General features: G+C 38.2%; 4 protein-coding genes across 9 annotated transcripts; 3 read left to right on the top strand and 1 right to left on the bottom strand.

Annotated features, from left to right (window-relative positions):
• Positions 1-3,642: 3,642 nt before the first annotated feature.
• Positions 3,643-28,489, top strand: UBQLN1 (ubiquilin 1). Of its 3 annotated transcripts, none has more exons than XM_058043698.1 (11): positions 3,643-3,889; positions 15,867-16,018; positions 18,783-18,898; positions 20,240-20,502; positions 21,206-21,364; positions 21,969-22,212; positions 22,692-22,834; positions 23,772-23,855; positions 26,283-26,398; positions 26,707-26,875; positions 27,642-28,489. In XM_058043698.1, the coding sequence occupies exons 1-11, from the start codon at positions 3,725-3,727 to the stop codon at positions 27,732-27,734; spliced, it is 1,704 nt and encodes a 567-aa protein (XP_057899681.1). In that variant the 5' UTR covers positions 3,643-3,724; the 3' UTR covers positions 27,735-28,489. The 3 variants fall into 3 exon arrangements, with proteins under 3 accessions (XP_057899681.1, XP_057899679.1, XP_057899680.1); XM_058043696.1 differs by having other exon boundaries at positions 3,644-3,889; positions 27,661-28,489; XM_058043697.1 differs by having other exon boundaries at positions 3,644-3,889; positions 27,664-28,489.
• Positions 28,490-36,785: 8,296 nt separating this feature from the next.
• Positions 36,786-43,581, bottom strand: IDNK (IDNK gluconokinase). 3 transcript variants are annotated; one of them, XM_058043700.1, is made up of 5 exons: positions 43,563-43,581; positions 42,806-42,836; positions 42,345-42,431; positions 39,766-39,809; positions 36,786-37,813 (listed from the first exon to the last, which is right to left on the bottom strand). In XM_058043700.1, exons 3-5 carry the CDS (start codon positions 42,372-42,374, stop codon positions 37,453-37,455), a joined length of 435 nt encoding a protein of 144 aa, XP_057899683.1. In that variant the 5' UTR covers positions 42,375-42,431; positions 42,806-42,836; positions 43,563-43,581; the 3' UTR covers positions 36,786-37,452. The 3 variants fall into 3 exon arrangements, with proteins under 3 accessions (XP_057899683.1, XP_057899684.1, XP_057899682.1); XM_058043701.1 differs by lacking the exon at positions 43,563-43,581 and adding an exon at positions 43,253-43,271; XM_058043699.1 differs by lacking the exon at positions 43,563-43,581 and adding an exon at positions 42,961-43,027.
• Positions 43,582-54,992: 11,411 nt separating this feature from the next.
• On the top strand, positions 54,993-185,279 carry FRMD3 (FERM domain containing 3). Of its 2 annotated transcripts, none has more exons than XM_058043702.1 (14): positions 54,993-55,091; positions 112,871-112,975; positions 124,948-124,990; positions 133,801-133,879; positions 148,479-148,576; positions 149,770-149,893; positions 160,090-160,177; positions 162,007-162,095; positions 164,304-164,367; positions 165,354-165,442; positions 168,720-168,794; positions 169,354-169,422; positions 172,565-172,686; positions 183,768-185,279. In XM_058043702.1, exons 1-14 carry the CDS (start codon positions 54,993-54,995, stop codon positions 184,361-184,363), a joined length of 1,740 nt encoding a protein of 579 aa, XP_057899685.1. In that variant the 3' UTR covers positions 184,364-185,279. The 2 variants fall into 2 exon arrangements, with proteins under 2 accessions (XP_057899685.1, XP_057899687.1); XM_058043704.1 differs by having other exon boundaries at positions 54,994-55,091; positions 165,357-165,442.
• A 42,041-nt stretch (positions 185,280-227,320) lies between these two features.
• On the top strand, positions 227,321-257,487 carry RASEF (RAS and EF-hand domain containing). Its single transcript, XM_058043705.1, has 17 exons — positions 227,321-227,688; positions 239,251-239,397; positions 240,182-240,272; positions 242,754-242,849; positions 243,837-243,914; positions 244,430-244,545; positions 245,265-245,333; positions 246,242-246,326; positions 247,646-247,737; positions 250,508-250,742; positions 251,753-251,890; positions 251,982-252,129; positions 253,035-253,116; positions 254,158-254,272; positions 255,115-255,234; positions 256,218-256,294; positions 257,379-257,487. The coding sequence occupies exons 1-17, from the start codon at positions 227,321-227,323 to the stop codon at positions 257,485-257,487; spliced, it is 2,166 nt and encodes a 721-aa protein (XP_057899688.1).
• The last annotated feature ends 30,871 nt before the right edge of the window (positions 257,488-288,358 follow it).

Here is a 288,358-nt window from a genome sequence, read left to right on the forward strand (position 1 = left end):
TTCTGAAATGACAGGAACTTTCCCAGTGAAACAAAAAGTTCCACATAACAGAGTCTAGGGAGACAAGGAGGCTTGTTGGAAAGACCAAAGCAAAGTGTACATATAGAGAGGGACTGGAGAAGAGATTCTGGGATGGATATGACTAAAGACAACTACAAAACTTTAAATATTATTTTTATGAATCAAACTAACAAAAATATCTCAGGTTAGGGCAAAATTTGGGAAAATACCTGCTAATGGATTGGGATAGTGAAAAGGATTATTCTTTTTCCTGGACTTCTGAATGTGTAATTCTTTGTAAGAACTCGAAAACAATCACCAAAAAAACAAATCCCACTGAAAATGAGACAAGATAATTTCATTTATTAGAATTATTGAAGACCTGACAAGGATGCTGCTTTCTGGTTGAGACCAAACAAGGGCATGTGCTTCAGATCCGCTGTACTAAAGGCAGAGAATCTGCACAGTGAGGCCCCCATAAAGCATAACTGGGTATAAAGCCCCCTAAGGTGTAACTGGGTAGACAGCAATTGGGTAGATAATTGCTGTCTGGCCAGTTATGCTATAGCATGAAGCTTTTTTAATTTAACCCCTTTAACTGAGTCTAAATCAAAAGCCCTAACCTTTGTTCTGGCAAATCAGAAATGGAAAAAAATATACAGAATAACTCTTTAATGACATATGAAAGTAGAAGTCTATATATTTTACATTAAAAATAAATCACAGGTGTCTGTATTATGTTTTGGTTTGAATATTCAGAAATACAAGGAATGTTATGCATCATTTACAGAACTTTGGAGATATTGTATATGAGTTTTACTGTCATTGGACCACCTGAGGCCTCATCTAAAGTCAAGATTATGTCTTTAATATCAGGTAAAACATTAAACAGAATTCAGCCAAACTGGTTCAAAACCTTTTGCTAAAATTCTTAATTTGATTCAACTGGATGTGAGCCACTATTTTCACTTGATTCAAAATACTGTTTGGTCACTGCATGTCCTTTTTAATTTTGTTTGTTAGTTTGTAGCCATTTTAGATGGCTTTGCATTGGTTATATCAACTAGGAAAAAAAATACTGAATTGATGCTGCCTAGTCAAAGTTGGGAATTTACCTGAACTTCTGCAGTAAACACCAGATCTCACAGGTGAGCAAAATGAAGTGGCATAAAAATTAAGCTGGTCTAATAAACACGCTGAATTTTGTTCTTTAATATCAGCAACTAATGAAAAAAGGTTGCACAGGTGTTTATTTTTCCCTTTTAGAAAGCAGAAATAAAAATACAGGTGAAAGAAAGTGGGAAAGAAAGGGAAAAGCAAGAGGAAAGAAAGAAGTATTTTTCAAAATCAGTCAGGCTAAGAAGATTAAGAACTCAAAATTCTTTGCGGTATCATTTTCATTTTTCATGCACTGTTTATAAGCTTTGCTCTCAACTATCTGACGAGAACCCATATGCATGTTGCTCTGGCTTAGGGTATTTTCCATCTGGACCCTTTCAGTTCTGGCAAATGAGATCCCATATTCCTGTTATCTGCACCAAAATTAACATGAAAATAAAAACATACTTTGTTAAAGTTCCCTCCTTGCTTAGTTAAGAACTTTCAATAACTTCCAAGTTATTTGCTATAAATTTTTAGTATTGCTGCCACTTACAACAAGTATACTTCAGTAAATAACACAAATTCCTCTAACTTGTAAACTTCTGCTAGCTATAACCAGGTAGAAGCTGAGCTATTGCGGTACAAAGTCTATTCATGTAATGATACAGTCAGCATGAGCTATACCTGTAAACTGTGAACAGCTCAGATGAGGAATATCTCCTTGCTCTTTGATCTAATTTCTGCTTAAAATCCCTTCTTGACGGCAGTGCAGGATTCTACTGCGTGATGTCCCTCACTCTGCCAGTCAACAGGACAATGTGGCACAGGCACCTGCCCAAGTGTTCTGCTGCAGCAGAAGCCTTGTAGCGTCACAACCAATGGGCAAGGGAACATGTGCCACTAAAGAAAGGCTTAGCACTTGAATATGCCTGGAATCATTCTCATCTGCAACAAACAGAAGCTCTAGATCAGGCAAAACCCGAATTCCCTTCAGCCAATCTCTGGTACTCCTATTTTAAGGTCTCTTAGCAGGTGTTCAATTCCTTTAGTAAAAATGTTAAGTGTTTTGGAGCCTGCCATGCTGTGTTACACTTTTTTTAGTACTAGCTGAACCAATCCACAAAGGGTGTTGAAAGGTTATCCCAAGAGCAGACGGAACCAGGAAATCATCTTGTGATTCAGAATACTGTGGGAAACATCTGTTCTCATCCAAGCAAAAAAGGACATTTGATTCTACAGTTCAGCCACATGCACGCTTTACACCAAAACAGGAAAAGACATCTTGAATTTCCTGAGAGGCAAGAATATTTTGGGAGAATGCCTAATTTGGCAATGCAGTTTTACGTTGTGTTTGAGGTTTTTTTGGTCCAAGTTTGACGAAGATGTGATTTCCTGCTATGGAATGCTACTGTAGGAATACCTTTAATGTAGTAAATGTCTAGTATTTATTACTCTTTAGCTGGGGCCAAGTAACTTAAAAGCAACAGGTACTGAATTATTTCATTGATGTAAATTCACAAACTATGCCAAGTTAGTCTTCTTGCATTTTCCAACACCAAACCCCTGCATGTCACTAGAGGCCTCTGTAACACATCTTATGGACTGGAGCTCCAGCAAACCACACTTGCATGGCCAGCACCTGCATTCCCAGACCCTAGCTGGGGAACTGGTGACTTTCTGCACAGACATCTGGAGATCATCGTCTCTCTGCCGAGGCAGGGTCACCTGGAGCAGGTGACACAGGAACGTGTCCAGACAGGTTTTGAATGCCTCAAGAGAGGGAGAATCCATGGCCTTCCTGGGCAGCCTACTCCAGCACTCTGCCACCCTAAATGTTCTTTCCCATGCTGAGGTGGAATTTCCTGAGTTTATGGCCATGGCTCATCCAGTCACTGGGCACCACTGAAGAATCTGGCACCATCCCCTTCGCACCCACTTTTGGGATATTTACATGTGTTGATGCATCCCCTGTCAGGCTTCTCCAGACTAAACAGGCTCAGTTCCTGCAGTCTCTCCTCATATAAGAGATGTTTCAAACCCCAAATTATCTTTGTGTTCCTCTGCTGGACCCTCTCCAGTAGCTCCTTGTCTCTCTTGTACTGAGGAGTCCAGAAGGGGACACGGCACTCCAGAGGTGTCCCACAGAGGGCGGTCCGTGGAGGCAGGCCACGGCCGACGGGCAGGGACGGGACAGCCCAGAGCCACACGGGCGGCGGGAGGGCTCCGCTCGGTCACGCGGACCGGGCCCGGGCCCAGGCCCCGCCGCCGCACTCGGCCCTCGGCGGCGCGCGCGGGGCCGGCCGCGCGCACGGGCGGTGCCCCTTTCTAGTACCTTCCCCGCTGCGCTGCGTCATCACGGCGCGCGGCGGCCGGGGCGAGCCGTTTCCGGTGTCGCGGGCGCGGCGCGGCGCGAGCGCTCGGCTGGAGCCGCCGGGAGCCGACAGCGAGCAGCCAGGCCCCCTGCCCTGCCCTGCCCTGCCCTGCCCTGCCCTGCCCTGCCCTGCCCTGCCCTGCCCTGACTCGACCCGGCCCGGCCCGGCCCGGCCCGGCCCTGCCCTGCCCTGACTCGACCCGGTCCGGTCCTGCCCTGCCCTGCCCTGCCCCGGCCCGCCCGCACACGGCAATGTCGGACAGAGCGGAGGGGCCCGCGGGGGGCCCCTCTGGCTCCCCCGGCTCCCCTACCCGCGACTCCGCCGGTGGCTCCGAGCCGCGGATCATCAAAGTTACGGTGAAGACTCCCAAGGAGAAGGAGGAGTTCGCCGTTTCCGAGACCAGCAGCATCCGGCAGGTGAGGGGCGGCCGAGCAGGCTGAGGGGGCTGGCGGGGCCGCGCTGGGGCCGGGGCCGAGCGCAGCGCCGCCCGGCAGGGGAGCGCCGGCTCGCGGCTCCCGCCTCCGGCAGCGCAGGGCGAGGGCCCTGCCCGGTGACAAAGCAGCTTTTGCTCGCCCGGGTCGCGCCGGGCGCTTTTGGGCGAGCACCGGCACCGATCCCGGCCCAGGAGGGGGTAGTGGAGAAATGTGCCACCTCGTACCCTCCTCACCGACTTCTCTGCTGCGCTGCCGAGGGCCGGCTCGGAAGGGGCATGTAGCTCATTCGTGAAGTCACATCAACAATCTTCCAGCTTCCCTGTCGTAGGCAGGGACACCTTCAGCTAGACCAGGTTGCTCAAATCCCCGTTTAACTTGGCTTGGAACACTTCGAGGGATGGGCCATCCACAGCTTCTCTGGGCAGCCAGTTCCAGTGCCTCACCACCCCCGCAGTAAAGAATTTTTTCGTAATTGCTAATCTAAACCCACTCTCTTTCACTATGAAGCTATTGCCCCTTGTCCTGTCAGCACACGTTCTTGCAAACAGTCTTGCCTCATCCTTCCTGCAAGTTCCCTTCAGGTACTGGAAGGCCACAGTTAGGTCACCCCAAAGCCTTTGCTTCTCTCATTTTCTAGCTGTGAGTTGTCCTAGTTGTGAGCTGACTGGTTTTGGTGGTAGTTGTCTCACTGGCTGGCTAACATGACCATAGAAAACATATGCAGTCACTTGTATCTCTCTGTTTCCACTGTTTATATTGATCTAACACTGTCTTTAGAAACAGTGAGTCAGCCTTCAACTTTGGGAAGTTGTAGCCTTGCAATGTGTGTGTAAAATCTGCAGTCTCCTGTATTTTGATGTGCTAGTTACGGATATGGTACTTAGCATGGCGTGGTTATGTCAGATAACCAAGTTATTAGGGATTTTGTGCCTCCCTGTGAAAGCCTGTGCCGCAGCTGCCTCTCTCTCGAACTAGTGACACCTGCTGATTCATCTGCACTGTTTCCTGCAAGTCTTCTAGTTTTGTAGAAGGTTTGCTATGCAAGTATTGACTAAAATTTCATTTATTTAAATTAGAAAGCAGCAAATCATAGCAAAGGTGCTATCAAAATGTAAAAATGCAGTGTCCTGCCTATAAAGCACATAGGCATCCCTCGATTCAGAACTTCTTTCATTTTCCATAGGATTTCCCAGTTTTCTCCTTGAAATGGCTCTAAATATGGCAATTTTGTGCTATTCCACATTTTTTGTGTGTTATAGGTATTGCAGACCTCATCAAAAAGACATTACATGTCTGAAAGCACCACTAACGTCTAGATACAGAACTTGACATCATTCCTTAAGTGTGAACTGAAGGACACTGTCAGGTTAATAGAAGAGATACAAAAGATGAAGTAGAGGCTCTGAAACTTCAAATGTAGTGCTAGCACTTCAACTAGACTGTCAGACTTTTGTTTCACCTAGCTGCTGTGAATAGAGAAAATGCTAGTATTTCTTTCAGGTTTTTTTGTCCCTAAGTCTAATCTACATTCAGCTTCGTTTTGTGGGTTTGTTTGTTTGCTTGTTTGTTTGTTTTTTTCCTTTTGTACATCAGTGTTTGGGCTAGAAGTGTCCCAGACCTGAGTTTCATTGTGGTTTTCTCCACCTGCCAATGCATTGAAGCCGCTTTCTCTTCTTCTCTAGTCTTTTGGCAGCTGCAGTGTTGTGTGCTGTGAGTTACTCTCTCTGCAAGCTCGATCTAGGCATTTCTCCTGAAAGTAAAATGTCTGTGTTTGCTTTTTAATGTTGTCCACTGCTTTCCCAGCAATCTCAGTCTGAAAGGGGTGCTTTTCATTTCTCTGTTCTCCATAGATTTGTGAGCAGCTTCAGTGCAGTTTTTTAAAAAGTCTTCGCAGTTTTGGGGCTTTTGTTTTGTTAGGATATTTCAAAAGAGAGATTCATAAACTGAATCTAACCTGAGGATTGTGTTTGTCCTATAAAGCAGTCAGCTGTTAGTTGGGTCCTTTGGAAATAATAAACAGATTTACTCTGACTGTGAATTTTGTAATGCATTTGACTTTTAACAGTTTGTTTCATATTTGAATACTGGTGGAGCTGCCACGTTTTCAGATAAACACTAGTCATAAACTGAAATGGTTGTACAGCCTGTCAAGAGCATGAATTTTTACTGAAAGCAGTTATGCAACTTTAGGGAATTAACAGAGGACACTGCTTCAGATGTCTTTGTTGTCTACAGGTATCTTAAACTGTGAGTGTTGTCTCTCTTGGAACTGTTGTTAAAATATTAGGTCTGCAGTTATAAATTGGTGCTTGTGAAGTAAGATTGCCCTGCTGGGTTGACCATTGGATTCAAGTCCCAGGCAGTGTAACAGCACTAAAAATGCGCTGTCCCTCTAGTGTGACTAATATTGGCTTTTTCTCTTTAACTGTAAAAGTGAGCTGTTGATAGTAATAAGCATCAACAGTAGATGCAATGTTTCTAGAACTGGCCTTGAAAATAGGTTAATCTCAAATACCAGGCAAGTTGCACATCTGTTCAAATGCATCTGTGATCAGCAAGTGTTTTGTACAGTTGAGATAGGTGGGCCAGTAACTTGTCGGCTTAAAAAAAAAAAACAAACCCAAAAAAAACCCAGCAAAAGAAACTCCCTCAGTATATTTCTATAGCTAACATTAGAACTTAAAGAATTGAATTATTTCTTTATGGTCATTTCAGAATACTGCTAGAACATGAACCCAGATTTTCTAGGAAAGTATTTTGAGTCATCAGGGCCAAATTTAAGGGTAAAAAAAATTTTAAGTTTTATGTTGCCCCATTAATGTAAACCATGTCTGCAACTTTTCTGTCAAGATTTTTTCCTGTATTGGAACACTTCAGTAGAATAGATTTGTTACTGTGACACTGTGTTGTGCAGCTAGAACAGTGAGTATGCAGGTTGGTATGGAAAACAAACTAAGTACAAAGCTACTCTGGGAGATCAGTTGATTTACATTGGTGTCTGTCTGTCTTTTCTTTGAAAATTATTTGATTGTGCTTAGCACAGGTTGGCTCAGTATTAGGAGAAGGACCAAATGTTTGCATTCTTGACTGGGTATGATACTGATCTTTCTCAGAGCCGAGGCTTAATGAATACATGATGGGTAAAATATGTTGACTAGCTGACCCTGACATTGCTGATACTCCGACTCAGTAAAACGCTTTGTCTCTTGTCTTGTGTTTTCTTCCTTCAGTTTATTTTCTGAGTTCATGGCAGTACAGTCTTTGCAATTTCTTGCTTAGCAGAGTTGTCTTAATGTGTTTGGTAAAGCCTGTATGCAAAGAAAAAGTGTACTCATTTTAGGAGCGACTCAAGTCTTAGTGGATGACTTGAATTGTTTGAGTATTGAGGTGTTGGCATCGGTTACATGGAAAACTTTTTTTACCTTCATCATTTAGAATAAGGGAGTTTTAGAAGAGTTAAAACTTGCTAATGCTTCTTGATGCTGTTTTAGTGCCCTGTGTTGAGATTTGCTGTATTTGTGGGTTTATTATAACTGGTCCAGAATTATTGTCTGTGCGTGTGTAGCACACTGAAAGATGCTGAGTTGTCCATTCTGTGAGCATTCCAACTCTGAGACAGAGTAACGTGTCTAGCTGTATGTTATTAACTTCTGGGCCAACAAGTGAATACAGTAATCTGTGCTAATAATTTCAGAAGCTTACAGTTCTTGCAGAGAATGATTGCCAGTCCTTTGATTATATGATAATTTCAGAGCAATGCCCGTCAGAAAGAGTTAGTGAAATTGAGTTTAGCTCCACAGAAAACAGATTAGATCCTTTTGCAGGATTTGGGGTTTTTTCACCCCTTTTTGTTTAGCTTCAGCCTTTAAATACAATATCACTTCAGTGTGGAATACAGTTTTCAGTAACAGTATATTTAACAGTTTCTAGTGTGTTTTCTAAAGTAGGCGAACACAAATGTGCTTTCTGCACTAGACTAAACTACATATAAAAATCCCCGAGTTGCTTAATTTTAAGTATCCATATATCCATTGTGTTGAGACTACTGATTTTTGTCAAGTGGAGAGCTTCTAAATTTTTGATTGAAATTACAGTACTGTTTTTGTTTGAAACTTTTAATCCATAAATCCAGGATTTCATTTTTATGCCTGGATCTCACGATCCCAAACTGGTAGTGTTCTGCTTCATACAGATCACACAGGTGTAAATGTTAAATTGTTAAAGATTTGGATAGTTTGGTAGTGGAGCATCTTTCCTGGTTTGCATATGCTTTTAGCATTTTCTGTAATGTTTTCCCTTTTAAGAAACTGTACTTTATAGGAACAATTCTTTTAACATGATCCAATTCTGTTTCACTGTTTTTCTGTAATCCAGGGATTACTGAATGCTATAAACCAAATAGGTTGAAACTCTATAATGGAATCCAGTCTGTTTTTTGTTTCCAGGATTGTGATTCAGGTTTCTGTTCTTTCTCAGGTGTCTCAAGGCACTTGAATACACTAAGCATTTAGTGTTAGGTTTTCCATCGTCTGGTGTTTCAGTGCATTGTAACACATCTCTGTGATTTTTTATAGTGTCTGTCTCGTGATATACTCTCATTACACTTATTTCTTAACCTGAGTTTTTTTCCCCCCTCATTTTGTGATATGAAAATTGTTTTAGAGCAATGGTAGGTGATTATTTTATAGAGTAACCTTCCGAAGTAAAAGTATGTTGACTTTTGTTGGCTTAGTTAGATGTAACTCAGAGGCATCAGTGGCCATAGTACTCAACAGGTGTTTTCTGATAAATGACTGGCAAACAGAGTAAAATAAGAAAACCTATTTAAGTAGTAGTTGAAGTGTCTTTTATGTAGATACCTCTCTGCATAACACTAAGACAGGTATATTTTAAATTATTTTTTAAAAAGTGTTATCTATGTCAGATGCATTTGTCCTGCGAGTTTGTTTTGCTAAAATCCTTCACCCTCAGTCAGGGGTGTCACGCAGTTTTAAAAAATTGCCATGTGTACAGTTCAAAATTGCCGACAGCATAGAAAACCTTAATGAATAATTAGCTGTGGTAAAAGTGTCATGTAAAGATTTTAAAAACCAATCAGTATTTCAATAAGTGACTATAAACCTTGTCTCTGTTAAAAGGGTCATTGTCTGGGAGTAAAGTTAGGGTAAAATCTTAAGAATTTGGAAGATATGGTTACATGGTGTTCTGGTTTTGACTGGAATAGAGTTCATCTTCTTAGTAGTTGGTATGGTGCTGTGTTTTGTATTAAGTGCAAGAATAATCTTGGTAACACACTGATTTTGGCTCTTCCTAAACTGTGTTTTTTTCTAAAAAACAGTTGTTTTTTAGGAACGTTACTTCCTAACTCAGTGACCCCACTGATACTTCCCAAACCACACTGCCTCTCTCTCTCTCTCTCTCTCTCTCTCTCTCTCTCTCTCTCTCTCTCTCTCTGCCACCTTTTCCTTTCCCTCTCTCCCCTGGGCCTGAGTGCTTTATTTGTTAAATAATGTTGAATGTTGTATAAATTAGTTGAGTTGTAGAATACAGTTGAGAGTTTTCAAGACAAAAATAACACTGAAAAGAGGATTTGAAGCATTTTCTATTTTTACGCAGCACAAAAACGTCAATGAGTTAAGTTGAATCTTAGTGTCCTGTAACTTACAAAACTTTTTTCTCTTTTCACTCTTCTTAAGTTGTCAGTCAACCCAAGACATGCTGGAGAGGGGAGTTGGAAGCACAAAAGGTCAAGATCACAGGTCAAGATAAGAACAATTTACTGGAAACAGCAGTGAGATAAGAAAACAAATATTAACAGCAACAATACTAATGACAAAGGGTGCAAGAAAGTCAGTGATTGACACGAAAGAACTCCCTTGATAACTGACAATACTGGACATCTCCCTCCACCATGTTTTCTTGGCCAGAAGGAACCCCTTTTCCCTGGAAGAGATTCCATTTCCCCAGCTGCTGTCAATGACAAGAGGTGGTATAAAATAACCTCCGGGTGCAAGCCATGCCCCCTCCTGGCTTCTGCAAAAGTTAATCTCTGGTGGTACCAGTTATTGGTTTCTCTGGGTCTGGATTGAAGGCACTTGAGATGGTAGATCATGTTCAGACTCAAGTGTTTATTTCTTATCAGTGAAACAGTCTCACTACTGTGAGTTGGGCAGCTTTTCATTAGCAGGCACAAAATGGCTAACAATCTCTTGTTACAAGGTCTTTTAAGACTAAACTATCCAATTAAGAACTGACACCTAGATTATTTTCCCTTTTAACCCAGTAACTGATCCCACAGAGCCCACAATGCAGATGTTTCTGCCCAATTACAAAATGCCACCCAAACCCACAAAGAAGAAGGAAGAAGAAGCATGAAGAAGAAACCCAGGATGATGCCCTGTGCCCTCCGTCTTGCTTCCATTCACAACATAGTAAAAAACCCAAACCCTGAATTTCTCACCAAGTGATACACCTACACTACTCTCTATAATCTATTTCACACTTCTGTGGATTCTAGTCTATCTTGAAGTGTAGGAAACTTCCTCCATGAATGAGGGTCAAAGTCAGCGCTCCTCTGGGGGTCAGGGCACCCCAGAGCAGACAGAGAAATATTCCCAGTACCCTGGGTTTCCACGTGAACCCTTTCTTGGCCTGAGCCAAGACAGTGCTTATTTTCAGTTTGTGTTGCTTTGCCAGTGATCAGGTACATAACAAACAGGGAGAGAGTAGATTGCCAAGTGCTTTTAGGGGAGAAGCGTTGCTTCTCCAGCAAAGGCTTGGCGAATTGGTAGTGGCTTGTTGAAGAATCCCTGAAGGGAATAGAAATGGCTAGAACTTTACACTACCATGTGCTGCTGCAGTTTGCCCTTTATGGGCTGCTAGCCTTTTAAGCTCATCAAGAATTTGACTTTGTGTTTTGAAATGTGGTTTTTCTGTGAGTTTTATTTGATTGCAGGCTTTTGAGGACATAATTTTATTATGAAACTAGCATGGGTCATTGGCAAAGCTACCATAAGATAGTAACCCCATTAAGACATGAAGGACAGTACTCTTACATAGAAGCCTTAGTTTGTGCATTCTTTCTATCTATACTTTATCTGTTGTGGGCCAAAAGTGCTTGTATTCCTGCTTGAAATGATGAATTCTTGTCTTCCTTCCTGTATAGTGTCCTAGAGTTGTGCAATGAAACCCTGATTTTACTGACTCACTTTAAGTCAGTCGTAAGATGTCCAGGTCATGATTCATCCCAAAAGGAAACCACAGCTATCAGCTGTGGCCGTGAGTGTGTTTTGTTCCTTACTTCTTGGGTCAAGACGACCTGTAACCATTAATTCTGTTGTATGAAGGAAAGCTGTAGCTCATAAAAGTTTACTTCTGAGACTTCTCAGTGTGGGTGTAAAACAGACTGGAGTTGAGTCAATATGCTTAACTGTGCATGTAACTAACTGTTGTTAGGAAAGACAGTTGAAAGTTTAAATATTATGGGTGTGTTTTGAAACAGCAGTGCCAAACAAAGTAATGCTGTTTCAAAATCTTTCTTTGTAGTAGAACTATTTGAGAGACTGCTGAGAATGAAAACTGCAGTTCAGCCTTCTACGTACAAGCATTTGCTTCCATGGCCTCTTCTGTTGTATTCAAAAAGGAGTTTCCTGTGCAGGGAGTCAGCAACCTTACTTTTTTATACAGTCATCTAGATAAAATTGTAGCTGAATATTTTCAAAGTAGTTGAAGTTTTTAGGGACCTGTTTTCTGTTAAAAAAAACAGATGTTAATTGATGTTAATTGCCTAAGACCTCTTCCAGGTTGTTACTGTAATTTAATTTTTAAGTATGACTTACTAAGCTGAGGTTTAGAGAATTTGGGAAAGTATGTTTTAATTGATTTGTTTTCTTCTTTTTATTACTTTATCACAACACTTCGTTTTGTGAGTGGATAATAAGATTATTACAGTCACTGGTTTTGGTATCATAAAATGAGTCAACAGAAGCTTTTGAAACATTATATGGTTGTAATATGTCAAGGGAGAGTTTGAATGTTAATACTTTCACTTTACCTGGAATAACACTTTACCATGTTCTTGCTAGGCCAGGTTGTCAGATGTTAATAGGTTAATGTTTAAATTATGGATCTGCTCTGCAAAGTGACAGTGCAAGACAATATCTGGTTTAGTCAGCTGTTCTACTTCATGTGCATTCAGATATTTGCTTTGTTTGGTGACAAAGTGTTTACTTTGTCAGGTACAGTATGCATTTTGTTCAACACTGGACATTAGCGTTTTATGGTGTCCATCTGTACCTTGAAAAAAACTTGAGAGGCAATCAAGTCGAGCAGGTGTACGGAAAGTCCTAGATTGCTTCAGAGAGTTGCATTTTTTTTCTGTGTGTCTTAACAGTGAACAAAAAGCAACTCTTGTTAATGGTGATTATTTTAAAGTTCTATGAAGATAAGGGTATTTGGCATGAAATTGAAAGTATACACAAGAAGTGCTGGTGTGCTGCTAAAAGCCACTGTGTGTTCTCAACATGAAAAACTATGCTGCTTTTGTATTTCAAAGCAAAAAAAAAATATTTATGTAAACAAGATAGCTTGAGGTAAAATAGCAATTTGGGCAAAGTACTTTAACAACACAAGCTTTGAATTTGTTCTAATTAATTCCAAATCTTCAAGTTGCCATGCTTTGAGGAGAATATTACCTTGAATCAGCTCACTCTGGTTGAGATGCTTTTTACTTTTCTCCCTAGGAAAACCAGGCCTCTGACTAGACATTAGTCCAGTGTTTTAGTCTGATTCCCACTGTGTTTCTCTCCACGTATTTTTGTAATAGTCATGTAAAAAATTGACATGATTTTACATTATTTTTACTGTATTCAGTTACTAGAGGAGTACAGTGAACTAGTTTCCATGAACACACTAGGTTTCAAGTATGTTGAAACATTATTTTCACAACTTTGAATTCTTTTCGATGCCCAGATATGACTGAATGACCTTTGTGGTACCACAAGGTGTAGTATTATTGCAATGAAGTAAAACTTGCATTTAGAACAATAAAGGAAATGAGCTGACATTGTTGGTTTAATTGTTACATGATAATTAAAAGGATGAGTCACTGCATTAGAAGAATTGGATAGAAATTCTCATCATTTCCAGCCAGTGACGCTGAACTCCTTCGGCTTTTGGTTTCCCCAGTGGATGAAGTATTTTAACTGTAATTTACAGATACTGTTACTTAGTTATGTTGTGCAAACTGAAGACCTAAACAACACCAAAATTATTTTTTTTAGAACTGCCTGAATTTCCATCATCATGATCTGTCATGGTTTAAACCCAGCCAGCAATTATCATGCAACTGCTTCCTCACTTTCTTCCTGCCTAGTGAAATGGGGAAGAGAATCAGAAAAAGAAAGAAAAGGGTAAAACTCAGGGATTTATATAAGAACAGTTAATATTTAAAATAACAGTAGTAAAAATAACAATAATCACAGTAATGAACAAGTGAGAGAGAGGAGTAAAACGCAAGAGAAACAAATGGTGCACAGTACAGTGCCTCAGCACCCACTCTCCAATGCCCATCCTGTTCCCTTCACTGGCAAATCCTTCAGCCACACTGTCGAAGTTGGTGAGAGCAGGGGTTGGGAGAATGAAGAACCATCCCCTCTAGAAGATCAGGTTCAAGACCCATGGGATCTGATTAGATACATCCATGGGCCCTGAGGGAACTGGGCAAGAAAGTAGCTAAGCCACTAGCCATCATATTTCAAAAGTTGTAGCAGTTCTTCGAGGTAGTTCCCACAGACTGGAAAAGGCGAAACAGAACATCCATATATTTTTGGGAAGGGAAATTGGGAAGACTCAGGGAGCTACAGGCTGGTCAGTCTTACCTCAGTGCCTGGTAGGATCGTGGAATGGAACCTCCTGGAAATTATGCTAAGGAACTGGAAGGTAAGGAGAAGATTGGTGACAGTCAACACAGTTTCACTAAGGACGAATGTGATCGTTGCCTGTGATGGTGTTGCAGTGGTGACAGATGAGGGAAAAGTGAGTGCTATCATCTACCTGCACATATGTAGAGTGTTTGACACTGTGCCACATTACTTGTCTCTAAACTGGAGACCCATGTTTTTGACAAATGGACTGCTGAGTGAATAATGAATTTAAAGGGTTGTGGTGAATGGCTCATTGTCCATGAGGAGACCAGTGATGAGTGGTGTCCTTAGGGATTGGTACAGAGGCAAGCACTGTTTAACATCTTTGTCAGTAACATAGACATTGGGATTGAGTGCACCCCAACAATGTGTGCCAATCAGTGTGGGATGAATTAGGTGATGGAGGAAAGGGAAGCCAATCCTTGCCAGGCTTGAGAGGTGGGCTCATGTGAACCTCGTAAAGTTCAACAAGGCCAATTGCAAGGTCCTATACTTGGTTTGAGGCAATCCCAAATACAAATATAGGCAGGCTGGATTGGGAACAGCCCCGAGGAGAAGGACCTGGAGGTGCTGGTGGATAAGAGGCTGGACATGACCCAGCAATGTGTTCTCAGAGCCCAGAAAGTTGATTGTATCCCAGGCTGCATCCAAAGAAGCATGGCCAGCAGGGAGAGCCAGGAGGATTCTGCCTCTCTGCTGTGTTCTGCTGAGACTCCACCTGGAGTGCTGCATCCAGCTCTGAGGACCCTGGCAGAGGAAGACATAGACCTGTTGGAGTGAGCTGGGAGGAGTCCACCAAGATGATCAGAGGGCTGGAGTCCATGTCCTGTCAACACAGGCTGAGACAGTTTTGTTCATCATGGAGAAGAGAAGCTCCAGGGAGATGTTAGAACTGCCTTTCAGTCGCCAAAAGGGACTTACATGAAAGATGGTGAGGGACTTTTTACGAGGGCATGGAGTGATGATATGAGGGTAATAACTTTACCCTCTTTAATATTAAGAAGAAATCCTTTACTGCGAAGACGACTGGTACAGGTTGCCCAGCGAGGTGTGGATGCCCCATTGCAGGACGTGTTCAAAGCCAGACTGGACTTTGAGTAACCTGGTCTAGGGAAAGGTGTCGTGCCCTTGGCAGAGGAGTTGAAACTAGATGATCTTTGTGTTCATTTTCAACAATGTTTTTAGGATTCTGTCTTCCATATGTGTAGAGGATTTTCTTCCTCTGCCTCAGGAAAAAAGATAAGGTGTATGAAGTTAATCTATTATTTAAGGTGTTTTTGACAGTTAACACTTAGTAAGCAGTCTCTTTTGTAAAAGGTCTTGTATGGCAATGATTTCTCAATGAATGAAAAATGTGTTTATTCACTGTGACCTGGGCTGTAACTTCATTTTATGTAGCCGTGTCATGCATTAAATGAGAAAGCAGAGCCACTTAAAGTATAACTTCAGTCTGTGTGGCAAGGAATGTTAGTTTTGACACGTGGAAGGGAGGCAGCAAAAATACATCTAAGGAGAGAGTATACTCAGTTCAAGCAAAAGTCTAGACAGATTTATCCTCTTTATGGCATTGCGTCTTCAGTTCTTCAGCAATGGATGGCTTCAGTGGTATGCACATTTGTATATTTGTACTTGGTAGTATATAATTATAGGCATACTTTACCATGTATATACATATGGGTGTGTTTAAGTACTGTATATACTAGTATTTATTTACATCATGGATGCATGCTTGATTGAAGTCACAGTAGTCTTCAAGAGAAATCAGATTTTCATTGTTGCGACTTGTGGAACTAATGATCTAGATATTAAATTCTTAAGATTTCCTTTTCTGAACAGCAAAGAAATATTTTCCATCTTCCTGTGGACAGAAAGAAGTTCAGGAAACAAAAGTATTTCTAGTTTGTGAAATACAGAATATGCAGTACAAGTGAGGTAATATAGCAAATGTAAAAACCAGCTTGTTCTGAAATTATTTTTAAAAATTGCAGTTCAGTATTTAATTATATAAATGTATAATATTAATTTTTTTTGTTTAGTTCAAGGAAGAAATCTCTAAACGTTTCAAGTCCCACACTGATCAGCTTGTGTTGATATTTGCTGGAAAAATTTTAAAAGATCAAGATACTTTGACTCAGCATGGAATTCATGATGGACTCACTGTTCACCTGGTTATCAAAACACAGAACAGGTAATCTTAATAACAAGTGGTCTTCTGTTTACCTCTAGAGAAGTTTAGGTGCTCTGTATTATTAATAGCTTTCTGTTGGGCAAAACTAGATTTGACTAAATCACCTTAATCAGCTCCTTAGTTTCAGCTGCTGCAGGACAACAGTGAGGTTATGAAATTACACTGTTTTTTAAAATTTATCTCATATTTTATTTTGATTTATGTTTTTAAATACATTTCTTTTACTTTTTCTTTAGGTTGTTTTTTTTTGGGTTTTTTTGGTTTTTGTTATATAGCTTTTTTTTTTTTTTTGTTCAAGCTGTGTGAAGTGCCCAAAAATCTTTCCAACAGGTAGAGCAATAGATCCCTCAAAAGCAGTTTGCTATTAGTCAATAACATGTTCATTCTTTATAGTTTGGACCTACTGTAGCTCTACATACTGAAATACACCCCTGCCTGCCTCTTGGGCCTTCTTGCACTTTGCCACTGAGCAGAGGAACCCTCAGGAATGCAAATGTCAAACATGTGGCTTTTGGGGAATTTTCAGTGTTCCTGCATCTGTCTTATCAGCATTGCACTCCATGTCTTCATTCATGCCTGCTTTTGTTTGAATCATTTTAGAAGGCTGTATTTCTGCTATCTGCAGAATGTTTTAATCATTGGGAAAATGAAGTATGAACTAAGAACTACAGATCCTTTGCATGTACATGTGCTGTGTTCAAATGATGCATTGAAGTTTTCACCTACTAGCTTTACTTGAATAAACTAAAAACATGGTAAAACCTGCTGGAGAGAATGTAAATCAGCATTGTCCTGAAATATCTCAGTTGTATTCTTGCTAAAATATCTATATTTTATGCTTGTCTTGAAAGACAAGATTTAGACCCTGCCGGTGTGGCCTGGAACATGCTGATTTTTGGCCCTGAGTATCAAGATTGATTTGTTCCCAGGTACTTTGGTACGCTCTGCCATTTACTTTTCTGTTGACTCTTGCTGTTACTGTTGCTGCTGTGTATCTGAAAAAGTCAAAGTTATTTTCCAAAACTGGATCTGAAAGTGATCTTTTCCCTTGTAAACTATGTTATTAGATTTGTAATTTCAACATGGGAATCTTCATATATCCCAGCCACATGCTTGTTAAAAAAAAGATTACTTTTTCTACTGTGCTACATTTTCTGGACTGCTACAGACTTTCAGTGCACTCTTGTTACCTATCTTCTACAGTGTCAGAGTAGCAGTGAGTGATTAGCAATAGGCAGTGAAGATAAATAGAATTTCTGAATAGAGTTCTAGGTCAACAGGTGTCATTTGTTCACGTGTGCTTGGAGGAAACATAATGGCAAAATGGGTGTAAAAGGCGATGTGCTCTTGACAGGAATATAGCTGAAAGACTGAAGGCTCAAAGGCTTGAAACTCACATGAACCTTAATCTTCAAAGAACATGCTCCAGTTTGTATGGGAGCACTATTGTACTTCAGCTTTCAGTGTCACCTACTTTTCTGTCACACTTTTGAGAACCTTTAATGTCTATTACATAAAGCAGCATAGTTGCTTCTCAAAATAGTTTCTCAGCTGAAAATACAAATAGGATTTGATGCTTCTTGTTTTTACTTTGCTTTTGGAGGAAAGATGTGTATATTTTCTAGATAAAAGAAAACTCAATATCTCTAGCATGAGAATCACAATCAGTATACAGTCTATAATCTTTCTCATTCAAGTTACAGCTGCTTGGCCAGTTATAGTCATCTTGTGTTCAAAGTTTGCAGTTGCTGATAATTAGGTTAAAGAGCTCTTAGAAACCTCAGGAGAATCTATGCTTTTAAAGCATCTTTCTGGGCTTTTTTTGTATGGTTGGGGTTTTTTTCTGATGTTTGCTTGAGTGGAGCAAGTGCAGAGTTATGTTATAGGAGAAAGGTCCTCCAAGGTGAACTGAAGTATGGAGTCTAGTGTACTGCCAAATTCTCAAATCTTTTTGTGATGTCTGAATTTGTAGCTTTCAAAAGTATTTTATTCTGTAGTACTGCAAATATAGGCATTTATTGATTGTTGAACCACAGTGGAGAATTGATTTGGATTTCAAAGCAGTCTCTTTTCTTTAGAACAGAGAGGTCAGGTTAACTTTATTCGAGCTCAATTCCTTGATCTCTTTTACTGCATGGCAGCATTTGTCTTTCTGCCTGCAGTAGAAGAGTGTAATGATTACACAGCCTGGGCAGGCTTTAGTGCCTGTGCTAAATTATGCTGGCTTTAGTGTCATGTGATTTTATTATCAGCCTTTTTTTGAAATCTGAAAGGTTTGAGAGTTTGAGATTTGTCTTATAATAAAATGTGACATTAACTGAATTTCACATTCAATAAAGCATCCTATTGGAGATGTGGCATGAAATAAATTCTGCATTAAATTTGTCAGGCTCTATTTCTTGAAGGTGTGGGCATGTTATCAGTAGTATGTGAGTATAGTGAAATAGGACATGGATCCTTAAAGCAAGGTAAGGACAGAGAAAACAATTAATTGGTAAGCGTCATGGGGTAGGATGAGAAGGTGGTAATAGCTACAGTGATACCTATCTGTTTTTTCATTATATAAAACTACTGTTCTGAAAAACTGATGACATAACGGGTGTCTGAGAAAGATTTATTACAGGAAACCATGTGGGGATAACTGGGTTATGACCAAGAATCTAAATGTAATTTAAGATTCTGAAGTAAAATACTTTAGCTACAAATGGCACTACTTAAAATAACTTGTTACACTCTATATAAAGTTTTGAAATTGCTTTTTTAGATCACAAGACCACCCAACTCAACAGGCAAACACCTCTGGGAGTACTGCTACCACATCAACATCAAGCAGTAGTACCTCAACGCCAGCATCAACAAATAGTAATCCCTTCGGCTTGGGTAAGAATATTTGTTAAGTGGAATGGTGGGTATCTTCTCTTGGATTCCACTAATTGTGCCCAAAGCTTTATCACAATGTAGACAAAACTTGAAAAACAAAACCCAAACAAACACATCAGCCAGAAAATTAATTACAGTTATATACTCAATTGGCTGTAGAAGGTTTCTGATCAGTCAGTTACCAAAGGAGAGTTGTTTCATTAGTTTTACAGAGAATCATGAAATAGTTTGGGTTGGAAGGGATACCTGTTCAGGTGATCTATTCTAAACTCTGTGCAATTAGTTGGGCCATCTTTAACCAGATTAAGTTCCTCAGAGCCCCATCCAACCTGACCTTGAATGTTTCCAGAGGTGGGGCATCCATCTCCTCCCTGGATAAACTGTTCCAGTGTTTCACCACAAACTTCGCTACAAGATTTGTACTGTTTCACCTTCAGTGGTAAGGTGCTACTGATGTTTTATTTTGGCACTATGGGTAATGAAACACCTTCCAACGTCTTTGTACTACTTAAAGTGCATCTGAATTCCTGTTATCTGAATACAGATGAATCATAGAAGTTTGGACCTGTGACATGAAGCCAAGATCTGCAATAAAAGCAACAAAATTGCTGCTAATCTTACAATTAACTATTTCTCAGGTTTCAAGTCTGATAGTATTAAGAGTCTTCACTTCTATGAATGAAGAGGCTGCAGTCTGTTGATTTAGAAATTATAATCTGTTTCCATAGTTGTAGTGGGGTTTTGTTTCATTCTTTTTTGTCTTTTTTTTTGCATTTGGGAGTGGAGAAGAAGTAGAATTGGAAAAGCCAGTTATAGTAAGCAGATGATTTCTTGGGTTTTAATTGTTCTTCGGTCTGTTTAGTACTTTCTGAAACTTTTTATCTGGATTCAGCAAAGCACAAAAATTCAAAACATAATTTCCTCTTGGTACATTATTACCAGGAGGAACACAGGTTTTACATTTAAGTGGAATTGGAAATATTACTCATATCACTCTTAGTTACAGTTTAACTAAGAGGAGACAGATAAATGATTACTACAAATGCAGTTGTTAAATGTTGTTGGAGGCACATGGACCTAAAGCCCCCAGTCTCAAACATTTCTTGTATCTTGGCCTTGGAAAATGAGAAGAAAAGCTGTTAGAATTATAACAAATTTTATTTAAAAATAAAGTTTACTTAAAAATAAAGTGAGTAACTCCTGAACAGCCTTGAAAAAGATGGGACTTTCCATTCATTTTTGTTACTTTGAAGTATGAGATATGTTCAAGTATTTTGTATTTAGAAAAAATCTGGATGTGATTGGAAGTATAGTCAGTCACATTTTTTCATCCTCTTGAAGGTGGCCTTGGAGGTTTAGCAGGCCTGAGTAGCCTGGGCTTAAATAGTTCAAACTTCTCGGAGCTGCAAAGTCAGATGCAACGACAACTTATGTCCAACCCGGAAATGATGGTTCAGATAATGGAGAATCCATTTGTTCAGAGCATGCTTTCAAATCCTGATCTGATGAGGCAGTTAATTATGGCTAACCCTCAAATGCAGCAACTGATACAGAGAAATCCAGAAATCAGTCACATGCTGAATAATCCAGATATAATGAGACAGGTATGTAAAAAGATATATTAGTTCATGACTTGTGATTCTGCTGTTATGAAAACGACAGAGCCAGAATTGGACATACTTAGTGGAGCGTGTGAACATTCTTTAAGTATTTAGTCTTACTCGAAATCCGTAAAAGGTTGCCATAGACAACCAGTGTCTACATATTTTGTTGTTAATGTCCAAAATAGACTGATATTTCAGAAAATCTGCAGCATAGTTTTTGAAAGTCACTGAATACATGTCTTCTGAGGCTAGAACTGGATGTGGCTGTCTGCCCTTGAAACCTGTTGTCTAGCCAGGAATTTTACCATAAGTTGTAATTCTCCAAAATTCTGCATATTTTCATTGTGTCACTGTGGGTACTTCTAAATGTTTTTTAAATTAGAAGATAGATAAGTTGTATCTTATGGCAAAATGTACCAAAACCCAAAGAGATTAATAGATGCTTTTGAAATTCTATGTGTTTATTTTAAATTTCATATTATAGGCTGCCTGCTGTAGTGATGTTAGAAACAGTAAGAATTATGGTAGAATGCTGGCTAAATACTGAATTGTGTTGATTCACATTGTGCCGACAGGTTGATTCAGCTCTATTCATAATTTTAAACTGGGTTAGACAGGGATGACTGAGATATTACCAAATGTTGACATTTTCACTTTAGAATGGATTTCTTATTAATACAGATTAAACGTTCCACTTCTCTAGACACTAGAACTTGCTAGAAACCCTGCAATGATGCAGGAAATGATGCGAAACCAGGACCGAGCTTTGAGCAATCTTGAAAGTATACCAGGGGGATACAATGCCTTGCGGCGTATGTACACAGACATCCAGGAGCCAATACTGAATGCAGCACAGGAACAGGTGAGAAAAGATTACAAATGACACAGAAAGGACATACTTAATATTTAATAAAAGAATTTAAGTAATTAAAATGTCCAGATGTTTATTTGACAAAACAATTTCTGAAACTTGAAGTTGTTATGTATCCTTTTACTCTTGAAAGATCTTTAAAAATCTTGTTCTTCTGAGCCTAAAGAAATACAGCTATCACTTTTTGTGATTGAGAAGCTATTTTAAAGTTAATAGATTTGCTTGTTACTTAATTTTTAATTCCTTTAATTTACTGCCTTAAGATTCGGAGGTCCGGTAAAATCCTTTTAAGGATGTGTTTAGTAATTTTAAACTGAAGGTGAGAAGAATAAGAGATTTTAAAGTCAGAAACCAGTATGCAAGACACAATTTTACTCTGATCAAAATACAATGCAGTAGCAACACTATTTTTGAAAAGAAATGTGATTTAATTTTTTGAGGGAGTCCTAGTATCTCTCAGTGTTGGTGTATTTTCACAATATTTACATTTAATTACTGTAGACTGGTGAGTATAACTGATTAGAAGCCATAAATGTTTATTTTCATGTATGATTTATAAATCTGTAGAATGATAAGTGTTTGCTTTCCTTTGTAGTTTGGAGGTAACCCATTTGCTTCTTTAGTAAGCAATGCATCAGCAGGAGGGGACAATCAGCCATCTCGTACTGAAAATCGAGATCCTCTGCCAAATCCGTGGGCACCTCAGTCCAGCTCACAGACTTCCACAACAAATACTGTCACTACTGGTGAGAGCAGTGGCAGCAATAATGCCGAAAGTAGCACTTCAGGCACAACGGGACAGAGCTCAACTGGACCAAATTTGGGACCTGGGCTTGGAGGTGTGTTTGTTACTGCAGCTGTTTATATTTGCACATATGTGCAAACTTACTGAAATTATTCTTTCATTAGACAGAGAGTTTTTGATTCAGTTTTTATTGCTATTTACTTTTGTAGAACATTTTACTGTTGTTAAAGTCCTCTGAAGAAAAACAAAAAAAATAGGAAAAATAATCTAAGTGATAATAATACTTAAAATAACAAAGGTAGCGATTCTGCAGATGAATTGTAGTATTTTTTCTGTTCTAAGGCAAATGGGAAAACAGGTAATAATGTGAACAGTTGATGGGAATGTGTGTTCGGTACAATGTCTGTCTTAACTTTTAGGGTAGATGTGTCTATGTAAATAGAACAGCACGGAGGTAAGTTTCAGGGTCTTAAACTCATGAAAACCAAGTAGTTATATTCTGGGTTTAGATAGTCTCCTTTCTCTGATGATAATCAGAATGCTTACTAACGTGCCCTTTACCTTTTCTTTAAGCTGGTATGTTCAATACACCAGGAATGCAGAGCTTATTACAGCAGATAACAGAAAACCCACAACTTATGCAGAATATGTTGTCTGCACCCTACATGAGAAGCATGATGCAATCGTTAAGCCAGAATCCCGATCTTGCAGTACAGGTAAATTGCATTTAGTATAGCAATATATTGTGTGTATTAAAATAAAAAAAGACAAAAACCAAAAGCTCAAAAATTGCCTGTGGCAAATGGGCTAATTTTTAGTGTTAATTCCTAAGTAATTACTGAAATTATTAGCTGCTTACTTTCAACGTTTTGTTGCCTTGAGTTTCTTCAATTTGTAGTTGGATATCATGCCTGATATGCTTCAGAAATCATCATGGGGTTGTGTAAACTTGTGATCCAGCATTAGAAACAGACAAAAAAAGTGCTTTCGTTATGAATTAAGGTAGAACTAATGGTAAATAAATACCCTCTCTAGTCTGGGGGAAGTGAAGGGAGGGGACTTGGTGCCCTATCTAGATATTACTCTTTAACTTCTTATTTTTGACTTGTGCCTCACTGTAAAAGTAGAGATGCTGTTTTATGTATGGTAGTGTAGAAGTGCTTTGAATTTTTATTTAAAGTGGTAATATTGAAGTTCAGATTATGAACTGACATTGAAAAAATATTACCTCTTCTGTGTTAAATATTCACTTGGAAATATCCTTGACTTCAGGTGATATTTACAGCAAAGCTATTACTTAGATTTTTGGTGGAGGCTGAACAGAAAAGTATTTTCTTGTAATACTTTGCAAGACTGCCTTATTTGTATCTGGAAATCCATTCACTTAAAAGAAAAAAGGTACCAATGAAGCAAAAGTGAAACAAAAAAAAACAAAAACAAAAATCCAAAAAAAAGCCCCCACAAAAAAACCCCACCAAAAAACAAACAAAAAATACATACACCCCCAGAAAGGTTTGGCCAAAGGAGTAGATAGATGATTATTATTCTGTGAGGTAATTTTCATAGACTATTACTGTATTATCCGTAGTTGCTTTAAAACCTCCAGTGGTTTTTACTGCTTGATCTTTGAAGTTAAATATTTTTGTCCTATAGATGATGTTGAATAATCCTTTATTTGTTGGAAATCCTCAACTTCAGGAACAAATGAGACAACAACTTCCAACTTTCCTTCAGCAAGTAAGATGAGATACTAGCTCTTAATAAAGGTCTTCAAGTCAATGAGCAATATATTTGGTAAACTGGTGCCTGTCTTTGATTTGGCTAATAGCTAGATTCTGTAATATATTCTCATTAGCTTTAGATACTAAGTTAGATTGTTCCCTAATAATATTCTTGCTAATGTCTCCATCTCTTTCAAAAGTTAAACCTGTTGTCTGTGACTAGCATAACCACTAAGATTTGTTCTCGCTTCTTTGTTTAGAAGGAATAAATGCTCTTACTGCACACCAGCCAGAAAACACCTGTTTGTGACAAAATTTGTTTCGGAAATTAAAAAGAATAGTACTTTTCACAATGCTAGTTAAAGTTTCAGTATGCTTTTCTCAGGCTTTTCAAACCTGCCTTAAATATTTGGAAAAGAGATCCTTGAGCATATCTTGAAAGACTTAAGTCATTAACTAATTTAAAAGAAGTGGGTTCTGCAGTCTTTCCTGGAAAGATTGCTGCACCATTATCTTCTGCTCATACCAACACTGTGTTTGCAGCCCAGGTATCTGCTTAGTATTAGTTGCCACAGTGTGTAGTAGTACTTGTTTCCTAAATAGAAGCAAGCAAGATTTTTGTAGGAATTAAAAAGCTAATCCACTGCATGAATTCTGTCATTAGGCAGTCGTTGCAAATCATTGTAAATATGTTTCCAAGATCTGGCTACATGCAGGAGGTTTCATGAGTAAAATAATGAGAACGTACATGAATTACAGTAGTATGTTCAGTGTTCAGAAGATAGTTTATATTGTTTGAACCACATAAATGGCTGTGGTGTTTTGTATTGCCACTGCTTTGTAATGACTCAGTAGTAGCTGAGGAGCCAGTACATTTATGTTTTGAAATCTGTGAATAATTGGTAATTAATGAATGCACAGTAGGAATCATATCTTGTTTCCTTAGTGTATCGCCTTCTGTTATTACCACCTTGGAATTTATCTGCACTAATAGTTCTCTGTTGTATTCACTGTCTGAAGTTAGATGATTAACAGATTTGCAGGTGAGGTGTGGAGAAATAGCTGGATATTCTCAGAATGTTGGTAATAGTTCAACTAGTGTTTTCTTGCTTATCTACCTGTGTTTATATTATGGGACTGGGAGACAGAAACCATGGAATCTGCATATTGGAAGACATCTTTTGCAATTAAGGGCAATTGCCCAGCAGAATTAGGGAAGAATGGCCGCTACCGGAATTAATAACATTAATAACATTAATAGAGATGAGATCCAGGTCACCCAAGTGCTCTAAGAATAGTTGGGCCAGCATTTATGTAAGACAGCTTCAAATATCAGACTGTAAGTCAAGATTTAAATATTTTCATAAAGTAGTTGCAGCAGCTGTATTTGGAGACCCCAAAATGTTTATCTCTTTAAATCTGAGTTATCTTTTCCATATACTATTCATTGTTTTGTTGACTTTTAGCTATCATGAAGATAAAAGTCCAAGAGATTAATGGAAAATATTAATTGCTCTTTTGAAGTCTCTTGAGGCACTCAGATCAGAGTTCTTCATGTCCTGTGCTGCAGTTCTGCTCTGCAGTAGGGGAAGTTTCACCTTAATCTGTGATTTCCACATTAATCAAATGTGGTTTTTCAGCAAAAGTAACCTGGTCTAGTTGCCAGGGGAAAGCTGCCCAGATTAGTAAGCCTATCTGCTCTTTGGTCTGATTATCAAAACCTGTTATTTGTAACTGAAACATTGCTTTTCATGTACCTGTTGCATCTCTATGCAAAGGTGAGCATAAGCCACTAGTTTTGTGTCTAAAATAATTAGGTTTTTGGATATTTCATTTCAGACATGAAAAGGATTTGCATTCTAAATTATTTGATGATGTAAAAGCGTATTTGTAATAGAAGTCACAGTCAACAGAGAACCCTTGAATATTATACATTTGCTTGTTGGTATATTTTCCAGTATGTTTGTTTACATTTCAGGCTGTAAGAGCAATACAGATAAGATATGTACAAATAGTCACAACCAAATTGCTGTGATCTGAAATCAGCTAGGAAAAAGGAACTTAGTATTTTTTCTTAGGTATTTTTGGTCAAATTTCATCATGTTCAGCATTGTTGCTTACTAGTAGTATGATACAGGAGACTAATTCTAAAACAATGTACTAACACAGTCTTGAAGCCTTTGAAAGATTGAAATCTGTAATGAAAAATACTTATCTTGTATAATTCTTGTTCAAGAGACTTTTTCTACATCTAGAGAGTTCATTCATCGCCTTCTATGGAAGTTTTCTCACAGAAGAAAAATAACTGAAGGATTTCCTGTAATATTCAACTACAACATCAAAAGCCAAGTTCTGAAATTATGTCAGATTCTATGAGACATCTAGCAATAAAAATTACCTTGAAACATCTACATATACTGAAGAGTTTCTCTCCTTCTCTTAGATGCAGAATCCTGACACCTTATCAGCTATGTCAAACCCCAGAGCAATGCAGGCTCTGCTACAGATTCAGCAGGGCTTGCAGACATTAGCAACAGAAGCACCGGGGCTTATACCAGGGTAAGAATTGATCTTACAAATTTGGACAGGAAGTCTTCCCTTGTTTTGGCTACTCTTTTTAGATTTAGAGATTTATACAGTCTTTATTAAAGATTCATCCTCTTGCCTTTTTTAGTTTAACCAAATTTTTTTAGAATCTGTCACATTTGTCTGCTGTGCAATTCTAAACAGTGATAACTCTGGGCTTTTTCTCAGTACATTACTCAAATTGTTATCCTCTCTTTCACAGAATTTATACCAATTAATGAGAAGTGTTAATTAGTGTTTATTATTCAAGTGGTATATTTCTTTTTCTGTAATTTATACAGGTTTAATCCTGGTTTGGGTGGAGGGGGAAGCAGTGGAACTTCTACAGCATCCACTGTACCTAGTTCTGTTTCCACTGAAAATACAAGTCCAGCTTCAGGAACTGCTGAACCTGGTCACCAACAGTTTGTCCACCAGATGTTGCAGGCACTTGCTGGTGCAAATGCTCAGGTAATGTACATCATTATATTTAAATATTTTTGCTTTTATTCTTAATTGTAAAACACTGGAAAGAAGACAGGTAGTTGAGGAGAGAGCCCACTGGATGCTTCTGGTCAACAAAGGTCAGTAGAAGAGGCTTAAAAGTGCTATTTCAGCTGTGCAAGTAAATACTGAAAAAATACATCCCTGTCCTGATGAAAAACATGCCTCTGAAGGTCATATCATTAAGACAATGCAGGATTTTGCCATGAGTTTGTGTAATCAGGATCTTCCTATAAAGCAAAGCTAAGAGTTTGCCTTAGACTCAAGCTTTCTAACAATCAGGATTTTGGTAATTTTAGTCAACTGACACTTGAGAGTGTTACAAAAGTGGTGATCTTTATGTTGAAGAAAAATAAAGCCTGTGATGTTCAAGATTGCTGACAACATAATCTTTGCTGTTCCACATTGCTAGGTTGAACTCTGTTTTGTTTTAGAAAACCAGCTATATGCATATCTTTAAGAAACGGTTCATGGACATACATGTACCAAATTTAATGTGACTCCTCCACTATTAGTCAGTTTTTCCTGGAGTTCAGGAATGGTATGTAAGTGTAGATAATTTGATGTTCCTGACTTGTTAAAAAAAATTTCTTTAGTTGCTAATTGAATTTATCTGAATATATTTTTTAGAATTTGAAAAAGGTGTAGTCAAAAATTAGAAAAGACAGAGTGGTGCCAAACCCACCTGTGTTTAAATTGTGTATTTTGCTAAATATGTATTATGCTTTTATAGCTTGAAATTTTGTTCTTAGCAGTTACAAAATCCAGAAGTTCGATTTCAGCAACAACTGGAACAGCTGAGCGCAATGGGCTTTCTGAACCGTGAAGCAAATTTACAAGCACTAATAGCAACAGGAGGAGACATCAATGCAGCTATTGAAAGGCTGCTTGGCTCTCAGCCTTCATAGCAGTGTTTCTTTTAACTTGAAAAATGTAATTTATTTTTGATAACAGCTCTTTAATCTTTCAGATTGCTTTATTTCATTCTGACTCTTGGGATTGTCTTGTTATAACTAAAACCAATCTGATGCATTTGAAGGTGGAGTGCAGTAGTTTTCTTCAGACATTGGGAATCAATGCATTTTCACTTTTGAGTGCATCAATTCTTTTGTTCAGCATTATTTGTGATTTTTTGGAAACAGTGTCAGCTTTCACAGTTGGATGAACAAGTTTTGTCTGACCTACAAATGGCCAATTTATTTACTACTTAAACAGTATCCTTCAATAATAATTTATGTAGATTGCACATTAAAAAGGAAACAAATTAATTGAAGCTGTGGGTACCAATACTGCTTATTGTGATTTTAGCATGTTTTATTCTCTTGACTAGCAAAATGCTGGAAGATTTATACCACTTGAGTAATCTACCATCTTTTACTTTAATTTGTCTAAGGTATAAACACAATATATACAACAGAGATGGCTCATTTCTAGAGATGTACACAGTATAATAGAGTGAAATTGTAAGCAATGAAAAAACAAACACAAAAACCCCCAAAGCAACAAGAAAAAAACCCACAAAAAAAAAAAAAAACCCCAAAAAAACCCCAAAAAACAAACAAGAAAAAAAAAAAACCAAAAAAAAAACCCCACAAAAAACTCCAAAAAAAACGACAAAAAAAACCATCATAGGACTTGAATTTGGTGTAGAACTGCCCAAGATCTTTGGTAACTATCTCAGAAAAATTGCTTAAGCAACTTCAGTTAAAATATGCTAGAATTACTGTTATGGTTGTCTCTTTACATTTAACTGTACAGAAACTTGCATTATAACATTATTTCAATAGTCACAGATTTAACTGTAAATTACTTTTGTCATTGTCCAAATTAAAGAGCCACAGCCTTGTGCTCTGGAATTGCTTCTATGGCTATTTGGCTTGTTCCACTGAGATTTTTACATGTATTCTGATTTGTAATTGGAGAAATTACTTTTATTCATGGTCATGTGATACTCTAATTACTTTTAACCACCAAGTAAAAAAATACTGTATAGCTTTTGAGTTTCTATTGGTAGTTACTTCTCTTGTGCACAGGTAATAAATGAATTAAAAAAATCTTTAAGCATCTTGTTTCAGTGTGTTTGCAGTTGTTCATTACCTAAAAATCAAGATGACAGTCCATCTTGGAGTGAACTCAAGTTCTGGCAGTACTTACCATTTCTGTGCTAAAACTGGTTAACAGCTCCTGCGGTGTGAGGTGGACAGAGGAGAATAAGAGATGGATGATGTTGAAGACTTTTAGCTTAGATGAAGTAGGGATTGCAGAACAAAAGTTGAAATGAATCCGGTTTTTATTGCTCTTTTGTGTCAGTTTAATGGATTTGTGCATCTTCAGGTTCTTTAGATGTTCTCAAACCTGATCTTCTGCAGAGTACAGTTCTTCATTTTCCCAATCCCGTTCTCACCTTCTATGACTTGGGCAGTGAGGCTGGAGCATTTGCTGGTGAAGACTGAGGCAAAAAAAAATCGAGTACCTCAGCTTATGTCCTACATAACCAGGTCTTCCAAATCCCTCCTGAAAGGAGCCATGTTCCCTAATCTTTTACTGCTAATGTACCTAAAGAAGATTTTTGTTACTCTTGATGTTCTTGACCAGATTTACTTCTGTCAATGCTTTAGCCTTCCTAACCATCTTCCTGCTTTTACGTTCTGGAACTTGGACAGTGTGGCTGGAGTATTTGCCACTGAAGAGAACAGGCTGGGCATCAGACAGTGGGTGCTGAGCCACTGCACTGTGTATCATTTGTTTCTCTTTTTTCCTCTCTCTCTGTTTCATTATACTAATAATAACAACAACAGCAATAATTTCATCTCCCTGGCTGTTTGGACAGTTTCTCTGTATTACTCCCAAGCTACCTTTCCCTCTTCCTATGCTCTGTAAGCTACCTGTTTGTGTTTTAAATTTGTCCAGGAGCTCCTTGTTCATCCACACAGGTCTCCTGACTCTTCTCTAATTTCCTCTTTGTTGGGACACATTAGTCTTGAGCCTTGAGGAAACAATCCTTGAATGTCATCCAGCCCTCTATGCTCAGGGCTCTGTCCCATGGTATTCTACCAGAGAGATCCTCCAAGAGGCCAAATTGCCCTCTTCTGAAGTCCAGCGTAGTTGTCTTGCTTTCCACTCTCCTTGTTGCCCCAAGGATCTCAGTCTCCACTGTTTCATGGTCACTGCAGCCTGCCTTTGGGCTCCACATTCCCCATCAGCTCCTTGTTGCTGAGATTACTCAGCCTAGCACCTTTCCTCTTTGGCTCCTTTATCAGTTGGAGAGGGCAGTTGTCATCAGTGAACCTCCTGGAATACATGTGATCTAGTGTCCTTAGCCTCCAACAGGCTGTCACAACCAGAAGTGTGTGTGAGGTTTCTTGTAAATTCTTGTCTGTCTCAACAAGGTCTACATGTCTATATAGTAGCCTTAATTCCAGAAATTAACCTACTATTTAGCTGTAAAAAGTTGGCTAACAAGCTCTCCAACTTCAACAAACTTTCAGACTAGCTCCCAAATCTCACAGTTAACTTCTTGTGTTGAAGTGGTAGAATATGATTGCTCGGGTAAAACAGGAGAGAAAAAGGTGGAAAAGAGAAAGAAAAATGTCAGTCGTTAGATCCTGCATTGGTCCTGCTGCTGTGGATAGTCTGGATCTGGGGTCAACAGGAAGAATGCAGGAGACCAATCCCCTTCCTTTTATGGTTTACCTGATATATGCCTCTCATGTAAAATAGATTTTTTGGTGCCATTCGTGCTGTATTGTTCGCATGTGTGTAGTCAATTATTTAGAGTCCTCCAGGAAGTGAGGGAATTAATGGGCTGTGGTGTCCTGGAACCCCTTTAAGTGAGTGTCTGGAACTTGACCCTTGACACAGGTGCACTAAGCATGAGTCTCGAGGCAGACTTACAAGTTTAACAACTTGGCAAGGAAGTTGGCTCAGAACGGGACTGACTGCCCCACCTCTGTAGGACCCTCTCAAGCCAATCAGCACTTCCCTGTTGCAGCGGTTGGAATCGCCCGTGGGGACCAGGGCTTGTGAATGTCAGGCTTTTCTTCTCTGCTTGTGGAGGGCTTCATTGGTCTTTCTGGTAAGGTGGTCTGTAGCAGGCCCCTACTATGAAGTTACCTGTGCTTGCCCTCCCTTTAATCCTCACCAAAAGCTCTAAATTAGCTCCTTGCCCATTCCAGGTGGAGCTCCATGCACTCCAGGTGGTCACTGACAGACAGGTTGACACCTCTTCGTCATCTCCCCTGCCTGTCCTTCCTGAAGAGACTGTGTCCTTCCATTCCAACACTCCAGTCACTGGAGTTGTCACCATGTTTCATGATGCCAGGAAGATCGTAGATGTGCAGGCATGCATATGTCTCTATTCCCTATGCTGGATGTGTTAGGATAGATGCATCTAAGTTGGGTCCCCCAGAAAATTATCTTCTCTCTGGAGTGGCTAGAATCCATTTGTGCTGCCCTCCAGGTGTTCTCCTGCTGACCTGCAATCCCTCTCCAGACTCTGGGTGTCTCTTGCTGGCTCTGGCACCTAACTGATAGAAATAACTGACTTAACTGACTAGTAACTCACCTAAATGACTCAGCTAACTGACTTGTGGGATGGCAAGTCATCCCACACCTCCCTCTTCCCAATCATAAATTGTTTAAAGCTGTATCAATGACTGCTAACCCTTTACCAAAGACCATTTTTTCCTTTTGAGAGAGGTGATGCTTCTGATCCTATCTGATACCAGCAAGAATGGTGCTATCTTAGCTATCCCACTGTCCAACAACCCTAAATTTGGGCAGTGACTTGAGCCTCAGAGCCTATGTTAATAGACTCCATCCATTTGTTTCTTTGAATCACTACTTGCACATGGAATAATGGAGAAAAAAATAACCTGTGCCCCTGACTCCCTCACCAATTGTCCCAAGGCTTTGAAGTCTCTTGATGGCCTTTAGACTGACTACATGTTGTGAGTTCATCACCACTCTCATGGAGGATCAGCAGTGGGTAGTAGTCTGAGCACTGTACCGGGCTGGGAAATTTCCTGGTGACTTCCTTTAACCTTGACCCCAGAGGTGCAGTAAACTTCCTTGAGGGGAATATTCTTACAAGCATATTGGACAGGAATCATCTACCACTACAACCATTATTTTCTTTCTCATGGAACTGATCTTGTTATGAGCTGTAGGCCTGTCCGGCCTCCCCCTAGAGAGGGACCTTCATCCTCATCATCTGTTGCATGACCTTCCTTACCTGTAACTATTGTACAGAGAGGAACCTAAAGGGAGGGTGAGATGGGCAAGGAGGCATCTTGGCCTGTTGTCCCAAGCAAGTTCTTGCCTCTGTTCATCGTTTCATTCTGATCTTCAGGCACAGGGAGGTTACAGGACCATTGGATAAGGACAGATGGAGAGCAAGTAGTTTCTGTAGAATAGCCTCTACTTTTTTACAGTTATTTTCACAGTGATTAATAGGATCTTCAAAGAAACTAATTCAACTTAAGTGTGCCTTACTGGGACCTTGAATTAAAAAAAAAGTTCAGACTCCCTCATCATTCAGTAGGCAGATCTATTTGAGAATACAGTCCATGGCATCCAAAAAGTCTGTCAGATGGAAGGGCAAGGGTGATGTGGGGAAGAGAACAGTTTTTACCAAGACACCAAATCAATGAATCTAACTAGCACAAATACTTTCTCGAGACATCATTCAGCTCACCCCTTTTAAGCATTTCAGTTGCCTGTTACAAACTAAGAGACAATACATTTTAAGTAAAATTTCATTGCAATTCAACAGGAGATGTAAGTTTGACCTAAATTCTCTACCGAGCCTTTAGCTAAGCTGACTTCTTGAAGTAGAATCAATATTTATCAGTAACCACTGTCAACTAAACTGGCTTTCTAATGGTAAAAACAGCTGCTTTTTAATAGAAGTTTTAGTTTTGTCTGAAAATACAGCAAGCAGAACACACTTTATAGACAGGAGAGACTTCTTATGTCATCTTTAATGATGAAAGAAAACCCACACTTAGTGGTTTAAGATTGTGTTACAGTGTTTCTCTGTTCACCCCTCCCCACTTCTCCCCCTTGCCCCTTTATCCATCTCTCTTGAAAATTCTCTCTTCAGCGTTGCCATCTACCTCTTCTTTCAGATGAGCACTTAGATAACTTATACTTGAAATCTGCAGCTTGCATTTTGGACCAGAAGGGCATGTGTGCCTGAAGGTTGTCTCTTCATTTTCTTGCTTTCTTCTTTTCCTCTGCTGTGGATCAAGTGACCTCAAGGATTGTCTGCAAAACTGCCTTGCCTGATCATCAAACTCCTGCTAGAAAATGTAACTGATGCCAAAACAAAGAAATCTAAAAGTTAGGATGATCTGAACTGACAGATATTATTTAAAAGACTCAGAATACGTACATTCAGTATTGGGAGTATGACTGCTAAATGGCTGGTTTTATAAAGGATTTGGTCTGCCTGATTTTCTTCTTGGTTCAGTGACTGGATATACTGGGTTGACCCTGGCTGGATGCTAGGCACCCACAAAAGCTACTGTATCCCTCCCCTCTGCAGCTGAACAAGGGCAAGAAAATATAAAAAATGGTTAATGGATTGAGATAAGAACTGGGAGACATTGCTCATCAAATACTATCATGGGAAAAACTGGCTGGAATGAGATATATTAGTTGAATTTATTAGTAACAAAGTCAGAGCAGGATAATGGGGAGTAAAGCCAGGCCTTAAAACACCTTCCCCTACTCCTCCCCTCCTTTCTAGCTCTACCTCCTATCCCCATCAGTGCAGGAAGACAGGGAATAGGGGTTATGGTCAGTTCATCACAAGTTTTTTCTGCCGAGGAAGATTTATTCCCCTTGGCAGAAAAAGAAAAAACTTGCTTAGGGAGAGTTATTTCCCTGCTCCAGCAGGGGTTCCTTCCCATGGGAGACAGTTCTCCAAGAACTTCTCCAACATCTCATGGGCAACAGTTCTCTACAAACTGCTGCCATGTGAGTCACTGTTCATGAGGCACAGTCCTTCATGGACAGGCTGCTCTAGTGTGGGTCTCCTGCAGCGTCACATCCTACAGGAAACCTGCTCCAGCATGGGCTCCTCTCTCCACAAGTGTGTAGGTCCCTGCTAGGACCCTGCTCCAGCGCAGGTTTCTCACAGGGTGACAGCCTCCTCTCAGACATACACCTACTCCAGCCTGGGTCTCCTCCACCAGCTGAGGGTGGATCTCTCCATCCCCATGGACGTCCATGGGCTGCAGCGCACAGCTGCCTCGCCATGGGCCACACCAGGGGCTGCAGGGGAGTCTCATCTCTGGTGCATGAAACACCTCCTCCCTCTCTTTCTGCACTGACCCTGGTGACTGCAGAGTTGTTCCTCTCACATGTTCTCATCCTGATCTTTTCCGGCTGCAGTTTCATCTGTGCAATCATGTTTTTTCCCCCCCCTTCTTAAATGTGTTATCACAGGAGTGTTGTCACCATTTCTGATTAGTCTAGCTTTGGCCAGCAATCCCCATCTGTCTGGGAGCCAGCTGGGATTGGTTCTACAGGTCATGGAGGAGGTTTCCAGTAGCTTCTCACAGAAGCCACTCCTGTAGCCACCCCCTTTCTCCAACAGCACAACCTGGCATAATAAAATAAATATTATTGATAAAAAACCCAAAACACCTATCAATTTATAGTTGCGGTGGCAGGCAGCTTTCCCTGTAAGAAAAATTGCACAGTTTGGGATAGATTGCATTTCATTTTTTCCTCATTTTAGCGCTGAAAAATGTTTGTGCTTTATGCTGTAGTAGGTACAGTATTTACACAGCATGTTACTAACTGTGCTTAGCATAAATTCATGAGGATGTATAGTGCATGTACCTTGCACAGATAATTTGTGCTTAGAGACAGACAGCAATTTCTAACTCCAGGTGTTTCCTCCTCAGTTTTTGCTGCATTTACTAAATACATTTCAAAACACACACACAGAGTGTGTATGTGCTAAATATTAATAGCCTGTCCAACTAACCTGAATATGACATCCCTAGAATAGTGATGGTAGTTTAAAACCTACAACAACAAAACCAAAAAAATATACCCTCACAACAAAAAAAAAATCAAATTAAACCAAAATCAGGGAAATTAAATGTAGAATTGTGTTTGGGTATGGATTGCTCTGCTACCTTTTCCTTCCAATGCACATGTGCACAGCTTGATTAAAATCTGAGAGTACTTTTAAGTTGTTGGTTTTGCAGCAATTCACATCTTAATCTATTAATTTGTAATGCACAGAATATAACTGAACAGAAATAATGCTTTGTTGTCTTTTCAGAATAGCAGGTAACAGACAACTGATTAGGTTGACAACAACCTTCTTTGCAGTATTTTTTAAGTAAAAGCAAAATGCGAACACAGTAAAAGGGTAAGGGAAGGAAATATTCCCAACATAGAAGCAAATACTAAGAAAAATACCGTGACCTAATTTGAAGAAGCATGAACTGCCTGTAAGTACAAACTTTTTTTAGAAGCCTTCCAAAATCCAAGCTGCTTACATAAAACTCTCTGAAAGAGAATTATTTTTTAACTGTTGAGTACAATTTTTTGTTAGTGGTGAAAGTGGTGAAGCCACTTTGAGAGTTTTCTATAAATGTGGACAAGTAGATCTGAAAATCAGTCTGGCCTTCTTAGAACTCACACTTAAAAATGTCCCTTTAAAAAAAAAATATTTGAAGGTCTGATCATGTCTGCGTGTGAGAGGATGCAGCTGCTGTAGAGTGTCCTGGTCTGGCTTTATTGTGTGTGAAAGAAGTAAGCATAAATCTGTATTTTATAGTGGGTACATTAGTCAACTGTTTGTAAAATGGTGTATTGGAAAAGATTTCTCATTAACAGCAGAGGTGCCACAAGAGGGTGCTGTGTCTGTGATTTTCATAGCTACAAAATTTGTACAGATCTGACAAGTCACTTGGTCTGAGGGGGTCTCTGAAATTTGAGGGTATTAAGCATACAGACTTCCCTGTCTCTTGTACTTTGCCTCTATGTCTTCACCTGGCACCCTGGCTCTTGGAACAAACAGGCTCTGAGGTGAGAGCACCCTGCAGTAGACTAAAACCGGAAACTGTTCTCCCTTCTGGTCACTAATAAACAGGAAAACGCTATGTCTGGGTAGGTTAATGCCTAAAATCCCAACTTAAAACCTGCTGCTTTCAGTAAGATAATGCCCATTTATTGCACTAATTGAAGCACAGTAGTTTGTCTAGTAAACCACAAAGCCTTTACTATTTCCATACATAATGAGAACCCTGACTAATGTTTTTCAACTACTTACCCAGATAAAAACTGCACTAAAGATGCTTTCAGATATGAGGTGTTCTTCTACAAGAATTCATCTATCATCCCAGGAATAAAGAAAAATAACATGCATGACATACTAAAAATAATCCACATGTGACAGCACACGGAAATGTCTCCATTTGGACAAGACTCAAATCTTGCTTACACAAACTATCTGAAGTTTTTATAACATAAAGCTGAAAAGGCATGTCTTGTACAACACAACATGAAGTACTTCTTGAAAAACACCTTGGTGGTAAAAAAGGACTTTAAAGTTAAATTCTGTGAGCTAGGTGACTGATTGGGTAGTTGGAATTTTCTTCTCATCTTCATCAAAAAAGATACATATTAGGAATAGTTTGATCAAAAGCTTTAAAGCAATTACATTGACAAGCACTGAGGTGCCCGCCAGCACTGGGAAGTGAAGGAGAAGGTCTAACTGCAAAAAGTAAGTTTTCAAAAATAAGGAAAGGCTATCAACCTTGCATTCAATTCAGTACCTTAAATTACTGGTTGACTCACACTTGACTGCAATGTGCACTTTGTACAGGAAAACTCTTAAGTTCAGAGTCAGTATGATGCCACTTCTACTTTATTTCTAAAGCTTTCCATTCAATTAAATTTTGTATACTGCATCGCCCCCACTACCTTTTTTTTCCTCACATTTTTCAGTTTGGTGGCCAGTACATACAGTAAGAGATCAGAAAAATTCTCATGAAGTCATCAGTGCTCTGCTGAGGTCAACAAGAATACAAACACAGAATGTACAACTTGATGAAAATCCAGCAGTGAGACAGGGGTAGTGTCATGTATGGAACTTCATCATGCATGTTCCTGCTTCTTCTAGGAAAATGACGTTATTTTTAACACAGCTAAACTATTTAATCTTGTAATAGCAGATGTGCCCATCTCAGTGTCTGACAGACTAAATATTAAGAAAATAAATTATTCTGTGTGACCCCTGCCAGAATTTTCAAAAGCAACCTCTTACTAAAAGGAGAATTTTAACTTAATGGAGTGAAGGGCTTAAAAAGTTAACAATTCTTGCATCTTATATATGCAAAAGATGTAAAGACATTTTAAATGTCTTTTACAGAGCCATGATAAAAAAAAAAAAAAAAAAGTAGTAAACCTGCTCTTAAAAATAATTTGGTTTGATTTAATAATCAATTTGATAATTAAAATTCTGTCTCTTTGCCCTGCTATCCTTCAGGGAATTTCTATATGTGTCATTCAGAAAATTACTCTGGCAAAGCCTCACCCTGAAGAATGGCGGTCTCAATCTGTAGGAGTATTTCTGGAAGAGGTTTTTCTAGACTGACAGTAATGAAATTTTCTGGTGCACTGGGTGGCTCTAGAGTATCAAACTGAGACTGGAGAAGTTCAAGTGGCATAAAATGACCTCTCCGCTTCTCCAAGCAGGCAGCAATTATGTCCTTAGGTCCATCCAAATGAACAAAGAGGATCTTCAGTGCTGGGTTTTCTCCTGGTTGCTCTGGCTTGTTGCTTTCAATTGCAGATGCTCCACCAATTAACACACGCCTGTACATCTTTTTCAGTGCAGAACAGGCCAGAATTGTATCTTGTCTAGATGTGTCTTCTCTATCAAAAATAAAAAAAGAACAACCCCAAAAACCTTTACATATCTACATGTGGTATAACAAAAATGACTTGTTAATTCTACTAAACAAGGTGGACATGCCCTAGCTCCTCAAGAAGGCCAGCCATGGGAGTAGTGGCATTGTGACAGTGGTATTTGAGTAATCTTGACAGGATTTTGAAACCAAATTTCCAGTCCAGGTAAAGATGCGATTTGAAAGTGAGGCCAAGCTAGCCGACCTTCTGATAAAATCTCAGTCTTAGGGACTCTCTGTATAGCCTTTTCTAAGCAACCAGTCTTTTCCTACATTAAATTCAATTCTAGCACAAGGAAGTGTCAAGCTCATGTCCTTAATTGCTGAGAACAGGAAATAAATATCCATAGAAACACCTATCCCTTATCCATAAAATTACTATACTATTCTCTCTAAGGGTAAGTGGCTGATAAGCAACACAGACCACTTAAATACACAATATTTTCAACACCTGCTGTCACTGTCTCAGATTTAACTGTAATTTATGTTTCCTGTAACTCATTGACAGCATTGCATCTATATTAACTTCACGCTAAACAAGGGATTGCAGGTCAGTGAGTGCACAGTGTTCACTGTATTTATTTTCTGCTGTCAAGGTTTCTTCAAATAAAGCATTTCATTCTGGGTGTGCCTGCTCCACTAAAAAGCAAATCCAGAATTAGTTGTCTCTGTGAAGAGTGAATAAAATTCCTGCCTAAGAAAATATATTTCGTAATAAAATTAAAATCAGGTATACACCTATTTAAAAATCATTCTATGGTCATTAGATTTTGGTTCAAAGGGAAGTAAGAACTTCTAATACCTACCATTATCACCTAGGTAAGTCAGTGACAGCCTCAGCTACTAATAAGTACTAATAATTAAATATTGGCATTAGGCTCATTTAAAATATAGTTGATTTTATAGTTTCCAGAGCTGGGCAGTGGCATTGAGCTATCACATAACATGAAGCAATGGATCCAGCAAATCAATCCAGACAAATTTCTCAGTGAGAAATTAGGTATCTCAGAACCAGTGAGGTATGATCACCTAATGTGCACAAGCAAGTGTAAAGCCTGGCTAAACAGGCTTTACACAACCTCCCAACCTTTTCCTTGTTTGGGACACACTTCAGTCCCTTCATCATGGCTGGATGCTCTCCAGTATGTCCATGCCTCTCTCATAATGAGGAACCCAGAACTGACACAGCAGTTCAGGTGTGGCCTCAACCAGTGCAAAAGGAGAGGGAATGGATCACCTCCTTTGACCTGCTGGCAACACTTGGTCTAATATAGCCCAGAATTCAGGATTTGGCTGGCCTGCCTTGCCAGAAGAGCACATTGCTGGCATATGTCCAGCTGGGGCGGTCCACCACAGCTCCCTCAGGCCCTTTTCTCCTGCTTTCCAGCTGAGTGTCCCTCACTGTCCATACCAGTACTTGCATTTTTAAAAGGTTCCTACTAATCAATTTCTACAACCTTTCAAGGTCCCTCTGCATCAGTTTTCCTCCCATTTTGGTGTCATCTGCAAATTAGCAGAGCAACACTCCGGCAAACAAACAGTGTCAAAAAAACCTGACACTGTATCTTATTCAAAATAACAGTATTTTATCCTACTGTTGTTATTGGTGTATTTTGAGGTTATGTTCTTTGTAAGTAGCTAATGTCAGGCTTATTAATAAACTGGATCCTTGCAATTATTTTTACACAGATAGTAGAAAACAACCATCATTTGCAACAATTTCCCATTTTAATTCTCAGAGATTAGCTTACCATCAGCAATTACTATGACAGTTTAGATTAGTAAAAATAGAATGACTTCACTATCTGCAGAATTTCTTTACACTACCACTTACATTTCTGCTTTGCAATGCAGTGGGGAAAAACACTTCTGATACTTCTGTCTTTAGCTAAAACATTTAAACAGTAGATATTCCCTTACCTCCTTAGTATATCATGCAGTGCACAAAGCCAAGGAATCCTGTCCTAGAAAGCAAGCAAGTTAGTTAAAAATTCTTCAGAAATTACTTTGAAACAATTGCTTCTAGCATCTCAGATATTTGACACGAGGTAAATATTAGCATTAAACTGTATAGCAAGTTCAGTTTTGAATCTCTTTGTTCCTATATAGATTTGCTCCCACTGCCTAAAGGCTAATAAGAAGTGCTAGGCTTATTATGAATAGGACACTTCTATATGGTGCAATAGTAATTTTTATTTTACAAGTATATATTGGAAGTAATACGTATGCAAATGCAGCATGCACCCTGTAAATATCTGAACGACAATCAACTTACTTGCTTCTATTACACTATTCAAATGTACAGCTAGAGTTGTTATTTCTTTTCCCTGATATAGTGTCACACACACACCCCATCCTCATTTTGGATCCAAGTTGAAGCTTTCAGAAACAGATCTAAATTTAGTTATCTGCAATAATTATATTTATGTCAGTAGCACTCACAAATAAATGTGACCAAAATCACAATTTCTCAAAACTTTTGCCCATTACTTAAGCAAACATGAGTGATCAGTCAGATGCTTACTTAATCTGAAATTTTAAGCTGCTGCAAACTTCAGTCATGCCTAATGAGCACAAAACAACTGCTCCCATTTAATGTTTCAATGCTGTTAGTGCTGGGTAAGCACAACAAATGGTAACATGGACAAATAAATGCAACAAACTTTTTGTTGCTATCATTACACAGTAACTTCCCCTAGGCATTCAAGAATGCCCTCACAATTTTGCACCTCTCATTTTTCAGAAGAGATGCTTTCTTGCTGAGCACCACACACTAGTGCTTTAGTCAGTCAAGTGTATAATGCTGCTACAGATGATATCATCAGTTTTATCAGTATTTGAATGAAGGGTATCAACAGCATGGATCCAGACTCTGCTCTGGCTTCAACCACCAGTGAAAGATCTAAGTTTTTAACCAGAATCTAGAAATTTTTTTTCAGTTTAAATTGGCTAAGGACATCTCCCAGAAGATTTGAGGGACTAAAAAAAAAAAAAAAGTGGAAGCCTTGCAAAAAAAAAAAAAGGTAGGAGGTGTGCAAAATTTTTCTATTACAGATAGATTCTTGAAGTATTTTTCAAAATATCCTATTACTGCATCTTGCCCCATTTCTAAGCTCCGTATGCTTTTAGATTGATTTCATATGTTCACCAGGATTGTTTCGTTTATATTCTTTGTTTAAAAGTCTTTATCTACAGTCATAAGTGTGTATTTCTCTAGAAGTAGTGGACATTAACTTTTTTAATTCTTCCTGATTCTGTACAGGAAAAGTGGCTTTAACTGTAAAACCACTGTCCTAATTGATGGCAAATGGAAAAATCCTTTTTCAAGCCGTACCATTATACTTCAAGCATTGCCAGCCCATCAAGGGATGGGATTGTTCTGCTCTGCTTTGCACTGGGGCAGCCTCACCTTGAGTCCTGTGTGCAGTTTTGGGCACCACAATATAAGAAGAATATAAATATATTAGAGAGCATCCAAAGGAGGGCCTTGAGGATGCTGAGGGGCCTTGAGGGGAAGGTATATGAGAAATGGCTGAGGTCACTTGATCTGTTTTGCCTGAAGAGGAGACTGAGGACAGACCTCACTGCAGTTATAACTTCCTTGTGAGAGGAAGAGGAGGGGTAGGCACTGATCTCTCCTCTGTGGTGACCAGTGACAGGACCTGAGGGAATGGCCTGAAGCTGTGTCAGGGGAGGTTTACATTAGATATTAGAATAAGGCCCCACCCCCGACGGTGGTTGGGCACTGGAACACACTCCCCAGGGAAGTGGTCAGCCTGACAGAGTTCCAAAGCATTTGGTCAGTGCTATCAGGCACATGCTGCAATTCAGAATTGTGGAATCATTAGGCTTGGAAAAGACCTTTAGAATCATCAAGTCCAACCTTTGACTGAATACCACCATGCTAATTAAATCATAGCTCATAACCAAGTGTCTACTCGTTTTTTTTTAAACACTTCTAGGTATGGTGACTCCACCATTTTTCTGAGCAGCCAATTCCAATGCTTAGCCACTCTTGCAGTGATGACGTTTTTCCTAATACTCAACTTGAACCTCCCCTAGCACAACCTCCAATTTAACCACGAGTGGTGATAAATTATCCAAAGTGATTTGAGAGAAGGGTAACAAATTTTCGGAGTTGTTTTAAGCAGGGCCACACAATGGATTCTATGGTTCTTGTGGGTCTCTTCCAACTCAGAATATTATATGATTCAAATCCAAAACTGCAACTCTGTGTGTGGACTGTAGAGGGGGAAATTTCTCACAAATCCTGAAGCAGCAGCATACATACCGCTTGCGAACTGACAAGCATTTCATAAACTACTTTTTAATGCAGAATCTTTTTTGATAAAAGAAGCCTCCCTTACCTTAGCAAATGCTGACCTGTGTTTACAGTTAGACTAATCTACGTAATATACCACAATCTACTTCAACAAGATGTGCATGAAGTTACAGAGATAAATGTGTGGACAAGTTTTTTCAGAGCTTATTCAAGGTACCTCATCGTTTAGTGGTATCCCTTTTTCCATTTTCTTCTTATTCTCTAGAGGATGATAATCGTCTGCATCGTAGAATTTCCATCCCAACTAAGAAAAAAAATAAATTAATTATAGATCGTTCAGCTAGGTCAGGTGAGGCAACAAGGACTTCAGAATTTACAAAGACGACACCGATGAAATTACAGGCTTCTTGCACCACAGTATGAGTCACCGTTTATAGTATGATGGTTAGCAAAAAAAAAAAAAAAAAAAACAAAAACCCAACAAAAAACCACCAAGGCAGCTTGGTAGCAGCAACAGCTGTTGCATCACGGCACTGAGCCGAAGTCCGTGCAGGCACCACTGCCCGAGCCGAACCCGGCTGGGGAGGCCAGCAGCCCGGGGAAGGCCGGCGGCCCAACGCGGGGAGGTGCCTGCCCGCCCCAGCACGCCTCCCAGGTGGCGGCTCCACACGCCCCTACCTTCTCAGCCAGCCGCGACCCAACCGTGGTCCTGCGGGGAAGCACAAAGGGCCGATTAACACCCGGACCGGAGCCGCACCGCGGGGCCCCGGCAGCGCCGAGCCCCCGGCTGCGCCGCAGCGCCGCCTCTGCTCCGCCCCCCGCCCGGTACCTACTTCCCTGAGCCGCTGACGCCCATCACCACCACCAGCACCATGGCGGCCGCCGCGCTCTGCCGCTGCCCCTCTGCTCTGCTGCGCCACCGCCCCGGCCCGCCCTCGCTTCTGCCGCGGGAAGCGGGTGCGGCCCGCCCGGGGCGGCCCCAGCGCGGCCCCAGCGCCCCGCCTGCCCCGCCTGCCCCCGCGCCGCTGTCCGGGACCGTCCGCTCCCCTTCTCCGGGAGCCAGGGACATCCATGTCGTGTCCCCCGCTCTCTTTTCCCCCAGTGGCTCCTTGTGCTGGAAGTTACCTGATCGTCTCCCGAGCCCTCTTTGTCTGAGGCCTTTCAGTCTGGTCGGGCGTTTCTCTTTCAGCTGTTCCTAGCACGGTACTCACTGTTTGCAGCCTCAGCAACACAGACGAGTTTAATAGAAAAACAATAATTTCTGCAGTGCATTTATTATTAAGTGCGCATTTGTGCCCATTGAATTCTGTATTACCCTTTGATGATAAAGGTCTGCCTTTGGAATTTATTTAAGGTATCAGCTATGCAGTGACTAATGCCATTTTAGTATTTGTTAAAGCCTTGATCCAGTCATATTTTTAAATTACTGAATTACCTGGTGGGTAAGTCTGGGCAGGACCACTGGTAGGGTCATCTATTTCAACACTCTGGCTCAGACAGGACCCCGTAGAGCACATTAGGATTCTGTCTAGGCAGCTTTTGATTATCTCCAGTGAGGGAGACTCCACAACCTCTCTGGGCAACCTGTTCCAGTGCTTGGTCACCTGCACAGTAACAAAGTGCTTCCTGATGTTTGAGTGGAACTTCCTGTGTTTCAGTCTGTGCCCAGTGCCTCTTGTCCTATTGCTCAGCACCACCCAGCAGAGTCTGGATCCAACCTGTTGGTACACTCCCTTCAGATACTGATAAACATTGATGAGATCCCCTCTCAGCTGTCTTTTTTCGAGGCTGAACAGGACCAGGTACCTCAGCGTTTCCACGTAAGAACGATCTAGTCCCTCAATCATCTTTGTAGCCCTTTGCTGGATCTGCTTCAGGAGCTCCATGACTCTCTTGTTCTGTAAAGCCTAGAACGAGACATGGCACTCCAGATGTGGCCTCACCAGAGAAGAAGGGCAAGACTGTGGAAAATTGTGAAAATTCTCTTATTCTTGCTATTACTGTGTATATAAATATGACCTAGCAACACTTCCAAAGCTCTGCAAGGATCAAATGCAGTGATGCTGCCGACCAGCGTTGAAGTTTACCTGTGCAGTGGAGAAGCATCTGCTGCCCCTGTAAGAGCTACTCCACCCAGTGACGGTGGCTTCAGGAGAGCACGTGTGCCCCCTTCATATTTTTTACATCAATCAAACTTCGGAATAAATTCTCAGAACATACATTAAGTCTCCCAGTCTGCATGAAATTTTAGTCCTTTGCATGGCACTCCAAATAACATTATGAATGATACATGTATCTCTTTTTTTTAATTGTTGCCTGTCTCTGACCATTTAATAGAGATCTGGAATTTCATATACCTATTTCACTTACCTACTAAGAAATTCTTAATGAAGACCAGAACCTTCAACATTATTAAGCTATTACTGAATCAGACCAGTTCTCAGATTACTAACAGACTACAGCGATTTCTTTAAGGCGCCATGAGACTGGATACATATTTTGCTGTAATAGGTTATGATTGTGCTATAGTAATTGAATTTGCTTACATCTTTTCCATTTGTTGGTTTATCAATTATGAGACAGGAAAAATGCTTAATTGGGATGAGAGTTCCTGGGAGATCCAAATGAACAAGCTCAAAAATACCAGTGGTCACTTTGACCCTGGAAGCATCACAATTACTGCTTGCATTCCCAAAATTAGAACTTTTAATTGCTCTGTCACAATAATTCCTCAGATTTTGCCAACATGAAGAGCAACTGACTAGCCTGCCTACAGTGCACGCTCAATGTCTTTTGTTGTAACCAGCTTTAACAAGCTTCACTCTTTGATACCTTTTCATCCTTAATATCCTTGCATTTTGCCAAAAGAGCCATGTTAGACTGGTGTGATGTTATCTAATAGCTATTTTACATCCTTTTTGTGCAGGAAGTTGTGCCAGGGGTTCTCTTTTACTAAATCCCAGGAAAACATAACATGAACATGCACTGGCAGAGTTTGCACACACTGTACAGACAGCAGTGTGCTCTGCAGATGCTGCTGCAGGAAGGAGAACAAGATCTCGAGAAAGCTGATTGAATTGCGCAAACACTAGAGCCTATAGGCAATGTGAAGCGGGCAATTACATTCAGACTTTCTGCTTGTGTGGCTGATCTGATTTGTGCAGATATAATTCATGTTTCTAGTAAACTGGAGAGATGACTGGATAAGACTCAGCCAAATGGTTGACTTAACAGCATCAGTTGAGCATTTAAGATATGCTTAAGATGTAGATCCAATAAAATATGTGGATTGTTTTCATGTGAGGGAGGATTTTCCTTTCACTCTGTTGTAGTCATAGAACTATTAAATATTTTTACACTTACTATTTCTTTAATAACATGGAAGAGTTTCATATCAGTCTTCATCATTTAGTGATGTATATACATCCTAGGAAATTTGTCCCGATGCTTATTCTTTAAAGATCTTTTCCTGGAGGTGGCATGGGTGCCTTCTCCTTATAATTTAAATTTATTTTTATTTCTAATGTTGTGAGAATGTAGAACTTGATTCCAAATCTCTGATGTAGCTGTATTAAAAATCTTGCATGGTGTCATGAGTTCTAGAGTACATTCACTTAGCTGAAATATGGAATGTAGAGGTCGTCTGATGTTTTATGTATTTTATTTAGTAATTGGTGAAATTACAATATAATGGTGAAGGATAAATATTCTAGAATTAAAAGCCAAAAAATGTCAAGAATACCTTCCAGAAAACCCATCAAGTACTTCTCAGCCCCAAAAGAATTTTCCAGATACTGTACTTTTAAATACTTTTTTAAATGGCAAGTGGTATATTTTATGGCTATTGGGAGTATTTTCAGTGTCTTTCTGAGCCTTTTTGGTTTGACTAATTGACTAATATTGAATTTATGGAATTCAGTAAAACTTCATCTTCTCCTTAAATTAGCTGCTTAATTTTAGAGAAGGGTAACATGAAATATGAATGAGAGAATTAATTTTTCTGGAGTTATTTCTGTTTGACTTCACTATATCTATCTCCTTCCTGTGGATACTCAGAAATGTCTGTTTTATTCAGAATATTGCCAAATTCAAGGTAGAAAAAACCATTCCCATGATAATTCCTAATGGAAACTTATCGCAGTATAAAAGGTGAGCTACTGTAAAAGTGCACAGGCCTCTTAAAGCTTTCCAGGGGCATCCATTGTCATGGACATCTGCTTCTTATAAGAGTGAGGGCTCAGATACATTAGTAATCTGAGCTTCCTGAATCTTAAGGGGAGTAACACTGTTCTTCAAGCAGCTAAGGCCCAAATTTATGGAGTCATTTAGGGGTTCAAATCAAATCCTGAATATGCATTGATAGCAAATCCAAGGCAGAGGGTGTTAATACAATATGTTCACTCTGAGGAGAGTAGCTGAAAGAAACTATACTGTGGTGTTCTGTTGGTCACAGTTAGTCCTCATTGTGAAGTAAGTAATCATCAAATTACAGGTCTGTTGATTGGAACATTACCAACAATTTTCAGAATTTGTCCTATACTATGCAGAGTCAGTCAATATATTGTCTGAAGTTCTTTCTCAGGAGAATTTAGCGCATAATGGCTTTCTGCACCCACCAGAATTTGCCAGTACTGAGAAAAAAAATCATCAATTTGGTAAATGAGCCAAAGTTTCAGACATTTGGGGTGAGTAAATCAAACTAAAGCTGTTAAATGTTTTTAAAATCACATTAAGTATTTTTATATATTAACTCATCCCTTTTTTTAATACTGAAACTCGGAGCTGATTTTCACAAAATAAAAAAAGAAAATTGTAAATAACTCTTCTTATTTTTCCAGTTTGCAGTACAAACACAAACAAACAAATAAATAGGTAAGAGGGAATGGAAGCAGCTTTTCTTTGTTGCTTGTGACACAAGTTTGTTCTCAGTTTGCTTCCAAATCTGTAGGAATGACAAAATCTTCTGAGCCTAGTTATAGGCAAAAGAGGAATGCAGTTCTTCATACCATACTACAATCTGATCATGTCATAGCTCACTAATTTCTGTACAGAGAAGCCTATGAACACATTTATCTAAAGTTTAAATACATATAGCTCTAATCAGAGAAGCTATTGTTAAATGATTTAAATTTTCCTAACAACAGCAAAGGAAATACTATGATTTGCTCGTAACAGCTAGCTGATTGACTTTGAATAAAATTGATGTAGATAAGAAACGGAAAATTACTTGGGCTTTTTACATGGCTGTTCCTTAGATTTTGAAAACTTTTTCATTTTATGGACTTGATTTGATTGGTGTAATCATATTTAATTCTTTCAATAACAACTCAGGTTTGCATGTATATTCTACCAATTTTGTATAATAAATCCCAGTGTTTTACCACATAAAAATTTCTTCATGTGATGTGACCAAAATCAAAGGATTAGCATAAATACTCCAGAGAAGTGCTCAAAAAAGCAAAATTGTTTGAAACATTTAGTTTATAAAATAACATTTTATTTATCTGCCATGTGGAGAGTATAAAACATGTGAACATTACAATAGTTTCAGTCCAGAGTAGCAGCTAGAGCTGCAGTAGTGTGACCCAAAAGTGACGGGGAGAGGCAGGGTGTTATGTGTGACACTCAGAGCACAGCCCAGGAAAATACATGGATTTTTCTGCCCGGGTGTGGAAGGCTGATAGCAGAGGTAGTGCACAGCTACTGCTTGCAAGCCACAGTCACATACAGTCAGGAATAATTTCAGTGTTACTGTAGGAAAAAAACTGGAAATAAAGAAGACCACAGAGTTACAGAAAGACTGTTTTCTTTAGTCTCCTCAAAAAAAAATCAGGCAGAGCTGAAAAGAACATCTGGGAGAGTTTTACTGTTTCTATTCCAGTCCATGTGAGAATAACAGTTGCTTCTACAGGAGTATTTTGTTGCTTTAAAGGATTCTGGCCTCCACTGGAAGTACAGGTTTTGCAACATATTAATTATTTTATCTTCTCATCTTGTACTTGTCTCGTAAGACCCAGGATGGAAAAGTTATGCAGTCTATATTTCAACATCACTTACAATACCAACAGTGTGCACTGATGTAGAACCATTAATTTTGGAAGCACTCAAAGCATTAGTAAGATGGAGCCACCCGCTGGCTTTATAAAGTGTCAGGGAGAATATGTACCTTAAAATGCTGCTTCTGCAAGCAGGTAATAAGGTTACTATTTCTGAGCTTTTTCTATGGGGGGCTTTTGAAGTATGCTGTCTTAGTGTCTCTGATGAATTTTTTCCATGTGATTAGTCCACACCTCTTCCCTGGGTAGCCAAGCCTCCATTCTGTGATCACTTACAAGCACGCTTAAGCTCTTACGCCACAGAGTCCTTCATGCGCAAGGAGGTCCAACAACAGAGTTTGTTGCAACTTCAAATCCTGTCCATATTAGCTTTTACATAATTGAAAGAGCCAGAGCAATAAAAAGCAGCAGTCTGTACACTGATTTGGAAAGCAATTAATGACAGAAGCCAGAAGCTATAGAGGGAGATGTATCAGAAACTGAATATTGTTGCATGTTATTATTTAAAAATCGTGGTGCTAATTACTTTAATAACAGATTCTGGATACAGATTAGTTGCTGACAAGATGAACAAACTTGAAATACATGTTTTATATCATACATGTTTTTCCTGTAATACTTACTTTGTTCACAAAATGCACTGGGAGCCTGACATAATTTTGCAAAGCAGAAGTTTTATTTTGCTGGACTTTACCTTGATTTATGCAAATTAGACATGGTGTAAAATATGAATCCTCATATGGACCTCAATTTTGAGGACTATTCCTGGTTGGAAAAGTGCTATAAACACATTTGAAGTTAGACAACTGCCACTGCAGATAAATGATGTAAAATTCAAATCATATGATGGGAGTATTAAAAGGCAGAATAACCCCAAAAGAAGAAAAGGAACTATAAAACCAGCTGAAACTGGTCTACACATTGGATCTCTTTCAAAGAGTGCATGTGCAGCAGCCATGGAAACAGGATGTTGCTGCAAGAGAATTCTGTCCATGAGCATCCAAATTCCACCCAGTAGCAAAAAGAGTATAAAAGGATACACAGAAAGGTGTGTGGTGGGGACTGTTTCTCTGTGTGCTCCTTAAGCAGGGCTTCTGGGCTGCTGAGAGCTCTTCAAAGCCTGACTCTGAATATTTTGCTGGACTGGTCACCCAGTAACTGATGCTAATGTAGTTTTTTATATATTTTATGATGACGTCTATTGTTACAGGAAGGATCAAATTTAATCCTACCTGCAATAATAATTTTGAAAAAATGTGGTTGTTTGCTGTAACATTAGATTGCATTTGAATTGGAGTCTTACTAAACAATTTAATTAGACAAATTCTATAAAAGGAAGAAAAGCTACAGATAGGCAATATCTATTTTCTCCAATTATCAACACTGTCTGCAAATATATCTCTACCTACTTAAAAAACCAAACTTCTTCATTGATCAGATTGCTGTATTTTCTGTGCATAGATACGGTCAGGAGAACAGAGCTGTGCTTTGTGGCTTGATCAAGAGTTAGAAAGTGCCTTTTTTTCAGGTTCCCAAATCATTGGTATGGTAATTATTTTAAAAATTCATCATAGACTAAGGAGATATATGGATGTGGCAGCCACTCTGCATTCAGCATGAGACAATCAGGTTCTTCTAGGTACTGAATTAACTCTAGACCTCTGAAACCCCTGGTTGTGTCACGTGCAAAACCTGTAAATCTTTCGGCAGTGGTAGCTGCAGGGTTTCTCTGGGGCTGTTATCAAGCCTGTAAGAGTACTGCATGGATTGTGTGAAAGCAGCTAGAGAGAACCGGTAGTGAATGAAGTTTTTGGGAACAAACTTGGTCCTGAGAGCACTTCTTGGAGATGCAGCATGGGAAGCAGAGAGTACACTGCCTGCTGTAGTTTTCCAGAAAAGGATATTAGACTCATTGGATTAGAATTAGATTAGAATAACTGGATATATATTCCCTGAAAAGAGAAGAGCATATCAAAGAAGCATTTTGATCCTACTGATAAGAAAACTTGGCAAGTCCCAGGACTCAGTGAATCACAAGAATCATCTCACTGACTTTTACTTCAAACCAAAAGGCTAAAAGCTGACATTTGCCTTTTTGGTAGTTGTACTATGTAGATTAAAATCAATGCAAAGTTTGCTCCCATCAGCAAATTTCAAGTGTGGTATTGTGCAATCCAGTTTAACTCAGATGAATGCTGATTGGAGTTCGAGCTTCCAGATGACATCTGCAGGAAATATGCTGAAAAGTTTGTACAGTAAATTCAACCCATCGTTCTCTACTGGAAGTGAGTTCTGTAATGTTCTTGGCATACTTTGTTCTGAATCTTTATAGAGATTGCTAAACTTAAGCAGTTTTCAGGAAGAAAATACCTACTTCTGACTCACCACTTCTCCCCGTGAAAGCCATGGTTGGGGTGCACAAGTGCCCCCAAGCAATGTGGAGGCCGACAGGACCGTCCATGCCATGCAGGTTGCAATACAGTCCTGCAGATTTCAATAACACTTCAGGTCTTTTCTACTGGGGCAGTTATGAGCAAATATATTACTGATAGCCCTGGACTTCTCAGTGGACTTTAGGATTGACAGCTCCCTTTAGAGTACAAGCATGAAAATCCTGAGTCTTTTTATACTGCTGTCAAATAATGTAGCATTTTATGTATCTTGTTGCTTTCTAATTCATGCAATAAATATGTGATTTTTTAAACTGATTTTGTAATGCAAAAGAAAGTAGAAACCCTATGTGAATTCAAGGTTCACCTTCCGACTCAACTGTCCCCCCAGTGAACAGTAGAACTTTTGCTATTTAAATATATTTTTCTTTGCAATTTATGTGTATTTTAATACTCTTAGGATTTTTTCAATATATGCATTCATATTTTATACACAGTTTCCAAGTTACTGGTATAATATTTACATGTAACAAACCTTTTCTTTCAAGATGCAAACCCCCTGTTTTTTTATTTTTATTTTTTCAATTGTTTTTTTGATCTGAAGTGATTTTTTTAGACAACTACTTAAGACTGAAACAAAAGAGATCCCATATGTGTGTAATCTCTTACTTGTTTTCATATTTTGCATGCTTCCTGGTATGCCCAACCCTTCAATTACCTCACTGCTAATTTCAGCTTAGTAACTGGATTTATTTTACAATCATACAGTGTGTGCCTTTGTGCCTTTGACACACAAATGCACACTTTCCTGACAACAGGAATCTACTCCCTGAACTATTGATTCATTGCTAACTCAACCCTCACCTCCTGTTCTTTAGGACATGTGCTGGAGAAGCCTAATGCCCAGACCATCTCTCTTCATCTGAAATATTTAAATGTTGGAGTTCCTAATACTATTCTAGAAGGGACCTGGTAAAATCTGAACTGTCACAGACTTCACAAAAGGTGTCTGTTTACTTATGGCACCATGATCTCTGAGCAAAGGCTAATGGCTGTGCCCTGTGAGGGACCCATGGCCGAGGCAATGGGGAGGTGTGGGCCTTGGGGAAGGACCCCTCTGGGGACAGTGATTTGTCTGCTTGGCCTACCCATGCTGGAACTCAAGGTCTGACCCATGGCAGGCAGTGTTTATAGCCATAGCTGTTGTATTTATGGATTAGTCTTCAAGCATTTTGAAAAAAAAACTCAAATCCAAATCAAATGTCTATATGTTTGGTTAGATTATAAACATTAACTGAAAGAGCTTAAGTTGCTGTTACTATCAGCCACTGAAGGGAAAATCCTTGACAACTATATTCTGTAATTAACTCCGTGCAGAATCATCCAGATATCAAAGTACCACTCAAGCTCATTAGTGCTCCCTGCTGTCCCACATAGTATCTGGCAGCAATTCCTAGGTAAGTAGGCTACTGTCTTTTAGGCCATCCACGTGCACTGATCCCAAAGCAAAGTCATTCAGACCAGTTAGGCGAAGAAAGAATGGGAATGTGGCTATTGAATGGAGTAGTTCTGAGTCTGATGGATCTAAAATGCATTTCAAGCATGTGTCTGCACACCACCATCCAGTTCTTGAAGGTGGCTTTACCAGGTATTGAAATCTCCTGCTAGAACTTCCAAGGTCTTTGGCAGTACAAAGCCAGGTGAGAGCTTCAATAAACACCTTAATAACATAACATGGTCTAACAGCAGTAGCTGATAACCTTCCCCTGAGTCAAAAGCGTATTCTGCAAGTTCAAGCAGCATATTTTTTATATACTCCATCAGCTCAGCATTTTCTGGTAACTGAATTAAATTTATCTATGGGTTGCTTTGTGTTTTCCTGTATTTGCCATAGTGTTTTAAATGTCAGTTCCTCAAGTACCTGCCTTTTCAGGTAGTATTTCCGAATGCTAGCTATATAAGGACGGTTTGGCCTCCAAGATCTGGCACAAAAGGGTGCACTGTAATATGTTTTGAGATAAGTTCGTGGGGTTTTTCTGCATAATTTATGATACTTAGAGAACTTTAAGAGCCTTGTATTTGTAAGAAGAAAAAAAAAACAAACCTAGAATTCTTTTTGAAGAAGGTAGGGGAGGTAGTCCTAATATGTGATGCAAAATTCATCTGATGGATTACTTTGTGAAGTTGCAACTGGGCAGAGTGTTTGGTTTTCAACCAAAAATAACTTTCATTTCTTGGTTGGGTTTTTTTGGTTGTTCTTTGATTTTTTTTTCTCCAGGGTGGAGTATTTGGTTTTGATTGTTTTATTTATCTGATGTCTTCCTGTTAGATGGCTGCCACATTCTGTGCCATAAAAACTATTGCTGTGGTAGCTGAAACATAGAAATGCGTTCCGTGTCTCACAGATTTCTCAGGCACCTCAGGTCAACATGGCATCAGATATTAAAGAAGCAAATAAAGTGAACAAAAAGACAGGAGTGACCTGGTTTTACAACAGGCAAATAAAATTCTGCTGAGCTCTGTTCTCAGGCAGCTGTGCTGCTGTTGGTACACACTAGTTCACACTTCTTATGCTCACACTTATTTGGGGCTGCAGATTTCATGTGGTAGTCATCACTGCTGCTGTAACTCTGAGAACTCCTGGAAAGCTCATCCCTCTCCATGTGGTCCTGAAGGTAAAGCAAAATCCCCCTTCAGACAATGGTAGGCTATGACCTGCTCACAAAATCTTCAACATTGGCTCAGCTCTCTCTTGTAATTCCCCTTTTGGTTGGAGAAAAGTGTGCTGCAGAGACTGAAGGAAAGCTAAAATACTTGGCTTAGAAAGAGAAGATTCCTTCTCTATGAGAAGCAGGAAAATCTGTGTCACCTGAGAGTCAATCTACATGTGGGTTTAAATCCTGCTATTGAGTTCCCATGTTGCAGGACTGTAAGACATAAAGTGTATTATATTATTAATGAGTAGGTGTCCACATCTGGTGTCTCAGCTGATAAGAACCTTCTTCCATAACTTGTGGGCTGACTGTGGCTGCTGAGGTGAATAATCTATTTTAAATACTCACTGGTTTGCTTCACTATTCACTATGCAATAGAAAGCATTTATCATTTCAGAGAAGCATATATTTATAGCTTTTCTTTTATGTTCCACATTAAAGGGCTCTGCATATTTATTAGCTGATGGTAGTGAGCATTATATATTTCACATTTGTTTGTGGTTGCCTGTATTTCCTGCTGTTAGCAGTCCAGCAAAAACCAAAGGAAGAGCTTATAGCAGTAGCAGCACTTATGCTCTTACACGGGATTTTCTAAAGAACAACACACTCACACAGAGCTATTTTCAAAATATGGACATTTAGAGGTAATCACAGACAACTGGGCAATAATAACTGAAATGTGTGATTGTCAGTGCTTCTTTTATATTTGTAAAAACTTCCAGTCATGTTACATTTGCCCTGGCTGTTTTTCATTTCATATTTCAAAGGCAAGAGCTAATTTTTTAACAAAGTATTGATCCCTGTTTCAAGGCTGGTTAAGTTTGGTGCTTGCTTTCTGCCAGCAAGGTTTTACACAAATGTTTTACACACCCTTTTGTGATGCAGAACATAACAGTGAAACCACTGGATGTTTTATTTTCTTTCCCGCTTAGACAACAAATGGGGTATGACTGCTGCTCCCTAATGGGTAATTTTTTTTTTCCCTGAGAAACAAGTTTCCAAGGCTTGCACTCTTACAGTAAGTTGTATTCTGTTTTCTTCTGTTTCATTAGGGTTCACTCATCTTTGGTGAGGTTTCTTTACATGACTCTCTATATGTATTCCACAGGATTCTCCTCCTGCCTGGGGCTGTGTTGGGATACGCCGGAGGCATGGGCGGCCAGCCAGCCTGGGGACTCCGCTCCCCGCCGGCAGCCTGGGGGCTGTCCCCCGTTTGCAGGGCATCGGGCATTCCCACGCGAGCACCAGTCGCCCAGGTGGGCTCAAAACCAGGCGAGGCACACCCGTGGCGGCGAAGACAAAGGGTCGCGCTGTCCCTTTCCCCCTGGGCGCCGCCAGCCCGACAGGAACGGAGCCGCGCAGGGCGCCCGGCCGGGACCGGTGGGGCGGAGAAGCGGGAGGAGCAGGTGAGGGCGGAGAGGTGCCCCCGCGGGCCGTGCCGTGCCGTGCCGGGGGCGGGCGCAGGAGGATGCTGAGGCCGGCCAGCGGAGCGCATCCTGACGCAGCGGCGGCCCGAGCCGCGGCGGGCGGGCGGATGGCGGGCGGCGGCGGAGCGCCGCGGGGCTGAGGGGTGGCGCTGCCGCCGCGCCTCTCCGCGCCGTGTGGCGCCGTGCAGCGCCGTGCCGTGCCGTGGTCGGCCGGGCGCCTCTGCAGGCTGGCCCCCTGCGGCTGCCTGCGGGGCGGCAGGGGCGGGCGGGCTGCCGGGATGATCCGGTTCCGGAGCTCCAGCATCAGGTCGCTGAGCGCGGAGATGAAATGCACCGTGCGGCTGCTGGATGACTCCGAGATCTCCTGCCACATCCAGGTGCCGGCGCGGAAAGGGGCGGCGGCGGCGGGGCGGCTCGGGGGGCGGCGGCTCGTGGGTCCCAGGGCCCGGGCGGCGGCTCGGCTCGGCTGGGCTGGGCTGGGCTCGGCTCGGCTTGGGCTCGGTTGGGTCGTGTTGGCTGGGCTGGACTGGGCTCGGCTGGGCTGGGCTCGGCTTGGGCTCGGTTGGGCTCGTGTTGGCTGGGCTGGGCTCGGCTGGGCTGGGCTGGGCTCGGCTCGTCTGGGCTGGACTGGGGTCGGCTGGGCTGGACTGGGCTGGGCTCTGCTCGGCGCGGCGCGGCCGCGGCGGGAGCTCCGCTCCCCGCACGCCCCGTTCTCGGCGGGGGCTCCGCGCACCTGCGGGGCGGCTCCGCCGCTGCTCCGCCGGCTCCCGGTGCTGCGCCACGGCGATGCGCTGCACTGCGCGGCGCGGAGCCCGCCCGGCCGCTGCCGGAGCCGCGGGGTCCGTCGGGCTCCGGCGCTCCCGGCACAGCGTCCCCGCGGGAGGGAGCAGCGCTCTGGGCTGCAGTGGCCCGGGCGAGCAGGGAAACCCCGGCGGCCACATCCCCGCCCCGCGGGGGTAACGGGGCGCCCGCACGGCAGCGCAGGCTGCGGAGCCGATGTGCGGGAGGACTCGCTCTCCGACGCCGGGAAAGCCCTGCCCTGGAAGCAAGGCCCGCGGCGTGCGGTGTCGGGAACCGCCGTTACCGAGATAGCGGGCAGAGTTCAAAATGAAGCTCTGCCCCCTCTTCCTCTTCATCTAAGACAAAAGATAACTTGGAGCAGGCTTTTCAGTGATAGTAGTTGCTGTGTGGTTGGGGGAAAAAAAACAAAAACAAACAAACAAACAAAAAAAAAAAAAAAACCCAACTTCGCCGAAGTGCTTCTTCCTAATTACTTAGTCCCTCTTTCTTCCTTCAAGTATTAAGGATAGATGCAAACACTGAGGAGTCTGTGGCTTTGTGGTGTAGCAGCAATGTTTGTAATGCATGAAAGCAGGGGTATTTCAGGTGTTCTGACAGGAACTGTAACTCTGGATACACTATGGAAGACTTAGAGATTCTTACAGATTTAACGGCAAGCATGAAAATCAAGTTACCCTCTGAAATTTCCACAGTGTTCACAGAATAACAGAGATGAACTTGGCATCCAGATCAGAAGATGTGAGTGGCCTTTTTGGAAGTTGTTTGTCACTCACAATTGGTATTTCTGTCTCTCTGACAGAAAGAACTACATCTTTAAATCGAGTTGATAATCTTATACTAAGACCATTATGGCTGAAAAACTCCAAGTGCCATGAAATGAAAGTTTCATTTTTGCCAGGACCAAACTATGTTTTTGTTAGTTCTAACAGAGCTATTTAACACAGAAGAGAGTGTTAGGTCCTTTTCAGTTGAAAAGGACCTAAAACAATCACCTAGTCCAATTGCCTGACTTCTCTGGGACTGACCAGAGCATAAAGCCTGTTACCGAGGGCATTGCCCAAGTGTCTCTTTTTAAGGCATCAGTTCCAGGAAGTCTGCTCTAGTGTTTGACCATCCTCTTGGTAAAGAAATGTTTGCTGATATCCAGTCTGAATCTCCCCTGATGCAGCTTTGAGCCATTCCTGTTCCATGTTGCTGGATGCCAGGAACTCAGCAGCATTCCCTCTCCAGGTCCCCTGCCCAGGGAGCTGTACAGAGCAATGAGGTCACCCCTGAGCCTCCTTCTCTCCAGCCCAGACAGACCCAGAGCCCGCAGCCCCTCCTCACAGGATGTGCCTTCCAGCCTTCCACCAGCTCTGTTGTCCTCCTCCGGACCATTCCAGGACCTCCTTCCCACCCTTCTCAGAGCGTGGGGCCCAGCCCTGCACACAGGACTCAGGGTGAGGGCAGCAGGGCTGAATCCAGCAGGATGATCCCAATCCCAGCTGGTGATGCTGTGTCTGCTGCCCCCCGGGATGGGGTTTGCCCTCCTGGCTGCCCGGGCACACACTGCTGGCTCACCCTGAGCTGCTGCCCACCAGCACCCCCAGAGCCCTTTGGCAGGCTGCTCCACACACACTCCTCTCCCAGTCCGTGGTTGCCTACTAGTTACTCTTGAACGGCGTGTGACCTGGAAGTAACAAGAAATCACTGAAAACATTTTGTATGTGTATCGTTCTAGTGCTCTCATTAGTGAAGAGTATGGTTATAAGATTTATTGAGTAAGAAGCAGCATGGCCTTCAGAGTCTTTTCTTGAAGTTAAGGGAAGCTTTGCAGAACTTATTTGGCACCTTTAAAAATTAGTCTCTTTAAACAATCATAAATTTAAGGTCAGATTCTGAGACGATGTTATGACAGTTCTTTGGGCTTGAAGTATTCAATAGATTTACATATGCTGAGAGTATTCCCTTCAATGCCTACAGAGTAGAAAAATAGTTACTTTAACACTTTAGGTGTTGTATTCGGCAAGGTGGAGCAATGAGCTCAGAACAAGTTGTATGGTATTGCATTGTTGTGGCTCATTCCGCAGGCAAGAGAAAAATCACTGTTGAAAATATTTTAACTATTAGATTTCTAAGGACAATTCTGAAGGTTGAATTATGATATAATCTCATTTAGAACTTGTTTTCCTGTGTCTGTACACTGACAAAAGGATTTAAAATGTCGGACTAGCTCAGATTGTTTCTTTATCCTTCTGTGTGCACATAGCTTTTTAGACACTAGAATGAATTAATGAATCCCAAACCACTCAACTTTTTGTCTTTAGTCTCTTTGTCAGACCTGTATTTGAACTTCATAGTGTGGACAAAACTTGCTAGGAGCTTTAGCAATACTATTTTTTTTTTTTTTAATGAAAGGAACTCCCATGTGCCAGTTAGATCTATATGTGCATATTGATGCATGTTCACTGGGACAAAATGGCCCAGATGATGTGCTGCTGGGTTAACAGTAGAGATGCCAGGGTTGTGCTGGCTGGAACATGTTGGACAGCTGTGTTTTGGTCATTAAGAGGATAAGAAATCCTAATTCTACAACACTGAGAAATGCCATCAGAGTCTCCTAAGGACACAGGATGCAGTAAGGAATGTGATGACTGAAATTCTTGCTGTTCAGGGAAAAGGGAGGGGATATATGTAGCTATTCTAGATGATGAGGTGTATAGGTATGATTTGATACAGTTTAGCACACCAAGTTTTACCAAACCCTACTTTTTCAAGTATATCTTTCCAGCAGTTGGCTTATACATGTAGATTAGTATCACAGGAACCTGGTACCACTTCTGGGCAGAGGTGTATGCTAATTTTCAGATGCACTGTAGATCTTTGGCTCTACAAAATTTACCACAAGAATTGTATGTTACTCGTCTATAACACTGGGTGTTTGTTTTAGGAAAAATAAGCGGGAGGAGATATACTTAAAAGCTGCATATGCACATGTGTGTATTTTTTTCCTTCTTCTGTAAATTCTGGTGTTTAGGTAGGAAAAGAAAATACATGTTTCTTTTATTATTAAAGTTCTTTTAAAGTAGTGTTTCATCAGGCAACCAAGCTAATAAAGTTTGCTTTTGGAAATTACATTTTTTTTAGCAAATAGTCTAGTGACAGCATATGGTGCAGTGTGGGGAAAATCAGAGAATCAGAAATGAATCATGCATTTTTAGACTCCAGCCAACTAGTTATCGAGTTGTGCAGCTGCCATGTGGGTCACCAAGTTGCTCAAGGCTAGGTTTGCATCTCAAAGGTCGAGACTCAATGTGCCATCCTCCTCATCTGACAGACTTTGTGACTGCAAAACAGATGAAGTGGTGACAGACACAAGAAAGGGCTGGGACCCGAGGAACACCTAACTAATTCTTATGGTGATGTTTATTTTCCCATGTGAAGGTTTTTGTGTTTGTTTGATTTTTGTTTGTCTCTGTAACCTGTAGTGAGACAGTCTTATAGCAGCAGTACGGTGAAGCGGCTGCGGCACAGCTGAAATGGAAAGGTTATGAAAAACAGCCTGAAGGGCCAGTGGCCACTGTCTGTTTCCATTTGCAAGAGAAAGAGGTGACCTGCTTGTGCAGCCTGCCTGATAAAGCACAGAACCAAGGTTTGAAAGAGGGCAATAGGGGAAGCAGGTCTTCAAAACTATTGGAAATGAGTCTGGAGCAGCAAGAAGACCTCCTTTCTGGAGGTATTAATGAGACACTTCTCTTCTGACTCAATGACATAATGGGTAAAAACTTCCAGTTTTGCTGACTTCAAGCAATAACTAAATGCAATAATTTAGTCTTTTAGTACCAATGGCCTAGACCAAGTCTTGGTTTAACCCGTGCCACTCACTCACTACTTAATTCAAGTTTTCTTTACTCCTTGAGATGTTCAGGTTCAGCTGTGTGCAACCGGAGATAAGTTTGGCATGACTGAAGCTTTTCCTCTCATTTGGAGCTTATTATTGAAAGATGAACTTTGTTGTCTGTGTGGTTATTTGTAAAAATACTGCATGACTGGGTTTTCTTGTGCCCCAGCACATGTGTAAAATTGTGTTGTAATGGGGCCTTTTAAATGTCACAGGTTTTGCTTTGAATGACCTTTCCTGTACAGAAATCTGTTTTGATATTCCCAAAAATATAATTTGGCTACAATACTGTTTTTTTTTAATTGTATCTAAATAGTGATTTGATTGTTGCTTCAAAGAAAAAAACTTGAATTTCTATGTGTGTCCAGATTTGAACAAGGAGAAAATGTTATTTTTAAAAAGTGGTTGAGGAATCAGGGAGAAAATATAGCAGAATAAATCTTTGATTTACTCATGTTCTGTTCTTAGACCTTTTAACATTTTTTGCAGAATTTAAAATGAAGGTGATAAAATCTGAGAAAGCTCACTTCCTTCTGCTGCTGATAGTTCAATAATGTAGAATGGTCTTGTGCTTTGCTAATCTAATTTTGGGAGCAGCTTCTGTGCAGTTTGAATACTGCTGCCTGTACTTCAGCTAATAATTTATTTGCTTGACTCTTTTTTTCTTTTTTTTTAATTTTCTTTTAAACGTGACATACACTGTTCCGTCTAGTTCTTTTTGTAGCACATTGATCACTGAAAAGTTGTCTACTTGATTAATATTATCTGCTTGGTCTGTGTCTTACAGGCAAACGCTAAATTTAATAGAAATCTCCTAACCAGATAACACTATTTAAAATTCCCATCCCTCAATAAAATGTAAACCCCAAAACAACATGCTGAAGCAGGCTGTGAAGTAAAAGAGCAGTGACCACAAGTCTCACTGTGAAGGTATGCTGAATATCAATGAGTTAAAAAAAAATAAGTGGGAAATGGAAGGCAGCATGAAAAGGGAAGGCAGAATGAAAATTGTGGAGAGGCCAGAGATGTAAAAAAGGCAGCAAATCGTAGCTGTGGAAAGGGAGAGGTTAAGGGATTATGTAGACAGAAGGCAGGAGACTTAGTGAATTTATATTTATCCTGTAAGCGATGTCAGAAGCGTAACCAGCAAGCGCCTTGAGCTGCTGGATTGATACTACAGCGGTTCAAAATAGTAAGATGAGATAAGGACGGAGATGCAGGTTAGGAAGAATTATTCTCTGTGTTCTGTTGACACATTTTAGAAACTGCTCACTAGGGCTTGTATTCCTGCCTTCATGTTTGAGCCTCTAATTGTACAGTTACCGGGGGTAGTCCTGGTGAGAGTTGTACATGAGAACACTCTCTAATGAAGCTACGCCTATGGGTTAAAGCTATTGCTGTTGTAGTTGCATGTGTTGGAATTTGTTTTTTGTTTTTATGCATTAATAATTCTTAAAGATGTGCTCTTAGCTTCTTCCAAGACTGAAAAGGAAACAGGAATAGAGTGTGGTGCTAGAAGATTACTTGGGTGTTGGCAGTTTTTCATTGAAAAATAAGAAATTAATTCTCTTGATAGGTTTTAATATGTGTTCCTGAAACTTGGTACTTGCTTAACATTAGTTTCCTTGTCTCTGATAAAGAAAAGGTGCATACCTATGTGTAATATTGCCATATTACTAACAATTCATAAACTCTGTTGTTCTCTCTCGCTATTTTTTAAGTGAAAATACTCACAGAGCTGGTTTATACAGGATTTTATCCAACATATACTAAACTGCAGATGAACAGCTTTACTGTTGGCTAAAGCTTATTAATGATATTTTTTTTTCCCCACAATCTCATGCCGTCTGATTAATGACCAAAATCTGAAAATTTCCTGTCCTAAGACCATAATCTTGCCTTTAATTTTTAACTGCCTGTTTACTTTGTGTTGTGATTGACATTGCAATTCATATTTTGATTGCTAGTAAACAAAGGAATCTGTACTTGAAGACTTACCCAGTCCATGGTTAAGATGAAGGTGTGTTTCAGTAAAAAGAAACAATTTAAGGTATATATATATATATAAGTAACTTAATATAAAGTATAGTCTTTTCACTTTTACCCTCCTTTCATTTTCTTTCAGCTTTGCATAAAGATTTTAAATTCATTATGGTCAGGCATGTTTGGACGCTATCTGAACAGTAGAAGTAGAGCTGAAGTAAGAATAAAAGGCAATTGAAAAATCTTTAAGCGCAATGCAGCCCTGCTTATATCTGTGAACTGCAAATCATAATTTTGATCCTGTGTGTAGAAAAGTGGCTCCTGTGAGATACAGAATGCTTTGCAGGAACTTCATGCACTTTTTTGTTTTGAAAGGTCTTTTTGCGCCTCACCCCAAGGTTTTCTTGTACCTTGAGACGCCCTAGTCTACATAAGCATCTTCGGTGCACTGATACAGATTGAATAGATGAGGCAGCCAAGAAGAAATAATATGGCAGAATTAAGTAGCCAAAATAATTAATTTGTAAGGGAGTAATGTATTTTCATGTTTTGGTTGTATTTTTCTAGCTTGGATTTCCTGTAGAGGTTAGAAATTATTTTACAGTGTGTATCAATGCTCCTGAACTTTGAGCTTTAAGAAAAGGAGATATTAATGCCTTTCCTATGGCAAGGTGAGAGAGAGTCTGAATGGTTTTCACTGGTCCCCTGTAACAGATATTATATTAAAAACTCAAGTTCTAAACACTTAGGTTAAAGAATGGGAAAAATGACAGCTGATTTTTCTCTTCCTCCTCAAAAACAACCAGGTGGGTTGGAAGACTGGAAAGTAATTATCTCTGCGATGAAATACTTGTTTTCTGTAGCACAGGTTCTTGTTCTTCTGAGTATTTTGGCTTATTAAATCAAACATACTGAAATGGCTCTCCATCTTCTTGTCGTCCTCTCTCTCTTTTTGCACTTCCCCTCCATTCCCTAGTGAGGGAATAATGTCAACCTGTTGGCAATGTTCATAACATCCAGATAATCCTTCTCTCCTTGTCCTGTTAAAGTCAAGCTGTCAGCATACAACTTTGGCTGTGCCTTTCCCTGCTGCATATGGAATATATCTCCTTAGAGTTCTTCCTTTAGTTTAGTTTTCATGTCTGTTCCTTTATTTTTGATTGCTTAAATACTGCTCATTTTTCTCCCTAGCCTTGTTTTCTGACAGACCCATTCTAGACCTTACAAGTCACATTTTTGTTCCTTCTTTTCACTGTGTTTTTAATTCCTTGTCTGATAGTGAAAACACAGTGTTAATAATTCAGCAATTTAATATTAAGTCTTCTTTCTGGCATGAAATAATAATAATTATTGTAATAATGATTATGATAATCATAATAACAACAATAATATCACACTTTTCAAGCAACATCTCACTTTTCTTTTTTCACTTCTCCTCTGTCAGTTTATGTTATCTTTCCCAGCTACAGGCATTCAATTCCTAAAAGTGCTTCTCTTTTCCTCTTTTCAGGGTCTAACACGTTTTTGGTGGAGGTGTGTTGACAACCACCTCTGGCCATTTCAGTGTGCTTACCATTTCAAGACCGGGTTGTTCTATGGCAGCTGTAAGCCGAGTGTGAGCAGTAATCATCATATTTGTGGCTGCTGCTTATGGGGAATACACACTGATGATCTAGTACTGTTATATTTAGAGGAAAAGTTTCCCCTCTGGAAACTTGATAGGAAATGTATCATATCAATCCGTATATGGTTAGAAAACATATAAAATTTCTCAAGGCTGTTCACAGTCAGAAATGAGAAGGTAAAGGGCGGTATACCTTAAGTTCTTTTTCAGCAGAAGTGTTCACAAATGGAAATAACTCCTGCAATAGTTGGAAATCTGATGATTCAAAATAATTGCAGTAAGATACATAAGTATTAAGTGGCTGCAAAATCATTGCTCTTAAATGCTCCCTTTGGAAAATATGTTAAGTGAGTCAACACCTTCATTAAAAATGCCGTTATTTTTCTCTTGTTTACTTGAACCCCAGGAAGAAGTAAATTATTTGTATTGAAGACAAATTTTGCTCCTTTCAAATACATTATCTCACAATGATATTTTCCCCATAGCAACTCCCTTTTGATTAGAACTGTACTTAAAGAACACAAACCAAGATGATTTCCATCTGACCAATTTTTTCTCGATGTTATAATATTTAAATTTGCTGTAAAAGGGCAATGTTGCAAAGATAACTTTGGAACTTCTGACAACACCATGTAAAACCTTTTTCATGCCATCAGTCTGTATGCCCACTTTTCACAATTTTTCACATAACAGAAAGCTAAAAAGAAATGGTATTACAAAATTAAAACAAACACACAATGCCCTCATGTTCCAAACCCAAACAGTGTCAGAAAATTTACAACAGGACATAATAATTTATTAAACATAAATAAGGTGAAATTGTGAAGATATTGATGCATGAAGTTCAGACTGCAATGGTGTGTACTTCTTTTTTTTCCAGATGCAGAGACTAGTCAAACACTTTTGTTTCCAAAACAGAGTGCCTATATGTGCACTGATTTTTGGGAATGGTTCCTGGACTCTCCTGTCTACCAGTCATTACCTGGGAGCTAGTCAGCAAGAATGTTAATTTGGAGAAACAGTACTGTTGTGTCCTAGCAGTTTGCCTGACATGGGTGGTGGATTTCAACACTCCAAAATGCTTGGAGGGTTTTAGTAGTCTTAGTATAGATGCAATCTCCATTTTTAAAAAGGAAGAAAAAGAAAGAAAAAAGGAGATTTTTTTTTTAATGACTGAAGATGTATTTTATAGTTTGATACTAAATCATGTGAAATAGTAGCTATGTTCATGGCACTTTCATTTTAAGTGGAAAATCTGAAAAATTGTGAAGAGGATCTTCAATGGTTTTTAGTGGCTAAACCAGGAGTCACACTGGTTTTAGCAGGTATTTTCAAAACATCTGCATATCTTGGATTTGTAATCTTGGATTTATACCTGTAATCTGTTCTGTGATGGCAGTCTTGATTTTCCTGGGTAGTGTGGAGGGTGTATGTGTGTGCTGTTTCACTTGAGTGCTCTTAGCAGCAGAGTCTAATACAAAAGTGTTCTGCACAACTTCAGTCAATGGTTTTCTGTTCTCATTTTTATGGACACAATCTCCAAGCCCTATAGAGGAGCGATAAATGAGACATGGCTGTTTCTTTATTTGAAGAGTACTTGCGAAAATGCAGATGAGAGTGGAGTGGAGTGCTATGCATGGCACAGAAATGCTACAGAACATATTTCTAATCCTATTTATTTTTGCTTTCCAGAACAAAAGGCAGGCAGCAGATCTTTCACATTCACCCTATTAATTTAAAATTGAGAAACAAAGATAAATACTGCACAGTCAGAGGATGATAGCTACTCTTGTGTTAGATGGGACAGTTACCTGGGGTATGAGTTAAACTTAGAAGCTGTGCTGTGCCAGCCTAAACTTTAATGACTTCAAGAATTTATCTTGAAACATTCAGTGTGCGAGTCGGTGGAGTGCACCACACACATTGACCCTGCTTGCTCCTGCTCTGTGTGAGTTTTCTTTAGCTCCATCCTTGGAAAGGGAAGGAAACAGCAGAGGCTTTCACAGACGGTGCTGTGAGTGATTCAGTGTGCAGATTCAGCCATTCAGAAAAAATCACTCCAGCAGCTTGAGGAGCCCCTGCCAGTTGCTAGGTGCATATCCAGGCAGGTTTTCTGTTTTGACTGGAGAATCCACTCACATTTCCAGGATTTCTGGAGTTTTTTCATATGGTCTCTCAATTGGTACTTAACAGCCACCAGAATAGAGAAGAGTTGAGCAGTTGTCAGTCCCCACACCAACCAAACCATGTTGCTGGCTTGTGGGATTAAAGCAAGAAGAGTGGCACATCAAAATGGAAAATTACCAAACCACACAGTTTCAGGAAAGTTCTGGTTATTTTTTGTGTGCGCATGATATGCACCAAAGAGGTAGCAATTTTCATCCTCTTACTTTCTTGAGAACCAGAGGCTTGTATCTTGCCCAGAAGAATTTATGGTGTAATTTCAGTGAAAACATAATGGAGGAATGCTTCATTCATATTGTGATGACGAGATCTCACAAAGTAATTCATGCAGCTGGCCTGAGTTTTAACTTAAGTGTGGAAAAATGCTGTAGAAGAGAAATTCTGGTAGCAGGATGCTGATATATGCGGGCATGAAGAAAATCACACTGCCCAAGGCTAGTGTCCACAGAGGAGACAGAGGCAGAAATCAACTTTATTTTAATATACAGAGAAACCCCTCTTGTCTCCTTTGTGCTCGTGGGGAAGAGAACAAGACTTTGGTTGTGTAGAGATTTCTGTTGTTATGTGATAAAATGCTAAGACAGCAGTATTGGTTACATCTTACCAACATTTGCACCTGTACTTTTGTTTCATTCTGTTATGTAGAAAGTCTTTCCAGTGAAAGAACACATAGATTTTAAATCTACAATCACAACCACTGAGGTAATTTTTATTAATCTAATGTATTCTCCTCCTTGTTCTATATTCACATTTACTTTCAGGTGTCAAGGGATGAGTTCTGTTTCAGCTAGGTTTGTGTAAATAACTTGCTCTCTCCTGGCTCTGTTAGAGCTCATTCATCTTGTGAGTGTAGGAAGAACTACAGGAGGCTGGGTTGGACTGGGGAGGAAGGGGAAGCAGTTCTTCCCTGTGGCCACAGTGGTTTTGATTGCTACCTCCTGCCTTTCAGCAACTCCCAGATTACTGCCTTCTCTGAAATGGGTAAAGACACCAAATCTGTGCATAGACACAGACCCTATTTCTGAGGCCAGTGTCTGACTTGACATTCACACCTTCTTTTCATTACCTGTTTCTTCAGTCCACCAGATTGTTTTCAGTCCTTTTCACAGATTCTCTTTGTGGCACTTCCAGGTTGTGATTTCTACTTTTTGTTTGGAAGTGAAGGTCTTTGTACTGTCTTGGAAACAGAAACCGGGATTGGTTGATAACCAATTCCACAGTTTGGTAATTCCTGTAATTATTTCACAGGGACTATTTAAAGAATTGTTATAGGTTCTGTAAATAATTTTTTACTTGTGTCCTATTGGCTTTTTTCACCCCAAAGTACCTTTTTGGATCATTGTTATGATGAAAATTATCTGGAGTCAGTCTTTGGACAGGGATGGCTAGAAGTTCCTTGCAATATTTTGGACAGAGATTGTTTTCTGGGGTTTTTTTTGGGTGTTCTTGTTTTGTTTGGTGGGGTTTTTTTTTGTTTATTTTGTTTTTGTTTTGTTTTGTTTTATTTATTTGGTTGGCTTGCTTGTTTGAGTAATCTTTTGTAATTTATTTGCTCTGTAAATTACCTTAACTCCCTTGTTATATTTTATTGCTCTTGTAACATACTGTCTGCATAGGGTAGTGTGTGTTTGTGCACACCCTATAATTTTCTTATAGTAATCTCTACAGTTGTAAGGCCTTTATAATATCCTAACTGTCTCTATGGGGATTTTTTGCAATTCTTTTATATTAATCAGGTTTTGCAGTAACTACGTTGTACCTTAAAAACTTCAATTTCTACGTCTTCTTGCTCATTAACTAGGTTATTCTGACAAGTTTAATTTATTTAAATTGATTTTAAAATAAAAAAATCTTATTTTTCATGGTCTGCTTGCTGATCCCTCTCAAACCCAATCACATTTTTAAAATATCTTTCCAAAGCTGTAATGGTATTTATGCATTTTTAAATTGAGATTTAAAAAACCTTACTGTTAAAAACTTAGAGTATTTACAGTAGTGATTTTTGCCCATTCTTTTTATTTGCACTGTCATGTGAAATCCTGAATGATACCAGGGTTGTTCAGAAATAGTGGAAATATTTCTAGGTCCTGCAGATGCTTTCACAAAGCATGAGAAAACAAGTAATTTTTGATAACTATACCTCCTATCCTTCCTGTAATAAGTCAGCACTGCTGATATATTATTTGGTATGAATATTCACATATTTTAATGTTTCTTTCGTGTGTGTGTACACATGTTCACTCTAGAATTTATTTACACACCATGTCCAGGATATGGTACATAGTTTTCTTTCATGAGTCATAAGTAGTTCAGTGGATACCTCTGTTCTGAAAAAATAGGCACAAACTGAATGTCCTGAAAAGCTCCAACATCTGCTTTATCACTGTTCTATTTTTACTCTGTGAATGCTCTTGTTTCTTTGTGGTCAGAACTACCATTGTAATCCAAAACCTTTAAGAAAAGTTGTATTTTCCTTTTAGATTTTCCATAAATATTCTGCATTCTGATAATGGAAGAACTTGCATTTAATGTGTTTCTATTAGCCTGTTTTTAAAAGCTTTGTCTTTTATTGTTTGGAAAACTACAGGGAAGATGCAGATGTGGATTTAGTTGCCTTTGCCTTCTTTCTTCTTCTCCCCACCCTTTGCAGGAGGAGCTTTTGGCAATTTTGAGGGCACCAATTTCTAAAAATTATTTTGATGTCCTTCTTGTGCCTAGCCAAGCTGTATTTTGGTGGTATTCCAAGAACAGTTAAAATTCTACCAGGTGTTGACAGGTGTGGCCCAAGAAGTAATGTATTATTCTTCATTCCCAAGCAGGTTATTGGTTTTGCTGGTGATGTCTTCTCCAGCCTCAGAGACAGCTCTGTGGTTCCCCTGCTGCCTGTCTCAGTATAAATTATTAATATAATAATTTATATTAACCTCTTTCCCTTGAAGCAAAACTCTGTGTTTTCACACTCGGTCTCAGAGATAATCTGTTGAGAAAAGAACTTCTTTGTTCTGTTCACTGCATCAAAGTGTATTTTAAACTGCTCTCCTAGTTTCTGTTTTTTTAAAGAACAAGCAGGTAGGCACAGTGACATGTAAATTCTTCCTGAAATTCCCGACTCACTGACTTTGCAGTACTCAAAGAAGACAAGAAGAGCTATGATTGTGGTGAACATGCAGAGCTGGTTTGTGCCCTACATAATGTTTGGCACTTCTCTAAGAGATGCAGAAGAAATTGCATTTTCTAACCTCTCTCTGCCTTCTCCGTCTCCAGAGGATTTCCTGCTTACGCAGTAACCCAAACGTTTGCTGGAGGAGGATTCTGAGTTTTATCCTGCAGACTGGATGGTACAGGAAGATTATGAATCCATGGGGAAGCCAGTTTAACAAATTCTGTTTCCCTATTGTGTCTGTACAAATTTGATATTGCTTTGTAATTAAAGTTGAATCTGCTTCTACAGGATATTGTTTTTCTCATTTTGAACAGTGAAGATTTGCCCATGCATTCCTGAAATAGATCAGCTAAATATATGCTTAAGAAAGAGGGGAAATGAAAGGGAAAGTACTGTCCTCCCAAAGGTTCAGTGGGATTCTTGTAGCAGTATTTCTTTGCAGAAATATCATGAGTTGTCTTGCTGAGAGAAGGGTTTCTGCTTTATGAACAAGATAATTGTATATTTCTGTCCAAAGTAAACATCATTCTGACATAATTCATGAATGCCAGATATTTTATGCACTCACTGGAATAAACGAAACAGTGCCCTCTCAAGCACTTCATCTGTGATTGATGTTGTGCCTGCTTTTGCACATCTTTCAGCTACATCAGAGATCAAAATGAACTCCAGCACTTGAGGGTATGTGGGGAGGATTTTAGACACTCTGGAGGAAAGTATGTCTGTAAAGCCTTAATGATTGTTCCTTCATCTACACAGATTTGCTTTAACCAGTGCCAGATCTGCTGTAATATTGATGACATCCTTCACGTTATTAGTGACCCAAATGTAAAAGAGCATACGCTAGTAGTCGAATTTTGTTCAATGTATAGGGAGACTAGAAATGTTGAAGGCTACAAAAGGGATGTGGGCTACAGATTTGGCATGGAACATGCTTTCTGTTAGGTAAATGAAAAGTGTTTACAACTCTGACTCTTGTGCACTGGGCACATCCTCTGGCTTAGCTGGTGTGAGAATTTGATAAAGAAAATTCTGCAAGAGTTCCCTGACAGTGAGGCAATTAGTAAAATGTTGCAAGATATAATGGTGAAGTTGTATGTTGAGTGACTGCTTTTATCCCTGAAAGGGTATGAGAGTGTGTGGAGTACAAAAAGCCTGTTGCTTTCCATCTGCCTTGGTCTTGGTCTGGAGATTTGATGAAGCATTTGGCATTTAGGACACAGCAGTAGTTGGTGAAAAACTAGACATGTGCAATAGGAATGCTTAGTCAGACTGGGCAGTATTTGAGCTCAGTTTTATGGGCTTACAAGATGAGATTGCAGAATGCCTGAAGTGGGGCTGCATTTACCCAGGGTCATTGCCAGGGCTGTGCCTGGGAAATGGGCTGACTGAGGCGGTCTGGTCCGTCAGGGAAATAAAGGATACTTTATTTCCTATACTTATTAAAAGGAAATTTTATGGTTTCAGTGGGACTATTCATCCCCTAAAATCTAGGTGTAGATTTTAAGGACTAAAGGAGGTTTCAAGGATAAAATCTGCTATTGAGAGAGAGGCTGTAATGACTGTTTAATTTGGATCACTTTCTCAGTTCTGTAAGAAAAAAAATTCAAAAATCTGAGATAGAATATCTGCCCTCTATACATGTGAATACATTCATGTGGGAATATGCTGTCTGAGATTTGTATTTCAAAAGAAACATTTAGTTCCTCAGGTTACTGTGTGGGATAGAGTGTTTTGCACTGCACTGGAACTTTTCTTCTGCAGAGCTCATGAATGAGAATGTACTTTGCTATGGGTAGTGTGGAAAAATGAGTTACCATTCTTATTTGTGGTCTGCCTTCTGAGCCTCTCCCCTTTTGCAGAGAAAGGGGATGAAGCTTCCATTGATCACAGTGTCTCTGTAATACCCCAGGTTTGCAAGGTCACTGTGTCCCCCTGAAGTGCTCAGGAGAGAAGTATACATGCAGGCTGTTTCTACACTGTCACTGCTCCAGAGCTGGTGGGGTTTAATAGAAAAAGTTGCTTTTGTGCTGTGTGGGGTAGATATTGTGTCCCCAAGGAATGTCGAGCATTAAGCTTTCCTGTATCTTTGGCATTCTCACAAGCTATGACCTTGTGTACAGCAGTGTGACTGCCAGATCTCAGGCACACCAGATCATCTGAAGCACTCTATTTTCTGGTATTGTTTACAAGACAACCATTTGGGAATACAAACGGAGAGCACAGTACAGGTAGCATTCAGAATTTCCAGAAATCACACCCTAAGCCTCTCAGGGGCTTATAATTTGGTGAAAGCAGAATCATGTTCTTTCAGAGTCCAAAGTTCCTCAGTGCCAGAATTGTCACAGATTATCAGTCACCCTTTTCTTCTTTTTTGCAAAAGGGGCGGATAATAATTTTCCTCCATACTAGTAATTTGCTTTCTCTAAGATGTTACAATTTTATTTTTGCAGGATTTGCCATTTTAAACTAAAAATGTATGTTGTGAAAGTTTTAGCAACTTTCATTAAGAATATCTGTTATTTCATTTCTGTAATTTAAAAAAGCCACACCAGACAACTAGCACTCATGCTTCAGTTGTCTCTGTCTATCTAATGAATGCAAGAAGCTGAGGGCCAACATGCAAATGACAGCTTGAAACAGAACGAAACATGTGGAGTGCATTTCCGTGGGCAGTGACAGCAGTGTTTACTGCATTATCACATTATCACAGTAGTGCCACAGAGCCTAAGGCATGGATAAGGACCCCATTTTGCTATGCAAACGCAAAGTAAGATGCATTTCCTTGTCATGTCTAAGGACACAGACAGAGTGGAATAGTATATTACATATATAAATAAAATAGCTTGCTGCCATTTAGATGAGAAATTGTACTAGAATCTGTATGTGCTCTTGGTTCATGACAAATGGGAGGGAAAACATTGCAGTCTGTATGAATGTAATAACATGTATGTTGCCAATACATGTTAATAAGTTCGGTTGGACAGTGTTCACAAAGGCAGGCAATAATTATTGAATCACCAAATGTAACTGCGTTGTTTTTTGAGTTATTGAATCATCAAATGCAACTGAGTTATTACCCTGAGCCAGGGTACTGAGCCCAAGTCCTTAAATTGAGACTGTTACCTAGATGGGCACCAGTAGATGAAGAAATGACGCAGGACACTGTGGTGTGGTGGTCTCTGCATATTGCCATCTTTGCCAAGAAAGGGGGGGATTGGAACATTATAATGAAATGTTTTGCATTCAGTTTTTTTCTGCAAAAGGTCTGACCTGGAAGGAAATGCAGCTCCTTGTTTTGGAAGTCTAATAAATGTGGGAGCTAAGAAGAATAGGTGATTGTTATCCTCTCTCACTCATGAGGAAGGAGACAAGGAGGCCTAAAGTGAGAGGGTCCTGATGGGCACCTGATAGGCTGAGCTGCAACAGGGAACAGGGGGTGAAGGTTATCTGTAGATAACCGCATTTGTGGCCCTCCACTGAACTTACTTCAGGACCTCCATGTCTCTCTGTCACTGAGGAGCCGGAACTGGACAGAGCACTCCAGATGTGCCTCACCAGGGCTGAGCAGAGTGGAAGGATCACAGGATCACCTCCCCCACCCTGCTGGCAATGTTCTTGCCAATGCACCCCAGGACACCATTGGCCTTCTTGGCTACCAGGGCACACTGCTGGCTCATGGTTCAGTCCACCAGGAACCCCAGGCCCTTCTCCTCAGAGCTGCTTTCCAGCTGGCGTCAGGGGTTATTTTTCTCCAGTGCAGGACCCTGCATTTGCTCTTGTCAAATTTCCAACAGTTCTTCTCTGCCTATCTCTCTATCCTGTCAAGGCTGCACTCTGGGGTACTGGTGTCTGCTCCCAGAGTTGTGCTGTCAGTGACCTGCTGAGGAGGCCTCTGTCTTTGTCCAAATCATTGAACCTTGGGGGCACCACTTGTGACAGGCCTCCAACTAGACCCTGCTCACTGTCACTGTGTCACCTTCTGGGATCTGCCAAACAGCCGGTTCTCAATCCACATCCACTCGTCAAGATGGTATTCCTGACTCTGCCTTTATGGTATCATGGTACCCAGAGTCTTGCTGAAGTTCAGGTAGACAACATTCACCACTCTCCCCTCATCCAGCCAACAGTCCCATTGTAGAAGGTAATCAGTTTGGTTAAGCATGACTTCCTTTTGGTTAATCCATGCTCAGTACTCCCTATTACCTTCTTGTCTTTCACATGCCCAGTGATGGTATCCAGGATGAGCCATACCATCACCTTTCCAGGGACTGAGGTGAAACTGACTGTCCAGTGGGTCCCTGGATCCCCCTTTCTGCCCATTTTGAAGACCAAAGTGATGTTTGCTTTCTTTCAGCCCTCAGGCACCTCTCCTGATCACCATGATTTTTCAGTGATTGTGAATAGCCCAGCTACAGTGTCTGCCAGCTCCCTCAAGCATTTGTGGGACTCCCATCACTCCCATTGGGGCCCATGGACTTGTGGAGATCATGTTTACCTAAGCAATCTCTAAGCCAATCTTCCTCAACAAAAGGAAAGGCTTTCTTCCTCCAGACCTTGTTTCTGGGTCAGGCATTCCTGAGGGCTGGTCTTGTCAGTGAGGACTGAAGCCAAGGTGGCATTCAGTACCTCTGCTTTCTCTGCAGCCTCTGTTGGCTCCTGTTCCTCACAGAAAAAGGCTCACACTTTCCTTTTTGTTCTTGATGTATTGGGAAAAGCCCTTCTTGTTATCCTGGATGTTCCTGGCCAGATTAATTCCAAATGGGCCTTGGCCTTCCTTGTTGCATTTTTACACACTCTGACAACATCACAGTAATCGGCCCAGGTGACCTGTCCCTGTTTTCACCTCCTTTAAAGCTCCTGCCTATGTTTAGATTTTGACAGGAATTCCTTGCTGATCATGCACTGTTCTTGAGCCTAGATGAAGTGATTGTCGAATACTCTAGGATCCTGCTCACTGCAGAGCATGTTCGTGTGAAATTCTTCAAAGAAGTTCCCTGAAGAGACTGAGGTTAACTCTCCTGAAGCCCAGGCAATACAGAATTCCATGATCTTATGGTCGCTGTAATGAAGACTGCCACAGCCTTCACATCTGCAACCAGACCTTCCTTATTATATAGTTTAAGGTCCAGCAGCCCAGCTTTTCAGGTTGGCCCTTCCATCACCAGTAGCAGAAAGTTTGTCAATGCGGAATGCTTTTGACAATGCTACCACTTAGATTATTTGTGCTTTACTGTGTTTTTCCTATCACAGACATTAAAGTGGCTGATGTTCCCCATGAGAACCAGGGACTTTGACTACATAAAGGAATATGCTGAAGCAGGAGACCATGGAAAAAAATCTTTGTGTGATTTTTTTTGAAAGATACCAGTGGAGCAGAATGGCATTTGGCAGGCTAGAGGATATGATATTGGGATAATGTAGTCACATAATAACAATAATGAAATAATATCTTCATTTATTATACTTTAATGTGCTTAGAAGTTAGGATGAATAATGATTATTTGTAGTAGGAATATAATTTTAGGAAACAAAGTAGATGTGTGTTATGAGAGCATGAGCTTTGTCATACTTCAAAATTAACTGAACAAGAAAGAGGTTTTTAAAAGTGTTCCTTGACAGGCCAAGGATGCATGGGCTGGGAAACTGGCTGTATATTAGGTGTGCTTACAAGAAGGTATTAAATCTCTGGAAGCTTAGCAGTGGAATGCCATTTGCAATTAATAAGGGATATTTAAGTACTTCTTTGCTTTGAATTTGGCATGGAAAATTTTGACTGATTGCTACTGCCCTGTTGTGTGCTGGCAGGGTCACAGTCTTCTGGATTATATCATCTAGATTTATATTTTCCATGTTTCGAGGTTTTCTCTAATATTATCTACAAGCTTGAAAGGTGAGTTTCAAATCTATTGAGCACTTCAATTACTAAAAAATTGCTATACTTTAATACAGCAAATCATATGTACTCTGACCTTGAAAGAGGTATGATTTTCAGTTCTTAAAAAGAATTACACTTTTTGACAGTCAAAAATGGCTGGCATCTCTAATGTGAGAATTTTAGTGTGAAAAACTCAGATGTTTAGCAAAGTGTTAGGGAACACTCTATAAGGTGCAAGTGCAGGTGAGCTGCTTATTGACTTCCAATGTAGTTTGCTGTTTTGGAGAAAAAATTTGAGGTATTAGGGAAAATTAGACTCCATTTAGAAAAAAAAGCAAGTGTTTCTGTTGATTTGTATAAGGTATTTGACTAGCTTAAGTTGAATTAGACTAGATTAGTTTACTAAACTAGAATAGTTAAAATTAGACTAGATAACAGGCTTTCAGCATGAGACAATCAGCTAATATGTTAGTGCTGAAAGACAGCGATATAAGGAATGCCTGCTAGAAAATAACAATCATAAATAACTTAATATTTTTAAATCAACATTTCACAGCTGTCTTTAAAGGATTGTTTAGTGTGATTTAAGATTGTGGGGTGAAGAATGCCAACTCACTATGTCAGTTTTCTATTCCTGAACGAATATGTGAAGGAAAACCATTTTTATGTTCACTTCATTATTCATTAACTACTCAGAGATATTATGTATAAGGTTCATTGTGGTACACCTGATTTATGAAAGTGGTTTTCTTGTTTTGCATTAGATTTCTCCTGAACTTCATTGGCTAATCAGAAGTGAATGTACATAGTGCTGTACATAGTGATCTCCTTACTGCTGACACCAGAGACGTAGGAGAGGGAAAATCTAAATTTTAATGTACTTAAAATGCTTTTTTTAAAATTAGTTATACGTAAGCTGTATGATGGATTACATGTTCATTAACTACAAAAAATGCATTGAGCCAATGTCTTTGAATATGAAGGCACATAAGTTTAGGTACCTTAAAACACATTGATTCCAGCTAAATTAACATGCAACTAATTGAATGGATCTATGCTTGTCCAACTCCTAGCAGAGTGGATTTGAAAGGAAGTTAGAAGTTATTTGTAGTGCTTTACAGCTAATATATGTTCCTGTGGGAATAGGGTTATGATTTGCATCAGCTTTAGGCAAAACCATACAGTGAATAATACACAGAGATTGCATAATTTTTTAAATTTTAGATTAAGGCGTATACAGCTTCTGTTTGTTTAACCAGTTAGCAACATCCCCTTGAAGCAGATCTTCTATACAAAACATCATAGGAAAGGATGCAGGAAATAGATCAGTCTTCAGGTGCAAATCACTTCAAAAGCTCAGGGTGAGAATCAGAAATTTATATCTAGCAGTTCTAGTATGGAGAAATGGTAAGGTCTTTTTGCAAAACTGCTCCAGTGTGCATTAGGGTGAGGGAAACCAATGGAGTGGTTCCAGTGCAGTCAGTGAAAGCAACACAGTGGAGGATATGTTGAAGGTATATGGACTATACATGAGTCACCTTTATTTCCTGAATTATGCCCGGACCCTGGACTCTGCGCATGAACAGTACATGAGAGCACTTGCTCTGAAATACACGTGCATTCTCACTATTTTGTTAGCTTTCACTGAAGAGGGTCATTTTCTCAGAGGCATGACTTCAATTTGGTGGTGGTCTTCATTTTTTTAAACATACTGTAAGTGGTTTCTCAGCTTGCTGTGTTGCAGTTAACAGAGGTTTGGAATATTGTATCCAGCTCTGTTGGTACAGACCTACCGACAGTCTTGGACTTCCAGCATCAACAATAGCTAATTTAAATATTACACTTGGCATCTTCAGTAATGTTTCTTCAGGAAACTGAGGATTCACTCCCTAAATCACATGAGCATCACATGAGCTTTGAAAGTTAATTTTATGCAAGAATCCTGAACTGCTGTCAGGCCAAATAAATAATTTGTGTAAAGCTATGTAGTTTTCACAAAGACCGTCTTATTCAGGCACTCAGAATGCTGAGGTTATTTGTTTTCTGTACTACAATAAAGCTGATTTTATGCGGATACAAACAAATAATAAGCTAGAGTTTCCTGTGATGATATTAGTCCAGTCTGTGATTCTGAGTTGTAATAAAGGAAAAAGGAAAAGTTACAAACCATCCTATTGTCATAAAAGTGTTATCAATAGTTGTTATAGTTGTTTAGCTTCATTTTCCCTGCACAATATTAAGAATTAAATCATTAAATACAAATATGAAAAATTTGTGTTTGTTTAATAGCAACGAATTAAAAAAACCACAACCCTTTCCAACATGACAAACCTTACAAAAGCTGTCTACTTTTTAATAATAATTTAATCATTTTTGCAGCATATTATATACAATATTTGCAGCAATAGCTTTTCCTTGAACAATTACATAGATTGTTCACCTCAATGTCTTGTACAAATTTCATAAACTGATAAGAACAGAAAAAATTATAAGAAAAAGATATAAGCACAATAACATACATGAAAGTAGTACTGTAGACAATACACACTTCCAACTCACTTCCAAGCCATAGTTTAATTTTAATTAGTAGACATTTATCTTGTTTACTTTTCAGTTGAATTCTAGTGCCCATCCCATTAAAACAGAACACAAATGGAAATGATGTCTAGCTTTAGAAAGTCCTCCAAATGGAAATGGAAATATTGAACCCAGTCTTGGTGATATTTAATTACCTAAATAATTAGGTATGTATATTTAATATAATGACATGGTTAAATTGGATAACATTTTTAAGGATTATCAACTACAGACAACTAATCTAAAGCAAGTATTAAAATTGATTTTTTATTTTGTGTGTCATTAGTTTCCTGGTTTCTATTTTAAATCATGTGCACTTGCCCAACAGTTTTCGATGTGTGTAATGGCTGAAGTGTCAGTTTGGCTTCAGGTTTTACCAACAAAAATTAGCAAGCAAAAATCCTGAGTAGTTTGGAGCTGAAGATCATTCCTTGCTACTTTAAATTATGCCTGATGAGGGATTTTTGTAAACATTTCCACCTTTGCAGTTCATCTTGCGGGCTGAAATATGCCTTCAAATGCAAATGTCTGTGATTGCAGGCAGTGTTTGCACGGGGGAATGCTGGCATGTGCATTGACTCCTCTGCTGGGCTGCTTCGTGTTCTGGGCACTCCTGCCACGGGGCACTCCTGTGAAACAGGGAGAATTATCAATTTAAAGAGAATTTGAAAAGCTGTGTTGGCTGTGTTTTCCTTAATTCACTCTTGTGCTTAGGAGGAGACAAATATAAAGGTCCCAGGAATTCACATCTACTGAAATAGAACTTTCAATGTAGGTAATATTATTTAAATAAAGGTCACAAAAGTGTGTCAGTCCTATTTTGGTATTATTTTCTTTTTATCACAACAAAAGAATGTTTGAAAGCACTTTGAAGGAGAGAGACAGTGTTAGATTGGAAATTTATTTTAATATTAAATAATTTTTTGGGAATAGGACGTCAATGTTTTTGAAGATAAAAATCATACTCTGCTTTTGAACTAAAAGTAAACAAGCCCATAAATAATATGATTTTTGTAAGTAATTTAAGATCAAGTTTTTAGTTTCTTCCATTTTCATAAACCTAATTTAGCCTGTATGAAAGAGTTGTAAAGTGAATTTAAGCATGAGTCTCTAAAAACACTTATTTCAGTTAGAAAGACATTTTGGGGTATGCAGTTTCTCATGAAACATAATTAATTGAAAGGATTATTATGAACATATTTCTGGCTCCTGCTCAGTACTTCACTGAATTCTGTATAGTAATACTAAAGGTTGAATTATTGATCACAAAGATGTCCTTGTATCAGCAAAGGTTTTTTGGTAAATGGGAATCAGTACAGTTTATTACTTGTTGTAAAAATATTTACCTATTTATTTGTGGTTTTCAATGCATTTATTTGTTTATTTTAAAGAAACTATATGAGTCTGAGGGGAGAAAAGCAGAAAGTGTAAATGTGTCACTTGTGGAGAACTTTTAATTTTTAATGGAATTCAACATATTTTAGCAAAGTTATCCTTCCTCAAGCAGTGATACTGACTGCTAGTATTACCCACATCCACTGCTAATATTACCACATATAGTACATGTGTATGAAATTCTGCACTGAGCTATGGCTCAGCCATATGCAGAAAGGACGTGTTCTATTGTATTTATCTGTTTTCTATTTTTAAGATGCCTTTTTTTTTTTTTTTTTTTTTTTTTTAGGGACACGGTTTTAGGTTTTTTAATGTTTTTTTTTTTTTTTTTTAATTTATTTAGGGGCAGTGAATTAAAATTATTCTGAAAATCCTTGAAGGCTGGAAGCTGCTATCATTATCTGAAATTTTCAGCTCAATTATTCAGCTTCTAAACCATTTGATAGTTTAAACCAGAAACTTTTCTGGCCCATTATCTTTTGATGTGTAACTAAAGTCTCTGCCATTTAACATCTCTGGTCTTGAATCGATTTTATCTATCTCTGATGTCATTCAGCAGAGAGTGTTTTCATTTCCTCATACACACCTGCACACCCACTCTTTATAAGGCTGTCTTGTCTCTTGGGGTGGAGGCAGGACCCAGGTTTTGTTCTTGCTGAAGTTTTTAGCAATGCAGTGTTAAGAACAGGAACCACAGCGCTGCTACATGCACTTCACACGTCCCTTTGTGCCTCGAGATCTGCGGAGGTGTGACAGTGGTGGCTGTGGCTGTGCCACCAGGGCTATTGATCACACCCTGGTGGCCTCTGCTGCCTCGGCTGGTAGCAGGGATGGCTGGTCCCTTGCCTTGAGACAGAGGACAGCACTCCACCGATAGCTTGGAGAAGGATGGAGTTCCTAGGGAATGATGGCGAGGGGCTGCACAGGATAGGGATAATTTGCCATGACACCTGTATTAGGCAGTGGAATTGTTTATGGGGCAACATATGTGTGTAGCTGGGGGGCTCCTGAATCTTTTTGGCTATGGGTCCATGAGGTGGGCAGCTGGGACCCTAAGGGCTTGCTTTGTTGCTGATGCAACAAGGACAAGATTATATTTGTGTGGAAACATTAGAGTTTTCTCTGACTTCATCATCTTTAAGTGTTTCCTTATCAACTTCACTTGGTCAGATGTTCGTTCTTTGGAGCTATAGAATGCCTGAAAAGCAAACTTAGTTCTATTTATGCCATTTCCAACATCTGAAGCTGGCAGCAGTCCAGTTACAACATACAAATTTGGTATATTTCCATTCTAGCCACTATAGGATGCCTCCGGGTATAGTTGTAGCTTGAATATTAAGAGGTGCTTACACTTTTATTGTAGAGTAGTGAGCCAGTTCTGCCAAAAGAAAATCCATGGAACATTTCTTTTTTAGTGCGAGATTCATATTATTAATCTTATTGCAGTTAAACTGTACATCTTCAAAGTTTTTTCATGGTAGTATCTGTACTATGGCTGGGGATATACTTAGGGTACAAAGAGTCCTCAGGAATGGGACAGACACATTGGTTTAAGCCATACTGAATACTCAAAATGGTACTGGAGAAATTCAGCAGCCATGAATTGGCCCTTTACCTCTTTGCCTTATGAATAATTCTCGGCCAGGTTGCTATATTAATCTAAATTCTCAAATTTATTCCTAATTTGTAGTAATCCAGAGGCATTTGCTTCAATTTATTTTTAATATTCTCGATTGTTGGCCCTTTTAAAATAATTGTATGCTGAATGTATCTTCACAAAAGGCAAAGTATTCATATTCCTATGTAATATTGCAATGTCTGTATTTTCCGCTCCAGTCAATCAGTAGATGAAGAATCCTCCCTGGATTTCTTTGGTTTGTGCCTGTTCAGGTTTTGATTTTTTTTTTTTTTTGTTGCTCACTAGCAGAGAAGATTCCACATGTGAAGTTGTTGTTTGTGCTTGATGTGACCAGACTGACCATGAAGCAATCGAGTTTAAAATTTCTGTTGTCAGGAGGAAATGTGACAGCAAAACTTCAATGCTCGGCATGGGGAGAGCAGAATTCAGGCTTCTCAGGGAACTAGTCAATGAGGGCCTGTAGAAAATGCTTTTGAAGCATTGTGCTGGAGTGCTTCTGTGCTGGTCACTTTTTAAGCACCTCCTCTGAAGGGTACAGGAGCAGCAGATCCCAAATGTGACCTGTTAAGCAGGTAAAGCTTGGCTGAACAAGGATCTTCTTTTGGTGATAAGGCAAAAAAGGAAGGTGTAAGCCCAATGGAAGCAAGGTCAGGTGACATGGAAAGTATACAGAGATGCTGCTCACCACTGTAGGGAGAAAATTTGTGTGGCTAAAGCTCAACTGGAGTTGAACAAAACTGTGGGGAACAAAAAAATGAGTTTTAAAAAAATACATTAATAGCCAAAGGCAGTGCAGAAATGAGATTGGCCTGTTGCAGAACAACGATGATCACCTCATGAACAGGGACACAGAAAAGCCAGAGTTGTCAAATGCTTTCTTTGCTTCTGTCTTCAGCACTGATGATGGGGTCTGGGAGTCCCACTGTCCTGAGACGGAAGACTGTGGGTGTGACAATCATGAACCCTCAGTTGACTCTAAAGTTGTGTGGGATGTGCTGTTCCAGCTGGATCCCTACAAATCTATGGGGCCTGATGGGATTCATCTGAGAATACTAAAATACTCAGTATTGTCTGCTGTCATTGTGAAGTCTCTCTCAATGATTTTGAGTGGTCTTGGGAATCTGAAGAGTTCCTAGTTGACTGAAATGTGTCAAATGTCCTGCTTTTCAAGAAGGATCAAAAGGATGACGCTGGAAGCTATCAGTTTCACTTCAGTGACTGGTAAAATTATGGAAAAGATTATCCTGGGAATTACTGAAAAACACTAAAGGGTAATGCAGTCACCAGTCATAGCCAGCACGGCTTTGAGAGCAAAGCCTAATCTGTCTAACCTGGTTTCCTTTCATGACTGGGTAACCCACCCAGCTGACCAAGGGAAGCCAGTGAAGTTTTTGATGCTGTCTCTCACAGGATCCTTCTGGACCTACTGTGCAGCCTCAGCTGGATAAACACATCAGGGCGTGGGTGAGCAGCTGGGTCACGGGTCAGGCACAAGGGTGACAGTGAATGGGGTGACATCAGACTGGGGACCTGTCACTACTGGGGTTCCACAGGGCCCCATCCTCAGCCCTCTGCTCTTCGACATCTTCATAAATGACCTGGACACAGAACTGGAAGGGATACTGTGAAAGTTTGAAGATGATACAAAACTGGGAGGAGCTGTTGACTCCCTCCAGAGCAGGGAGAGGCCCTGCAGAGAGACCTCCACAAACTGGGGGTCTGGGCAATCATATGAAGTTGCATGGGTAACATAATACCTGCTTTGGTGGAGGAAATTCATGGCTTGTATGGCCCACTTTCAGAGCCTGGACCGGTTCTGAATTTGAAATGACAAGTATGCCTTTTCAGCAGCTGCTGTGTCAGTCAGCACGGTATTGTGACATACCAGTACCACGGTATTGTAACTTGAAGCCAGTACTCTACAATCTGTCACTAGTTGAGCTCTCTTGCTCTTCCTTTCTATCTCTCTTTCTGCCTGCATAAAAACTCATTTTGAAGGTGAGACATACTTTCCTAACACACTGATAACAAATTGTTTATTTTGATGCAAGTTCTCAAAAGTAGTGATTTGTAGAGAGATTATAAAGGTTTCTTTCTAGAGGGCTGGGTGCAGCACCACTGGAGTGGCTCGCAAGGACGAACTTCCCAAAGCTCCATTCACAGGCTTTGGGTGAAAATCTCATATCCTGATGATGATCTGTAATAGTTTTATGAATCACTCTGACTTGGTCACTGAGATATTTACTCTGTGAATATCACAGTTAACAAAGAACTACGTAATTAATTTGAGTCTACTGAAAGTAGACCTTGATTAATTCACTGTCCACAAGGACAGGCATCAGGGAGTAGTTGCTCTGTGCTGATTCCAGCTCTGCAATGCCAAAAGGCACTGCATGTTTTCTAAGCAATTGGAAATAGAAGCAGTATGTTGCAGTGACTTCCCAAAGCCCTGAGAGAGAGGGGGAAGAATTTCCTGCCAGAATGTAAAAGGCATTGCATATCTGGGCCATTGGTGGAGCCTTGAAAAAGTACAAGCTGGCTGTGGGCCAGAATCTGCCATTTAAAATAATTTTATGCCTGGTTTAGCTTGTTGGAAACCCACAAGCAGTAGCAACCAGTAAGCAAATAAAATTGTTCAGCATCAGCCACTGCTCTCAAAACACTGAAGAATTAATTTGGAAAAAAATCTCAAAATAAATGTAGGATTTTATGCATGTAGTAGGTTTGCTTTTGTGTTTGCACTGCTGGTCAGATACTGCTATCAATTTACAACATATTACAGGACTATAGTCAAAATATAAAATTTCAGCCTACTCTCACTGTCAGTCACCTTCACTTTTGCTTTCTTCTCCTATATATTTTGTGCTTCCTTTGTAAAGTCTCCTTTTACTAACTTGTCATGATTCTTGCTTATAAATCTTGGAGAAAATGGAAAGAAGGAAAGAGGACGATGACTGAAATAGAGTGAGAAAAGTAAGAAATGAGGGAGAATGTAGAAAGATTCTGATGCTGTGGTCAGAAACTGGGTTTGAAAAGAAAAGCATCTGCTTCTAAATCTTTAAGGAAGCATAATATATTGCAACTTTTTATTGTTTTCCTCTTTAACTTCTGCCAATTAATTCAGGATCTTTTCAAAGGGTCATAATTATTTTTAATAGATGGACTGATGAGCTGTAGTTTTCTGTTGCCTTGTTGGGTAATAAGTGCTTTGTACAATTAAGAATTTTATCATACCTAAAGTATGAGACAACTGCATTAGTGGCATTTTTTGCATTTAATTATAGAATCATTTAAGTTGAGAGAGGCCTCTAAGATCATCAGGTCCAGCCATAAAACTAACATTGCCAAGTCTACCACTGAATCATGTCCCTAAGTGGCATGTCTACGTGTCTTTTAAAGTACCTCAAAGGCTGGTATTCTCAACCACATACCTGGGCAGCTTGTCTCATGGTGAATAATTGTTTCATAAAATAATGTCCAATGAATATCCATGAATCATATCCAATAAGAAATAGCCTTTTAATGTTGATTAGTAGTACATGAATAAAAGTTGCACCTGCCAGCTGAGAAAATGTCTGGTTAAAATTCAACTCATATCTTTAGGCCATTTTCAGAAGTCCACTTTCCCAGAGTCAACTTAACTCCTCCCTCTTGTGTGAATGGCACCTCCCTTTGATGCAGAGGGGTGATAGAAAGAGCCATTTCTAGCTGGGCCAGATCTGCTGGCCCAATGCAGGTCAACTCTCTGTATTACTCACCTTCTCCCTTCAATAGAAACATAAACTAAAATACAGCATATGGGAAGCCACAGACGTGACCAGCTGAACTGTGGCCAAGTTGCATTGCTAGCAAAAGACAGCATCTGCTGTGTAATTCTTGTCAAAAGCCAATACTAGTCTCATTCACAGGCACTCATTTTCTCCTTTTGCCTAGCTCAATATGCATGGTTAATACTGTTTGCTAGGCAAGATATGTACTACTAAGATTAAGTGAAAGGCCTTGGTGTGGTGACCAAATCTGTGGAGAGGATGGTGCATGGCAACTATGGAGCTGTAAGACAATGGTGCATAAAAACAGTATTCAGGGCATTTCAATATTGTAGTGAAACTACAGTACTGAAATTCAGTACTGTGCAATTAAGTACTGTAGACAGCTGCAAAGTAATTTGAATCAAGTGATTTATTTCAAAATGTGATAAGAAGAAGAAAATAATTTGAATGTGGAATGTCAGTGTTGTGGTTTTTCCTGAGGTAGAGTTAATTACTTCTCAGTAGCTGGCACAGTGCTGTTCGGGACTCAGTAAGAGAATAATGTTAATAATTAATGCTACTACACAGGGAGGAGCTGTTGACACCCTCAAAGACAGAAAGTCCCTGCAGTGAGACCTGAGCAAACCAAAGATGGGTAGCCACCAATTGTATAAACTATAATAAAGACGTGCCAGATCCTGCACCTGGGATGGGGCAGCCCTGGATGCATGGACAGACTGGGAATGAGGTGCTGTAAGCAGGGCCATGGAAAGGGACCTGGGGGTCCTGGCAAGTTGAACATGGGTCAACAGCGCCCTGGCAGCCAGGAGGGCCAACCCTGTCCTGGGGTGCATCAGGCACAGCATCACAGCTGGGCAAGGGAGGGGATTGTCCTGCCCTGCTCTGAGCTGGGGCAGCCTCACCTCCAATGCTGGGGGCAGTTTGGGGGTCACACCATGAGAAAGACATTAAACTGTTAGAGAGCATCCAAGGGAGAACTATGAGGATGGTGAATGACCTTGAGGGGAAGATGTATGAGGAGTGGCTGAGATCACTTAGTCTGTTCAAACTGGAGAAGAGGACACTGTGGGGAGAGCTCATTGCAGCCTACATCTTCCTCATGAGGGCAAGAAGAGGGGCAGACACTGCTCCTGTGCTTAAGTACCCTCTAAGAAAATAATTACTTTCTAACATCCAAGATAAAACAGCACTATCAGTTTAAAAACATTGCCCATTGTCCTGTCGCTACATGCCCTCTCCCTTCTTTTTATAAGCCGCCTTAAATGTACTGACAGGCCTCAATGAGGTCTTCCTGAAGCCTTCTCTTCTCTAGGATAAACAACCCCAATTCTCTTTGGAGAGGTGCTCCAGCTCTCTGATCATCTTCCTTGTCCTTTGGACTCACTCCGCAGATCCACGTCCTCCCTGTGCTGGACCCCAGAGCTGGATGCAGGTTCCAGGTGGGCTCTCCCCAGAGCAGAGCAGAGCAGAGGGGCAGAATCCCCTCCCTCCCCTGCTGCCCACGCTGCTCTGGATGCAGCCCAGGACACGTTTGGCTCTCTGGGCTGGGAGTGCCCATGGCTGGGTCATGTCCAGCCTCTCACCCACCAGCACCCCCAAGCCCTTCTGGGCAGGGCTGCTCTCCATCTGCTCAACCCCAGCCTGTGCTGGTACCTGGGGTTGTCCTGACCCAGCTTGCAGTACTTGGTCTTGTCAAATCTCATGGGATTTCCATGAGTCCAATTCTTGAGCTTGTCCAGGTCCTTCTGGATGGCATCCTGTCCTGTGGGTGTGTCAGCTGCATCAGACAGCTTGGTGTCATCTGAAGACTTGTTGAGGCTGCACTCAATCTCACTGTCTGTGCCATTGACAAAGACATTAAAGAGCAGCAGTCAGAGCCGTGATGGACACGGCTTGTCACTGACTTACAACGGGGTGTAGAGCCATTGACCACAACTCTCTGCCAGTGTCCATCCAGTCAATTCTTTATTTACTGAACAGTTCATCCATCAAATCCACATCTCTCCAGTTTGGAGATAAGGATATAATGTGGGACCATACTGAAGGCCTTACAGAACTCTAGGCAGATGATATTTGCCAGTCTTCCTGTGTTGATTGTTGCTGCCATGTCATAGAATGCCACTTTACTGGTCAGGCACAATTTCTCCTTAGTAAAACCCCATGGCAGCTTTGGATCACTTCTTTGCCTTTTATGTGCCTTAGCAAATCTTCAGGGAGGATCTGCTTCATGGTCTTCTCAGGAAGAGAGATGAGATTCCTGGGCTGTACTACCCTAGATTGTCATTTTAAAAACGGGGAGATGTTTCCCTTCCCCTGCATGAAAATACAACATAGTTTTTCAGATGAACTACACATAAAGACTTAAGGGACAAAGAAACTGAAGTACCAGCTTTATATTTTGAAGATTCCTGGATTGATATACCTAATTTTAATTCACAAGTTTAACATTCCCGAACCTACTGCTGTGCACCAGCAGCAGCTCACTGCAAGCAATGGTTCAGCTTCTGAGCCAACTGGTGTAATGTCTTTGAAGACATATACTGCATCAAAACCACTAATCTACATCAACCAATAACAGGATTAAAAATACATCAAAACAGAAACTCAAAATATAATGAGGCTAAAGATATAATGAGGCTCCTCCCCCATGCTCCCAGTTATAGTCTCAGGAGCTATCATAAATGACTTTTATGCAAAAAAGCTCTTTGTACGTATGGATGCAGGAAATATTTCTGCCTTGCAAACACGTTGTGAAGCCCACATGTATACAAACCCTAAGGCATAAACAAATCATCTGAGAAGCATGGTCACATCAGAGTTCCCCTGACTCGCACATTTAAGAACTGACAGAGGCAAGAGGATGAATGATTGTAGAACATTCCTCCCACAAACACTAAAAATAGTTTTCAAAATACTGGATGAAGTCTAGCAAAGAAAAGGAGAAAATCTATTTTGAGATAAAAGAACTTTGTTTCCGTCAATGGCGATTTCAGGGGCAATATTAATATGAAGCAGAACACCTCTTAAGTTTTGAGGTACTGTAGTTGGTTAATACAAGATGCATCCAAAACATGTAGTAATTTTGATTACAAGATAAATAATATTTAACATATTAAACGAGTTTTGTATGTAACTCCTTCAGTAACTTTTATTAAATATTACAATAATATTATAGAAAAACAGATTTTTCAGTACACCAAACATTCCTTGTGTATTACACTTCCAAGGGCTACCAATATGTGGTGATACCACTACAATAATTCTCACAATCAACCTCAATTACACTGGTTTTTCCTCTTCCCCTCCCCTTTTTCCTCTTCCCCTCCTCCTTTTCCTTTCTAATGGAAGCAATTAGAAGTTAGCTTTCCTAGGAACAGCTGTTAGGGAATGCACAACAGAGCTAAAAAAAAATCTCACCAATTGCACTCATAATCACCATCGTTTTGGTATTAACAGATATCACAGTAACCTCAAATCTGAAAATATTAAATACTTCAAAGGCCAACAGTCCAATGATGTTGGATAGGACAGGGGAACAAATGCAGATGCATTTCCATAATATATTGTGAACTTGTGAATTTTAAAGATCTGATCCTAAAATCTAATGCTTATTATTTGGAATTTAATATACTGGATAGAGTAGAAGTCCAACTTTAGAGTAATTTTAAATATCTGTAATTAGGAATTTGTTGATATCATGAAGTATTATCATTTGGTCTGGATTGTCCTAACTTCTCCCTTCTCTTTTTGCCTCATCCTAGCATCAAGCACTACAGAAAAATCTTTTTGCAAGTTTTTAAAATGCTAATTCTTTTTAGATGCTGATTCTTACTGGAGGACATTTCTACAATGGGCTAAGTATAGGCAGAGGTCTCGCTCCTAGTTAGTCCCCCCTGCAGAAGATCTTCATGGGACCCCTCAAACTGCGTCTGTTCACTGTTCACTGCATGTTCGTGGAGAATTCACTACTTGTGCACAATCTGCTTGCCAGCTTGTCATCTGGCTATACAAGCAACATAATTGCCCCCAGAAATGGGGACTGTGCCTGCTTGCAGTAGCAGCTCCTCAGCAGGAATGCTTTCACTGCGCCACCAGTGCTGTCAGCACACACACTGAACACTACCAACAGGATTCCTGGGTGGGCTTCTAATGCCATGACCTGACACCCTCTTTCCTCAGGACAACTTCTCATTGGGCTGAACCATCAGGCAGACCAGTAGCTCAATGCAAAGGCTGTGGTGTAGATTTTGGTTTAGTAGAGAATAAGCCTTCTCGCAAGGCTCAGTTGTTAGCATTGCTTTATTAAACAGCTTTCTTTGTCAACAGAGATTCCTCTGTCTGGAAGAAATTTCCAGACTTAAAACTGTGACTTCTCATCCTCCCTACGCATATGTCTACATGCACACACATAGACTCAAACACACACACTCACAGAAACTCACAGACACAGACAGACACACAGACACACAGACACACACAGACACACACAGACACACACACTCTCTTGCTCTCTCTGAACCTCCCCTTCATCTTCAGCATGTGTTAAATGCAACAAAGCAATCAAAGGAAATGGAAAGCAGTTAGAAATGTGAGATTAACAGTGTCATGCACATTTTACTGTAATACTTAGAGTTATAAAGAAGAAAAACATTAAGACTGTAAGGCTTCATACCTAGGATTGTTCTAAAAGGCGCTGGACTGTTTGGTGTCAGCATTTTCATCTTCAGCATAGCTGGACTTAGAGATTTTAAGTCCAGAAACCAGTTTGGAACACCTAAAATCCCTAAAGATTTTTACATAATCCTGGAATTTTAGGGTGACATTTATTCTTAGCAATATCCACTAGGCAATAGACTAGGCAACATTTGATTTCTTATTTTCAGTTCTACTTTCTTTTCTTCCTACCCCTCACATTATTTCCTATGTCTGTTCTTGCAGAATTAATGGAACTAAAGGAAATGTGCATTCCAACTGGAAATGTATAATCACAGCTTTCAAATGACCTGCTGTGTTAATCTCCGCTCATTCTACATTCAGATCCTAATATCAGCTAGAAGTATATTGAAATTACAAAGGCAAGAACAGGGAGTAGTAGTCCTACTGACCAATTTTGAAGTAAGAGCAGTTTCCAGTGGGTTTATAAGTAATATTCTGATGTTTTGATTATTAAATTCTTGTCCCAGATCTTCTCAGGAGCCATGGAAGTCACAGTGCAATGCCATTTCTCTGAAAATAAGCAATAGCCACTTGAGACTTGATAATTTAGCAGCAATGTTTCCTGATTTTCCAGTTAAGAGGAAGGTGTAATGGGAAAATACTGGAGCTAAGAAGGAAGATAGTGAACCTGGTTTTTGCTAACATCTCCTGTTAGCAGCTGCACCTTCTCCTTCTCTTAGGAGCAAATGCTACACCAGCAGTAGCAGCAAGAGTTCTACATTTGGCATACATTAAAGTAGCACAATGCAGTGCCAAGTAAGGAAACACCAGCAGCTTGGAACAGGACTCTTCTGGCAGAAATCAAGTGATTGCTTGGATGAAATTCAAGTTTCTGCTACTGGCTTAAAACTGGCTATACTGCTCATCTATCTAAGAAAATTCAAGTACCAGCAAATACCAAACTAAACAAGATGCTGTTTTCTCAGTAAAAACACTTGAAGTGTGAGGGAGTTTGCTAGCAGAAAAGCTAAACAAGCTTTATCTTTACCACTTATCACTTCATCACTTTTTATCCCTTTATGTTTTTAATTTTTAAGTCATTTTACTCTTTATCAAATTTCTGTATCTTTATATCACTGGCTTAACTACTGTCATCATAAGCCCAGATGGCAACTAAGCATCGGGGACACACTTGTTACCCCCCCCCCTGCACCTGGTGGAATGGGAAGGAGAATGAAAAGGGAAATTTGCAGGTTGAGATTAGAACAGTTAAGCAGCTGAAGCAAAGTAAATTATATAAAATTTGTAGGGTTGTTTTTGTTAGAAAAAGGAAGGACAAGTAATGTACAGTACAATTGCTCACCACTCACTGGCAGATGCCAGACCATTCCCAATCACTTATCAAACCCATTTCCAGTAACTCCCTAACATTATATACTATGCAATATGTTCTGTGTTGTGGAATATTCCTTTGGCCAGTGTGTGTCACCTGTCCTGGCTATGTTCCCTCCCAGTCTTTTTTTTTTTTTACCACCTCACTAGCAAAGCATGACAGACTGAGTAAATGCATGACTGAGGATTATGATTTCCCAGAGAAGCTGTGAATGCCCCATCCCTGAAAGTGTTCAAGGCCAGGTTGGATAGGGCCCTGAGCAACCTAATCTTATGAATGGCGTTCCTGCCCAGGGGATGATCTTTAAGGTCCCTCTCAACCCAAACCATTCTATGATTCTTTGATTCTATCTACTGTGCATTTTTGAACTTGCAGTTTCCTTCCTGTAGAAGTCTGTAATCACTGATCTTCTGTAGGATATGTGGACACTGGTTTAGGAGAATCAAGAGGTAGTAAACCTTTTTGATAGGTATTTACTGGTGTGATCCATTGCAGAACTGCTGACTGAGAGAGATTAGTGTTAACACTGTGTATTTTACTCCTATGTGCATTTCTGTCTTTTTCACTTGGGTGTGATGTACTTTTAATTGTATTCAGAATTTGGTGTTAGAGGCAGAAAAATAATTATGAAGAACCTAAAAACATTGGGTCTCTAGCTAAAGAAGTTACCTGAGAGACACTTCTAATAAATATTTAAGCATACCAATACCTTTCTTAGAATTTAGTTATGTGTAGGTGAATATCTTTGCTCCTCCAGTTCTTTGTGAATGCATAAGTTGTGCGCATTTTCTTGGGCACTTGACCTAAAGGAGAACACTCAAGCAGCAAAATCCAAAGTCATGGTTGTGCTACCTTGTCTTTGCTTCCATTTTACATGTGTTTTTACCCACCTCTCACCAAATTTATTCAGGTTGGTTCTCTGTAGCAACAATTTTACAGATTTGTATGGTCTGTTCACGTCCCTTTAGAAATTTGTGCTTACTGATGTGGAACTGCACATCCTTATTCTACCCCATGCTTCACATTGATTTCCTCTGGGATATTTTACAAGTGTACACTTTTACAAAATGTACAGTAATCATACTTTTGAAATTTGACTTTAAATTCCATACTAGTATTCTTTTTAAAAGGACAAATTGTGTGGAGTGAAAGAAGCTAAGTATTTTAAAATATGCAAACAGCTTTCTGAGTACTACTGTCACAGTTATATTAGTGAACTTCTCCTTGTTAGAGACTAATATTTGTTACTGAAAGTTTATTTAATTAAATTTTAGGAATGCAGTTTGCCTCTTTATATGAACTTTATAGAGGTTTTCTTTGTGGTAGGGTCCTGTGTTACAATATGTTAATATTCTGTTATAGTAGTTAATATTTTATTTTAAAGGAACCTGTACAAATTGAAGCAATTGTAAATTTTGCATTTATTTAAGACTGAGTTGTTTTCTCCTTGAACTGAATGGCATCACTGTAGTACAGGGCCACACTTGTTAATTTCTCATTCTTACACTTGAAAATTGGTATGCAAGTGGGAAGCTGAATGAGTGGTGGGAAGCTTTTCTCGCTTGTCCCCAAAACAATTTGGCAGAGCTTGTATGAGAGCAGTGTATGAGACCAATGGGACACATGCCTCTGTCATCCTTAAAGAATAGTGGGCTTCTATTTTAATCCTGTTTAATGCAAACTCTTTGGTATTTTTACAAGGATTAGATTCCTAGTTCATGCATATTTCTGAAGAGAAATGACTTACAGATGAATAATAGCTCTCGGCTGATGCCACATAGTATTCCTGCTAGGAGGTTGGTGTTGAAACATGCAGGATTGTCTTATGGGCGCACAAAATGGCATTTTGGCAAAATGTTAGTCTGTTGGGGCTTGTTTTAAATAGTATTAGCAGTCTTGTGGCACTGAGCTGGTCAGGTCCAAAATTGATATGCAGAAGGATGAGAAAGAGGAAGTGAACTTCAAATACAAGACTACACTGTCAAGCAGGGTACTTGTCTCCATTGGCATCCTCTTGGAAATGTTGGAGTAGTTCCTTGGGAAGTGGTTTGTAGTGGAGACAGAAGAGGTGAAGGAAATATTTACGTGTAGCGACAGTGTCTCTGAACTTACATTAAGTTTAGGAAAGCCCTTAACAGAGGAAAACGCCCCAAATTTAAAAGTACTGTGGCTATGGTTTTCAAAACTGGAGACTCACAGTTTCTCAGGATATATATAATTATGTGGGCAAAGTATTGAACTTGCCTTCACCATTAAAATTCTCAGGAGTCTATAAAATTCTCAGTCTCAGGCTCCCAAATTCAGTTTCTCCAACTGTCTCAAAATGCATTAGTTTCCTGGCTGAAATAGGAAGCATTGTACTAATTACCATCACAGAGCTGCTCCAACAGGATTGTGTCTTTAATATTTACTGGAAGTGTTATGTGACAAAGATGGAGGGCATGTAAAATGAAGGACTGTAGAATTTTTTAATACATTTTTGCAATGTTGTGATATATGGCCAATTTGGTAAGATAGTGTGGAGATGTTTTTTACCTGGCTCTGCAAAAAGATGCATTCAGATCCCTGAAAGGAGTGCTGTCATACAGATTGCTCTTACCTTGGTTGCTCATATTTCACAGTCTGCTGAAGCTGGAGGCAAATGCCAAATGCTTCATCTCTGAGGAAACCACTTCTATAGAAGTTTAAGGGGTGAACTTTCAATGGTGTACATAAAGACTGTTTCCACTCTTTATTCTTTGCACCTTCAACTTTTTAGTAGCTATCCATTCATTTTATATCTCCATGAATTAAGTAATAATTTTTAAAAAGAGGTCAGCCTTTTTTCCATCTTTTAAAAAAAGTTGTTTTTATTAAAAACAGTTTCTATCAACAGCAATGATTTCGCCTCCTTACTTTGTAAATCTGTGAACTGCAGGACAGATCAAAGGGAATCTAGTGCACAACCTGTAAGTAGGAAGATTAGAAATCACTTAATTGTTTTCTTTTTCTTCTTCTGTTGCAGGAAATGCTAAACAGTCTCTTCTGTACAGATAAGCTTAGAATGGTGAATACACAAGTAGATAGGAGAAGACAACATGAAAAAGGAGAAATACTCCTGCCCAGAAAATATTTATGTTTCTCTGATGAATCATAAAGGTGTTTAATTTTTTTCTCTCTTGTTGATCGTACCACCCTGAGGGAGCATGAACTAAGAATTCCTCCCCATTTTTACTTTCTGTTGCTTTAGGCTTTCTAGAACACCCAAGAAGGCATTAGGCATTTTGCTTTTTTATGTTCACTTGCAATATGTATTCAATACAAGGTCTTAACAATTTGAGAAATAGCAGTTTTTATTTTCTGATATATCTGATTGATAGATTTTAAAATCACCTTTAGCCCTTATTTGCACAATTTTCATTTTTAGCTTCCCCTTAGTGCTAATGTGATCTATAAAAATGCTTGGAACTGTCAGTACCTATGAAAGGAACAAGTATTTCTGATCTGCACTTGTAAATACATATTGTAATTAGGTTTCCCTGAGATTTTGTAAGTATAAGCACTGTCAAGTCATCACTGATCAGTGATGTGCCAGTGTTCAGTAATAACAGAGCATGAAAATGTGGAAGGAGGCCATTCTGGCAGCAATGCTGCCCATAACAAATTTTGCCTGAAAGAGCAGAGAAGAAAATCTTACTGTTGCAGGCTAGGAAATAGGGAAGAATGTGCTTGATTTTGATAGACAGCTCAATTCAAAACTGTCCACGGTCACTTCTGCTATAAGCAGAGATCCTTAACATAGATCATCATCACGGCATGATAGAATCATAGAATAATTTGGGTTGGAAGGGACCTTTAAAGGCCCTGTAACCCAATCTCTCTGCAATGAGTAGGCACAAGTAATGGGCTGAGAAAAACATGATCCAAGTAGAATTCTAATATCCTAGTCAAAATAAAGAAAACAGCAAATAAAAAGTCATACTTTTACAACTTTGTATTTGCTGTATTCTTTATTTTGACTTGTTCTAGTTTTCAGATTTCTTTCTTTTTTTTTTTTTTTTTTTTTTTTTTTGGTAGGGGTTTCTTTGATTGCTTTTGCTTGTTGGTTTGTTGTTCTATGTGTGTTCTATTCTTGTTTTTTTTAAAAGTATTTACAAGCATCAAGTCTCCACTGAAAGATATGGAGACCTGCTCTTGAGATCAGAGCAAGGTAATTAATTGCCATGAGCTGTAGAGCATGTGCTGTTCCCTGTTAGCTCTTTGTGCAATGACATACAGAGGAGAATTGAGGAGGAAGTTGTAAGATCACTGTGTGAAGCTGTGAGGCAATTCCTGTTTATGGCAGTGCACTGGAGGCAAGCTGCAGTTGTGGTCAGAATGTTACTTTGAGCTGGGAAAGCATTTCACTTGCTATTTTTACTATATAGATCATACCCATTTGTTTCATATTTGTTTGCCAGTGGAAAAAATGATTCTAAATGCTAGATTTTCATTTGGATGATTCAAAATGGTGGATTTTCTGTTCCTCTTATTTTATTTAAATGGCTTTATTTTTTTACTTTAAGCAATGATTTTTCAATAAATATTCAGTGATGGATTATCTAAATTCATCAAAGTGCTAAACACAAAGAGCTTTTTTACCTTCTAATTTTTTGTAATAAAGAAAATCAATATCAAGTTCCTGTGGGCTGATTTTTTAGAATGTGCACTCTGTCATTTAAAGTGTCTTTGGTAGCATTAGGTGTGGTAAACATAAAGAGGAACTGGAATTTCCTGGAAGGAAAGATCAAAAAGTGTAAGGATTGTGCAAAATAGAGATCCATTGTGTTACTCAGTTTCCTAAGCAATTTCAAAGAAAATTTCAAGCCCTGCTACTTTAAAAATATTAAAGATTTATGAAACTTATTGGTCAACTTACCTTTGAACTAATGAACATAAAAAGAGCAGTAATTAATTAGCTTTTTCATCTCTAGAAAAACTTAAAATTAAACTTAATAATAATGAAATTAATATACAGACGTCTTTGAAAGCATGAAAACATGAAAGCAGAGTGAAGAAATGAGGCTTAATCATTCTGTTTCATTGCATAATTTGCTCAATGCCTTTGCCTTGAAGATGCTGTTCCTCTTGTTCTACTGGTTCCATTTCATACCTTTGCTGAACAGTGCTCTGATGTAATTTCCCATGACTGCACAATTGATACAAAAAACAAACCTACTTTTTCTGGCTTGCCTTTGGGAATATGGTAAACTTTTCAAAGGCTCCTGCTGCAAGTAGGTTAAAGGGATACAGCAATATGGACACAGTAGCTGCTTATCCTTGGTAGATCCATGTGTACCTTGGGATGCTGCACATCCATGTGTATTTTGAGTGCTGAATGTTCACACCCAACCTAGCTGCTGGTTAGGTGCTGGTGAAAAGCTTTATGCCTTTGCTCTGCCTCTTTCAAGGGTGCTTTCACTGTGCTACTACTGAGTCTGGTGCCTGCTGACAGTTTTTCTGGTTTTTACTGCCCTGCACAGAGGAGATGCTAGTGAGCAGTGTAATCTAGGCACACATCTTCCCTTTGCAAATCTGCCTCCCTCATACCTTCTCCTGAGCACCGTGATATATGCATGTGGGTCTACCATGATATATGTGTGTGTTTCAGACCTTTGCAGGTCTGTGTGGTGGGCAGTGCTGCCATTTTGCAATGTTTAACATACTGAAACAAAAAAAAAAAAAAATAGAGATTAACAAAAATATGTAAGCTTGTGCAAAGGGAAACACAAGAAAGGGTGACCCTGGCTTACTCATGCTACATTTACCTTGAATTTTGTTGAGACTAGGACAAGATAATTTGTGCACTGATTTCTATATTTGACCTTCAGATTTGTGTATGAATGTGAGCTCCACAGATTAACAGGAAGAGCCTTTTTGTGATGTGTGAATAGCAGCTTGCATTGTAGGCTGAGATGCTAGCCTGAGACTGCAAAGTGCTGTGTGGTGCATACTTCTTTTTCTTTTTTCCTCTGCTTAGCTGTTAACTCATTCAGACTCCATCAAATGTAAAGTTGGACCCTTGCAGAGTTAAGCTGTGACTCTTTTTTTATTTAAAAAGCTGGTGAGCCTTTCAGAGTGGGATCGAAGATTTCTAGTAAATAACTTCAAAATACGACATTTTGCAGGAGAGCTCCCCTAAAATAATCTTTTCAGCTAGTATTTTAAAACCTGAAATGTGTATTTAGCTATACTACTTACTGATTTAGAAGGCCTTAATGAACTTCATCAACATTCTTCTCACACATGCATTTCTAGAAACCATGAAAAATTTGTCATGGTAACTTGAATGTCTGTATTGCTAGCCCAGAAGTTAGTGCTACTGAGGCAATAGTAGTATGTTGTTTTATGCTGATTCTACTCTCACTCTCACTGTTACATGCTTTAGTCATGGCACACTCTGAAGTGAATTAGTATTGAATGTTTGAATGTTATTTTTGCATTCCACCATGGTACCAGTAAAGCTGGTGTAGAGCCAGCCACGATAGACCCTACCAAGACAAAGCTGAGTCAGTTGCTGGATGCATCCCATAGTAATCTTTTCCTCCTCCGATTTCTGTGATGATTCTGCTTTCCCTTACTGTGCACAATAGTGTCTCACCACTGGAATAATCTACCTGTCCAGGGCTTTAACAAAAATTACTGTCAGGGGGACAAAAATATTGTCCATATTTCCTTTACGTGGTCTTTAGGATATATTGGATTATGATTAATAGTCTGAATAAGACTTTGAACTACCTGTGAGCTTCTCTGAGAAGTCAGTAAAGGCAAGAAAGTTTCCAGTTTGCCTTTTATTTGCCCTTTTGTGATGCTTTTGGCAGGTGCAAGGATGTATCTAGAAAAAAACTAGTGTATTTCCCAAGTCATGTTTCTGAGGTCAGACATACTCTGGCGTTCACTGATGCTGCTTTTTACCTTTTCATTCTGAGTAAATGAATCCAGTCTTAACAAGAAAACAAATATATACCTTTATTACTCAGATGTTTTCCGTGAATGTGCTAGCAACTGAGATGCTGCTATTACCAGACAAATTTCCTTTTACATCCTTAATGCAGCTCCTTTCTGGAGGACTTATGTTATACCTATGTTTTTGTACATTGCCAGGAAACAGTCATCTTATTAAGATGAAAAGTTAATAAGAAATTGTCCTCTGCAGAGGGGCTAATTGTTCAGGCTAGTCTGGAGCAAGACTATCTTCCTGACTGAAATACTGTTGCTAAGTGGATGGAATGGATGCATGATTAGATTATCAAGCTGAATAATGCAGATGGTTTTCTTGCTGTGTTTTGGGTGTTCAATGCTAGAAGAGTACAATAAAATAGAGTTTGACAGTACCTAATGGCTTGCTGTAGCAAAATAGGCATCAAGATGCGAAGAGTAAAATACAGGTATTTTTTTCACATGATAGGAAATCAAGTGGTAAGGCAGAAAACTGTCAAAACATAATTCATTAAATCGAGACAATTTGTCATTAAACCTTGGATTACCAAGCACAAAAATATATTAAATGGAAAAGATTGTCAGGTGCTTGTCATAGGTTATCAGAATAAAGTCTATTTATACATTTGGTGTAGAATTCAGACAGCAGATATTCTTCCATGTTGTCTTGCAGCTGCAAGACAAGATCTACACAATGTTGATCTTCACAGTTAGACAAACTGGCTTTTGCAGTTTATGTTTTATTGTCTGGATTCATGAAGCCATTTCAGTAGAATGTGTTGTACTGATTTGTAGATCAGATAAAATTCTATAGTAAAGGGATTAATTTTGCAATTTAAAATTTGAAACCTGTCTTTTATATGACCTTTAGATGTTTGCTTTTCCATGGTATTGGCAGAAGAGTTTTGTACAAGGAAAGCTAAACTTTGTCCTTGACACAGATTAATATCTCTATGTTCAGGAGAAAAGCTGAGTTGAATTCTCATTTATGAAGTCCTGGCAGGACACTATTGAAGTCTAATAGTTTATTGATAACTGTTTTGATTGCAGTATTTCATCTGCTGCATATCACATGGCACGTTTGTGATTCTTTTCCAAGCATATACAAATCACTTCCCAAACAGGAAGATTGTCTTTCAAGAAAAGAAAACTGCATTTACACAATATGTCTCCCTCTTTTCTCACTTTCTGGTGTTTTGAGGGGATGTGTGCACTTGCCTTATCTTGGGTCTCATGTTTTCCATGCAAAATTTTAAGTTCAACTACAGTTTACTGCCCAGTTTTATAACAAATGATTCCTTCAGGAGTAGATCAAATATCACAACAGTTTTAGTACAATAACGGGAGTCATCATTCTCATCTTCTGGTATTACCCAAACAGAGAGTGGTGTGAAACAAGGGAAGGGTATGGCAGCTGTGACCTGATTGTGCAGTTGAGAGGTGGAGACCTGCCCCTGTTGTACAACTTGTTTTGGAATATTGAATTTTTCTTTTGGTGATTTGAGAAAGAAGCTGAAAAAATACATGAATTTCTATCTTAATCTGTCAGAGGTTTTTTGGTAATTTTTCTTTCATGTGCACAATGTACTTAACCAATAATAATTCTGCAGTATAAGAGTCTTAATGTTTTAGCTTTCTGGTAATTTCAAAGGTCTCTGGCAGAACCCATAATTCCAAGTGGTAGATGAGGGAGGGTGAAGTCAGCTGGGTAACATTCTAATAAAAAGAGAGAAGAGTTTGAAATGGCCACAAGAAGTCTAAAGTGTATGGAATTGCTACCTGCAGTAGGCAGGACCTGTTTTATGCATCTTCATAGCTAAGATTTTTTTGACAAATATGAAATTTCACTTAAGCATTCAGTACATGGTTCTGAGGATTTCCCTTGATTCTGCCAGGAGGGAGGAGTTGTGCCTGTTTTTCCTCCTGATACAGGGTAACATTGAAATTTGAGTGAGACAGTGAGACAGGAATCCTGACAGTCACAGAGCCAGCGCTGACATCTGGTTTTCTGTGTTTTCATGGTAGGGAATGCACAATTCCATCCAAGGGCAAGCTGCCTACCCTCCTTCTGTTTCATTAGTCTGTCATGAACTGACTGGGTGTTTCCAGTGCCAATATAAAAAGAATAAAAATTATATCCATCCCCTTTTTTCTTTCCAACAGCTCAGCATCAGCTGTTGGAAGGCAGAGGAGACTTTCCCAATTTTCAAATGCTTTTTTTGTTCCCTTCATATTTTTTTGGGGAAAGGATGCCTATAAACTCTACAGCGGTTCAGTATATGAGGAGCTTTTGGAATTGTGAAGTTTTGCATAATTTTCAAGGGTGATGTTGAGGAACAAGGTAGATGTTTGGCATAGATTGTTGTGCAGGTATTTTTTAAGACTTCATTTGAATGATCTGTGAAAAATTTCACCCAATATGATGCATCAAGTTGACCGGTCATAACTGTTTTAGGGACTCAGTGAAACAGGGATGAAACTGCACCTTAAAACTTTTTGAGGAAAGCTGTGCTTAAAACTTTGTAATGTGTTCTGGCTTGTGATAAAGTGATTGTTATTAAATATGACAGCATATATACATTTTAAAATAACAGTTTTTGAATGCTGTCAAATAGATCATAGTCCTTCATTAAATCCATTTGATGAAAAGAGATTGTTCTAGACAGGTAGCTCTCTTTTTTAGTACTTTTATTTTAGTAACAATGTTTGTGGGAAATTATGGTGCTCAGTGGTGCTATGTTGCCAGTACAATCAAAGCATGTTTTTTCCAAGTTTGTTTTGTAAAGCTTGTTATGCAGTAGAATTAACCACCATCAGAATTTGCATGTTTTCAATCTCTCTTCTAAAAAGCTTTAAATCAAGATTGACTGCCTTGTCTGAAGACATGCTGTAGAAAAAAAATGCAATTATTTCATTTTACAAAAGATAAGGCTGGCAAGTATGAGACGTTAATTGGATAAAATTGTGTTTGTTCCAGATTATGTAGATAGCTAAATCATCTAATGGCCTTCTCTAATGTTAAATGAATCCCTCAGTGTTTTTTCTTGACATCTTTTTTGTATTTATATACAAAGTGTGTACCTGTATGTATGCACAAAAAAAAAAATATGGGGTGTGTATGTGTGAGATGTAGCAAAGACTCAGTATAAGCTAGAAAAGGAAATGCCTTTGATTAGCTAAATGCATGATGATGGTCAGCATTTTTAATCTATTGGCCATTGCTATGAGAGATCCTTTATTAAATATTTCAAGACTAGTATCTTCAGCCATGATTGAGCACGCACTGCAGAGGTTCAGTGGAGTCAGTTTTAAATAGGTAGTAATGTCTGGAATTACTGGAACACCTTTCAGCCATCCTATGGAAGTACACATATTTGTGTATTGGGTTATAGGCATGGCAGGAGAAGTTTATATTTGTGTTTCTGTTTGCTGTTGAGAGGAGATGATGAAGACAAAGCTTCAGAGGACTGGCTGCTGGGTACCTTGATGTGTGAGACCTACCTGCATGGCCTGAGGCTGGCCACCCACTGCATGGTGAAGAGGAAGATAGGCAGAACTGGGAAGGGTTAGAGAAGACAAGGTGGTGAGACTGGGCAGCATAAGAGCAGAATGTCATTCCTGCACTAAAATAAAGTTCAAATGACTTGTATGAAAGGGAATTTTTATCTTTTCTGGAAAAATATATCCTGGTTTACTGGTTCTTGTGTCTCTGATATGGTTTTGCGTAACTCTGGTGCATTCTCAGTTGAGTTTTCAGTGAGGTCTGGTCTTCAAGGCTCTTCAGAGAACACTTGGACATGGGTGGGTTTGGGTTAATGGCAGTAGAAGCACTTGATGGTGACATCTTCAGAGATTTGCAGAATCACAGAAAATTCTGAGTTAGAGGGCACCCACAAGGATCATCAAGGCCAGCTCTTAAGTGAATGGCTCATATAAGGATGAACCCACAACCTTGACATTACCAGGCTCTAACCAACTGAGCTAGCCCCAGTGGCCATCCCCTGCTCCCTGCTTTCCTTCTGCTTGCTGCTTTCCTTGTACTTAGGGCACATGGCTGAGGATGATTGCTGCATCCCACAAGGAAGGGTGCAAGGCCACTGAGTGTCTGACTGCTCTCTCACCAATTTCCATGCTGGCTTGTTTCTTGCTTTATTTTTCAAAAGTTCTTTTTGCACCGATGTGTCAGGCAGAAACAGAAATCTGAAAAGTTGTCCTGTGCTGCAAGACAAGATACCTTTTATTCTTTGGTGTCATCTGCTCATTTATGTAACTTCTCCAGTTTTGAAAAAGAGGTTCATTATAAAATAATTTCATCCTGAGGTTTTGCAGTCAGTTTTGGCAGAGCAGTTACAAAGCTGTCAGAGTTTTGCTTCTTAGAATCTGCTTATCAGCTTTGCACTGCATCTAGCTCTTTCCTAAGACACTTTTAAAGAAATTTTTTTCTTTCACATAAGCCTGTAGTACCCATAGATGACCTGGGCGAGGAGAATGTAGCCTTGGTTTGCTCCCAAATTACAAGAGGTTAAGTACAGGTTTTCAACTCTCAGAGGACAATAAGAAATCTTACTTTACTTTTATTTTGCAATAATATTCAAAGTCATTCACTCCTTTTTCAAGTTCCTTAGTTGTCTTCCTGATTTTTTTTCTATTGCTCTTCTTCAATTCTAAATGTGATAGGAATTTAAAGAGAGACCTTTCTGATGAAACAATGACCTAGGAACCAGCTGTACTCTCTGTTTATGAAAGTTACTGTATATTATATTTTTTGCCAGGTCTCCTTCCACTCCATAATCACCTGTGTGAGAACAGGAGTTTATTTAAAAAGTTGTGGTTTGATGTTTAAATATCTGTTAACAAGATATTTAAACATTCCCTAAAAAACAAGATATTTGCACATTCCCTAAAAAAATGTGCTCAGGAGAATGGTGCTTATTTATGTACAGGAAGTAGCTTCCATCATATGTTTTTTTTATCTGGCACTACATGTACTGAAATGAGTATAGGCAATCCTATTAAGCATCATCTTATGGGGGTTTTTTTTGTTTTATTGGGTTTTATATTCAGTTGCAACAGGCAATGCAGGTGGTTAAGGGAAATCGATCAGTGTGCATAAACATCCTCTGCATCCATGGATTTTTCAAGGCATTCCCCAAATGCCAGCCACCAGGGAGAAACCTTCCAATATATAAACACATAATCTCTAGTCCTTTTTTTCCCTCCTCGTCTTTTTTTCATTCAGTTTCAGCCAAGAGCTAAACTTTTATAAATATCAAAGATAGCAAATTTTGCCCTTAATAGATAGGAAAGAATAGACAGAATAATATTGTTGTAAGGTCAGGAAAACTGAGTTACATACATTTGGTATGTAATTCAGGGCTTTGCTTTCCTTTTATTAGATGGGGAGACACATTTGCAGCAGTCTAGGATTTATTTTGGGGGAGGCCATCTTAAAAGAGATACAAGAGTAACTGCTGCTAAGAAGAAAAAAACTATGCTGAGTTCCCAACTTAGTCAAAAAGGATGAATTTAATAGTATGTCAGTACATTCCCCAAGTAAAAAATGTGGAAAACAGACCAATTACTGAAACAGCAAATAGTGAGGTCAGCTTGCCTTTGATCTCTGCTGAGTGTGTGGGAACAGGAAGTCTGAGCACATGATGGAATGATGAAGCTGAATCTGACACAGCAAGGGAGAAAGTGAAGTCTAGTAAAGGTGAAACAATTTTAGGGTCTGTAAAATGCATTGCTTTATTATCTTCTTTTTTGCAGCTGTGGTTAATGGAATAAGTCTGCAGAGCCCTCTATTTGAATTTCTATTGTGTGTTAGGTTTTTGTGATGATAGTTAAAAGAAATTCAGAAAGACTTGTTTTCAGTCTGTATTCTTATAAGTACTTCTTTAAAGAGTGGAAAAAAAAGACCATAGTTGTAATTTTGTGAGGTGATGATTATAAATGCAAGGGTAGTTCTGGCTATGCTATGCAATGGAGGTTTTATTTTAGGTAGTGCTAATGAGGCAGTTTGTATGTCTTTCAAGGACTGAATGACCTCCAGAAAGAAAGAAAGAGAGAAAGAAAGAAAAAAAAAATCAATCCAGCTTTTCCAAAATGCAAAAAAAATGTGAGCTGGGGAGTTTTTCTTTGGCAAGGAGACAGAAATTTGTATGACACAGAGAATGAGTTTCTCCCCTGATGCCAATAGCTGGCTTTTATTAAATACCATTGGGGTGCATTGGTGTAGGCACCATGTCCAAGGAAATCTTCTGGAGGACTTCTTTCTTCACTGTTTTCAATCCACCATTAATTTGCTCTTTTGGAGATTGAATGTCAAATCTTACAAATTTAATGTTTGTTTTTCTTCAAAACAAGCATTTAACAACTGGGATTATTATGAGGTGGGAAAAGTACTGATGAAAGATTCTTTACTGTGTAATTATTTCTGGCAGAAAAATATAATTAACCATATGTGTCTATAAAGCACTAGTTGAGCAGCTTGGAAATAATTTCTTGTGGTAAAATTATTCCTACAGTCTGCTGAAAGAAAGTACAGGAATGAAGCACTGTGCTGAGTGGGAAATGAGCCAACATGATCCTTGAAGTTACAAAATTTCTGCAGTCAGAGCACATAGGAAAAGTGATTAAGCATTCTGACATATTACCAAAGATGGATAGAAAAGAGTTACTTACCTAAGGCAGGTAAGCAGGATGAGTAGTTGAAAAAATGTGTATTGGTGGATTCTAAATTAGTAGAATGTGAGAGATCTTTGTGTTTTTCCCCATCCTCTTTCATAAAAACTTTTTTTTAATGTGCATTTTTTGAAGATGCACAGTAGGTATTATGGCAAGTGTCCTCTGAGGCATAATGATATAATTATATCGTATGTCTATCTGACAGTTCAAATGCATAGCATGGTGAGGATTCCTCAATTAACCGAAAATTTTATCCAGGCCCTTATCACATGAGATTAGTGTATGAGTTGCATTTTCAGCTGGTTCACTGAGAGCTGGTGACTTCTTCACCGTGACTGAGGGTCTTGTCTGTCAGGAGATATTATTTGGGAGTTGCAGGACTTGTTGTGATTGGGTGTGCTCCAGAGATGATATTGCCAGATCAATGACTATACAGCTGGCTTTGTGATTCCGGAATAATCCACAGAGTGATGGATCAAATTTCTGCGATATCTAGTTGTATATTCTGTTCATTATGTGAGCTCTTAGCCTTTCACATCAGCCTAATAGCCTTTCAAATGGGCATTACTTCATCCTCTCTAGGGACTGTGTTCCATGGTCTTACATTTATTCCTCCATTCCTCCCAGCAGTGCATGCCCATCCCGTGCCATGCTTGCAGACATTCAAGATGTGTTTCCTCGTCCGAGGTGACGAACATGTGGGGATCATCTGAGGGGCCACTCAGGGCTGGCAGGGGTTCCCCTGCTCTACTAACAGCTTCTTTCAAGCCACCCTTTTCTCCCACTCGGTGTGGAGGCAAAGGTGTGTTTGTTCCCACACGACCCTTACCATGGTTGCGGTTCAGTATGTGCAGCTGAGCTCGGAAATGTGCTCCTGAAGGGGCATTCTAGCAACTACCCTGGCTGGCTGCTTTCACCTGGGCAGCATAAGTGAGCTGCATCATTCACTGCTCAGTCTCCCTTTAGCCTGTGCTCAGGGAGGTGTCTTGTTTGGCTAGAAGAATTTTTGGTGCTTTTCTTTTTTAAAAACACTTCTTGTAAAATAAGGACAGACTGCTATGCATCTGTTGGAAAAGGCATATTTAAAAAATGGTACTTGGAGTTGTAGTTGAGCATGTAGTGATTTTTCTGTCTTTTGAAACTACTGAGAAGATTCAGGCCAAGGCAGGATTGTTGACCATCACCTGTACTGGGGGACATTAGGTATTTTTTATTAAATTCCTGGTTTGGCTTTTATGTTGCTTCATAGGTGGGGACTGAGAACTCATTCCTGAAATCTCTTGTCCACTTTCCTAGATGTGGTACGATGTCAAGAATGAAAGAGAGAAAGCAGAGTCAGGTTTGCTGAACAATGCTGGATATTGAATAAAATGATAGATTTGTTGACAGAAGGACTCAATTCCTTTTAAGAAATCGATAGTGTCTCAGATGGCATCACAAATGCAGTGCTAATGGAAGCTGTTATCAGAAGTGAGCAGTTAATGCTGCAAGGCTTCTGTGAGGCTCACACTTCAGGGACACAAAGCCTGCATGGCTAAGTGATGCCCATGTGCACAACAGCAAATGAGCATGAGCTCTGTAAATGAATATTGCATTGGTGGTCTCCTCAGTGCTTGCCAGCCAGACTGGTGGAGACTTTTGAAAGCTGCAGTATGCAAACTATAAATATTTCTTTTTTATTATTTATAACTTACCCATGGGTCAGAGTAATTTACTTGCAGAATATCACTGAGGTCAAGAACTGATTGTGTGAAAGCTGTTACCTGTCTTCACTGCTGCTGCTCCGGTTTTACTGTGTAGTAGAATATACTTTTCATTTTCCATAGTATTTTGCTTTTATAATAGTTTTCATTGCATGGGACTGGCATTGCGAGATTTTTTTCTGTTGTGCAATTTTTTCCTTTTCCTCTTCATCTGTTATTATTTGATCACTATCCTCATACAATAACCTCTAATTTAAGAGAGCATAAAAATATGCTGTCTTATGGACAAATCTGTCCATCTGTTGCAAATGAATAATGTAAATTAAAGAAAAATAAATAACCTCAAATGATCCTCATTTTCCAAACAAGATAGGAGGAATTTGACAAGTATGTTTCTGACCTCACTGCAGCAATTATTTCTGGGTAAATTTTCAATGCTTGAACATTTAGCCTTGCAGTTTCATTGAAGATTAATAGAACTTCCTTAGCTACATTCACATATACACCCTTGAAATTGCTGTTCCCTTATTTCTCTTCTTCCCAACATAGACATTATTCTTTTTTCTTTCCTTTCTCCTTTATTTTTAAGATATATTTGTATAATTCTTCCCCAAAAGAAACTGCAATTAAAGGCTTGTTTATGGGTTTCTTTTTCCTTTAGTTCTCTTTATTAGTATGTATAGCTTAGAGCCCAATTGATAATTAAGAGCTTAGAAATTTGAGTTTAAAGACTGATATATTTGCAAAAATTATGTCCTTTAAGATCCATTCCAGTTTACCAAATGAATTCTAAAACCAGAGTAGTTTCTGTCTCAGACATGAAGCATTTTTTATCACTATTAACTGCTAAATTCCCTATGAAATAAGATGGGCATTAGTTCTCTAATGTTTTCTATCATCTATTCACATACTTTTATTTGTAATAGAATATATTAAATGACTGATTTAAAAATTGTTCCTTCACTTAGTTCTAGAATTAGATAATGTTTATAGAAATTATTTTTAATTAATGTAGAAATAGTAACTAGTATATGGAAAAAAATATATACTTTGCATATACTTTTATATTAGTTACCCATATAAAATAATATGCGGAAGAGGTAATTAACATTAAAATAATGTGTGTTATACTTACTTATAATTAAGTAAATGTCAGCGACTTTATTGCAGTGTCATGTTTTGTGACTTTCATTAAAAATTGTTGGCCCCTTTTTTTGCTTCATTTTAAGTTTGTAGAAATATAAATAATTCTTCACTGTTAACAGAAGAAAAATCTGCAATAAATACTTGGTTTCTAAAATGAAATTTTCAATTTCCAATTTGTTTTTTTTCTTTCAGCAAAAGTTTCCTTTTGTATTTTGGGACTTAAACTACAATAAAAGAAGTAAATTATAACTGACTCCTCTTGCAACTGAGAAAATTTTCTGGTTAAATGTTATATACTAGACTAGACTCTAGTTTAGTACACTCTTCCAGTGTATTTTCAAATAGTATAAAATACTGTAGAATGCTGATTATGGATGGAAGGAATTGCTTTTAAAGAGTTATACCACTTTAGCTGAGGAGTGAAACAGGCATGCTTTTATTGTTCTATATATTTTGAAGGTATTATTCAATATTGACTTCTTGTGAGACCTTTTCATATATTCCTGTTGTTGTTTCCAAAGAAGTAAAAAAAATGGCAAAGTACTTGTCTCTGTATCTATCTTGTGAGTACTTGCTGTCATCTGTAGTCTCAGTGAATCCATAAATCCAAAGAGCCATAAGAAATTTGCAGGGGGCATTGGATATTGTCAGGGTTAGGGCTGGCCCAGTTTTTCCATGTCAGAGTTGAGTCTGTTCCACCTCACTGACTTTGGTTGCTGCAGAATGAGGGTTCTGTTCCAGATTCTGTTATTCAGGCAATACTTAAAAATTTATCTAGAAGATACTGAGAAATTCCAGCATGCCTAGTTGTCCTCCTTCTCTGTGTCCTTAGTTCTCTTCCCTATTCAGCTTCAGAGGATGGATGTTAAATGAATCCCATTCCAGGGCACATACCACTCCAGTGATGCTCAGTGAACTCTTTTGCTGTGCCACTGGAGACAAATGCAAATGTGATTATAGCTGTATCAAAATGGGCATGAGCAGGGATTGCTCCCAGTTGTCCTTCCACAGCCAAACTCTGGTGTGCGAGAGCTGGCCCCATCCTGAACTACGGAATAATTGTCAATGAAATAGAAGTCATGTGCCTGTTGGTGTTCAAGTAATTTCTGTCATGAAAAGCCTAGAAGAAATATGATCTTATCACTGGTAGAGGATGTCCAAAGAAAAGTCAAAAATGTGAGACATGGCAGTCAAAGATGTAGTTTGGCTCTGTTACTTTTTATAATTGTTAGATATTGTCAACAGAACTATCTTTTTTTTTTTTTTTTTTTTTTTTTTTTTTTTTTTTTTTTTTTTTTTTTTTTTTTTTTTTTTGGGGCTTAGAGGCACAATAGTTTTGTCCATTTTTCTGACTGGATTAGTTTTCATTCTTCTGCTCTATTGTGATTGTTCTTCAATACATGCATTTCATTCTTTTACATCTATTGAACTTCAAATGTGTTGCACACCAAAGAAAACAAGCATACAAAATCAAACAGCTTGCTTGCCTTGCCTGAGAGCCTGAATTTCCATTAATTTAGACAGAAATGCTGGTTTCATTGTGCTTTGTTTGTTGTGTTGATAGTTTTTAGGTTGGTTTGGTTTGTTTTTGTTTTTTTGGGGTTTTTTTGTGCGTGACTTTAGACTTAAGTAAGCACTTAAGTGACCAGCTTTACGCCTAGGGTCACTGCTAGGAGCTGTTCACACAAGTAAAGACACTTATGGGATGAGGATAGAAATCCCCAGTATTAATAAATGTGTGTTTATGACTCTGCACACTTCTTAGTAAAGTCAGTGGCTTCCTGACAGAGATAAGCACAGATGGCAGGACTTCAGTGGTTAGATAACAGAGCAGAAATATTGTGTTTAATCTGCTTGTGATTCTTGCTCTTCCTTGTGACGACATTCAGATAAATAGACACAGAACTCCACAATAAAACAAATTCAAATAGGGAAAACATTTCACTGAATGTAAGATCTTAAAATGTTATAAGTAGTTTTCCTTTCATTTTTAGTTTTATGAAGCATTGACATGAAGTCAGAAAGGTTTTGTGATCTTGTTTTATGTCATTGGGGAATTGTTAAATTGGTAGAACAAGTTACACTCTGCCTTGCTTTTTAAGTTGCATCAAGATAGATGAAATAAAAAAAAAAATCCCCAAAGCAAGCATGAGATAGGGATAATGTGTTAATCTGTGCAAGAGCTACAAAGATTGTTGTAATTACCAAGGAATTAGGTTACTCAGTCATAAATTTGCAGAGCTGCAGAAATGGAAGCTGTAATAAGAGTGTCTGGTAGGGAGAATGAAGTATTCTTCAGTTTGTTACTCAGTTCCTAGAGCTAAGGTAGAAACTCAGGTTGCCCTCTGAGCCTATCAATGGAAGACTCCATGTGATCACGTTTTCATATCTTGTTGCAGCACAGAACATCCCGTTTTGCTTAATTCTTTTGCACAGCTGCTAGTTTAGTTTGATACATATTTGTTTCAATGGAAATGAAAACTTTTGATCCAGCTTAGAAAAAGCAGTGTTTAACAGTTATTTGCAAACTGACCTTGTGTGTTCAGGGATTTTGCCATTTACATGGTATTATATCTGTTACATATGTGTTGGGGTTTGTTGTGGGATTTTAGTAGTATTAAGGTCAGATATTCAAATACAGCCGTAGGAAAAACATACTCATCTTGTCTGTGCCTATTTATCTAAATAAATCAGAAAGTAATTTCTCAAATTATTTATAGAAATCTCCAAATTTTTAAGTGTGTGCAATATCTGCATTATAGGACTTTGTTTAAAGCCATTGCATGCGTTACAAAAATATGAACGAAAATATTTCTCATTTAAAGGCATATTTGAATGAATACACTTTAAAAAGTGGCTTATTTAATAGTATTATTTAATTGAATGCAATGTATTCATTATAATTCAGGATATTTCATATATCTCATCTACAGACTTTTCTGACTATTGCTTCTGCCTGCATATGTCTTTTTTAATGGACGATAGTGGATAACTTCTGAGTGAACTGTGGTATAATTCTCAAATATTTGAGCTGTGAAAATTTTAAGTGTATGACTTGACTGTTACTTTCAGATCCCTGTTGTTTGTGGCTGAAATTCTTCAGTGGTATTGGAAATAATGTTTTTTTTTATTATGTAATTTTTTCATGTTCTGACAAACATTCTAAAAAGTAATATAAAATTATTTTTCTGAATTGCTACAAAGTATTTTTTTGTATAAAAGGGTTTAAGGATTCTTTTTGTTTCTTCGGTTTTTTTTTTTTTTTTAAGGATCACTTAATTGGAAAGCTGTATAGCAACTGTCTGAAATTTCAGGCAATGTTTTGTATTCATTATTCTCTGACCCAAATCCATTTCCCTGCTCTGTTGTGGATGACTTGCTGTTCTTAATTTGTGTTATCCAGATTCTTTCACGAATCAGAACGAAATTGTGTCTTAATATATTCTTTTGTAGCATGGTAATATGTAGTAATGTGTAGAAAAAGATCATTAGATTCTAAAGCTCAGAAGAATTTGAAGCATGGTTAGAGAAATATAAAAAATGTTTATTTATTCTGCTGTTTGGGGAAAATAAAATTAACTGCCATTGCCCATCCTTCTTGTCATACAATCTATTATGAATTAGGACTTGATGTGCAATGTGCCACATCAAGTATTTTCCTCTGTGTATCAATTAAGATATCTTTATTTTTTTCAAAATTTCAGGTGTCTAGAAGGCTTTAATAGTGGAACATTAACAATTTCATATGATGACTCTTACTACATTATGCATGTGCTGAATTACCCGACTTTTGTGCATCTTGAATTTTTTTTAAAATGTAATGAACTGAAGGGGGTATATTAACCAAGGGTGAATTATTAACTAGTCCCTTCTATTTATCGATGGGAGGCTTAAAGATTGCTAGAGCATGAATCTAGCTTGAAGGCTTTTTGCTCTTTTTAGTTTGGTTTGTTTCCATCATCTATTTTCCAAGGAAGAAAACTAGGACATCAATTCCTTTTAGAAACAGAACGGCGTCACTGGATTGATAAACATTATGTGTGCTGTAGGCTTTTATTGGTTTCTTCAGGAGCTCAGAAATTTGTGATTATTTAGGTGACTGAAGAAAAGCAAATTTTAAAATTCACAGATTAGAATGTGAAGCCCTAGTAGTTTGTTGTAGAAGATTGTATTACTGACTGTTCTTCCCATGTGTCCTGGTTTAGCGCATACAAGCATCATGTAGACAAGCCAGAACACAGTGACACCCTCTAAATTTGTCAGATGAAAATATGGATAGTCTGGCTTCCCCATTTCCAGTGTTTTAAAAAATGGATTTCGTTTGTACACTGTTGCCAGTAAAATCTGTTTTCATGTTTGATTGTACCTGAGTCATCTAATAGCTGTTATTTCCCAGTCCAATTTAATTTGCTGTAGATTAGTTGAAAACTGTATGCAACTTAAATGTCACATCTGTGTTTATAATTGCCCCTACTGCCTTTGTGATGAAATGTCACCATGCAATTTTGTCAATATTTTGATGGTGTCTCATAGCCACAAACTTTCCAGACACTTACAAGATTTTAAGTTAGAAAGCAGTTAATTGAAATATGGCTGCATAAGTGTATTTTTTTTTGTTGTTAGCCACAGGGAGAGCTACAGTTTCCCTTTTGTATTTTTCAGACTTTGATAGGACTTTTCCTTTTGAGGAAAGCGTTCTCTATGTTGTCTCCAGGATGCCCATACTTGTAACTGGGTACAGCCCCAAGAGATGTCCGTGAATGTAACCACTCTTAACAGTAAACAAGTTGATTCTTTAATGTCTTGAGGCTGGAAGGAAACCTGTTCCATCTAGGTTACATGGGAAAAGGTAACACTACAGGGTGCAAAGCATGGGGAGGCATGAGCACAAACTGAACAGACAAAATGTGTTATCATCCTTCGATAAAGGCTGTTTAAAAATACGAAAACAAATTATGGGAGCACCATGTGCAGACAAGGCAGAGATATCTCCAGGCAAGTAGGAGAGCATGGAAGAGTGCAGGACTACAGTTTATAAGAGATAAAAGGGGGAGACAGATAGGTGTAGGGGAATCAGATGGCTTACACAGTAACATTGGAAACAGAGATTGCCACACCTTTTCCTCTTCCTAGGAAAAGGAAATCTGTAGAGAAATTGGCAATTCCATTGTGACTGGAAGTGAATTTGGGAAGAGAGGAGGTTCTTATGGCAGGCAAGGTTATGTCTGCAGGAGCCTCAGTATACAGAAGGGCAATGCATGTCTTTGTCAGGGCCTTAACTCAGGTTGTTTTTTATCTAGTTATCTGTTTGTTGAGTGATGGAGACCAAAAAATAAGCAACTGTATCTACGTGAGAATTCCTTATTAATTGTAAAGATAAGAGAACAAAAATTTAGTTCATAGATTGTATTATTTTCTAACTCTCCAGTCTTGAGCATGTCTCATTTTTCCTGTGGGAAGCAGTAGATCTCACCAAACAGTGGTGGTGCCCAAGCTATCACCTCCTCTGCCCTTTAGAGCATGGTGCTGGTTTGGGCTCAGCTACTTCTGTGCAAAGTGAATATGCTAGCAATGCCCAGCCTTGTAAAGTACCATGAGATATATAGATGCTGTCCCTTCAATTTTGCTTGCCATGCTCTTTACAGCTTAAAGTACCTCTTAAATTCTTAAAAAAAAAAAAGTTTGAACAAGGCATAGCATTAAAGTTTTCAGGAAGTAGTTTGGAGAAAAACAATTAAGTTGTATTTTTATATAAAGTGATTTCATGACCTGTGTAGTTTCTATTCAGTAGACATTAAAGAGCTGAATTCAAATTGTTTCATGTCAGCAAAGGGTAGAGGCTCCTGGTCTGCAGCAGAGATGTCTCAGTGCAGGATAAGGGTGAACACATAGAGGGAAAAAAATGTAGAGACCTACACCACTGTGTAGTAAAGCACTGTTGTCTGTTTGAAAGGGACTATTTCAGGAAAACAGCTTTAGTCCCATGCCAATACTGACACAAATCACATTTCAGAATAAAACCCACATGAACCTTCACATTAGCTGGATCAGAAGAAATGTGAAAACTCGTGTAGGATCTCCATATTAGGCGTCAGATAAATGAGAATAAACCCACACTCTTGAGATGGAAGAAAACAGAAAGAAAGAATGAGATTGTTAGCTAAATATCATGTGTAACAATAAGATTTGGCTGTGGTTACCCAGTGACAACACAAAGATGAAAACTTCTCTTTCAGTCATTTGGGCATTTGTTCTTTATACTGTAGCTTTGAGTTAATGGAGGGAATTAGTGATCAGACCTCTCTTGCTGTGGGCACTGTGTAAACATCCAATAGAGTACTCACATTCAGATCTGCTTTCAAATTTGAGAGGATAAAAAACCACAAAGGGTTTTGAAATTCTGCATATAAATGCTATGCCATTATAGCATCCATGGAAATATGATTGCTAGTGGCATATTAAGTCTCATAAATTTGTAGCCATTAGAGCAGCAAGAGTTTTCCTGAGGTAGGAGTAGTAATGATATTTCCTTAACCAATCTATGAATGTGCAGGGAGTGTATTGATCATTACTCTCTTGAGTCTTATAGAGACGATAAACAGTTAAATACTTGTCCTCATCTGAATAACAACAAATTTCACATATCATTTTCCTTGACACTTTGCATAGCTTTGTAGACAGCAAATTCACATAATGTTTAATTTCTTTATCTTTTTACAGAGGGAAACCAAGGGTCAGTTTCTTATCGATCATATCTGCAACTATTACAGCTTGCTGGAAAAAGACTATTTTGGCATTCGATATGTTGACCCTGAGAAGCAGAGGGTATGTATATAATCTCTGACTAAATTTGCTTTAAAGTAAAGTTAATTGAAGTTTTTTTTTAGTAGGAATGTGTGTTCTGATGCAAAGTTGTGTATCTCTGAGGATTTGTACTCAGGCTGTAATCTGTAAATGTTCCTAAAGAGGCATTATTAAATTAATTTCCCCCTCACTTAATGTATGTATTATCATGCTATTACTATATTATTATTATATATTCTGATTTGTGCAGTTCTGGTCACTTAAACTAGAAAAGAATCTATAGGCATGACTCAGAGTCAGCACAGAGCAGCTCTAGGCTCTGACCGTGTGCTGGAATTTGGGATTTTTAGTTTTCTCTTAGTGTACGATTTTTGGGATATGTAAGAAGAAATCCTATTCTGTTTCACCCATCACAGGATACATGGACTTAAGTCTATAATACAGAAAACAGATGTGATTTGTCAAGCTTTGGGGGGTTCTTCAGGCTAGTCCTGCCTATAAGCATCCTTACATTTCTGCAATAAAGTTCTCAGGCCTGTGCTGGAGACATTTTTGTGTACAGCAATTAGTCATCCTTCCTAGGTGTTAGGTGGTTCTGCAGGTTGTATTTTATAGGTGATTTGCTGCTGCTACCCCCACAGGGCTTCAGAGGACTTTTATTGTATGAGAGTAGGAGCAAATGGTGAACACAGAAAGCAGAAGTCCTGAGGTACTGAAATTCAGAACTGCTTCTTCACCATGTTGTCCTGCTGGTCTCAGTATTAAGACTTAGATATGTGACTTTAAATATCTCGGGTACATACAATGGCATTTAGTCTCTGGAAACAACTAGCAGTTTGAAGCTTCTGTGATTGAAAACGAAAAAAAATAATTTGGCGGGATACCTCTTACTACACCTTAATTAGTTTTGTGAAAAATCACAGGAGTTGGTCTATCACCATCAACTCAACCTTATAGAGTTGCAAAAGCTTTGCAAAGCTACACCAAATAGTTTCCATTGCATCCCCCTTTTAAAGTGAAAATAATTAGCAGTTAATTTCACCAGTGTTCTTAATTCTTCAAAATCATAAAGGTTATAGAGGTATTCACCTGTTTGGAATTGATAGGAAGATTAGGTTGGGCTAATAATTGGGTCATAATTAAGTAAAACTCAATAAATACTTACTTCTGTTGGGTGTTTCTCTGACAGTCACTCAAAAAAGCTACACAAAAGTTATTTTACTCAATGGAAGTAAAGAGGGTCTTTTAAATAAAACCAAATTTTTGTCAAAATACTTTAAAACAGTGATACTTGAGAAAAGAACTCCAAAATCTGGAAGTGATTGTGATGCCCATAATATCATACCCTATGTGGTTCCTGCAATTCAAAGAGCTGTTAGCTGTATTGTTAGCTGAATTTGATGCACTGTCTTATCCATCATGGCCATACAGTTGCTGTTTTACATCTCGTAGTATAGCTAATTTAGTGCTAAGTTTATGGAAGATTCTACAGAAGCTAAATTTTTTTATTGCTTAGCAGCACAAGACAATTGGAAAAAAAAATAATGTTCTTACCTAAAAAATTTTGTGTTTTCATTTCCCTTTTTATCCCACAACTAGAGAATACTGTTGCTATTCTGTATAGTCTGGACCAGTACCAACTGGTCCAGTCTTCAGCTGGATTTTGTTAAACAGACTTACAAAACTTGAATTTCCGCAAATGTGTTTTTAAATGCTGATTCACAATTGCTCTCATATGTTTTCAAGCATATCAATAATGTCTCTCTATTTCTTTATTTTAAATTCTGTCATGAATTAGGACAAAATTTATAAGGTACCCTTCTTTGTACAGACTTAAATGCTTCATTGATGAGTTGAAAGCAGTGTACATTCTTTTATGTAACAATTCATTAAAATAAGCTATTTTTATATTCAGTACCTTATATTGTCACAAACAGCTTTCTGGAAGTCCAAGAATTCCTTATTTGTGCACCCCAGCAATGACGTGAATATATGATAACCCAGACACTCCCACATAGCTCCAGGCTTTGCCACCTCATGGTTACCACAAAAAGTTAACTCTGTCCTGGCCAAAACCAGGACAGCTCACTAAAAAACTATGGAAATTACAGTTTTGAATTTACGAAGTATGTGGCAGTTTTCCTCACTGTTTTTATTTAAGCAATTGTGAGTTTACATGCCTGGAATTCATCTAACAAAAATCCATCAGTAGTTGCCTAGGTATGCGGTTAAAGAGATAAGCTATAGCAAGTATAACATCACAGGAGAAATGTCATATGGCTGTAGCCACTGTACAGGTATGAGTACTTATAGTTCTGTAGAAGAAATTTTAAAAGTGTATTTGTAATTTGGTCGAAGAAATTTCCAAGACTTAGCGGAATTCTTACAGGCCCCAGTGAAGAGAGAGAGAGACACACATTTTCCACAGTACATTTTTAGGGCTTGGTGAGATGTGTCACAGAACACAAACAGTAGCCCAGCAAAGATCAGGATGTGGATTTCAGCAACAGCTTCTTTCTGAATTTAAACCTTGTGGTTTGGCCAAGCACAACTACTTTGATGACAGCGATAGTTCATGCTGTCATGCTAGTTGATAATGTGTGTGACAATGTACTTCAGTGTCCCAGAGACAAATAAAGGGATGTGGGAAAATGAATAAAGTGACTATCGACTAGTCAGGTTTTAGTGCATGGCGTGGCTATGGTAACAGACACTTTGTTTGCCTCTTAGGACTGTATTTGCGGGAAGGTATTAATATCATTAGGCTCTAATGAGACCTCAGCTGCTCTGATCTAGATATCTGTATTCAAGAAAGATCAACTTAACTGAAGATGGAAAGAGGGGAGAAGGTGTATTAGAAGCATAAAAGAGTGGAGAGCTTGTTGATGAGATGCTTCTAAGAAGAACACACCCTTTGGGTGCAGGAATCAAAGGCTAGCAAGATAGGGTTATACATGGATCAGAGTGTAAAATAGAAAGAAAAAAAAATGCTTAAGCAAGGGAGGTGGTTCTTACAGTGGTGAGAGCTGCACTGTCTGAGACAGTCCTAATGGAGGCAGTGGGGAAAAATCTTTCACCAGGTTGGTCAATAATTTTGGGAGAATTCTCTATAATTTTATGGAAGAAGTTTATATTAAATATCGGCAACGACAGAGACTAGGCACCATCTTCTGACTGTTCTTTCAAACAACATGTAATAGGAGCTGAAACAAGAAAGCATAACTCTTTTTCAGGAGGGTTATTGTTGATTCTGATGTACATAGCACACAATGGGTCTTGCTTGCTGAATTTCTTGGGAATGCTAAATGCCTCTGTTGTAGCATTTCATATGTTGCAGAATTTTATATTCGACTGCATAGTCTCTGTGCTTGCACAGCATGGGCTATATCACTGGTTCCAAATGAAACTGCCAAAATCATGCATTTAATTCTGGCTTTTAGTGAATTATTCTTGATTGATTTTTTTGAATAGTGATATACAAAATAATGGTATATTATTATACAGTGTATGCACACACACACATATATATATATGAAATATTATGCAGATTTATGCTGCTGGCATTTAGTCTAGCAGTCATGCTTGCCTCCATTTTATTAAGATTTAATTTTTTTTGTGCAAAGGTTCCATAGTTGCTCTGAAAGCTAATTTGCAGTCCTTTTGTTTTATAATGAGGGAGCTCAAGCAGGCAAAAATACCAGCTTTAATTAATCCAAAATATCTTCTAAATGTAGAGTATGCTACTAAAATGTAGTATTTTGACTTAGGAGTATGAAAATGTTTGGTTGACTTTGAGAAGTTAAAAAATGAATTGCTTCAATATTTCAATATGTTTAAAATTAAATGTTTCAAGGTTTCTGTTTAGAACATTCAGAATTTCTGACTGCGAAAAAAATGTAGAAAATTGAGCTAATTATGTCAAAAAAACTTTGAAATACAGGAAAACAGCTGGTGTTTTTATAGGTTATTTTTCAAATAAGTAATAATATATATTTCTTCCTCTCCCCAGCTCCACTTTTATAATAATCCGTTCCTCCTACATAAATAAACATGTGTGTATATTTTGGACATACTTAAACTTTTTTGAGCATACATAAACTTTAAAAAATTTTCTACAGTTTTCCATATTCTACTCCAGACAAACTCTGGATGACGCTCTTAACAGAAGTAGCATTGTATTTTCTTTTATGTCTATGGGAGAGTAACAGTGACAATAAAATCAAATTGAACTAGGAGTTAAAAACTGTCGGTTCTCCACCGTGTTGTACCTTTTAGTGTCACATTTGGATAGTCTTTTGGGGAAACTTTGCCTTAGTGAGATTCAAAAATGCCAGTGGTGTATTAATTTTATGCAGTAAATTGTGGTATGCCATTTTACGTCTAATGATAGAACAAAGGAGTTCCTAGTGTTCATATATTAACTGTTAACTTTCTCATGTGGATTTCTGAGACAGTTATGAGGCATTATATTGCCTTTCTCTCTGACTCTAAACTGTAGTAACATTTGAAGCTACTTTTGGTCAAATTTGACCAGGTCAGAGATCATCCCTCTGCCTGGACCAGCTGTTACTGATTCTCCTGCTGAAGGAACTATTCCTGGTACCTTTCCATATACTTGATACCATATTGAGGCCAATTGTCACCCTCCCACACTTGTGGAAATGCAAAATGGCTAATTCTCTGGGTTTCTTGTGTAGCATTTTCATTTTTGGACTGATACAAGATGAGAATAGGATGACAGAGTGAAGCTGCTGTTCAGCATCTTCTCTAGAGTGGATTTCTTGTTGAAAGAGGCTGTTGTTCTTGAGTGCAAGGGGAGATTCAGCAGAAAAATGCTAGTGTGGTAAAAGATAGTCTTTAAGTGCCTTCAGAAGGGCACCTGAGCAATCTGAGCAATTATTTAAACTTGGAAATATTTCTCTCCTTTTTTTTTTTCTTTTTTTTTCACTCCCAGTGGATCAATCTGGGCCCAAAGCTTGGGATTTTGTTTTTGAGTGTGGAAGTTTGGTGTGGTAGTTAGACAGAAATACAATGGAGCTACCCATGGTGTAGGTTGGAAATGTCATGAAAAGGCTTTGTAGGACTCTGAAGCAATTGTGAAGTCTTAGCTGTCACTGTGGAGATGTCTGAAATCATAATCACCCTTAAGCATTAAGATGCTTTGTCATGTGGGTGTACTGCAGGGCTGTCTGGGAGTAGCAGAGCAGTGCAGTGGTTTTAGCCCTGTGCTTGTATCAAAATAAAGCTTTCAAATTAGTGGAACTACTCTATGAGTACACTCCCTCTATGCAGCTGATCCTGAGTGGTAGCTTTGAGTACACTGGAATTTTCTGACTTTCCCAGAGCATAGAGCCTGGTTTGCTGCTTTGATAGGAGGGTGACACTGGACACTATGGATTTGTTGGCATGACTGCTAGTTCCTCCCTAAAGAACTATTGCAAATGAAATTCTCATTTTGCTTTCGAGCTTAAATATGATGAAAATTGGGTGACACAGATACAGGGTTTTTTTAAAAATCAGATTTTATTTCATTTATTTCACTAGTAAGGGTGGTGAGGAGACTCATTTGTATACCAAAGTGTATCACTTACAATCGACCTGGGCAGAATATTTGTTTAATCTTACAACCTAAGTAGTTTAGCATTGTGCCAGTATTTACTAGGAAAGGAAATTCATCTCTGGTCCATTATGAAGTAGTGATTCTGTTTTTAATGGGCACTATATACAAAATGTACAGCAGTTCCTCATCAGAAGGACCTTGGGAAAAGGTCATCAAATCTTGAGTGCAGCTGATTTCTGCTTTAGCAAGAGCAGCTATTTAATACATGTTTCTAAAAATGTGTACCTTGTCCCACATGAGAGTGGTGGAGGTTGGAAGAAAGACACATCAGACAACTTGCAACCTCAGTTTAATGAAGTTTTGTTTTTAAGGACTTGCAATACTCCATACAGTTAGGAGTAGAGACCAGTCTGGGAGAACTCCAGACTCTGTGAAGGGGTAGAACAGAAGTATTATGGGCAGAACCCTAGAGTAACTGAACTATAAGTTAATAAAAATCTTAATCCTTATCCATGCATATCAACCTCTGCTCCAGGGCAGAGTTATCACAAAATTTATTGCATTTGCATGAACTTTTGCTGCAATGCTGCTTGCTGTGTGCTGTTCAGGTAATGTTAATTCAAAATAATTGAACTGGAAAAGGAACAAAGAAGGCTGTGAGAATTATATCTAATAGAAATGGATTTCATCCAGAGCTGGAGTAAAAAATAATATGTCTAGGAAAAGAGGTGAGTGAGAGAGAATGAATAAGTGAGAGTCAGAGAGTAAGCAAAAGTGAATGAGAGAGAAAAATATGTTGTAAAATAACTTGGAGAAGGTGATCAGGGAAAAGTTGGCCTGTAATTCTGAGAACTGAGACACTCTAAAGTAAACTAAGTGTAAAGTCACTGGTATTGAGAAATAGTTTTTAGAAAACCATAGGCAGTAATAAAATTCATTGTAGCTGTCATGAATTTGAAAGAAATGTTAAAAATTGGAGTTTGGACAAATTGTTTAAAGCCTACAAAGATTTAAAATGAATTTTAATGTAGCCTGGGAGCCCATTGAGCACAATGGGAGCTACTGCTCTTGTTCTTTCTCTAAGTGCTTGTTTCAGACCATTTTCAGAGACCAAGTGCTGAGTTAAATGGCATCATGCTTTTACTAGTAGAGCTGCATTTATGTACTAAACAAAAATTTGACAGAAATGAATAATAATGTGAAGAGAATATATACATTTGTATACACTTAATTCAGCAGAAATATTACTAACTAAATATCTTGTGTGAAGATTAGTAAACTTGTAAACGAAATTCTTTTATATTATCATATATTGATAAAAACAAAGATTTTTTTCCCATTGATTGTGAACCAATTTTCTGTGAGAATGTGATGGCTCATGTATCCATCAATATATGCAGATTTTATGGCCAGATGTTCAGCTGATGTAGAGACTATGGATAAGTTCCAACATACAGCAGTCATAATTTGGAAATTTGCCAGTTCAGAATCATATTCTGAACTGGTGATTCTGCTCCAGTGTATGTGACTACCTGTTCTGGACCAGATAAATGTTTGTGATAGTGATGTACCTTGTTTCTTCCTCATTAACATGCCACTAAATAACATTGCTGCTCTGATTTTGGCAAAAATACAGAGGAGCAGCTCTTTTGCTAAGGCAGAACAATGTCAATATTCTTGATATAAAAGTTCTTGAAACCATGAGAAAGCAGTGCTGGCCTCAGGGCATGACGAAGGAGACGCACATTATGCCCTAGGCCCTTTGGCATCTCTTGTGCCTGTAAGAGTTGCCCGTCGCCTAATTAATTGCTCTGTCTGAACTTCTGTGAGCTTTGGATATGTATTTGTTTGTTTGTTTATGTTTGTTTGTTTGGTTGGTTGGTTTGGGATTTTTTTTGGCAGTCCCTATGCAAGTCCTTTCTTTGAAGCTAAAGCAAATTTACCTTGATTTTGCTCTTCATTCAAGAAAAATATTAGATATTAATTTTCAAGATTAATATAGGGTTTATCTCCAAGATTAATATAGGGAGTTTTCAATAAAATTAATTATTCTTTTAATTTTCTAGCAGTGTTTCATATCTCCATTCTCCTGCTATTTTCTGTCAATTAAACAAAGTTTTCCAGTCCAGCCCTTGCCTGAAGTATTTATGTAAAACCTGCAGGTTCTTCTGATTCTGTTTTACTGTACGCAAATGCAAGCACTTGGCAAAGTATTGCTTGCTGAATGAATAAGTGTTCGTAGTATTTGGCCACTTTCAGTTGCCCCTTCCTGACTGCTCCTCTTCCAAACACAGAGACTTAATCAAAAACCTCTAGGCTAGGAAGAGATGAGACTTTGCTTTGCTGGCAGTGCTTTGAGGCACTAGAACAGGTTGCCCAGAGAGGCTGTGGATGGCCCATCCGTGGGAGTGCTCAAGGCCAGGTTGGATGAAACTCTGAACAATGTGGTCTTATGACACATGTCTCTGTCAATGGAATGGGAAGTGGAACAAAATCATCTTTAAAGTCCCTTTCCACCCAGGCCATCCTTTGATTGTATCACTGTTTCCTTTTTCCTCACAGCTTCTTATTTAGAACTCTTAACCCTGTGCTGGATCAAGACAAAGCTCAGCCCTCTCAGACCTTCTCAGTGAAAGGCTTTATTTGAAACAGGACAAAACAGGCTGAAATGTTTTTTACCAAAAGCATATCAGTGTTTGTGGAGTTAAACTGAGTTTCTAGAATGGTGCTTTTACCCTTGCAGGGTATCCTTGTTCACCCTGAGCTTTTGCTGTGAAAGCTGATAGCACATCAGCTGCTCAGCATTTGTGGGTAAGCAAGAACACACCTGGCCTCGCTAATGACTACTCAGCGCCACTTAAGGGCTGATCAGAGGTGAAGGCTCTATTTACAAAGCAAAAATTGCACTAGTCTGAAACACAGCATACAGTTGCAATGAAATTTTAGTCAGAAGGCAATGCTCAGCATATTTTAGGATCCAACACCAAAAGTGATATCTGTGACAGTTTGCTTACGCACCACTGGCACTTGAAGAACCAAGACTCGTTAGCTATCCCGTGACTGACCTTTAAAATTTCTATGTATCTTTCTCTCACCCTTCTGTTTTCTGTGAGAGCACCTGTCTGACCCCTGAGATACATAGCAGCTACTATGGTGGAAAAGAGATTAGAAATTAATAGTGCTGAACATCAATCTCCTCTCAGAATGCTTGGCAATGTGTTAACAGGATTAGGATCAAAGTACTTCCTTCTCCTTTGGGCAGCAACCATGTTGCTAACATGCTTTCAATGAAACAAGAAGTTCAGCCCCTCCAGGAATGATTTCTAGTGATCATTAGCTACTATCACACATAAAGCCAAGCTGGGTTGCAGGTGTAGGCCATCCTTCAATTAAAGCAGCCTTTGTGGACTACAATGTCAAATGCACAAGACAGAGATGAATCTGCTTAAAATTGCTGGAGTTCTTCTTCTCTCCCTGATTTGCACACTTTAGTGCTAGTAAAGAAATAAAAGATTATTGTCTCAGTTTTATACCTGAGTAGTTTTGTTTGGGTTTTTATTACAATAAAGGGTACAATAACTCATTGCAATGAACAGTTGAAAACATCTGTGGCCTGTTCTTGCAAGGCAGTGTGACATGTGAATTAATGACACTTTTTTGCAGCTGAACACTTAAAATGTTTCTAAAACTTATCTTTAGAAGCTAATTTGAGGTGTTATATTTTCATTCACCTAAGATTTTTTTCATGGAAGTTGTTAAAAAATATTGCTACATGAAAAAAGCATTTTGGAAAACCAAATACTTTTCAATATAAAGTTTCTGCAGAAACAGCTTGATTAATTTTTAGGAACCTTAATCTCCTCCTTACTATAACAGCTAATTAATCTGGGAATAAATATGGCTAGGATGCTGTATAGTAGAGATGAGGCACAGGTATTAATTATTAATAGTCAATGCTGTAAGGCAGAAAGATAAGTACTCAGGGGAAAATCTTTCCTAAAACTCAAATTGAAATATGCAAACAAATATAGGGGTGGCTATTTCCAGAAATATTAGCAATGACTAGGTGTTTATCTTTCCCTGACAGCCAGAGAGCATTAAGCACCTAATTGCTGTGTCTTTGAAAATCTCCACAAATTATGAAGTAACTCCTCTGTTTTCTGGAAGATTCAGCTGAATTGTGTACACGTTTGCAATCTTCCACCAACAGAAGGTCACAGCAGAAATCTGAGCTTGTAGAAACTGCCTGTCACTTCCATGACCTCCATGTGAAAGCCTAGACTGCTTAATTGCTTGGTGTATTTCCAATCTGTTTTTAACCCATGAAGGTCGGGTCTTAGTGATACATGTTTGATTTTGGAAATGTTAGGTAAATCTGCATTCCTGGGGGTTTGAGAAATTTCCATGTTTCCCCTCTTTCACTATTCACATGATTGGTATCAGGGTTTCATATTTGCAAATTTGCTTTTTTTAATCTCTAACTGCTTTGTTGTAATAGGTAATTAACTTTTCCAAACAGTTCTAAATGCTGATCTGGTCTATGCTGATACTCCAGCTTGGTATTTAAAAAAGAAATATCAAGAAAATCATGTTGTGTTTCCGCTAGATGAAAATGTTGAATACTCTTAACTTTCAGTTTGCTGGGAGCAGTACAGCATGGCTCACTGTCCAAGTCCCCTTTTGCTGTCTGAATCTTCTTCTAGGACTGGCCTGATCCTGGTGGATGTGGGGTGGGGCTGTGGAAAGTGGACTTCTATATTGGTTTGTCTTGGTTTCCCATCTGTGAATTCATTCTGGATTATGTACCTCTAAACCACTGCAGACTGTATAAGAATTCTTAAATCAGATTGTCTTTATCTTTTATGAGCAACTCTCAGCCCCCATTATTCAGAGTGAAACATATAAATATTTTATGTGTGTTATCTAAAAAAAGAATGAAATGAGCTAGATATTTCTGGTAACTCAGTGAAACCGTCATTGCTGATTCAATTACGTTTCATCTTTTCCCCTAAAAAGAGAGATACTGGGAAGACAGAATAGGTAAAGAAATGTTGGAGGGTTGTTGTTGTGTTGTGGCTGTTGTTTGAAGTTTGAAGTTGTTGGCTCTTTGTTTTCTTTGTACCAGGGTTCCATATCAGTCTCTCAGTGATAAGCGAACTTCAAATAGAAATACATTGCAGGGCTTATCGCCCCAGTACTACTGTAGACTATTTGTGTGTGAGTTTCTGAGCAACCATAGCACATAAACCACAGATATTAAAAATGCTCATTCAATGGTATTTGTTTTTTCAAAAGTTCTCTTCAGAAAACTGATTTGCAGTTATCCTGACTGCACCTGAATTCTTGAGGTGTCATAATTTTTAAAGTAATAATTTTCTGTCAGATATTAACATCTCCTACAAAATATCTACCCCTGGCCTTTCTCTGTAGTAGAATTGCTAAAGGCTATGAAGAGAAATGGTAGCCCATGTTTTAGGATCCAATATTTTAAGTATTGGACATTGTTTAATAAATGCTATGTTTTCTTTTTGCAGTTGACCAAAGGGTTTTAGAGCTGGAATGAAAGGGTTAAAAATGAAACCCCCTTAGTGCAAGGCCTTCCAGTGTTCAATGCTGTGCTTTTTGACCAGCTGCTTCCACAGCACAAATCTCATTTTACTGTGGAGATTTTTGCTTAAATGAAAAATACTAATACAAAGGCTGCTGGCTGTGGTGTGAAGTGGCACTTGAATATCAGCATGTTCTTTTGTCTGACAAAACATCCTCCTGAGCAGGTCAGCTAGTGCTAGCAGGGGATATGCTAAGGCTCTTAACTAAAGTGTGAGCCTAACTTATTTTCCTGCCAAAAGCATCTTTTCCTGTAAATTTATGCACCTACTAATAAGCATCCATACCTCTCTTCTGTATATTAGCTATGATTAGGTTATTGTGAACATTTCACAGAAAAGTGCAATCTTTTTCCCTTGAGATTTTTAATTTTTGCTAGAAGAGAACAATTGCTTGTGTTTTGACTGAAGATATAGTACTTAGACATTCTTTAGTTTTAAGAAGCGTAGAAGACAACACCAATGAAGAGACAGTGTTAAAGTTTCTGAATAGTCTTTCCTACTGTCTGATATGATCATTCTTCTGGAAAAAAAAAGTCTAAAAGAATAAGACTAAAATGTCTACTTCAAGCTGAGGACTACAGTCTGCAGTCCTTTAAATATGTCTTTGAAATATCTGTCTTATTTCTATTCTCAACTACATCTATTTTACAGGCACTGGTGATATAAAGTATGCTTATACAGTACAATTCCATTACGGAGGTGTTTTTCTCATTTATGTATGTCTCAGTGAAATAAAATTCCTACTTCTCATTGTAGGTACCATTTACATTTACAAGGCTATTTTTGATTGATATTAACCTCTGCTCTCTGCTTTGTCTTTTCAGCACTGGCTTGAGCCCAACAAGTCCATCTTCAAGCAAATGAAATGTAAGTCTTGAAAGCTCATGCTTTTAAACTTATTTTTAAATAACGGAAGGTTTTCTTGTGCTTCCATGCAGTAATTTAGAATAAGCTTCATTTGTTTCTCAGTGTAAACAGGTCCTTCATGTCAGCTCATGAAGGAGTCCTAAAAACTCCATACTACCCTGATCTTACCATCTTACAGTGTTCTGCAATCAAAGCTTTTCCTTACTGCCCGTGGCTACAGCCAGAGGCCAGTAATGGCAGATCTGGTCAGAAGACCTGTGTGTCCCAGCTCTCATTTTCAGTCAGATGCCATCAGCCACTGGGAGATGGCAATAAAAATGGTGTGTGGCAATTGCTTCTAGGTCTTTTCTGGTTATTCTTCTTTCTGCTGCCCCTTGCTTCCTGAAAATGCAGAACATTGGCTTGAGATCATTGTTACTGTCCAACAAACTCAAGTACCGTGGGCTAAGAAGTGAGCTTTCTGCTACAGGTGGGGAGGAACTTAAGATCAGTATTTTAAAAAGTGTCTTTAAACCAAGACTGCATTATTTTAATTATTTTATTGAAATGTTACTCTCTGGCCTATGGTTTCCATCAAATAGTCTAACAGTGAAGACCTCTTCAGGAAACAGAAATGCTTTAGCAGTCAGAAGGTTATATGCAGCAGTTTATTTGGCAATTCTGGACAATTGTCATGGCTCATTAGAAGTTGTGTCTTAGCTGTCATCTATCTATCTATCTATCTATCTATCTATCTATCTATCTATCTATCTATCATCTATCATCTATCTATCATCTATCTATCTATCTATCTATCTATCTATCTATCTATCTATCTATCTATCTATCTATCTATCTATCTTCTGTCTTATGAAATGAAGGAGAATTTTATCCTCATATTGTTCATATACAGTTTTTTGTTTTAACAAGGAGCCTTTTTGGTGGGAGATAATGTATTTGCTTTAAAATGTAGTGAGGCTTAAGAGATTGTCTAATATGCAAAACTAGTTAATACTGGGTGTTGACTAGGAATTTCAAGGAATTCTTCCATTAATGCAGCCATACTACAGTATATGCATGCATGTGTATATATGCCAATACTCATATATCTGGCATATTCAATCCAAAATTTTATATCTAGTGTTTAGCCAGCTGGAGTACTATCCAGTAATAATTAAGTTAAAAAAAGTCAAATTAGAATGTAGTTGTTCTCCTCAGCAGTGCTAGTAAAAGAAGAAAAGAGGGAAGAACAGAAAAAGTATAAGAATTATAAATTATCTGAATCTCTTACTTCCTTCTAATGTGTTATCAAAAGTAGAACAGTTTCCTGAATGTATCTCCTGCATTTATGTTACTGCTTTTACCCAACAAAGTATAAGGGCTCATTCCTCTTGTGCACTTTGCAAAGCAGCACATGCAGGGGCTCTGCCAACAGATGTGCTGAGAATGTTTTGATGTATTCAAAACAACCTTCCCTGCATATAGATGCTACCTAGAAATGACAGATGGTAGTCCAAGAATTCTGTAGATGTAGTGATTTGATGGCCTCATCAGAGGATTTCTGTGGCTTTTGAGATAGAATCCTAATCAAAACTCTAAAAAAAAATTAGTATGTAGCAAAAAAGCAAAATAAAATGCATCTAGCATGAGGTTGTTTATCATAGTGGAAAGGTCTTAAGAAAATCTGCCAAAAAGAATGAGATGATAACAAAGGATTTTTTTTTTTGACAGCCTTAGGACACAGAAGTTGGATTAACAATTTTTTAAACTGTTGGATTAACAGTTTAAAAAGTTGGATTGTCAATTTATACTTAAAAATACTAGTGTAAGTTAACTTTCTCTTATGTCACAGAAGAAAGACTTCAGTTGCTACAATAACCCTTTAAGGAAAAAAAAAATAGAGCTATGTATATATATTTTGTACATGTATAGAATCCATGAAGATTATGCTCCCACAGGTTTCAAGGACATTTTTTGTATGAATTTGGCATCAAGAACCTTTTGACTTATGTTTCTAAAAATAGGCTATATTAAGGTAGAAAACAAAAAAAATTCTAAAGGAACAGGGTTAACTCATAGTTGATCTAGAAATATTCAGTTTACTATGAAAAGGTTTAAACTCAGAAGAAGAAATTTTTGATACTCACTTGCAAAACTTTCCAGTGTCAGGTGGCACAAGTGAGGACTGGAATTAGTAGAAGGTGGAAAGTCTAAAAACTGAAGCAAGGAAGCGACTGGTTAATAGCACCTATGTTATGTAGACATGACTCCTGGGAGAAGTGGCTATTCAAAGTGACTGTAGTAAATGGAACTTTCCTTTTATTTCTTTGCATTTAGGAATTCAGGAAAAAATGAAAAATTTTCTGTGATAATCTATAATAACTCAAAAAGTTCTAAATTCAGTTGAATGTTTAGATTGCACTAAAAGTTCTAAATTCAGTTGAATGTTTAGCACTTGCATACGTGCAGAAAAAATTTCAAAAATGTTTTGTTCTTGAGCTCAGATACCATTTGTATGGAGTTCCCTTTTCCTCCATCACAGCAGCAGCAGGATTTTCAGTCTATTTATTCATGCAGCTCAATATTGACAAATATTTGGAGCAGAAAAAGTTTGACTAGTAGAAGTATTCTAGTATGCATTTTATTAGGTACTAGCTTTTATGGGCCTCAGTAGTACATTAATCATTCAGGCATAATCCCTCTATAATCAGGTTGTAGAGAACTCATAATCTGGCAACAGTACGTCTCTGTCTGTAAAAAAAGATGTTGTTTCTTTGAATCTCTGATGTGTTCATAGGATCTTGTGTGATATGCTACAATTTCAATTTCTTTGGCTTTGGAAAAAATTGCTTTAAATTCATACTTAGTCGCTGCTATATGACAAGAAGAATTGTCTAAAATTTTCTATCTTGTCATATCACATGTGAAACTATATTTAAATGCATTCCTGGTGCCACACAAAAAGAATGAAGGCATGGTATCTTTTTTGTCTCACCATCTACCGCTGTATTTTTCATTGTCATTGTAATGTTTGTGTCTTAACATGAAGTGTAAGTCTGTGCCTCAGCCATTTTTACCACTGATTTTGCTTGAGAGGGAAAAATTCAGTTTCTGAGAAATGTCCTGAACCACTGCCAGTCTTGTTTGTACAAATTGAAGCCAATTGGTGACCAGCAGCTGCAAGCAGTGTGTTTCCAACAGTGTGACAGAAAACTCTCTGGAAGGCTGCCCAAGGAAGCTGTATCTTTGTGGTTCAGGATGCAGAACTTCTAAAAGAAACTTCTGTTCTTTGCATGGTTTTGTGTATACTGTTATCTCTCCCAAATGCTGACAGTAAAGTTCTCTGTTTGGCAATGTTGTTGCTTATTTTCTGTCTAGGAATGTTATGGTGTAAAACCTGAGTCACATCAGCACTAATGTTTAAGTAAAGAAGAGTTTTCCCATGCACTTTCTCTCCTGCTGTTTTTTTTATATTACTCTTAAAGATTATTCTGCCTAGTAATATGCAGCTCTCCTGCAACCTGCTTAGTGGGAAATATCCAAATATTTTGTGGGTTTTGTTCTTGATGACAGTGAGACAGATAATTTCTGTTGCTCTGACGTGCAGGCATTCTAAATTTTCATGTTTTTCTTGTTGCCTCGCATAACCAAAAGAGAGTAGGTTTAGATTACATATTAGGGAAAAACTTTTTCGTGTGAGGGTGGTGAGGCACTGGAACATGTTCCTCAGAAAGGTAACAGGTGTCCTGTCCTTGGAGGTGCTCGAGGCCAGGTTGTAACCTGGTCCAGTGCAAGATGTTCCTGCCCATGGCAGCAAGGGTTGGAACTCGATGACCTTTACAGTCTCTTCAAACCCAAAGCACTCTATGATTCTATGATCTAAAAGAGTAATGCTACAAGGGTGTTCTCCTGTGTCAGGTCATTGGAATTTTTCAATTAATTTCCGTGATCTCTAATGCTAAAAGCTGAAAGGAGATGGAATGAACCAGGTTGATCTCAGCACAAATGTAAAGAAAAGTTTAATCAAATGTGAGATTCATATATACATACATATATACATATATACATATATACATATATACATATATACATATATACATATATACATATATACATATATACATATACAATACATATACAATGAAAAATTCATAAATACATATACAACGGGAGTTTTGTGTGATCCTTCAGGCACTAACATGAATGCTGTGTGTTCTATAATCCTCATGAATATTTCATAACAGCATTTTATGCTTTATTATAAACACTTGACAAAAATTCACCTCGCCCTGTGCTGCTCTCTAACTAATGAGTGCAATGTGGGATAGCTCTAATTTGACATTTATGGTAGATCAGGTATCCCTTATGCATAAAAACACTGAGTAACGTTCTACCTGTCTTTAAAATGCTCAGCAAGGAATATGGATAAAGAGCTGATTCACCTGGAAAGGAAACAGGCATATGGAAACAACTATGTACGTATTAATGGTTTTCCAGAGATGCTTCTGCAGAGATAGTGAACATGAAGAATATTTGAGTGTAATATTTTTTCTTGCTTGTTTGTTTCTTAAATTTTGCTAACTTTTTGTAGGAATCTGTAATTCAGAGAATATGTAACAACAAGGAGAGATGAAGGAAGTATTCTGCAAAGTTGCATTCTCAGGACTATGAAGATAATTTTAACATCTGCTTTTGGATTTCAGTATCCATGTGTAATTCATGTACAGATGTTCATGTACACTGACAGTGCTGTGCATTATAGAACATAACATTTGTGCTTGGTGAAAAGGAAATTGTGAAAAACAAACTTTCCAAAAAGCATCAGCTGAGAATCTTCCATCTTTATCTATTTGGTTGACACTTGTAAAATTTCAATCAAGTTTTTCAAAAGCTTTTAAAAACTATTTTCATCTTTCATAGTGTTGTGGTTTAACCCCAGCTAGCAACTGGCCTCATGCAGGCACTCTCTCAGTCCCCCACCATCAGGATCTCAGAGAGAAGGGTAAAAGCTGGAAAACCCGTGGTTATGACAAAGAAAATTAATATGGAAGGGAAAAGCACACACAAGCAAAGCAAAACTTGGTATTCATTCAGCCCTTCCCATGGGCAGGCAGGTGTTCAACCATCCGCAGGACAGTAGGTAACAGTGACTTGGGAAGACAATTGCTCCAGAAGTCTCCCCTTCCTCTTTCTTTCTCCTACTTTATATAGTGCACATGATGACATGTCATCTGGCATATTCCTTTGGTCAGCAGAGGTCATCCATCCTGTCTGTGTCTCCTCCCAAATTCCCATGCACTCATAGTCTCCTCACCAGGATGTCAGTACGAAAAACTTCTCTGTATTATCAACCCTGTTCAACACAAATGCAAAACACAGCACCATACAAGCCACTGCAAAGAAAATTAACACTACTCCAGCCAAAATCAGCACACATAAATATTTTATTCTTTTTTCAGATTCTTTCTATGAAGAAAATGGTAATACAAATGTGTGAGCCTTTTGTGTAGGGTGCTTAAAAATAGTTCATGTGAGACTCAGTCCCTTACTTACTGATTTCTCTACCAAGGGAGGCATCTCCCATATTCCTCTTTGTTCTTGTCACGGTGTTGTAGGTTTGAGAGTACTTTAGGGAGATCCTTCCTTTTTGATGTACATAGAATACTGTATCTTAGTTAAATGTAAATGGAATAAAATTTAACAACATATAGCCAGTTGCCTTGAAAACTATGCTCTGTGTGTAGCTCCTTCATGAGCATTTAGATCATGACTTGTTTCAGCATTTAACATAATTTAAATGATTTTATTTGTACTTTTTCTTTCACCTCTTATATACTGTTAGCATATAAACTGGCAAATTAATGGTTCTGCTTCAATGGAGTTTGCTTTCGATACTATTCTCCACAATAAAGTCCTTTGAAATCATTGTAATTGTGAATGGTTTTTAGTGAGAAAGTGAACTCAGATAGCAGGAAATTCTGACAGAGCCTCAGGCATTTTGCTATGCCTGCTGCTTCTTATCTGAGAGATAAAGGACCCTCTGAAAGAAAAGACTTATAAGAAAAAGCTACTAAAAAACTGATTATGTGACTTGATAGTTTTGTGTTGATGAAATGTGCTTCTGCAATTCTGCTCTATTTTGGGAAGGTTTGTTGTTAATGTCTCCACTTTAATATGGAAGTGGTCAAAAGTAATTTTACTTTCAAGGAATTGAGAAATTATCTGGCTTGACAATCATATCTCTTGAGCTGATAAAATTCAGTGCCTGTCTTGGTTTCTGCTATGAGAAATCAAAGAGAGAACATGAAGTCCTCATGCATGTTTCCCCAGTGTGGTAAAATGTATGAGAAAAAGACCTTGCTAAACATTTACATATCTTCAAATGTCTGTTTGGAAGAACATTAGGTTTGTGATCTACCTTAAAATGAAGATGGAGGGTAAAGTAGATATCTCTGGGAGTTCCCTTTTCTCCATTCAAATGTTCATTGAGGCTGGTTTTCCAGCTGAGAATAAGGAACAGGAAAAGAGGCTCTCCTGTAATTGCAGGGAGCCTTTTTATCTCCACAGATTAATTAGATGGATAGATTCATGTTCTTTTTACCATTTCAAATTGCAAGTTGTTTTTGTTCCATTCTTGCACAGCAATAGAGAAGGGATCTTGGCTTAGCAGGCTGCAGCAGACTTGTATAGTATTGCTGCACTGCTGAGGAGGAATATTGTTACAGGAGCTTGAGTCTAGAAAAAGATTTGAGAAATAGGCTTTAAGCTGCCTTGACAAATCCCCTGCATGTCCTGTGCATTGGTGTGTACTTCTGTCACATACTGTTCTTCTGCTCAAGTAAAACATTTCCTACTTTAACCTTTCCTATGAATGTAGGCTATTTTTATAGTGCAGTGGATGCCATCATTTCCTCGCCGTGATACTCTTTGCCTATAGGGCAGCTGATACTTTTATGTGTTTACCATATACAGCCAGAATGAACCTTTATTTATTTATTTATTTTTACCACTGATAAATTTTCCTTTTTTTTTTTTTTTAATTGACATCTGGAAAATTGGGTGAAATTCAGTACATTTTTGGAGTGTTGCAGTAGGCTTGTATTTGCTATGGCCCTGAAGATATATGCATTAGCTATTCTTATATCTTCATCGCTATTTCCAAACTAATTCTAAATCTGCCAAAACATTTAAAAGTGAGAGGTTTTTTCCTTTGTTTTCCCCAGGGGAAGAGCTCTTGCTTGTTTAATACAGGTTGTCTCTCCTGTCACATTTTTAAACTGGAACAGTATTCCAAAATTTTCCTCCCTTAATAGTTTAACATGACTATTGAGGAGTGACAGAAACATTTAAGATTACTTAAGTTATCCTTTGTTGTGTCCAGGCAACATGACTCCTTAGTGAGTTTCTGCATGGATGCTTTCCTTTCTGGGACAGTGAATTCACTTTACCTTCTACTTTGCTGTTGCAGGGCAGTTAAGACATAACAATGTCTTCTGTTTTGCAGTCACTGTAAGACAATGCTGCAGTCATATCTAGGACAGCAAAGCCCACAGAAAACAGTCTGAGTGTTTCTCTAGCTTTCAGACAGCTTCTCCAGATAGGAAAACTGTGAAAGTTCAAGCCATCTCTAGAGAACAACAAAGGCTTATTTTTTTTTCTTAGTTTCCCCTTAATTTCTATTTATTATTGATTACTTGCTTTTTTTCTTTTCCTGTATTTTTCATATTTCCATTCCCACTCCTTCTGAAATTCCTCCTTGTGTCTTAAATGAATGGTTATTTAAACAAGGAAAACAAAATTAAATCAGCAGTTTTTGTGGAAACTGACTGTACTTAAAATAAGTACAATGTGAGATTTTAAAAGAGGAAAATATTCCTTTATCTTCAAGTCAAGAAGATAAAGGAATATTTTATCCAAAAGATGACAACCCTAACAAAAGATTTAACTAATTTTTATTTTCTATTGCTGTTGTACATCACATGGAACTGTGTGATATCTAGGCATGTGTTTCTAAAACACTGCAGCATACACGTAGATACTGCAGTCAGAGAAGCTTGAAGAGTATCATGATTGTTGAACTAATCACCACACGAAGTTTATACAAATCTTTTAACTGGTTAGCTTAAGAAGATGGTACAGTAAAATGTTCTAGTAGCTTACTAATTACTGTTACTATTTACAATTTAAAAAAGAAATTAATGATTTCACCTGGTAATGTCTTCCATTTTCTCTGTAATTTTTTCTTGCCCTTTTCTTCTGCTTTCCCTTTCCCTGCCATAAAAGCCCAATCTTTTCAAGGTTTTGGAAATTTAAAATTGCCCGTGTACATTGAGAATATACCAAGACCAAAATATATTAAAACTAACTAGAATATTGTAGATCTGCACTTTGCTCTAAATCAAAGTGCCTGAGAGGCACTGATTGCAAAATTGAAATATTTCCTGTTATTGTGATTCTTTCCTCTTTCTCCTTTCTCCTTTCTTTTTCCCCTCTTTCTTTTGTATTGGAAGGATTGTACATCAGGCCTGGCATTGATATCATTGCTCAGAGTTGGGTACTATAATCTTATTAAATATTGGGAACAGAAATGCTTCTACTGTCTTTAGTTTCATTACCTAAATGGTTTCTTCAATTTTGTAGTATTATCATTGCTTACTGCTTATCATTTGCCAAAAAAGACCACCCCAAAATAAAGCATATACAATACTGCCCCTGTTTGAATCTCTGCCTAAACTAACCATTAGTAAGTGACTTTAAGGTCGCTCCTTCAGAGTGGCTTAAGCAATGTTTGTTTTCTATGGTTCTCATGTTTTTTCTTTATAATGTTTCAGCTCATCCACCATATACCATGTGCTTTAGAGTGAAATTCTATCCACATGAACCCTTGAAGATTAAAGAAGAGCTCACCAGGTATTTTTTGTTTTGTTTTATTTTGTTTTGTTTTGGGCTCTTTCTTTTTTTTTTTTTTTTTTGATCCTTTTTTGTCTGTGCATTTAATGTGCTTTGCCAATAAGTTCAAGAAAAGGCAGATTGTTTTCTAGGGTACGGTTCTCACTATTTCTGATAAAATTAGCATTGGCTGGCATTTGCAATACTGATCTTCTTTGTACTGTGATACCTATAGATTTTTAAAGCAGTTTAAAGGAAGTCTTCTATAACATACAGACAAGTAATTATGATATACAAGAACTTGCAAAAAATGAAGCAATGGTGAAATGACTGGGCAAAATTTACCCTGGTTCTTTCCCTGGCAGGGATAAGTTCCCTTCCCTTCCCTTCCCTTCCCTTCCCTTCCCTTCCCTTCCCTTCCCTTCCCTTCCCTTCCCTTCCCTTCCCTTCCCTTCCCTTCCCTTCCCTTCCCTTCCCTTCCCTTCCCTTCCCTTCCCTTCCCTTCCCTTCCCTTCCCTTCCCTTCCCTTCCCTTCCCTTCCCTTCCCTTCCCTTCCCTTCCCTTCCCTTCCCTTCCCTTCCCTTCCCTTCCCTTCCCTTCCCTTCCCTTCCCTTCCCTTCCCTTCCCTTCCCTTCCCTTCCCTTCCCTTCCCTTCCCTTCCCTTCCCTTCCCTTCCCTTCCCTTCCCTTCCCTTCCCTTCCCTTCCCTTCCCTTCCCTTCCCTTCCCTTCCCTTCCCTTCCCTTCCCTTCCCTTCCCTTCCCTTCCCTTCCCTTCCCCTCTTTTGCTTTCTTTTTTCTTTCCTTCCCTTCCCCTTTTTTCCCTTCCCAAATAATCTGGAATGTTTAATTCAGGCCTGACTATTTCAAGACGTTTATGCATAGTCTCACTTATTTTTCTCTTGGGTGTATCTTTAGGATCACAAATAAGACAATCTTTTCAAAGTAGTGACAGATCTTAAGCTGATACAGAGGTGCAATATATGCATATTTTTCAAGTACAGCTGCTCTGGAGGGTAAGAATTCTTGCTGCTTATGTTGGAATTTTGAAAATTTTGTTGCGAAAACAGAGTTGTACAACAGCTTAGCTGTGCTTAATGAATGGGAGCTCTGTCCTTCCTACTGGCCATTGTGAATATTCTGTTGCTCTGGACACAAGAAGTGTACGTGGTGGGGGAAATGCAGGAAAGTAGCTCTTTTGAGCTCAGTACCAGCACCTGTGCAGGACTGTGTGTGTGCTTTGCCACCTTGCTGGAGAGCAGGCACGCTGCTGACTGCTGGCTGCGTGCTGCAGGAGCACCGGGTGCCTCAGCACCTGCTGCCTTGGCTCTGGGTTGATTCTTTCCCCAAGCACTGCGTGTGCTTGTGCTCACAAGTCACTTCACAGCGTGGGGATCCCATTGTCACTGGCCTCACACTGAAAGTTTCAGAAACAGGTTATGTTCTGCTGAATGGTGCATTTGTAGTTTGTATAGAACAGCTGGGGCATGCTGTTATTTTATAGCTATTTATCTTGGATGAAATACTGGAACTGTACAGCTGAGTGAGCAGGTCGTAAACCAGGAAGTCAATGGATTTTCAATATTTGCTACTGTTTGTCCTTGGAAGAACATTTTACCTTTTATGATCCTGAGTACGATTGTATAGTCCTTTCTCATTCAAGAGTCTAAATTAATTGGCTTTTAAAAAACCTGTATATCCTCCCAGGATAAGTTTGATTGAAATATAAAGCACCAAGAATTCGCTCACTGATGGTTGTTGTGCTGTGAGTATGTTTTAGTCTTTGCTGGGATATTTCAAATAAATTTTTCAAGTGAAGTTGTGTGAAAAATGTGTTACAGTCTTTTATAAAAACTAATACCATTAAGAACTTAAAAAGGAGAAATAATTAGAGGCATCATTTATTCAACATGTTTTTGTATCTGATCATCTTAATAGTTTCTCAATGTTGTTATTTGGGAAGCTTTGCTTCATCTCTGCCATATGTCTTACACAATAACAAAATACAGAAAATGCTCCTGAAATGAGCAAGTGAAGTGCAGCCATGCAACCCATCTCTGAGAATTTGCTTCATGACCAAAGCAGAGGGTCGGATTCTAGGTGATGCTCTAGATTGGCTGGAGTTATTTTTCTTTTTTCTTGAATTGCAATGATTGGTGAAATTCAAGTAGAAGAGTGTTCATTAGCATTTTAGAGAGGACAGTTGTGAAACCTTGAGGACTAGTTCTTCTAGTCCTACTAGTCTTCTATTTCTTCTAGAGGCTTCTTGGTAGACTTTTGCTTTGCCTTTTTTTTAGTGCTGCTGTGTTCACATGACAATCATATTTTTCCTGGTTGTTCTTAAGATGTTTTGAAAATAAATTAATAATATTGTCACCCTTTGACTTAAAAACCATCTGTACTTTGCAGCTGTATGTACAGTCAACTGAGTGAGAGTAATAGTGTTTTGCATTTCTGTCATTGTCTGTGCCTAAGGATGTCAGAGCTGCTCTGTCACTTCTTCGGCTGGGTGGAAATCTGATGGGTGTCTGTGGTCCCCATTTAAATAATGAAATTAAGTAAGACATTCTATCACATTGCGATACTACTCTTTGTTTCAGAACATTGATTAACCCTGTGGTTAATGCCTCATATGGATTATGGTCAATGCAGTCTTTTTAAAAGCTTTATAGGAATAAATCTTTAATGAAGCATCTTAGAGACATCAGAGAGACTTACAGGTCTTAAAAAGAACTGCTTTTCCTACTCTTCCATAGAAAAAGCTGATGTGAAAAATATCATCTGTTCAGTACACGAAGCTTTGTGTCTATGGGGTAAAGGTTTGATTTCTGTGAAACCAGTTTAACATACTATTCAGGATTTAGACATCACTTGCAGCAAGAAAATTTAAGAGTTATCCCCTCAGATTACTGATGCTTCATTTCTGTCCTGCCTGGGGCCCAACCTTCCCTGGTTGGGTTTGACTGTAATCCTTGACTTACTCTGTGGTTTAACATGTGAAACTATTTTCAGAAAATGAAAGTGGAGAATTATCTATTTGAAGTTATCACTACGTCTATGATATCATAGAAAAAAACCCTGTAGTAGTCTGAAAATTTGTGCAAACTGCATGTTTGGAGGCCAGGAGTGCCTTGGGCAAACAATGATGCTGTGTTCTTGCCTGTCACTGCATTTTATAACACTGCTAAGGGCAACTAAGAATATTGTCAGTCAACATTGTACCTTCCCTGACACTTGCTTTCATTTCTCTTGTTTTAATTAACAACCATTTTCATAGCTATGCTTTTGAAATAAAATCAGTGTCTGCCTTTGGATGTCAAGGCACTCTGAAATATTATTGCTAAAATATTGGCTTCTCTGGGTCTGGATTGAAGGCACTTGAGATGGTAGATCATGTTCAGACTCAAGTGTTTATTTCTTATCAGTGAAACAGTCTCACTACTGTGAGTTGGGCAGCTTTTCATTAGCAGGCACAAAATGGCTAACAATCTCTTGTTACAAGGTCTTTTAAGACTAAATTATCCAATTAAGAACTGGCACCTAGATTATTTTCCCTTTTAACCCAATAACTGATCCCACAGAGCCCACAATGCAGATGTTTCTGCCCAATTACAAAATGCCACCCAAACCCACAAAGAAGAAGGAAGAAGAAGCATGAAGAAGAAACCCAGGATGATGCCCTGTGCCCTCCGTCTTGCTTCCATCCACAACATAGTAAAAATCCCAAACCCTGAATTTCTCACCAAGTGATACACCTACACTACTCTCTATAATCTATTTCACACTTCTGTGGATTCTAGTCTATCTTGAAGTGTAGGAAACTTCCTCCATGAATGAGGGTCAAAGTCAGCGCTCCTCTGGGGGTCAGGGCACCCCAGAGCAGACAGAGAAATATTCCCGGTACCCTGGGTTTCCACACTAAAGGAGAAATTCTGTGGAAAATATTTCTGCTTCTCACTGTGGAAAGGAGGTTCTGCATGATCCTTGGTCACTGTTTTCTCTAGAGTGAGCTGGTGTTAGGATGGTAATTCACAAGTTCAGAGGCCATGGGGGTTGTTGCCTTGATCTCTCTTGCTTATGTAGTAATAGACCACCTGAAACCCAACTTGTCACTGAAGTCAAAATCTTAATGCACTTCAGGGCTTCTCAGCTCATCTGCTTAATGGATGTCAACGTGGATTTAGAAGATCTGTCCTTATTTTTGGAAATAGTTTCCACAGCAGAGCACTAAGGCTGCACATTTGAAACATGTTTGAGAAAGACTCAAGACACACCTTTTCTTTTTTAATTAGGCAATTTTCCCGATGAATTAAAAAAAAATGTGATGAGAAAGTGGCAAGGATTTAACTTATTTTTCTCAAATGATTTGGCCTCTGCATGTGCACTGGAGGCTCAGCAAACTGAAACACAAGCAGTGTATATATACTTTTCAATGGTTTGTATAATCTTTTAAATAGAGAAAGATGCTGAGTCTTAGAAGAAGAGTGGTGCTTCTTGTAGGGTGTTGATCCTGACTGGATGCCTGGCATCAGCCAAAGATTTTCCCTCACTTTTCTCCAGAGCTAGACCTTTCACAGGGGAGAGAAAATGTAATGAAGGGTCCATGAATTGAACTAAAGACCAGGAGAGATCACACACCAAACACCATCATGGGAAAAAAAGGTGCAATCTGAGACAGTAATAGAATTTATTACTAAAAAATCAGAGCAGGATAACGAGAAGTAAAATAAGACCTTAAAAATGCTTTCCTCCCCACCCCTCTGTTTTTCCCAACTCTACCTACTCCTTCAATGGCACAGAGAAATGGGAAATAGGTTATGGGTTATGGTCAGTTCATCACAAGTTGTTTCTCCTGCTGCTCAGGGAGAGGGGACCTTTCCCTCCTGCACTGTGGGAGACACTTCTCCATGAACTTCTCTGATGTGAGTCCATCTCACAAGCAGCAGCTCTCAGTGACCTGCTGCAATGTGAGTCCCTCCCCAAACTGCCACAGCCTGGGTCACTCTTCCACAGGGTGCAGTTCTCCAAGGACAGGCTGCTCCGGTGGGGGCTCCTGTCTCCACGGGCCTCCCATGAGTTCACAGCCTCCTCAGGCATCACAGAATTAACTAGGTTGGAAAAAACATCTGAGATCATCGAGCCTAAGCTATGACCTAACGCAATCTACAGTCTGCTAGACTATATCACCAAGTGCCACATCCAGTCTTTCCCTAAACACCTCTAGAGGTGGTAACTCCACCACCTCCGTCAGCAGCCTATTCCAATGTCCAGTCACTCTTTCTGTGAAGAAATTCTTCCTAATGTTCAACCTAAACCTCCCCTGGTGCAGCTTATGTCCTCTTGTCCAGTCACTGGTTGTCTGGGAAAAGGAACCAAGTCCCACCTGGCTGTACCCTCCTTTTTTAATAATTGTGGAGAGCAATAATTTTTTCCAGGCAGAACAACCCCAGCTCCCTCAGCTGCTCCTTGAAGCACTTGTGCTTTGGACCCTTCACCAGCCTTGCCTTTCTCTGGACACTTTTGAGCAACTGAATGACCTTCCTGAACTGAGTGTCCCAGAACCGGACACAGCACTCAAGGTGTGGCATCACCTGTGCTGAGTGCAGGGGGACAGTCGCTGCCCTGGTTCTGCTGGCCACTCTGGTGCTGATACAGGCTGGGATGCCCTGGCCTTCTTGGCCACTAGAACTCACTGTTAGCTCATGTTCAGTACTCTGTCAGCCCCTTCTTCTGGCCTCTGTCCAGACACTCTGACCTCAGCCTGTTGCACTGCAGGAGCTTGTTTTGGCCAAAGTGCAGGACCTGGCGCACTCAAACCACTGGATTCAGTCCATCTATCCAGCCTGTCCAGGTCTCTCTGGAGAGCCCTCCTACCCTCTAGCAGATCAACACACATTCGACTTGGTGTCAACTTGGTGGTCAGTGTGCCTCTGTCTGACCTGCTGAGCAGATCTCAGCAGGTCAGGGAAAGAATGTTAAAGATAACAAAGAATAAACAGCCTTGAGAACCACAGCTGAAGAATCCTGACTCCTTCGATCTTGGGGCTGGGAAAAAGAGACTTTCCAACACAGGGTGACTGCAGAAACCCCGAGACATTACCTTGACAGGTTCTGAGGTCAGGCTGACCAGCCTATAGTTTCCCAGTCCCTCCTTTCAGCCCTTCTTACGGATGGGTGCCACACTGGCCAGCCTCCAGTCCTCAAGGACCTCCCGAGTGAGTAAGGAGCCGGGACCCTAATATACAGAGCCACCCCTACTCTTGCCCGTCTCTTCTGAAGAGCAAGTAACCATCCATTGCAGCACTCCAGTCATGCAAGTCACCCCTCCATGTTTCCATGGGTGACATCTTAGCTTCCCTTCTGTACAATGGCTTCCAACTTCTCTTGCTTGTCACCCATGCTGCCCACTCTAGTGCACATGCACATCAGCTGGACTGCTGATTTCACCCCTGACTCTGGCTTGCCACCTATGGCTTATCTCTGGAGAGCCCATTTGCATCCCCTTCCCTATTCAAACATTGTTTAAAGTCCTCTCAATCAGCCCTGCCAGCTCATGGGCTAGAATCGTTTTTGCCCTTGTTAGAGAGATGGAGTCTATCTGACTTTGGAAGGCCTGTTGATGTAAAAAGTTGCCCTGTGATCAAAGTTACATCCACCTGCTCCGGCATGGGCTGCAGGTGGATCTCTTGCATCCCTGTGGATCTCCAGGGTCTGCAGGGGCATGGCTGCCTCACCATGCTTTGCACCAGAGGCTGCAGAGGAATTTCAGCCCTGGAGTCTGGAGCATCTGCTGCCCCTCCTTCTCCACTGACCTTGGTGTCTGCAGAGTTCTTCCTCTCATGTTTTTGGTTTTTTTTTTGGCTGCAGTTACATTTGTGCAATCACTTCCCCTCCCCTGAAATCTCTTATCACAGCAATGTTATCACTGTTTCTGACTGGCCCAGCCTAGGCCAGTGACACATGTGTGTTGAAGCCACCAGGGATTGGCTCTGCTGGACATGGAGGAAACTTCCAGCAGCTTCTCACAGAAGCCACCGCTGTATCCCCACTGCTACCAAAGCTCAGCCACGCCCACCCAGCACACTCCTTTACACTGGGGCCATCTCTGAGGGTTTGAGTTCTGCTCCGTGTGTAGTATGTGGAGGATATCAGGCTCTTCTGAATGTTACATCTGTGGCTCTCTAGGTCTGGTTATCTGTCACTTACAGATGGTGTGAAGTCCTTCAGTTCTAGAAAATAGCATTTAACTGGCATAATTGAGTATATCTAATGAGAGTAATAAGTGCCAGTTTTTAATTACGCAATTGCAACATGACACCACATCTTCACATCTCCCCTGTCCCCTGCCACACATACCTGTAAAACATGATTTCAGTTTCCTTTCTTTTTAAATCAGCATTTGTAATGAAGCGTGACAGGACTGGGGATAGAGGCCTTAAATACATACAGTTTTGGTATTATTATTAATTTCCTTTTCTCTTAATTTTCCTTCTAAAAATGAAAAAAAATTTCTTTTTGGTTAATTCCCTTTGTTTTTCCAGAAAGCATGATAGCTTGATGGGTAGAAGTTTTCTTTTGCCATATGCATCTAACTGTGTGCAGAAAAAAGGATATTCACTGTAATGCCCAAGGTTATTCTGCTGGCATGGCATGTAAAGATAAAGAATTGCTATGAAGAAAGTTTCACCTGCAGAAGTCACTCAATGCACACCATCCCAGCAGACTTTATGAAAAGCACAGATATTTTACACTGTGCCATTCTTTTCTGTTCTTGTTCACAGCTCAGAGCCCACAGCTGGAAAAGCCTGAGATGCTGTACATTAACAAGATTTGAGCAATCAAGGGAATATGAACAGATAGATCCAAAGATTGATCATACTTTCTATTTTGTTATTTATTTTTGGTGTTGTTGCTTAGGTAATAAATAAATTAGTGGTTTTTATTTCTTATATATGAAAGAATCCCAGGGCCTCATGCTCTCTTATCTTCAAATTCCTACATTTTAGTGTGTATGTATAATTAAAATGGAAGACTATAAAGTCATTTGAGGTCCCAAAGAAATGCTCTAAAATGCTACAGATAATACTGTATCAGTGGTAATCCATGATTATTATAGAAAAAACAGAAGAGGGCATGGGTAAATAGATGGTGGAATTAACCAAAGGTGGATTATTTCAATTTGCTTTCATCATGCCTTTTTTTCCTAATCCATACTTCCTAATCCAAGAAGCAGTTCTTCAATGACTAATCTGTCATAAATCAGTGTTACAAGTATAGCAGGAAAAGCAGATGAAAATGTTGTTTAATTGGAAGTCATACAAAATGACAAAGACTTGGCGTATGTAAACATGGCATGCTCAGTGTTTGTCTAGTCCAGTCTCAATCAGCTGTACTTTATGTTGCCATGTGCTGGAAGAGCCTGGTGCTTTTCCCTCTGGTAGAAGGAGGCCAGTTGTGTTGGTAGTGATTTTTAATTCCTGAATGGATCTGGTTATTAATGCCTCAATATGAAGTGACTCATTTGCAAGTAGGAAATTTGTGCAATATATTTGTGCTATTAACCAAGAGCTCTAAGGTGAGTTCATACAAGCTGGGCCTGTGCTGCTAGCCCTGCTCCAGACATCACTTAGGAATACCTCTGCTCTTCCTGGTACCCCCTTCTGCTCTTCTTGAAGTGTGAAGTCATGCTTTGATATCTATGAAAGTCCACTTATCTATTTTGGCTTTGTCAAGGACATATTGGAAAGTTGTCAAGGACAACTTTGGCAGTTGCCAAGTGAGTTTATAGTTTTAATAGTATTGCAGTCACAATCAGATTGAATAACATAAATCTTAAAAGTGAATGTTTTGTTAGTAAGAGCACTTGATGCCTCAGGCTTGCAGATCAGATTCAGAGTAGGGAAAAAATTGCCAAGAAGGGTCATGTTTTTTTTTGCTGGAGATTGCACCTCAGGGAGAAGAGACCTTGTACATGTTCAGAGCTCTTCTTGTGGTCCTCTGTGGGGAAGGCAGAATGGCAGAGAAGATGCAGTCCAGTCATGGTGTTTTGCAGGAAAGACTATTCCCATGCTGTGATGGGACTTTCATGTAGCCAGGAGCCAAAACAATGCTTGTCTTTTACCACTCCTTTGTCTGCTTTACTCATTAGTGAAATTAATTATTAAGTAATAATGAAGATTTTTTCTCCAGTAGCCTGTGCTGTCAAGAAACTTACTGGGATGGTAATTTATCACCCTTGTCCCAAGGAAAGACCATACAGGCACTGACCAGCTCTAAAGCCAGGAGGACAAGCCCATGTCTTGCTAGCTGCAAGTGGCAGTCATAATCCTGACCGCAGAAGTCAGAGATTTGAGATTACTGAAAGCTGTCATTAAAGCCACCTTCCATCCCCCACCCCAGGGCATAAAATGAAGTACTTCTTTTTGAAGGAATAGTTTTGGGTGCTTTGGGGCATTTTTTTATTACCAGGAATCCACAATTTTGGCAGTATAGGAGGGGCATAGGTTCAGAATGGAGATATGGAGTACTGATACCTTCATTATGTTTTGAGTCCTTAGCATTAGTACACCTTCAGAAACTGTAGAGCAAGAAGGGTGATTCTACAGGTGCCTGTTAACACAGGCATGCAGTCATGCAATTTCTCAAATTTTCTGGTGTTAGATATTTTAAGAAAAGTTGTATTTTCCTTTTTCTTGTGTTTAGCTGAAGATTATGCTTTGAAATCATGATAGATATACCCCTAGTTCCTAATTCCTGTACTAGAATTTGGTTTATGACAGATCAGAGAGTAAAAAAGGGCAACTGCTGTACTGACATCAGTGTGGCATGCTTATTGTCATGGGTATCTGTTTTACAAATGGGTTTAAACCATACTAACCATACATGAACAAAACTTTCCTACTATTTCAAAAAACCAAGAAATCTAATAGATGATCTCCTTCCCATCAAAATTCACTAGAGGGTTTTGGAATTGTTATATTAGGACTTTCAACAATGAAAGTCAATTCATGTGTATTCATGTTAGTATTAGTTTCTGGATATTTTGCCCATATTTGTGTAATCATTCTTTTTTTGTACTTGGTAATACTGTTTTTCTTCACAATCTTCTGAGGCAGTTGGTTTACTATCTGCTATGGCAGATGCTTTCTTTCCTTTGCCTTAAGCAATTTCCCAGTTCCACTGATTTTCCTCTAGCTCTAATGTTGAGGATTAAGTAGATAGTAGTTCTTCATTTGCCTTTCCCACTACCTCATGATTTCAGAAGACTCACTCTTAGTCTCCCTTAATCACCATCTTGCCCTATAAAGGAGGCTCTGTCTTCTCATTCATTTTAGTTCTTCTCTATTAATCAAGCTCATCTATGTCCTACTCAGGCTGAAAGGACCAGAGCTACGTAAAAAATTCAAGGTGTGATAACTTCAATGCTTTAAGTACTGGCAAAACGGCCCTCTATCTTTTTCACAATATCATTCCTAGTGATGCCAAACATTCTCTTGGGTTTTTGGCTGCTTCTGTACCCTGAGTTAATGATTTCAGAATGATGACTTATTTTAAAATATATCAAAATCCATTTAAAGGATTAGCAAATAAGTAAGCAATATATTTTAGCTAATATCATTATTTTTTCTGTCACAGAATCAATTAGATTGGAAAAGATATCTGAGATCATTGAGTCTAACCTGTGATTTAAAACCATGGTGTTCAGTAGACCATGGCACTGAATGCCACATCCAGCCTTGTCTTAAACCCCACTGGACAGTGATTCCACTCTCCTCTCTGGGGAGCCTATTCCAAAGCCTAATCATCCATTCTGTGAAGAAATTCTTCCTAATGTCCAACCCAAACCTCCTCTGGTGCAGCTTAAGACGGTGTCCTTTTCCCCTGGTCACTGGTTGCCTGGGAGAAGAGACCAAGCCCCAGCTGGCTGCACCCTCCTTTGAAATAATTGTGGAGAGCAATAGGGTCTCCCCTGCACCTCTTTTTTCCAGGCAGAACAACCCCAGCTCCCACAGCTGCTCCTTGAAGCACTTGTGCTTTGGACCCTTCACCAGTCTTTCGGTCCTTCTCTGGACTCACTGCAGCATCTCATTGTCCTTCTGGAAGTGAGGACCCCAAAACTTGACACAAGACTATAGGTGTGGCCTCACCTGTGCTGAGTACAGAGGGAGAATGGACTGTTCTTGATAAAGAACAAGGGCTGGGATGCCATTGGCCTTCTTGGCCACCCGGACACACTGCTGGCTCATGTTCAACCCTTTTTCTCTTCATGGCTTTGTAAAGTATAGAAAATATGTTCTCTTACTTGTGATATTACATACTTGTACATAGCAGTTAGTGTTTGGTGGAGATTCATAGGCTTTGGCAGGAAAAAGGTGCTCCTGCAGTGTATTTGATACTATCTGCTGTGGAAGACAAAAATGCAAAGTTGGTATTCAGAATAATATGCATAAATAACTCAAAAATTCTTCTAGGTAGAAGGACACCCAATCCAGGAATATTGTAAAAACATTTATTTTCCTTCTACCACACTGTACCACAAACAGCACCATGGAAAATAGTAGTGAGTCAAAGTCAGACGCCATGCTGAGATAGCAATTTTTTGAATTGCTGGATCTCTGGAGGTGACCATATCTGTCAGCTGGAAAGACTGCAACAACACCAAGAGATACATTTGCTATGAGAATAAACTGTATTAAGTGACTTGAACAGAGTAAAAAACCACTGGGTGGCCAAATCACAAGGTCTGGCTGTGGCAAAGCTTTCATGCCTCACTGAACACCTTAAAATAGATAAATTGTCTGTTAAGCAGCTAGCAATCTGTTCTCTGGGGGTCATGATGCCTGCTTAAAAACAAGAATAGTTGTTGCTGACCCTTAATCTGCATGGCAGGAAAGGTTTGGCTGACCTGAAGTTGAGTCATATGTACTGCAAAGAGATGATAGATGGAAATGAGGTTATTCCAATGAGAGACATTTGTGAATGTAAGCATAAGTTTACTAGCTTCTTATTAAGCTTGGATAGTTAGGGCTGTAAATCAGGTTATAAAGACATGCCAGGGCTTGAAAAAAACAGATATTGTGGAAGGACACATGAAGAAGCAAAATCGATTATTTTGCAAGCTATTTCTGTAAGTGTATGCAGTTTTAAATACATACATACACCTCAGTGAATTTAGGAGTCAGGGTTTTTTTTTTTTTCATAAGTTTTTGCTGACCTGGGTCATAAATTACTGCATCAGTATTACAGTAAGTGCCTGAAGTTTAGTGAGCCTTTGGTAAAATGTGCAAAAATTCCTTTCAATTGAAAATACATTTATATTTTTCATTTGAAAGAATTCTAAAGTCTTAGGGCTGTTCCAGGCTTCCCTTCTTGCTTTGTAGATCTCAGCCTATCTTCATAGGACAGGTGCTCCAGTTGTCTGATCAATTTGGTGGCTCTTCTCTGAATTTGTTCCAGCAAGTTCACCTCTTTCTTGTGTTGCAGACCCTAGAGCTGGATGCAGGGTTCCAGGGGGAGTCTCACCAGAGCAGAGCAGAGCAGAGGGGCAGAATCCCCTCCCTTGACTGCTGCTCACACCTCTTCTGACACAACCCAGTGTAGGATGGGCTTCCTGGGCTGTCATTGCACACTCTTGGGTCATGTTGAGCTTTTCATTCACCAACGTCCCCAAGTCCTTCTCTTCAGGGGTGCTCTCAATTAATTCTCCATCTGGCCTGTGTTTGTGCTTTGGATTGCCCTGACCCACGTGTCGGACCTTACAGCTGGCCTTGTTGAGCTTCATGAGGTTTGCACAGATGTGTGTGGAAGCAGACTTGTTTCTCAAGCCTGCTAAGGTCACTCTGGATGGCGTCACTTCCCTCCAGCTATGTTGACAGACCCCCACACAGCTTGGTTTTTTTTGGCAAATGACACTGAGGATCTTCAATTATGGTCAGTACAATTTTCTTAGGAATAACACATGTTAATCTGTTGACCTCAGAGCTTGGCTAACAAGCCATGCTCTGAAACCTTGGGTGGGTTTTTTTGGCACTGCTTAAAAGCTGAACACAGTTTAGCCTCAAGCTAATGGTCACCCTGGAGAATGGCGTCTCATTTTTTCACTCTGGAAAATCTTACCAAAATTCTTTGTGTAGGCACTGCTCAATTGCCCAAGCTATATATGGCATTTACACCAATATGCTGAACCTTTTCTGGTACACTGTCATTGCAGATTAAGAATTTTTACTTTATCTCACTGAGGCCTCTGGTGCACTCTGTTACAGACAGTTCCTCTGGATCTACCTGTAGAATAGCAGTACCAACATACAGCAGTGAATTTGTGAGCTGTTACTGGACATTGATTACAGGAGGGAAAAAAAGGTGTTGCAAAAAAAAAACAAAAAACAAACCCCCAAGTGTAAAGATCAATGAAGGAATGTGTTTACAATGAGAGAAGATTGCTTTTCTCATTGATAACTGTATCTGATCTATTGTATTCAGTAAAAATCCAAGGAAAGGAGAAAAGTTTCTCTGTCCTTCAGATAGTATTTCCTGGCTGGCTCTTGATGCAGAAGCTCATGATATGACCAGGTAACAGGAGAAGGTAACTTGGACAAAATATGTCTGACATTGGTGTTACTAATAAACTACATTTTTATTGGCTATGCTGTATGTTGCTCAAGGTTGGAGAGGACTGGCAGGAATGTCAAGAAATGTCAAGGAATGTCCTGATGGTCTCCAGAAGCCACTGAGTCTTGATAGAACCCTCTAGATGGTCGATTTTGTCTGGTCAAAGCAATGTTTAAAAAGATTATTTTCCCAGAGGGGTGAAGTGGCTGAGTGGTGTGGCTGTAACCTGCTAGGTGCTGGGAAAAAAGCTGTGAGTGGTAGAAGCTCTCTGTGGTAGAAGGCAGAGTACAGGTAGAAGGAACTTTTTGTTTTCTTCTCCCCATGGCCTTAGAGAAAGACATGAATGGGAAAGGTGACTCCCTGCAAGGCAGGTGCCTCATGCCTGTGGCTCTTTAAGCCTCATGACGTTATTGCTCCCTTCAAACTTCATCTGGGATTCTTTACAGATTAAAAAACCCAAAACACCCAAAACCAAACCAAACCAAACCAACCAACCAAAAAAACCCAAAAACAAAACAAAACAAAACAAAACAAAACAAAACAACACCAACAAAAAAACCACAACAAAAAACACACACAAAAAAAAAACAAACCCAAAAAATTCCAAAACCAGAAGAGGAAAAAATCTCCACTGTGGTCAGTGTGCTATTTTGCCTACAGTAAGAGAAAGATTTCCTTGTGTAAACTTGTGTATAATAAAAACAGAGGTACTCAAACAAGCTTACATTACCATAATTTATTTCACATTAGTAATGAGCATTGTAATAGATGTATTTTAAATAAAACATGTTCTATGACATTTTATGTGGGGTTTTGTTATTTTTGCCTTTATTATTTCACTGTTAATGAAAAAAATTCTATTTATTTTTTTCTTATGATTGTGTTTTGCCTTTTTCCTGCCATTTGAAATAAGAGGAAGATTCAAAATAGTTGCACAGCTGGTTTCACACTGATATGTTAAATCTGTTACAAAAAGATAGCACATAGTTTCTTAATTTTTAAAATTATATTTCAGATACCTCTTATATCTACAAATAAAAAGGGACATTTTCCATGGCCGTTTGCTGTGCTCCTTTTCTGATGCTGCCTACTTGGGTGCCTGTATAGTCCAAGGTAAGTATGAACAGGCTTCTTTAAATACTTCAGTCTTATGTTGGTTCTGTCAAATAAGCAATGCAAAACTTGCGTGACTACAGCTAGCAGTAACTTGTTGTTGTTGCTGCTGTACTGTTTCCCTGTATTGATATGCACTGTGAAGTAAGTAATTCTGGCACTTAGCCAATGAAGTGGAGCTTAAAAAATGAAACCAAATAAGTTATCTTAGCATTTTAGTGAAGAAGTATGCCATCATTGTTAGATTCCACTTACAAAAAGAGAAAAAACTCCATTCTGAATCCTGAATGGAAATGTAGCCTATTCTGTTTGAATTAAGGAGGAAAAGGTGTCATTTGATGTCCTTTCTTATGTTAAAGAAGACCTGTATGGTGATGGAATATCTGACAAAAATAGAAGATGTAATTCAAGACAAAAGAAATTGTAGCTTATTTTCCCTACCTTTCCCACCCCCCCCCCTCCATCATTTCCTTAGGACCAAATTCAGACAGATGTCTTTATTTGTACGGAGACAAATAATCATCTTTAAATGTCTGATTAGGGAAACCATAAGTGCGAACGTTCCCTTTATTCTGCCTTAAGGTGAACAAAGCTCTTAAAGCGTTACAAGGCAGTGTATCCAAACCGAAACTGAGCCCAGCCCTTATTAAATGAGACTCATTCAGAAAATTAGAACACCAAATGTCAGGTTTGTGTACCTAAGTGGCACATCTTTTAGAAGAGAAACCAAGTTCTGCCTGTTACCTTGATTAACATTGTGGACTGTGTTTCTCTGCTAGAACAGAATTAGGACCAGTCCATGCCACTGCGGATAAATCATGCGAAAAAGGGGAGAATCAAGAATCCATTGTTTTAGGTCTGCCTGGTAAAAATAAATACTCAAAGTGAAACATTGCCAAAGCTTCTGTTTTACAGAGCATTTTCTGCCACAGAAAATAGTTCAGTATTGCTAATTAATGCAATAGTTAATAAACCATTGAACTTCTCTTGAAACTCATTGATTAAAGTGACAGATATAAGGATTTTCTTGTTTCAGTTAATTATAAATTCCTCAAAGAAGGATTTCTTGAGACATACTAGATTCTTACTGACTGTGGATGTACCTTGAATTACAGTGCATTTACTGACTTTCCCTATTAATTAATGTTACAATTCAATTTTTCTGCTTTGTTTTGTGTTTTGGATCTGTTCAGCTGAGCTTGGTGATTATGATCCTGATGAACACCCAGAGAATTACATCAGCGACTTTAAGATTTTTCCGAAGCAGTCACAAAAGCTTGAGAAGAAAATCGCTGAAATGCATAAAAATGAATTCAGGTAATTTATAATGCTGTTTGATAAAGAGACAGCTAAGCAATACTTTTATCTATTTCCAAGTTGCGCGTGTTAACTTAGGAGGCTTTGTTCCATGAGTTATAATAGAAGCTCGACCAATATGCTGTCTTATAGGCTGTGTTTGAAAATGTGGTTTCAGCTCAGGGGGTTTTCTTTGCCTGTTAACCTTCATTAATCATACTTGATTCCTGCATGACTGCTGGTAATTTAGACTTCATTTGCTTGAAATGTAGGTCTGGTTAGTGGGAACAGCTCTCATGATCAGAGCTGCTCTAGTTGATTAGTGGAATAATGTCTTTCGTTTAGGTAGCACATGTTTCTTGCTCAGAAATTTCTGTCTGTAGTGCAATCCTAAAATTCTTGGTAGATATTGACCTGATTGAAACTGTAATTAGGTTATTTTATCTGTCAGTGGTTAATTTTATCAGGTAGTGGTGAATTGCACAGAATTGTATTTAACTTCCTTGGAAGACTAAGGAGGTGAAATCCAGAACTCTCTGCATGCTCTTTTTTCCGTCCTAAACTTTTAGTACTGCAGCAAAAGGCAAAGGAGAAAACAGATTAGTCAGTCGTTTGATTTTTAAGTTAAATGAGTTTCAGGAGAGAAGGAGCAGTGAGCTGTGCAACTATACCCTCTTCAGGGTTGTTAGTGAATGACATGCTGAGTGTCTGGAGGGAGATTTCATGAGGCCCTCGGCATCCTGCTTAGTTGAGGATGGTCTTCAGAACACGCGGAAAGGCACAGGATGTGCAGAAAGTAAAATTAAATCAAATTATTAATTACGTAACTAGAAGGACATTTTTATGGAAAGATCACAAGGCCCTTTCCACTTGCTTACCCTGTGTTCTGTTTTCATATTTCAACATATGCAAAGAAAGGAGCAAAATTCCTTTTAAGGAGAGTTAAAGCTTAAAACACTTTTTATTTCCAGAGGCCTTAAAAGATATTTTTCGAGTAAAGTTCAACACTCATGACAATAAGATTGCCAGTATTGATCTGTCTTTTTTTTTTTCCTGAAACCTATATACTTTCTTTGTATTTCTTTCAGTGAAATCATGTTTTAAATGGTTTAGATCTAATATTTCTTAAAGCAGTTCAGCCTGCCCGGTACACAGACCCATAGAAACAACATTTTAAAATAAGAATAACTTATTTTACTGTCAGTATTTTTCCATACACTGTCTACAGATTTCCAGAGGATAAATTCTGGCTTTGAAAAGATATTTCATCAGTTAAGCCAAGGTGCTATTGAAAAGTCTTCGTAAATTCAGTCTTTCGTTAACAGGCTCATGCTTTACTTAAGGTTAAGAGAAGAGGCGGAAAGCTGGTGGGCCGGTGCTGGTTGGTTTTATACTTTGTAAGACTGGCAGAGATGCATTTTTCTGTCTGGTTTGCTTTTTTACAAATGTGGAATTCTGCATTCTTTGTTCATGCAATCATCTAGTTCTCCTTTTATGAATAACCAGACATATTTTTAGCTCATCTTTTAAATCCCCTTTCCTGTCGGTATAATCTGTCTGATCCTGTGACAGTAAATGTTATAAACTTTCACACAGGTCCCTCTGGGATTTTCCAGGTCCTGAATTCCTTCCATCAATGGCAGCTCAGCACATGACGATGTCCCTGAATTTCTTCAGTATTCTTGTCAAAGGACACCATTCATTATTGCATTTTGGAAATCAGATGATATTAGGCTGACTTTTTTTGCTTGTGGATCTTCTAGTTCCTACAAAAAAACCCAAACCAAACCAAACAAAAACAAAACAAAATGCCCAAACAAAAACAACCAGTAGGTGTTTGAGACACATCTATGTTTTATAGCACAATTCTTCTCATATATTCCATATATTCTTCTCATATATTCTCATTATATGTTCCTTAATTTGCTTTCTATTCTATATTTTACCAATTTTAATGTTATGAATTTTAGACTCAGTGGCTCAATTCTTTGTAGCCTTCAAGAACTGCCATCTTTCTTTTCTGTTTTCTTTGCTTATGTCAGCATCTTTTGTGCCTTACCTATTTGTCTATTATCAGAGAATAAAGGCAGTTTCAGAGCTGTCTGGGTAGCTGCTCTTTGGTAATTTCCCACTCTTTGTTTATTTCCCACTCTTTGTTTTCCGCAAACTGATAATCCTCTAATATTTTTTACATCAGACATTAGCCAGTCATTTGTCAGGAAGTTTTGCCTTTTTTATGGATATTTAATTCCACAGATCTCTATTCTAGCAGTACAAATTAATAAAACATATCTGACATATAATGAAGTATATAGAGAGGGTTCCAGGACAAGGTTATCATATTTTGATATAACCAGCTGGAAAAAAATTATAGAAAAAAATGGGCTTCTCTCTGGCATTGATTAGCACATGTGTTTCAAGGCATTCAATGCATTCTTCAGGAAGTCCAATTTTCTGATAACAATTAATATTGTGCTGCTCAGCAAGTATTTTTAAGAGTTGCAAGGGGTCCCTCAGGTTTTTTCCTACGAGATACTCAAGTGCCATGTTAGCTGAAAAGATGAGACTGAGAGCCTTTTTAATCCAGCTGCCATTCATCTGCCTTCACAATTGTAACTTAGCAGTTTTATTTAGAAACCTTTTTTAATTACTTAAAACAGATGTGTGACAGGGTATCATTATTTCTTATTGGTTTTAGCTATGAGGTCATTACTGGATTTAACAAAATATAATCCATTGTGTGACTTTCTGTTGCACTTAATTGCAAAAATATAAATGTGACAGACAGTAATTCATGGCAGGTTTGTTGAGTTGTGATTGTCTTGTGAATTTTTATTCTTCCCTCATTAAGGGAGGGGGAGCTACAGAACATGACAAAAGACAGAAGAAAAAAATACCTTCTAAAGAATTTGATATCAGGTCTTACGTCCTTTAACAGAGTTCTTTACTCTGATAAAGTTCCCTAGTTTTGGAAAGATACCTTTTTGCCAGAGTTCCCAGGGGCTAGGCACCAGAAAACATAAAGATTTCTAAGGGAAATGTTGACATATGTCCCTAACAAAGGAATTTATGTTTATAGGACTAATGTTTTGGTAGGGTTTTTCTTCAAGGTTTTTTGTTGTTGTTGGTGGTGGTGGTGGTTTTTTTGGTGTTTTTTTTTTTTTTTTAATTTTTTTTTTTCTCTTTTTAGAAGAACTTTGAAAGTCAAGTACTTTTATATGCCATCTGAAAACTAGTATTCCATTTTTAGTTCTGATATGAAATATTGCACCATATATTTATGGAAATGTTATGTAAAAAGCTTTGAATTTACCTGAAAGACTCCCACAAATATTTATTTTTTCAAAGTTACATGACCTGTTCAAATGCCTGTTTTCAATGCTGAACTCATATAGGTAAATATAAGGTTTTTTTATTCCCTTGGATGATCAATGTGGACGCAGGCTTGGGGTGTCTGAATGTTACTGAATAGGCTTTTGTCTCTACTTTGTGTATCAAATGATTTGCAGGAATCATATGTGAAAGACTGTCTTTTGGGAGAAGAAAATTTTCCTCTGAGGGTGTGAAATCACTGCCATTTTCTGATAATAACTATCTCAAAAATGTTAAGATAAAGGGAGTATTTTCTTGAAAACCAGAGTAGCAAATTATTGCTTGTCTTTGATCCAAGCTAAAAGAGAAGTGTTGTTTAAATTTGTTTTGAAAGGCATATAACATTTTTATCCTTTGCTGTATCATCCACACTGTAACTGCGCAGTGAGGATTTAAGCGCGTTCCAATTTCCTGTGCTCCTTTGACTCTCACTGTGCTCCCTTAGCCGTCCCATCAGCTCCCATGTGGCTTTTACAGTGGTGCCAGCGGGAGCACAGGATATCCCATCCTCCACCAATGTGGCTCTCCAGCTCTTGTGCAGCTGTCAGTGGAGCCACTGGCAAGCATGCCTATAAATGTTACTGTCTGAGTGCAATCTGGGAGGCTGTCCTAAAAGACTTGGCAATGGTTGCTGGAAAATGCTTTTCTTTGTGGGTGTTAATATAATTTCATTCAAGATTAAACAATGCATTGAAATTCAGCATACGTTGAATACATTAAAAAGCACTAAAACTAAATTTTGATTTAGCTAATCCAGAATAAGGTGGATTTGTTTCATTTTGGTGCTTCTCACAATTAAAGGTTCATATTATGTGGTTTTATGCATAGTGCTGGTGGCCACTCATGTACACTTGAAATTTAACTTCTAGTAGTATTTGAATCACTTTGGTATCTAACAGCCTTGTATACACTAAGGGAATTTAATTCAAAGGATGGACAGTATGCTCCAAAACTTGCAATTCATATTACAGAAAATAGAAGCCACTTTTCTGGGGATCAAGGATCTGTTGAGGTTTATGTGGAGCTGAGGGGGATGTTTGGATCAGAGCAGGGCTTGGGCTACTGCAGGGATAGGTGCTTTCCAGACCTCAGGGCCCAAAGTATTTTTAGTTCCTGGTAATACAAAATATACTGAGGGCTTTGGAGGGCTGAGTCCAGTGTCTTCTTCATTTCAGCTTTGGTATCGCATGCTGCCTGAGTTTTCCATTGAAGCCATTTAGATTTATCTATCAGGCCGTATGTTGGCCGCTATCACTGCTTGAAAAAGAACTAATTCTCTAAGTATCAAAACATCATTGTGTGTGGTGTAATAGGTGAATAATTTGTTTCTATTCTGCTACGTTTTCCCAGTGTTTTCACTCCAGAATTCATACCAGTTGTAATCTGGATGAATCAGAGAGATGGTTGGAATGTAGTTACCTAGTCCTTTCCCTGAAGCATTCCCTGCGTGCTAATTTCCTCAAAGCTTTTTTCTTCTGAACTATATTTCTTCTGACAAAAGTGTTCTTAAAACCAATTCAAATAATGGAACTGTTCTTATAATTCTGGTTTCACCAACTAGAAAATAATAAGAGCGAGATGTTGTTTTGTTTGATTAATGTTTGCATGGTAAAGAGAATATTTCCAGAAGCTCTATCGTGAGGTGGGAATTTAATGGAAGAGGCAGCTGTAGGAGTAATCCAGAGTAAGAAACCTCACAGACAAGAGTTATTGTTCTCATTCTTATTTGGAAAACTGAAAAAATATATCCATACATGGAATTTTTCTTTTTATCTAATTCCAGGAAGTATTCAGTAGAAAGGATAATCTGCTTCGGATGAAAACACTTTGAAATTTATGGCAACATTGATAGTTTTTTATCTTTAGGACAGATTTTTCTTGTGTGTATGTGCACTCACGCATGAACTGCATTTTTTTACTTCTTTATTCCCTGGGAAGAGTGGTCATAATGCTGATCTGCAAATGCCATTGTTTTTATCATGATAGTTGCGGCTGTCTCATGGTGAAGTTTGGATTCAGGTTCTGCATACTTAACACACTGATATCTTCAAATATCTGTGTGAAATTTTAAAATTTACAGATTTCTTCATCAGCTGGAAGGAACTATTTCCTCTGCACCCTCCTCCATCCTCACCTCTTCTCTGTTTGGAGAGGGCTTTATGGGCTAGATGTGTCTGGACCAGAAAGCTTTGCAGATTTCTCTGTATCATGGGAATACATTTTAAATTAATATTAGAAAAATTAAAACTGCATCTCTTCTGCAAATGTGTTCTGTCTTTGAATACACTTAAAGCTGTCTGTGTCACTGCATCAATTTATGAAGTAAAGCTGAAATACAAATGTCTGAGCATAGACTTCAGAGACATCATCTCACTCTGATCTCTGAAGGCACAGCGGTAATTTGAAACATTGTGGTAGAAGGAGTTATGTGAGTGGCACATACCATCACAGCATGCATGCATTTAATGGACTTGGTAAAAGAGTTTGATTCTTGTTTTAAAGTGGTTATTTTGGTCTTACTGGATTCTATCTATCTGAGAGGAAAAGAGCTTTGCAGTAGAAGTTAAAATTGATATTTAAGTGTTCTGCAGCTTTCTACGTTTAGTATATTTCAGCAATCTTCAGCAATTCATTTACTTCCTAGCTGATAATGTTTCTTACCATATACAGACACATTTAAAGGCTTTCCTCTGCCAGTGCCATATTGGGCTGGCCTTATTATTCTGATAAACTGAACTACGGCCTACAATGCAATTTCACTTACCAGTGTAGTCATTTGGTGCTTTCATTTGAGATTATCACCGCTGCTGTGCTATTCTTCCCACTGCAACTTAAATATTAGCAATCATAGCAGGTTTATTTCAATGACACATAGCACCATCATTGTGACGAAAAAGAGTAGCAAACAGACTTTATTTAAAAACATCTCCACTATCTACCAAAATACTCTGAGCTTAAAGTCAAAGTTGATCAAGACCATTAGCAATTTAATTTTATAACAATTGGAGTCTCAGCTACATGTAAAAAGATTTAAAGGTGCAACACCAAAAACTTATTCACGTGGTAAGCAATTCCATGTTCAGTGTACCGTGCAGCTAAGTGTGCTATTTCTTTAGCAGAGTTCTAGCATTATTTTAGGTTAGAAAGAACCCTGGGTAATTCAGTTCTGCTGGGAGATGTCCTCTACAACCTGTGCGATATAACAGCAAGAATATTTAATAGCAGGACATCCTTCTTGAAGTTGTTGCTGTTGTCTGTCCTGAGATCACGGTGAAATATGTCCAAGATTGCAGGGCAGGGCAAAGAGTGGCTGATGGAGGCTGAGCCTTTGTTGTTGAAAGCGTTGTGGCTGGTGTCCCTGGTTTGCATGGAAGTGAATATATAAGGTCTCTAGAGGCCAGACCATTATAGACGTATTTATGTGCTGTTTTATTAAAACACATTAATACATCTTACAAACTGCAAATGTCCAGAAATTAAACACAGATAGGATATACTCTAGGAAAGTATTGCTATTGTATTCTGCAGCAAGTACATTTTCTTGATGCAGAGATAAGGCAAAAAGGTGGACTGTAATTGTTATTATTACTAGTTTGTTAACACTAGCATCTCACAGCACTTTTTAAGTCAGTAAGAAAATCAGAGAAGACAAATCAAATTACCTCTCTAATAGCACTCAGGAACAAGGAGGATAAGAATAGCATTGAAAATGCTTTTTCTTTGCTGTTTTTGCTACATGGTTTTCTTTGTCAAAAGAAGTTAATGCTCAATCCTGTGGTATTTCATTCTTAACTTGCACTAAGATTTATGACTTTAGTATGTAATAGATACATACTTCAAAGGAAAGGCACGAAGGGGAGAAACTTCTGGAATGAATTTATATTGGCAGTGAGTGAAGCAAGTAGATCATCACTGTGGCACATCCTGGAAGTTATTCCCTGTTGAGCTTCCTTGCCCTTTGGGTGATAAAAGGAGCTTTTACATCCTCCAGTGCATACTTCTCATGAGCCCCAAGTTAAAACAGAGTGTGTTGCATACTTCTCAGTGTTCTGTTGAAGTATTTGTTTCAAAAAATTTTATTAGGAACTTTTGGATTAATTGACGCCTAGAGGTTGAATAATTAATTCATAGCTAATGGCTGTGGAACTCTAATTTCACCAATAATCCACTTTTTATCATTTGTATGGTATTCAGAAACTTTTCTGAGTAGCAGTTTCTTTTTTTGGTCCTGTTAAATATTTTTGCCATGCAACAGATGGATGCTGAAGTGCCTACAACATATAGAAAGAGAATATATCTTTCCCTTAATGCTGAATTAATACTGGAAAATAAGGTAAAGAGCAATAAATGCACTGAGACCTGAATTTCCTCAGAGTACTGAGTTTCAAAAAAGCAAATATGTATTGCCTAAATATTCCCCATTTTTCCACTCTAAAACACTTGCATAAGTGAGCACACTATAAATTCTTGTATAGGGCTGTTTGTTGCATATAGAAATCTTAAAGGCTTTTTAACAAAGCAAATCAAAAGCGTATCTAATGCTAGAACAGTGATTGATAAAAAAAAGTTGCCATCGCTGATAGGATTTGTTACAGTTATATTTTTATTTAGTAAGAAAAATTTCATTACTAAGTTACACGCAAAAAACATATTATCAAGGCTTATATGTTAATCCTTTGATAAGAGATGAATGATGATTTTTTCATTTGATATTGTCCTTGACTCTTGTGCTTTGTGATGTTCTTTTAAGGCTTTGCACTGCAGCCATTTGATTAGTCTGTAATCGGATAAGATCAAATTTGTCCATGTCTTTGGCTTTTTTTCCCCCCAAATACCACACAGAGCTTGTTTCACTGAATGTACACAAAGTCATCATAGTTGCAGAGGCTGTATGGGAAGGGAGCCTGATAATACTTTCTTGAATGTCTCTTTAATAGTAATAGCAAGTTGAGGTTTTTCCCATTTCAATATGTCAACTCCCCAAACCTCATTGTTATAAAGTGCTCGTCACTTTTTGGTCCACTGAAACCAGAAGATTGACTATCCTTTGTACCAGCAAATGAAGGTGGATTAAAAAATGTGTTTTGTAATCCTTTGTTTTTGTAAGGCCCAATATCTAATAAGGAACCAAACTATCTGCTTGACTGTTCACTATGCAACATAACTATTCAAAGAAATTTAGGTCAAACTAGCTAATTACTTCTGTCAAATGCAGTTGACTGGTACATGAAATAAAATTGTTGTCTTTTTAGGGGTCATTTATGGTCTTACTGTTGTGATGACATAAAGTTGTGATTTAATAGTATTTAAAATGGAGTAAAAGCTTAGTAGGGCTACCAAAAAAGTGAGTGGAAAACTAAGCATTTTTGTTTTGATTGCTGCTTTGGTGCTGCTTCCTCCTTAACTATTAGCTGTGTAAATACACATTTGTAATTTTTGGTGTTCCACTTAATATACGCTCTTCTCTACTGGCAAGTGGTGAGAAAGAGACTGAAACAGGAAAGACAAAGAAGGTCACTTCTTCTCTAAAATATATATCTATTTTAGTTTAGAAGTAAAAGATCCACAAAAATGTGGTCTGAAATAAAGTGAAGGTTGTGTAGTGTCAAAACAGTACTGAAGAAGCCCAAGAAATATCATGAGGTTGACTAGGAGATGATAAACAGTTAAGTAAAAAGAAGCAATTTTAAAACTTTGAAACAGAAATGGTTATTGACACTTACATTGCCACAGGTCATCATCCTGTTAAGTTCAAAATAGGATTTGATGTCCACAAGCATGCTAGATGTTGACGTATGATATCCAGATCAGATGCTGGATATCATACGTTAGTACTTGTTTTCTACCTGAAGGGGCGTAACAGGCTTTCAGGGAAATTATGCTACAACAATATACAGTGAAGTATTAAATATCAATTCCTGTGTACAATTTGCAATGTGAGGCTAGACTCACAAAAATATTCAGGGGCAGAATAAAGTATGACTATCAGTATGGTCCTTGAAAATTTGTTAATGGCTCTTTTTACTTTTTTTGATTATTATTTGCATGGAAAGTATTTATGAAGTCTGGCTTTCTAAAGGCTCTGGGCACTGCTCATTATCATAAAAATGTATTGTCTTTCAAAATCATGTACTGTAGTTATACAGAAATGAAATAATACTTGAAACAGCTCACTTCCAAATGGGTGTTGTAAATCTGTGTTAGAGATAAATAAATCTCTATAAATATCTGATAAAACTTACTCTAGACCCCAAGTCTTCATGTCACATTTCGGGCTTTAGTGTATATTTGCTGTTGATTATAGACACCCTAAAAATAGGGTTGTATAAATGGAAATGCTGACAGATTCTGAGCTATCATATTGGTAGCAGGCACTGCTATAATTAGACATACATCTGAGTAGGCAGTGTAATATGATTGCCATGTTTATACCCTGCACTGGAAGGAATGTCTGTTAATCTGCGCAATCCTTTTAAATGAAATGGGGAGCAAGAGTTTGTGGAAAAAAGATGCTGAGGTTTATTTCATAATCAGGCTGACATGAGGGTATATCAAAAGACAAGAAATACTTTCAAAATATGAGATAATTCTGCTGTTGTTATCTCAGGATTTTTTAAAAATCCTCAGAATTTACCTGAAAACATCAGACCCTGTAAAATTCAGCAGAAGAAATGATATGAAAAGTTTTCTATCTTTTTATTACAAACAAAACATGGTTGAAATAGTTTGAATGTCAGTAAAAACTTTCCTTTCCTCTGTCTTTATTCTTTTAAATTCTCCAGTCAATAAGTCTTTTTCTCCTATTTCTTTTTGCTGTCAAACTCCATTTTCTTTTGTAATTTCAGAGGTCAGAGTCCAGCTGTTGCTGAATTTAACTTGCTTCTTAAAGCAAATTCTTTGGAAACTTATGGTGTTGATCCTCATCCTTGCAAGGTAACAGTTCTTTTTACTAACTTTTAATAAAACATTTTTTTTACTAACATTTAGTTAAAAGTTAGTAATGGAATTGATTTAGCTCTGGTTTATATCAAGGTATAAATAGTGACCAGTTTCTAAAAAAGCTGCCCTGGAACTACATATTATGCTTAAGCCTTGGAAGAACACTGACTGACTAACATTTCTACATCAGTCAAAAAAAGGGTCTCTTCAGAGGAAGCAGAACATCACAGGAGAATTTAGTAGATTGTAATGGCATAAGCTCTGATAATAGTCCATAATTTCTTTGCATTTAGTGCAAAGGTTTCTTTTAATTAGTCCAGGTATGAAATATTTTTTGTTTGCCAAGATTTTCAGGATTCACCATTATTTTGACGAGAAAATGCAAAACACTGATAGTTCATGGCAGATCAGTTTTTCAAACACCATCAAAATATGCAAATCTTAGGAAGAAAACAAGCCAAATGTACAGGGAGGAAAACCCATTTCCAATTCCCACTTCCCACTTTGATATTTTGTGATCTTCTGTAAGAAGGTGATCTTAATTACCAGTTCTTATTATCATGTACGCACACATTTTAATTACGTGGTTGTATCTGTCTCATCTGTGATGTTTATTTTTAGAGTGACTTGCTTTTTGTTTTAACTGCTGCTTTTGCTTTGGCTCATGTATTGTCTCTTCTGCTGGGACAGCAGTACTGTTTAGTTAGCTGTTCTGGTGGTGATCATCCTTAAGCAGTCAGCTCTAACACAAAGCTGCATAAGATTTTGTATCCGCTTTGTTAGGAATGGTGCTCCTGTGTGAAACACAGGGTCTGGCTCAGAGCTTAGTGAAGTCAGTGATGCAGTAAACTTTACTTTGAAACTATACTGCAGATTTTCAAAAGGTATCCCAAAAACTGAGGCATAACTGGCTCAGAATTACTTTACCTGTGAGGCAGGGTTTATAGTGTGGGAGCCAATCAGAAATTCATCACCCATGCCTGAGGAAAATTTGTCTGTCTTCTGGAAGTGAACCTCAAAGTGAGGTCCTTGGCAGGCTCCTTATGACATGCTCCTTTTGGTGCTGTGACTTTTGCTCCAGAACCATCCCTGTTTCTGTTCCCCTTTACTTCGTTGTTAAGACATGAGGCACAATAAAGTTGATTATCTTTATCAAGATGAGGGTATGGAACTTGGGATGGACAGAAAATCCAGTAAATACAAAACTCATCTTAATCATTAATCAAAAATGATATGCCGGAACTTTTATAGTGGAGCTATATTTGAAGAATTTTCTTTTCTATTTGAAAGGCAACTGCTATTTCTTCTGGTTTGTACTGAAGAGTCTGTGAGTACAAAACAGAAGCTTGTATTAGTAAATGCTGTCTGTCAGTAGTATTTCTGACATGACACCTTGCAGAGGAACAATGTATTGTGAAATCTCAAAAAATATCAGTGTTGAAGCAGATATGAATCCCTGGTTTGTAGTTAGTCCTCCTTTTAAGACTGGGACATACACAGAAGCACATTTTCAATAAATTTGGTAAGTCTACCTGAGGAGTCCCTGGTGTCATCAGGTAGAGGAAAACAAAGAATAAGATATTGTTACTCAAATGCTGAGAAATAAATGAGATCTTTATTTCAAGGGCTGTCCTTTCCTTTAGAAGTATATCTTTTAAAGGCAAATTTGTTTTGAAGGGGAAAACAAAATAAAGGTAATCTAGAATGGAGTAACAATTTATGCTATCAGTAAAAAATCAGTAAAAAGTCCCTCAGTATCAGTAATAAATACCTCGTTGGATGAGGGGAAAGTTATGTTGCTATGTTTCTTTTTCTCTTTCAAGGACTCATTCGGGACAACTACATTTTTAGGATTCACAGCTGCAGGATTTGTAGTTTTCCAGGGTAATAAAAGAATTCATTTATTAAAATGGTAAGCATATGATGTAAGAATATTTTAATAAATAAGCATATCTTCTTCTGTGTCTTCTCTTCCTACCATCTTCACCTGCATTTGTTGTCTTTAAGGAGAAACATGTGAATATTACCTCTCCTGCCCCATTATGTTTCTGTTTTAAAGGATTTTAGATAACAGCTACAACTACAACAATAACAAGAACAATAACAATTTAGTCTCATTCAACTCCCAGTGAAAATTATTCCAGAGAGTTCATTAGTAAATATAATTTACAAATGCTGAAACTGAGTACATTGATTTTTCAGCTATCTGTAAATCACCAGTGAGGTTTACTGGCAAAGAGCCCACCTTAATCTTTATTTGATTTTTGGAAATATTGCAATTTGCTCATTTAATTACCCTCAATTTGAAACCATAAAAAAACTTATTTGGTAAATAGAGGAGAAAGAAGTGATAATGCATTTGAATTTTTTTTTTTTTTTATGTCTCTTTTTTTAAGAAACGAGTACTTAAGCAATTTTCTTTGGGTAGTCTGTTTTGCTTTTATTTGAACTCCTGGACTTAATTTGTTACCCTCACTGAGCCACGTTTGAGGAAGAGGTAAAACTGAGCTCCTGCAGATGATGTTAAGAGCAGCTGGGCACACCCTCAGCAGTGTGGTGGAAAGTGACCAGTCATGCTTAGGCACTGATAATCTCATTTTAGCCCTGCTGCTACATGCATGCCAACAGTTGTAAATGTCCTGTCTCTGAGGTCTCAGCCTGTCTTGTGGGATCAAGACAGGCAGAAGGTGGAAAAAAGATGAAGCTGGGCTCCTTGCTGCATATCTGTAGAAACTTTTCTGATTGTTGAATGACCTGAAATCTTCAGAAGTGTAAAATCAGCATAGTCCTGTCTGTACAACTGAGTTCCCTATGGAGCTCTGGGGACACACCTATCAGCAGCCATCCATTTATAATCATGGGTTTACAGTACAATTTCCCCAGGGTTAATTGCAGGTGGCTGTGGTCGCAGTACTTCAGTGGTTTGTGGTTTTGGCACAAGGAAAACATAACAGTAATGTCAGTCTATGGCACACTGAGGAGAGAGTAGCCCTTGCCAAGCATATGCCCACCATGCTGTGGGACATGAATCTCACAGCATTTAGCTGCTCATGTCACTTGAGGGTAATGCATCCTCTGGGCGATCCAGGCATACTTATTAAGTGCATTAATTTGTAAACCAGATAAAAAAATAAAGCAGCAATGGAGGAGGAGCCAATAAACTCAGTGTTACAGTAGAGGCTGAAAGTCGGTCTGGTGAGTTTTATCTGAACACTATGCTCTGCTTCTTCCATTTCAGAGGCCTAGAAGTGAGTGCTAGTAGCTGTAAATAATTTTAGCTGAAATTTGCACTGCACAATAAAAAAACCCAGATTTATATTTGAGATTTTATTTTCAATGTAAAAGCTTTCTCAATGAATTTTTGCTTTCTCATGTAAAAGGAAAACTCTTGTTGTAAAGTTTCAGGTATAGCATTGTCCTTGCCTCCAAGATTATTCCTGTTTCAACTCTGACATCCAAAACCCTTAGGGAAATTTGTCAAAAACAGCAGTGGCTCCATTTTGACTCTGGTAATGACAAAATTTCCATTACAATTTAAGCAGAGGCATGGCATTGCCTTTTTGTGGTTCACTGTTATTCCATATGAAGATTGAGCACTTAACCTTGATTAAATTAAATTTTGATATAAATTTTGCAACTCAAAAAGCCTGTCTATAACAAATACTGCTAAACATGGTCTTTTTCTTCTTGTTGTACTCTGTTACTAAGACGTGATGTGAAGCCTCATAAATGAGTATAGAGAAAAGAATATTATCTTTCCCTCAACTCAATTACAATAGACATTGTAAGATTTTAAGATGTAAGAGGAATTACAAACTGTGCAGTAAATATAATATAAATACAAGCTTCTGTCTACCTTTGATTTTCTCTTCACTTTCCAGCAGACAAAGTTAACTCTTTGAAGATACATAAGGATATAAAAGAAATACTCTGGACTTATCTTCTCAAAAAATTTAAGCTATTAAATAATTTTATCCTAAATCTTGTAAGGCCTGTAGAGGGCTTTTGTCATTTGATTGCCTGCTTGACTTTGTTAATCAGGAAAACTTACATGCTAGTTACTTTTCTTACTCATAGATTTATCTTTGTTTCCTATACTTAAATTTTTTTCTCTTTCTAGGTGTGATGTCTATAAGCTGAAATTTGAAGGGAAGACATTTTATGTGTTTGGAGCTCAGAAAGAGGTTGTGTTTAATATTTTTATAGAACTTCCGTACTTGATTAAGATTGTATGAGACATAGCATATGTTTTTAAATAAACAAACTACTAAATCAATAATTGTACTTAATATTATAACTAAAATATAGAATATGAATGAATGTGAGTAAGTTTTGGAAAACTGTCTAATTTGCAAAGGATTGAGACATTTCTCACTTAATATTCACGCTGGGCTATGTGGATTGTTCATGGGTTTGGATGCCTTTGGAGTCAAGTTTTAATGTATTTCTAAGTGCTAAAGTTGTACTCACTCACTCTAAAGTATAGAAGATGTCTGTATATGATTGCAAACTCAAGTAAGCATTGATACCTGGATCAATTTGAGGCATTTTTCTGCTAATTACAGTCCCACCCTCAAATTTTGGTGAGCTGAAAAGATTAGAGTGTGTCTCATAATTAGGTCCTATCACTGGGCTGTTGTCATTGAAATCCTAGAGACTTGCCTACATCAGTTCTTTCCCTAGATCAGAGTGATATAGCCTAAGGTTATGGTTTTGAATGGAGGTGAGGAAAAAAAAATGAAGGAAGGAAATAATGCCGGAGGTACCACGACTGCTCATGTGGTTGCAAGGAGGTTTTGATGGTAGGACATCAAGTGGTAGAGAGGAGGGAGAGGTGGGTGGTAAGTAGTGCAGCAAAGAATATTGAACTCTGAGATTTCCCTCATTCAATTTTGACCAGTTATACAGTTGTTTTAAAGGCCACTTGGACATATGCTCTTCCTTCCCCTCTTGAAGCATCTCCTTTTCTCTGAAAAAATTGTCTGGGCTGTTTAAATATCAGCTGTGTATGGATTGTGCATCTGTGGGTGAGCCACAGATTTACACTATACAGGAAAGCTTGGTCTTCAGTGTATCTGGTTAAAGGTGATGCCATCAGGTAGAGCTATTTCAGGCACTGAGAATTCAACATTTTCACTTCTTTCATTTGCTTTCTTTTCCTTGCATTTAGAAGAAGGCTGTGCTGGCATTCCATACCTCTACACCAGCAGCCTGCAAGCATCTTTGGAAGTGTGGGGTGGAGAACCAAGCTTTTTACAAGTATGTACACCTGAAGTCATTCTCTATAATGAAAGTAAAAAAAAAAAAAGTGTGTGAGTGGAGGTTTGTTCATTGTGAAATGTTCCATTTAACTAACAGAAGGCAAAATGTAAACAGAAAATATGCAAGTTAATGGGAAATATTATTTCACTTCAAGCCAGTATTAGAAATAGTTTAAAATATAAATGAGACAGGAGGGTTTTGGCTCCAGCACAATGCTTTTGCTGCTCTGTAGTGAGATATTGGATGGACAGAGTACTGCACTTGTGTCTGGGAACATAGCTGTTAATCTTAGCCCAGCTGTAGAATATCTTGAGAATGAAGGGAAAAAATCTGTCATTCTTGATTCTCTGGGCTCTTGTGCCAGGAGGTAATTGTTCTTCTGCTTGAAATGCAAGGCTTAGTAAGAGTTGATTGAAAAATAAACAGTTCTCTTTAATGATTTAGGAAGAAAAGAAAATATTCTTAGATGCATTTTGAAAGATACCTGTGATCTTGTTATACATAAAAAGCTTGTAAAGTGACAAAAAATAAAGTGACTCCTTACTCCCTGAAAGAGATCCTATTAATAATTCCTCATTGAAAATTCCTCTGCATTTTTTCTGCCCTCCCCTGACTTTGTTAGGTCTGTTTATTGATGCTTCCCTCTAGTCACGCGGCTTTTATTCTTGCTACTTAGTGTTTCTTTACAGGCTCTCACATATTTAATAAATATTACTGTTTCTGTGTTGGCACACAGCCACACCAGGGGGCTGCTGTAAGGGCAAATAAAACAGAAGTAGGAAAAATATATCTTCTAACCAGAATGTTAATGATCTGCTTTAATTTGGAGAAGTGACTCCCTTTAGTTTCAACAGTGATACAATAATATATAATCTATCCAACTGATATATTCAATTGGATAGAAAAAAAGAAACAGGAAGTAGGAACTGGCAAAATGCATTTGTTAATTCTCTCTGTTAACATTTACTGTGCTTGAGACTATATCAAGCCTAAATATAGTCTATAAGTAAAGACTAATTTGAAGTTTATCTGGAAGCCTTTTCTGTTTTAAGTAGATTTAAGTAGGAAAATACTGCATGGTGTTTGAGTAGTTTCATTTCATGTCACAAGAAATAAATTGGGAATAGGAGATGATTTCCCCATAAAGAAAACAAATTACTTAGAGTAGAAATTAGCTCAATGTAAAAATGTGTCGGGGAGGCTCACAGGAATATCACCTCTCTGTTCTTGTTGTGAAATAGCAGTAATATTAACTATTTGGGTTTTGGTCACAAATACATGGTTTAGGGGCTTTGATCTTGTCTAAATGCCAGATGCCTACCCAGCTGCTCTTTCACTCCCTCTAATCAGCAGGTCAAGAGGAAAAGGTATGATAAAATAGCTTATAGCTTAGAATAAAGATAGAAAGATTGCTTATCAATTACTGTCACAGCAAAACAGGCCTGAATTGGAGAAATTGAATTTAATTTCCTTTTAACCTTTTCACTCTATTTCAATTTGTCAGCAGAGACAGAACTAAAACCACCTGTTTCATTCCAGGATCACCCTTACTCCTTCATTTCTGACTCCTTTATGTCCTCCTTGTCCTGAGCAGCTCAGGGAGACAGGGAATGGAGGTTGTAGCTCCTCTCTGCTGCTCCTTCCTTCTTATACTCTCCCTGTACTCCAGTCTCCTTCATGAACTCCTCAAGCATGGGCCCTTTCCAAGGGCTTGCAGTCCTTCCGGACAAACCTGCTGCATCTCGTGCTCCTCTCCACGGGCCACAATGCCTGCCTGGAGCCAGCTCATGTGTGAGCTCTCCATTCCTTCAGAGCATGCTGAAGGCTGGCCTGCTGCAGGCTCTTCCACGGGCTGTGGGGAGGATATCTGCTCTGTATTTGGCTGCGGTGGGACAGATTCCTTCCCCACAGTTTTCTCCATTTGTGGAATCTGCTCCAATACCTGGAGCACCTCCTCCCTCTCACTATTCTCTGACCTTGGTTGTGTTCAATGCTGTTTCTCTCATCTATTTTTCTACTTTCCAAATTATTTTATGGAATGGAATTATTCCTTAACAATGATTGCTTAAAGTTACACACACCTGTTTCAATTTTGGTGGGTCTTTCAAGAGGACTTCTTTAATAAAATGAAGATTGGAAATGTTATTCAACAGATAGGAATGTGAACAATAGATTGGAAAATTGTAATGTTTAATATGCAGAGTGCAGAAAAATAACAGTAATGCTTCAAACATGAAACTGAAGCCAATACCATCTATAAGTAAAGCCTTAAAATTGTAGTTTTGAAAGAGGAAATGTTTTCACACATTTCAGAGAAAGAGAGTTGTGCAGTGGGGGCTCTGTTATTTGGCAACATTTGATAATTCTCTTTTGTTTAAGTTCTATATAATACCAACAGGATATTTGAATAAGATTAAAACAGACATAGTCAGACAGTGAAAATAATTCACATCATTGACACTTTGCCTTAATTAAATTTGGTCCTCTCCTCTTCCTAGAAGAGTTTGAGATTTGGAATTTAAGGGAAGGTCATGTTTTAAAAACATGACATGTTTTGAAAAACAGAGCTTTAGTCCTGTCTTGATCCAGGTTCAGGAGTCACTGTTGCAATTATTCAAGTAGATACTAATAATGGACAGTTGTTTACTAGGGTCTGGGAATTAGAGATGACTGTTCAAAATCAATTTGCAATTTTTCAAGAGGACATCAAGGAAATGGCACATGAGGTGCTCTTCCATGGTCTTTGTAATAAAGATAAAAGATTGCTGTGTACCTGTTGAATACAGAGAAGCAGTAGGGTGTGATGTAGGCTACTAAGAATAGAGAATAAGAATTGACTGAATAGAGATATTGGAGAAGAACTTACTTCAGCAGACAAGTTGTTGTCTTTATTATTTCTTTGTTTTCCTAGTGGAAAAGCAGAAATAGCCATATTTTCCCAAAACAAGCTGGTGTTAAGACACACGTCTCAGAGTCTTTGATATACCATGGTCTTTCCTTCCTCCTGGGAATGAAAATTCATAGAGATGCAGCAAGTGTCTGCATTTAATTTTCTTGTTCTCATGACAATCACTTGTTGCATGTTCAGTCATTCTATGCTGTCTGAATGATTTTATGTGTGCTTCATTTTTTGTATAAAGGCCTTAAAAATTGAAAAGCTCATTTTTTTGAAAATTACTTTATGGTATAAAAATAACAAAGCTTGTATTTTGCCTTGTTCATTTTTGCTTATCATGTCCTCGAAAAGATGACCGCCTCTGTTTTTTTTTTCAAGGTATGCAAAATCCAGTCAGATCAAGACAATGTCCAGCAGCAAGATATTTTTTAAAGGCAGTAGATTTCGATATAGGTGGGTGTTTGCTGTTTCTTATTCACAGTAAATCATTTCAGGAAGTAAGAAAATGTAAGTAATTAGTCATGGAAAATTCAGGGTTGTTACTGCTGGAGGGTCTGTTCATGCCTAGCTGATGTCAAGATTTGAAAATCTTCCTGTTGCCTTTTCTAGTGTCACTCAAAAATTAAGCAGCAGTTTTCACACAGACACCTCTGTCAAGAGTAGTGCCGCCAGCAGATAGTTCCACTTTTGGTGCATCTTCTGCAAAAATTAGGATGTGTGGCCAGTGCAGAGATTTTATGCCCCCTGCAGCTGGGCAGCTCTGAACCAGGTGTGAGATAGATAGTCCAGTTCAACCCATGGTGTTCTACTACAAAAAGTTGCTTTTTTTGTGGTAGCTTTTTGGGCAAGTAGTCAGCACAATTTTATTCTAGAACATTATTTATGCATTTTATTGCAACTTTTTCCCCCTTTATTTTAAATTTTTAAAATGTAACTTAATTTTCTACATTTATGTAGTTCTTGGCATGTATCTTAGTATTTACTTGAATATTCCTTTCATCTTTCAATGCAGTGGAAAAGTAGCCAAAGAAGTTGTGGAGGCAAGCTCTAAAATCCAGAGGGAACCTCCTGAAGTTCACAGGTATGTCTTGACATTCAATATTAAAGTTTAGGACTAGGGAGGATTATTGCTTTCTACAGAAGTATTCTCCCTCATGTTGAGCTTCCACAACTACGCGTGCAAGCCTTAGGAAATATGTGTCTGACAATGTCTCAAAATTCAGACAAATGTCTCCTATAAAGGAGAAACTAATCTGTGCTGCTTTGAAGCTGAATTTAAATAATCAGTCAGATTGATAACCTATGTTATTTTTTGTGTGCTAGCGTAAGCTGTTATTACATGATCCTGACAGAAAAGTACACTCTAGTTTCTTTCCTAGATTTTGTTTGATTTTGGAATTTCTTGGTTTCTATATGTTTTTAGGTATGTTTCAAAGTATACTTCATACCTTTTCCATAATGCAGTCAGATTAAAAAGCATGGAGGTCACTCAGTAAAGAGGAAAAAATATTCAAGAATCTTTTTTCAGAGGAAAATTTAGCTTGTGAGAAATAAGCTGCTAAACCTTGCAAGCAAACTGATGCTTTCAGGTCCTTATCACTCATTGTAGTGACAGTAAAAACTCCTAAGAACCTGGAGAAAGCTCTTCAGAAAAGAAGGAGGCCATCAGGGAAAACTCTTTGCAACTGTTTTTAAAAACAGGTTACTTAACAGTCTGAATATTCTACAGCCATATTCCCTTTTTGCTGAGATTTCATGTTTGGGGGGAATACACATTCTTTACTTTTAATTGAATCTTGCTACTCTGTCTATATTTTGGATAAAAGTAGATTATCTTTACTAAAAGATGGGAATATATTTGCAATAAGTATTTATATTATGCTGTCCAGTCACACTATGTAATTAATAGTTAGGCCATGCAGGCATGCTTTCAAACATGTTTTTCCAGATTACATTTTAAAATGAGGTAACTGAAGGTTTAGAATGTGCTAAATGATAACACAGAAGGTAGAATATAGGTGCATCACTGAGGCAGTATAAAGTGCTTGGGCACACAAATGCATATTAAATGAGAATAGTTGCTCAGTTTAGGAAATAGCTTATTGCCTACTATCCAAGAGGTTTCTTTGTTCCAGGATAAGAAAATATTTTCACACATTTATTTTTTATCTTGTATTTTGCTTTTCTTTGATTTCTATATTTAAAAGTATTTTAAACACATAATTTAAAAGTTAGTGTACATAAAGAAGCAGATCAGAGAACAAATAAATTTATAAAGCAACATCATATGGATTTAACATCCATAAATAGCAATGTATCTCTTTTATCATTAACCTTCTGAAAAAGCTTGCAATTATAATATTATGGAAGCTCCAAGTTCAATTTCTTAGAAAGACTAAGGAATATAATGATTTCAGGTGCTTTTATAGCTCAGGTTGTGAAATGGGAGACAGAGATAGCTGATCCTTCTAAAAGCACAAGCAGGCAAAAAATATAGAAATTTTTCAGCTCAAAAAAGAGATATGTTTTAAAAAAAGTTTCTTTGTGAAAGAGGATTTGGGGATACGGAATGATGGCTTTTCATCATTCATCAGAAGCAAAACATTCAGAAAAAAATATTGGAACCTAAACATATATCTATTATATCAATGCATCTATATATCAGCATATCTATATATCTCTATATCTATATAAAGTTTTTCCTCCCTGTGCTCTTACCCTCAAAGTCAATTCAGTAGTACCATGGTTGCATTAAGAAAGAAACATGAGGTTGAGAGGAGAGTATTGCTCACAACCTCTGTGTTTGGATATTACACTCAAAGCTCTGTGTACTGAAAATCTGTGTCATCATGCAGGATTAATGCAGTGGCAAGCTCTTCTGCTGACCACAAAATGAATGATTTCATGTTTTTTTCCAGGGCATGCCTGAAGGAGGGATCTTTGTAAATAAATATGGATCAGAAGCCTGTGGGTGGTCCCAGGCACAACTTATATTTTGGGAGTTGTTTGAGAGCTTTTTACAACAAGAACAAAGGTTCTGCATAAAAAGCCTATGGATTTACCTTTGGGTTGGAGTGACTATAATTATAATATCCTGAGTGAAAACTCTGTGGATAGTGAAAATTTAAACTAAATAGTTATCAGAGAATACAAATAAGGATATAAATATCATTGGGCATGTGTTATGGAATATGAAATCATGTCAATTGAGCAAGAAAGCTTGTTTATTCCCACAGAATATTTACTGACAGGTAGTGTGGGTTAAGAGTTGTACACCTGTGTCCCAAGTTTACCTAAACCTTCAGCAACACACAGTTCCACCTTCTGACTTGTAATAGGTTCTTTGTTCAGTTTGTTTATGTGGAGTTTTAAGTTGAGCCTTTTGTGCAGACTTGAAATACATTTTGTGAAACTTCAGCACTGTATCAATATACCATGAGAAATTAAGTAGGATACTCTTCCATTTCATCTTTGCTTTTGTCAAAGTAAATATTTTACAATATAATGGTTAAGATTTACTGCAGGACTCTTGCTTCAGGCCTGTATCATGTAAATTCTAGATAACATATTCAAAAGAGCCATTTTATATTCTCAGAAATATATTTTTAGGCTAATAAGCATAATGACTGAAGAAAATCAGCAGCATTCCTAAAACTTTCTGGGGCATATTTAACACCTGCTACCAGGAAAGCCTCTTAGAGTGAAGCAAGACAAGAAAGAAAGCCAGTGTGAGTGCCGGGAGGCATGGTGTAGAGGCAGCGTCTGGGGTGCGTGGGCACGAGTGAGAGCACTCTGTATCTGTAAACCACAGGGATACAGTTGTTCCTGCTTTAGTCTTTGATCCTCAGTGCTCAAACTGTAACAAATCCTTTATCCACTTCTGGAGGCAATGGAACAACTTTTCCCATCCTTGAATCCAAATATTAGTGTTTGCTGTGCACTGTGGAGAGGAGCAACCCACTGAAATCCTGCCTGAGACGAAAGGAAGTCAGGCAGTGTAAAGGAGCTAGAACTGGACAAAACCTCTCTCACACTTCAGATGTTGAAATGTTTACACCTGTGGAGGGTGCAACACAACACAGCTGAAAGCAGCATTCAATGTGTAGAGCTTATTACAACAGCTCAAGGCCTAGTAATTTATGCAAAATGATTCTGAGATGAGACCTATTGGACTGCAGCTATTTCCAGTAAGCAAACTGCCCCTGTTTTCTCCATTCTTTTAGAACAAGCATCACCCAGAGTCGCAGCTCTCCATCCTTGAACAAGCAACTCATAATCAACATGGAACCTCTGCAGCCTCTCCTTCCTTCTCCCTGTGAGGAGGAAGAGGTTCCTTCAGATGAAGGTGAGTCACTTACCCAATTCCCGCTGATATTTATTACAAAGCATATGGGACAAGATGTGATCCTGACTCAGGGATATGGAAAAAATATAATAATTTTCATTATTCCTAATCATTAAACCTCCGTATGTCATACCCAGTAATGATAACTATCTCAAGAAGCAGTGCATTAGGACTAGGGAATAGGACGAAGGAATATAATGACATGAGAGATATATGGTGAGGAAAGTTACTACTATTTGATTTCTGTTTCAAAAAATCTTTTAAACTGTCAGGCAAAAGGATCTTAGAAAATAAATAGTCTCAAGACGGCACCTTTTTCTGAATAGTGTCAGCAGTCATTCAGGAGTGAAAACTGGCTGTTTACTGCTGGATATTTTGTTTTTCTTGATTCTCTTTACTTTCATATTTCCTTCTTTCTGCTTTAGTCTGCCAATTTAATTTACTTAGCAAAAAAAAAAAAAAAAGACATTATTTGCAGATCAGCTGGGAAAGATCTTTAATTTATCTTCTTTGACAAAATGGGACATGATTGGAAGATAAGTCTGAATTTATTCGGTATAACAATGTTTTGCATGTATTTCTTTATTTCTTGATATTTTTAATATCACATTGAACAACTTTCTTTTTGAGATACAGTCACTACAAACAATGACATGAACAGCTTAAATAGGGATAATTGCCTTTGTCCTAACAAAAAGGAAGCCAACCAAACAAAATCTGACACTAATTCTTGCTTGAGATGTAGTGAGGTAATTGTTTCAGAGGTTGGGAAATACAGTATTTGCTGTTGCTTTGTTCTAGTCAATGAAAACCAGAAAAAAATGAGTATCTTCCTTTTTATGGTAGTATGTTTTAATTTTATTTTATAGGAGTTGTATGAACATGTTTTGTTCATTCTTCAGAGTTTGGACACTGAATGTAGCAAGTACAGGGTGAATTACCTTGTCTGTGTTCGTACTTTATTACAATTAGTAGTAGCAGCTGTTAGTTTTAACTGAGAATTTGCCTTCTAGCAGCCAAGTACCACGGCTGTGCTTCCTCTGGGCAGTTGTCACGACTGCAGAGCAACAACAGCTTGCTCTGTATCCTGTAACCACACTTACAACTCGAGGCAATGAAATCCATTTTTGGAAACTGGTGACTTCTTGCTAAGTGCTCACCCGACAGTGCTTGTTTTAAATGTTTGTGTTACGTAAGTTTGAAAATTACATTTCCTTTCAGTCAGACAGATTGTTGTTACTATGATGAGCTAATAGACATATTTGCTGGTGGTATTTAACTGCATACTTTATATGTTGTTAAATATCACCAGATGCTAAGTTAACAGTATTTAGACTTTTACAGGCTTTTCTGCATAAAACTTGGCAATATTATCAAATTGCAGCTTGAACTGATCTCAAAGCTCTTCGACAGTGATGTTGGCTCTCTTCCCAACATCCACTTCTGTGGGTTCCCACCTTCTCCCTTGCATCAGCACTAATCACAACAGTGTGAACTAAGACAAGGAGTTAAAAAATAAACCACCAACCAAAAACAAGAAAACAAAAAAACTATAAAAGAATCCCAAAAATAAACAAAAAAAGAACCAAAAAACCCAAAACCCAACCAAATTAAAAGTAAATAAAACAAATTCAAAACAACAAAACCAAACTAAACCCAGTAACAACCGCAAACCAAATTAAAACAAAAAACCCAAAACCAAACAAAAACCCCTTAACTGTGCAGTCTCCTATTATTGCCTGACTCAACTATTGACTGGATCATCAAGAGAGTCAGCCAAGGTCCTGTGTTGGGGTAAGGGCATGAGCAGGAGGTGAGAGGGGAGGCATACAGCCCTGAGACTGACACAACTACCTTGGGAGACTGCTTTTAGTGTGCTACAGACACGAAATAGCCTTGGTATCTCTGTATATGTCTCAGCATAGCGAAGCATACTTTCATTTTGTTGTTCAAAAGGCAAAAAAGTCAGTGTTATCAGATGAATAATTCATGCATGAAATCTCAGCACAGAAATATCAGGTGACCAAAATGAAGCTTTCATTACTTTGTCGAAACTACATTAATATCCTGTGACTAGAGAGGTATGGTATTGCCTTATTAAAAAAATAGTCTACTCAAAAAGGTGAAGCTGTGATAGCATCTGGTGCTAGAAAATCTGGAGACAATGGACTTGCATCTGCAAAGGCAGTAGTCTGTCCAAAATCAGACAGTAAAAGAAGGCAGCCACAGAATCTGTATAGCAGGACTGCAAGAAACATAATGTGTTCAACTACACATGGAGCAAGAACCGAGCTACACTCAGTGCTGGTGAGGCTGCACCTCAAATTCTCAGTTCAGTTCTGGGTCTGTCATTGCAAGAATGCCATTGAGAGGCTGGGGAATGTCCAGAGAAGGACACTGGTGTGAGTGAAGGATCTGGAGCCCAAGTCTTGTGAGGAGCACTTGGGGGACCTGGGGTTGTTTTGTCTTGAGGAGGCTTGGGGTGACCTTACCAGTCTCTACAACTCCCTGAAAGGAGTGTGCAGCCAGGTGGGGATTAGTCTTGTCTCCCAGGTAATAAATAACAGACAAGAGAAAGTGGCCTCACATTACGCCTGAGAAGGTATAGTTTGGATATAAGAAAAATTTCCTTACCGAAAGGATGGTCAGATATTGGGACAGACTGTCCAGGGACATGGTTGAACCAACAACCTCCATGGAAGCATTCAAAAGGTGTGTGGGTATGGTGCCTGGGGACATGGCTTAGTGGTGAACACAGCAGTGCTGGTTAACAGACTTGATGGTCTTTCCAACCTAAATGATTCAATGAGCAGGAGTGAGCACACATCTGCTACCATCAGTCTAATTGTCCGTCTCTGTGTGGGTGCTTGGCTGCGTAAAATTTGGTTGTAGAGGAGAGTTGTGTGGAACTTTTGTAGCTACAACTAATTAAAATTTTTTTAGATAGTCTCTTGCTGAGAGTTAATATAGAAAGTTAATATAGAGAATTAATATAGACTCAGAGTTTCTGAGTCAGTTGAAAGATTTTAAGATTTCTCCCTTACTTATGTGTAGATAAAATTATGGGGAACAATTTGAAACTAACACAGTCATTTCTCTTTTGCATAAGCATGGTCACATGAAACATAAATGATAGATTTTACTTCCCAACATCAGTATGTAGGAATACACTGGCCTTTTTTCTCCTTGCACTAAGATTTGACGCCTTGGATGTTTTTATAATTCTGTGTGGTTCAGCTGTTATGCTAGCAACTGCTAGCTGAGATAGATGCTGTGGAAGTTTGCAATGTTATGAGGCATTTGGAAATGTGTCAAATGTTGGAAATCTTTCACAACCTTGTCTGGCTGACACTTGAGTCCTTGTATAGGCCTTCCTCTATGTATTGAAGACATTGGTGGTTAGATTTTTGTAAAAATTCATGCTTTCCAGTTTTTGTAGCTGCATATACAATGAAAAGTTAACCTCTTTTAGTTAGGATTTAATGATCCTGTTTTGGCTCTTATGACAGTTATGAGAATAAAAATGAGAAAAGAAGACAGAATCTTATTTTTGAAGGGATGAAAAAATGGAGATAGGAAGCAAACGGGTACTTGATCTTTCCTCACACCTACAAAAAAGTGTTTGCAGAGAAGGAAAGGAAGAGAGAAATCTTTGCTCTGGCAGAGGAAGAAAACAGGACCTTTGCTGGATATTTGTTCTATATAGGCTGTGTAAGAAAAAAGAGCCATCATAAAAATGCTTTCCAAAAAGCTTAATTGAAGCAGATGTCTTTTATGAGAGAAACAACTGGGTGTAAAATAGACATTTGCAGGACTCCCTCCCCTGCTGCTCTCTTTCCCACATATTTGCATACACATCACTGATTTTTTGGTACAAAGAGAACAAGGACGCCAGATAGTGAGGATTCAGGTAGTACAATGTCATAAACATTACAGGTGAGTTCTCTGGGGAGTGAGAGACTACATCCCCACCAGTACATACACTCCTTCCAGTTTGTCTCTTCTCTGTGGCTTTGGTGTACCAGGAAAGAGTTTCTTTCCCACTAGGATAGTGTGATGTTATGCATATGGTTGCCTTCCAGCTCCCAGCTGGAGCAAGTTATCAGCTGCCAGCATAGGTGCATCATGCATTTTTGGGAACGTGTATATCTCTGCTGGGCAGGAACAGGGAAGTGCCCAGCCTTCTGAAACAACAATTCTTTCTGTCCAAGGAGAATCTGTCCAACAACTGTCCTCAAGTGGGAGCTGGCGCTCATACGTAAAGAGAGAATTTTTTTTTCCCAGTCTTAGAAATTTTCTCTTCTTCTTTTACATGGGCAGGTCAGGTTCTTATTCTAGGCTAGAAATTAATGTATTTTGGTCTCACTGGTTTGCTTTGTGGGTAAGATTTGTAAGCACAGCATGGGATTTTTCCATTGTATTTACATGTTTCACAAATAATTTCCAGGCAGTGATGGGGAACTGACATTACTGGCATATTAAAGCATTTTAGAAAAATAATGGGATTATGGATGCTGGCCTCTTTTTTAACTGCACTATGTTTTGGTGCCTTAGATATTTTTATGCCTCTGTGTGTGGTTCAGCTGTTATGCTAGCAACTGCTAACTGAGATGGGTGCTGTGAAAGTTTGTATTGTACATTATGAGGCATTTGGAAATGTTTAAAAATAACCTCTGGTTCTGTTCCCTGCTGGGATATTTTTGTTGGCCATGTTAGAAGCTTGTCATTTGATTCATTGAGAGCAACCTGTGTGTTAGTCTCTTAAAACTCGGTGGGAACTTAATAAAAGGTCAAAGCTGGTATGGCTAGAGCTTTTATAAGACTTTGAGAAGAGGAATTAATAGTCAACATGGTGAAATGTCTTGTAAAAATCCAAACCAAGAGAAGCATTCATTTGCGGATGGTTAACCACTGCAACAAGGAAGTGTGCATTCGTTTACTGCGGCATGGCTCCAAGATCACAGCCAGAAGGGCTGGTAAATTTACATTTATTTTACTCAAACCTCTTTTTTAAACCTTCTTACCCCAGTTTAAGTTAATAGTTGTTTCTTGGAAAGGAACTGTGCTGTAAATGACATGTACAGCAGAGAATAAGGACAATTTACTGACAAGAATGAAGTGGCAAATGGAGAATGAATGAGAAAAAACCATAAATTTATTTATTAACTTACAGAAAATTGTAGATTTATTTGTTAATTGGTAACAAATGAGGGACTGGAATTTTTCCTTTGTATTTTTCTGTGACTGAGGTGGGGGGAAACACTTTGAAACTACAGCAATTTATGCCAAAATGAAATAGTTGTTAAGCTAGAACATAGTAGATTTTAAATATGAGCTGAATGCAGTAGTTGAGTTTTCCATTTTGTAACTTTATCTGGTTTATTTTTCTAGATACTGAATAATTTCATTGACTGAATAATAGTTCTAAGGCTGGTGGAGGAAGGTGGAACTTGGGCAGTCTGATTTATCTCCCTTTTTCACTACACACGGGAAGAGTGCAACCCAAGAAACAAAAAGCATTCAGTATTGCTATGAACGGCAAAGGGGTGTTTTTTTTAGGAAATGACTTTGCTAAAGATCCCCTTCACTAAATATGTCCATTTCCGTAATGTCATAGGACATTTTAAAATTTGTTTTTCCATGCTTTCTGTAGTACTGATAATTTTTGATGTATGGGCTTGAATGGGTTTTGATGTATGGGCTTTGATGTATAGGTTGAATTGTTTCAGTTTTTACTAACCTATGTTAAATCTTTGCATTGAATCTTCATTTCAGCAGATTAGTTTTTAATCAAAGAATTAACTGAAAGTGTTCTGGCAAAGATTAGAATATTGTTACTCTTTTGATATCTGAAATTCAGAAAGCAGTGAGTGCAGTAGCTACATGAGAAACTGCTTCTTGCAGTGATTTGTATTTGAGTAGCAGCAGCGACTGGTTGTCTGTTTCCTGAGTTCACCACTCAGTGTAGACAGCAGAATCTATCAGAATACACCTAACTCCCTTGATTGAAACATAGTAGCAAAATTGAAAAAGCATTATTATTGACGTGCGTTTTGTACTTTTACATCTCAGAGGTTAAATACTGGTTTCAAATACATGCAAGACATCTTGGTTTAATATAATGACAGCAATAAGAGGTTTGTATGTTGGGACTACATTAGTTCTTAAACACCTTGAATTTGTAGTACTGTTCATTTTGAACAGTATTGCTATTTCTTTTTAAGTGAACATGCAAAACAGTGTACATATATATATATATATATATATACACCAGCATATAGCACCAAAGCACAGGAGGTAGCTAGTGCAGGACTCCTAAAATGGCACACAACTCCTTGGGAGAGCCCCATTGCAACACTTTCAGAACAAATGTTGTTCAGAACAGTGCTGACTTGTGCTGGGAGGGGTCACCCAAAGCTGAGTGGGAATGCTGAAATGTCCCACTTGCCCTTTTGCTTGGGTGCAAAACTTTCACATCAGTACTCGGCACTTTCCAGCCTCACTGGCCTTGGCATGGGGCTGGGCACTGAGCCACTGCAGTCCCATCAGCAGCTCCTTCTGTCTTCGAGCTGCCGACAGATGTACCTTGCCTTCTCATTCCTGCTCCCACGATACACACTTCTCTCCCTGATGCTTCCTTCAGTCCCGTTGCTGCTTAATCCTCTTTCTGGCAGGGGATCAACAACTCTGGATTGAACTCCTTCCAGACCAAGGGGAGATGGAAAACAGGCATCCCAGAATGCCCACCATGCAGTAAGCTCTGCTCTGCTTCTGCCTCTGTGCTTTGTGTGCTCTTTATGTGGAGAGCAGAGCAGTGGCCTCCAGTGTCCGTACTAGCTGTGACATTGGGCACCATGACACAACACAGCTGGGAGGCGAGCTGTAATGCCACAAAACATCCAACTGATATGAACTGGCAGCTGGGACAGGGCTTTGCTCCCTTCTGGAAGTTCCCACTAGACTAAAGCAAGCAGTAATGGCCGGCGGGAAAGTCAGGTCACTGCCTAAAAAGGAGTTACTATAAACTGTCATTGATTAACTCTCCTTGAAAAGCTATAACAGGTGTCTTTATAAGCATGGGATGTGGGTATGGTACAAATCTGTGACCTTCTGTTTCTGAGGGCAGGAGGTCTGGCTGTGATGCAAATCCTGCTTGATATAGATCCTGTGTAGGGAAATATTTAAATGCAATGCCATTCTAAAGTCTGTCTCATTTTTCTACATTTTCTTTGTGACATTCATGCGCTTTGCTCACATGACAAAATCACCTTCTCCTTCCCTCTGAAAGGTCATTCTATTCATAGTGCAGATGAATTTTGTCTACATGGAAAAAAAGCAAAGGATACATGATATTTCTAGAGGAAAAAGTAAAAAGGACAGGAAGGATTTCTCCTAATTGCAGCCTGGCTGGCCTTTTTTGTTTGCATGTGTGTATGAAATGTTCCTAGCACTGTACTTTCTGGACCATATCTAATTTTCCATTTGTCTCTTTAAAATGAATGTATGTTCACTCTTGTTTCTTTCTCCAGTATTAAAGGCTGTTATAGGTGTGTAATTGTGTTTCTGGTAAGCAAAGCCCTGTGCAGGATATCCAGCCAACAGACAATGTGTGAACTGAATTTTTTAATAAGCAGAGTCTACATTCTTCTGAGGCGCTGTACTTCCAGCAACTGCAGCTTCCTAAGAATGGTGGAGCTGGAGCTGCCCTTCATTTTGCTAATCCTCAGCTGCTGGTTTTGGCCCTGTAGAAGTACTAGCAGCTGACAACTTTTATGTCGGACTTCTTGCACGTTCATGTTCACAGCCGAGGACCAAAATAATGTCATGTCTTATTCAGCTGTTCATGCTCCTGGCTTGGAGCAATCACAGTGTTTGGTGGAAGAGGAATACTGACATTCACCTAGGATAACGAGATCTCTGGCTTTGTAAAATTTGTCCACTTGCCAGAAAAGTATAGCAAACTTTTGCTGTGGAAATATAAGAAATAAACCTGCGTTTATTTACCTGATATTCCAGTAATCTGTATTAGAAGGTTCTGATTTATGGAATGTTAACTGCCATTAAGAATTCAAAGTAAAGAATTGAAAGAAGAGGTTCTCAAATGTACATTAATTCTCAACTCATAGTCCTTTAAATCTGAACACCACATAAATTTTAAATATTGTTAAAAAGATAGTAGACTTTTCAAAATCTTGCCAACAAATTATATAAAATGATACTCTCATAAGGGTAGTACCAAAATAATTGTTATGTATGAATAGGACCAAAGGATTTGCAGTAGTCATAGAATAATTAGCATTAGGCGTTGGCTTACTTTAACTTTTATATTCTATTTTTCCATTGGAACATTTACAGGATTTTTTTTTTCTTTTAACTTGATTTTATTACTTCAGATAACTGGCTGTCTTGAGGGCTATCTGAAAAGTAAAAAATCAAAAAAACTTTCTTCTCTCTTAAATTCGTGTTACTGGAATATTCATTGTACTGTGGAATTTTGGTACTTTTATGTGATATTCTTTGGCCTGCATAAGCTTTGTAAATTATATTTGCCATAATCATTTTATGGTTATATCTTTTGAAGCCATCAAAATATGAATGGCCCAACATACTTAGCTATATATTGCAATGTGACTGAAGCTTTGCTCGAATCAGTCATGTAGACTCTGGTTAATAGCCTGTTCTTTCCTCAATCCTTGATTTAAAAAATGCTGTGGTGCTACAGAGAATATGAAGGAGCAAAAAGACCAACTTTATACCTTTATTTTTTTAAGATATCAAATAAGCTTGCAGCAGTAGCATTTAATGCCCATTCTAAATTTTCAAATATTGATTAGCACTAGTATTTGACTGATATAAAATGCAATTACAATGATTTAATGAGTCTAAGTAAAAACAAAGGTCTGGAAAATTCTTCCTAGCAGCTGAAATTAAATAGTGGAATGTAAATTTGATGTGTGCTGCAGAGATGCAACACATTATCATTTTAATACAAACCCTTCAGGAAACAAAAACACTGACATGAAAAGGTTTCTCTGTTGCCTTCTATCAACAGGTAAACCCCACAGTCAGAAGTTTGCCAGTTATTTATTGCCCAAAAAAAATACAGTTGTAATGAAAGTTAATATATGTTGTTCATGTTCACTGTGCATTTTATGCAAGTTGGAATTTACTCTGGGGAGGAAGAGGGGGCTCAAGAATCATAAATTTGGGGTGACCTGTCTTTGTGGTAGCTGCACCTGTCTTCTATGATGAGAAAAATGATGAAGATATATTACTGACCTTGCACCTAAGCTGGTATAGAGAGGCCTATGGCCAGAATTCTTGAATTTGGGAGAGTAAAACTGTGTGCTTTCAACCATTTTGAAATGTCTAAGTAAGTAGCTCAACTTAAATTCTACTAATATTAAGAATATTTGAAAAGCATATTTGATAATCAAATAGTAGTACTTGTGTATCTAAAGATACGTGTAGATTCTTAAAGCTGGGTTCCAGAGTTAAATAATTCTGCCTTTTGTAACTTAATGTACTCTGTGCGTACGCTCAAGTAACTTGAGTATGGTTTGATGATCCAGCATTACCTTCTGTTACTTAGAAGAAAGATCCTCCAAATCTGTTCTCACTTCTTGGTGTTCATACTCTGTTTTGTCTCTTTTCAGTTGGTTTGTATCCTTCTCTTGGTGACTGTGGCAAGTGTATTTCTTAAAGTAAAGACTGGTGTAGACAATTACATTCCAGCACAAAACAAGTTTCATGCTGAAATATGATGAATTTCTAAATTGGCTGTGATAAGACAAGACAGAGTAGTTGCTGCAAGGAATTATTTGATAGGAAGTCAAATTAAACTTATGAAAATTAAACTAATTGAATTATTGAACTAATAATTATTGAGGACAAGGTTTCATTTCAGCTATGCACTTTTGCTGCTGCAAGGAACTCTCCTGCTCGCTTTCTCTGTCCCCAGTTATGTGCTCTTTCCACAAGAATGCATGACTAGCCAGCTCAGGAAAAAACCCCATCAGATGCTAACCCAAGCTGCTTTGCTCAGTGATGAAATGAAAAGAAGCAGAAATTGTGATTTTGGTCATTTTGCCGAAATGAGAAACCTCACCTGGTGGCATGGCCAGTGACATCTAGAGAAGAAGGAAAAGATAACAAATTACAGGAGAAGAGATCTGTTTGGGGCAATTTGAATACTTAGAAAGGGAAATTTACATGAGAAAGTGTCTTAACAGCGCTTTGCAAGGCAGGTCTGTGCCCCACTGTCCTCTCCACTCCTACGACTGACAACTAACAGCCATCACTGAAGTATTGGTGGAGCTGTAAACAGCCAGACTTCTTGTCAGACTTCTTGCTGTTAGAGATGGACTGGAAAAAGGAGAGTAAGTTTTGAGAGAGCAGAGAATAATGTCATAAGAAAGTATCCTCTGTAAAGGGGAGAGAGAAATTTAGAGGAGAGACAAAAGAGCTAAAGAACTAGATGAGCAAAAAACAAAAAAGCTACATGAGAAGGAGCTATTTTAACAGGTGAGGCTGTTACAATGCTGTTCCAATGACATCTAATTCTTATGTGTTAACCTTCCTCTCCTTTACCCTTTTTACTGTTAACATGAATTTATCATGATAATCCGTTGTCTCTTTTTAATGTCATGCTCTATTCTCAACCTTAGCACAATCATTCATCTCAAAGGAATGAGAGTTGGTAGTTTTTGTTGTTATTATTATTATTATACACCAAAGAGCACCAATCCACATGTGTAGCAGGTATTAATGTATACCAGAAATCAGATTGCCAGTAGAAAATAAGGTGCTCTCTTTTCTGCTTTGCACAACACTATTATCATTGGTAGCTACATCAGACCCTCTTAAGCAGATCTGATGATCTGATGTACTGCAGCATTGTAAAGATACTGCCCTCTTCAAAAAGCTTTTCAAGTTTTTGATAATTATGTACAGTCTGGTTTTAATACGCAAAATTATTGCAGAATATTCTTTCCATACATCTATTGTATACTCCTGGAAGGGTGACTTTTGCCCCCAGGCTGTGAGAAATTTAGTATTATGTTTTCATCTCATTTCTTCAGGTATCCAGCTGCCAAAGGAAGAGGAGATTTCAGTACCTGTGACTTCAAGCTCTCCAGTAAAGGATACTGGGAAGGATGTTGATCTTGCCATTGAACAGGAAGAGAAGATGAAAGAGGAACCCTTAACCATCTCAGAGCTGGTGTACAATCCAAGTGCCAGCTTGCTGCCCACACCGGTTGATGATGAGATTGATATGCTCTTTGATACCTGCCCAAGAGCAGAGAATGAAAAAGATGATACCGATTCATTTGAGGAACTTGAAGCAGATGAAAATGCATTTTTAATTGCAGAGGAGGAAGAACTGAAAGAAGCTCGGAGAGCCCTGAGGTGGAGCTATGACTTTCTGATGGGCAACATAGAGGTGAACGCTTTTGTGAAGAGTTTCTCCAGACTTTTTCTTGTAGGCCTTGGACTATTGTTGTTTGTGTTCCCCCTTTTCCTTGTGCTCTTGGAGTCGGACCTTCAAATCTCTTTCCTTCACGAAATCCGCCAGACGCCGGAGTTTCAGCAGTTTCATATTGAATATTACTGCCCCCTTAGGCAGTGGATGGCTTGCAAAATAAACTTCATTCGTGACATTCTGGGCAGCTTTTAAATTTTACATTAATATAGTACAACTAAGGGCTATATTCAAAATTTCAGTTAGTGACAGCTTTCCATAATGCCCCTGGGCCCATCTGTTGGCAGCTGCCTTCATATCCTCATTTAGTGTTTTCATTACAGACTCATCAGGTTCTTAAGTTCCCTTTACATACTTAAATTGCCATTTTAGTTACCAGCTTATCCAGTCACCTCTCAATAACCAAAAAGAAGCTTTATTTAATTACATTTCAGACTTCTATCTCATTTATTACATTATATAAGAGAGGGTCACAATAAGTTTCATTGTCCTTAACCTTTCAATCATGACACTAAAACTGATGATATTGAAAGAAAACCTCTTTGAATATACTCCTTAGTGAAACTATCTCTTCTAACCAATGCCTATACAAGCAATGTTTATGCTGATTTTTTGGTTTTTATTTGTTTTTCTGTTTGTTTGTTTTTTATATTTTTATGTGTTTAAGATATTTTGGTAAATTTTTAGTAAAAGACAACTTATGATGTTATTTAAATGTACACATTGGTAAGAATAATGTAGAGGGGCATGCAGGGTGTTTTTAGTGTTTTACCAATTATTTGTTTTTAAACTATGGCTGGAGAATGAATTTAATGTAGCTCTACACAAAGGGACTGTGTTTGGGAAATAGAAAGTTCACTCAAGTTCTGTAGGGGCTGCCTGGGCAAGGTGAAATGACAGCAAGTATGAAAAAGAATTTCTGAAAGGCACAGTTCTAAAGCTTGGGGAAGTGGGCAGAACTGAAATGATCCTTCTTCTTATCTGTCAGGTTGTCTTCCACTTTATCAGTTCTGTAGAAAGTCCTTACAAGAGAGTCCAAGTACGTTTAGAGAAAGATTGAGTCTTCAGTCTAAATGTAGATTATTGTACATAACGGAAGACAATAATAATAAGTAGCAAAAAAAAAAAAAAAAAAAAAAAGAAAAAAAAAGAAAAAAGAAAAAAGGACGCAAAAATAAATCAGTAGGTGAGCAAGCTACTTTTTAAAATCATAAAGAAGATAAAAGGATGAAAAAGGAATAAATTTTTCATACTTCTTTTAAAAAGCAAAGCATTAGGCTGTACAGTTGATGTCAAAATAATCTACTGGCTCACACTTAAAGGCTTAAACACTTTAAGAGATGAATCTTCATGCTTGATGCCCTTTATGACTAATCTCTAAGACAACATATTTTCTGTGCATAGTAATATACTTCCTTTCACATATAGCACCATACTCACCCTCATTCCTTGTTATTATGAGCCCAGTTACAAGATCTAATACTGTTTTGTGTAACATGGATTTGTATATCTAAAAGTATTCCAATATAGCTTAGAGAACATACGTATGTAAAATCTTGTCAATGCTGAGAGCATTTGAAGGCCCTCAAATATACCACATAGGTTGTATCTAAGACAAGAAAGTTTTTATCCCTCCTCTCCCACAATCTTAGTGCAGCCTTGTTTCATATTTAAATTAAAGTACTTGAATTTTGGCTTCAGACTCTTTCTCCTGCTTAGACATTTATGAATTGGGAACATATTTGAGGCTATTTTATTAGATGTGCATTTTACACATTGCAACCACATGTCTAATTCCTACTAAATAAATTCCATTAGTTTCAGTATCAGGGAATCTCTTTTGCTTGGTTTTCTCTTGTAAGCCTTTGCAAGTCTAGTTTTAAAATGGCAATTTTCATAGAGGATTTTTCCTTCCCTTCTAATCTTCTCCAGTTTTTAAAAGACAGAACAGTTACAGGGCTTAGGAGTTCCTTTCCTCAGCTGAAAACTTTTGGATTACTCTTCATCTCCCCTCCAACAAAGGCTAAATTAAACAACTGTGTTTTTTATTGTCTTTGTTTGTCCTTTATAATCTGTGTCCCAGAAGAATCATTAATGATTAGTTATTTAATGTCTATTTCTTCCTGTGCTACTTGCAGCTAAATGATCCTTTCCCACAAGGTAATAATCATTCAGCCTAATAGAAATGGAGAGTGAACTAATGTAGACATTTGATCTTAACTTGAAATTATTCATTTGCATTGTTTCTAAATATAGGGGTCAGAAAAGGTGTTTTCAGTGGTGAAGGCTGTGAGAGCAGACATCCTGATGGACTGTGAAGACATGGTTCCATGCAACCTCCTAGAAAGTCTGAAAGTCACTTAAAAAAAAAAAAATGGTTATGATAGACTTGTCCCTGTGCACCCTGGAAGTAGAAGTATTGCAATTCTTGATTTAACTCTTGTCAGAAAATAGCTCAGTTGCATCAGAACATAATCTCAAAAATTGAGCAGTGCAGTGTAGTTTTGTGCAGGGTTAGATGCAAGCGTGTGTGCACATGTGCTTGCATTTATTAACCACGTGCATACATTCACACCTGGCCTTTTAATATTCTCACCTTTCCTTCCTGATATTCCCTGGTCTATCAAAGTAATTTAACTAAAAGTCATGAAAGTGTTATAACTTAAAGGCCAGGACCATGTCATACACAGAAGGATGTGGTTGGGCACATTAAGAGAGTGTAGCAGGTTTTTACTGGTAAAGATGACAGACTTGGACTGTGGAGCGTCTATAGGTACAATATTGTGTATTTCTGTCTGTGCTTGGATTATATTGTAAAATGTTATGTACTTGAAATCTATTTTGTGGTTTGTCCAACATTTATAAACACAACTCTGGGAAGTATTAAAAGTGGTTTTATTTCATGGAGTGTAAGGGGAAAATATACCTGTAACTTGAGCCTTATCTTTGTACAGTGAATTTCACATTTCTATATGTCAACATCCTGATTGTTTTGTATGTTGATATGATGGCAGGAATCCCTAATAAAATTACACTGGAGAAAAGCTTTCTGTAGTTATGACAGTTTTTATGGGGAAAGATTTTCTATAAATGATACTTTTTGACATGAAGTACGTGGAATATAATATAGTAGAGATTTCTCATGACTTTTACAATGTTTTCAATATGATTTTCTTCATTCATCAGCTGGTGAGACACTAAAAAGTACTTTAAAATAGGATGTTATTAACATGGTTTCAGGCTCATTTACCAAGAGACTGTTGGTTTGCCTGGTAACCACATAAGAGTGAGTCAGAGTACTGAGATACAATTGCTGCACACTGAGTGAAAACTGAGAGGCTGGTTTTACAGTCAGGCCATGGTAGTGGACACAAGGCTGTGATTTGTAGAGGCAGGTCTAGCTAGAGTGTTATGTAGAAAAAGCTGTGCTTTCTTACATTTAGTTAGTTTGGGGGTCTGACAGAGCAAAAGTATTTGGTAAGAAGTATACAGTCTGCAATGAAGCAATTTGTTATAATTCTGGGGAGCTAAGAGAAACAGAAGCTACTTCCTGAGCACATAAAACATTTAGATGAAGACATTACTGTACAGTATAGAAAGTGCCAAAATCTAAATAAATTCTGGCAATTTGAAACGTAAAATCCAGTACTATATAGTACAGGTAGACCTATTAATTCAGTTAAAAGGATGCAGGTTGTAATACAGCCTTCAAAAGAGGTTGCCTTCCTGCTTTAACATAAGAATAAAATATATCCTCTTCAACATTGTTTGTATTCTGAAGTCCTACTATAATTTATGAAACTAGCATTTGTAAAACAAAGTATTTTTACTTTGGGTAGAAACTCAGCACTTGCCATAACTTCTTTCTGAATAATCACACATATTTCTCTAAAACTACATTTCACTGAAATGTCATGCCAGAGGTGCATTTGAAGAAATCAGGTTGCATTTTTGGCGCTAATACTTGCTGTAGGTCCTTGACAACAGATGCGTGGACCAAACTGGAGATCGCAAGAACTGGAAGGCAAGAAACTTCACCTGGAAGTCAAGGTACGTTTCTTAACATTTTGTTTGGTTGTGTAGGCTTTAGTTGTGTTTAAATCCCAAAGGAGTAATTATCTCTTCTGTTTGCATGGATTTGCTGTGGATTTCCTTAAACTGTCATTTTATATGGAAAAAGACATATGTCTGGGACACCCTGTGAAGACTTCAGCTGTCACAGCTGTTAAATACCATACTAAAAACTGATGCTAAAGTGTTACGTCTTTCATTCTGCCCCTTTACAAAGGTGATTCCCTCATCAGCTTTATCCTCAGCAATCTGAGGGAGCTGCTGTGACATTTAGAAGCTGTCTTGCTTGGGGTTTCTTTCTCTTAGGGCAGGTGATTGATGTCAGCCAGATGAGCTCCCTGCAGAGATCCTGTTTTACAAACGTTCACAGCTTGCCCACAGGTCTCATAGCTCACTCCCAGAAAACATGGGCATTATTCGTGCCTGTAATGCTTTAGGGCAGTATGAATTTATAGCTGTGGCACAGCTCATCACACACATCAGCTGCTATAACCAGCCACAGCTCAGTGCTTGTGTGTTACATTGAAGAATAATAAGGCAGTAATTTCTACTTCAGCATTGTATAGTGATGGAGAACTAAAATATTGTTATAAAAATAAAAATTCAACAAGTACTTGAAAAATTACCTTTTCTATTTATTTCATTCTGACCTTTCCCATATTAGCTTACTTTTATTTTCTCTGAAGAAATATTTGTTGAGTTCATGAGATGGCAGATACTTTGGAGAAGCAAAGTGGCCCACTTGCATCTTCATCAGTGTCATGACAAAAAAATATTACCTACTAATTGCTAGTTTTGTCATCATTGGTTTAAATTGACTAAAAGTCCAGGTGAAATAGGTCACATTTCTTTGAAGAATAATTAAGTATATTCTTTGAATCTATTTAATTAAATACAAAGATTTAAATATATATTTAAATGTACAATAAGTACATAATTATACAGTATTCTTTGATAGAAGAATGATTAAATATGACTGAATAGGGCATCTATTTCTAGAAAAAGCTGTAGAAAAAACAACATGAAAAATCTCTCATTTGTAATACTATATATCTTATGTCAAATTCATAATGAAAAGCTCTACTGCCTATAGTGTCTTCTGAAAAGCCTAGTTCTAAATACATTTTAAAGTATTTTCTGTGTTTCAGTATTATGCACATGAATAATTCCCTAAAGAGAAGTTTTGAAAGGCTTCAAGTACTTTTGAATTAACTTCTAATGCAATGAACCTATCAACAGGAACTTAAATGTCATCTAATATGTTTTTCTCAAATCTTTACATTCTTATATATTCAGGTTCTTCTTCCCCAAGATAGAGCTGTATGCACACAATGACATACACTTTGGGTATTGGAAAAAATTACTTCAGCAAAACCAAAACCTAAATAAAAGCTTCTGAGCACCAAGTTTGCTTAAAGCTTCTTGAGAGCTAAGTCAACAGCTATAATCCTCACTCAGAACCTGTATAATCATTGGATATACCCAACTCAGTAGCACAGTGACCATCACCACTGCTTTACTGGCTTTGCCTAGCTCATGGCATGAGCCATTTCCCCCTGAGATCCTGATATGACCACAGGGAGCTGTAATAACAAAGGCAATGTAAGGAAATATCTCTGCTGCGCTAATGGGCATAAAACCAAAATAAACATCAACTGGTGGTGAAAAATAGATTGAGTCAATTTTGCTTCATAGCTGTCTAACTTGCCCTTGAAATTTCAACCTACTGTTAAGCCAGAGTAGCCATAGTAGCTGACTTGTATTTCCTTTGGACAGCTCACCATAAATGTTACTTATCATATATTTGGGACCATTGCTATACCCCCACAACTTTTGCAGTCACAGATTTATAGGACATCTTCTTCACTGGTTGCCCCTGCCCTTTCCCAAACACATTGTTTTCCCAAAAAGTTATTTTGTGATCTCAGAAATGAGATAAAACATTGCATCTCTAAAGAGCTGAAGTGCTATCGGTGCTCAGGGAAAGGACTCACCTTTCAATGTGTGAGCAGCCTTGCCATAGTGCCCCATAGCTGGGCTATTTTAAGTGCCCTTACAATAGCACAGCAGCCCTGTTTAATGTGGGAAGGAAGCTCAGAAGCTGAAAACAGAATCTCTACTGCCAGCCACGTACTCATGACTTCCTCCTTCGTGTATGTTGTTTTTACAATCAAAGTCTCCTTTGCTGGTCTGATTTAGGGAATCGCCCTCCACAAAGCTCCACCTGTCAAAATGTCATTTCCAAAGCCTCTTTTCTGCTTTCATCTCTCATGTGCAAATTCAGTGCATGCCCTGGATACACAAACAATTGTACTGAACTTCAGCATTGCCCCTGTGCTTCAAAACACAAACAGCTTAGTCCTGAATATGGTGTGCTGCATGACCAATTTTTTAGTCTGTAATAGTGTGTAATATGTGCAAATTTTTATGACTTGCATTGCAACAGTCACTTTGCTATATCTGTTAAAAACCTGCAATTATAAACAATTCTACTATAATTGCTCTCTCATCAGGACCCTTATGAAACATCTGTTTCAAAGATTTTGGCTCTGCAGGTGTCACTTCTGCCTCTGAGTAACAGCTCTGGCTTTATGGTTGTACTCTGTATATTGACTTCTGGCGTTATCAGTACTCTCTTGGCAGGGCAGCAAGAAGTGCATTTAGTAAAAATTGATCAGCAAAACCCTGAAATCACAAGATATTTCCCCCAAGAAGCTCCACTAATGCATCACAAAGTAAAAACCTAGAAAAAAGAATATAGTAAACCTAAAATTATGTAATCACTATCAGTGTTAATAGAGTAGACCCCACATCTAGCTAAACATTTTAAAACTAGAAAGCCTTGATAATTATGGTATTTATATTCTCTCCAAAGACATACAAAGTAAGGAGCGTAATCCTATTTGCATATGTATTTATCCAAGCTCCCACATAGATTATAAAACAAAAAGTAGAAATGATAAAAACCACAGTGGTGTCATCAGCTATAAACTGGGTGTTCTTCACAGATAGTTTTACTATGAGTTTCTTCACATTTTCATTTTCCAAATCCTTCCTGTTTATGGTGTCTGGTGGATTTAGCCTATTGGAAATGCTGCAATGAATCAGACGGGATCTAGTAATGTGGGAAAAGATGTTTTAAAGGTAATTACCACATCAGACTGAACTAAAACCAGCAAAGACATTTGGAGGTCCTAAGTAAGTCTTAGCAGAATATCACTGAGCCAGACACACTGGTCAAGGCTCAGGTAATTGGGATCTCCTGCACCTACTTAGTTGCTGCCACGATAGAAATCAGAGTTAAAAGTGTAATTAGCACCCCTAAATAACAACTTCAAGTTCCTCTCTTCCCCCAAAACAACAAACCATTTCGGAATACTTTAAAATGAAGTTAAATGTGAAACACATTTAACCCAAATATAACCAGATCACCAGCTGTCTTAAACTCTATTGTTTCTAATCAGTTTGTTGTTAAGATGTATGTATGTATGTATGTATGTATGTATGTATGTATGTATGTATGTATGTATGAAGATGCTAACTTATCATTCAACTATTATTTCTTTTTGTTCCTGTTCAGGCAAAAGGACTTACCACAGGTAATATAAAGATCGAAATGGAAGTAGATTCTACATGTTATTGTAAGCACTTGTTCCACTGAGTTGACTATAAAGAAGCAAGATATTTTATTTCTTTCTTTTCCATTTGTCCCAAAGTGATTATTGGGTTACATCACCTCAGATGTTTTAATGCATTATTCACATATTGTAATCACTTGCTTTGTTCCATCTAAAAAACTTTTACCTGATGTCTTCAAAATAATTATGAAGCAATGGCACTGCAGTTATTTAATACAATATTTTTAATACAATCACTATATTTAAGAACATAGTTTTACATTTATCAAAATGTATTTCTTAAGTTGTATTTTTAAAAAAAGTATATATGCCTAGTTGCTTCTAGCAATTAAAGACAAAGTAAATGGGTATTGGTACCCGAGTTTTATGCATATGGAAACAGCACATTTCCAACAACTGAAGTGTAAGTATTGCAACTTTAGCTGCAACTAAAGTGTAAAATACATTATAGGATTTTTAGAGAAAAGATGTGAGCAGAGTATAAGAAAAAGCTCTATGAACCAAGACTAGTGCAACTTAAACAATGGGCCATAGCTGTTAGTTTATCTTAAACTTTTAAAGCAGTTATGATAACAAAATGTTAATTATTTACTGCCTGAAACATCAGGTTAACTGAGATGGAATGAATATGAAGACATGTCCCTATCTTCTGGGTTGCTGGGGATCAGAAATCTGTATTTAACAATACAAATAACTTGTAAGAAGAATACAGAATACAAAATAACTTGTGAAGCGCTTGTCCTTATTAAAAATAAAACCACTGTTCAAGAGTGTCCTCTTGTGGCACTATCGGACAAGCCATATGAAGTTGTCTTATGTAGAAACACTTTTAACAACTAGATTCTGGAGTTGGTTGGGATGTTCTGGTAGATGTTTTTGTTTGGTTAGTCAGTTGGGGTTCTTTAGGTTTTGTTCAGTGAGTTTTTTTTTTTTTTTAAACTAAAAATAATATTTGCAAAAGTGTTTGAAGAGGTGTTTATAATTTTAGTAATAAGTGTTTCAAGGTTGGTTGATCTAGGAACAAGCTTTTACACTGGTTCAGGAAGGCACGATGCCACAGGTCTCCAGCAGTGTCCCTTCTTGCCCTCCCAAGGGGATTGGGGCTGGATGGAGCCGAGAATGCAGAGCCATCCTGAGCAGAGCTGGGCCATTCTTGGTTCCATGAACATTTGTATCTCCTGGTGTTTGCCCAGTGTAGATATACAATAGAGTTGTGTCTGCAAGGCATGGTGCAACCTGCATTCAGGTCCTGGGCTGAGTTGTTGTGGTTCTAATGACCCTCCCACTGGCACCATGCGCTGATCTGCAGGTCAAGCTTGCCTTCAGCCATGCCTCTCATCCCCGCTTGGAAAAGTGCTTATCATGCCATCATGTTTGGCTGATGGTATCATGGATAAATGTGGCTAGCCACAGATCAGGTATTTACAGTTTAGTCAAATGGACTACATTTAGTCACTTTTTATGCTGCTTGTCCTGTGCTTTTGAACTTACTTTTCTCACCAAAGTCAAAGTAATAACAGGTGATTTTTAATTGCTGAAGGACTGCTGTGGTTCAGGTGTTCCAGAAGTTGACAGGGATATTGGGCAGGATCACAGAAGGTAAATCTGTCCATCTGGGGCTGATGGCCTCTGACGTGCATACACCTCACAAAAAGGTGTATGCTCTGAAAGGTCATAATGCCTGTGGCTGCACTTCTGTGTAGGCAGCTTCTCCTGAGCACTGTGGAGCAGGATGGGAGACATCAAGAATCTGATACCACATTGAAAAATAGGTTAAAACTGTGCTGGAGAGCAGACACAAAAAAAAAAAAAGGAACGGAAATGAAGCCAATAGAGTTGTGTAGTTGATAAGGCATGAAATGCCAGGATGAAATATTTAATTTATAAGGGATTGTTTTTTCTCGTGAGCAGTCAATTCCTTAAGAAAGAACAAGGTCTTGCAGTACTTTCATGGAGCAGGGTTTTTTGCTGACAAGTTTGGCATGGAAAAACCCTGCCAGCACTGTTCATGGTCAGATGAATAGTGCCAGGGCTTCTGCTGCATTTCACAAACTGGTCAAAAATGGGACATCATGACTTGTATCATTTTATCATGCCCTTCTCCTGAATTTTATCCAAGAACTAACACTGATAAAATTGTTTGGTGTCTGGTTAGTCCCTGAAAGATCTTTGTGGTGATACAAAAGAAAATTAGTTTCTAACACTTAGTTTGTAGAGAACAGGATGTACTCACAAAAAATAAATTATCTGAGACAGAAGGCTTTGGTTTTAGACTTCATTTAGCAAGAAAAATAAAACCACGGATATTTGAGAAATACCCTTGGAGAAGGCAAGCAAGCAAAAACATGTAGGAGAAGTTTGCTTTTAAAATTAATGTGGGCTGATAACCTGAAAGCCAGGTTTCAAAGAAGAGTAATTATAAATAAGCTCAGTATAATTTTCTTAACTGCTCAGATGGTGTTTGGAAGATGAAGCTAGTTTCCAAGTTCTTCCATGTTGTTTCTCTGCCCATATTATTTGTAAATTATTTGTTTTATCTTGCTTGTCATCAAACCCATGATGCTAGGCTGCATTTCTTGCTGTGCTGATTAAGATTTGGAGTCAGCTGTTTATTTCTTATTTTCCTTACCTCTAACAACTGAGAAAATTCTTATGAGCCCCAAACATAATGTTCAAATGGTAAAAATACACAACATTATTGTTATTCTTGTCTAAATTGGAAGTGGAGAATAGAGATCAGTTGAGAAACTTAGAAATGGTTAGGGAAAAAACCTTAATATGTAGGGAATGTCAAGTCTTTGGGTTTTCAAAGGAAAATGTAGAAAGAAAACTTCATTTGTGAAATAATGAGTAAGAAATTTTTTGAAAGGACCTCCAAGTAAGTTTTCTAACAAGAAAATCTGATTTTTCCCCACTGTCTCCTCTGTAATCCTTTTTTTATTTCCTGTTATATCCTACACAGCTTACTTATAGTTGTGAGTAGCAATCCTCAGATCTGCAAAAACCATATTATTAACATTTCATTTATTATAGATTTCATTTGGGGCCTACTTCGTTATGGATATAATCATTTTCCCATGAATATTAGAGGAATTCTCGCATGTTTAACTATTGGGTGTCATTTGGACTTGGCTTTTCTTCTGACAGTCTTGTGGCGATCATGCTGCCTGCTCTGCTGGAACTGGATGGGCTGCGCAGACTGCTTGGATTCAGCCTGGTGGCTCTGTTGATATGGATGTTGTTCCTGAGGCCAGCAGACAGGCAAGAACCCTTTGCTAGAGCAGAGAATCAAGAGAGTAATAATTTTTTTTCTTGATTCCTTTGATACCCGCATCCATGTGCCCACTGGTCCATGAGCAGAATGCCAAAGGAGGAGGTGGAAGACCTTTGTCAGCAGTAAGGCGTGTCTAAAATATCTTAAACCTAAAAAATGATATCATAAGACTTGTGAATTCTGACTTCTTGTTTGCTTTATATGAGTCAGCCTGCTTAGGCGAGTTACTTGGGCAAAGGAGTAACATCATGGTGGGAAGAGAAGTCCAAGAATATTCAGTCTTTCACCCATAATTCTTGATATTCTATATCAATTCAACTTAGTGTCTTTAAACCCTGTGAATGCTTCATATCTTAAGGAATCTGGCTTGCATTGAAACTATAGGCTGTCAGTTTTGAGTTGGGGGAATTTGTCCCAAATCATCTTCTGAATGAATTTATTTTAATGATTATTTTAACTTGCAGAATTCATCTGTGCAAACACAAAATCAGTGTTGGACATACTGTCAGTTCAATCCTCCCTTTCACTCTGCCCTTCTTATTCTTCATATTAAAATTGAGATTGATTAACTTATAACATATTTTATTGCCTTTTTTTGCTAAAATAAAAAGTAGCAATAGGACTCTAAGGACTCAAATACTCAAGAAAAGTACTTTTAAATAGTATCTACTTGAAAGTGTCTACTTTCAAATGAGCACTTCAATCTGAATGAGACATTGCTGAAGTTCCTTCATCTCAAGGGGAATTCAAGATTACAGAACTAAACACTGAAAACTCTTTGATATTAACCCTTACCCAGGCCTTATATATTCAGTCTCATGTAGGATAAGGATAGCAACAGTTCCTTATTTGATTGCTTTCTGGAATAAAATAGTTAGCATTAAGCTGTAAGAGAGAGAAGAAGGCAGCTCTTTGTTTAACCTAGGCTATTTATACATTTGAAGTTGAAAGCTGAAGTGAGGAATGGATGGGCCAGACTTCTTGCTATTTCCATTACTACTTTTCCTTCAGTAAGATCCATACAAATCTAGATTTACAATAAAATGTTACATGCAATATCAACTTTATCTTGGCTTTTAATTTTAAATGGAATCATCAAATTCAAATACATTATAATCTTTTTTGAATGACATCTTGATTGATAAATTTCATCTGACATGAAATTTTGTATTTCATGTGAATTGAGGCCCTGCAGTACTGATTCAGGGTAGCTGAGCTAATTTAGTATTTCTGGGCCTTCCAGACTCAGCTGGACCTGGGAAACAAACAAAACTGTAGATTTTGCATTCGACTACAAGAAATATTTTCACATATTTTATCTCAATAAAGTCAGTATTTATCCTTCAAGATTGTTGGGATTTCATGCAGCTTTAGCAGATCAAAAGAACTTTGCAGAGGTGTTCATGCCTATATCAGAGAGTATGTTGACTATTTAACAGTTTAAAAAATTTCTTCCTATTTTTCTGACTGAGAACTTCACTCATTGGACCCTTGGAGTAGTACCCTGTGATTAAGAATTTAATTTTAAAATTAGGTTTTATTGTTTTTATTAAGCTCCACAGATGATTTAGTGACTAAATATCAATTTTATCTAATACCCTATACTATGTTTCTGTTCCAAGACATTGTTTATGGAAATAGTTTCATCGTTTTGTTTCTGTTATACCATTTAAATTTCTGATTTGATTTTCAAATCAAGCAATGTAAAGATTGTGTTTGACCAGTGGAAAACATACAGTTTTGAAGCAAGATGGAATTTTGTGTATCATTGTATCTCACTTAAACATAATTGTCAGCATGGTTGTGATTTGATTTGTGATATATCAAAGTCACAATAGAATACTGTGTAAAAGGATTTGTAACCTATAAAATTAAATATCAGCTAGTTTTTAATATTCATCAATTCATACAAGCAGAGCTTATTTATCAGGATTAAAAGTAAATAAAGAAAAAATGTTCTAGATGTTTAAGACAGTAAAGGAAAGTTTCACAGAGATGTCTTGCTATGAATACTTCAAATTTTGGTAACTTGAAAATGCAATGAAGAAAATACAGGTGTGCATACACCCTATTCTAATTGCTTCTGAAAAAAACTAAATTTTCTCACTTATTTCATGTTAGTCATATAGTCTAACTGCAATAAAGGAATACAGTTCTTATGCCTTCATGTGGCATCCTCTGAACTCTAAATTTTGAGGGTCTTCTTTGTCTCCATTAAATAATTTCCTTTACTGGAGGAGGGATCAAATCTACAGTCATTGCCATTACTGAACAGTAAACAGGTTGTACCTCCTGAATATGGGTATTCAGTGCCTTTGTTTAGAGTTAGCATTTCTATAGCCTGGTTGTACACAAATCGCATGAAGAAAAGCTGTTCTTGGCTGTTCACATGAGAAAACTGGTTTTAATGCATCACAATGTAATGAAGAACTATGAAACTGTCCTAAAATAAGTTATCTTACAGTGGAGGAGAAGTTTTGCTTTTTCCTTATTGAAAGTAACATTCATAATTATTTGCATTAAATAAATGTGTTTGTTAACGTTAAGTGTTTTCACATAGTTTAGACAGGAAATTTTTTGAAACAGACAATCCTTGGAACAAAAGCGAATGGTCCAAGGACATACTCAGATAAGTCCAGAGGTGAATAGTCATCTTACCTAAAGGGAGAACTGAAATAAAGGTTGGCTTACTTTTTTAACTTACATTTATTACAAGATTTTTCCTGTCTTTAAGGAATATTCTACCAAGGGCTTTAATTCTGATTTTTAAAACTGCAGTGTCCTAAATCCTTACCTGTAGCTTTAATATTTTTCTGGTTTTAGTATCTTGCCTTATGGAGTGTCCTGTGAATGATTTAGGTCAAATAAATCAAAGTACTGTTGTCAGAGCTTCGCTTTAATACATTCTTTGGCAAGATGGTGGAATACAATGAATACATTCCTTTAATCCTTTAATGTTTCTCTCTCATTGAAGAATGTTCATAAATAAGACAAATCTGGTATTGTTAATATCCTCTAAACTTCCATAATGTCTGTGGAGTAATTTTTTTATTCAAAATCTTCAGAAATTCGTAGCTTCTTCAGAAATTCGTAGCTTCTTTTTTTGCTTTTTTTTGGTGTTTTTGTTTTGTTTTGTTGTGTTTTTCTTTTTTTTTTTTTTTTTTTTAGTAGAGAAAGAAATATTTAAAACGGGCAATAGAAAAGTAACTATTAGAAAGCTTGTAGTAGAGGAGATTGTTTAGCATGGACCAGATAAGCCTTTACATGGGAGGTAAATTTAGTCATAGAATCATCATGGAAGAGGTCATCCAGTCCAACCATCCACCCAGCATTACCACAGCAACCCCTTAACCACTAAGGTTGCAGACTTCTCTTGAACTCCTCCAGGGATGGTGACTCCACCACCTTCCTGGGCAACCTATTCCAGTTCTTGATCCTAAAGGTGAAAAAAAATTCTGAATCTCCCTCATCTCATCTTAAGGCCATTTCCTCTGGTCCTCTCCCTGCTGGCACAGTAGAGGAAGCCAGCCCCCACCTCACTACACCCTCCTTTCAGGGAGCTGTGGAGATCTCTGAGGTCCCCCCTGAGTCTCCTCTCCTCCAGACTAAACAAACCCAGATCCCAGATCCCTCAGCCATTCCTCATAAGACAGGCTTTCTAGTCCTTTCATGAGCCTTGTTGCCCTTCTCTGGACATCTCAAAGGCCCTTTTGAAGCGAGAGGTCCAGAACTGATCAGGTTCAAGGTGTGGCCACGCCAGTGCTGAGTACAAGGGGATGATCGCTTCCTTAGTCATGCTGGCCAAGATGCCACAGGGCTTCTTGGCCACCTGGGCTCATACTGAGCCACCTTCAACCTGCATCCCCAAGTCCCCTTCTGCCAAAGTGCTCCTGACCCATTCCTCCCTCAGCCTGTGGCACTGCATCGGGTTGTGACCCAAGTGCACTACCCCTTATTGAAGCTCATAAAGGGACAAACTTTTCAAATTTTTTTTTTGTATATACTACTTAACAACAGAAATATATTATGGCTTTTCACTGAAAGGGGAACAGATGTATTGGACTTGCTCAATATTCTTCCCTTTACTTCTTCCTGTTTCACTTCTCTGAATCAGTTTCATTAAATGTGATGTTGTAGTATCTCCCATCCCACTTCTAAATAGACAATATGGGCTACAGAAAAGGAAGCACAGAATTGTCTTCTTATCAGCTTACAAAGTGGAACTGGATTTTACACATGCCTAGAAATACACAGCTAATACAAAACTAGATTAGTGTAGCATCCCAGAGTTTGGTGGTAATCACATTGTGCTTCTTTCCTGCCAAAAAAAATTTGGACCCTGTGGATCTAAGTTGATTATTAACTTTCCAATTAACTCTGCTGTGTGGTACACAAAGTTACTGAAAGATTGACTCTGAAAACAAAATGCATGTTACCTTTAAAATGTAACTTGGTTTATTAATTCAAAAGTGTATTGTTTCTCCATGTCATGTATGAGCTTGTTTTCTTAATTCTTTTGGCATTCTTATGTTTATATTTTCCATGCTTTTGGGGACGTCTTCTTCTACTCCCTACATTCTACCCCTGCTGAAGAGTGTTCACAAAGGGTTCTGCTTTGCTTGTAGGTTTAAACATACAAAGTAATTTCACCCCATTTATCATGGGATTATTTCAATTATGCATTTTGTTGTTCACATTTCTGAAATAAGCCTTAATAAAGAGTAAAAATCAGAGCATTTTGTGAAAAATTGGGAGAGTAAATAGGCCCCTGGCTGAATGTAGAATCACAGAGTCACTGAAGTAGAGGAAACATCCAGAAATTGCCTCATGCACTGCTCCTGCAATCTAGAGCAGATTTCTCAAGGCCAATCTTCAGCTGGTACTGAATGTCTCCAGGGCCAGAGACTTGACACCAGTGTCCTTTGTGGCCACTTCCTGGGGTCAGTCCAGTATGACCATGTTTCTCTTATACTGGAAGCCCAGAGCTAGACCCAGTTTTCCAGGTATGTCTGAGCAGTGCTGAGTAGAGAGAAATGATCACCTCACTCAATCTGCTGGTAACACTTCTCCTAATGCAGCCCAGGTGGTTGTTGGCTATCTCTGCAGTAAAGGCATAGTGATGACTCACATTCAATTGTCCACAGAACCTCTAAGTCTTTTTCTATCAAGTATCTCCTCAGCTGTGTGTCCCAACTAGTTCTGATTGTTATTTCTCCCCAGGAAAATGACTTTTCTTTCCCCTTTGCTGAGCTCAATGAAATTTATATTTACCCATTTCTCCAGCTGTCTGACAACACACAACCAACTGGAGTACCAATCAGATAGGTTTGGGTTGTTTTGGTAGCACTGAGATACAAATTTTAAATTATGTGTGCTATGTGAACTGCAAGGTAGTATTGTCCCTGCAAAGTTTGTTGATATTTCCCATAAGATAACTGCTTTTATTGAGCCATTGATGAATTTTTTTCCTTAACCAAGCAGCCATTACTCAGCTAGATGTATATATTAGCATATACCAAGAGTGAAAGAAACGCCCTTATTGTTCAAGAAATACGTGCCACCCTGTTGGATCTAATTCATATATTACTTATGACAGATGTTGCTTGGCAAAGATTTCTGTTTGCTCTCCTTCTTCAGTGAGGTTCTGACCACCTAGATGCACATGTGTATGCAGGGGAATTGTGGATTTCTGATCAGGGACATCTGCAATCAGATCTTTGCCACAAATTTCTGTTATGACTAGGATTGCTCAGTGAACCTAAGTTGCTTCAGTTCAGTTAAATTATCGAAGGGAAAAAAATATCAAATGTTTTCCATTGGCATAGAACACGTATTTCATTGTTCTCAAGAATTAGTCAAAATCTAATGAAGTAAAAACATAGCAAACTTTTATCCAAAGACCAAAGGATAACAGAAACAAAGAAAAAGAAAACTGCATGCACTGAAGGACCTGAATAGTTAATAAGTTAGGTAGTTTCTAAAAAAAGAAGAAACTCAAGGCTGTGACTAAAGAAGCAAACAAAGCTGTAGGTCACCTGCTGTAGGGTAGCCCAGTCATGGCTTATGTCACGTTCTCACAGTGAATTCCTGAGCAAATACACCTTGCACAAACAAACGTCAGGAGCTGCATTTCAGCAGCGCTGAACAAATGTTCGGGCAATGAAGCGTGCTGTTCCCTTGGAGAGGCCACAGCAGCAGCAGCAGCAGCCGGATCCAGCGGAGCCAGCGTCCCTGCGGGCAGGGGCAAGGCCTGGCCCGCCCTGGGCTGTCCCACCAGCAGCTGGTGACACACAAGGCAAGAGCCTCTGTGCAGGATTCTGTCTGGTTACAGGCTATTGCCTATAGGTAACACACGTAGGGGTAAATGGCACCCATCAGGCAGGCACGGAAAAATGCGAGTCAGAGGGATTTTTCACAAGGACACTAAAGTCCTTGTGCTTTAGTTTGCTTTGGTTGTTGTGCATGTCATGAAACAAAACTTCAAAACTCAGCTAGGTTTTTTCAGCTGTACATGCTCAGCTGTGTAAGAAAAGCTGTCAGCTTTTGCTTGGTGAAGGTAGTTGTGCAGTACTTCCAAAGACAGGATATGTACTCAATTTCCAAGACTGATTAAGGTACACTGTTATGATTGACAGCTGATATGTCTGCATCTACATTTCCACATGCTATCAGTACTCTGCTACTTGTGATGCATGAAGTTAGAAAATATGAAGGTAATGTGGATTTTCTTTAGCTGGATAGGAAGCCTCTGGCAAGTGGAACTATTTTTTTTTCTGAGCTGAAGGAATTTCAAGAGATAGCCTGCCTTTATTTCACTCTAACACTTCATACTGACACAAAATCATGTTCAGCCCACTTTTTCAATACAGCCATGTACTTCATGTGTATATTTTAAAGACTTTCATAAATTCCTGTATTCATATCTTTGATAACCGTAGCTATTTTCTACTTTATTCACACCAGTATCTCAATTGGCATAATTAAGAGTAGGGAAATAAAATGGTGAAGCCTATACAAAGACAACTATACAAAATCTGCATACTAGCACCAAGGTGGCATTGAGGGAAAATTTCCTAAAAGAATTCCAGTTGCTGGAACAGAAAGAATGGCAGGATGGCAGAGCTAGTATTCTGAGTGTACAAAGGTGGGAAGATCCTTTGCTTTCTCTGTAATCAGCTAGTGTTATTAGCCACTAGTGTTATTAGCATATATTTTATATTTAAACTAGGTACCTTTAGGAAAACTACTTATCTATATTACCTTTTCATGGGTATTTTATAGGCAAACAAATATATTATCTCATCAGGCTGAACTAGAAATAATTTAATCATTTAGCTGCACTGTAGTTGTAAGTGCAGACAGCTGTTTTGGGCTCATTGGCAGTCTCCCAGCTGGTTCTAAAATACTCCATCATGCAACAAAAGTGGAGTGGGAGGCATCTCTGTGTACAGTTCCTGTTCTTCAGTGTTTATGTTGCTGAAAATCCAATCTTTTTCTACTTCTAATGTTTAGCCCATACTCTTAATTTCTGTTCCAAATCGGTTGTTTAGATATAATTACTACGAGTCTGTAGAAAGGGCAAATGTAATTTTAGGGAGTGATTTGCTAGCAAGGATTTGGAGACTGAGCATAGGGCCATCTCATGTAATCAGCAGTTCTCTTTAGGAAATGGTATTACATGGGTGAATAAACTGTATTTGACTGTTAAAAATAGCTGGCTTGTTTAGCTCAGCTAAACAAGTATCCTGTATCCTGTATATTGTATATAACAAGTGTGTTGTATCCTGTATCTTGTTGAGGAAATAGGTGAAAATGGGTCCTTGAGAAAATTATAGATATTTTCTTAAGTTTTACATGAATAAAAAGCATGGATGGATGTACAAAAACACATGTTTATAGCTGCCATAGAGGCAATGATTTTAAAAGAAATAAATCTTGGAGTTACAAACTCTAGAAAGCAAAGAGGTGTTAACCCCTTTTTGCAGCAAAGCCTCCTCGCCCTCCACTCTGTCACAAATTACAGCTGTTAAGTCATCCCAGTTAGAGTGTCCTTTTCACAACTAAAATATTATTTATTTTTTGTGTCCTAGATTTGGATTCTTCTTCTTCTTGTGCACTGAGCTTAGTAAAGTGCAATCATTTAATCCTTTATTTATCTAGGAGTTTTGCTTTCCCTTTTTTTCTTGCTGTCTAGTGCTCTTGATATTAAACAGCTAATTCAAAGTGTGTTTCAGGTATTTATATAGAGTACTTCCTGGTGGGGGATCATCAGCCAAATAACAATATTTAGAACAGAGAAAGGGAGGTAACTGAGGTGGCATTTATTAGTGCTGTGCCCTGCCCTCTATTTGGAGCAGGACGTCTGTCTTGGAGCAGATTTACGGGGTTGCTATGGACACTGTTATACAACCTGCTGCAAACAGAAAAGGACTGAACTTTCCAGAGGGCCCTTCTGTCAAGTAAGTTTCAGCAATTTGGAAAACATTGAACCACTAAGGTTAATTTTTCAGCAGTAACAGTCAAACTAACATTTGTAACAACAAATCATTAGTTAGCATTTGAGTATGCGTTACAAATATTTTAGTTACTTTATTTAAATACGTGCCAGAAGTAACTCAAGTTTCTGCTCAGGTTTTGCCTCGGCTATTTTGTTCAAAGTCACTTAGCTGGAGTCAAGGCTAAAGCACTTTCACAAATGAGCAGCTCAAAGTAAAGAGTCCCAGCTGGAAAGAAATACAGAAAAATCTTGGGTATTAAGATCCTTTCAAGACCAAGATTAAGAAAAGTTTTATCCAGTCCAAAAGGGCTCTGACTAGATGGAAACCATTGTCAGATCATGAGCATGTTGAGGAGGTAATTCAAAATGTAAATGTGGAATGGGAAATCCGCTCTCAAGTATGACCCGAGAAGTTTACTTGAAAGGTTTTATTATGCTTCCTGTGTTAGCCCAGATACGCAAATGTTGTTAAACAGGCTCAAACAGTGCAGAACTAATTAGCTGACATCAAAAGCATTACTTATTTGGAAGTGGATGAAGTAAACATGATCCACATGAACAAGATGATCATTTTCTGTGAAATAAGCAGAGCATGACCAAGGCTGAGCTTGAGTTCTCTATGTAAGCCTGACATCCTACACAAAATTGCTAATGCACCTTTAATTTTGAGCAAGCACCAGGTAGTCCAACCTTTTCAGAACATTTAGAAACAAACACGAAAATGCATCAAACACCAGAAACCACTTTTTTTTTGTTTGTTTTTGTTTTTAATGCAGATGAAAATTAGGGGTAACACTTCAAAAAAAGTGGTAGTATAAAACGAGAAACCTGACTGTGATTTTATGCCTCTTGTGTTTAAGGAAACAGAGCTTTGTGAACACAATATGTCAAGAAGCAAAATTTCACCTGTGAAATCCATCTCTTTCTATAGATTCACCTTCTAAGAGGAATAAACTTACAGGAATCTGCTATAGGACCTAATCATCTTGCAGAGTAACAAGTATTCAGGAAAGCACATTTTAAAAATCTTTGAATTATTTTTTGCAATATCTTCAAATGTGCTAAAAATATGTGTTTTGAAAAGCAAGAAAAAGGTTTTTTCTAAAAGTTTCACACATACTTACAGAATGGATAGAATTACAGAAGTTTTCACTGCTGAATATACTCAAATGATACCTTCTGTTTGGGGTTCACTGTCTAGTAGTGCCTTGATCATTAGTTCAGAAGCTAGAATTGGTATTCAGCATGGCTCTGCTCAGTGCTAATTAGCTTGATTGGCAGAGCTAATTAGCCTAGATGTAGCATTGTGCTGATGCAATTAGACAGCTTTTTGATACATAAGCTAATATTGTTGCATGGCAATGTGGTGTTCCAGTTCATTAATAACTAGATCAGCTCTTTCCCTAGTATGGCATCGCATTTCCCACTGCAGATGTGTTCACAAGGACTTTGCACAAGGGACAATACATTTAAGGCAAGCCAGGTTGCTTTTGCTGCCACTGATCCTCAATCCTGTCTTAGTAAGACTTCCACTAAGCAGGTGGATTCGTAAAAGACTTTGAGCTGTACTCATCGAGACTAGACTTTAAATGAAGAGAGGAGAGAGTATTTAGAAAGTGATTTGATAATTGGCGTAGCCTATCAATAATTTTGGACTTCTTTGTTTCACAGAATCACAGATTGGCTGACGCAGGAGGGAGCTCTAAGTATCAGCTAGCCCAACACCCCATCTCAAAGACAGCCAGCTGGGCCAGCTTGCTTAGTGCTGTCTCCAGCTGGGTGTTGAATACCTCCCGGAATGGAGACTCACCAGGGAGAATCCACAGTCTACGTGGGGACCAAGTTCTAGCGTTCAATAGTCCTTAGTGCCAAACAGGGACTATCGAACACTAGATGATCATTTTTAATCTATTTAAATGTAAATTCTCGCATTTCACTTTGCGCTCATTGCCTCTTGTCCTGCTATCAGATACCACTGAGAGAAGTCTGAACGTCTTCATTATAACTTACAATCAGGTAATTACACACACTAAACCTTCCCTGGTCCCTGCTCTCTCAGCCTTTCCTTCTGTGACAGACGCCTAAGTTCTCCAATGATGGAATATCAGTCTCCTTCAGAGCTGTTGGCTCGCCTTGGTCCCATATGTCCATGTCTGTCCTGCGCTGGGAAGCCCAGACATGGACCCAGCTTTCCAGGTGTGTCCTACCAGTGCTGAGTAGAGGGGAAGGATCACCTCACTCGGTCTGTCCATGATACATTCCTAATGCAGCCCAGGCAACTGTTGCCCTTCTTTTGGGAAAATGCTGGCTTTGACTTGTCCAGAGGACTCACAGGTCTTCCTTTCATGCAGTATTAATAGGTTTCTACCACTGTCTGGAAGTGGGACTATATCATTGGCATTATTTCCTTTCTTGCTAATTTGTAAGAAACATGTTTATCTTGCTGTCCTTACATCTGACTACATTTTATTTCAGAAATCTTTAGGTTCTCTAATCTCTTTCCTATACTTTATAATTTCATTTGTATTATCTTATATTTTCCTCTTTTTAACATTAACTAAATTTGTTTTTTTTTTTTTTCCCTTATTGTTGTTTCTAAATGCAGTTCTCTGTTATTTAGGCAAAGATTACCAGAATTAAGTAGTTCTGCCAAACACAGAATTTCTCATAACTTCAAATTTTAACTAAAGAGCTCACAGCCCAGTTTTCTCTGAACATTCTTCTTCCCAGTAGTTTTTCTTACAGCTTCTTGAAATGGGAAATTTAGCCCTTTTGAACAGCAAATTACTTGTGGGAACTGAATTCTGTATTTCCACAACAAATACATGTGTGTTACAAAAACGGAACTTTAGGCAACCACTAGTTTGCAATCCACTAATTCATTAATTTTTATTCTACTGAGATTAAAATAGATCTCTTTACTGTTTTGTGTAAAACTTTTGCTTTTCAATTAACTTCTACACTATTAATAAATATTATGATTTACTGCTTATTGTGTAAAAGTGTTGTATAACAAATAATTTGAAGTCTACTCAAAGTCCTCAGGTTTAATTTTTTGTCTCTTACAAATAAAGATATTAAAGAAGGAATTTTTTTGCCCAGTCTTATCTGGAGATATCAAGCTGTCAAGCTTCAATATTTTGTTTTGTTTTGTTTTTCTTTAGTTTGTTTGTTTGTTCATTTTTGTGTGGCAGTGGTGGTTATTTTGTTTAATTTTGGGGTTTTTTGTATAAAATACAATGTTGCATTCTGTAAATAAGGAAGTGAAGAAATCTGCACATTTAATCATTTAATTCTGAATTTGAGCATGAGAAGCATTGCTTGCTAATATTAGTATCTTATATTTCTAGTTTTGGCACATCAGAAATCATTCTCTTCTAAGTGGAGTGAAATAAAGTTCAGGTAATTAAAGCAATTTTCATTTGCAGTCTGACTGCAAAAAACCTGAACTGTCATGCTGGAGAATGGCATGACAGTGGCACAGGTCTTGCAGTTGTAGGCCAAAACCTAGATCAGAAATATTGATCTTCATTAATTCTTGGGTATTTCTTAACCTAAGTCATCCAAGGACCTGCTGGTTAATTAAAGGTCTATTTTACTGGAACAGTTAAATTTCCCTGTATTTGTATAATAAATTAGGTTTTCAGGTTAAAATGGAGACTAAATTTAAACTCTGCAGCACTTCTGCTAAGGTACATAGTTTTTATCTTGATTTTACAGCTGGTGCAAAGAACAATTAACTTCATTAGGCAAACTAGTGGCCAATTTTTGTCTTACTTGCACCTTTTTTTACAGGAAACAGACAGTGTTCCTGATGCACAATATTATAAATATGAGGAGATTCAGTTAAAAAAAAAAAAAAGATAACACAGCAAGTTTAAGGCTAATAAAACCAATCTCGTCTTTAGAAGAACATTCAAGAAGCCCAGAGTTAGGGAGTGGGATTGACAAACCTGCACATTAATGCAAGAGAAAGGGCGATGCAGAACCTGTAATAAATCTGGGGTGTGTGGTTTCAAAAACTCATTATCACTCCAGCAAATGCAACCATAAGCACAATTAACTTTGGTTGCCTTTAACAGGATGCAGATGTCTAGCAGCATGATCTGTCAGTATGTTTAATTAATTATCCATCCTAAAAATGATGAATCAAGAACTCTTTGATTTTGATAATTTACAGATGATTTAGAAAAATGTTTTTATACAGAACACATTTCCTTTCAGACCATTCCCTTGCCTGTCTCTTACTAGTCCTTATAAATTAAAGGGGTTTGTGGGGAAAATTAAAATCTTTCATAACAAAAACCACGAGGGGGAGCCCATGTCACCACGTTGTTTTTTTGTTTTTTTGGTTTTTTTTTCTTTTTGAGTATACTGAGTAAGTGATCCTCTGTGGTTTAAAGAGTTAAGCATGATGTTTTTTCTTTAGTATTCACATGTCTTCAGCCTTCTTTTCAACCGGACCCAGTAAAAAGTCATCTGATAAGTTCTGAATGTTACCTTTATATAGGGGAAGTATTAAACAGCTAAGAACCTTATTTTGTGTAAAACCAGAAGAAGAAAGAAGGTCCTGAAGCTCATTTGACTCAGCTGGTGTCTACTGAGTTCAAAAATTTTAAAATCAAATTTCATTTAGGTTTAGTTTTCCTTCTGTGCTGCCACACTGAAGAGGAAAAGGTGCACAGGCAGCCATTTGTCATAGACGTGCTTTTGCATGCATACAGTCATAGAAAGGCTTGAGCAGGAAGGAACCCTAAAGATCATCTTGCTTCAAACCACCTGCCATAGGCATGAATGTCAGTCACTAGATCAGGTTGCTCAAAGCCCCATCCAGCCTGGCCTTTCAGGGATGTGGGACATCCACAACTTCTTTGGTGAACAGAACATGCTGAGAAGCAGAAGAAATCCATTGTCAAGACCTCAGCTACAAAGAAAGTGTAGATATAATACCCCCTGAATTGTCTCAGAACTGTAATATGACACAGAGAATTCAGTGTTTGAAACACATTAGGAACTCTTACATGCAATTTGAGTGTACTTATTAACAAGATGGCCACATATTTCCAGAGGAGATGTAGCTAGACCATTTTATCCCTAGTTACAGGAAGTCATTCTACAAAAATGGCAATAAGAGGAAGACAAAAATTGTGTTGTTTGGACAAGGAAAACGATTGGCAAACAATGTGGGAAAAATATTTACATTGAATTTTGCATAAGGTAACTACAGTCATTTGGATAAAAAAATTTATAATAGAGATGAACGGATAAGTTCTCAACATTTTGTAGAGGAGATACAGGTTAAGTAACATCTGATAACTTAGATATTTATAATTTATTGGGCCTTCTGTGCGTCCTCCTGACTACTGCTCCTTAAATGCAGACATATAAGACCTTAGCTGTAGGTATAAAGTTATAACTGTGGAGAAAGGGGTCCCAGAAGACTAAAATCCCTTAACAAGTGCTTATTTTTGAAAGGAAGAGAAGCAAGTACATAACTTTTATTCCTTGACAAATTTTCAGAGAAATAATAAAATTTCACTCTTAATAGTGAGGGGAAAAAAAAAGGCAAAAGGTAAAAGCTACTCTCTTTCAATCAATCTTACCCCACTCTGCAATATGCTAACAAACCTTGAAGAGAGAGAAAGATACCAAATAAGTTTTTGGCACTGTTCTATGTGTTGTTTTCACAAGCAATCAACAGAAACATGCTATGTGCAAATATTTACAAATAAATGAAAAAATGTTTTGAATCTATTTCAAGAGTAGATGGCAGTGATTTGTTTTAGTATAGAAAGAATGTTTTGAGTTCTTAACAGACTTTGCTCTTGGCCCTCTATAATTTAGAGTTTTCAGTGATGGTCCTTATGATGCTTCTGGCTTTGTAGCTGAAACCACACTGAGGGTGTGTGGCAGGGCTTTGCCAGTCAGGATTAGGTAACAAATCTAAGTATGTATCAATAATGTCATCTGGCTTCACAAAAGGCAAGAAGTGGGGAAATAAGAAAGCTTTTGACATTTCGACTGTTGGAATCTCAGAGTGGCTACTGCCTATTGTTGTAGAGGAAAGTCTCTCAACAACAGGAGTCAAGGAGTCTTGTTAGAGAGGATACTTCATATGCATGGGTAAGTGCACAGCTGCAAACACACAGGTATAGACAAACTATTTAACACATTTCATATATTTATTACACCCCAAATCAGTAGTTTGAGCTGGGTAACAACCAAGAAAGGTGAACAAATCCTTTATCATCAAACATGAAGTTGCTGGTAATCAGCTTGTAAATAGATTGTCAGTTACATACATTTACTAGTTTTCTTCCAAATGTTAGCTGTGCCTGCATGCTTCGTAATGAGAGCCTTAGAAAGTCACAGTAAAATTATTTTAAGACATAGAATAATTCTTAGATATTTTAAGACTAAGAGTAATTAAAGTGATTTCTGCAGCAGTTAATTTTTATGCAATAACTATTTCATTATATATCCTTTTCTCTAAGTTTCAGATGATTGAGTTGAAAAAAAATCCAAAATCCACTCTGATAAAGGAGTTATGAGATATAGTTTCCAGTATTTTGTAGGACTTAGTTTGGTAGCAATATTAATTCTTAGCTCTGGTGCTTGGAAACTGATTTTTTACAAAATTTGGACTAAATACTCTTTCTACTTATAGCTCATAAAATATAACTACAATTCGAGCCAATACAACTTCCATTACTGGAAATAGAAAGGATCCTAGTGGTTTCTGTGAGAGACAGGTTCTTCCTATCCTCTTTGTTCACAGATTTTGAGGTTCATCTCTTGTTTATATATGGTCTTCTTCCCAGTGTTTTATAGCAAACCTAAAAAAAAATCTGGCTCATTGCACAGCTCTGTAGCGACTCAAGAATTCCCACATCCATCTCTTCAGTTCATATTTTTCTTAACTGCTAATGGGACTAATCGTGACACTTTTATTCCTCTTCATGACTAATCATGACACTGGAAAGTTGTGTTCTTTACCTGTCAAGTGTGATGATAACACAATCCTACAAAATTTTCTTGGCAGATGAGTAGGGAAAGAATATTGGATTAAAATTATAAATAGTTTTCAATCTTGTTAATAAAACTGTTTATCTGTATATTGTTAATATAATGTCAAATATGAAAGCAAGAGAAGGAAAGAAATGACAATATTTAACTGGAGTCCCATGGCCCAATTCAATAGAAAGATTTTATTTGCAGTACCTAGTGATTTGAAGATTACAGTTTTGAACGATTAATTGGCAAATGATTTTAAAATTATTTAAAATTAAATAGAAGCCTGTTTCAGTGCTTTTTTTCCATAGGAGAATAATAATGAGTCTTCCACTTATTAACAAAAGTTTTCTTGTTTTCATTGGAAATTCATATTTGTATCCTGTAGTACAGAGAACTAATTTGTAGTACGACAGTAAAGTTTCTAGCATTTACAGTTGGTTGCATTCCACAGAAATGAGTAGGTTTCAGAGCAGGGGTAGAGAGAATTCAGTCGCCAAGGGGACAGAATGCCAACCAGAGGAAAACCACAGGGGATATCTGAATGGGGCAGCCCATAATACCTGGCTTCAGTTCACACGTAATGGCATCCAGTGGACTGTAACCAAGAGGAGAAAAAAAACTTAGAAAGGACTTTAGATTGCTTTGTGAGGAGTGATTAAGTGGAGCCTTGTAATGAGATTATCAGCTGTGAACTTGCCTTCTGTTCGCAGGACAGAGCTGAGCGCAGGTCCCAAAGGCTTCACTGCACCGCTGGGGTTGGGGCAGGGGATTTAACTGGCTGGAGAGGAGGCGAGGCAGGACACAAACCAGGCACTGGCTGCCTTCACACACACTGTAAACGCACCCTGTTTGTCCACAAGAGTGTGGTGAGTCACACTGAGAACTAGCTAAAGATGAACCGCCTGTGGGCTGGGAGAGTAATTGCTTGCTGTTGCTGTCCACAGCCTGCGGTTCGTACCTCCTGAGGCTGAGCAGAGAGATGCCTGGGAGCTGCATGATTCAATTTAAACACTAAACTGGTGCATGCAGCTACCTACCAGTCATCCTTGAGTAGAGCATTTCCTCAATTAATTTAAGTTGAATTAAAACAGCTTTAAACTTACAGCTGGGGTTTTTGACTTTTAAAATTGATAGAACAAAATATGAATGCCCCAGCTTCTTCCAGTTTACCATTTTATTTCTAACAATAGATCAAGGAAAGAAAAATTTTCTTTGCTGTCCATTATTTTCTAGTCAACATCTGTGACTTTAGCGGATGAACGAGTTATATTGGAATAAGATGTAGAGAACAAGGGCATTGCTATAATATTACACTGAGGTATAACAACTTAAACTCAAACTCCAAAGTGAAATTCAGCACACACAGCCATATCAATAAACAGCTAGAGTTTTGCCAAGGTGTACCCTATTCACACCTACAGAAATATTTATTTAGTTTTGCAACATATAAAATATGTAACTAAACACACATAAGTTAGCATAAGCAGGTAATTTTTCACATCTAAGTCTACTCTTTGTATATGAAAATTATGTAGTACATAAAGCATGTAGGTTTATATATATATATATATATATACACACAAACACACACACACACACACATATATATATATATATATACACACACATATGTATATACCTATGTATTTTTAAATATGCTGGTAGAATTCTAACAAAAAAGAAAAATCCAAAGCCATTGAAATTGTCGGCTTTGGGTTGTTTTGTTGACGTTGGTTTTTTTTTGTTTTGTCTTGTGTTTTCTTTTCTGTTCTTTTTTTTTTTTTCTCTTTTTTTCCTTCCAAGACTGTAGAAATAGATCCCAATTTTTGCATTTCAGTTTTCAAGGTACTTCTGCCCTTGGATCCCATATTACTGACGACACTTTAAATATTCTGGTTGAAAAACACAGTTAAATATAACTGCCATTCACATGACTATATGTAGTAAAATTATCAGTTTACTGTGATAATGCAGATTTTTTGGCATAAATTTTTCATCTTAAAAGCTTAAAAGTTTTTGGTTTTGAGTTTCATCATCTGTTTTAACCTGTCTCAGTAAAGGTGTGCACAACTGTGTTTACGTTGGAAAGTAGATACTAACATAATGTCCAAAGAAAATCTTTCTTAACTTTTCTTGAAATTGGGTTTTAGCTGCTGGAAAACAGTGCTTGTTTTGCAGAACTCTAAATCTTTATTCTACGCAGAATAACACCTGGTGATAACCTAGTGGTTTCAACAGCTGGGTTGTGATTACCTGAGGGCATTAATCATTACAGCTGGTTGGAGATGTGTTTTTCGCACTCCAGAAACACAGATCTGTGTCAGAGCTTTTACTGTTGACTGAGCTTTGAGAAGTGTCCTGACCACAGGTTTGAGACAAGTCAAGGCAGAATCCTATCAATTTCTCTACTCTCTGGTAGGGAGCATCTCCTTACTATCCCTTGCCCTTACATTTATTTACATCCACCTGTGAGAGATCAGGTTTCATTCCAGATGTGTTTATGAGTTATACATTGAAACTAAACAAGAAGAGTCATAATATGAATTAGTACTGCTTGAGTATGTCACCATCTGACTGTTCAGATTAAAAACTGTGTGCGTTCTTCTCAAAAAAAAATTCTGTGCTGTAACAGGGCTAATCAAACATGAAATGGAAGAACTGAATGTATGAATGTCCTGTTTCCTGGCTTTATATAATTTCAATTGGTAGATATGTTGTGTAAGAACCCGAATATCAACCTACATTAATTTTATGTTTCAGAATATATAACAGGAAAATGATTTGCTAAGAAAAATAATCAAACTGTGAAACAATAAGGATTTGTTAACAGTGAAAACTATGTTAATGTGATATTTGGAGAAACAAAGCAACAGGATGCATGAGAATGAGAGAAAACTAGCTAATTTTTTGCAATTAGTCAGTGGTTTTATATTTTTCATAATGCACAAATCTAATAATCAGCAGGAGTACTCTGTGCATATGTGTGTTACACATATATTTTACACAAAATACTTTTTTAACATAAAATATTTTGACAGTAAGGTATAAGAATGCATGTGTCACCCTGTGATAAAAGGAATCTTGGCTGTGTAACATCTAAAGAATAAAAAGAAAAATTGAGGGCGTGAATTGTGGCATTTTTTCAACTATCTAGATACAGGAGTAATCTAGAGCAGCCTTGCTGGCTTGTCATTGAATTTCTTTCTAATACATGGAATCAGAAAACATTTATATCTGTGGTTTGTATGTGTGTGGGTTTCTGACATTCCATCCATTATTGCAAATAAGTGTGACGCAGAGGACAGAGAAGCTCAGTCAGATGAGACCTATTTGTCTTTTGTTTACAGCCAGTGGCCAGTCCTTTTCCTCAAATGCTTGCTTAGGGTGGAGTGAAGCAAATAAAAAAATCATGTGAATGAAGTAAAGGGTTATGTAGACTTTAACATAGATTTCTTCTGAAATGCAATGGAGCTGAGTTTTAGGTAAAAGCCTTGTTTGGTGCGAGAGGAGGCAGATTATTTAATAGCTCTGACAGTCAATGTATTTTATTCGGTAGCAAATTTCTCACTGTGATTTGTTGGGAGGAAATGCTGGTCTCTGACTTTATTCTAATAAGGAGTTTATCCAACTGGTTCAGAACATGTTCAGTGTGCAAAAAGTATAAATTAATAGAAATTCAGTCATGAAATCCAGTCTTGACTTCAGCATCTGTATGACTTCAGGGGATGGAAAACTTCTCTAATGGTGTTTGGGTAACGGGTGAAAATACCAGTGAATGTCAGTCTTGTGAGTCACCTAATGCAGTTGTTGAACCCAGTACAGGCTAAACTGATGATTTCTGCTTGTTTTGCACACTTCAGATCTGTCCAGGAGCATGGAGCACATCAGTCCTCCTTGTCTGGATTAACTCTTCCAGCTGAAGAGGCATCTCAGTCTATCTCTGTCCAAACTGATGACAACTACCCATTTCTAACCAATACATTAGCCAACCAGATTCTGTATATTAGAGAATAACAGAACCAGTTAGGTCAGAAAAAACCTCTGAGATCACCATGTTCAACCTTTGACCAGACACCACCTTGTCACCAAGACCATGGCACTGAGTGCCACATCCAGTCTTTCCTTAAACACTCTGGGGATGGTGACTCCAACTCCTCCCTGGGCATACTGACCTATATGACTTAGTTGTGTAAGTCTTTCCTGCTCATATCTTCTTGGCAGGATTTTTAAAAAATCCTTTTGCTTTCCAGGATTGTAGGGACTGTTTTTTTTTTTTTTTTTTTTTTTGGGGGGGGGGTTAGTGTGTATTTTTGGATACAATAAATACAGAATGGTTCCATGCTTATCAACTGCTTAAAAGATGAGCAGTATTCAAATGATCCTCCTTAACATAGAAATTTCTAAGCAATGTTCTGTAAGGAAATTTCTTTCTTATTCTTGTAAGCATGTGAATGGTTCCACTTTTGCTAATCCTGTCTAAAATGAAAATCTTTTACATCAATATATACCAACATATATACACACATATAAATGAATAAACATTAAAAGAACTGCTTTAACTTAAGATCAAAACTTAGCCCATCATAAATTTATTATTTTTAACTAATGTTAATAACTAGTACATTTTACTCACCCAAGTATGTTACTTGATAGTGTGAGGTTGTGAGCGGATATATGGGTCTCCTCAAGCCAAGTCTTATAAGCTCTTGGAGATTTATATCACACCCAAGTTGGCTCAGCTACCTTAGAAGGCATAAAATCAGCAGGATGGCTTCTGTGGTAGTGTTGGAAAGTTTTAATAAAAAGCAAAATAACAAAACTTTTTACAGAGAGCCAGGTGCAAGAGGTCCTTACTCCTGGTAAAACACCTCACAAAAAACAATTAGTTCATTTGTTTCTTCTTTTTCTACTAAATTGCTTAGGTAGGACTTTTTGGCTCCTGTCCAACTGGCTATCCTTAAGTTTGAAGTGAAGTCCCCCAGGTCTTGTGAGGTGTCTTTTTACCACATTGAGGACAGAAACTTCTGGGCCTTTTTCCTTTTTAAGGAAACAAAGGATAGTTTTGTCATTCTGTCAACAGGGAGCACATTCCTATAGTGAGCTACCTGAATTTCACTTGTGAAACACGGACATGCAAGCACAGACACTCTGTGCCAGCAGAGAGGCAGCAAGTGGAACAAGATGTGTCAGCTGTACGGATTGAGTACACAAGGGTCCAACGCATGGAAGAAGCGCGGGCTCACTGCACGTGCCGCCTCTAATTTGCAGGACCCTGGCATGTCCTAATGCCTGGTAACCACAGAAAGCTGCTGTGAAAGTTGCTTTGAACAGGTTTCCAGGCATGTGTAAAATCCCATTCATATGGACAAATCACAATTTCAATTTGTACAAAGTTTCTGGGAAAAAAAAAGGATCTCTTAAAGGAAGGTGGTGAACATGGATTACACATGGTAGTGCCCTACTAAGCGTCATCTCCTTCTTTTTAGGACTTGATGCTTTGAAACACACAGTGGGGTGATATCTTGTAGGTCTTATGAATTTGAAAAGCAGTTTTCTGTGTAAAAAGGAGGAAATATCTGATCTCTCTTAGGAGTAGGTAATTCATAGTTCCTAAAGGCTGCATTTTGTAAAAGTTTTTGGGAATTTCATGATATTTTTAGTTGGTTTCAGTTAAACTAATTGTGAGAAATTGAGCAATAGGAACAAATTTTTATCTGTTTGAAGCAGTTCATACTTGAGAAATCAGTTTATGAATTATTTGTTGGTAAGGATGACATACTTCAGATATTGTAGTAATATCATCCATTTCCACTTGTGCTGCACCTTCCACGGAAGGATTTTTTTTTTATAATTCAACAGTTTTTTGTTTTTTTCTCTGGCATATTCCTTAAAAAAATTACACTAGCAAGAAGAAAGTACTAGTAATCCGCTGCACTGTCCTCAGAGCAGTTCTTCAGCATTCTATTCAAGGAATGTGTGTTATAAATTAGGCTGATGGAAAGAAATCTTTGCCCATAAATCTGATTTTCTTCAACAAAGAAATCATGCATGTTTTAAAAGCTCTGAGGTTGCTTAAATATTTTCTGTTAAGGATCATCTGACTGATTTATTTATTTAGACTGACATGATTCTTTGATTCTATAACATAAAATTGTTTTTATAGGATGGACTGCTTATCCTTCATTTGATCTTCCCATTTCTTACCACAGTATTGGATATTATCATAAATTAATGTATATCAAAGCATAAGACAGGACTATGCTCCTCACAGTCATTTGGAATTTGTGATGAACTAGAGCCCTGACCAGTCTAAAGGAGACCCAGTAGGGTACAAGTCCTTGCCACAGGAGCATCTAATTCTCCAGACTGCCTCTCAGGAGTCTATCTGATTTTTTTCTGCATGTGGTTTTACATTTCTTCATGGCAGGCTTCAGTTAGTTTTAGTAGTAGGGAATACAACATAATAAAAACATTATCTTCCTTTGTAATTATGACACAATCTTTAGTCTGAGTTTCCTCTTCCAAGGTCAGGCATCTAAAATAAGTTACTTACATGACAACTTTAAGATTGGCCTGATTTTCACGGCTGGCAAACACAATCTGTGTAGCCACCGTATGTTTCACAGGGCTAAATGAATTTCACAGTTTAAGAAAACAGAAGTACCGAGTTGATTTTGGAGCCACCCACCAATGGTGACATTGGCAGGTGCCTGAAGCAGTCTGGATTGAAATGGGGCACAGGGGCCCTGCAGGCAGCCCTGCAGGGCTGTGCTCCAGCAGCATCTAGGCAAGCCAGCACGGGGAAAATTTCTGCTTTCCTGAGCTGGATAACTCACTCCCAGTTATCCCTGGAAACTCTTCACCATGATTGGTAATATGTCCTTTAAGGATATCTGGCTTTAAACTAGCTTTGTTAAGCACTGGACTCAATGTGCCAAGTTGAATCCTTCAATTGAATCCTTCAATTTCCTATATGGCTGCATGACAGGTGGTTGCCAACTGCAACCAAATATAAACAAACAAACCTGACAGGATCCATATCCTGTAATTAAAGTTTCAATGGCTCTCCTGACAGTTCTTCTCCAACTTCTCTTTCATCACTTTCAAATACCTGCTCCTCTGCTTACACGTAGGTCTTGTATTAAATATGAATCCTCTCTTACTTTGGTCCCTTGAATTTTGTAAAACAGAAATTATTCCAGTCTTGCAAAATACGAAGACAGATGGAAGTAGTTATGCAGTGCATGGAGAGGGGAGCTCATCTTGTTCTTAAAATAATAGAAATGGCATAGAAAAAACGGCATTAGAGAATATGAAAGAACCGATTTTGTCTCTTTTCTTCTTCAGATGGAATGAAAATACTTGGAAGAGGCAAAAAAGAATAATCGTGATAATTTCAAAAAAGTTTTTTTATCAGAGAGAGGGAAATAAGTTAACAGAAACTGGTAATAAGAACAAAGAATAAAGTTTGAAGTAATACAAGACATATAAGTAACATAATTCTCTTCAGAAGAAATGCTCTTTTGTACACCCTAGTTTCAGGAAATAATCACACCAAGTTTCCAGTACATTGCAGGTTCAAGATTATGATGAGAAATTTAAACAGGGACTTTCTTATCTGGGTGTATATTTGCCATGTGAAAGCAGCTATAAAACATATCACCTTGTCCTGTGTGACTCCTTTGGGATGAATGGACAGTTTAAGCTGCAGTCTGGTTTGTTGCAGAATACAGAAGGTGTTCTGTGAATAAATCTAGTTTTTCCCTAACTGTAATCTGTATTTTCAAGGCAGTTTGATCACTATGAAGCTTGAGTTGCAAGTGAGATCCCTAGTGGCTCCTGTTACACAGCAGTAGCTTTAATGGTAAACTACTAGAGAAATAAGTGCAGAGTTGAAACTAAAACAATGTCTTTTGCCTTCTCTTTTATTTCACCCTTAGGAAATGTAAAAGAATGTAAGATGGTGTTACTCACTTATTTCTCAGAAGAATTGTTAAGGGATTTTAAGTTGCATTTGGAAGACCTTTTTCAAACTCCGTATATTCAAACTCTCCCTTTGTTAAAATTTTATTCAAATCTTGCTATTTTCCAGAGGTTTTTCCTTTGACAACTTATATATTACTTCCTTTTATTTCCTTTGATTTTTCTAAAGCATACAACATTACATTGAAATGTCATCAGCAGTAGTAACGTTGAAATATTCTGCATTTAATATTTATTTATGGTTTTCCAAAAGTAAAGCTGACTCAGCCTTTGAATGGTGTTATGTGTAGGTCTCTATGCCAATAGAACCTCTGAAGGTGTTTTTAGAGACACCTGGAAGAATGCAGGGTTAGCTTGGTTTTTGTTTGTGGGTCTCTTGACTTTTGCTTGTTGGCCAGCTTTTTCTTGGTCTGTCTGGAATGTGTGAAGCTCAGTTTCTGCAGAGATGCCACTCTAGGTGCCATTGAAATACTTTTATTAACCACAGAAAACAAGCGAGGGCTTGGATATCCTTCAGTCTTAGACTATGGCTACAGCATTTCCTTTCAGATTGTGACGACTTAATTCAAGTATGAAAGCATTATTATTGTCATTAAGGTCAAAATGTGTTCTAAAAGCATTCACAGCTAACTTTAAAAATGCAGTCAGGTTTTGTTACTCTCACAGGAATTTTTTTGCACTTCAGGATGCTATATTCATGTTATACTAATTCATAATGACTGTTGTTTTTTGCTTTTATATGCTGTCCATTACTTTTTCAAAATTTCAGCTCTCATAGATAGATTTTTTTTACAGCATTATGATATAGTTATTTTAAGTAGTGTATTATGTTTTTATTAAAATTACATAGCATAGAAACTCACTAAGAGATTTTTTAATAAAATAATGTGTTTTATTTAAATATCACTTTTTAAAATTTATCATGAAAGTAAGAATAATTATGAAAATCTATGGTACTGTTACAATAGATCTTTTAACAAATTGCTAAGAGTATAACTTTTTCTGTTGCTCTGGATTGCTTTTGAATAGTGTTCCTTTTTTTTCTTTTTTTTCCTCCCTCAGATTGCTGTATTCAAAATTACCTACTGGTTCATCCTTAGTTTTGTTTGAAAGTTATCAGCTCACAAAGACTATTTGAATTTAGAGCTGTCCTTACTTTTACTGAAGACAGTCACATGAGGTGTTTTATCCTGCCGTATCAGGTGGGAGAACTCGACGACCTCTTTGTGCTGAGAGAAACCCCAGGAGTCAGCAGAGCGCATTCAACTGTCATACAGCTATAAAGTGGTATGAAATATAATATCCCAAAGCTTTTAGCCATGTAGTATAGTCAGCTAAAGCACTTAGACATCACCATGGCTAGAGCCTAGTTCAGCGCAGGTGAGCGTGAGCTGAGCTGTTATTTGTGTACGGCTGTTTCAGAAATCAGGTGCTTTTGGAGGAGGGTCAGACTGTCAGCAAAAGCATTTATGTTACAAACAGAATTAACTTCTCATAGGAGTTCTTGAGCATTTACTTAGAGGCAACTTCATCTGTAGAAAAAAAAGTCATTGTAATACTTATTTTTGTAGTCTTCTCCAGTTGTGTAAATATTGAGGAAACTCATATCAAGTCTGTTAATGGATTCAGGCTCATCAGAACGTATTATTTTTCTTTATGCTTTGGGGACAGGTGAAAAGCAACCCTCTTTTAATAACAACCCTTTAGTGGAAGAAATGTTCAATAGAGTTAATTCTCTTTTTCCTGGCTGATTTTACACTGTGTTGCTGAGATAATTGTCTTTTCTGCAATTTCCATGCTAAGAAAAGAAGATTCCTTAAATTGGTAGAAATGAAAAATTATTGTGGCTTTATAACTGTTATTATTTTATTGTTTGTTTTACTTTTGTTCTCTGAGTCATGTAATCTGTAGTCCTTTTCAATTTAAATCCCCCATTAATTTTGTTTGATGTTTCCTTGATGTCTCCTGTTTAGAAGATCCTTCAGGAAGGCTTTACTACATCTCCTTTTTTGTCCACCTCTCCAATATTTTATGGCAATATGTTTTGGTCATTGTAATAAGTAATAACTTAAGGATTTTTATTACACTTATTTTATTTCTCTCATGATAAAAAATTAACCCTCCTTAGGTGAAGAAAGGTGAAATTGGCCATGTTCACAATTATTCAGCATTTAGATTTGACCTATTGTCAAAGTGTGATGCATTCAGGAAGTAAATTCTAATAGGATTATAATCTCAAATATTATTTTGGCCTTTTATAAATAAAAAGGCTACACAGGTAATTTTTCTGCTCTTGTAAATTAAAAAAAAAGGACTGTTCTCTGGCAATGAGGTCAGTGGACATGGCAGTGTCTACCTTATTATTGAACTGGATGTGCCTTCCAAAACAGAGTGGCCACATTAAAACTGGATTATCCCATCTCCCAAACAGTGTTCATTGAGACAGAATCATGGGAGATGCTAGCTGTGCTGTAACCAATGCCAGAGGTTGTTCTAGACAATAGAACAGCATAGGTAGGTGAGTTTCAGTGTCTTTGTCTGGGAACAGGCACTTACAGAATCATTAGTTGCAGTTAAGGGGACTGACAGACACCATTGGGTTTTGGCTAGGGAATGTTAATTTTCTTCACATGGCTAGCACAGAGGTGTGTTTTCCATTTGTGCTGAAAACAGGGTTAATAACATAGCAATTGTTAAAGCTGAGCAGAGCTTACAGAGAGTGAAGGCTTTCTCTGCCTTTTTGTATGGCCCCACCGGTGAGGTCTTCAGGGGTATCTAGGAGCTTGTGAGGGCAAACAGCCAGGACAGGTGACCCCAACCGGCCAAAGGGATGTTCCAGACCATATGACATCATGCTCAGTATATAAAGGAAGAAGTGGTGTTTGGAGTGATGGCGTTTATATTTCTGGGTCACTTTATGTGTAATGGCGCTCTGCTCTCCTGGAGATGGCTGAACACCTGCCTGCCCTTGGGAAGCAGTGAATGAATTCCTTGTTTTGCTTTGCTTGTGTGTGTGGTTTTTTCTTTACCTCTTAAACTGTCTTTATCTCTACCCATGAGTTTTCTCACTTTTATGTTTCCAATCTGTCCCTGGTCGTGCTGGTGGAGGAGTGAGTGAGTGGCTGTGTGGGGATTGGCTGCTGGCTCGGGTTAAACCTTGTCCCCATCCAAAATTGTTGTCAATGGGGCATTGACCAGTGATGTTTTCCCCTGGAATATTGCCCAGAAGGCTCAAAATGTAGGAATGTCCAATGGCCCTATGAGCACTGAGCTGCTCAAAAGCAAACATCCCTCTCGGGATCCACAGGTAAGACATTCTTCCCTCATTCTTTTAAGGCCTGCCCTGTCAAGGGTACACAGAGTTTGCCTAACATGAATAGCAGAATTGATGTGAAACAGTGGCAGACACTTTTGCTAGGATGAACTAGGAAGAATTACTGAATATGTGTGTCTTCTTTAAGGAGGAACCTGAAGGTAAGAGCATTGCACACAAGATTGGAAATGAATTCAGTCTTCCTCTCTGTCTGAACAGATTTAAGTATTTCTTGCTCTAGTTAAGCAAATATCTTTCAGACTGTCTTACAGCTGCTCAAGTGATTGAATGGATACCATTTAGTCAGAATCTGTGAAAATAATGTAAGATTTTTTTGACCAGACAGAGAGAAATAAAAGATGGATTAGAGATCGACTGGCATATGGAAAATTGTCATCTAGCATTTTCACCAAAGTCTATTTTTGTCTAGTTATAATGAACTGTAAAACACAGATGCTTGGCACAGTGGCTTTGAGCAGCTGGGTGCTTCTCAATTCCATCACTGTCTCCAGTATCTTTGTGGTTAGGACACTTGCATGAGGAAAAAGAAAGCTAACCCTAATTTCCTTCAGGCAAGGCAGTGATTTAAACTTGAATCTTCTGCTTCTGGGGAAATGTTCCAAAACATTGAGCAAGAAAGGGAGATAGGTAGAGGGTGAAACAGTGATGATTGTGTTCGCAAGGGAAACCTGGACCTTGCTGTGTTTTTGAAGGAGCTCTGGCATCATTTTGCAGAAAAAGGTCAAAGCTAATCCTAACTGGAAGGAGGCATGTCTGTTTGACCTAAAACTGTTTATCTCTCCCTTCAAAAGGACACTTACATCCTCTGTTTTCAGCAGTGCTCATTGTTAACTGGATTTGCACATGGGGAATTGCATTTTGAGATGTCCATTTCTTTAAGAACAAAGAAGCTTAATCAGTAGATGTGATTTGGTTTTGACTATTAGAATTGAAAAAAAAACTATATAGACTATCCAAATCAAGGAAGACTTCCCATAAACAAAATGAAATTTGTAAGTATTTTGTAAGTAACCATACGATTCGTAAGTAATCGCATTGCTAGCTGCTTATGTTATTCAAAAACACTACAGATTTTGAGAATTGGCAATATAATAACATGTCTTTAGAACAGTCTTCTAAAGTTATTTTTTGGGGGCTGGAGAACATTAGACCAGCATGAGAGTGATAGCTAATATGTCCAAACTAGGCCCAGCAGTCATTATCAGTCATTTCAGCATCTCCCTGTCTATTCAGTTGATCATACAGACAAGCTTTTAAAAAGACTGCCAATACTTAATAATTTCTGCAAAAGCACCTTGGGTACTTTGATATTTAGCTATCAAGGGTCACTTTTGTCTTTTTCAGGCTGAAGATACTTCACCTGAAAGGTTTATACTTCATGATCTGGAGTCATCATCTGAAGTTTGTTAAAGTGTTATAATACCATAGAGTCTTTTAAAACTTCATTGTCTGAACTGCTAAATGTTTAGGAGAATAAAAAAAATCTGTATATCCTGAGAACCATTTTTGGCTTTTAAATGTACCTCTTCTTAGACAAAGAACTTTTATTGTCACTTTTTGTATCATTTTATCACAAAGTCAAAGCACAAAATTATGTTCTCTCAAAATATTATTTTTTAATTTCGTGGACTAAGTTTTTAAAGACATAGATTATGCCTTTTGAGGGTGAATCATATTCAGTAGTATTAAAATTATGGAGCAGGGAATGAGAGCATGCAGAAATGTTCTATGATCTGTCCAGACTTGGCATTTAATATGTGTTTCACACAAAGTGCACGCTAGGACAGAACCAGGTAAACAGTAAGTTTAATGCCATCAAAGCAAAGAAAATGCCATCTAAGTAACAAAGAGTGCAAAGGAAGACACTTTGGCAGTAAGAGAACGGCAGAAAATGGAAACCATTAGGAAGAACCACTACCACAGCCCATCTCATTGAGAACTCCCAGACTCTGCTCTGCACATCGTCACCCTCCTCTGCTTGTCCTTCATATGCCTGTGCACACTGTGCTTCCCTTCCTGATGGCAGGGGTGAAGAGGTCCTGGCCAAGTAGTTACCAAAGGTACAGATGGAGTGCCATACTGGAATTGTGGTGCTTTGAGATCTATAGTGATTTGTAGAGATGGTAAAGTTTGTGCTGGGGGAGGGAAGAAATTGGAGTAGGTTTATATAAATTAGTTTTCAGTTGTGATACCTGTGTATGATATGAACTGTTTTCAATATCACTGGTTGATTCTATTTTATTTATGCTCTCTTGATGTCATGTGCTTTCCAAGTAGATTGCACAATTTATGCTCAGCTGCGTAAATTGTCTTAATGTAAAACAGAAAAAGGTGATTAAGAGAGTAATTGCAACCACAAAGGGATAAATTTTCTTTCTTAGCCAACCCCAACGTTGGGAAATTTAGTTAAAATGTGCAGAAACTATCCAGAATATACATTCTGTCCTTGGCAGATTAGAATAGTATGGATGACATGGTAGATAATGCCCAAGTCCACAAACAATAATGATGAAAAGTAAATCAGTGAATAATTGTTCCAATTTATGTTCTATTTCCTAACTTTTAAATGCTGGATGTTCCAAGTTAAAAATCTTCCTTTAATATGTATGTAAGGTTCCTAAGACAACACATAGCGAGGGATGGGAAGAGGGCTGTTATTTCAGGCATTGAATCTGACTGGAACAGAGTACTCTAGCTTTTTTTCTGCATAGCTACCTTCAGAGACCACATGCATTCAAATAGCATTTCCACATTCCATAGCTTATCCCAGTGGTCAGCTCAGCTCCTCTGCTTCTTTGCTTCCTGGGACAATAGGTCTTGATGTCATGTGTTGCCAGCCTTTCTTTTCTGACTTACCTGTCTCTTCCAATCTGTAACATTTAACCTCTGTCTCTACAACAGCGTCAAAATCCACTTTTCCCACTCAGTAAAATAGGACACTTTAGTAGTGACACAATCCTTTCTCGTTCATCTGTTGCCTTAGGTCTCTCTAAAGTTCCTAAGAATGATTTAATTTTCTCTTCTGCCTCTTCAGCCAAATAGATGCTTGGACTAGCTTGTGAGTTTCATGGCACAGTGAAGCAAAACAGATGATAGACTGAAAATTGAAGGCATGGTATACCCGTATCTTCAGTATCTTATGCATGAATTAAAAAGTTCTCTTATGAATTTAAGACTACTATGCCACATAAACAGTGCCTTGTATTTGCTGGATAGAGCTGGATTTAAAGAGCAGGTCATTCTAAGAACAGGGACATGATCTCAGAAGAAAGCATGCCATTGCCTGCTGGTAATCCTGGTCTCGCCAGTCTTTGGTCCATTAAGACCATTCTTTGGTCTTAACAAATAAACCATTTATTATCTTTGTGTGGTTGTGTCAGAACTATTCAACTAACCCATGTCCTGCCAAGCAAGCATGGGCTGTGTAGTATCGTGCACCATTGCAAGCATGATCTGTTTTGCAGAATATACCTATGCCGCGGCAGTGCTAAATGATACTCTGTGCTTCATGCCAGTGCCTGAGATTTGTGCGACAAAACTGCTCTAACAGAAAAAAGACAAGGAAAAAAAGCCAACAGGGCATGTCCAAAGCCTATGCCCTCTGCTTAGCAGCCCAAGGTAGTGACTATTAGTAAAGATACACACAAGAGTACGTGAAAGACTGGGTAGGATAGCTGACCAATGTCAACTCATAACTCTGCAGCCACAAAAAAAAAAAAAAAAAAAAAAAAAAAAAAAAAAAAAAAAAAAGAGAAAAAATAAAGCAAATAAGCCATAAATAAAGCAAATAAGGTGAGCACATTGAATGGGAACACCCTGTCTGGCTAGTCAGACACACTCAGACCTGGATGAGGCTGCTCCAGTTCACCTCATGAACTTGTCTGCTCTGAAAGCCAAATGTCCCAGCTCCTATAAAGAGAGCTGGGTTGTACATACAAGACAAGTTTCTCTCTTTTGATGGCTGAACAACCCCTTAAAGGCTCCATGATACACTTTAGTAATAAAAAATTGGTGGATAAATAAAAGACCATAGAACAGGAAGAATACTTTTGTTAAATTAATTCTGTTTTACTAAAACACTAAGAAACTGATGATGAGCCACTTTACTATTATTAGTAGTTTTGCAATTGTGTGGTGGAAATGTAATAAAATGGGTAAAATCACAAATTTAAGTCTTTCTGCTATCTTATATTTTAAAGCTAAAATTTACATTTCAAATTGCTTAACAGATACATTTCCTTAAAGTGTGGGGAACATTTTACAAAACTCTTTACACTCTGGAGAAAGACTGTTGGCTGTCTGCCTAATCCTGAAGGATTAATAATCAAAAGCTGCAAAAAAAAAAAAAAAAAAAAAAAAAAAAAAAAAAAAATCCACTTGAGGGCATTCTACGTCTTAGGCAAAGGAACTTGATAGTTCACATTTACGGTATGTACTTTATTCTGAGGAGAGGTAAGATGGACTATTTGTGCTTTGCTAGATCACATAATTAGGCTGTTTTGGTCAATAAGGAAATGCTGCTTTGACCGTTAGATTTGTAGTCTGTTTATCACAACTGTGGTACAACACAAGTTACATTTGCAGATAGAAATTAACAAGAATAAGGGCAGGGAAATAAATAATAATTTTAAAATATCCCTTAGATTCAAATGGAATCTGAGTCTTGAATTTGACTTCAACAAGGAAAACATCTTGACTTCTGTCAAGAAAGAGACTAGTTCTTCACAAAGCACAGAAAAGCTGTCTCCTCTGGTTTATTGATTTGAATAAATCTTTTGCATTTTCAGTTTAAGATGGGATTTTAACAGTCCACATTGCTAAATCACCGCACATACCCACAAGGTATAACTCCAAGACTATTCGTGCCAGACAGAACTTATCTGTTCAAACTTTGTGTTATCATGTGGCTTCTGGGTCTTCCCTGAACGTGAAGAGTATTTTTATTATGTTGGAAAACGGCAGTTAGGTTTAACACCTTATACGGTGACCGCCCAGTGTCGGGACTTACGTTTGAGTGCTGCAGGGGGGTGAGACTTGTTTTTTTACCCTGCGTTGCTGTCTGTAGTTACCTGTGCCGTTCGTAACATGCTGGTTCCGCGGGGAGCCCCCACACTCGGTGAGGAGCGCGCCCTGCTGTCCCGGGGGTTCCGCAGCCCGGCCCGGGCTCTGCCCCGGCCAGAGCCGCCACCTGCGTTCCGCCTCCCGGCCGTGCCCGGCCCCCCGGGGCGCTGGGGCGGAGCGGGACCCGGCCCGCCCCGCCGAGCCGCAGGTAGGGCAGCGTCCCACGCCATCCCATCGCGCTCCGTCCGCGGTCGAGTCTCCGCGCCCCCGGCGCTGGCCGATGGATCCCGAGGCGGCCGGGGACGAGCTGTCCCGCCTGCGCGCCCTCTTCCTGGCGTGCGACGCCAGCGGCTCGGGCCGCATCGAGCGGGAGGACTTCGCTGCTCTCTGCGCCGAACTGCGGGTGCAGCCGGCCGAGGCCGAGGCCATCTTCCAGCGCCTCGACAGCGACCGCGACGGGGCCATCACCTTCCCGGAGTTCGCCCGTGGCTTCCGCGGCGCCACGCGGCCGCAGCCCGCTGGCAGCGAGCCGGGGGGCGAGGACATGGAGGAGGAAGAGGCGTCAGCGGTGTGGGTCGCCGCGGGGCTGGAACAACCCTGGAAGGACTTCGAGGTGCGGCTCGGGGACGAGGCGAGGTACATCCCCAGGTAAGGTCCGGACCCGGACCCGCCCGCCCCGTCCCACGCCGACCCCGGTGGGGGGAGCGGGCCCGGGCCGCGGGGTCGGCGAGCTGGGCCGTGGGCACCCCGGCCCCGCCGCTGCCGAGCTGGCCCCGCCGTCCCCGCGGGGCGGGAGCGGCTCACCTGGCGGAGCCGCCGCCGGCGCTGATGCAATCCCAGCCGGGGAGCGGCCGAGTAGGCTGACCCCTCGCCCCCGTGGCTGCAGGTGCAGAGAGCCCTCCGCACACCTGCCTCCCGGCTGCGGTCGTTTCCAGCGGTGTTCTTCCAGCCTGCAGCCGCTCCTGGCTCCCTCTGCTCTGTTATGCCAGCGACCCACGTGGGAAAGTCTGGCTGCTAGAACGCGCGAGATGTAAAGTTCTGCCGGCTCCGCAAGAACTTTCTCCTCGTGTTGTTCCCCGACCGGCCCCCAGCATTTTGCTTCCAGCCCAGTCAGTCTTTTCCTGGTAAAGCCTGACCAGCAACATCATTGCCTCCACGTTAACGGTGTTGGTAAATATTGCCCTCTCTGTGATGAGCTCCCTGAAGTTTGTGAGAGTCTTTGTCCCCGGTCTCAGTGAAATGAAGACAACTGATGGTAGCTTTGTTGGAGAGGAAGCCCATTTACTGCGGGTCTGTCAGTACGCGGCTGGTTCTAGTGTACAGAGACACATTTTGGTGACTCTCAGGAATCTGCCTGAAAGCTGAGGTGTTCAAAAGGAATTTGAAAATGTTGGCTATAGAAAGTACAGAGTGGTTCTGCTTCATTTTAACGTTGTAATTTATGATGGAAAACAAGTAATCTGAGTTTCAGGACTTGGCGGCTAGTCAAGAGAGTTTAAAAAAAGTTGTGCACTTGAATATAGACAGCTCCATGTTTTTTATATAGTGCTCTTTAAATTCCTACTTATACCAATTTGGTTCCAGCCACATTAAAAATATTTTGGATTATGAGGCGAAAATTTTTTTCAGAAAATTTTTCAGTTAACCTACTAGTCATGTGTAAATCCAGAGTAAATTTTCTTTTCTTTGTGGACTAATACACTTTAGTCTTATTGGACTGCCCCATTTCAGGCAGATCAGTATTTTTGTACAGGTTTTAATTTTTTCATGGTGCTTTCCTTGTTAGACACTTGCTTTCTAAAGAACAAAAGACTGTTTGAAAGCTTGCAGACACAGTTAATAACCTGAACTCAGAAACTCAATAGGAGCTGGAGAGAAATCTGACTCATGAACAGTGGTAACTTGTGAAAGCATCTGTCTCCTCTTGGTAATAGTTCCGTTTCAGTACCTTGGTTGCTGTTTGCAGCAGCAGTTTCAGTATAGTCTGTGTCTAAAAGGATAATAGAAAGGGGATCAGCTTTAACTGGCTCCACTATGCAGACACATCTGGTAGTTTTGCTAAATTCATCATGATGTAATTTGTGTTATGGTTCTTTTACATAAAAACTGAAAACTAAGTTTTGATGGTTAAATACTATCAGGTAGGCAGTAATTTGATGTGTTTCTTATTCAGATTCAGATATTAACATCCTTCACAGTTGGCTGTATTTATTAAATATGTGTCAGTGTCAACTGAAAAACAATGTGCCCTTTGTTTTTTTTTTTCTCTCTCATCCTGAAGTGCTAGAAGCAGGAGTGTTCTACAGCTCAACTTTTTTCCATTTGTAGTCCATGTCTTTTTTTGTTGAAATGTACATGTAAGGTTTTTTCCCTTGTGAGTAGTCCCACTAAAATCATTAGGACCACTTACATAAGTAATAAATAAATTGAAATTCTTTGAGAATTTCAGTAGAAGAATATAACAAAATCAAGCAAAGTACAAGCTGGACTTCAAAAAAGATATTTATCTTTTTGTTTAAATGATTTAATTTGTTTTAGTTGTTTGTCACTTCAAGTTTTTATTCAGGAAAAGGCAGTACTTTGAAAACTAGAACAGGCTTGGAACACACCTGAATCTTTAGTGCTACAAAAGAGTTGGTGTTCTTATGCTGGGATTTATTGCTCTTCATAGATTTGTTGTGGCATTGACATCTGTGAGAAAAGTAATTACATAGGAAAAACTCCTCAAAGCCAGATGAGTGCAGTTGGGAGTCCATGTTTTTTAATCTTAGTTGTGTAGTTTTTATCTTGATCCGTTTGGGGTTCAGTTCCTCAGAATGCTCTGCCTTGTGGCCACAGGCTATGGCACAAGACTGTGGCCAGCAAGACATTGGCACATGTGCTTTGATGCTGTAGGGGTTTATAGAGAGAAACAAGGCATAGCCAATGGAAGTAGTGAGGTAAGGGTTGAAGTCAGGAGAAGATGACACCTTAAACATCCGTAGTCTCTGTCCCTCCTCAGCTTGAGTGGAAATCATGGAACCCATGGAAATCAAAGGGAAAATGTCCACGATGCACATGGTTCTGTCTCCATTGTTTTAGAAACTGGAAGTTCAGTTTCTGTGACTGAACTTTTAGAAGGCATAAATACCCTCCATAACGAGGTGTGAAACCCAGTAACAGGTCTGTACCTTGCCCCAGTCCTCAGTGTAGTATCAGGCATTTAATGCAGAATTGCTTACTGCCAGATACTAAAATAAGCATACATTAAAATAAGCATATTTTGAATTTAATTACTTCTTTGCAAAAGGTAATTTTATTATGGGATGGATCATACGTCTGCTGTTTGGTGTATCAGTTGCACAGTCCTTTAAGATTATACTTCAAAATATTCAAGTCTGTGCTGAAGCTGTCGTTTTATTGTTTGCAGTTAAACAGGCAGAGTCACATTAAAGAGTCTCTTTACAGCCTTGCTCCTTTCCTCCTCACTTGAACAGATTTTTTGGACTAAATTAAGTTAGATTTCTTCGTTAGGTGGTCACTGTGAGTCAAAGTATTGTTTGCCTTAGTCTTTACTTGTGCTTGGTGGGCAGTTTGCCTCTAGGGAAAAAATGGTGGAAGGTCTTTGCAGGCTGATAACCCAATATGTGAAGTCAGACTTTAGTGGAATTTTAGAATTTTCCAGAGGGTTGTTTGTTGTTTTTTTTTTTTTTTCTTGTTACTGTTTTGATTTGTTTGTTTTTAATTTTTAATTTCATTTAAAATGCAGCTACCCTTCTGCATTGCTACATTTAATCAGGAATAGTGACTAATTAAACACAGAATCATGCAGTGCCTTTAGTTTATATGTATTTATAGTGAATTGCCAGTTGGAGATCTGTTTTATTGAGAAGTCAGCCATGTTCATTAGTTTATTCTTCTAGGAAGTATTTGCAATGGTATGGGAGTGGACGAAAAATAAACGTACCTTTTTGGTGCTCCAGACAGTGAGTGCTTCAGTGCTCTGCTGCACTGGAAATGTTTAGCCCTTGATGGTGTTACTGGACTGTTGCATTCTTTCACGTGGCCAGTCTCAGTTTGAATTTCAGTGGCAAGACTAAAAGGTTCCCTCTATGCTCCTGATAGACAGATGTTTCCTTTAAGTGTGTGGGAATGTCTTCCTAACGGCAATCCTTTTCCATTCCTCAGCTTGAGCAAGGAACAATCTAACATCCTCTGATGCTGCAAGAAAAATCCGGTATTTACAAATGCTATGGCATTTCTCTCTCTATAAATAACAGGCAAAAAACTTCCTGGAAAACAGATTTTTAAATTTCAATGTCAAAGACTTCAGTCATGAAGAACAAAGGCTTGGGACTGTCAAAAAGATTAAGCCCTACCAGGCAACTTTTGTGCAATATTTGGCAAATTGGATAATCGTATTGGAAAATGAACTAAATTAATTAGAGCATGAATGGGTGGATTAAACTGAAGCAGAAAGTTTGTATCCCTGTTTCGAGTTAAATCTGCTGCCACTGAGAGGCCTCGTACTCCATTGCTTTGCTTTTTAGTCTTTGTTTTATTTATGTGCCTTGTACTTTCAGCCAAGCTGACTATTCATCAGACTCAGATTTCAGTGCTGCCTGATTGTGAGATTTTATGCCTCATACAATTCCAAAGTCTCTTAATGTGATTATAATAACAGTGTGCCCCCAGTCGTGTCATCTGGGGCTGTATAGAAAATGTGGATCTGGGGGATGTGATAAAATGAGAAAAGCATGCTGTTCTTAATGTGAGCTACTTAAACTGTGAAAACAGGCGATGCTCATGGGATATACTGCTGTACTACAGCAAAGAAGAGAAGCTCCGCTGCACAAAAAACCTATCCAAAACCTGTCTTGCTCTTGGTGTCATACATAAATTAGGATGGATTTTTGCCAAAGTCAGTATAGAGCACAGTATTAACTTTTGTCAGAAATTTGTGTTTACTTCCATGAGATGATCAACCATGATGTCAGAACTGGAGAGGTTTCCTTGGAAGTTGAAGCATGTTCCCTGGAGAGGGGATAAAGGCAAATCCTGGGGCAAGCCAAATGCTGTGTCCTTTTTATTCACCACCATGCTGGAGAGGGGGATCTGTTCTGTGGGAATGTTGTGTTGTCTTTTAATACATATCTTGACAGGAGTTTGAGAGATGTGCTCTGCTGGAAATGTGATGAATGCCTTTCTGTGAGCTAGAAGACTTTCTGAGCTACTTTAAATTTTACTGCTCTTCTGATTTTTGCTTTAATCAAAACAGCATCTGTGCCAACAAACTTAAGCACTGTAGCATTCATTTTCCTGGATTATTTTCCTGGTATCATCATGTGATCATTTGCCATAATGTCTTTGAGGTGTTCTCCTTTTCCCCACACTTAATCTTTCCCTGCCTGTCCCACAGACTTTTCCACTAGTGCTCCACTGGTTGTGAATCACACCTCTAAGGGAACAGCGTTCATGCTTTGGAAACATTGAAAATCTTTCCTCTGGGAATCAGACCTTGGCTGGGCTGTCTCATCTGGGGGTTACTGATTTGATCATCTTCTTTTAATGCAGCCTGTTTCTGAAGGGACAGAAAAAGAAACGGTAGTATTAAAAAACCCATTGTGCTTCAAGTGCACAAATATTTTGAATTTTACACCATCTTAAAGTTCTGTGTAGTGTATTTTTCCTTCAGGCACTCAATCTAAAGTGTTAGGCACTCAGCTGTGACAAAGTTAGATCCTTTCTAATCTGGATTAGATTTGGTTGTTCTTTTCTGCTGGCTGGTACAGTGGTATATCCAATGTGTCTGCTTTTCAGAAAAAAGTACCTGTTGATCTCTTGGGGAACACATAGGCTGTTGGTCTCCAGTGTAAGGACAGGTATCAGATACATAATGCTTGAGCTTTGTTTTGTTCTGACCACCCAGCTCAGACCACCTTATGCTTCATCTCTTCATGTCCATACCAGAACAGAGCTTCTACAAGTGATCAGAGCAATTTAACCAGCAGATGTACAGTAGAAAGCGATCATTAAAATAGTGTTTTAAAAGCAAGTACTGCCCTTAGGGTCAGACTGGGTGGCCTGTGTAAAGCAGCATATTCTTTCTGGTGACCACACATGTAAGATACTGAGCAACTCTGGGGTTGTTATTAGTTGAAAAATTCTATCTTCTTTCTCTGAACTCTGAACAGAGTGTGGATTATGAGGCAAATGGTCACTGTATAATCAGTAAACCAGAAATAATACTATGAAATGATAAGGATTAAAATAGTTGTGTGGATTAAAGGAAATTATAACACAATATAATCTAAATATCTGATATAGCCAGAATTAGTGTTGTGGGGTTTTTTTGGTGTGAGTTGTCCCCCTGCCTCCCTTCTGCTCCTCTTCTATTCAACCATGGTATTTTAAATCTATCATATTAGAAATTGTGTTATAATCAGAGCAGTTTTATTTTCTTTATGCAGTTTTCACAGGAACTCTCTGAAACCATGTGAATACTGTAACTTTGCTTAAGTTAACTCATGTGAAGCTGTGCAAATATTGACTAATTACTCTTACTAAGTACTAATTTTACAGATGATTTATGCTATAAACCATACTTTGAGATGAGGTAAGGTAAAGCCAGAGTAGTCCTTGGCCACAATGCTATACTTTTTGTGGATTACTAGTATTTAGTGTCTGCACTTTGCAGAAGCAACAGAAATAAATGCATGCATGAGTAGTATAACCATAGTGCCAGGTGAACAAGGTTACAAATTTTCATGCCATATATTAGAAAATGCTCTTTCTATGCATTAGTATTTCTGAATACATTTAAGTTCCACACTAACTGTTAGTGTGGAACTTACAGGTGTGCAGCTAAATACACTGAAAAATTAATTTAGGATTTCAAGGAAAACAAGTTTTAAAGAGCCAGTCCAAGCATTTGAGATTAGTTTTGCTGAAACATTTTGTCTAGCAAAAGGACAGACTGTTTAGAGTTCAAGTCAGCTTGGTGAAATACATTTGTAAAATCTTCTTTGATAATTAATTTTGAATAACTAATGAATTTGCGGAAATAGCGTGTATTCAAGAAGTGGCAGCAAAAAAATTGGGCAATATTCATTGCAGCTAATCTGCCCTGCTGCAGCAGTGTCACTGATATTCACCAAATCATGTGAAAGCAGAGGAACGATTAAAAATAGAAAAATTTGGAACAAATAATCTTCAAATACTTACTGCGTGTTGATACAGAGTCCATATAATTGCTGCTATCTTTATCATGGATCCATGGATACTTGGAGTGACTAAATTACTGACAATCTTTGCAGTTCATGATAGTGTATTACATCTTCCTGAAATCATAGGCGATTAACTAATCCTGCTAATTTTGTTGCACGACTTTGATTTCTCATCTGTTTTGTTAATGTGTTTGGTGGTTTTTTGTGATTTTTTTTGATTGATGTAGTAGTTGTGAGTCTACTTTTTAATTGAGACTTTTAAATCCTGTATTGGTGCTGTAGAAGCACTCGTGTAAGTATCATTGAGAGTTTCGGTGACCAGCTGTGATCTTTCCAGGCCCTTTCCGGACGCTTGCATGGTTGTGGTTGTATTGATATTGGATATGAAGACTTCTTGAGCCTAAGTGCTGCTTCCTGAAATGGTGTTACTGAAATATTTTGAATCCAGCTAGTCATTGGACTAAACATTTTTTTCATCCCAGAGGGAGAATAAAACCTCACAGTAACTACTTTGGGTTTCTGACTACTGCATCTTAGAGCAGACTTAGCTGTGTGGCAGAGGATCAGCATTACAGGCCTACTGATTTCTAGCTTAAATTCAGGCATATGTATTTCCAGATCACAGAATATTCTGAGTTGGAAGAGACCAACCAACAAGGATCATGAAGGCCAGCTCTTAAGTGAATGGCCCATACAGGTATTGGACCCACAACCTGGTGTTATTATCACCATGCTCTAACTAACTCAGGTTTGCATATACTTTGAAAAGAATTACAGAGTAGTTATGGTTGGAAGGAGCCTTTGGAGATCTTCAGTCCAATGCCTCTGCCAAAGCAGGGTCAGCTAAGAGCAGGCTAGACAGGAATCTGGCCAGTTTTGAATGTCTCCAGAGGGGAAGACTTCACAATATCTTTGGGCAGCCTCTTTCAGTGTTCTGCCAGCCTCAATGTCAAAGAGACTTTTCCTCATATTGAGGTGAAACTTCTTCTGTTTTAGTTTAGGGCCATTGCTCCTTGTCCAGTTGATGGACACCACTGAAAAGAATCTGGCACCATCCTCTTGGCACCCACCTTTCAGATATTTATATGTGTTAATGAGATCCCCTCTCAGTCTTCTCCCGATTAAACAGGCTTAGTTCCTGCAGTCTCTCCTCATAAGAGAGATGCTCTAGATCCCAAATTATCTTTGTGACCCTCCACTGGACCCTCTACAGTAGCTCCTTGTGTCTCTTTTACTGAGGAGCCCAGAACTGGACACAGCACTCCAGGTGTGGCCTCACCAGGGCTGAGTAGGGACACAACTCCCTCCATGACCTTCTGGCCATGCTCTTTCTGATGCACCCCAGGAACCCTTGGCCCTCCTGGCCACAGGGGCACTGTCAGCACCAGGATCCCAGGTCCTTCTCCACAGAGCTGCTCTGTAGCAACAGCCCCTGGCTGTGCTGGCACTTGGGGCTGTTCCTGCCCAGGTGCAGGACCCTACACCTGCCCTTGTGGAGCTCATTAAGCTTCTCTCTGCCCAGCTCTCCAGCCTAGCAAGGTCCCACAGAATGGCAGCAGAGCCTTCAGGTGGATCACCACTCCCTCAGTTTAGCGCCATCAGCAAACTTGCTGAGGATACATTCCATCCCTTCATCTGGGTCATTGATAAACAAGTTGAACAAGACTGGTTCCAGTATTGATTGATCCCAGAGAATGACATTGACTACAGGCCTCCAGGTGGATTCTGGAAGTGTCCTTAACAGTTTTTTAAATGCAAATCATTAATTGAATAAATATACATTTGAGGAGTTCTTTAATGTTGCATTATTTATACAGAGTTTGTAGCATCTGATGATCTGTTATCGCTACTGTTTGTAAACTTCAGCGTTACTCTCTTTAGAATACATTTTGAAAAAGAAATTGTGTGCATACATTGGAAGATATTTAACTTACTAAATACAGGTAATACAGGATTAGCCTTTGTAAATGAGATCCTTTGCAAGACAAAACCACAGAAATTTCTCAGGCATCAGTAAATCTTTATCTCTTTGTGCTGGTTTTAGGTTTCTCTATCTCAAAATGAATGCCAGCATTTCAGCTGGAAGCAAATTTTACAGTGTCCTGAAGTTGTTAAATTGTTTAAAATGGAATTTGAGCTATAGTAACATTTGTGGTACTGTTTTATTAAAGTAAGTTAAAGTCGTGGTTTGACCGGAAATGGGACATCTGGGATATGTTGTTTTTGCAGTGGTCACCAATGGGTGTTCGGATTTTAAGATGAACACCTGGCTTGACCAGTGGGGTACTGGATCCGCCTCTTGAGACCACAAACCCAGGGAGTTAAAAGCAGGGCTCTTCTCCTTCAGAGCCCTCTTTGGATTTCCGGCAGGAAGGAGTTGGGTCTCTCCCCTGGCCCAGTTGCTTGCTGGGCGGGGGGAGGGGAAAAGCCATGCGGCCCGGCCTGAGAGAGGTAGGCCTGGCCCCCCCACAAGGGTGGAAGGAAGAAGTAAAGAAATGCCGGGAAGCAATGGGCAGCCTGTTCCCCCCCCTTGGAGACAGACAGAGAGAGAGAGTGCAGCCTGTGTTTGTGTGCTGTTACCTTGAAATTCAGTAAACATGTGCTGGCAGCAGGCAGCCCGGCTGAGGAGATGGGGGGGGTGCAGCCAGGAGTCCAGCCGCTTGGAGGAGTTTTTAACCCTTCTTGGACAATGAAAACCTTACAGAACATTAACCCTTCCTAGATGAGTGATAAGAGTGGAGGAGGACGAAGGAAATGAGCGAGTGATGGAAGTCTGGACCAAAGAGAGAGTGAGAGATGTTAGAAGAATGGAGAAGAGGGAGTGGCATTTTATGCTGGACTCTTTTGTGTAGCCATGGACAGAGCCATGTTTCCGTGTGATACAGAGACTGAGTCCAGGGGGAGAAATGTCCCAGTGCCAAAGAAGATTCAGTGTGGGTACCCCTCGGCCCCAGGGGATATATAAAATATGGGGGGGACAGATGTCCCAAAGGTGAGAAGGTGAGATACTGTGCTTTTCTGGAACTGGACAAAGCATCCTTAAAAAGACAACCCTGGAAGCAGCCCTGGTTCCTGTTTGGTGGTGAGAGCACCGGAACAAGGACGGAAAAGGCCACCACGACACATGGAAGGACTCCCTCTCCTCTTGAGGAACTGAAAGTTGAGCATTCTAAAGGGTGGTGCTGGACCCAGAACTGGTGATTTTGGAAGATGTATTGTATTGGGAATTTAGGGAGGAGGAGGAGGGAGAGTGTTTTTGTGAGGTTTTCATTTTCCTTGTGTTTTCTTTTTCTTTTGTGTGTAGTTTAGTAATTGTTTGTGTAGTTTAGTTAATAAACTTTTCTTTATGTTTAAGCTGGAGCCTGTTTTGCTTATTCCTGGTTACATCTCACAGCAGACACCAGGGAAAGTGTATTTTCATGGGGGCTCTGGCTTTGCCAGGCCTAAACCATGACAGTTGGACATTCAGTGGAGAAATCACATACAAGAAGCAGAGTGCTGCAGCATTGATAATCAAAGGTGTGGAATTGCTTCAAGTGAGAAAAAAATGAAGAGAATACACACTTATTGGATTGCACAGTTGTTATATCATGTGTATGGTGAATGTATTAAGTAGCACTACCTCCACTGAAGATAGGAAAACTAGCTGTCTAACAAGGAGGATTGGTTAATCAGAGTTGGAGCTTTCATTTGCAACAAAAAGAGAGCATGTATTTGTAATGTTAGATATGGTATTAGACTTGAACTTGCAAAACATTGTTTCTGGCTGTATTTCTGCTTCTGATAATGTGTATTTCTTAATTTCTGGCCTGTTTTCTCCACCTTTCTAGACTTCATCTTTTTTTTGTTCCTTTTTTCCATTTGGTTTTTAAGTTTTGAGTTGTGTTGAGTTGTTTAAGTATTGTATTTAAGTTGTTGAGTATGTGTTCATGTTCTAGCATATAGTCTATGTCAATCACATTCAGTTTTCCTTAGGACAGCTAAATTGTGTTCCAGAATATTTTCTGCTATGTTGCCTAACGTAATCCAGGAGTTGGAACCTAGCATGTAAAACAAAGATTTGCATGACATACCAGTAGCATGAACAGAAATCAGTGATATTTGTGTAATAGACTTTGTAATAGAGGTTTGGCTCTTACGCTATTATTGTTTTTTTTTGGTCTTGTAAAGGTTCTTTGCTCCAACAATTAGAAAAGCATGCAATCTATGTAAATTAGTCCAGATTAAATAGAAATCAGAATATACTATTTCTGCACTGAGGCAACTTTTCACTGTGAATTTCAGGAGAGCTTTTAACAACTAAAATACCAACAGAAATGTTTTCTTTCTTCTTTATGAGATATATCTGTCATTTTTCACATGAGAGTAATATACAGAATTAACTTCTTATACTGACAGATTTATTTGGATGGAGACCAGAATAATTTGTGTGAGACTGAAGAGCTGTATTCTTATTTTGCCTGCAACCCACCTCCCTCTGTCTCTTCTTCACCTTTTAACTTAGGTAGTTGGCATTCATACCTGTTTTTAGTTCTTATGCAACCTCCTGAAATCTTACGTTTCTTCATGGATTATGATTAACATTAGAGCAATCGAGAAACTTGATATACATTGTGGGCTACTCCAGTGGCATTCTCTTCACTACACTATGAATAGAAGTAGGCAGTTTTTTTTTTTTGTTGTTTTTTTTTTTTTTTTTTTTTTTTTTTTGTTTTTGTTTTTGTTTTTTGTTTTGTTTTGTTTTGTTTTTGTTTTGCTTTTTTTTTTGGTTTTTTTTTTTTGGTTTTTTGGCAGTAGCTATATGAAACTAGAGAAATGGAAATGGTAAACATAATTTAAAGAATTTAGACATACTGTCCTGAGTGTTGAAAGCCTGTATCTAGCTTGCCAAATTTTAAAAATAGGTAAAGAGGGGAATATCTTAATTTGTTGTAAGTTTCTCAAACCTGTAATAGAACATTGTTCCAAATAAGTGCATAAAAATGTGCATATCTCTCTTTTTCAGACAAGAGCAGGTCAGTGTTCTGTATCAGAACATACACATAGCAGAACCAAGGTTAATCCAGCCATATGAGCATGTCATTAAGAACTTCATCCAAGAGATCAAACTTCAAAGCACAGAGATGGAAACTCTGGCCATAGCGGTAAAAAGGTATAGTGAATTGTGTTTCTAGTTCAGTTCTGCAGTTTCTTTTTTATTCCTCTTCTCATGCTTTTATTGATTAAACTGTTGAGAGCTAATGCTAAAATATGCCATGCAAAGTATTTCTGTAAACTGAGTTCTGAAGTTAGTTTGTGTGCATACCCTTGTGCATAAGCACATATAGCAGCCTGCAAATGATTGCCTGTTCATACTTTTGATAAATTCTGGACCAAATTTTTGCAGACTCTGTTGTTAGTTAAATGTCTTAAAACATTTTGACTCCTCCTCCTTGGCTGCAACTTTGAGTTTTATCATACATGTCCACTATACTTTAATTTTAGAAATCATATTTTTGCTTCGTGAGCTTCAAGGACTGTATTTACCTGTTTTAACTACTTGGCACTGTCAGTCTCACATCATAACTGCCAAAACCAAGCAGATTAGCTCAGAACAGAGATCATGTATGTGTGGGTGATGCAAGTTGCTTTTGAAGTCTCTTCATAAGATAATGACGGGCACCTTTCATCTTTGTAAATTAATTTTAAAAGTGCAGATGTATTTAATGCTAATCATCAGCTTGCAGCTGTTATTTAAAATCTAATTTGCCAGTGTCTTCAAAATAATTTGGGATTTAGGTTCCTAGCCACACCCTTTTCAAGGTCTGGGCAATGTTAAACTGTTTCCGTGTCTTTCTGTCTAATTTGTTTCAGTTGAGGTGGGCAGATAGTTTCGCACTGTGTTTCTTTCAAGCCGGAGGGCAATTCCTAAGAGAATATTTTCTTCTAAATTTTAGGGCTCAGGACAAAGCAGCAGTTCAACTGAGTGAGTTAGAGGAAGAGATGGAACTACGGATACAGGCTGCAGAGCATAAAGTTAAAAAGGAAGTGAGTATTTTATATTTACAGCATTTCATAATTATTGAACTCTCAGTGATCTTAAGCAGGATTGATGGCCTCGTGTGGTTTTGATCCTGATGTACTGACTCAAAGCTGCTCTAGGCAGGGCCTGGATGAAAAAATGCTATGCATGAGATGAAAGAATGCATGATCTTAATGCTTTCCTAAAGAGGAGTATCTGCTTAGGTGTAATAAACGAAAAAAAAAAGTCTGTCCCTTTTGTGGAAACATACTGGCCAAGAAGAGTTTCTTTCTGAGACCAGTATTGAAAACAGACTGGAGAAAATTATATTTCAGCACTAAAGAATGTAATCTAGTTCTCCTAGAAAAATAATTTATGTATAATTTATTGCTTTGATTATTTGCTCCTGCTTTGTATGTCTGCTTGGAGTAATGATCTTTCTTTCCTCCATTCTTCTGCAACTACATTTTAGAGACTTAAGAGAGGGGTAACTGTGATAGCAATGTGTGAGGGCCTGGGCCCCTCAAACTTAATGGGAAATTCTGTTTTGATCTGCTCAATTTTATCCGTTGTTTCAACCCACTTGCAGTCTATATGAAAAGGAGTAAAAATCCTCTTCTCTTACCCAGGGAGAGATATATTAGAGCCACATGTGACTGAATAATTCAAAGGAGGAAGACCAGCTCACTGGTTCATTTTGAATTACTACTACATTCATTTGAGATAGGCCAAACTTTATATGGGCATAACAGTTTGTGAAAGTGTTTTAATGAGGGCTTAAGAAATGCTTTAATTAATACTTATAGTATGGGCATAATTATTGCTTGGTTGGACACGTGGTGTACTGAACATCTATATGTATTTGCTATGGGCTGTTTTACCAGAGTACTTGCAGAAGCAGAAGTAACAAACTGCTGTCTGACAACTTGCTGATTTTAAGTAGTTCACACTAATTGATATGTGAAGGTAAATGGTATTCTGATAGATTTGGTTCAAGTAGCTTTTTTTCCTGTACAGGAGAAAACAGTTCTACCACACCATAAAGGCTATTGTGTTCCTAGAAACAAAATATAAAGGCATAAAAATCTTAAAGATATCACATCTGCAAAAAAAGTGTGATTTGATGTGTTTAACTAATGATAATGCAGGTCTTAGTAGAGATAAATTTTCACTTCCAGAGAAGCTAAGTTGTTAATGTTTAGAAAACAATTACATTTTCTCTGAAAAATTACTGTCCTCAAAAAGTGACAAATCACTGAAATACCATTTTTCACTGCTTAAAAAAGATGACTGGGATGTGTGTGGTTGCAGTTATGTACTGGCATTATGCAGAAGTGAATCTTCTGTGTATTATCTACATCTAGTCTGTGTTCTCAATCACTGTTCGTGTCTAGCCATAGGTATGAGGGATGGTCTATTAACTTGTTTTTCACAAGGCTTTTTTAATTTTCACTCTCCAGTGTTCCTTGTAGCTCCTAACTCCACATACCGCACCTACTGAAACGCCCTGAGTGTAAATGTTAAGTTATTTACTTTGTGGGAATGTACTAAGCCATTAATCTTAATGTCTGTAATCAAGGCTATTGTTTGTCAGAGTGATCTCAAACCGGGACACCTGCTTCTGCATGAGCCTATCCTGTATTTTGTTTCTTCAAGGGAAGGAAATAGTTACCCAACAATACTTACAAGTCCGTGTAGTTGGCAACAGTAGGGGAATCCAACTTAAATTGATTACTTGGATTATTGTTTTAACACGTGAATGCCAGCGTCACCTACAGGAAATTCTGAATTCTAAACAAAATCTATGCCTGCCTCTTCCACGTGAAAATTCAACCTGTCTTATTGGCTCCACTTCTCACTGCTGCATTCTGACTTCTTGTGTTGCGAAACTGGAGTCCCTGGGAGTGATTGGAGTGAGGGAAACACGCCAGTCAATAGCACACCACATCCTTGCAGGCAGTACTTGGTGCAGTCTCTTAAACACAGGCACACACCCTGCTATATGCCCTGGCATATAGCATATGGCATTGCTTCCATTTCCATCTGCTGAGACCATCCTGGTGATGTGGGTAGTATTGAATAGACAGCAGTGAAACCACTCCCTTGTCTCTGTTCCTGGGATGGTACCATTTATCTAAAACTAGACATGCTGTCATCTGCTTTTACTGACATGGGCCTCTAATGTTCTAACACTTGTAAGCAAAAAAAAAATTAAAAAGAAAGAAGTAAAAAAGTAAGTGACATTGAGAATATTAAGCGCAGGAATCATGAATGAAAAACACTGAATTGACCCATATCTTTAGTCTCATGCCATTATTTTATTTCTGTGAGTGTTTTAGAAGTGGACTGCAATTACAGAATCAGAACCTATGGATCTTCAGAAAGGGACAGAATAGAAAGATACATTTGTCTAAGCAAAAAGCATGTGCTTTCCAAACCAATGAGTGAATTTTTTGATAAACATTTGAAACCTGTCTCAGCTTCTAATGAGATTGAAAATATTGCAGGAGAAGCAAAAGGCTGAAGAAGCACTAAATGAGCTGAAGCGCCAGTATGACACTGAAGTTGGGGATCTTCAGGTGACAATAAAAAAACTTAAAAAGGTAAGTGAGTTGAAGTCTTGTGAGTTTTTTAAAGTATTTTAAGAGATCTTGACCTCATTAAATGCTTCCCTTAAGATGGATAATCATAATTGTAGGTTTCTGATTTAATTTGTATGAGTAAATGGCAACTGCAGATAATTTTTAGGTTGTGTTGACATTCTCTGCTATTGTATTCATGCTGTGTTATTTGTTGAAATACTTAGGAAAGGGAGCAGCAATTATTACATAAATTCTGTAGCTTAACAATTTTCTAGGTCTGTCACATTATTAGCATTGCAGTTACCTAGTCTTATGTTTGGTCCATTAGAAATAGTCCAAAATATTGCCACTAAGTGTTTGTAATTTATAAATAAAGATGGAGTTTGCAACACAGATATTGTAATTTATATATAGTGCCTTTTAGTACCCAACTTTATGTATAGTGCCTTTTAGAACTCAACTGCAATCTGAGATAGTAATTTGATTTCTAGTAATAAAGCAAAATGAAATCTCAGATAGGAATGATGTTTTGGAATATTTCATAATTTGGTTTAATTTTGACCTTGGTTTTTGCTATAAGTTTTATCAGAATTATGGCAAGGAAAGTGGATATATTTTTTGGGTTTTGTATTTAATTGCACTTAGAAGAACATTTTCAGAAATGGAAATTTCTTACAAGAAACATGAGAGCTTCTTGTCCAAGTACTACATAGTTGAGGTAGTAATAATTTTTTATATTTTTTTAAGTTAGTGTTTCTCTCTGTTTCTATCTTAACGGCAGTCTTCTGTGTCACTAGTTATGAATATTTTATACCTAAAGAGTGAAAAAAAAGCCAGTGTTTTTTGAAATAATGCTGTCTGCTACTACATTCAGAAAAACTCTTAAGTTTTAAAAACTTTAGTAACTGTAAAACTTTTTAGCAATTATTTATTGTGATTTTCATAAGGTTTTTTTTTTAAATCAGAACAATCAAATAAATTAATTGTGAATTTTTTTAATACTTCAAGCTGGAGGAGCAGTCCAAGTCTGTCAATCACAGGGAAGATGTAGTTGAACTGAAAAAAAGGATACATGATATGTTGCTGGTAAGAGAATGTTATTATTATTAACATATTAATTTAGCCTCAGTTTTAGTATCTGCAATACAGATTGTTATACTTGTGGAGATTTGGGTTTTGATTTTTGGTTGGGTTTTTTTTTTTTTTTTTTTTTTACATTTACTAATGGTCATCTAGAAAGTAAACCTTTGAAGTTATGGATTAGTGTATGTGGATCTTTTAAATTGAAAAAGAACCTGTTTAAATATATACACATTCTATATAGGACATTTAGAAATGGCTTGAGATCCTGTGGTCCCATTTTTTTTGTAACTGAATGAAAAATAAAAAGTTAAGAGGTTCTCACATGTTAATTTAATGACTTCTCTGTTGATTTAGCCTTCTTTAATTGTCTTTCCCTCTCTATGCCAAATTTTATAGTGTCTCATTTTTGTGTTACGTTTCTTTTTAAAAACTATGGTTTTTATTCTACTATTATAATATATCAACATTTTGTGGAGGTGACTGTGACAGCTAACATCTAATGTCTTCCTTTTTTGAAGGAAAATCAGAGACTTAGGAAAGATCTCTTAGAAGCACAGACAAATATAGCTTTTCTGCAGAGTGAATTAGATACCTTGAAAAGCGAGTATGCAGATCAGTCTTTGAACACTGAGAGGTAAGTTAACCAGAATCTATTCTCTGATGTAATTATTATGTATGCAGTTAGCAACTGTTATTTTCTACATTTGCCTTAAAGGGTAGGTACATGTTTGATACCGTGTCATCAATGCTGCTCATAAATCTTGTTAGGTTTCTGAAAGAGCAAGTTTGGCTATGATGCAAACTCTCTGTCTTGCAACAATATCCATTGGTTTTAGTGAGACTTTATTAGGAATGAAACAACAGTACAGAATCAGGATTATTTTTTTTTCTTCATGGCTTGCACTCACATGAGGACCTGTATAAATTTTAGTTTTGGAAGCCTTCCATGTCTATCTTAACCATTTGTTTTTCTAAAATGAATAGAAGCTACTTCTGGTTACTCTTTTAAAGGAGCATAAAGGGCAGTTTCATTGTGTTGTTATCATCAGATAATATAAATTATATTTGAAGGGAAAAGGAAACAGTTCCCATGGTTATTTTGTACAACATTCATTTTCGTTCACAGTCTTTGTTGAGTTATAATTGCAGAGATTAATGAAGTCATCAAATTATCTTACTTTGTGTAAAACTGCTCTCAGCATGTTTCAGCATAAATGTAAACTCTGCCAAAGGCAATATGGTGAAAATGTAAGACTATCCTGTTAAGCATAAGTTTATTTAAGTTTGGTGGGTTTTTTTTTTGTTTTTTTTTTTTTTTTTTGTTTTTTTTGTTTTGTTTTTTTTTTTCCCCAGGGATCTAGAAATTATTCGAGAGTATACTGAAGACAGAGATAATCTGGAAAGACAAATTGAAATACTTCAGTAAGTTTTTAGAAATTCAGGTTTTTTATTATCAAACTTTGTCCCACCATATTTGAGATAAGTATGCAAAAGATTGGGTTGAAATTTGGGGAAGAGTTTCAAGTTAAAATAATGAAATGGCCTAAATTATCATAAAAGGTGTTGTTCTCAACTGTCATAAATGTTACTGAGGTATTAATTCTGCAGTGGTACTGACCCACTAACACTCTAGTTGTTTTCTTTCCATTTCTTTTCTTAGCCCCACTAACTTTCATTTCTTTCTATTAAGCTGAATGTGATTTGACTCTGTCCATGTCTGTCCAATAAAAATTATTGACTCGCTCCTTTTTCTATTGGCTTTGCTTCTCCAGTAACTCCCTGTCTAATTGTTGTCTGGAAAGTACCAAGAGTGTGCAGTATTATGCAATAGGTGCACAAGAAGGGTCACAATGAATAGATTTTTTATATCTTTATTTAATATCCTTATCAAAAAAAATTCTTTTTTTCAAGCAGATTAATGATATTTGCCTTTAGAATCACCTCAGCAATATTTAAAGGATAGTCATTTTGTACAGAAATGGCTGTACTAGTTGTTTTATTGTGTGGGTTGTTTGGGTTTTTCTTGGCACTTTTGTTTTTTGGTTTTTGTTTTTTTTTTTTAATCACCATTCCTCCAGTACCTTTTTTTCCACTGACCAGAGACCATGCTGTACCAGTGAAAGTGGGCTTCCTGGGCTTCTCCTGAAGCCTAAAATTCACAGTGATTTGTTTGAGTATCTGTCAGTGTGTTTCCAGTTTCATGTAACTCTTTAGTAACTCTTTAGCTAAAGAAGAAAAGGGTTTTTTTAGAAGTATTTTGAAAATTTTTTTTTTGGAGAGTTTTTCATGTTTTCTTGAGTTCTGCAAGTTGAACTGTGTTTCCTTGTTAGATCAGCTAATAGAAAATTACATGACAGCAACGATGGTTTAAGAAGTGCACTTGAAAACAGTTTCAGCAAGTACAACAGATCATTGGTATGTATTTATGATTTTGTTACATTGTCATAAAAGGTGAAAGAATCAGCACAGCACAATTAAACTGGTACCTCACTGGATACTGAGAAAATAGAGGTTTTTTCAGTGGACTCACTGTGGGAATACTCCTGTGTAGTTCTGTTAGATTTTACTTACACTTTGTTAAGTACTGTAGTTTTGTTAGAGCACAGCTGCTTTCCAACTGCTTTGGAAAATTACTATTTAAAAAAATATTCTGTGATACTTTATGAAGTGAATAAATCAACAGTTTCTCCTGTGCTAGAGGGAATATGTTTGTGTTGTGTGTGAATATGAATGGCATGGACTACTGAGAGAGACCTTAGTCAGACCATTTTGGGCTCTTAGAACTGCATTGGAGTCTCTTGTAGCAAATGTCGCTTGAAATCCTCCAAACTAGAGAAAGGAAGGCTTTAAAGTAAGAAAAAAACTACTCTACACTGTCATTTTGCTGTCCTGTGAAACCTGTTAAAGCTCTTAAAACTAATAATTGGGCATCATGAGGAAAGCATATAGCTTTTTTAGAAGGATGGGATCAGAATAATGGGCCCACAAAGACAATACTGGAGAGGAAGGAGGAAAATAGGGGTCAGTTCACTGCCTGTTTGCAGTATTCCATACCAGTGAACATGAGTGCTTTTTGTTGATACAAGCTACCAGAGGGTGTTGCTTTTTGTTGATACCAGCTACAGATGCAACAATGACATTTTCAACTGTCATGCGTGGAAATATAAATGAGCATCTTACATAGAAGACACTGTTTCCAGTGAATAAATGGAAGCACAGCAGAATTTACAAAATACTTTTGTCACATGCTATTAGTTGAGACCTTTCCTTCACGATCTCTCTTAGGAACTAGGAGGTAGCTCTCCTGAAACTAGCTCAGCTAGTGACAGTTCCCCTTTTTTTTCAGTAGTCAGCATGCCATGGTCTAAATATCACTTTTCAAAGCTTAGCATTTCATAGTCTTGAGGTCAGAGTCTTGAGGTAGTCAATGAAATCATCCTCTTGGAAATTCTGTTTTCTTTTGTAGTTGAACATGTCTAGTATGTTCAGTATAAAGGCAGAGGTGAAGCCTAAATGCTATAGGTAATAAGCCTTCTGACCCTCAGTCATATATGAAGTATTAGGTAATATATATATATATATGAACTATATATATTTTAAAAATATAAATAAACATATATTAAATACATCCAATTTGTAATTTTGATGATGCGCACTTTTTTTTCTGAACAAATCTAGATATAATCCTCTGTGTTCATCAAAGTTATAGTGCATTTACTATGTATCTGTTGCAGCGGTTGGCAAATACCTCACCAGGAAGTACCATTTCTAGAAGCAGTCCTAAATTTAATGGTGAACATTCTCCTTTAAACCCACGGTATGACAGGTAAGCCAGGCTTGCTTTTGTTAATTTGAGAATGGCTTCTCTTAGAATACGAGATTAGTGTTAAGTAACAGACAATGGTTCTGTCTGATTTAGAACAAATATGTGACCTTAGCAGATGATCCAAAATATACTAAAGTCAATAGGAATCTTCTCAATGACTTCAGAAAGCTCAGAATAACCCTCTTCAGTAGAAGCCATAAACTTGTGGAGACGTCAGACAGCCTCTTGTCTGGTCTTGGCCTCTTTTGATTCTAGTTTGAGTCTCAGCCTCTTTGTCTCCAAGAAACCGTAAAATTCTTCTGAGGACCTTTGTTAGCCTTTCTCAGTACTTGAGAAATAAAACATTTTTGGTTTTGTATGCCTTTTTTTCCCATATAATAATTAGTACAAATATGGGCCTGATTCTTCAAATCGCCTTATCTCACACTGACATGCAAGAATAGTGGATGCACTTGGATATTTATGGGATAAGAGTACAAAAACACTAAGTTATCTAAATGCAATTAGATAGTCAGAGGTACTTAGTTTTCTACTTACTAGATAAAGATCACTGAGCAGAACTTCCTCATCATTTCAGAGACTCCCTGAAGACAGTGGGTACTGGAGGCAACCCTGAGTGCTATCAGTCATGTTATGCTTTCACACTTGTTTTTTTAAACAGATCCATCAGCAAAAATGTGTGTCCTTAATCAATTGATGGATTATTTTGTCTTCTTTTTCTTTCAGTGGTATTCCAAACCATGGAGAGATCTCTAATAGAGGTCTTAGTAGTCTGCCAGAAAGAAAATTATCTTGGATAGTAATTAAATTGACTTCACACTTACAATATCCCCATTCATTCAGCAGTGTCCTTCTTATTGTGTTGTCTCCACGTGAGATGTGTTTGCTGGCTATAAAGTTTTGCTTGTCAAAAGCGCTTTCCTGATTCTGAATGCACAAAAACCCAATTCCCTAATGTTGGGCCCTCTGAAAATTTTTAGAGGCATCCACTCTAAGCTGCATATTGCATTCAGTAATTTTCTGAGGGAGTAACTAAAACCTCTCTGGAGGCTTGGTTATGTTGTTCTTTTTGAATATTTATTAGTACATGCCACATGGTGCAACCCTTGCATTTCCACAGAAGTGAGAAATACAAGGCACTTTAGAAGAAAGTGTGGTAGAAATATGTTATGTGGTAGGAATAAAGTTTAATCATAACATGTGTGACTTGATAGTATCAAAAGACAGAAAGAGATGTGAATGTCCCAAAACCTGTTTGTTTTCAGTACTTTGTCTCCTGACATCAGATCAGCATTGAGAGGTATTGGTTTGTATACTGACATGATTTAAGCAATCTTTCTAAAATGTATGATTTTTTTTTTGTCTGTAAGATTCATCTTGGTCTAACTTGTTTTAAGCATATGTGAAATTCCCAGCATTGAATTCATAGTTCAGTGCAGTTGAGAAGTGCCTGCTTAAGTACTTTATTTCAGGGAATGCCTGACAAGCTTAACTTTGTTATAGCATGCACTCTTCCTCAGTAATTCAGTGATTTGATATAGGCTAGTAGGTGCATGAATACAAAGACCATGTATGCTTTGATATCCTACAGCAAAGATCACATGCATACATGTGATTATTCATTAGCCTGAAGGGGTGTAAATTAGATGGTTCTGAATGTTACTGCATAGGAAAATGATGCCACTGTCACCCCCATTTGGCCAGGTGCAGGGAAGAATTCGACTCAGTAACGCTTCATAATTTGGTGATTTTCCCCAGTGTACTCTCCTGTGTTGTGCCATCGCAGGGGAGTCCCTCTGGGAGCCAGCTGTTGTTACAAGGATTGATGCTGACCTTGTCTGGTTTAGCAGGTCTGTGCATCACATCCATTCCCAACAGGGCTAAGCCAGACCCTCTCTGCTCTGCTATGACTTGGAGACCTTTACTGCCTCACTTTCATTGATGCCTGTCCCTGTCTTGCTGAAGGAGCATGATAATGATTGTAGCCATTGTAACCTTCTTTATGATATTGGTTTTCTTAGGGTTCACTCTATTAACCTTCCTTTTTCTGTGGTTTTATTTGCATAAATAAAATCTTTTTTTCTGTAATCCATACTGTCATTGCTGCATTAATTAAAATATTTTTATATATTACAGTATCCAGAAGGAAAAAAAAGACTTTTAAAGGAAGGTAAAGGGAAAAGAGAGAAATTCTGTGTAAAAGTTTAGGTTTTGCATAGTGTATCAAACTGTAAGAAAATTATTCAGTGAATTCTTCCACCATTACTGATCTCCTGAACTTGGCTACTCCATCCTTCTGCATTTATAGCTGTTTCTTATTGGCATGCACATGCATGCCTCTGTGAACAAATGTATTAATTTAAATGAGATACAGTATGTCAAGGTCGTTTGATGTCTTAGAGTAGGCCAAAATTCACTAAAACATCATATGTATTTTTCTTTTTCTCATGTCTTCATAGTACATCACTTTCTGAGTGTCTTTTAGATAGGCTTTTTAAAATTAACAGATAGTCATAATTACTGACACTTGGAAAGTGATCATCAGTAACACAGATTAAGTAATTTGATTTCAGCATCCCAAGACATATGATTGAGAAAGAAATTCTTTGTAAAGGCAAGATAGGGATTGACATATGTCCTAAACATAACATTGGCATTTCTAAGAATTGACTATTCCAGAAGGGCTCAGATTTTGTTGGGAAGAGCATTTATTATTGGGATTTATAATATGGAATAATTTATTTTTCCCCCTCCAATGTTTTCTTATTAGGTCGTCTCATTCTTCTTGTGTCGATGAAGATTATGATTCTTTAGCCCTTTGTGACCCGATGCAAAGGATAAACTGTGAAGTTGACAGCTTACCTGAGAGCTGTTTTGACAGTGGTTTGTCTACCCTGAGAGATTCAAATGAGTATGATTCAGAAGTGGAATATAGGCATCAAAGGATTTTTCAAAGCTCACAGTGTATACAAGAAGGCTTTGGTGGTGATGCTTCTGATACAGATGTAAGTGCCAGATTTACTTCTTCTCTGAGAAAAGCCTTTGACTGGAGACAAAATTAGCTTCCTGTTTATAAAATAAAATGTATCTTTGCCCACAGGCCAATTAAAAGTAAATATTTGGGTCATACATATTTAAATTAATTAGTGAAGATATTTTGAGAATAAATAAATAGTTCTCTTTTTGAATTTACATTTTTTGATAAATTTTCAGGTAATAATTTCATTTTTTAAGTTTGTGATTTTTGAAGTTTGTCAAACTGTATGCAGAAAGGAGCTCATTTTCTAATGATAAAAAAATGGATAGAAATAAAATAGGTTTCTATTCACTTCCTCTTACTATGCTGCGGCAGTGGAGAAAAAAAGCACATATGAGATAGAATACTGTTAGTTCACACATCGATTTACAGGCTAAAGTCTTAGAGAATTAAAAAAATCTAAGAAGGTATTACTGTGTCTGTTTTATTGCTGGTAACATCGAAAGAGTTTCTGAGGACTACAAAGTAAAAATAATATCAAGCACAGTGTAGTATGTTTTTTTTTAAAAAAAACCTGTTCATTTAATAGACATTAATCTCTGTGGAGACTTTGCTGTGAATAATGTTGATTACAGCTGTGCTCTACTTGATTTAGCTTGAGTATTAATAACATAGAGAGTAATGTCTTTGGGGAAATTCTTAATATTTGCAAAATAAGCTTTGAAATTAAGTATTGTCCTAATTGTTTACTGTCACTTTGTTATAAGCTGAAATTTTCTTATAGAAATTAGTTTGCTCTGTTAGAGTACTGAAAGAATGTATGCCAAACCATAAAAACATTAAAAGACAAAATGTAGATTATACTAAACAGAAATTTATGAGAAGAGAATTATCACCGTATTTTGATTAGACTTGCACAGCTGTATCTGGTCATTTATCTCTGTTTAATCCAAACTCTTAAAGTGTTTTACTCAGTCTTAGCTGTGCCTTTCCAGAAAAACATGCTTTTCTCACCAGAGAACTAACTCATACTTTCAGGTTCCAGAGATCAGAGATGAAGAAGGATACAGTCCTGCTAACAGCACTGCAGTTTTAGACTGGAAGCCCTCCCGACCAGTGAGTCGAAGCAGCTCAGTTGCTTCAACGAGGAAATACATATCTGCTCTCACCCCTCAGGTAACCGGTTCTTCAGGGGAAAAATGGAAAAGAATGATACTGACGGGTACGTTTTTATGAGTTGTTACAGAGGGATTCTTTTTATTTTCAGTCAGATGCAGCGGAATGCACTCCAAAATACCCCAGTACAGAGAAGACTTACAAGATTGTTCTTGCTGGAGATGCAGCAGTGGGAAAATCCAGTTTTCTTATGAGACTTTGCAAGAATGAATTTCAAGGCAATACCAGTGCAACTCTAGGTATAGTTGGTGTTCTTCTTAAAATATTGAAATTAACTTTATTGTCATTTTGCAGTGAAGAGGATGAAAAGCTCGTCTTTGTGATTCCTTGCTAGGGATATACACAAAGAGTTTCTTATGCAGGCTGTGAGACCTAATTGAGTACTAAAGCTTAGTAATAACAGCTGTTTGTAGTACAAGATAGGGTACTGGTCTAATTTAGTTTTTCTTTATGAAGCCTCTTTCTGAATAACACAAAGCCCCAGAGAAGGAATGTCTGTGTACGGAACTTTCAGTGTGTGTATGAGCTTTTCTGCATTTTTCATTGCTTTCTTGTTTTCTCAACACTTCACTCTTTCCGTACTATTTCGTACTATCCTTTCATGTCTTTCCTACCGTTTTTTGTTGCAATTTCTTCAAAGTGTTATTGAAGCTTTGCTTTAAGTACAGCTAGAAGGATTTCTGACTGACTTCTGTATATTAGTGTACTTGTCAGCTAACAAACTTAAGTCTTAAGGGTTCCAAAGACTGAATTTTGTCTTCCAATCAAATCATACTTTTATGTTTGTTTTATTGCCTCTTGTCATGATTTTTGTTCTAATTTATCTTTTTCTTCCTTGGTATTTGAAATCAAGTTTTTTATGTGTATTTTCACTTCTTCGATAAAACTGTTTAGCGAAATAAAGCAGCGAGAGTTCTTGCTTATTGTTCAGACTTGCAATTTATATAAATTCTTCTCTGAAAAGGCAAATACATTCAGGGGATTATTGCAATTCAGAAGTATGGGCATGAGTGACTGAAATATCACAACCTATTAAAAAATATGAATTTTGGATAAACTGTTATATGTAGCCCCTACCTTTTATTTGTGGTTTCTTTAAGATTATTGATGGGTTATTTTAGACTATAAACATGATTCTTTTCAGGTGTGGATTTTCAAATGAAAAGACTAATTGTTGATGGAGAACCTACAGTGTTACAGCTGTGGGATACAGCTGGGCAGGAGAGGTTAGTGATATACCCTGCACTTTACCTTATTTGAGTTATTTTGTTTGTAAAAGTCATTTGCCTTTTTTTCATCTAGCTGGAAAAAAGCATTAATTGTATGGTCCATATGTAAGTATCTGTAAACAGATGCAATTTTTCTCTGCTGAGACCTCAAGACAGGTGGAATGCTTATGCGTTATCTTCGATGATGCTTGAGGTATCAAGAGAAATAGTTGAGGTTCACTGCAGGATCAATTAACTAAATCTGTATGTCCCTCCTTGGCAATACTAAACGGTGGAGCAGATGCATATGGTTTCTTCTGTTTTTAGTCTTTAGCTTTCTTTGTTCTTATTACACCTGTATTTTAAGCAGACTTTTTCTTAGAGATTCCCTTCCCTTCCTCCCCATCTCCTATTCTTTCCATGAAAATCGTGGTCCCGATTTGCATTGTATTTAGTATATAAAAACTTCTTTCCAGAGACTTTGGAATTTTGCTAAAATTATCTTTGTATATTGCTGAGAATCATGTATATCCATCATTTTTCAAAATATTGTGTAAAGTTTCCTCAAAATCCTATGACATCTTTACTTGAGAGCCATTACTTATTTACCAACAGCTTTTAGGGCTTTTTGAGAGGTTAATCTAGTGCTGTGGAAGTCAGTTTAAGATGTTCATTGGCCAAGATTTGTGTTGGCTGTATGTACGTAGGAATCCAATCAGCCTTCTTCTCATGTAATGAATTTGTGAAGAATATTTTAATACTTGTTGTAAATACCTAGTTACTATACTTGGTTGAATAGATTGTATATTGAAAGATTGTAGATTGAAAGTTCATGACAAAGATGGCTGTAATTGATCATGAAGTCCTCAAATAATTTTATTGGATTTCTGTCTTTTTCAAAGAAGTAAAGTGAGCAATCAATTTAGAAAGTTACGTATAGGTCAATCATTGAATCATAGAACCATTAAGGTTGGAAAAAACCTTATATCTTAGTGATATTAAACTGAACTATTATTTGATAATGTGGCCTTATGCAAATATTTTCTTTTTTTCTGAAAGATTTCGAAGTATTGCTAAATCATACTTCAGAAGAGCAGATGGTGTCTTACTGCTATATGATGTAACATGTGAAAAAAGCTTTATTAATGTGAGAGAATGGGTGGATATGATTGAGGTAAGACCCTTACATATGTTAGAACTTAGAAGCTATGTTTCACTACATTATTGGTTTTTTTAATTTATAAAATTATATTAGATGTAAATTGTAATTATCCAGACTGGAGGCTGTCATAGAAATAGAAGTCTGAAATGTATCCTGATATACTCAGTTAGAAGTCAATCTGATACATCTTTGTCTGTTAAAGGATGTTGTGCAATGACACTCTTCCCATTCACTTCCTTTTAAAATGAATGTGACAGCATATTTCAGATACCTTCTTCTGGATGGCTTGAATAGTCCTTGGAGTCTTTGTATTTTAAACCAATATATTAGATATATAAAATAGCTATAGCTTCAGTGAAATTTTCAGGAATTCTTTCTACTTGTGCTTCTTGGTTTTTTATTTGAATATGAATTTGCATGTAGTGCAAGGGGTTTTCCTCTTCTGCTGCGGATGCTTAATAGGAGGGAAAGTGGCAAGCAAATTACTTAGTTCATTATGAAAACATTTTCTTTTAGTCATGGTATAGGAGTTGGCTACTTTTCCCTTAGTACTTTTGTCATACAGCATTTAGATGCAGTAACCAATTCCATTAGATGAACTTAACACATTAGATTCCTTTTTGGGAAACAAGGCTTATGGGAATGGAAACACATCTTTACGGGCTGATAGTTAGGCTGACTGCTTACATTTTGAGTGGTTTATAGAAAGTTCTCAGCATAGCTTTTGTAATTTGTCAGTTTTTTTCTACTAGTGTGCAAGACTTTGTGGAAAGGAAATTGATATGACATGATGATGTTGGCCATTTCTTTGTATTGTGAATGTTCTAGCAATAACAGGATGCAACTCCTTACAGGATGCGACTCATGAGAATATTCCAATTATGATGGTTGGAAACAAGGCAGATCTCCGTCAAGATATTACAGAACAAGGGCAAAAGTGTGTGCCTATAAACTATGGAGAAAAGCTGGCTATGGTAAGGTCCAAGTGCACCTCATTAGTATAAAATGGTCTTAGGAATTTTTATCTGAAAACCATGTGAAAACTAGTAAACAAAGGTAATTTTATGCTCATTTGTCCAAGTCAAGTAATGAGGATTCATGGACACTTGGCATTAAACTATTGTGTTTTGATGGTGTTTGCTGGGTTAAATCACATCTCAGTGTCTGCTGAGCTGAAGTTCATTATTGGCTCTGAAAGACTTCTCAGTCTTTCTCGTAAAAAGGTGGATGGACAGACGACTGAGTTTTTCTGCTGCCAAATAGAAGTTGTTCAATAGTTCAAATATGGGGCACACTATTGACTGATTTGTGTCTGTCCAGATTTTGTGTGGAGTGTTTTCATCTTCAAGAGACTCTTGTATTCGTGCCCCATGTGCAGAAAGAAAAAAAAAAATTCTCTGCTATAAATAGAAGTGTGAACAAGTTTTTTTTGCATGTATTTGTATGGGTGAAAGTGATGCACAAGTCCTGTATTTTGTAGAATAGGAGGAGTCTTAAGGGTCTTGAATGGATGAGTGCTTGCACAAGTGATTGATTATACTGGGATAGATACCATGTCTGTTACCTGTGGAATGAAGTTTTTTTCGTTAACCTACAGTAACCAGATGCTATAGTTACAGTAGCTAGGTTAAGTAACCTGTCCTGGCCACTTTCTGTTTTATAGTCTTGTGGACAAGAAGATTGAGTTTGAGCATTAAGTTTATAATATGGCTTTTTTTCAGTTTATTAATTCAGAATATAACGATTATAAACCAGAAGTAATTAAAAAACAATTACTGTTTTTTTTACAATACTAAAGAGAATGTGTTCGACAGTGAAGTACACTAGCAGAAATCGTGTTCATTTAAGTGTACTGTCATTCTTTGTGTTATTCAGGAAACAATTTGTAATTAAATGTACCCATTCACATGGGAGCCATCTCAGATCAGTTAGCTTAACATTTTATTTTTACTCACAGACTTACAATGCACTGTTCTGTGAAACAAGTGCTAAAGATGGATCTAATATTGTAGAAGCAGTTCTTCATCTTGCTCGGTAAGTTACTAGGTTTTATTTTCACCTAAACACATCTGAGTATATTTTATGAAGAGGACATTTTATGTGAATGCACATGGAAAAGTACACTATATATAGTTTTAAAATTGTACCAATGTAAAAAAATTTGAAAATAATACTCTGTTAAATCATTATAGATAAATGCAAGATGGGATGTATTCTCAGTTTAATGAAATAACATTTTTGCTTGAAAATGTTACAAAGCTCTCTCAATAATTAATGTTTAAACCAGGACACAGTTACAAAGCCCACAATTTTAAGACCTGTTTGCTGAGTGAATTGTAATTTTAATTGTACATGGATTTGTTTTCTTGATACTTTCATAATTTATTTTGAAATGTAATAATTCTATGTGTAATTATTTTTTCATTCTTTTACACATATTAATATTTATTCAGTTTTGTGACCATTCTAATTGCATATATTTTCTTTGATATCCCCTTCTCTAAATTATTTACAGATAGAAATTCTGTTTATGTACATTTAGCACCCTGGTATTTCTATAATAGTATGTAATCCAAATACTACAATTCCACTAACTTTTCAAGCCATTTTTCGTTAAAGTATAATTTTGAAAGACCTGTAAGAAAGAAGTTATGGTTCCAAGAAAGTGTTCTGTAACCCATAATCAATCATATTTGCACAGCTTTTAAGTCTGCATTTCTAAAAGGCATCCAACAGCACGCATTTATTCTATGAAAGTAAATTCATACTTGAAACTGAAGTTATTTGTTTTTGTACTTAGAGCTATAAACATTCTCTTTTTTATGGTAACATACAGAATCAAATAAAAACTTCTCAAAAGAAAATGGAAGATAAATCAGAACATGTGGGAGTTACTAGATAATTAAAAAAAATCATATTTTTATCACTATGAATTGAATAGAAATGTCAATATGATTACCAAATTGGAAACTTGTGAGACACGTTGATTCTGTGCTAATTTACATTGTATTAGCCGTACAATAGATGGTGATGAACTCTGCAGCATATTGTGGTAAAAATAGAAGAATGAACATGAATAGAAATGTGTTAATTGAGTGCAAATTTTTGTTTTTTACAGTGAGGTGCGAAAACGAAGTGATAATCAAGATGATACAAGATCAGTAACCAGCCTGGCTGGGACACCTGTCAAAAAGTCAGCACTCACAAAAAACTGTTGTAATGTTTAAATGATAGATAATTTTCCTTAACTAAATAACTTGTATATTTAAAAAAACCCAAGTTAACAACTAAACCAAAATATTTCAGTAGTGTTTTCCTTTTATTATGGATTTATACATTGTATATTTAGAAGCTACACATAATCTTCAAGATCCAGACTGTACTTTCTACTCATTCAAATTTGTGAAATTGCTTCACCCCATAGTCTCTTTTTTCAGTTTTTTAAAGTAATATTATTCAGTGCAATGAGGTCAGAATCAATGCTACAGTAGTCACTGCATACAATATTGTAATATATATTATTGTCTCTACCTGCATGTTTCTTTATGGCATTCGTATTTCTTATATATAGAATGTAGTAATATTCAATATCACTCACAGGTAAAGCAAAAATTACAGCTTCAGTGAATACAATCTCTTTTTGATCGAGTCTACCTATCTAGTTTTTGACAGCCTTAAATATATGTTGATTAAACATTTCTTAAGAAAACTCCAAAGCATTAAGGGTTGCCTAGGTCTAAGTAATCCCTAAGTTTAGGGGAACCAGAATGATCTTTATCAGGAGAAGACAGTGGCAGGTGCATGGTATTCTGTTGCAGTTCCTCAAAAGTTGGCTAGTTAGAATGTATTTCATTTCAAGTGTTGGGGTTTGATTAAGAAGTGAGAAATAGACTTTATGACTGATCCTACACAGCTAAGAGGTGAAAGAAGCATTTGTCTGGACTATTACAGTTCAAAATTCCAGAGAGAATGTAACACCTGTGATATGTAGGATTGCCGAAATGAGATATGATCCAATATCTCTCTGCCTATTTAAGTTAGATCCTTACAAACTGGTACAAGTTGTAATTTTTCCTTTGCTTTTTCAAATATCTTCTATTCAGTCACTAACTGAAAGATTGTAATAGTATGTAGGAGTCTGATTTAATATATATTTTAATACATTTTTGTAAGTTTTAAATCAGTAGGTGAAAGAATTGCTTCACATGCACAAGCATTTGTATAAATTTTTCAGTAAAAGAGAACCCTGGAATGAACAGCAATCACTTTAATGAGAGTTCTTTCAACTGATTTTAGAAAAGTTCTGAGAAACTTACCAGAGGGTGGTAGCTTTAGGTGTCGTCATCTCTAAACTGAATTTTGCTTAAAATAGTTCCCAAGAGTTTCATAATGTAGTAAAAAATCATGGGCATTTCTACAGTTAGTGGTCAAAATCCAGTTCTTCTTAACTTTCACTGATTTTGATCAAAATAGGATAGGACCTTTTCAGAGTCAGAAAACTGTTGTCTCCTCTGTTTCCATTAATAAAACATCTCCAAGCTGAAGCCTAGTTAAGTAAATCAAACCTGGGTAAAGTTTTATCAATTGATGGAAAAACCGTATGACTAGCAGCTGTTTGCTGCGTTTTATCAGCACTGTATGGCCTGTACTGTGTTATCTCTTGTATAAAACATAGAGATCTGATAAACAGGAAGGTTCATAATTTAGAAATAATAAAAAGGTTTTAACTAGGAAAAGAATTTGTTTGAGGCATCCTTTCAAATATGTAATCAGAGCAGCTAATCCTTAGGTAATTATCAGAAATTTTTTCACCAAGAGAGAGAAATCTAATGCCAGAATGAATAAGACATTTTATTTCACTGTATAATAGTTCAGACCTAGAAGACAAAACATGCTTGGTGAGGGTTTTTTGAAGTACTAGGAGAATCTTCACATGCTGCCTAATTCGATGCAGGAGATTTCAGGGTTGTAGTGTCTTCCCACACAGCAGTACAGGATGCCTCACTGTAGTTCTGAGACTTATCTGAAGCATGTGGCAGAGAATGCAGGACACTCAAGTGTATCAGGAATATGCCTAATCACATACATATTGTTTACTGTTAACCCTATATTATTAAAAAAAATACAGCTTCATTTAGCTTCTTTGAGCAGAAAAGCCAAATATAACTGACTGTTTTGATGAGGGCGTTTTCTGTGTTGTTTGTGTGAATCCTTCCTTTTGTCCATATGAATGAAATGGAAGGAAAATTAATTTGGGAAGTGTTTGCAGTAGGGAAAAGAGAGGAAGGTTATATAGTCCTTGGTTTGTGAAGTGTGATCCTTCAGCATGTAGGCATTTGCATTTTCTCGGGGTAAGATCAAGACTATAAATTGTTACTTATGTTCCAAAAATGTTTCTCATTCGGTGTTGTTAGCTTGGAGAGCCTGGACTAGGGATCAGTGTTCTAAGTGTGTGTCCTGAGCTACTGTGTTTGACCAGTTCTGTGATCTTGGTCTCCAGTAAACGAGGTGCAATGTTTGCTTAAACATTATTGACACACCTGCATGAGCAAAGTGTTTTGGCTGGACGCAGAGAATCACATAAAGTGATTGGCAGGCAGGATTTCTGGAGGTGGTTTTGTCCAGCCTTCCAAGGACTCAAGCAGAGATGGACTTTGGCTAGTCCTAGATTTGGTTATCTGTGGGGTTGGATAGCCTGCCTGTGAAAATGCTCCAGGACAGAGGTATACTACTAACGTTCTGGGCAAGATGTTCTCATACTTGTCCTCCTTTTCTGTATAAACATGTCTCTTCATGTCCAACTTCAGTTCCCCAAATTACTTCAAATTTCTAACAGTTTTCCCCCACTATGTAGAAGAATTTGACTATAATCTTGGTGATTTCCCTTTCAGTATCTGTAGCTGTCCCTTGGCCTTCTCTCCACCTGTGTCACAACATCAGGAGTATCTCTTGCAAAATGTCTCTGGGTTTCACATCCCAGAATTAGCAGCATGTGTGTATGTGTAATAATTGCTTTCATATCTAATATTTTTATCATACAGAGAGTGCCATGAGAGTATCCATGTTTGTAGAGAGGCTGGTTGAAGGATGTAAGTTCAGGGACTTGCCTCCATACCAGTTTTTCCCTCTCTGCAGGCCACTGATGTTTTCAGTACTTTTGTTCCTCATTTATTTTAATAACCAAAATCTACCTTACGTTATTTAGTCAAATTATGTAGCCTGCATCAATTTATTAAGTTCTGTAATTTTTTTGTGTCATGTAAAGCAACTTTAATTTGCAACAGTGTTGTTTTCTAAATAAGATTCAGGGTTGAAGGTTGTTAGCTGTTAACAAAGTTTTACCTTGGAGTAAATTTATGATCAACGTCTAGAGGACTGAAAATGCACTATTAAATGGGGATATAGCTATAGCTCAGTTGGAACTCATTTTAGAAGTCCTGTCATGGTCAGTTCCATCATATTTTGAATGTTCACATAATACTGTGTTGAATTTATGTTAAAGCAAAAGAACTTGGAATGTTTAAATCTAGAAATTAAAGAATGTATTTATATGTGGAAATAATGAATGTGGAAATAATGAATGCATAATTTTTTCTGTTGTTTCACTTTAAAAGGTTACCTTGTCTTGAGGCTAAAAGGTAAAATGACAAACATCAGCTTTATGCTCTGACATGGTTGCACTATTTTCCTTTGAATGTTTTTATGGTTTTGTTTAGTACATAAGAACTGTTCGTTTAATCACACAAATTTATTTTTTTAGTCGGTGAAAGTGTTCCCTTAAGACATGTATTTATTTGAAAAAGAAAAGTCTTTTATGTTTTTCCTCATGATCTGTAAATAAATTATTTTTATTCAGTTGACATGGAAACATTATTTTATCCTGTATTTTTGACCCTTTTAAATTGTAATTTATTATGCATTTCTGAGGCAATAATTCCTATTACACACTCCAAAAATGTTTTGATCACGTAAGTTCTTGTAACTACTTTGTGCCTGTTTAGTATATATTGCTGGCTTAATACGACAAACTTCAGCTTCTAAGTTCTGTTATGGCCTTATATAGCTTAAGTATTTTTCTGTGTAACTACTTTCATATTGACTAGAAAATCCTCTGTTAGGAAAAAAGATTACAGTTATTAATCTGTATAAGATGCTAAAATGTAGTTTAAGGAAAATATCTGTAGGCCACTCCTTCAAGGAACAACGTTCTGCTGTGCATACATGCAGATCTCCAAATAAAGTAATAAGTTCTGTGCTAGTGTAGGCAGTCCAAATATATATCCTTTTAAAGAGGTTTTCTGTTTTTCCCCCTATCAACTGTTATACAGCAATGGTAGGGTAGCATTTTAGGTAAAAATACTGCAGTCAACAATCCCCAATTCATAAACCAAAGAGAATAATACATTCTTGGTACTTCGTTATAGTATAAAGAAACATATTTTCAAGATGTTTCTAGTTGTGTTAGAGAATTGTAAAAATGGACTAATATCTCATGTACAGTTCCAGTGGCCTTTACCACTACCTCTACCAGACTTGATATAGTGTGTAATTCTTTAATGCTGTCTGGGCTACTTATGGATTAGAGAAGCTTTTTAGAGTGCCAGTTATTTTATTATTTATCTTCCACTGTATTACTATCAGTCCTAATCCTTTCTTATTGGTATTCTTGGGACTAGTAATACCAATATTTGTCATTATTAATTTTTTAAAACTATTCCTTATTTTGAGGAAACTTCCTGTAAAAGAAAATGTGACTCAATATGTAAAGTGTTACTGAGTCCGTACAAAGAAGTCCTTTCTATGCAATTCTGCTCCTTGAGTTACAGCTTCAGATAGCTGGACTAATACAAAATTAATCATGAAGTGGCTGAGTAACAAATAAAACCAAGCTATGGAAGTTTCCCACTGAATATAAAAGGAAATATGTAAAATCTGAATCTGTTTTTAAACTAGTATGATGAAATTGTACCCATTGTGTGTTCATCTTTCAATAACAGTCTGTATATACTATAAATAATTCTAAATTATGAAAAGGTTTTTAAAATTTTATACAACTAAAACTGGATTTAGTGCAGCTTGTCTCTCCTTGAAACAACTGATCATTTACTGTAAGTTTGTATATATAGGTTTAAAACTGACACCTTTCCTGTATTAAAAATTACTGAATAATAAATTACACTTCAATGGCCATTTTTCTTCAGTGTATTTTCTTATCAGTACATACGGACAGCAGTCCAGCATAACATCTGTTACCTGTCAGCTTAATGTTGTTGTTGTTCACCAACTTCTGCAGCCAGATGCATGCAAGAGTGATGCAACTAAACACGGATATCTGGCTGCCTCCAAATTTTTTAGCCTCAGTGAACAGTCATTGGCTTTGAGCTGAGAGATGTCTCTTACTGTGATTCTCAAATAAATCTTCTGTACTTCTTTACAAAGATGCTGTACTGTACTGTGAAGATGCTGTGCTGTAAATTAGCTGTACTTCTTTACAGAGGTGCATTAGCCATGCTGTCCCTAACCACCAAGATGTGGTATTGGTCAAGTAAGAAAGAAAAGAAGATAAGTAGCCCAAAATAACAAGCCTCTTGCAAATGTGGTCATGTAAGACTCTTAGCATCAAGCAAAAAATACTTAGGGGGATGTATATCAAAGACAAAAAATGCCCCAAAATAAAAATTAAAAGCTGCATCAGGTAAAATTGGCCCATTTAGATGTTACCATGGAATCACAGAATTGTGCAAGTTCGAAAAGACCTCCAAGACCGAGTCCATTGGGTAAGACCAAGTCCTGTTCTTCCAAGCTCACATGTGACTTCACTAATGAGTGAATTTGGAGCTAAAGCAAGAATGTGTGCTGCTTTCTGAAGCAGAACAATAAGCCTTGGAAGGATGGGATGAGGTGTGTGTCACTGTCAAAATGCCCTTTTCAAAACCCAATTTCCTTTCTTTTAGAACTCAAGACATAATATTTTGTTTCCTCTTCAGGTATTTTTCCCTTCTATTTTTGTAAGCTGTTCTTAACCAGCCACAAAACCAGTAAGAATTAAAATGTGATTTTGCTTCCTTTATTGCTTCCACAAATTAAAAGTTATTGTTGAAACTAAAACATTTAGCCATATTTAACACCTGATGTTATCTATGTATAATCAGAAACTCTAATCAGCAGGGAAGTCTACTTCACCAGCTAGTGTTATAAACCAAGGAAAATTAGGCGTGCAACAACAAAAGCTGGTCTTACTGCAACAAAAACCACACACCTGGTAGTTTAAACTTTTCTGTTACTTTCTGCCTGTAATCACAGATTTTCTAAGAACTTGCTATTGTTTTCATTTTGAAAAAGGTATTTTAAAAAAATCTTACTTAAAAATAGGAAGCAAATCAAAGACAGAATCAAGGATGTTGTCCTTAAAAAATGGAAAAAAAACCTCATGCATTCCTTATGATCAATGACAAAATGTAAGATACAGGAAAAAAAGACAGGGACTATATTTAGTACACAATGATGACTGCCTCATGTTTGTTTTTCCTGAAAGTAGCTGTCCACTTCAGTCTGTATCCATTCCTGTGGAGTGTTTCCTTTTTGTAGCTTTTAGGGTATTGTTCTTTTCATGTCACAAACATATTTTTAGAGAGATAACTGTAGTTGGATTAGAAAATCTTCAGGAATTTTGCAGTAAATTTATCAAAGTTCTCTTTATCAGTTGAGTAAGTTAAAGTGCCTGAGATTTGCAATGGTTCCACAAAGCAAACTCACTTAACATTTATATTCTGAATAGAGGCACATTCTAAGATAAAATAAGGAAGCAAATTAACTGTGAAAAATGTCTAACTAAAACCAGGTCTGTGAGAGCAGATGGTACTGTATGAAACTATGTGTGTAAGTGATGAAAATAAAAATAGAAGCTATTTATTGAGTGAAATGTTGTAGATTAATCTAAACCCCAAACTGTGAATTATAGTACCACTTTGTGAAGTAGTTGATATTTTCCAAAATACTTCTGCTAGTGTTTATGCTAAACTGAAGACATTGTTCTGGCACTATCAGAGCTGAAATATTAAACTTTTCCATTAGAAAACTGAGTTCTGGACCACAAGAATCCTAGCTGAACCATACACAGCCCTTGCCAACTCTTGCTGTTCTTACTTATTATACTTGATCAAACTGGTGGGAATCTGAACAAAAGCTATGTACATGAAGTAAATTCTACCAAGACATTCTGCAAATGCACAAGAGTACATATGCTTTTTCCACATTTGTTTCCAAGTCATCAGAAGTGACCAAACACGAGTGATAGTGTAAGGCTAAGCAGTGAGTAGTAAACTTGCTTTGTATAGCAATGTTCCAATTCTGGAAAATCACTTTTAGGGAGGTATATACGTACACCTACCTGTATACATGTAAACATTAGAATATATGCTCTTTCTTCTTTTTTGTTTATATACAAACATGCGCACATATATGTATATGTGCTGCATGTATACATGCATGTGAAACAATGACTTCTGCCTTTCCCTTAAAAAAATTAAAATCCTGGATCACACAAGCCTTTCTGTAGTGATTTTCATAAAAGGTAAGGGTGACATCAGTCATCTTGTCATGTTTTTTTCTCAGTGTACGTCTGCTCTATATCCAAGGCTGTGTCTTGCTAAACATGTACTGGCAACTACTTTTACTTGTGAAAAACAGAGAATTTTTAGAACTTCATTGCAAAATGTTGTGGGCTACTTTGCATATAGAATCTCAGAATCATTGAGGTTGGAAAAGATCCTAAAGGTCATCAGTCCAACAATTAACCCAGCAGTGTCGTCACTAAACCATGTGTAAGTGCCACATCTACTCGTCTTTTAAATTCTTTCAGGGCTGGTGACAGCCCGGTCTCCAGGTGTTGGAAGCCTGGGCACAGGGAATGTTTCTCTGCCTGTCCTGGGAAGTCCTGATCCCCAGGAGAACACTGCTTTTAACCTTCATCCATGGAGAAAGCTCCCAAGACTTTGGGATGAATCAGAATCTATGAGTGTGTGAAATAGACAGGAGTGTAGTTTATCACAGGGTGAAAAACGTAGAGTTTTGGGTTTTCAGTTTGGAGGTAAATAGAAGACAGGATGGAGGATTTTGGACGTTGTCTGATCTCCCTCTTGTTCTTCATCTATTCCATTTTCTGCAGTGTTGGTAGCACAGAGTGATTGGTTAGAAAGAACCACAATACAGATGTTGTGTGGACAGACAAATAGTTATTGGTAGAAAGGTAGAAATAAAATAAGTTCTAAGAATTAATTGGATTAAACAGCTTTAAAAGACCTTGAACCAGTGTGTCTTGTGACATTTGGTGCCTCCTCTTTGCGTGCTAAGTCTGGCATGTATACAGCGTGCTGAACTTTTGATAGGAGAAAAATAAACAGCAACATGAAGACCAAAAACTGAGCCTTGTCCTTCTCTCATTCCTGGCACAGAACTTTTTAGGGGTCTCCCCTTTGTATCCCATTCTGTATTTACCTGAGAATGTGTATCAACTTTTGAGTATAGAAGTGCCTCAGAATGAATTTCTCTCAAGATTTACATGGATAATTTACATTGCAAGGTGGTCATAAGGAGCAATAGTGTCTTTTCTATAGAATCAATGGACCATTTGAGCATTACACTTCTCACAGAATAGCTGTGCTTTTTGAAAAAAAACATGAATAATTGTAACATCAAAGTGCTGTGATGGACATAAAATCTGTCCTTACGTGGAGAAGATACACAGATCATTTTATGTGCATAATGGATATTTTGGAGATTTTTCCTGCTAAAGGAAGTCTTGTGTCTTCTCATCTCTCTTTTTTTTCTCTCTCAGTGTATTTACAAATAATGAAGTACTAGGGTGCGTGGAAGTCATGCAGCCAATGTGTAGTTGCTTTCCCAGAAAACATGATGACAAATCAAGGCTCAAAATAAATATGACACTTAAAGTGGAAGAAACAAATAGGTACTTTAAAGTCTGAAATATCTTTTGTGATTAGTTACTGATAGGATTTTGTTGAATAAAAGTAGTAAAATTTTACTTCCAAAGAATACATTTGAAGCCAGATGTGGAGCCTTAAAACCAGTGAAGCATGGACATGCTTATATTTTTAAATGAAAGATGTATAAGAAGGTTTAATCTTAATCTTTTCCTTTAAAGATGAGTTCTAGAAACATTTTGTTAAGTGATAATATTTTGTTAAATTCTATCTTTTCCTTACTTTTACCTTAAATTTGAGATTTAGGATTCAGGCAACGGAGTACTTTGTATATCAATAATTTAAAATATTTTCTTTTTAAGGAAAGTAACTTATTGAAAAAAATATAAGCAAATATTTGAAGATTAAAAGACTGTTTGCACAGCACATGGAAAAAGACTGTTTTTCTCCCAAGTTCTGAAGTTTTCTCATTCTTATTTTCTTATAAGAATGGGAAATGATCTTTTTCTTTGTCCTGTGTCTCTACTTGTCTGTCCATCCCATACTCACTATCCTCTTTCCATGCTTTCCACACCCTTTCATTCATACTTTCTGATTTTCTTTCACCCATAGCTGGTTTTTTGCAAACATCCATCCCTTCTGTTTAACAATGCAAGGACTTTGTCTCCTCACATTCCCAGAGTGTCGCAGAAAATTTTCTCAGATAATCATGATAGTTTCTTTGCCGTGTTAGTAAACAGCAGCCTAGGTGGTAGACACTTCCTCTGAGATATTTCTGGTAGGGAAATTCAGGTAGGGATATTTCAGGTAGTGTATTTTTGTTGGTACTTCTTTTCAGATCACAACTTTTTGGTGACGTAGAAAAGTGCAGTGCAAGAACCTAGAGGAGTGCACTTATGTGTCCCAGAGATTGAGTATCAGTTACATAGCTGTTTAGTACAGCACACTGTTCTGCCAGGTTCATTGCAGAACTAAAAGGTTTACTAATGACAGAGGAAATAGTTTGCTGCATTCATCTGAAGTGTTGTAATCCTGGGGTAACCAAAAAAAAAAAAAAAGGAATGTCTTGTGCTCATCAGAGCACAAGTGCATAAGAATCCAAAAGCTGTTGGAAAACTGAAAGATAAAAAGTGCATAAGCATGTTTTTTTAAACTATTAATCTGATTCAGAAGAGAATTTTACTGAATCTAGCTACAGAAGACAAGTTTTCAAAATCAAAAAAATATGTGTCCTCATGACTGACTGATCTGCAAGGCCTGGGTTTGTGCTCTGATCATGTTCCCCATAAGGAACACCCTTGTTTCCTGGTGAAACATAGGTTTAAGATCTTGCATCAAGAAACTGCATCAAAGGCTATGATTTTCACAATTTTTTTGCAATACACACAAGGTCCCATCAGAATACAAATCTATAAGCAAAATAAAGAGAAAATAAGTTGCAAAATGTTGAAAATTTGGAACTACGATATTAAGGACTGTCAAACAACTTGTCTATCATATAACACACTTCTTGTAAAAAAATACAGGTTAATTTTTAGCAAACATTAAAGCAGTCACTTATTCCCACTGAAATGCTGGGCAATTTGTGGAATGAAAGCAATGATACATATTTATGATTTACACTGCTTTTTGTGGAAATGTCTGAAAATGTTTATTGTGAAAGTCCCCAGTAGTATAAACACTGTCACGTCTATAAGAAGTTTCATACCTAAATTACATCCATTTGTTATTTAACTAATTGTCATGTAATATAGCTTTCTTGCTTTCAGCTTTTCTGAAATGCTTGTCATGCACAGTTTTACTGACATACAGAAGTATTGCTGATTGTAATTGTATTGCATTACACATTTTATATGCAGAAATATATATTTATTTACATTCAAATACTTTGTTTAATCAAGCGATATTTTAAGGCTAAGGTTAATTTAGATTTCAGTCTCATTAAATTCTGTCATAGTTCAATGATCAGAAGATCACTTATCTTGAGAGCAAAGAAACCTTTTGCAGCAAAAGCTCTCTTCCCCAGTTGCATCTTCTGTGTTGTCACTGGAGGGCAGCAATGTCCAACAGAAAACTATTTTACCCCTCAGGTTTGGCTCCTGCTGCAAAAGCTGACATTCAAACCCCTGATTTTAGAAATACATCCAGTTTAGATGTGGGTTTGTATAGCAGAGCATTTGCCCTGTTCTAGTTAAATCCAGTTCTGTTTTCACTAAAACAGTCTTTCTGAGCTGTTTATTACTTGCTTGTGAAAACTCCCCCAAGGCTAAAATTTCACATTCAAGAATCTTACACCACCTTCTCACCCTCCTTCCCACCCCCCCTACACTGGACCTTTGCTGTAGATTGGTTTGGCGGTTCTCTTCTTGGAGTCTGTGGTGCAGCAGATACTGCTGTGACTATGGGTTCCAGCTGCTGCCTTGCAAAAATAGTTGGATGAATTTCATTCTTTGATTTCTTTCTTTTGTCTTTTAGGTTACTATTATTATGAGAAAAACATTGCTTAGGGCAATTTTCTGTAGTGACAAGCATTTAATTATAGCATTGAATGGAGGGGAAAATCCCCATTCTACCTCCTCTGACTGATGTTTTACAGAATGAGGGATGTGTGCTGTGTTTTGTGTCCTAGACTGTCTTGTGGATTTAAGAGATTACTTCTTCTAAGTATCTCTTATATGTGTATCTTGCTAGCCTGAATATGTTAATTTTGAGTAAGCAAATAATAAAAATCTAAGTAGAAGACATTCACTTTGCGAATATCCTGGTTAGAGTTTTTGGTAGTGTAGAGGCATGCATTAATTGACAATTAACTCAATTCAACTAAAACAGCTGTAAATGTTAAGACTGGCTAGTCCCAAGGTATTTATTTATTCATTGCTCCATTTCATCAATGCAGAAAGGTTAGTTCTTTACCCTGCTGATCAGCCTAGGGTAATAAACAAATGTTTGCAGTTGGAAACAAATAAGCTCCTTGCTAGCCTTACTGTGTGCAATGGAATACACATGCAAACATAGAAAAAATTACTCATTAAGTGGTGAACCTCTGACCCTGGAACAAAGACACTGACCTGATGCTACAGGAGTTTTTGCCTTTACTATGGAGGCTGTAGGCTGAGGTGAGAACTATCCCACCACTGCTCTCACTGCCCCTGCTAATAAGGTCTAGGCTAACTACATGTGGCTGTGGAGATCTTGATGCCCCCATGGGATCATGGTATCCTTGAATTAAAAATTTCCATATGCTGTATAAACTAATATATAAGGCTACCTATAACGTCCCAGCCTGGCAAGGTGCTAGCTGGTGCTGGCCAGTGCTAGTGGGCTAAGGTGGGATAAGGATGCTGGGAGCTAGAGAGTGAGGGTGAAGCCCTGGCTCTGAGGGCTCACCCAACGTTCCCCCTCAGCAGAGTGGGAATGGGAGGGTGAAGCCACAGGGCTATGTTCCCAGCTACTATAAAACATTGTCCCCTGGCTTGACTGGTATGCTGAGGTGGTGGGTCCTGATATCTACTGCTGGGGATAAGCCCCAGGGTGTATTTCTTTGAGCCGACCCTCTCCCATATTGTGTGTACAGGTCCTTTCTGTGGGAGAAGAGAGAGCAGATATTGCTCCATTGCAGATCTGTGAGACTGTGGTGAGTGTGGAGAGGAAATCAGTGTAATGAATGAAATAATTTGATAATTACTGGAAGGGAATAGGCTCAGAGGCTTGGGGAGAGATGAGAACAGAAACCAGTGGAGGCCTAGAGGGAGTGCTGTTTATATGGACTGCCTGCAACAGCACCTATTTTTGAGAGGATGTCAGGGCTGTAGACTCCAAGTATGCTCTTCTGCAGTGCCAGGTGAATTGCATAAAGAAGGATAATGCTTTGTGTTCAGCCAGCCTGTGTATGGCATGTGTCCTTGCTATACCCTGGTTGTTGATGCTGCCTTGAGCTCCTGCACACCCTGTGGGGAGCAGGGCACAGCCCTTCTATGGGACTCTGCTGGACAAGTTTATAGGTTTACGTAAGTTTTGGTATTTTTTTACAACAGAGAATTTCAAGATTGTTTCGTGTCCACTATCTGGAAGAGGCCCAGATCTGACATAATCTATCTCTCTGAAGGACATGTCGGTGGCTGCAGCTGCTGGGGACTGGGAGCTGGGGCATTCAGGACCTCTCCAGCCACCCTGAGCAGCAAATGCTGAAACACCATACAAACTTGTGTATAAGCCTGACTGTGTAAATGTAGGATCTAATCCCAGATTAAAGGATAACTGTATAGAAGCTGCATTACAGACCCGTTGGACCCCACAAGGAGTTTGTAAGATGGTGGGGGCTGAAGCCACTGTTAGGGCATGGTGCTTCCAGAGACAGAGTGTGAATTGTTACTTTTCCTTTGCCTGAACTTAAACCATAAGGAAAAAGATTTTTTTTTTTAGGTCTCACAGAAAGCTTTGATTTCTGGGTTTTTTTCCCTGTGATTTTTGGGAGGAGTTGAGTGAGATAACAATAATTTAAAAGCTAGTCTAGCTATATCTCTTGTGGAGATTTGATGTCAAATGGCATATATATATATGTGTGTGTGTGTGTGTGTGTGTGTGTGTGTGTGCATGTGTGTGCCCATTAATATATATGCACACACCCACATACACATTTTTCCAAAATGAATTGCTTATGAGGTTTCAAAAGCCATGTTTGTATGATTGTTTTTGTGTTGCTTCAGTAACTCTAGAGCATTTATCCATGTAATAGCATGGCCTTCTGCTTCACTGGTTATATAGAACTCATGCCTCAATAACTTTGTTTGATAGGATTCAGATGAAATGCTGCTTAGTATATTTTGTGTTTAAAAGCTTACTTTTAGCAAATAAGAAAAGCAGGCATTTAAAAAGACATAATCAGGTTGACTTAATAGGCTAATTTGGTTTAAATATATATATTAAAATAGATGGCTGAACCATTTCTTTTTAATTGATGTAAATGTTGTTTTTTTATTGTGGTACAATTGCAATATGGACTATTGTCAAATATGGTTTTTGTAAATGAAGAGATCTTCATCTCTTTATAAAAAATAATATCGTAATTGGCAGTGTATTTGTGGAATTGATGATGAAAATTTTTTTAGGAAGACAAATATCCATGTGACTTTTACAGAATCTTCACAAGTGAACAGTTACTACAGGGCATTGTGGTGCTAATTTCAATTAGCCTGCAAGAATAGGCTTAACCCTTGTGTTACCAGTACTCCAAAATGATTAAACTGACAGAGTAGAACTGGCTGTCCTAGCAGATAAGTGAGACTCTATCAGACAAATGCTAAGCAAGGGGCACCCCTAGAAAGGTAGTCCCCATATTTCAACTGACTCACTGGTCATTCTCCAGTTGCTTTCTTGCAGGCTCTTAGAGTTCAGCAGTTACTTTTAGTGTGTTCCAGCGACAGATGAAGGTTGATCTGGAACAAGTAATAAAGTAGCTTTCTGAATCTGAGAGTCTTACCAGCTGTGTCTTCTCATACGTCACTGAAATTCCATCTCAAACTCTGGTGTTAGTAATTCCTCGAGTATGGCAAAGCAGAAGGGTTGTCTTGCAAGTGAGCTTCCTACATTAGAACTCTAATATCTTAAATTCCACATCTAGAATTCAATCCAGACTTGAAATGACTGATTGCACCTAGGGAAAGAGGGATATGACAGGTAACAGTTGAGCAAATGAAATCAGCAAGATCTATTAGATAATGTTTAAAAGATTGTTAAATTCACTTGGCTTATCCCATCAAAACTTAGTAAATAAGGGACTAAGAATGCCTGAAAGGTTTTTTTCCTAGCAAGCAAATGACTACCAGTTAGAAAAGTTATTTGGAGAAACATGACAAATTCTGTTTATTACACTGTCTCCAGAGTACTCTCCAGAGTCTATAACATGTAGCTGTTTGCCAGAAATAGCTGGAAATCTACACTGGTGATTTTTTTCATCCTTTTTTAACTAGCAGGAAATGTGCTACTCAATGGATATGGAATTGACTGGATGGCCACACTCAGAGAATTGCAATCAATGGCTCGAGGGGAGACCTGTGACCGGGGGTGACTGCTGTCCTCAAGGGCTGGTGTTGGGGCCAGTGCTGTTAAACAGTTCTGTCAGCAGCATGGACAGTGGGATGGAGGGCACCCAAGTTGTGACCGTTCAGTCAGGAAAACTAAAGGCTCCAGGTAGATCTTGTAGCAGCCTTTCAATATCTAAAGAGGGGCTATGAGAGAGCTGGAGATGGATTTTTTTACAAGGGCTTGTAATCATAGAACAAGAGGAATGGCTTCAAACAGAAAGTGAGTTGACTCAGATCAGATAAAGAAGTTTTTTACCATGTGGTGCTGAGACACTATTTCAGGCTGTCCAGAGAATTTGTGGGTGACCTGGAAGTGTTCAAGGCCAGGCTGGACAGAATTTTAGGCCACTTGATCTAGTGGAAAATGTTCCTGTCCATGGAAGAGGGACTGGAAATAGACAAAATTTAAAGTCCTTCCTACTTGAACTATTCTATGATTCTATGAAATATTGACATCAGATATTTGCTATTCAATTTTTCTGTGGTAATCTTGAACCTGCTATTTCAAGTACTTTTCCATTCATGATTCAGGAACATTTCCACAAGACGTGTATATATACTTGAGCTATGGGAATTAATCGTTTGGCAAGGTACCATGAGTAGGTACACTTTAAACACTTGAAAAAGAGAACTTCCTGTTCAGTCATTTAACCCCACAGATGAATAATTCTTCCTTATGTGGTCTAATGGGTTTTTTTTTGGAGATCATGCAAAAAGATAAAGCTCCTCTTGCACTTTGAAAATTGTTGCAAGACAACTTTAACCGGAATGGTGAAAGTCTTCATTTATAATTTGTTTTTATCTGATCCTTTCTTTCAGTGTGTGTTCCCGTTCCCCCCATTTCCCCCTACCTCCCCCTGCCCACTATTCACAGTTTCAGTATGAAACTACACTGGTTAATAAAGTACAGAACAGGAACCACTGCCTGTATTGCAAAACTCTGTTTATTTTGAGAAAGCCCTAGGCTGTGTGCCTCCACACAAGCTGTTTTTCCTGCTGTCTGAGTAAATCAGGTATTGGTGAGGCTGGGTCCATATCAGTTAAGCTCACCAAACAGCTGCTTAATCGAAGAGTTTCTTAATTAAAACTTTATTTCCTTCAATTAGAGACAGCTGAATGCTCAGCAGTGAGGAGGGAGAAGCATGTGGGTTGTGGAGCTGGTCTCCACTATATATTGGAAACATGTAAAATGTATTATGGGGAAGGATAAGAGCTAAAATAAATTGCTTGAAATAAATTATTCTGAGTAGTAAGCCCTGCTCAGTGGTGAGCACCATTTGTCAAGAAGAAAACATGGTTTTTAAACCTTGCTTAGAATGCAAGTATATGTTGTGAACTGTTTCAACTGCTGGAGCAGTGATCTGGGTGTTGTAGTTTGAATTGGTTAATCTTTTTTCTTCCATTGTTTCAAGTGATCAAGGGAACCTGACAGGGCCAAAGAGCCTGTAATACTCATTGTTCACACGTCAGCCTTAGATTAATCTTGCACAAGAAGAAATTCTTACATTTTATTGCTTATGTTGTTGACATAAGTAGCTAGAGATATGGTGTTACTTGAATCACTAGAGTGTGTTACCTAGAAACCATGGGCGTGTTGACACCTGAAATTCTTGTAGCTGACCCCTGACTCTGGGGTAAAACATTTTTTGAAAAACCATTGCAGAAGATAGAACAACCAAATGTAGGCCTAATCTTTTCATTCTAGATATAGCTCTGTGTGGCAGAAAGACTTAGTTCTCTTTTGGTTTTACAGGAAGATATTGCAAGATGCATAGTATTATCTCTGATAATTTTTTTCATAAGAGTCTCATGTCAATAAGTACAGAATGCCAAGTTGCTGTCTGAAGGGATTTGGAAATGTCAAGGAAAGCTAGAACTTTCAAAGAATTAAAATATAAATCTTAGTGTGAGCTTGGACAAAAGAAGACTTCTCTGGTTTCCAACTATTTTTTCTTCAAATCTCTATACTTGTATCAAAAAAGAAAATGTAACTTTATGATTGTTTTCTTATATTCTGCAGAATGTATGTTATGAAGTGGCTAGTACTGTTGAACAAATGGACAATTTGTTTAGTGATTTCAAATGGACAAATGGATGATTTCAGGTTTTTTTTCGATGGCTTTTTCATGGAAATGGTTGAGTAATTTGTGATAATACATCGAAATAAATTTAATATAGCCTTAAGCAGAGAGAAGCATGAGAAAAAAAATCTTAACTAGAAAAATTTGCTGTAACTGTAAGCAAGGGATAGAATTATAATAAGCATAATGCAGTCTTCCTTTTTCTTGCAACACAAAAAAAGTAAAACTGAAATGAAAGTTTTAGAGGAAGAGAAGTAGAGTATATATCAGAGTCATTACTTCTATACATGATGAAAAATATGTAAAGTCATACTTGTGTGTGATCTCTTACTGCATCAATATCCAACATGGAAAATTCATAATTAATTTTGCAAAATTATTTGATAGTTTTCTGTGATTCTCTTTTTGATTCACATTGCTGTGGATGCAGGTCTTATTATGTGGTGGGAAGGATGTGTATTGATTTTTGAGGGGTACCTAAAGTCATGTAGTCCTTTGTCCTTCATCTTCCCTTTTCCCCTTCCCTGTGTAATTTCCCAGACAGAACCTTTCCGATAGAGATGAAGCATGTTTTTTCACTTGTGGAACAGCAACACCCTAACTCTCTGAGACAGAACCAACCAGCAGGAAACAAAACAAGATCAACTGGACTGTCTGTTGTCCCCCCAACAGAGAGAAGGCAGTAGGACAGGAGGTCAAAATAAAAGAGTGAATGGAGACGATAGATATGAGGGTCTGTACATGGAAGGACAGTCAATGGATGATGAGAATGGATGAAGACCCAGCTCCATTGGAGGTGTTACCAGTGTCTGAAAGACCTACACTTCCTGCCACAACCACTTCCACAGCAGCAAAAAAGACAGGATATAATTGTAGGTGATTACCTTACAATTGGAATGGAGTCCAATATGTGAACCTGGGGCCAGGGTTAAGGACATCACCAAGAGGCTTCCTGGTAATGCCCATGGACTACTCATCCTTGCTAGTCTGCCATGGGGGTAGGGATGAACTTGCAATGCATAGGTTTTGGGTGATCAAAATGTCCCTTAAGGGCATTCAGATCATTGGTATGGAATAATTACATTCATGGACAAAGGACGGGCTGTGAATGCTGCCTACCTGGATTTATGTAAGGCCTTTGACCTGGTTCCCCACAACATCCCTTTGTCTAGATTGGAGAGATGATTTGATGTGGGGAGTCTTTGGTGGAGGAGGAGTTGGTTGAATTGGGTTGGTTCCCCAGAGGGTATGGCCAATGGCTCTCTGTCCTTATTAACATCAGTGTCAAGTGCTGTCCCTCAGACGTACATATTGGAAACAGTACCGTTTGATGACTTAAACAATGACATAAGGAAAGGGAGCAAATGTACCTCTAGCAAGTTTGCAAATGACATGAAGCTGAGTGATGCCATGGACACTCCTGGAGGATGGGAAACCGGATCCAGAAGGGCATGGTCAAGTTGAAGGAGTGGGACCATGGGAACCACATGAGTTTCAACAAGACCAAGAGCAAGGTGCTGCACCTTGGTGCAACCCCCAGTTCCATCACAGGCTGTGGGATGAACAGACTCTTCTGAGAAGGACTTGGGGGTGCAGGTGGACGAGAGGCTGGACATGACCCAGCAATGAGTACTCGCAACCTGGAAAGCCAAACACGTCCTGGGCTGCACCCAGAGCAGCGTGGGCAGCAGGGGAGGAAGGGGATTCTGCCCCTCTGCTCTGCTCTGCTGAGGCCACACCTGGAACCTGCATCCAGGTCTGAGGTCTACAACACAGGAAGGACAGGGACCTGTTCAAGCAAGTACATAGGAGGGCCATGAATTCTAGTAATAGCACACTATGTCCAATCAAATGCTTAATGCCATAACCTCAGGAAGACCTTAAGATAAAGGCTATTGGAACTAGGGAAATTCACTATATAAATGTAAGGTTTCATGCCTACTGTACTGTGTCTATTTGAGATAGAGGGTTTCTTTGTGATTGTTTGGTTTTGGGTGTGGGTTGGGGTTTTATATATTTATCTATATATCTTTTTTTTTTTTTTTAATAGCAGGCTATATGATGCTATTTTGAATTTGTTACTGAAACACTGTTGCAAACAACTCATATTTTGGCTGTTGCTGAGTATTCTTTGCCCAGCATCATGGTTTTTCCTTTTTCTCGCTTTCTTCTCTCACCTTCCTCTCTCAGGGTTGGACCTAGGCAGGAAGCTGGCAGGAGAGCTGACCCCAAAAGACCAAAGGGATGGTTTAGGCCATATAATGTCACAGTCAGCAACGATAGCAATAAAAGCAATAAAAGGATAGAAGGAGGGATTAGGAGCATTTGTTGTTTTGGCTTGTATTTCTCCAATTAATCATTGTGTGTTATGGTTTGCTAAGGCTCTGCTTTGCAGGAGGTGGCTAAACATCTTCTAGCCGATGGGAAACAGTGAAACTGTTCTGCTTCCACACGTAATTTTAACTCCCCTATTAAACTGGCTGTTTTAATCCATGAATATTCTTTTCTCTGTTCTGTTTTCTCCTCTTTCCAAGGGATAAGGGAGTGACTGGATGGATGTGTAAGTATTTGCCCTACCCACCACAGGATTTTTTGTTGCACAATGGGCCTTAAGAGGTGCAAGATAACATCAGACTGATTGTAGTTTGAATTTATAGCTGTTATAACTGCTTAGCTGTTTATTGGCAGGCTCTAATGCTTGCCATGAGGCTGATTTACTTTGCTGTATGTTGGAGCCTGTGGCTTGGTGATGACTGTTTTTGGTTTTTGCTGTTTGATGTTCTGCTTATCATCTTACTTTGCCATGCCATTTTGGTACTCCCATGTGCCTGGGCTGGTATATGGACCTGGCAATGCTTCCATTCATGTGCTGCTATACCAGATATGGATGGAGTAGCTATGAACTAGATCAAAAACCCCTGAAGGGACTATGGTTCATGAAAAAACCCATGCTGGAGCAGGCACATCCTCAGAGGAACTGCAACCCGTGGACGATTTGTGCTGGCACAAGTGCAGTGTGTGGATGTTGTTGCAAAGGTAACTCTATCACCTGGTCCAAAGGGAAAAGAGGTGCAGATTGTAATGGATATACAATTAACCTTATCATTTATACATATTGAACTGATTGTTTGAGTTGTATGTTGTAGGAAGTGGTACAATGGGGGAGTGAATGGAGGACCAGCCTCAGAAGGAGCTGGGCAAGTGAGCTGGTGACAGCCTGAGCTGTCATTGCTTCTCAACAACAAGCAAGCCTTGTATTCTGTTCTGTACTCTATAGAAGGCACCCCATCTATGGTCTGAACAAACCCAATGGACTTTTATCTTCTTTCTCCTATTTTCTCTTCATCCTAATAGAGAGGTGAGTGAGCAAGCAACTGTCTGCATATTTGTATATTGGCTGGGATTAACCATCACATTTACCTGTCTGTTACAAGATACATTTAAAAAAAGTTCTATCTGGATGTGTTTGTCACTTCTCCCTTGCTGAAGCCTAGAGTTCACCCTTTTAGAAAGAAGTTAACAATTGGATGATATTGCAAACAGAAACTTAGCCAAAAAAGGACCTTCCATGTGATCCAGTAGAGTGTTTTTTGTTATTGATAGAGAAATGCTCCTTCTTGATTTCTTTTATGTTTTAATTGAGTTATGTTACTTGGTTTTGGTATCTTTTCAGCAGAAAGACATGCTGAGTCAAAACTCAAACTAGTACTTAAAATAAGAGTATGCAAGAAATCACTCAAATTCCTCACAGTTTATAAATGGACAGTGAATGGATTATTTATGCAGAGACTTCAGTTTTGGCTTGAGATGCTTTAATTTGCAATTAATCAAGTGGTAAATACATCATCAAAGAGAAATTGCTTATGTTTGCAAATGAGCTTCATGATGATTGTGGAATAAGGATGTGAAAAGAGTTGAGAACCCTCCACTAAGAGTTTTATAATTTTATAGCTATAACAAAAACTAGACCTCCTTTCTATCCTGTAGATTAAAAAGGACCAGCACTGAACAACATAACTAACACCAGCAGAATCAAGCTAGCTATAGTACTAAGGACCATAAATAAATGGATGGGAAGTCAATGAAACTTAAGTCATCTTATTTTTCTTTTCCACTTGTTTTGGTTCTGAATAAATAATTATTCAATTAAGAGAGTGTATGGTAAGGACCTGAGCCACTCTTGAAGTATTCTCATAACTGACAGGACTTACAAAATATTCTCCACACCAGAGAAGGGTAGCAAATTTTAGACAGCAAATGATAGAATATGATAGCAAATCTTTTTTCCTTGTAAGAATATGGCAATGTCATTTAATCCCAGTGACTGATTCTACTGACTATCCTTCTTTTTGTCACAAAAAAGAAATATACAAGGTGTAGCCAAGCAATTGAACAACTATCGATTTGACATCAAATTTTATAACATTTTAATGTTATTTTTATTTTTGTCCCTGTTTACAAGAAGAAAAGTTAATTTTGTGGCAATAACCATCTGAAACTCAGGCTTTTTTGACAGACAAAGCTCAGGATGATGCGTGCAATTTTTTTCTGCTTAAGTATGAGAGTTGCGGAGCCGAGTTGGTTTTTTTTAGGTGTTTATTTATATACATTATTGTTTTTAAAAAGAGATTGCTAAGTGACAGAGATTTCAGGGTACATCAGGTATAAGAATGAGCTTTACGTACCCTTGCCAAGATAATCCTTCTTTGTGGCTTTCTTGCTCAAATCTTTTGGTTGAAGAGAGAGGGATTTAGCCTTTTGGATCAAATGTAAACATGTCTGTTGACCTGGATTTAGAAATATCTGATAACTAAGGCATAGAGTATCACACCTTAAGCTCACTCAAACAATGATGCCAGTATTCAGTGGTTTGGAATTGTTTTAAAAGGCAAGACCCAATAAATAAATAAATAAAAGAACAAAGGAGGAAAAGACCTGCTGGGCATGAGGTAAATTTTCTGATTCATCTTTCAGCAAATAGGGCAGTGTTGCAATCAGTGACAGCAGAACACGTGCTGGGGCAGTCATTGGAGCAGAAATTCCATGTGGGTGGATAATTTTTTTCAAATATTAAAGAAAAAATTAAATAATGTTTGAAAATAGTAATTCTTTCTAATTGAAAAACTGATTGCATTGAAAAGCATTGATTTACTTTTAACTGTGAATCATATCTTTGGTGTGGTAAATAATCCTAGACTCCTTTGCATAGAAAGACATTTAATTGAGATCAGCTTGTGGCTGCTTCTCTCATTACTTTAATTTCTCTATGTACAGAGAAGAGTAACCTTTCAGAAAATGTGTAATATTATGATATCTGATGAAAACTACAGGAAGATAACAGAATGAGTAACAAATCAGGCCTTAACAGGGCAATGGATGATCTGTGATAATAACTTTGAAACGTGAATTGTTTGCAACACCTTTCCCTTGACAGATTTGATATTGTAGGCGAAAACACTTGGTCAGAATCTTCACTGCTCTCCTTCTGTAGTGTCTATGTCTTTTCATTTTTAACATGACAATATTCAATTGTTTTATTCTTATACAATCCAATAATATATTTGACTTGTACTGACATACTTGAAGGCTCTTTTAATGGGATTTTTGTGTGCACAAAATCCATGGATATCTCACTAGACTGCTTTTGTTTTTCATAATGGCTTTGTCGTGGCTTTCTTATGTTTGAACAGAAGAGCTACTACAGAGCTTCTGCACTTGAAATTCATGTCCCTAATAGTCAGTAAGTTGACAAGCCCTTCAGCTGAAAGAAATGCTGAAGGTAATACATCCTTCCACAACACGTAAGGAAATATTTCAGTATAACAGACTCCTTGAAAAAAAAGAAACTTAAATTGATTAATGATGGTACTAACTAATTATACAGTAGTTTTCCTCTTCAAGATACTTCAATCATTAATTAATTTTCAACACCTTACTATCCTCATTTGTTCCACCATTTGCTACTTCACACTTTACTCCTATTTTCTACCATCCCCTAATTTTCCATTGCAGATAATCCAATCTCACTGTGTTTTTCTTACATCTATTTGGTGGTTATCTATAAGCGCCATCTGATTCTTCAGTATATGTTTCAATGCGCACTCATCATTGAGCATAAACCATAAACCTATAGAACACTTAATGCACTGTATTTGAATGTGCATCAGATTCTGGAAAACTTACCATAAATTGACTTGAAATATTTTCAGTGGGTTCTAGATTTAGCACTGCTGATTCATTGGGAGGTTGTCATATATAAAAATTGCTGCTATATAAACAAGTAGATGCAAATAGCTTCAGCAGTGTAAATAAATACTTACAATTAATTCCCCTTTCAACTTGAGAACTTAAGAGTGTGGAAATATTAAAGAAAGTATTATGAATGATCAGTTTGCATCATAAATATGAATTTTAATTCCCTAGAATCTTAGAAAGAAACAGAAAAAATTTGTTCTAAAAATCAGTAAGTCAAGCATTGTAAATCTGTTGTACAGCCAAAATATGGGACACAGGAAAATAATGCTTTCTTTTGGGGTTTTGTGACTGGCTCCAGAGGAAAGCATTGCTTGCATCATTTCTCCTGCAAAAAGGATGGAACTGAAATGCAGATACATGTGACCTCTATCTGGATTTATATGGATAATGGAATGCTTTGGGCTGGAAAGGACCTTAGACATCATCTAACTACCATCCCCCTGCTGTGGTCAGGGGCACATACCAATACACCAGGCTGCCCAAATCCCCATCTAACCTAGCCTGAACACTTCCAGGGATGGAGTATCCACAGATTCACTGGACAGCTTATTGCAGTGCCTCACCAGCCTCACAATAAAGAATTTCTTCTATATACCAAGTCTAAATCTCTCCTCTCCCAGCTTGAAGTCTTTTCCCCTTGTCCCATCTCTGCAGCTCTTGATGAAGAGTCTTTCTCTCTGGCTTCCCTGTACGCCTCCTTGGTGTGGGAAACTTACTATGATCTCCATGTAATCTTCTCCATGCTCAGACTTCCCAGCTTCTTCACTTTGTGTTCAGCCTACAAGTGCTCCAGTTCCCTTTGTGAATCCCCTAAGTACAGCAATGGGCTTTCTTTCCTTTTTTGTAGGGAATGTTAGGTGTCCTTTAGCATAAGGATCCTTTTCATAGAGTAGAAATCTGTGACAACTTGTAAGTTCTTGTTAGTGTTTCATATCTGCTTGAGAATCACTATCTCTGCTCATTTATAATGTTATGAATACTTCAGAAGTAAATAGGTTTTTTTTCCATTCTCCATTGACTTAATTTAAAGGAGCTGTTATTTCCAACATTTTAAGTAGTCTGTTTGATCTTTGTCTTCATTTCAATTTGTTTATTACAGATGTATAAAACTGTGCATGGTATTCTGTGTACCTGGTATTCTCCCCATTCCCAAAATGTATACAGCTGCAGAAATGTTATCAAAATCAAAGGTTTCTACTTAAGGTAACAAACTATGAGGTAATTTGCTTTATTAACTCATGGCTTCAAAATGGGGAAAACTGATAGTTGTACTGAATGTTAACATAAACATTTCTGACTTTGTCTTGGAGGCACATTGCTTATACACTGCATATAGATTAATTGTGTTGCTTTAAGTTTTCTGAGGCTGTTCCACATGGGTTTATTGGCACTGAATTCTCAAAACCTGCTTAACTTTGGTCTTGAATTCAGAGTTTTGCAATCCCTATCTAACTGTATTTACCTACTCTAGATTATGTTAGAGCCATTATCTTTCATCTGCTTTGCAATGTGCTGGTCTATAAAGCATTATTTACATTTATGATGAGAAAGACTACTTGATTAATTTTTTATGTTTGAATTTTTCCTTCCATCCAGCAAAGTGGGAAGGGTTTTGTGGTTTTGGTTTGGTTTTTTTCTGATTATTTTTAATCACATGTTTAATTTATTTTTAGCATCTGGTTTTCTCTAATAAACCTGTTGAGTTGAAATCCATAAAGATAGAAGCCCAGCCCTTTTTCATGTTTAAAAGTTATAGGAAGTTCTATTTATCGGTCATTTGTAACTGAGAGATTTTTTAAACTTCAAACAAGAGCTCTATAGCCCTATCACATCATCAGAACTGAAATAGATCTTACTGATGTGAAGATTTCTGTAACAGAAGATTTTAGTTATTCTATCAAACAACAAAACATCCGTGAGGTCTTTCTTTATATTACAATGGGAAGCTAGCTGAAATCTTAGGAAGTAAAAGGTTATGCGTCTTTCATTTCAGCTAGAAAACTGTCCGTTCTTTCCCAGAACTGATACTGACAATTCCCTGAATGAGCCTACTGAGCTAAACACGAATCTTTCTTTTACCTAAGGTTTCTGTACTAAGGACCAACAATTCTGTGTCACCAAGTAGATGTTATCTTCAATGCTTGCTGCTACTTCATTTTGTGCTTCACATTGCCTTCTCTATACAAATAAGTGTTTATTTCCCAAAATCAATTATTTCTTATCAGCATGTCCAAATTAATTTTTAGATTAAAAACTAATTCTGAATTTATGTACTCAGAAATTCTTGGCCTGCCAGAAAATCTTACTACACAGGTGTGTTGGTTTGACAGGGCTTGGTTCTTGGCAGCAGGGCAGCCACAAAGGTGGCTCCCATGAAAGAAAAGCTCCTAGAAGCTTCCACCATGTCCAGCAGGGCCAATGGCTGATGGCTCTGAAGATGGACATGCTGCTGGCCAAAACTGGGCCAATGAGAGAGGCTGGTAGTGTCTCTGTCATGACACATTTAAGAAGAAAATCAACACAAAGTCATAAGGTTTTTGCTCCTAGTCAGAGAAGAGAACATGTGAGGGAAACAACATGGAGACACTAACCAGTGGAGAAGGAGGGAAGGAGGTGCTCCAGGCACTGGAGCCAAGATTCCTCTGCAGGCCTCTGGAGCTGAGATTCCTCAGGGGTGAGGTCCTGGTGAAGGAGCTGTGCCCCTACAGCCCATGGGGATCCAGGGGGAATGCAGAGATCCACCACAGCTTGTGGTGGATGCAGAGATCCACCCACAGCCCGTGGGGGATGCAGAGATCCACCCACAGTCCGTGGGATCCATGGGGGATGCAGAGATCCACCCACAGCCCATGGGGATCCATGGGGGATGCAGAGATCCACCCACAGCCCTTTGGGATCCATGGGGATGCAGAGATCCACCCACAGCCCTTTGGGATCCATGGGGGATGCAGAGATCCACCCACAGCCCACGGGAATCCATGGGGGATGCAGAGATCCACCCACAGCCCTTTGGGATCCATGGGGGATGCAGAGATCCACCCACAGCCCTTTGGGATCCATGGGGGATGCAGAGATCCACTCACAGCCCACGGGGATCCATGGGGGATGCAGAGATCCACCCACAGCCCACGGGGATCCATGGGGGATGCAGAGATCCACCCACAGCCCACGGGGATCCATGGGGATGCAGAGATCCACCCACAGACCGTGGGGGAGGCAGAGATCCACCCACAGCCCATGGGGATCCATGGGGGATGCAGAGATCCACCCACAGCCCGTGGGGGAGGTGTTCAGGCTGAAGTGGGTGGATGCCTGGAGGAGGCTGTGATCCAGTGGGAGACCTGGTGGAGAGAGAGGGCCCTGCTTCCAGGCTGGAGCAGCCTGTCCTTGGAGGGCTGCACCCCATGGAAAGAGAGGCCCGTGTCACAGCAGTTTTGGAGCACTGTGTGCCCATGGGAGGGACCCTCATTGCAGCAGGTGTGCTGTGCCTGCTGCTGGTGAGAGTGACCCACACCTGGGAATCTCAATGAGAACTGTCTCCTGTGGGAGGGACCCCATGGTCTCAGAGGGGATGGACTCCTGTCCCAGAGCAGCAGAAGAAAGTCTCGGTGATGAACTGACCAAAACCCCCATACCCTGTCTCCTTGCTCCCTGTGGGAAGGAGGGAGGGGCTGGGAAGAAGGTATTACAAGGTATTTTTTTTATCATTCTCTGACTCTGTTAGTATTAAATTCACTTTGCAACTTAGTGTTGAGCTTGTTTAGCCCTTGATATATTTCTCTTGGTCCTTATCTCAGTCATGAAACCTTCATTAATTATTTCCCCCCCTCCTTTACCCAGCTGTGGCAGGGGAGGGTGAGCGAGTGACTCTCGTGGGTGCCTGGCGTTGGGCCAATGTCAAACCACAACAGGTGATAGGTGTTTTGCGGAGAAAAGAGGAAACCTCACAACTTTATAAAAGTTGTAAAGCCTGGTATGTTTATTTACGACGCGCGCTGGACGCAAGTCCCCCAACAAGGCATGCGTACTTCTGAAGACCTCGGGTCTTCTTTTATCCCCCTTCCAAATGCATATGCATACAGTTTCACAATAAGTTCATACATATTCATTCCGTGTGACATTTAGCACCAGTTCTTCTTTATCAAAGGAATTTCTAAGTCGGGGGCAAATCGACCTTGTGGTCTTTTCTGTTTTTCTTTCTCTGTCTCCTTGCTGTCTCGGCATGCGAGTTCTTCCTTCAGCTTTGGCCTCACAGACTTTTCACCTCTCTTAGACACTTCATCTAATTCAGAATGGATCTTTACTCTGTCTCATTGGCATGCATCTGGAGAATGCTTGGCATGGTCTAAATAGGTCCATTTTTTAGCAACAAATGTGATTAATAGAAATATTCCTCATATGCTCCTACCATAAATGATCAAGGCCATTCAATTTTTCAACAAAAACCCCAAGAAATATAGTGTTCTACCATCTTTTTCCTGAGTCTGAAATGCTGTCCAATGGCAATCACAATTGTTCTACTAAAAAAATAAAAGTATGATTAAGCTATCATTAAGAATCTATTAATTATAAAACTTTCTGGAAAGATTATGCAAGACTGAATAATGCTGATCTAAAGTGATGAAAGAGATGACATGTGATAGACACGGAAGCTCGTAAAGATGATTATAGCAGACTCATCGTCCTAGAATTTAAGGGGTAAAATATAGATTAGATTAGATTTCTGTTTTAACCCTTTTTAACTAGGAAAAATGGACTGAAAGGAACTGATGGATGTTATTTTAGTAAACCGATAAGGTAATTACCCACAGGGCTGTGCTGTTCTGATAGACTTGCTGATGAGCAATATTCTTATTAAATTAAGTGTAAGAAAAGACTTGTTTGGTCTTTATAAAGAAACTGCTCATTAACATAAAACATTTTGCTTTCACTGAACAAGTTTAGAATTGAATAACTTGGGGGCTAATTAGCCTATCTATATTCTATGGTGATATTAAGAAAGATATGCCATGCCTAAGTTCTGGCCTATGCTCTGTAATTAAGTGTAGTTGTTGTTCGGAAGAGTAACTATAGATTCCTCAGTATCATAATTGCAATTGTTTGTAGCTCTGTCAAGCCCACAGGTAGTGTTTAAATGGGCAGATTTCACTGAGGCTCTTTCTAGGAAATTGACTTAAATGACAGGAAAAAATTGGTCCAGCAAAATGGTTATGTACTGGGATAGAGCTCCTGAAAATCTCCATTTTTAGAACAGTCTTTTAGACTTAAAACTTAGTCTTTTTAGAACAGGAGAGGGATATGAAATAAGCTCTTTGTCAAGGGAGAAGTATTTGTTTAGTTGTGGGACTACTTCCATTTCAGATTTAACTAGCCTATAGCAAAAGAGGAGGGGAGAAGAAAACCTTCCTTGTTTCAAAAGGAATCCAAGAAGCTCTCTATTGTCTTTAAGCTTTTTTGACTTTCCAGAAGGGAGGGCTTACAGGTATCATCTGAAGGCAATAAATATTGTTGTTTGTATTGTCATTGCTCACAAATTCAAGGTCAATATCAACAATACAACAGAACGCTATCTCTAGATACTTATACAATTTTTACAACTTTCTCAACACGTTTCTTTAATCCTCAGAAATAGTAATTTTCCAAAGTCCTAATGCCATAGTCAGAGAATCTGTGGATCACTAGGCTTACCCACGTTCTTGAACTGGTACTTTTATTTCACCATCCCTTCTGGGAGAGGTGTACGTGCTGCAGCTCAGTCTGCATCCATGTAACCTTCCACAACCTGCTGACCATACCATGGTGAAGAAGAATACCATCTCTCTACAAGGTCACAGAAGTCTTCCTGAGGTGGGAGGTCCAATCAACCCTCCAAGCAGAGCAGGCTGCACTTCTGGAGTGAAGCTGCTTCATCAGGTCCAGGCAAAGTTCACAAAGGTGGTGAGATGACATCTTGCTGTGTCAAACCCACTCTGAATGGCTGCTCTGTTACCAAGATCTTCCTCTCAGTTGCTGTTAAAATCTTACCCTTCCCTTCAAGCTCATTCTTCTTTCTTAAAAAGTCTTCTGTTATTCCCCTGGTTATAGTGTTTAATTTTGGCAGATGGTAATCTCATGCAAACCTTGCTAAATGCCTGAGACTGTTACCAGACTTTTGGGGAACACTTGGTGAAAATTTTGCATGGGCCATTCATATATGCTCTCCATGCTCTCATGTCATGTCATCTATTACTATCCAGATGACATCACCAAGGCGGACTTTGTGAATTCTCCATTCTTAGATTCCAAAGTCTTGCATGAAATTAGATGATGACCTGATTTATACAAGTTGTCCTATTTATTGGCAGGAGACTGTAGTTAGAAGTAATGTGTCAGACCAAATAATGCATCTGGGAAAATCAGATGTTTTAGAAACATTATTCTTCGTGGGTTTTTCCTGATCTTTTTGTGTAACATGGTGCTGCTTCCTACCAATACTCTTCCTCTGTGAGTTTTAGGCAAGGCCCACAGAGTCCACCAAACTGTTTTGTTTAAATCCAAGACACAGATAAAAGGGATATTTTGGAAAGGGATTTCTTCCAAGTTCAGGGTAGGTGTGGGGATAATTGGAATTGATGTCTATTGTGCATGGCTGAAAGGTTTCATCTTCACAAAGGGGCAATGATTAGCCTGCTTGGCTCCAGAGGCCAAAGGAAAAGCAATACACCTAAATACACCTAAACTGAGGTAGGTTAGAAGTAGAGAAAATTGAGATTTTTTTCCAGAAGCCTAGATAGCTTCATTGAGAGTTCACCTTTATACATGTAAAGTCAATGGATATAAAGAAGTCTAATTTAAATCTTTTCATGTGCTACCAGGTTCTTGCAATGTAATCTTCCCTTAAGTAATCCATACTTATTCTATAAGAAATTAACCCTAACAACTTAAGTGTACATGAGAAAGCAAGGAACATGAATATTTCTCTTGTGCTGTTGGGCATTTTTAAAAATGGATATCACTAAAGCTAGTAATACAAATTTATTCTCAGATAAGATAGGTGCATGGATGTCACAGATTTTTTGGTTTTTATTGTTCTTGAAAATGGTGATTCTGATTTCTTGGGTGATAAACATTTAATTTTACAGTACTTCTAAATGAATTTTGGGTTTGGTGATATGATTAAATATGACTATGTTGAAGGCAATAACAACAAGGTCAGTTGGTCTCCAATTCAATATCAGTGATGCACAGTCTGTTGGAGGGGCAAATCCAGGATGAATTTTCTTAAGGTTCAGGTGGTGTTATTTGTTCATTATTTTCCACTATCATGAGCAAAGATAGTGATTATAGTGACTCAGCTTGCACTTACCTGAAGAATGTCTGTGTACCCAGACATCTATGCACCAGCAAATTGTTACATTTGTGAATGGCAGCTACTTCAGAATCTATCCAAAATTTAATGCAAGAATTTCTCCATTCAAAAAACCACTAGTCTGAACTAGGGACTGTTTTATTCATTCATGATGAATGATGACTGATGTTCGGTTGTAATTTTTTACAGTGTTTTTCAAAATCTGTAGTATGCAGTACATTATTTAGAAACACAGCGTATTTCTTGGTTATGGTTCACTGCATCCATGTACTGTTTGTTTTTCCATGTGTAGTATAACCCCTGATCCTGACTCCATGACTTTGGGTCTTTCATGGCAGATAATTCTTGTGCAATTATTAGCACAAGAAAGATAGTTGCTTTGTGTTATC

This window comes from Melospiza georgiana, chromosome Z, assembly GCF_028018845.1.
Source record: "Melospiza georgiana isolate bMelGeo1 chromosome Z, bMelGeo1.pri, whole genome shotgun sequence".
Lineage (NCBI taxonomy): Eukaryota > Metazoa > Chordata > Aves > Passeriformes > Passerellidae > Melospiza > Melospiza georgiana.

Coding starts and splice junctions, on each gene's coding strand:
- UBQLN1 (XM_058043696.1), top strand. CDS start 3,725: ATGTCGGACAGAGCGGAGGGGCCCGCGGGGGGCCCCTCTGGCTCCCCC. Junction 20,503..21,205: donor ATCCAGATATAATGAGACAG/GTATGTAAAAAG, acceptor CCACTTCTCTAG/ACACTAGAACTTGCTAGAAA. Junction 23,856..26,282: donor TTCCAACTTTCCTTCAGCAA/GTAAGATGAGAT, acceptor TCCTTCTCTTAG/ATGCAGAATCCTGACACCTT.
- IDNK (XM_058043699.1), bottom strand. CDS start 43,001: ATGGTGCTGGTGGTGGTGATGGGCGTCAGCGGCTCAGGGAA. Junction 42,837..42,960: donor GGCGTCAGCGGCTCAGGGAA/GTAGGTACCGGG, acceptor GCTTCCCCGCAG/GACCACGGTTGGGTCGCGGC. Junction 42,432..42,805: donor GGTCGCGGCTGGCTGAGAAG/GTAGGGGCGTGT, acceptor TTTTTTTCTTAG/TTGGGATGGAAATTCTACGA.
- FRMD3 (XM_058043702.1), top strand. CDS start 54,993: ATGATCCGGTTCCGGAGCTCCAGCATCAGGTCGCTGAGCGCGGAGATG. Junction 133,880..148,478: donor ATTAAAGAAGAGCTCACCAG/GTATTTTTTGTT, acceptor ATTATATTTCAG/ATACCTCTTATATCTACAAA. Junction 168,795..169,353: donor GGCAGTAGATTTCGATATAG/GTGGGTGTTTGC, acceptor CTTTCAATGCAG/TGGAAAAGTAGCCAAAGAAG.
- RASEF (XM_058043705.1), top strand. CDS start 227,321: ATGGATCCCGAGGCGGCCGGGGACGAGCTGTCCCGCCTGCGCGCCCTC. Junction 240,273..242,753: donor AGCATAAAGTTAAAAAGGAA/GTGAGTATTTTA, acceptor AAAATATTGCAG/GAGAAGCAAAAGGCTGAAGA. Junction 256,295..257,378: donor GCAGTTCTTCATCTTGCTCG/GTAAGTTACTAG, acceptor TGTTTTTTACAG/TGAGGTGCGAAAACGAAGTG.